The 240343-nt window shown below is 42.4% G+C and overlaps 31 protein-coding genes and 1 long non-coding RNA gene across 44 annotated transcripts in view; 16 read left to right on the plus strand and 16 right to left on the minus strand.

Moving 5' to 3' along the window:
* The window catches only part of LOC127769531 (squamosa promoter-binding-like protein 8), a 4243-nt gene extending 1693 nt beyond the window's left edge, over positions 1–2550 (plus strand). The window contains exons 2-3 of the mRNA XM_052295120.1: positions 1422–1579; positions 1783–2550. Coding sequence (XP_052151080.1) covers positions 1422–1579; positions 1783–2180 — 556 coding nt within the window. The 3' untranslated portion in view covers positions 2181–2550. The remainder of the gene's footprint in view (positions 1–1421; positions 1580–1782) is intronic.
* A 9946-nt stretch (positions 2551–12496) lies between these two features.
* Positions 12497–18654, minus strand: LOC127772212 (peroxidase 16-like). Its single transcript, XM_052298221.1, has 4 exons — positions 18309–18654; positions 18040–18237; positions 16439–16604; positions 12497–13170 (listed from the first exon to the last, which is right to left on the minus strand). Exons 1-4 carry the CDS (start codon positions 18549–18551, stop codon positions 12764–12766), a joined length of 1014 nt encoding a protein of 337 aa, XP_052154181.1. The 5' UTR covers positions 18552–18654; the 3' UTR covers positions 12497–12763.
* Positions 18655–26897: 8243 nt separating this feature from the next.
* LOC127770431 (farnesyl pyrophosphate synthase-like) lies at positions 26898–29742 on the minus strand. 3 transcript variants are annotated; one of them, XM_052296153.1, is made up of 13 exons: positions 29384–29742; positions 29209–29233; positions 28877–28992; positions 28684–28770; positions 28473–28589; positions 28295–28383; positions 28127–28178; positions 27932–27979; positions 27666–27761; positions 27552–27596; positions 27389–27478; positions 27243–27314; positions 26898–27136 (listed from the first exon to the last, which is right to left on the minus strand). In XM_052296153.1, the coding sequence occupies exons 1-13, from the start codon at positions 29642–29644 to the stop codon at positions 27008–27010; spliced, it is 1227 nt and encodes a 408-aa protein (XP_052152113.1). In that variant the 5' UTR covers positions 29645–29742; the 3' UTR covers positions 26898–27007. The 3 variants fall into 3 exon arrangements, with proteins under 3 accessions (XP_052152113.1, XP_052152112.1, XP_052152114.1); XM_052296152.1 differs by having other exon boundaries at positions 27932–28051; XM_052296154.1 differs by lacking the exon at positions 27932–27979.
* LOC127770433 (uncharacterized) lies at positions 27062–32990 on the plus strand. Of its 3 annotated transcripts, XR_008016960.1 has the most exons (10): positions 27063–27224; positions 28639–28720; positions 28831–28954; positions 29163–29214; positions 29379–29645; positions 29737–29835; positions 29972–30106; positions 30351–30423; positions 30524–32322; positions 32423–32990. It is a non-coding gene; the product is annotated as an uncharacterized LOC127770433 (long non-coding RNA). The 3 variants fall into 3 exon arrangements; XR_008016959.1 differs by having other exon boundaries at positions 27062–27224; positions 29732–29835; positions 30351–32322; XR_008016958.1 differs by having other exon boundaries at positions 30351–32322.
* Positions 32991–34441: 1451 nt separating this feature from the next.
* LOC127770432 (farnesyl pyrophosphate synthase-like) lies at positions 34442–38328 on the minus strand. Its single transcript, XM_052296155.1, has 12 exons — positions 37733–38328; positions 36787–36811; positions 36579–36694; positions 36381–36467; positions 36159–36275; positions 35976–36064; positions 35837–35888; positions 35625–35720; positions 35506–35550; positions 35337–35426; positions 35147–35218; positions 34442–34955 (listed from the first exon to the last, which is right to left on the minus strand). Exons 1-12 carry the CDS (start codon positions 38036–38038, stop codon positions 34827–34829), a joined length of 1224 nt encoding a protein of 407 aa, XP_052152115.1. The 5' UTR covers positions 38039–38328; the 3' UTR covers positions 34442–34826.
* A 1517-nt stretch (positions 38329–39845) lies between these two features.
* Positions 39846–43427, plus strand: LOC127769803 (triacylglycerol lipase OBL1-like). Its single transcript, XM_052295444.1, has 4 exons — positions 39846–40352; positions 40418–40645; positions 40751–41370; positions 42830–43427. Exons 1-4 carry the CDS (start codon positions 40070–40072, stop codon positions 43085–43087), a joined length of 1389 nt encoding a protein of 462 aa, XP_052151404.1. The 5' UTR covers positions 39846–40069; the 3' UTR covers positions 43088–43427.
* Positions 43428–44093: 666 nt separating this feature from the next.
* LOC127772030 (uncharacterized) lies at positions 44094–45388 on the minus strand. Its single transcript, XM_052297999.1, has one exon. It carries the CDS (start codon positions 45329–45331, stop codon positions 44174–44176), a length of 1158 nt encoding a protein of 385 aa, XP_052153959.1. The 5' UTR covers positions 45332–45388; the 3' UTR covers positions 44094–44173.
* A 6368-nt stretch (positions 45389–51756) lies between these two features.
* Positions 51757–57908, plus strand: LOC127771058 (putative glucose-6-phosphate 1-epimerase). 5 transcript variants are annotated; one of them, XR_008017067.1, is made up of 10 exons: positions 51757–52289; positions 54593–54667; positions 55053–55109; positions 55201–55361; positions 55520–55660; positions 55910–56012; positions 56101–56200; positions 56313–56573; positions 56859–57071; positions 57654–57908. XR_008017067.1 is itself a non-coding variant. In XM_052296868.1 (9 exons), the coding sequence occupies exons 1-8, from the start codon at positions 52131–52133 to the stop codon at positions 56549–56551; spliced, it is 1035 nt and encodes a 344-aa protein (XP_052152828.1). In that variant the 5' UTR covers positions 51757–52130; the 3' UTR covers positions 56552–56573; positions 57226–57747. The 5 variants fall into 5 exon arrangements, 2 of the variants coding, with proteins under 2 accessions (XP_052152828.1, XP_052152827.1); XR_008017069.1 differs by having other exon boundaries at positions 56898–57071; XR_008017068.1 differs by having other exon boundaries at positions 57226–57747.
* Positions 57909–60137: 2229 nt separating this feature from the next.
* Positions 60138–62649, plus strand: LOC127771571 (uncharacterized). Its single transcript, XM_052297497.1, has one exon. The coding sequence runs from the start codon at positions 60867–60869 to the stop codon at positions 62151–62153; it is 1287 nt and encodes a 428-aa protein (XP_052153457.1). The 5' UTR covers positions 60138–60866; the 3' UTR covers positions 62154–62649.
* Positions 62650–64121: 1472 nt separating this feature from the next.
* On the minus strand, positions 64122–68059 carry LOC127771572 (uncharacterized). The gene is made up of 2 exons (XM_052297498.1): positions 67857–68059; positions 64122–64540 (listed from the first exon to the last, which is right to left on the minus strand). Exons 1-2 carry the CDS (start codon positions 67942–67944, stop codon positions 64350–64352), a joined length of 279 nt encoding a protein of 92 aa, XP_052153458.1. The 5' UTR covers positions 67945–68059; the 3' UTR covers positions 64122–64349.
* A 1529-nt stretch (positions 68060–69588) lies between these two features.
* Positions 69589–74008, minus strand: LOC127770599 (ribulose bisphosphate carboxylase/oxygenase activase, chloroplastic). The gene is made up of 12 exons (XM_052296374.1): positions 73571–74008; positions 73313–73398; positions 73180–73189; positions 72670–72732; positions 72437–72550; positions 72226–72287; positions 71629–71683; positions 71166–71367; positions 70923–71029; positions 70561–70616; positions 70132–70224; positions 69589–69911 (listed from the first exon to the last, which is right to left on the minus strand). The coding sequence occupies exons 1-12, from the start codon at positions 73938–73940 to the stop codon at positions 69804–69806; spliced, it is 1326 nt and encodes a 441-aa protein (XP_052152334.1). The 5' UTR covers positions 73941–74008; the 3' UTR covers positions 69589–69803.
* Positions 73939–76610, plus strand: LOC127770960 (ABC transporter F family member 4-like). Its single transcript, XM_052296719.1, has 2 exons — positions 73939–73965; positions 74556–76610. Exons 1-2 carry the CDS (start codon positions 73939–73941, stop codon positions 76554–76556), a joined length of 2028 nt encoding a protein of 675 aa, XP_052152679.1. The 3' UTR covers positions 76557–76610.
* Positions 76611–84142: 7532 nt separating this feature from the next.
* LOC127770598 (uncharacterized) lies at positions 84143–86033 on the minus strand. Its single transcript, XM_052296373.1, has one exon. The coding sequence runs from the start codon at positions 85979–85981 to the stop codon at positions 84302–84304; it is 1680 nt and encodes a 559-aa protein (XP_052152333.1). The 5' UTR covers positions 85982–86033; the 3' UTR covers positions 84143–84301.
* A 1955-nt stretch (positions 86034–87988) lies between these two features.
* On the plus strand, positions 87989–90665 carry LOC127771962 (cold-responsive protein kinase 1-like). The gene is made up of 7 exons (XM_052297924.1): positions 87989–88088; positions 88520–88679; positions 88785–88927; positions 89051–89264; positions 89358–89592; positions 89718–89868; positions 89958–90665. The coding sequence occupies exons 2-7, from the start codon at positions 88535–88537 to the stop codon at positions 90315–90317; spliced, it is 1248 nt and encodes a 415-aa protein (XP_052153884.1). The 5' UTR covers positions 87989–88088; positions 88520–88534; the 3' UTR covers positions 90318–90665.
* Positions 90666–106728: 16063 nt separating this feature from the next.
* LOC127770101 (uncharacterized) lies at positions 106729–107569 on the plus strand. Its single transcript, XM_052295776.1, has 2 exons — positions 106729–107051; positions 107240–107569. The coding sequence occupies exons 1-2, from the start codon at positions 106836–106838 to the stop codon at positions 107402–107404; spliced, it is 381 nt and encodes a 126-aa protein (XP_052151736.1). The 5' UTR covers positions 106729–106835; the 3' UTR covers positions 107405–107569.
* A 548-nt stretch (positions 107570–108117) lies between these two features.
* Positions 108118–114768, minus strand: LOC127770096 (glutamine synthetase, chloroplastic). The gene is made up of 14 exons (XM_052295770.1): positions 114618–114768; positions 114253–114530; positions 113785–113824; positions 113501–113604; positions 113357–113405; positions 113110–113216; positions 112909–112996; positions 112665–112793; positions 112474–112548; positions 112084–112137; positions 111967–112004; positions 109039–109198; positions 108898–108958; positions 108118–108511 (listed from the first exon to the last, which is right to left on the minus strand). Exons 2-14 carry the CDS (start codon positions 114492–114494, stop codon positions 108372–108374), a joined length of 1287 nt encoding a protein of 428 aa, XP_052151730.1. The 5' UTR covers positions 114495–114530; positions 114618–114768; the 3' UTR covers positions 108118–108371.
* Positions 114769–115374: 606 nt separating this feature from the next.
* Positions 115375–118493, minus strand: LOC127770095 (uncharacterized). The gene is made up of 4 exons (XM_052295769.1): positions 118163–118493; positions 117832–118065; positions 116293–117513; positions 115375–116211 (listed from the first exon to the last, which is right to left on the minus strand). Exons 1-4 carry the CDS (start codon positions 118387–118389, stop codon positions 115584–115586), a joined length of 2310 nt encoding a protein of 769 aa, XP_052151729.1. The 5' UTR covers positions 118390–118493; the 3' UTR covers positions 115375–115583.
* An 8800-nt stretch (positions 118494–127293) lies between these two features.
* On the plus strand, positions 127294–128310 carry LOC127770100 (cysteine-rich receptor-like protein kinase 6). The gene has a single exon (XM_052295775.1). It carries the CDS (start codon positions 127370–127372, stop codon positions 128144–128146), a length of 777 nt encoding a protein of 258 aa, XP_052151735.1. The 5' UTR covers positions 127294–127369; the 3' UTR covers positions 128147–128310.
* A 3250-nt stretch (positions 128311–131560) lies between these two features.
* Positions 131561–135740, plus strand: LOC127770098 (protein EMSY-LIKE 3-like). Of its 2 annotated transcripts, none has more exons than XM_052295771.1 (10): positions 131561–131816; positions 132532–132731; positions 132837–132946; positions 133046–133265; positions 133345–133467; positions 133565–133633; positions 134560–134802; positions 134880–134942; positions 135059–135122; positions 135385–135740. In XM_052295771.1, the coding sequence occupies exons 1-10, from the start codon at positions 131777–131779 to the stop codon at positions 135453–135455; spliced, it is 1203 nt and encodes a 400-aa protein (XP_052151731.1). In that variant the 5' UTR covers positions 131561–131776; the 3' UTR covers positions 135456–135740. The 2 variants fall into 2 exon arrangements, with proteins under 2 accessions (XP_052151731.1, XP_052151732.1); XM_052295772.1 differs by having other exon boundaries at positions 135388–135740.
* A 392-nt stretch (positions 135741–136132) lies between these two features.
* On the minus strand, positions 136133–140302 carry LOC127770099 (probable protein phosphatase 2C 45). Its single transcript, XM_052295773.1, has 8 exons — positions 140009–140302; positions 138829–138956; positions 138355–138453; positions 138109–138264; positions 137669–137755; positions 137498–137589; positions 136685–136759; positions 136133–136589 (listed from the first exon to the last, which is right to left on the minus strand). The coding sequence occupies exons 1-8, from the start codon at positions 140068–140070 to the stop codon at positions 136440–136442; spliced, it is 849 nt and encodes a 282-aa protein (XP_052151733.1). The 5' UTR covers positions 140071–140302; the 3' UTR covers positions 136133–136439.
* A 4314-nt stretch (positions 140303–144616) lies between these two features.
* LOC127769513 (BTB/POZ and MATH domain-containing protein 1-like) lies at positions 144617–145829 on the plus strand. Its single transcript, XM_052295102.1, has one exon. It carries the CDS (start codon positions 144668–144670, stop codon positions 145730–145732), a length of 1065 nt encoding a protein of 354 aa, XP_052151062.1. The 5' UTR covers positions 144617–144667; the 3' UTR covers positions 145733–145829.
* A 2330-nt stretch (positions 145830–148159) lies between these two features.
* Positions 148160–150518, plus strand: LOC127771297 (probable amino acid permease 7). Its single transcript, XM_052297178.1, has 7 exons — positions 148160–148293; positions 148433–148666; positions 148865–148958; positions 149056–149273; positions 149383–149516; positions 149622–149849; positions 149941–150518. The coding sequence occupies exons 1-7, from the start codon at positions 148221–148223 to the stop codon at positions 150364–150366; spliced, it is 1407 nt and encodes a 468-aa protein (XP_052153138.1). The 5' UTR covers positions 148160–148220; the 3' UTR covers positions 150367–150518.
* An 822-nt stretch (positions 150519–151340) lies between these two features.
* On the plus strand, positions 151341–159172 carry LOC127771830 (protein PELOTA 1). Its single transcript, XM_052297772.1, has 15 exons — positions 151341–151555; positions 151720–151802; positions 152494–152569; positions 153126–153257; positions 154843–154888; positions 155838–155913; positions 156112–156187; positions 156266–156298; positions 156381–156449; positions 156731–156837; positions 157553–157625; positions 157815–157853; positions 158232–158326; positions 158545–158651; positions 158840–159172. Exons 1-15 carry the CDS (start codon positions 151505–151507, stop codon positions 158911–158913), a joined length of 1137 nt encoding a protein of 378 aa, XP_052153732.1. The 5' UTR covers positions 151341–151504; the 3' UTR covers positions 158914–159172.
* A 5541-nt stretch (positions 159173–164713) lies between these two features.
* Positions 164714–169983, minus strand: LOC127772122 (transcription factor IBH1). The gene has a single exon (XM_052298108.1). It carries the CDS (start codon positions 169758–169760, stop codon positions 169143–169145), a length of 618 nt encoding a protein of 205 aa, XP_052154068.1. The 5' UTR covers positions 169761–169983; the 3' UTR covers positions 164714–169142.
* A 13893-nt stretch (positions 169984–183876) lies between these two features.
* Positions 183877–189223, minus strand: LOC127770423 (uncharacterized). The gene is made up of 6 exons (XM_052296144.1): positions 189065–189223; positions 188842–188916; positions 187420–188752; positions 186473–186742; positions 185335–185490; positions 183877–184193 (listed from the first exon to the last, which is right to left on the minus strand). The coding sequence occupies exons 2-6, from the start codon at positions 188850–188852 to the stop codon at positions 184074–184076; spliced, it is 1890 nt and encodes a 629-aa protein (XP_052152104.1). The 5' UTR covers positions 188853–188916; positions 189065–189223; the 3' UTR covers positions 183877–184073.
* Positions 189224–190653: 1430 nt separating this feature from the next.
* LOC127770425 (probable inactive UDP-arabinopyranose mutase 2) lies at positions 190654–193000 on the plus strand. The gene is made up of 3 exons (XM_052296146.1): positions 190654–190933; positions 191447–191576; positions 191672–193000. Exon 3 carries the CDS (start codon positions 191733–191735, stop codon positions 192774–192776), a length of 1044 nt encoding a protein of 347 aa, XP_052152106.1. The 5' UTR covers positions 190654–190933; positions 191447–191576; positions 191672–191732; the 3' UTR covers positions 192777–193000.
* LOC127770961 (uncharacterized) lies at positions 190819–191707 on the plus strand. The gene is made up of 4 exons (XM_052296720.1): positions 190819–190929; positions 191076–191162; positions 191447–191557; positions 191672–191707. Exons 1-4 carry the CDS (start codon positions 190819–190821, stop codon positions 191705–191707), a joined length of 345 nt encoding a protein of 114 aa, XP_052152680.1.
* Positions 193001–193203: 203 nt separating the features above from the next.
* Positions 193204–204969, minus strand: LOC127770420 (MAP3K epsilon protein kinase 1-like). 4 transcript variants are annotated; one of them, XM_052296141.1, is made up of 24 exons: positions 204634–204969; positions 204365–204499; positions 202613–202633; positions 202074–202147; positions 201876–201966; positions 201718–201801; positions 201289–201390; positions 200910–201041; positions 200732–200803; positions 200539–200642; positions 199687–199789; positions 199173–199559; positions 198359–198652; positions 198218–198262; positions 197494–197673; positions 197333–197416; positions 197154–197245; positions 196973–197056; positions 196184–196875; positions 195539–195933; positions 195305–195439; positions 194119–194525; positions 193903–194017; positions 193204–193725 (listed from the first exon to the last, which is right to left on the minus strand). In XM_052296141.1, the coding sequence occupies exons 1-24, from the start codon at positions 204691–204693 to the stop codon at positions 193549–193551; spliced, it is 4065 nt and encodes a 1354-aa protein (XP_052152101.1). In that variant the 5' UTR covers positions 204694–204969; the 3' UTR covers positions 193204–193548. The 4 variants fall into 4 exon arrangements, with proteins under 4 accessions (XP_052152101.1, XP_052152099.1, XP_052152098.1 ...); XM_052296139.1 differs by having other exon boundaries at positions 196184–196878; XM_052296138.1 differs by having other exon boundaries at positions 199687–199798.
* A 10983-nt stretch (positions 204970–215952) lies between these two features.
* Positions 215953–218610, plus strand: LOC127770429 (protein NRT1/ PTR FAMILY 2.13-like). Its single transcript, XM_052296149.1, has 3 exons — positions 215953–216124; positions 216398–216615; positions 216988–218610. The coding sequence occupies exons 1-3, from the start codon at positions 215974–215976 to the stop codon at positions 218512–218514; spliced, it is 1896 nt and encodes a 631-aa protein (XP_052152109.1). The 5' UTR covers positions 215953–215973; the 3' UTR covers positions 218515–218610.
* A 1003-nt stretch (positions 218611–219613) lies between these two features.
* LOC127770428 (heavy metal-associated isoprenylated plant protein 43-like) lies at positions 219614–220525 on the minus strand. Its single transcript, XM_052296148.1, has 2 exons — positions 220322–220525; positions 219614–220084 (listed from the first exon to the last, which is right to left on the minus strand). Exons 1-2 carry the CDS (start codon positions 220404–220406, stop codon positions 219711–219713), a joined length of 459 nt encoding a protein of 152 aa, XP_052152108.1. The 5' UTR covers positions 220407–220525; the 3' UTR covers positions 219614–219710.
* A 677-nt stretch (positions 220526–221202) lies between these two features.
* LOC127770424 (inositol-pentakisphosphate 2-kinase IPK1) lies at positions 221203–225613 on the minus strand. Its single transcript, XM_052296145.1, has 8 exons — positions 225227–225613; positions 224862–224976; positions 223814–224017; positions 223474–223618; positions 222821–222861; positions 222634–222744; positions 221807–222394; positions 221203–221662 (listed from the first exon to the last, which is right to left on the minus strand). The coding sequence occupies exons 2-8, from the start codon at positions 224961–224963 to the stop codon at positions 221516–221518; spliced, it is 1338 nt and encodes a 445-aa protein (XP_052152105.1). The 5' UTR covers positions 224964–224976; positions 225227–225613; the 3' UTR covers positions 221203–221515.
* Positions 225614–226439: 826 nt separating this feature from the next.
* Positions 226440–232999, minus strand: LOC127770426 (protein HEAT INTOLERANT 4). Its single transcript, XM_052296147.1, has 14 exons — positions 232667–232999; positions 232019–232057; positions 231816–231869; positions 231662–231725; positions 230937–230995; positions 230163–230287; positions 229952–230011; positions 229703–229761; positions 228937–229010; positions 227438–227476; positions 227298–227360; positions 227147–227194; positions 226934–227062; positions 226440–226842 (listed from the first exon to the last, which is right to left on the minus strand). Exons 1-14 carry the CDS (start codon positions 232844–232846, stop codon positions 226795–226797), a joined length of 1041 nt encoding a protein of 346 aa, XP_052152107.1. The 5' UTR covers positions 232847–232999; the 3' UTR covers positions 226440–226794.
* Between the last annotated feature and the right edge of the window lie 7344 nt (positions 233000–240343).

Raw genomic sequence — 240343 nt, forward strand, 5'->3', positions numbered from 1 at the left:
TTGAAAGAGAGATTTCTTCCTATACAATTATCTGATTCTTAACTGCTTAAACTGATATTTCTAGTATTTCTTGATAAACAATTCCCTAATCTGTTCTCAGAAATTTGAGCTAAATTGGATGCATTTAGCAAGCTATTGCTGCATATTTGATATATACGTTTAGCCGATTTCGCAATTAGCTATGGTGAGGAGAAAATTTTGCACCCATTTTAGATTATTGCCTACACTGCAGGCTAATTAAGATAATTCGTGTACTATAGTTATTAATCTGTTCGGACACAATATATAAATTTTGAATTATCGCTGTTCTGAACACATAAACGTTCATTCGCTTTGCAAAACAAAATTACAAATAGTATGCGTGCATGTTTCTAGGTTTACCCAGGTGATGAGCTAGAGATTCATATGCCATCTTTTTCTTTCTTTGTGTTTCAAATTAAAGATCTTTCTTTGGAGAAAATTGTGTTTCAAAATATTGATTTTTGTTTAATTAAATTGAATCCTGATCACTATCTATCACATGCTGGGACTTGGGGGGGAATAACCAATATCTGTACAAATACATATTGATCTTGTCCTAGATAGAGTTGCTTATTTTCTCCTCCTTTGGTTATTGTTCCTTGAAACTAGCCCTTCCCATTTATTTTTCTTGACTTCTCCTTCGCATGTTTGAGTGGTTACTTCCAACAGTATTCGAGACGTCTGTACATGTATTTTGGCCTCACAAAGTCAGAAACAATGCGACTTTCTTTGCAAGTATAGCAAAGACTTTGTACAGCCCGCTCACGTACATATGTACGTACCAGCACAAGTTGCATTTGCAAGCAACGTGTTCTTTCTTTCTCTCTCATTCTTTTTTTACCCTGAATGTGTGGCCGGCCGTCAGTAACATTTACCTCACTGAGATGAACGGCTCGGATTGATTGAGAAACTGAAGAAGAAACTACCTTCGATGCCTCCTAAGCATGCACGTGTTAAGCTCAGCAGTGCATTTAAGGGAAAACAGGAACCTTTTGCAGTATGGCACACCATATGGAAACACTCCATATGAGTCAGCTGCAAAACTCCAAGCTGTCTCTTGGATGGAACAGTTTAGGTGTATGTGCTTCTCGTGCTCAGGATCATCATTAGCTTACATATTGGTCCCCAGAATGTTCTTTTCATCAGTAGTTTCTGAACTGAAGTTTGATCTGGCCTGAGCAACCTGTCATTTTGTCTTCGCTAATGTGCACGTTTATGTAGGAAATATGCATGCAGGATCATGCAACAAGCTTCTCAATCGTAGAAGTAGTACTTCATCTTCCATATCCTTTATCGTTGTACCGTAGTATTTCATGTGTATTCGTCTTCAGCTCTTCGTAGTTGCATGCATCCCTCTCATTTCTGTATGTTAACCTTTTCTAACCTGTTCAATTATTCAGATTCCATCTTCTTGATGAGTTCGACGATGCCAAGAAGAGCTGCAGGAAGCGACTCGCCGACCACAACCGCCGGCGGAGGAAGTCGAAGCCGTCCGACGGCGAGCATTCTGGTGAAAAGAGAAGGGCGCAGGCGAATAAATCGGCAGCTACTAAAGACAGTGCGTGATATCTCTCTCTCTCTCTCTCTCTCTTTATTCAGTATTTTCATTCATGATCTCAACCACCTGAAAATGCATGAATATAACATATTCTACACCATTTCCTAGATAGTCCTAAGATATGATGCATGAATGGGTTCTTAATCTGTTCAATTCCTAGATAATTAACCGATATTCTACACCATTTCCTTCATAATTGACAGAAGCAGGAAGTAGCAGCAAGAACGCAGGCATTGGAGACGGTTTCGAGACACAGCTACTGGGGGGTGCACACATGTCCAAAGATCAAGACCAAGCCATGGATCTGGGAGAGGTGGTGAAAGAAGCTGTAGATCCCAAAGGTAAGGCATCGATGCAGCAGCAGCAGCAGCAAGCACATCATGGGATTCATCAGCAGAGCCACCAGCAGCATGGCTTCCCTTTCCCTTCGTCGTCTGGCTCGTGCTTATTCCCTCAGAGCCAAGGAGCTGTCTCGAGCACTGACACATCAAATATAGCTCAAGTGCAAGAACCAAGCTTAGCCTTCCATCAGCAGCATCATCAACACAGCAACATCCTTCAGCTTGGACAGGCGATGTTTGATCTCGACTTCGATCACTAGTATAATTAATATTTATCAATCATCTCGATCTCTCCTTCTCTCTCTCTCTCTCTCTCTCTCTCTCTCTCTCTCTCTCTCTCTCTCCCTCGTACGTGTGTGTACGTCCAGACATCTCTTTTCATCTTGTCTCTATTAATTACTGTAATTTGGATATAATAATGATAGCTTATGCGTTATTGTCATGTGTACTGGCAGTTTTCCTCGTTGGAGAAGCTGGTTAATTAGCCGGTACATCAAATTTAGTGTAATTTATAGTTTGGTGACACAAGAGGCTAGTTGGTCAATTAATTTCATCTAGGAAGAATGCACCACATGAAAGTTGTACGAATTTCTACATAACTTTCTGAATTTTTCGTGCAATTGCACATGGCTAGATATTATAGTTCTTTGACTATATATATATAGTTTTAATCTATTTTCTATTGTTTTTGTATTTATTTCCAAAATAAAATTGTATGTCTTATACAATTGAATTACGCATCACTCTAACATATATATGTACAAAATGATCTACATATCTTTGTAATATATGGATATACCCTGATCAGGAAATAAATAGACATTTATATTTTTAATATTATAGTCGACATATAACTAGATAGGGCGCTCTAAAACAATTATCCACTACCTTTTTTGTCATCAGCGAGAAAATTTTAGTATAGTCTAAATACATGACGAATTGTTAATTTTTTGTTTACCGGAAAAACAGTGGGGGAAGCCTCCATGGTTAAATTTCATATATATTAATAAAAGGAAAGAAAGCTGTACAAGTAAGAATTTGACAACTTAATTTGTTAACTTTGCAAGGTTAACGCACAATTTGCTTAACTTTGCTATTTTCCGCGACATGATTCTCTTTGTTATCTTGAACATATAATCGCATTGTCCATCATGGTCCATAAAAGTTGTCTTATATACCCATATATCTAATGTCAATAATTGAACGTAGGGCGCACATCAAGGCACATACACATGTACGCAGGGGATGCGATAACCGAAAGGTTCATGGTCGTATATAATAAACAAGTTAGGCCAGAAGAGATATTTACTATACATCATCCATGATCTGATGACGACAAATATCCCATTGTATTTTAATTATATTATCATTTATCAAAAGCATTCACTGAATTTAGTTGGACGCATGGTTACAGTGGAAGCCAAACATGACCAAATCACATAATCGTATGGCCCTGAATTTTATTTTGAAACAACCCGCACAAAATAGTGCGACGTTTCTATTGATAGAGCAGGAAAAAAATACAAGTCTATATCCCTGGAAGACTATAGCCAGAAAAAAGAAAATACAGCCACACCACATGTCTACGTCTGATCCTACTGTTAGAAGAAAACAAACACACAGCACCCCTAAGTAATGGGTCTTCTGAACGACGCCTCAAAGGAAGGAACGACGCCAAGTGTGCCGCCATCGCCCGTCCTGTATCTCAAGGATGTGGGTTTTCACCTAAAGAACCCATTGGGAGAGGGAAGGAAATGCAGCAACGCCCCAAGGGGAAAGCGGCACCCATAGGCGTCACCATTGCCAGTATGGCCCTGAATTTTACAATTAATCATAACTTGTTCCAAAGGTGCATTCAAAATGTTTATATATAGTTGATGTGTTGCATGGATGCACACACGGATCAAGACTATAAGATCTTCGGGGTCATCTCTATTAATTATATACTACATTTTTTTAGAACTAATTATATGCACACTCACTGGAGTTATCTTTATAGGATTCTAAGAATCTGATGAAAATGTTTGGATCTGGCCTTATCCGGTTATGCATATCAATTTACGACAATTGATTATTATCAACATATGTTTCCAGTACATCCCCCAATGGAAAAAAATAACCACAAGCAATATAATAGAAATAGTCCAGTTAAATTTACACCAAACCATCGGCTAAAGTTCCTAGTTCTAACTGCTACTATACGGGAATTAAATTGAATTTGTTCTTTGTTAGAGGAAATTTGAATTTCTATTTGAACTTACTTGTACTCGAGGATTGACTACGACATGTCCTAAAGCTAGCCAGTTTACTTTCTCTACGACATGTTCTGAAATTTACTCGATAATTAATGATATTGTGTTTCCTTTACTTTCTCTAAGGTAAATTGCACATGAGTTTTAAGTGCAATATTGTCTCCCAACAATTAAATTGTTGTTTTTATATCACGGGTTCAAAACAATAAATCCTTTGATCAGGATTTTTTGATCATGTAACTGCTAGCAAATCAATTATCCTCGGCTAAGGTCGTTCATATATGTACATAGATGGAAATATTGATCCAGGGTACATGCATGCATATGCCCATGCTCTCTTTGACGTCATCCATAGCTACTATTTATGATGATACATCTATGTAAACTAACGATAGACCTGGTACTGTAACTTATCTTAAAACTTGATCATTGACGCATCATGACTTCATGAGGTAGCGTCAGCTACACAGCGCATCTAGCACTGCATATCCTTTGCTCGTTACTATTTAATTGACATTGTCCGGCATCCATTCCAGCATTATTTATTAAGTTGCATGCAACCATTTCATCCAAAAACGGAATTATAAAATGCAATTAGGGTAGGGGGGAAATGGCCCTTTTTATTTGTCATTCGTACATAGTTACTCGTACTTGCTTTTAGAAAACAACTAATTAAGCTGTACTATATATTTGTTTTGGGTAACAGAACAAATATTATGTTCGGATATAAATACAACGGGATTAAATCCTAAATTTAACAGTGGTGCTCGTACTTATGGTTAATTATTTTTAAGTTGTAGGCAATGTATGCATCGCCAATGAGACAGCTATAGTGACTTTGTCAATGTTAGGATATGATGACTTAGTATTTCAAGGTGTTTATACGGATATGGTATACGTGTGTGCATTTAAAGGGGCAGGCGTTTGTGTTTTTTAAAAAATAATTAGTGAAATTGATATTCTCTAGATAAATAATTGCCTTTTATCAAACGCATTGATGTATTTTGTCAATTTTTGTGTGAATATGTACTTAATTACTGAGAGTTTGGAAGATAGAATATACATCCCCGACATCTACATCTAAGATGCACTTAAAACTTAAGACCCATCTGCAGCTACAAATGCATATAAGCAGCTCGTGCGGCCGGTTTCTTATTCACTCTATATAACTTACCAACTGCATCTGTTTCTTTTTTTAGGAAAAGGTAGAACCTACATATTAATTGGCTATTGTTTTGGCTCATCAACCTAACCGTGGAACTTACAAAGGATCGATGACGAAGCTAATTTGGTTACGGGCACCCGGTTGTTGAAAGTTGACTTATGCACACAACTAACCCCAGGAGGCTTAATGCATGATCGATCAGCTAGCTTGGCCTCATTTATGAAGTAGTGCAACGAGAGCTAGGCATATGAATGCCAGATCGACAGTAAGACCCCTATTATGTATGTTGTACCTTATATTCTGGTACTAGCAGATTCATTTGGCACCATTAATTATTAGAGGAGCGTACGTGGTGTTGCAGTTATTTGTACAGGTACGTACGTAGCTTGCGTTTGCAATTTAGCTAGCATATGCAGCTCTCTGCAAGGCACTGTAATGCATGGTTGGTTCATGTGAGAGCTTAGCTAGGCAAGGTTTAGCCTCGATCTGAAGCTATCTATACTTGAATTGAAGGACATGTTGGGTGCTGTCTGGTCGGTAATTGTCATGCTCATGCAAATATGCAATATTTTCACAGAAAGAGGCCGCCCAACCTGCGGCTGTTTGGTACATAGCTGGCATGATCATGCATGTAGTAGCTACTCCCTCCGTCCCAAAAAAAAAAGACAAACCCTGGAATTTCGTGTCCAACATTTGACCGTCCGTCTTATTTGAAAAAAATATAAAAAAATTTAAAAAGACAAGTCACACATAAAGTATTAATCATGTTTTATCATCTAACAACAATTAAAATACTAATTATAAAAAATTTTTATATAAGACGGACTGTCAAACGTTGAACACGGAAACTCAGGGTTTGTCTTTTTTTTTTTTTTTGGACGGATAGAGTAGCTAGCTAGCTAGAATCCAATACTAGTTCACGCTTTGCGAAGGAAAGAAATCAAGAAAGTCGATGGCCGTACGTACGCAAGATCGATCGGTTAATTGATCGATTAGCCGATATAAATTAGGCCAATTGATTGCACATTCATGCTTCTTAAGAAACTTAGGCCAGGTGATCGAGGAGAGTGAGAGTGTAAGAATCAGCTGTTCTAACTTCTAAGTAATTAACTAGTGAAAATCAGAAAAAAGATGGTTCCCCATCTTCTATCCTTTTATTTTCTGAATTCTAAAACTATATATTCTCACAATCCTAAGTGGTGATCTAAACTATTTGGGGGAGAGCTGGAGATTAATTTGAAAGAAGCTTCCCATATCAGAAGCTCAGTAGTGTACACGGCCTTCAGTACTAACTCCGCCCGCCGCCGAGGCGCTGATCGCCTCCTGCAGGCGGCGTCGCACGTACGTACATATGCGCGGCGTATTTCTGCCGATCGGTATGCATGCTGATGTGGTGTGTTTCCGAAGGACGCAACCGCGGGCGGCCGCACTCCGCGCGCGCGGGACGACGTCCCCTCGTCCTCGTCCGCGACCCGGCTGCGTGAGAATCCGTATTTCCGCAGCCAGAATCCGTTCTTGGCGAGAAGCCAACGCGCGCGCTGCGCGGCGGCCGGGCGGAGAGGAGGCGGTACGTACGCGCGCAGATACGGACGTTGCGTGGGTGGGTGGGGGCGGATCGATCGGGCTCGCCGCCGTATAATCCGTGGAGGGATTTCGTGCATGGGATCGTCACGTACAGTACCATACACGGACGTACTCACGTCGGTGATTAATTGGTATCTTTACTAACCGCTCACGTTTTCATCATTGTTTTGATTGTGAACCTCGCGCTACCTGCAACAACGCCGTTTTCTGGGCCGTAGTGTGGCCTGCCACACATGGCCTAAGCTCAAATTGGGCCTTTTGAGAGTTACATTGCACCGTCCGTTTTCCCGCGGCCCAAACAGCCTGTAGACGAGAACCTCCACGGCCCACGGTCTCGGCATGTGAGCTGTGAATTTTTGCGATAGGTGCGGGTGGGAATAAGTTCACCTCGTTACCCTCAAAAGTGATCGAAATATAATCCGTGACCCTAAACCATAAAACTGGATATTTTGACCCCCAAACTCTTAAAACTGGTGCAATTTGACTCCCTGGACGGTTTTAGATGGCGATTTTGCTGACATGGCGTCTACGTGGCGGTATTGACCGGGTATCCTTTACACGTGACGTTGACGTGGTACTTAGGTGGCATTAGAATTTAAAAAAATAATTCATTTATCATTCACACAGAGGATGACATGCGGGGCCCACTGACATGTGGATCCCACATGTCATCCTCTCTCATCCCCTTCTTCCTCCTCCCTCTATCTCCCTTCTCTCATTCTCTCCCCTAGCCTCTCTTCACCACCAGAGCGGCAACGGGGATGGCGACGGCATCGCCGGGCGGGAGCTAGAGCGACAGCGGGGACGACAAGGGCGGTAGATGCGGCGGCCATCGACGTGCTCGTGCTGGACAGCGGCGGCAACCATCGGCGAGCAGTGGGGACGGCGGCGGCGACCATCGGCGAGCGGCGGGTGAGGACCAGCAAGGGCGGTAGATGCGTGTCACACCCTGAAGTTTCCCCCCTTTTCTTGCTTTAAAAATTGGTTAAATAAATTGCCCGAAGAAATTATCTTAATTAACCTAGAGCTAAATCCCTAATTAATAAATGCATTTAATAATCAAATTCGGCGTGGTGGAATTTTTTCTTGGGTTCCACATGTCACAATACATTAACATGATTTTTAGTGGAATTTTCAGAGCCTTGGAAATAATTTTAACCAATTAAAAATCACCAAAGTGCAATTTTAAATCCCAGGAAAAATCCTTTCTTCCTTTTCTTTTTCTTTTCCTCCTTTTTTTCCCTTTTCTTGGGCCGTCGGCCCAGTCCACCCCGTCGCCCGCGCGCCCCTCTCCTTCTTGGGCCGGCCCGCGCCCTTTCCTCCTCCCTTCGGGACGCCGACAGGTGGGCCCCACCTGTCGGGGTCGTCCCCTTCCTCTAGCCGCCCGCCCCACGTCGGCAACCACCGCCGACACCGCTGTGCCCACCTCCTCCGCTCCTCCCGCGCCCACGCCGCGCCGCTCCCGCGCACCTCCCCACGTCGCCGCCCACGCCCCGTCGTTCCCGCCCGCGTGCACGCGCCCGAGAGGGCGGGATTCGATTTTGAATCCCCCCCCATTCTCTCTCTCTCTCCACCCCACGTCGCCGGCGAAATCGGAGGTTTTCCCGGCCACGTCCGCCTCCCCCTCCACCTATAATTGCTCCCCCGAGTCCCCTCCCTCATTTCCCCCATTTGCCGTCCTCTCCCACGCCCCCTACCGCGCCCGCGCCGTCACACCTGAGCTCCGCCACTGCCGCCCATCTCCGTCCGTGCGCCGCCGCCGCTAGAGCCGCCGCCGCGCCGCGCCATCGCCGCCGTCGCGCTCACCGAGCCCGCCCGCACCTCGGCCACCGCTTGGTTGCCGCCGAACAACGCCGGAGCCCTTTTCTCCTCGCGCGCCGGTGAGACCTTCTCTCCCCTCCATCTCCGGCCGTCAATTCAAGCCGCCGTGGTCGCCTTCCCTTCCCCTAACCCCTCTCTGCTCTCTCTTAGGGTGCCGCCGCCGCCCGTCCGCGCCTCGGCATCGTCGTCGCTGCCGTTTTTTTCCTTCGCGCCGGCCGCCGTGCTCGCCGGTGAGGAATCCCCTCTCCTCTTTCCTTCCCTCTCTGCCATGAGCGCCACCGCCCTCCGAGCGTGCGCTGTCGTCTTCGGCCGCCGCCGCCGCCGCCGCCGTCTCCCGCGCCGCCGGTCACCGCCAGTGACCGCACGTGCCGCCGCCGGCCGCCATGGCCGCCGGTCAGCTTTGAAGCCGAGCCGAGCCGTGCCTAGCCGCCTCCTCCGCGCCGTCCGATCGCCTTTGAGGCCGATCCGGACCGTCGGTCCCGTGGACCGGCGGTGGACTACCCGCGTGGTCCCGGTCCACGGTAAACCGGCCACCTTGTGCCGCTGCCAGTGGGGCCCACTTGCCCGAGCCCCCTCTCCCTCCCCTTGTGCGCTGACAAGCGGGGCCCACCTGTCGGCGCAGCCGCCCCCCTCCTTTGATGACGTCAGCCCTGGACTTTATTGCGCAATAAAATTGATTAAGGATTTTTCTTTATTAGTAAAAACACAGTTTATCTTCTAAAATTCATAAGTAATTCATCCGAGCTCCGTTTAAGTCCATTCAAGTCTCAGTAAATTCATAAAAATGCAAAGAATCCATTAAAAATGGTTTTGTTCTCTGTTTCAGTAGTCTTATAGCATGTTTTGCTTGTGTGCTTTGTTTGTCGCGTAGACTTCGGCCGTTTCGTCGATCCGCGGTTTCTCGAAGACGTTGCTGAGGTCTCATCAGTGCGAGAGCAAGGCAAGTCATGCATTACAATTGATCATATTGTACCCAATTTACAAATATCCCGCATTTCTATTAAATGTCGCATTCTTTTACAATGTCATGTGGGATGGGTCCTATTACTCAGCCATTTATTGTTTACCATATGCCATTGATAACTTGGGTATCAAAATGATTAGATGTTGGTCTAGGAAATGCTTAGCCATGCTTAGCTCAACTAGTACACAAATGGGGATCACATTATTACATAGACTTTGGCTATGAGCATAGTTTTGGATTGGTGCCACCGCAATGGTGTTAGTTAATTAAAATACACTGAATGGTGGGCTGTGGGTGCATGGTTTTGCTGGTCGCACCCATGGCAGTTAAGGACCGGTTCACGGGAAACCCTGGGAGACTTATCGTGCTTACCACAAGCGGGAGTGGGTAACTGCTTGATCTGAAGTATAGCTCGACCCTTTCCTAGGCATCGGTGGCGAGGGTGGGCGTGATGGAGTTGGGTCGGCCGGGGTGTCCGGTTGTCCAGCTGCCGGATTCACCGCGCCGCAAGAGGGGACCGCCCACTGCCTTTTGAGGGGTGGGGGTAAAACCTTAGCGTAGTGTGGATGGTTAGGGGAGGGTTATGTGGAGGGTCTTGTCACGATTTCCCCCTTTGCAGTATCATGGTGATACTTCGGGGCATGGCGACATGTGTGGAATCGTGTCTTGTGGGTACAGTTGTACACCTCTGGCCAGAGTAAAACTATTCGAATAGCCGTGCCCGCGGTTACGGGCGATCAACCAGATTCACCGTGATTAGTCTCACCCTAGTTTAGCTTAATGAACTGGTGTAGTTTAGGTGGTTGGTGGGGCCTGTTGCAACGTGGTGTAGCGTTGGACAGTGATTGGTTAATATTGATTAATTACTACAGCTGTTTTACTGCTTTCAACTACTGCTTTTAAATGCTAGCTTTATGCAAAAGAACCCCTAGCCTCCTTTGGTTATATCATGCATCATACCTTCTCTTCCGGTATGACTTGCTGAGTACAGTGGGTAGTACTCAGTCTTGCTCTCTTTTCCCCCACACCAGAGTTGAAGTTCTCCTCAGTTGGAGCCGTCTCAGAGAGGTTGGTTTTGTCGTTGCCGTCAAGGGTTGCCTGTGAAATGGAGTCGCCCCGCTGCTGAAGTCAAGCTTCCGAGTTTAGTTCGCTTTATCTTTTTCCGCTGCATTTGTAATCTTTTATATTTTTGTAAGACGTGGATCTGTATGTCAACAATTGTCGTTTTGTGTATCCTGGCTGGTCCTGGACAGGGATTTAATGCACATTCAGCTTAGAAATTCTGGTTCGTGAATTTCTGGGCGTGACAATGCGGCGACCATCGGCGAGCGGGCGGGCAAGGACCGGCGAGGGCGGTAAATGCGGCGACCATCGGCGAGCGGGCGGGCAAGGACCGGCGAGGGCGGTAGATGCGGCGACCATCGGCGAGCAGGCGGGCGAGGACCAGCGAGGGCGGTAGATGCGGCGGCCATCGACAACGACGGGCGGGAGCTACCGCTGCCACCGCCGCCGCCTGCCGAAGGGGAAGAGAAATCGTCGGGAACTCGTACCTCGACGCCACCGTTGCTGGGGTGGAAGGGGCTGAGCCTGCCTCTGCCGCTCTCCGTCCATCTCCGGTCCTTCCCTTCTCTCTCTCTCTCTCTTTCTCTCCCCCTTCCTCTCCCCCTTTGCTGCGCTGGAGTGGCGGGCGAGGCCAGCGAGGCGGCGGCGACGACAGACAAGGGCTGGAGCGGCGTTGGTGGCGGGCGAGGGCTGGAGCGGTGACGGCGGCAAGTGAGGGCCGGAAGGGAGGGAGGAGAGGCGGCGCCCCCCGAGATTTTGCCCGCCTGCCGCCCCTCGTACGCCCGCAAAGCCGACGACTACCGCAACGCCGACGACATTGTCACCAGGGTCCCCTCCTACGCCTGCACCCGCCTTGCCCTCCCGCCGCCGCCGCCAGTGGCTCCCGCGTACCGCTGCCGCCGCCACTGGCCCCCGTCAGCCGTCACACGGCCGCCGCTCGCCGAAGGGAAGAGAAATAGAGAGGGGGAGGATGATTTTATGTGGGCCTCACGTGTCAGTGGGTCCCACCCACACTTTTGGTGGATGACAAATGGGTCCCACACTTTTTTTTATTTCTAATGCCACCTGAGCGCCACGTCAATGTCATGTGGAAAGAAGACCGAGTCAATACCACCACGTAGACGTCACATCAGCAAAACCGTCATCCAAAACCGCCCAGGGAGTCAAATTGCTCCGGTTTTAAGAGTTTGGGGGGTCGAGATATCCGGTTTTGTGGTTTAGGGTCACGGATTAAATTTCGATCGCTTTTTGAGGGTCACGAAGTGAACTTATTCCGTGCGGGTGTATCTGATGTCGTGTCATGTTTCGATGCAATCCCAACCCATGGACATGGCACGTTCCCGTACCTTTCGCATGTGACATGTAACATGTTCGACCCGTCGGCACGGGCCTGTTTTGTACTGTTGCATTGCATATGCCTTTCGTCTACTAGTGTGTTGCATCTCCCATCATGACATCTCGCAGAAGAATCCATCGATCTAGCGTGAGCATATGCAGCATGGCTATACGTATGTTGATCCATTGATAATTCCAAATTCTCTCCATCGGTGAATACCACTCACATCACATGTAACGTTCTTTTTCGGTGGTATTCGCGTACAATAGAACGATGTCAACAACTTCTGCAACTGCCAAAAGACCAAAACCAAACCCTCAGATGTCACGAGTGCTTTTCTGGTCGATCACCGTGTACCACCCCAAGCTGGAACACCAAGACTAGGAGGCAAGGACATAACAATGCATCACCCATTAGCACCATTCTATCATCCATTCCGTCTCAGCTCAAAGAATCGGCTACAAAATCCCACCACAAAACATATAAACAACAAAAAGAAACCAAAAATAAAAAGAAAAGAAAAAAAACACCCTGCATCTGCGGCCGAAATTAATTAATCGTAGTACTACTACTACGTGTTTTTCTTTCACCATCCTACCCAGCTAAGTACTCCACTTTTTAAGTAGCAGAAGATGATATGCAAGTACTACGTAAACAAGCTAGTTGACGGCGGTGCAGACGCGGCGGATCTCGCCGTCGGAGCCGGTCTTGACGCCGATCCTGCCGAGCTTGGCCATGGCGGCGACGAAGGCGTCGAAGAAGGCGGTGGAGTTGGCGGCGAAGAGGTTGACGGTGGGGCGGGAGCGGCGGTCGGTGAAGAGGATCTGGTCGGAGGCGAGGAGGCCCTTGTTGTAGCGGAGGTTGTTGAAGTAGGCGTTGTCGAACGCCCGCGGCGTCGACACGTCCAGCATCGCGAACGCGGTCGGGCTGTAGTTGATCGGGCACACCCGCCGCATCGACCGCAGGAAGTCCAGGTTCATCGGCGGGTTGTACCCCAGCCGCTGCTTGAACGTGTAGATCCGCCGCACGAACTTGTCGCAGTGCGTCACCCCGATCGTGTGCGCCCCTGCAGTGCGTGTGCACCGTCAATATCAGAATCATTTCAGTGAGAAAAAAAAACTACTCCCTCCGTTACACTAAGACTTTCTAGCATTGCCCATATACATATACATATTAATAAATCTAAACACACATATATATATATAGATTCATTAACATCTAAATAAATATGAGCAATGCTATAAAGTTTTACATTGTAAACCAGAGGAAGTAGAGGAAGTATTGTTTGTTTCGGTCTGTGCCTGTACAGTTGTTTTAACCTTTTTACTGTACTACTATATGCAGAGTCAGGAGTGGCTCTGGTTCGGTCAAAAGTTACCGCTAGTGGTTGTGGTGGTTTCGGTTTTGTCACAGGGGTAGGGCCTCTTGTGTCCAAATCTAGACACAAAGATTGTTTAAACTAAGCTTAGGATCTGACAGGACCAAAAACATTCAGACAAAATCGCCCCTGTTCTCGTGTAGTACTAAGATCTTTTTTATTCTTCCCTTGCCCCAACCCAACAAGGGTATCCAAGATTAATCAAATATCTCTACTAATTAAAAAATAAGAGATGCTTCCAAAGTTCGTCAAAAAACAGCCAAAAAAACCGGACGAGCGAGAAAAAACCGGACGAAAAAACCGTAACTGTCCGATAAAAAAAGGCGCAAAGAAACAATCCGATTCCGTGAAAAAGAAGGGCGACAAAAAAACCGGAAAAAAACTAGACGAGTGAGACAAAAACCGTAGTTGTCCGATAAAAAAAAAAGGGGGCGAAAAAAATAATCCGATTCCGTGCCAAAAAAAAGGCCGAAAAAAAATCTCCGTGAAAAAGAAGAGCGACAAAAAAACCGAAAAAGTAATCCGATTCCGTGCCAAAAATAGGGCGAAAAAAAATCTCTATCTCTACAACTTAAAAAAAATAAGATATGTTTCCTTCGTGCGTCAAAACAAAAAAAATTAGCGAAAAATTAAAAAAAATCCAACTCCTATCCGATTCCCTCTCAGAAATGAAAAAAAAAGTCCGACTATAGATCCGATTCCCCCGAAAAATAAAAGTCGTCACTCCTTTTGAGTCCGAGATACCAGCCACCACTCCTCTCGGTTTCAATTTATACCGTGATATCTCTCACATCTTGGTGAAACAAAATGATGTGCCGGATTGAAATCTGTTTAAAAAAAGAACCCACAGGTCGAGAGCATTCCATTTTTATATTATTTTAATTTTTGGTTTGTACTTTTGCATTTGAGTCCCTGTAATTTTTATATTTATATTTGAGTCCCTATAATCTTACAATAAGGTATTTGAGGTCGTTTTTGTTAAAAATAATAATAAAAGAGAGAGAACAAAAGCAGAAAGGTGCATAAAAAGAAAAACAACAAAAGTTCTGTTTCCCATAAGTGGCGAAAAAAACCATAGATCCGAACGGAAAAAAAATCTAATTCCTATAAAAGGCAAAAAAAAAAGTGATGAAAAAACACTAGATTCGATTTCTTTAAAAAGGGAAAAAAGTTTGATTCCTATAAAGGCGAAAAAACTGAAAAAAACATCTAACAAGTCCGTCCGATCCCCTAAGAAAGTGGCGAAAAAAAATAGTTCGTAAAAAATAAAAAGTTGGTTCGTATAAAATAAAAAAATGCACACGAGAAAAAAATGGAAATGACGAAACAAAGTCCGATTTCTAATCAATATATATCTCTTCTCTATCTCTAATATAATCTAACTATTTAAAAAGAGAAAATAAAAACGGTTCAAAAAAAACGCGTGAGAAAAAAGTCAGAAAAAAGCACAAAAAAAATACGCTAAAAAGGTTTTCCATCTTCCATAAAAAATAAAAAAACACGCGAGAAAAATTATTTCCATCATCGGTAATTTTTTTAAAAAAACATGCAAGGAAAAAACTGTTAGAAAAACGCGACATTTCTAAAAAATGGTTTTAGAAAACCGCGCAAGAAAAAAAACATCGTCTATTAAAAAAATCGCTCTAAGAAAATTATCAGAAAAAACGTTAAATCGATGGACGCTTGAGTCGGATAGGATCCATCGATTTTTTTTTTGCCACCTACTACATGGCATTTATTCCGTAATATATTCTCCTGTATTGAAAAAAAGCAAAAAAAAAAGAACATTTGAAGAAAAAACAAGCAAAAAAACGCGCGAGAAAATAATTGTCAAAAAAAAGGCAAAAAACAGACGAGAAAAGAAAAGCAAAAAAGGGAGAAAAATATGGCTTTCGTTGTAAATAAAAAAGCAAAAAAATGCTAAAAAAAACTTTTAGAAAGAAGTGCGTCATTTCCGAATGGTTTGAGAAAATCACGCAAGAAAAAAACACCTTTTATAAAAAGAACAAGCCGCTCATTAAAATACAAACATTATCATTGACATGATTATTCATAAAAAACTTATATTATCATTACAATTGTTTCACCCGTTGGAACGCACAAAAGGAACAAAAAAATCTTTTAAAAATCCTCTACAATGTACTACTTCAATCTGTCCTAAAATATAAGTATTTTTGGATCTTGACAAAGTCTTTGATATGCTACTTTAACTAACAATATCTATAAAAGTAAGATGATCTAAATAAAAAGAGTTACATATTACGATAGTTTGTTTAATGATAAATCTAATAACATCATTTTTATATGATTTATCATTTTATTTTATTTTTGCTATTAATGGTCAAAATCGAAAATGTTTAACTTAGCACTATTCTAAAAATGCTTATAATTTAGAATGGAGGAATTACTCCGTAGTACACTTTGTTCTTTTTTCTGAAAGAAACATGCGTGTGTGTTTTAAAAACAGCTTCGGTTTTATAGTAGCTACAAAGAATATTTCATCGCTTTCTGCCGGTCTTTTTTACATCTAAATGTGAAATTCCCTGCAAAGCAAGTACTACTACTCCACGCTTGTGTTTTTTTGTCTACTTTGCATTATAATCAAACAAAAACAAACGAGCCTCTTTTCGTTTTCGAAAAGAACAGATGAAACCAGTATAAAACAGCGAACTGCTTTGTCTTCTGTTGCAAACAGAGGATATGTCACTCACGTGAAGTGCAGAGGCCACGAAAAAAAGATGCTTGCACTGCGATCAACCTGCTACTAATACTTGTAATAAAAAAAATGCAACCCTAACGAGGAATTGTTAATTTCTGTGGGTAACCGGCAACCATGCTATTGTCGCCTCAACGTTCACAAAACAGTAACCTGATGCTTTTTCAGAACGGCTAGTATCAACCATGTAAAATTTCTCCACGTCAATGGAAATTTTGAGGCAGGAAGGAAGAAGCTTACCGGAAAGCGCAATCATGTCGGTCTGCGTTAGGCCATTGCTGGCGAACAAGGAGTTGAGCTGATCCAGATTGAAGCCAGGGCCGGGCAGGACGTGCTTGACAATGGCTCTGTTGAACGTCTTGCCGTCCAGCCGTCCGAGCTCCACGGAGTAGCTCGGCCCGCCGGTCTACAACAACACAAAGCAACATATCATGCAATGTCAGTAAGTGAACAAATTAGCGAATGCAACGCACTAACTTCTCTGCTTCAACGGCAATCGTTACTTCATTATTAGCAGTTTCAGAATGCAGGTAGATATGCATGGCTTGTGATTATTCAGCAACCTTTTCTTGGCTCTCCGAGAGAACTGTTAATACAACGTCATGTCTAGATGTCTACCCGGTGGAAATTTTGTCTGCCTGCTTGCTGAGAACGGGGAAAATTTCCAGCCTTGCTCTGGCAGCGCCCACGAGCCCAGCCACGGGACTGTTTTTAGGCAAGGGTAATACGGCAAGCGTCACGGGCAACACGGACAGGAGCAGCGTACTACAGTTCAGGAGAAGTATTTACCCAGTTGGACCGAGGTTACAATTTAGAAACCACTCCTACGGGCTACGAGACGTCGCTTTCGCAGAAATCCATGCCGCAGAAAAAGCAATACTCGTTCAATAGAGTCATCGTACGCTCAAAGCAATACTGTGCAGGCAGTAGCCGCAGTACGCTCAAAGCTGTTGCCATCTCAAAAGATAGCGGATAGCCGGAGACACAGGAGGAGGAGGATACCTGCCTCGTACGCTCGTATGCTCGGGCTCCCCGCCACTACGCGATATCGCCTATCAAACCCGGCGAATGCGCCACAGTGCGCGAGCCAGCAAACCACGACCGTGCGCATGCGCAAGCGCAAGCGCCGCGCCGCGCCGCGCGGCGGTTTCCTCGCGCGGAAGCCGAGGCCGACACGGCTCACATGTCTCCGTAAGCGACTTTCCCCTTTTCTTTCTTTTTTTCGTAGGAGAGGGCCAAACTGCGAAAGGCCAGCCAGCCAGAGCGACCGAACTAAACCGAACCCAGCACAGCGCCTGCGGCTACTGCCTGCAGCCACTGTGCGGGTCAGGCTGTGGAGACGTGGAGCACCGGAACCAACCGGGGAGACATGGACCATGCGTGGCTCGTGTCTGCGGTGTCTCATGGCCGGAGTCAGCCATGACTCATGGCCATGGGCTCACGGCTGGATCGATCGATGGTCCAGTTTGTCAAAAAAAAAGGGGTTACTGGCGCGCTGGATGCAACAGTAGCTCCGTCGGCCCCACCTGTCATCGCACCGGCGTGGTGGGCCCCCGGCTGCCCTCTCTGCTTAAAAGCGTTAGCACTTGCAATTGCAACGTACTAGGAGTACTCCACACACAGGATGATGGGGAGTATGAACGCTAGTACTACTACGCCGATGCTTGAGCTTGCCAATCAGGGTGGGTCCGTGCTTGCTGGCGACTGACAAGGGCGTGCCCTACACTACAGTCGAGCCGGCGGTACACCGCATTGTAGTACTAGTATTGTTGAACGCACACTAGGACGTGACGAGTCGCGACAGGACGGGGATTTGTGTGTACAGTAGTGTTTATTGTTACCAGGGAGACGACGTCGCGGGCGGCCATGGCGAGGATGTCCGCGCAGGAGACCTTGCCGGCGCAGCCGGGGAGCGCCTCGACCGCCGCCTTGGCCTTGTTGATCGCCTCCACCGCGTCCGGCGACAGCGTGGCGTCCGCGCCGCTGTGGCTCTCGTCGTCGCCGTTCGGCGCCATCAGCATCACCGACGCGTCACACCCCTGCAAACGCAAACGCCGAGAAGATGAACACCCAAAACGCCGAGAGACCGAGACCGAGAGAGAGGACGTACCCTGACGAAGCAGTCGTGGAAGAAGAGGCGGAGGGTGCCGGGGCCGACGGCGAAGCTCTGCTGGAGGTGCTGCGAGATGACGGACCGGACGGTGGACTCCGCGTTGGGGCACGTGCTGCCGTAGTAGTTCTGCCGCAGCTGGGCCCTCGCGCCGCCGACGACGCCCACAAGCGCCACGAACGCCACGAGCGCCGCCCGCGCGAGAAGCCCCATGCCGCCGCCGCCGTGCGCCGCCCTGGCCATCGCCGAACAAGCTCAGGCTCAGCTCGGCCCGGTGTGTGTGTGACAGCGACACAGTGTGTGGCCTGCTTTGAGGGTGGTGGTGGGACGCGGGAGCGAGGAGAAAAATGCGGGAGTTCGGGTGGCAATATATAGCAGGGGTTTAGCTTGAGAAAACGAAGGAGAAAACGGGCGATGTGGGGGAGGAGGAGGAGCCGGAAACATTACGGCGGGAATCGAGATAGAGACTGTGTTTAGATTAGGGTTAAAAGTTTAGGTGTATCACATCAGGTATAGAGATACACATTTACATTTGAAATATTGAATATAGATTAATATAAAATAAATTACAGATTCCGTTTATAAAATGTGAGATGAGTTTATTAAGCATAATTAGTTTATTATTAGTAAATAATTACTGTAGCACCACATTATCAAATCATGAAGCAATTAAGCTTAAAAATTCGTCTCACAATTTACATACAATCTATATAATTAATTCTTTTTTATATTTAATAATTTATACATGTGTTAAACATTTGATTTGGTACGGTGAAAAATTTTATGAGCGGATCTAAACAGACCGGAATCATAGAAGTGGTTACGATCTCTGCGCAGATGGGACGGAATATCTTTTGCCCTTTTCCGGTTATCGATGAACTGAAACATTTTTCTAGCGCTTTTTTTTGTGCGGCGTCTGATCAGCTTTGGTGCGGGGCTGACTCAGCCAACCTAGCTAGATTGGGGGATTACTACGTGCATTTGCCACTGACACCGTGTGATGTACTGCAACAACTTTACTTGTAAGACCTTTATTCAGCAACGAAAACTAAAGACCAGATAGCAGCACAAAGCCACAGAACTAGGGTACATCTACTGTAGACTATAGCACTGTATAAGTGTACATCTGAAGAAAAAAATACATTGTACTCCGTATAATTGTACATTGTATACGAGCAGCGAGAAAAAAGAGGTCGCGTGCGTGCACCAGGTCTAAGGTATGGCTACTGGGGCAGCAGCTAGGATCGTCTCCTCTGCAGTGAGCTGAAGAACCCTCTCGGCTTGCACGCATATTCAGAGTAGCTACCATCCAAAGCTTTCTCACATGGTCTCGTTGCGTCCAGCTTGTGGCCAGCATGCACCTCACCTCCCTCCACCTCCATGGCATGGCAGCAATGCCGTCTCCCTTTCCCTGTGTCCGCTACCCAAGGCGCACCCCGGAGAAAAATACAAGATTCACGGACATGTTGCACAGAAACACGCCCGCTTTCCCTGCCTATACATTTAGCTAGTAGTATACAGTAAGCAACACTCCAGCATCGTCTTCGGCTGTGACCAACTTGTAGCAGCAGCAGTACTAGCTAGTGTCTGATGGATAATGGACTAATGGTGCAAGCGTTTCTTCCGCAAGTTGCGATGATATTGAAACCATCCATCCTTGGAATGATGGCAGCAATTAGCCATTACTGGGGACAGGTTTCATTTCGTTTGAGAAACATATTCAGATGAAGCAAATAGACATCGGTTTATCTGACAGAACAAAATATAGGGCCTCCATGAACCTCTTGCTTAATTTGTTGCAAATTGAGCAAGATGTAGTACTTGTTAATTTGACCCTCTCAGAAAATAACTATGGAAGCACACAACAGTTAACACTAGTTAACAGGATAGAAAAAACTACAACGCCTTCGACCCATACCTTGGGTGCAGAAAACAAATCCCACATGTGAGTGTTTCAGAAGACCAACATGCAATGCGAGTGGTGCAGTGCAGGGGAGTTGTTTTCTTGGGGGAAATGGGTGGATCAGTGGATGTACTCAAACATTGGAGAATGGAGAAGCAAACCTTACTATTAGTATGTTATTTACCATGGAAGCAACTTGACAGTGTAGATTAATGCTATATAAGACCTTCTCTGGACTCTCTACTCTCTAGTGCATTGGACGTGTTGTTTTGTAGTGTCTCGAACGGGTGCATCTGCGGTCTGCATCCTCGATCTATCACAAGGAAAAAGCAAAAATATATGCTTTGTTTATTTCACCAAGCAGAATACGAGGGATTCTGGACATTTCTGCCGGAATCGTCTCGCCTCTTGTGATAGCTGGTGTCCATGTCTTGTGTTAAACTACTGCACCTCCGTGTCTTCTCTCTCGGTAACGTTTCCTGATACTGCCAATGCCAAACTGTTTAGCCTTTACTCGATTTACACTACGTATGAGGCTTTGAGAAACCCTCCAATTCAGGCCCTCTCTGTCACTGTAAAATGCAAACTGACTGACTAAGCTTTTCTTCACATAACTTGTGCACTTGTGCTTGAAGTATGGGACACACTCAGAATATGAGGAACAACTGCCATATCTTCCACTAACGGCTGGCTGGCCATTCCATATTGAACTTGAAGCTGGCGAAGGTATGTCCTGCCGATCCTTCAATCACGGACAAAATCCTGTCAATTTCGGCGAGCCAGTTCCCAAGTTGCCTTAAAGATGACAGGAAATATTTCCCTTCAATCACGGAGGGAAATGTTAGCACCATGCACGATCAGAAGGATATGATAGTGCACATGTGCACAATGCATACAGCTAGCCCATGCATCAGAAATACGGATCAATTGGAACTGACCATTTGAACAAGAGAAAATTAGGAAACAAGTCATCCGGAACCCAAGCATCATCTTTACCTGATTTTTTCGCTAATGCACAAAAAATTTACACGATAATATATTAGAAAAAACCAGAATTCAAAATACACAACGCAATGGCGTAAAGAGAACACACAATCAAGTAATATATAGTTCGCCGTCTCAAGCTCTTGAGCATACAAGGGGCAAACCAAATGGTCGTCGATTCCGCGCTTTAACAGAAGGTCAATCGTCCATCAATGCCGCTGAACTGCTAATTAGAGGAAAAGCTTGTGTTTAGCTAGGCCTTTAGCTTCCCACATGTCGGCGCAAGCAAAAATATGGAGATCCAGAAAGAAGACCTGGTTTAAGAAGTTTCCAATGGATATGGCTAATTCATAGCCTGATATTATTAACTCCTGAGGATCTTTTTAAAAAGATAGTAGTATACCTCATGGCGTGTGAAAGGTCTCAATCTTTTTTATGTAATCAGCAGGCCAATAAAATTGCGAATAGTCTGAGTGTTAACTACTACTTTTCTTTCGATGAATTTCTACAGGTAGAATTTCAGGATTAGTGGATTACACATCCCCCTTCTTCCCATAGCTGTACTGAAATACGAATGCAAGATGCCTCTGTTTACATAAAAAAGATTAATGCCTTTTCACGTTCATTTCTCAGAAAGATACGAGGACTAGCATGCAGTACCTCTGTTTGATTGCAATAGCCTGTACAAGCATCCAGAAGTACGGAGTACTTGTGATTTTCATTGACAACTTCAGTCTGCAACAAAGAGCCAGACGGTAGATGTCACCGAAGTCTCTGAAAACTAATTTGACCAGTGTTGTCACCTTTTCCTACAGCTTTGGGTTCAGCAATGCATGATAGTATGTACCAAAACTGTACTCTGTTTTAAAATATAAGTATTTTTTAGCTATAAATAAAAATAATTGTATGTCTAGATTTATAGCTAAAAGTTATTATATTTTGGGATAGATGTAATATGGCAAAAGCAACATCTTGCAATACGTTAGCCACCTAGAGCCACAGAAAATAAAAGGTGAACATTTCGAGTGTGCAACGAATAAAGATACTGCATGTAGAATTGTGTTTCACAACTAAAGTTATCTGAGTAAAGATTTTATTTTGTCTAAAACGGATTCATGTCGGTCTGGCTGATTGTGTTGTGTAACATAAACTCTTTTCTTCTAATATACGTACAATATTTTTACATATTCGTGAAAAAAAATTAAAAGTATTCATGCAGCAACTGATGATAGGTACTATAAATTTAAGGATTCAGAGTATGACTCTGATTGAGCCAACTTCAGTTTAGGTCCCAGCGTCTTAAAGAAGCTTCCAGTGCCTGGTTCATCATATATCAAAAATTTTCTGGACTTCAGCATACCCCCGTGTTGCTACGTACTATTCAAAATAGCAACAAATATTACGCTCTTGTTGAAAAAAGAGTAAAGTCCATCACCGGTCTCTAAACTTGTATCGTTGTGTCCTCCCGGTCCCTAAACTCGCAAATCGACCGTTTAGGTCCTCAAACTTGTTCGACTGTGTCATCCCGATCCCTAAACTTGCAGATCACTCGTTTAGATCCTCCAACTTGTTCAGTTGTGTCACCCCGGTCTCTAAACTTTCTAAAGACTTTATATTTAAAAATAATTCATAACTTTTTCATGTGAACTCTAATGAAGATAAACTTTATATCAAACTTGTAGCCCTCGACGCGATCTACAACTTTGTAGTTGATTTTTTTTATTTTAAGTCATTTTTTGTCCCAAAATATAATTTTAAAATTAAAATTTCAAAATCTATAAACATGCAATAATATTTTGGGGCTCTAAACAGTTTTAATTCAAAAACTTTTCAACTACAAAGTTGTAGGTCGCGTCTAGGGCTATAATTTTGATATAAAGTTTGTCTTCATTAGAGTTCACATGAAAAAGTTATGAATTATTTTTTGATATAAAGTTTTTAGACCGTCCTATTTAGGGACCGGGGTGACACAACTAAACAAGTTGGAGGACCTAAACGAGTGATCTGTAAGTTTAGGGACCGGGATGACACAACCGAACAAGTTTGAGGACCTGAACGGTCGATTTGCGAGTTTAGGGACCGGGATGACTAAACGATACAAGTTTAGGGACCGATGATGGACTTTACTCTTGAAAAAATATTGGCTTATTCGACTTAAAAAAAAGAAAAATATCATATTAGTTTTCAGTACAGACTGATGACTCCAATCGTGATAACAAGATGCCTTTTGATGTGATTATAAAATATGTAATCGTCAATAAAGTGTTTTGCCTATCTCATTTTAAATTACAATAAAACCCTAAAAAGTTTGTGAGTTTTTTAAGTCAAGATAGCAAGAAGCAAATCAATAGAGAATTAAAGAACTGTGTCCTATAGAGTAATGCAAGACTAGCAAAAGAGTAAGACTACGTACAGCTACTCCACAAAAATACAGAAAAAACTAGCCAAACACTTTTTCACGAACGCACAAAAGGAATGCACGTCAATATATAGAAGAAAAGAGTTTTGTTACACAACGCAATCAGCCAGACTGGCTTATGCCTAGAGGTGGAAGAAAACAAAGACAAAAAGCAAGGAAGAAAAAGAAAAACTCGTACGACGGGTAATGCTACTTCAATCAGTGGGAGGGGGCAGAGTCACGCTACACTCCCAACAAATCCCCAAAGGAAGCAACGCCCGCTAACGACCATAGCCGGCCTTCCGAAAGGATGGACTCTAAAACCATTGAGACCGAAGAGAGTGCAGAGTCAAAAACCCTAGACTTCCGTTCCTTCCATAGTTGCCAAGAGACCAGGTGGATCAGGGAGTCGAAGCCGGTACGGAGGCGTTCAGGTAAACAGGCCCTAGAAGATGGCCACCAGTCCTGGAGCCAGTGCCACCGGGGGGGGGGGGGGGGGACGGGGAGAGGGCAGCCCAGCCAGGAGGGGACAACACCCATAACCAGACCTAACAAGCGAACACACAATCGAGGAGGATGTGGTTCGCCGTCTCAAGCTCCTGAGCGCAAAAGGGGCAAGCCGAGTGGCTATCGATGCCACGCTTATGGAGGAGATCAGCCGTCCGACAGCGCTGCTGAATCGATGCCACGCTTCTGGAGGAGATCAGCCGTCCAACAACGCTGCTGAAATGCAAACCAGAGAAATAATTTGCATTTAACAGGACCCTTCGCGTGCCAGAGAAGATCAGCACATGCAAAAGAGTGCTGGCCATAGAAGAGCGCCTGGTACGCCGAACGCACCGAGTAGCATTGGTCACTCGTCCAGCGCTTAACAAGACGATCACCGACACCCGGCGAAAGCTGAATGTGAAGCACCGCATCCTAAACAAGGAGAAACTGGGAGATGATTGGGACATTGAGGGCGCCGCGGATGTCAGAAATCCAGGAATTGTTCGTAGGCCAGAAGCAATTGTGCGCGAACCTCTAAGCCGCAGGGGCACAGCGAAGACATGTCAAACACTCATAACTTATACTTATACCATGGCCCACATGTCAGTCGCAGTTCTGCCAATCACCACCACCATTATAGATTTTAGGTTCCATTAATAGAGCGTATTTAGGGGAAAAAAACATGCTCCATCTGAAACTGAAAATGGATAGGTATGCTCTGCTGAAGAACATCAGGACTTCACTGCCAGAAAATTTGATCTCTCGTGTGTGAATTAAGTCAATTCGCATGATATTGCAATTGGTATGGATGAAAAAGAAGGGAACAAAATTACTGAAAAGTGACTGTGAGCAGATGATTTGAGCATGGCTACCCAGTCTAAACACCATACAAGAAGATGCAAGGGACCAAATAAATCATCTACTGTAATCCTGATTCCATATTTCAACAGCAGATAACTATCGATCTCTGCTAGCCCTTGATTTAGAAACAGGGAATTGTGTGAAAAATTGCTGTGACTATCAGGCATTACTCAAAAGATTTTTCTTCAGACATTGTTTAGTGTTATCTCTCAAAGCAATGTAATTTAAATCTATTTGTCTCTGTAATACCTGTCTGAAGCTTTGAGCAAATACCCAAATTCCGCCATCGCTGCTTCTCAGCAAATCTCCAATTCTCTTTCCCTCCCTGTAATAAAATGTAGATAAACAAATTTTTCTCAGAGAAATTTGTGCTTGAAGTGTGAGATAATCCCAGAATAAGAGGAATAAATCGCTGTCCTGTTGCTTCTACATTCCAGGTACACCGTCGAATGCGATGGTGCGTCTCATCACTTGATAAAATCGCGATTCAACAAAAACACACTGCTGCAGTGCAGGTTTCAGACATCAGCGATAAACAGATGAGGTGATGGTGTGTTCTGAATTCTGATGCGATCATGGCATTCGTACGGAGATGGGTACAGTTCTTACCTGGCTTTGGCTTGCGGGGATGAATCGCGGCGTTCATGGTGAAGTTGGCCGTAGAGACCGAGCTGCTCCCCCGTTGACCCGGCGAGCGTCCACTACGAACGCCGGCGAGCGAGGGCGGCGTTGTCAGGGCGGCGGCTCCGGCGAGCGGCGTCGTCTCGTCCGCGACGACGAGGTGTGGTATCCGACTATCCGTAGCCGTTAGATCTGGACGTACGGCTCAGATTAACGTGTGGAGGAAGGCAGTTATTTTTAGAAAAGTCCCTGTAGATTTGCTTATTTCTTCTTAGGCCCCTCTGCCTCCCATCCCTCTCCTCCCCCTCGACACGGCGGGCGGCGGCGGAGCTCCGGCGAGCATCCGCCGCGACGGGCCAAGGGGTTCAGATACGCTCCTATACTCGTAGTTCTCTTGGCTCAGCCCCCGTGCGAGCCGCATTGGCGGCTTAGATGAGGAAACCCCACCGGCGGCGGCGCGCGGTAGGTAGGCGAGGGTTAGGCTGTGCTACGGTGCTGTACTTCCGGGTGCTAGGCGACGCAAGGGCGGAGCGGCGGATGTGCTCGAAGAGAGAATCCATGGCGCTTTTGGGCTTCGGCTGCGGCTGGCCATCTCCTATCCCAGTGAACGAGAAAGCTGGCAAAGGTATGATCTGCTGATCCTTCCGTCTCGGAGAAAATCCAGTTTAAATTCATCGAGAAAATATGGCGAATCCGATTTAAGTCTCGGAGAAAATCCCCGTGTTACTAAGGCTGTGTTTAGGTCCAGGGGTAAAAAGTTTTAGCGGGTCACATCGGATATACGGACACACATTTGAAGTATTACATGTAGACTAATAACAAAACAAATTACAGATTCTGTCTGTAAATTGCGAGACGAATTTATTAAGACTAATTAATCCGTCATTAGCAAAAGTTTACTATAGCACCACATTGTCAGATCATGGAGCAATTAGACTTAAAAGATTCGTCTCGCAAATTAGTCGCAATCTGTGCAATTAGTTATTTTTTTAAGCCTATATTTAATACTTCATACAGGTGTTCAAACGTTTAAGGGTGGGATCTAAACATGGCCTAAGGATATGTGATTGGATTCATGTGCACAAATCATTGCTGCTAGACCATTCGTAAATATTGATCAATTGGATCCGACCAATCGTACTAGAGAAATGTAAGAAGCAAAGTCATTGGGAACCCAAGCATTGTATTGATCTTTTTTTCCTTTAATCTGATTTACGAATGTTGCAATGAATATGGCCGTTGGTAACTTGAAACTCCCTCCGTTTTTAAATGTATGTGACACCCATTGATTTTTTTTGCTTAAACTCAAACGAATTAAAAAGTAACATCGTCATACGTTTGAAACCGGAGATAGTGTTATTATAACTTATGGGGAGATAGATTTCGATCATTTTTAAATGTTACCATAAGCTCATACAGGTCATAATTGTTATAACTTATTAACTACTTCTTCCTTTGATGAATTTTCTTCAGAAATGATTTCAGGATCTCCCGTGCTGCATGATCCTTCTGAGCTTCGATAGAGGTGACCAGGTGGTTGTAGCATCGACGTTCGAACTCAGAGAAGATATCCTGGGGAGGACAGAACTCACAGTCAGCCAAATCAATGGCCCATATCTACATTACTACAGCAAGCAATGTGAAATGAGCTAAAGAAAAGGTAACATCACGGGCATACTTTCAAATCAAGCGCCGCGTAAGTCCTCTTTACTTCGGAAACAGAACTTGAATCCTTCTTGCCATAGTTCCTCTTTGAATTGCGCAGGAGGTTATTATTTCTGTTCATGTCCATACTTTTTCAGATAGAACAAGATGGTAACTTACATGTAGTACTTCTATTTGATTGTTGTCAGCATGACCAAGAGCCTGTACTATTAACCAGGAACACTTATGATCTTCGATGTCAGTTCCAATCTTCAATGTAGAATAATGTCAGCTGTCAGTTGTTCTCTTAGTTGCTGAAAACTATTTTGATCTTTGTCCTTACCTTGCCTATGGTGTTAGGGTCAGCAAAACAGTCCAAGTAGTCATCCTGAAAAGGCAAAGTAAAGGTAAAATTGACTTTAAGGTTTCATTAAAGAAAAAAAAGCATGCCATATACCTGTATCTGAAAATATATGCCCATTTCAATAAGTATATCCTTTAGACCACTGAAGTCTTCAAGTTTTGCGCCAGATAAGAGCAAAGCATTGGCCACCTATAGTTGTAGAGGAAAATGTGAACATCATAATGCACTAATTGAAGATACATAGATTACCAACCAATGTACTGCACGCCACAATTATCATCTGAAGAACGTAATTTCTGTCTGAAAAAGATTCATGTAGCAACTGAGGACAGGTATGATCAGAATTTAGGATAGCCTACTTCATTCTTCCTCAACATGTTTTTCCTGCACCTTTTTTCAAGAGTTTGCTGCAAAGAAACCCCTCTATTATCTGATTCATATGATATCGTGAACTTGAAGAACTTGTACAGTTCTACAGCCTATATTCAGATACATGACGTTATGACAGAAGTGAAAAGTAGGATTGCATCTGAGTTTCGGTCTTCCAGACTTACAGGAAGGTAAAAGGAGTAGTACGCTGTCTTGTACTTAACAATGCGACGGTAGCTACATGACAAGAGAAAAGATAGTTATTGAATACGAGCAACATCCCAATATTATCATAAGCAAATCAAATATTAAATAAAAGAGAGGGAGAGGTAGATGGATCATAGATTATGTACCCTTCAATACTGTATTTTGCAAGATCATCTGCTCCAGTATGTGTGCCAATAAGATCAAGCATCTGCCCCAGAGAAGTCTGCAGAGCTATCTGAACAAAATATCCATTCTAAACAGTATCAACCACCATCAGAAATTATGATAATTGATGTTTCAGTAGTAATTCAGATGTTTGCTGACCTCGCTCCATATTTCTAAGAGATCAAGAAAGTAAGGCTTTTCTCTGAAATACTTTTTTATCATTATCAAGATGTGACATTTTAGTATGATACCATCGTTTATACCCCTGAGGCCAACCTGTAACAGAAATATAGGTGGAAGAACTAAGTGGCCTGTTTTGTTACAGCTTATCAAGAGAATCAGAGTATCATGTGAAGATGGGTTGAAGAACCTCAGGTCGCCGGTACCAGCAAATCTGATCTCTCCTGGTATGTGAATCGTCCATGATGTCATCAAGTAGTAGTGCACATGCTTGAAACTACATGCATTTTTGATAGAACCAAAGATAATTGAAACCGGTTAGTATCGGCATGAGCAGATTCAGAAATAAAAGGATGATGAGCAGATGGATTGAGCAACATTACCCATTCTACACACCAACCAAGCACACAAGCAAGGAAGAAGTCATCTTCAGTAACCTCACTTCCTTGTTTCAACAGCAGGTAACTGTCTATCACTGACAGCCCTCGGTTCAACTTTCCTTTAGAGAAACAGAAGATTGCATTGAAAATTTTGTGACTTGAGAGTTGAGACACTTGTAAAAGGTTTTTTCTCTTTTTTTTTTTCAAAACCGAAACTCAGCTAGATTCACTTGCACTCTCTGAATGTAAAGTGTGCACTATATTTTTTTAACACTTGTCCAATTTTCAGATCAGAGATGTTCAGACTTGCAATGCTTTAGAAGATGCCTCCTCACCTCCAGGTACATTGTAGTCGATCATCTGCCCAAAGAAAATAAAGATAAGAAGGAATCAAAACTTTTAGCACTGAAACTATATAGAAGATTAACTTCACTTTCTTCAACAATGAAATTATATAAAATATTAGCTTCAGTTTCCCCGTTACAAGTGAATAATGTATATACAGTATACCTGAGCAAGCCAGCGCCTGGCTTCGTCGGTGAGCTCGCACGAGTCGTCGCCGACGAGATCGTCCCTGAGGCGGCCGTACGCCTGCACGAACCTCTCGCGGGCGTCGACGATGCCATGATCAGACCGCCACCGCTGCTCCTGCCTGGTGCATTTCGCCGGTGAGGCATCGCCGCGCAACCTCAGCTTCTCCTTGAGCTCGCGTTCCAGAGCATCGCTCCGGCCGTCGTCGTCTCCAATGCGGAGCATCTCCTGCATGGACATGGTTAGTTCTTCTTCCCTTTTTCACGTTGATGTCAGTAGCTGTCTCGATCGATCTGTGGTGATGTTGCTTGTGATTTGCGAGGTAAGTGAAGTCTATGGAGGAGCTGTATTTGTAGAGGCCCCCGAAGCTGGATCGGTTGCTTGTTGACTGCACAAGTGCAGAACGTGGCGGGAGAAGATCGAACCAGAAGGTAGGCCTTTTGCTGAGCTCATGCGAGTGTTCAATTTTCTGCCAAACAGGTGGTTCGGGCGGTGGTAGCTAGCTATTGCTGCTCGTAGAACTGGTTACTGAAATACTGAAATACCAATGTATTTCCTACTTCGTAGCTCCATTGGCGTCATCATAGCGAAAAGAACAGCAAGCTACGTTGCTGACCCCTTCTGCCACCATGAGCACGTGATGCATGATGCATCAATCATCAAAGTCTGCGTGACGCATGTTGCAGGCCTGTCTGTGAAGAGGTACTTAGAATATCGTTATGTTGTTTCAAAATATAAGGATTTTCAAGTATTTAAATTAACAGCAGTTACTAAAAGGAAATATTATTTTGACTTAACCTTAGTATTTACTAAACAACCTAAAAATTTTCATATTTTAGAGTGGATGAAGTACTAAGTTATAATCAATCAAGTTCTGAAGTCTGAACAAGTTGCATTTATTTCTCAGCTTGTTATTGCCTTTATCGCTCTTATCCTCTGATTACAGAAGAAGAGAAGCTAAACACAGGTTCGATCGATCCAGCGTTTCAGGCCGTCAGGTACGTACGTCGGCCGACCAGGTATTATCTCATCATCGCCAACTAAACTCTACAGCACGTACGTAGGCTCAATTCTAGAGAATTTTTTTCATTTTTTTATTTTTATTTTTAATATTTACAGAAATATTGTACCGCGAAAATATTTACAGAAGTAGGGCGGCAGGGTGACGTGAGGGACGGACAAGTTGAAAAAAAACTAGAAAAATGCAATTTTAGTACGGCAAAAATTGCATTTACCCCCTTACAGCCCTTGTATAGGGCGGCAAGGGACCTAAGTGCAAAATGCACACACCTTGCCACCCTCCACTTAGGCGGCAGGAGCCATTTGTGTAAATATTTTGGATGGTATAATATTTCTGTAAATATTAAAAAAATAAAATTGAAAATGAAAAAAAAAATCCAATTCTAGACGCCATTTGGGCCAACTTTCGCGTGCTTGGCTCGATCTAAGGCCGCTGCTTCACGTGACGCCTAACATGCGAGCACGCTGCGTCTCTAACTACGCGTACTGTTGCGGCAACGGCAGCTGTGGTTGCCTGTTGCTGCAACAGTGGCAGGTGCGGAAACCGCTGAGATTATGAGCCGGTTGATCGCCGGAACATGCATGTTCGTCCATGAACTTTGCTGGATTTAGCGTAGTGTCAGTAAAGCCGGGACGTGGGGTTGTTGGGCCTGAATGGGAGCGAATTGAAATGATTTGCTGGATGATTTTTTTTAGGGAAGCCATTTGGCGCGTTTTATTGATATGAAAACACAATTACATCTTTCACTAGAACGTTTAGCAAGAAGCTAGTGGATTACAAGAACTAATTGAGATGAAAGCATATCTAGCTGGATGTTTGCTGTGTTAGCTTTAATCTGGGACTGTCACTCTGAAGATGCGCATCAGCTAATTAGTAGTTGATCATGAATGAATGCATGGGCCGGTTAGGCAGGTCGTCCAGTCCTCCTTCCAATTAGCATGGCCCAATTTGGATCGGTTCTCTAATTTATGATGGGCCTAATTTGGCTCTGAATAATATTCACAATCAAATTGCTACGGCCCAGACAAGATCTAAGGAAAGACCTAATTTGGTGGGAGTATGACATTTTGAATTTAGGATCTCTCATTAGAGTTGGCTATCCTAATTTTGGAATAAGTTCACTTTAGGTCCCTCTATTTGTCGCCCAATCTGATTTTCATCCCTGAACCGCAAAACCGGATACGACCCGTCCCCCAACTTACGAAAATTGGGTAAACGAGGTCCCTCGGCGGTTTTGATATCGGTTTTGGCTGATGTGGCACCTACGTGGCTAATTTGACTCGGTGTACATCTGACGTGGCGCTTACGTGGCAATTCGATCCCAAAAATAATAAAAACTGGACGTCTACGTGTCAGTTAAAAGAAACTAAAGATGGTGGGACCCACGTGGGTCCTGCATGTCATTCTCACCCTCCTATCTTCCTCCTCTCTCCCCGCCTCCCGGTACGACACGGACACCTCGGCGGCGGCGGCGGTGCCGCCAACCTGCACGGCTGCACCTCCAGGTACGCCACTGCGCCTCCAGCCAGGCTCCAGCACGGCCACCGTGTCCTCCAGCACCTTCACCTGGTCCACCGCCGCCTCCACGATCTCCTCCCTGCCCGCTGCATCCAACCATTGACAAGATCAAACGACGATCTCCCTCGCAGCCATTCGCCAAGAAACCCGAGGAAGACGACGAGGCGACCATCGCCTCCGGTCGGCAAGAAACCAACGAATAAGACAAGGCGACCGGCCATCACCGCCGTTGGCCAAGAAACCAGAGGAAGAAGGCGACGACGATGACGAGACATTCCCTGTCCTGTCATGTTTGGCATGTGTTCTATGTTTGTCTTCATGGCGGCAATCCTGCAGAGACGGCTAATGGTTGTTTATGACCTACACAAATCATCGATAAGTATGTATGTTTCTTCATTATTACTCCACATATGAGAACTAAAATCGCTTTGCCATTCAATTTCTTTGATTCCTAACTGTTGGGGTTAACATTTGCTGAGAAGCACAAGAGATGGTTGATGAAGATGAGCCACTGAATCCTTACGGATTGATAGGATCATACAAACAAATCGAATATCCTCCGCGTACTTCTCGCCCAGGGAGACACTCACCGCGGAGCCGCTTTCACCGCCGCCAAGGGCTGCCGCCTGCTGCCCGTGGCCGCACAAGTACACCGCCGTGATCTCGCCCGTCGGGAACGCCAGCAACAGCTGCACCTCCTGCATCACCACGCTCACGAGGCCGCCCAGGCATTTCGCGAAGGCGTGCTCCGATAACGCGCCGTCTCCCATCTGGTCGTCCTCCCTTGGCCCGATGGGGATCTCGACGTGCGTGACTCGCGTGGCCGGAGGGGCGGCTGGCGGGCGCCGGACCGCGCCGGGCTTCCTCGCATCCTGCTGCTGCTGCGTGTCAGAGAGGAGCATGACGGTGGCGATGGGTTGCGGTCGCGGCGGTCCTCAAGCACCTTGGTGGCCTTGCGCAGCGCGTCGCTAATGCAGACGGCCTGCGGCTGTTCCTGGCCCTAGGCGGCGGAGGCGGTCGACAATCTGGCGCGTCATCCGGCGCAGCGGCAGGAGGCGCTTGGCGGCGCCAGAGAAGGCGACGATGGCGAGGCGGTCGGCTGGGCCGTGAGAGGCGATGACGGGGCACATCCCTCTCTTGAGCATCTGAAGCTTGTCGCTCATCATCGACTCGCTGGGCAAGGTGGAGCCCGATGCCACTCCGCCCCGCGCGTTTGTCGGCCGCCGCTCGCCCCGCTCCATCGGCCGGATAGAGAGAAGGGATAGAGAGAAGAGGGGAGAGAGAGGATAGAGAGAACAGGGAGGAGTGAGGATGACGTTTGGGGCCCACGTGGGTCCCACCATTTTTTATTATTTTGTGTAAAACTGACATGTGGGTCCCACGGGTTTTATTATTTTTCGGATTGGATTGCCACGTAAGCGCCACGTCATTGCCACGTCAGATGAAGACCGAGTCAAATTAGCCACGTAGGCACCACGTCAGCCAAAACCGCCGAGGGACCTCGTTTGTCCGGTTTTCGTAAGTTGGGGGACGGGTCGTACCCGGTTTTACGGTTCATGGACGAAAATCAGACTGGGCGATAAATAGAGAGACCTAAAGTGAACTTACTCCCCTAATTTTACATGTGTTTTGGTTCAACGGCGAGGGTGGATGGACGCAATGTAATTGGCGCAGAGGGTTTTATAACTTTGACTATCAATAACTTAAAAGTTATGGGATTATCTATCTATATGGCGTCATATTTTTCATGAAAAAATAGTCAGAATATATTTACATTGTAAGTCTCTAAAATTACATATGTAATTTTAATGTATTTACACTGTAAGTCTCAAATATGTACATATGTAATTTTAATGTATTTACACTGTAAGTCTCAAAATTACATATGTAAGTTCTTAAATTACATATATAAATAGTATGTAATTATAGTGTAAGTAGGAAGTAATTATATAACACTAACTATTTTAGCCCTCTCTCGTTACGTGTTCTCATTCGTACGGTCTCTTACTTTGACCAATGTGCAACTGTGTACGAGCATGTAGCAGTACCCAACGTAACACATCTGCTCGGTGAAGTTATCGTATTTCTGGTGGTTATGTACAAGAGCACGAATCTCGGCGTCAATCGTGTGGGTCAAAGAATCGACTGAAATCAAGGTAAAATTGTGGCGCCACAAATTTAGCAGAACCGAAAGTTATTTAGTTTTAAGGCATTAGAACAACATATGCATATTTGCCATACAAAGTACTACAATAATAGTAAAAATTATTAATTTATTGTGTATATTTTAATAACAAAATATAGACAAAGATATATTTTAGAAGATATATTTTAAAGACCATGTCATTATCCAAAACATTAAGAATTATGAAACCGGAGGGAGTAACTATTATTGATTAGAATAAGATTAAGAATAATTAGTATATGTTTTATTAAAAAAAGATTGGCTCATCTCATGCTTAAAAAAATAAAGCGTCCCATCCACCCAACTAAAACACTTCATGGATTGCCATGTCCGGTCCAACAATGCTCTCAACATGGATGAATTTATACATCTACAACCATACATACCATTGTTTATATTTTGGTAAAAATTTTATTACCAAATTAACATTAAAAAACATACTCTTTTCACATACTACGGAAGACCATTCTATTGCATATTATTAGTGTCACATAGCAACACAATACATATGTCTTCTTTTACTTAGCCACATGTGTGCATGGCGGTATCCTCTCCCAGTTCCAGAAGTTACAATTTTTTTTGTGAACAGTATCAGAGGGCATATGCATGTCATTCAATGTAGCGCATCGCATCCTCCAACTGTCCAACTTGCCAAGCGGTTGTGTCCGAACTCAAGCAGCCACTGTGGAAAGGTGTTTCTACTTCTTCCTCCTGTAAATCTTCTTCAGAAACGACTTCAAAATATCCCGAATTGCACGGTCAGTCTCGGCGTCGATGGTCGAAACCAGGTGCTTGTAAACTCTTGACTCGTACTCCAAAAATATGTCCTACATAAGTAATAAAGGAGCAAGAAAAACGTTCACAGTTAGATGTCTCGTTTTTCTGTGGTTGGAAAATTCACCTTTCGAGTAACAATCAGGGTGGCTAGTACAGAACCAGATGAACTTGTTAAAAGGATCATGGCATTGCATATCTTATTATGCTTTCTAACTAGTCTGGTTAGAAAGAGTTGTAGTACCTGAAGATCAAGCTCCCTGTAAACGCTCTTCACTTCTGCTACGCATTTTGGGTCAGACTTCCCGTAGTTCTCCTGAGAAATCAACAAATTTACACGCAAATATATGTGCAGTTAGTACTTGGAAAAAATCTGTGGTTGCTTTCTCCGAAGAGATCATAGCATAGAAGAAAAAAATTGTGGTTTTTCTTACATATAGTATTTTCATCTCATTCTCATTGGCGAGTTCCATAGCCTGTACTATTAGCCAGGAACACTTGTAGTCTTCAATGTCTGTTCCAACCTGTACCACATTGAGCTCAGTAAAGCAGAGCATTTTACCAGCAGAAACAAAATGTAAAGACAAGTTTTTATGTAAGTACCTTGCCAATCACTTCTGGGTCACCAAAGCAATCCAAGTAGTCATCCTGAGAAGTGCATTTATGTCAGAATTAATCATGAAGTTGAGGACAATACAACCATTTAGGAAGTATAAACGGACCTGTATCTGAAAGTATACGCCCATTTCGATAAGTACATTTTTCAGCTCAACATAGTCACTCAATCTCGCGCCATTCAAGAGTAATGCACATGCAACCTGATGAAAAGGAAACAAATTCAGAACTACTGGTCTACTACAACAAACAGTTGTCTTTTCAGAACTAGAGGAATTTCATCATTCATTTAACTGTTCAGTTTGAAGCTCAGACTCACCGGCAGGTAGAACGAATAGTATGATGTCTTGTACTTGACAATGCGACGGTACCTGGCAGAATCAATTTGGGAGCAAATTAAGAGAAATCACTAATGCTATTTTAACTTGAGTAGAGTTACTTAAACACTGCATGCATACCCCTGAATTCTGTATCTGGCGAGATCCTTGGCGCCGGTATGAGTGGTGATGAGATCCAGCATCTGCCCCATGGCAGTCTGCAAGCCTATCTGTCCCAAAAAACAAAGATCAAAACTGAGCAATATATGCCAATTAAAGATGAAATCCTAACAAGTTTTGTGTTTGTTCAGGCCCTCCAATTACCTCGTTCCATAGCTCCATGAGGTCCAGGAAGTAGAACTTCTCCTTGAAGTATCTCTTGATGATTGCCTGGACATGGCACTTGAGCAGCACACCATCGTTTATAGCAGACATGCCAACCTGACATAATTGTCAATTACACGAACATTTTTCAGTTAATCAATCATTCTCAGGACAGAGATTCAGATCTACCACAAAGAGAACACAGCAAGTAATGGATCGCACCGTTGGTAGCTTGTACCAGCAGAGGTTATCTCGCCTCGTGTAGGCGTTGTCCGTGATGTCATCGAGCACAAGGGCTGACGCTTGCAGCTGCAGAATTCAGGCACCAAAATTCATGATGAATAGTACCAAGATCTGACAGACTGACACAACAGAGTTTTGTTTCGCTAGTGATTGGGCAGGGATGACGGTGTTGTTTACCCATTCGACGCACCAACCGAGCACGCAGGCGAGGTAGAAATCCTCGTCGTCAACCTCGGTTCCTTGTCTCAGCAGCATGTAGCTGTCCACCACCGAGAGCCCACGGTTCAGTTTCCCTTCAGAAAAACGTCACGAGACATGTCAGCTTAGCTTTCAGGGCAGCAGGGCCAGATCAATTCTGCATGGGCATGGATGCTAGCTTGCTCACCTCCTGGCACGTTGTAGTCCATCATCTGCAACAGCAAAGAAAACATCAGAGGACGCATTACATTTCCATTTTCGTCAGAAACATCGGAGATAACACCATATAAAAGTATTTTACCAAACAAACCAACAAGGTTAAAATATTTCTGCAGGTTTGATTAGATTGAAGTATTGAACATAGAAGTTACAAACAAAAGAACCATTTTTTCAGTGGTACTAGTACCAAGAACAGTTAAAGAACTCATCTTGACAGGCATAACCATCAATGTGAATTTGATGCGTATAGAGAAGCCATATGAATTAAGCAACCAAAAATATTTTATAATGTCTCCATCTCAAAATATAAGCATGTTCAGAATAGCGCTAAGTCAATCATTTTTAACTTTAACTATTTAATAGAAAAAAAAGATCAATAATATAAAATTGATGTTACTAGATTTATCATTAAACAAACTATCATAATATGCAACTCTTTTTATTTAAAGCATCTTACTTTTATAAATGTTATTGGTCAAAGTATGTATTATTTATGGTTAAAAAACTAATGCTAAAAAATATACTTGGAGTGAAAAACCCCAACATGGAGTTTAAAGTTAGGTTTGAAATTTTGACATTTGTCCGTGACAGAACTATGTATGCACAGTGTTTGGGAGAAATTAAGATGGAGATAAAGTCAGAGCACGCAAAACAAAAAAAATCAATTAATTGAGCTTTAGTTATTTTAAACTTAAAATAAATTTATTTGATATTTTAAAGCAATTTTTATATAAAATGTTTTTAAAAAACCCACCGTTTAGCAGTTTGAAAAAAACGTGCTAATGAAAACCGAGTTAAATCCGCATCTAAACCTTAACGATCCATGGATCAAGCATGATTTAATCCAAACCACATGTACAGTAATAAGCTTGCAATTAATCGTGTTCATTAGGTATAGAGAGAGTAAGACGTACCTTGGCGACCCACTGCCTGGTCTCCTCAGTGAAGTCGAAGTTGAAGGCTCGGTCGTTGAGCAGCTCACTCTTGAGCCGCTCGTACGCGCGCACGAACCTGTCCCTCGTCTGCTCGCCCTGCCCCTGCTCCGCCGCCGCGCCGCCCCGCCCGCGCCCGCCGCCGTTCAGCCGGAGAAGCTCCCGGAGCTCGTCCTCCAGCCCCGCCGCCCTCCTCACCACCTCCCCCGGGCTCGCCGCCAGCGCCGCCACCGCCGCCGACACCCCCGACGGCAGGTGCGACGCGATCGACGCCGCCAGCGCCCCCATCAAATTATACCAACAGTTTTCCGGAAACTCTGATGCGATCTTGTTCCAACTGGTGATTAACTGACGAGTTTGATCAATCTCTGCGTGGAGATGACGGAGGCTGCTGCTGATGTGTTTGGGGGTTTTAACCGCTGGTGATCAGTACGTGGATAGATCGATCGCGGCGAGCGAGTGGCGTTGGCTGCAGGTGAGCTAGCCAACAAAAGAAAAATTCAGCTCGCGGCGCGCGAGAAGCATCTGCGACCGAGTGGTGCAGCACGCAAGAACGAGTGTTCGTTCGTGTCAGTGTCAGTGATCATAGCAAATCTGAAGTGTATGCGGAGGATGCATCTGTCGTCTCCGTGGACGCAGCATATCCCGGTGGCTTTCAGCCTCAGATTTTGATGCGGCCGATCGCTACATCAGCCATAAAAAAAAATGCAGCTCTTTTTTTTCTGAATATTGAGAAGAGACTACTTCAGGTTTTGATCAGGCTTCAGATTTCAGAGTTCAGGTGAACGAACGTGTCATCCTTTCTCATTCTCGGCTCCAATCAATCCATGCCATGAATTTATATTTTTCAAAATTGAATTCAGTTATAATTCTGATCAGCTAGTATTTTATTTCACTGTTTCCATCAAATTTCCCCCTTTTGTAGTATAGAACATCTCTGAATAATCCTGAACGTTTGTAGTATATAGGACTTCTGAATACTGAACCTTCAAACATATATGGGTGCTATATATGACTCATAGCAGCGAAGCATCTAGGTAGCGTTATCCTTTTCGGGCATTCGCTACATCACATAATCAAAGCAACAAAGTTCCAAAAGCATATAATAATTCAAGTACGAGCACGGCGCCAATCTTTCTACGCTTGGCAACCACTTCAAAAGTAGTTAGTGTCACCAATCTGAATCAGAATTATTCGAATCGTTTCATACAAAACTACTCGAGTCAATTTTGCAATCGTTTTCAGTCATTGTAAATGCCGGCATTGACCCGTTTTTGAGCTTATACTGCGAGGTTTTTTACTGTTCTTTAGGTTGTGCAGTACCAAATTCTGACTGTTGATCTGGCATCATCCAACGGTCAGAAATCATCCGTACCTCATGGTACTGCACCTCCTCATTGAAGCGGTACCATGGGAGGGAGGGTATTTCTGTCCTTTTGTTTGTTTCACGAGAGGAAAAAACTCCTCGGGAGAGCAGCAGCGTGACGGCAGGCTCGAGGGGGACGCCGTCGGCGCCTGGATGAGCGACGGCGGCGGTGGGCGGCTGGACGCGCGACAACAGCGGCGGGGTCGATGCGTGACGGCGGCGGCGGGGTCGATGCGTGACGGCGGCGGCCGGCTGGATGCACGACGGCGGCGGCGGCCTCGATGGGCGACGATGGCAACGGGCTGGATGCGCGGCGGCGGCGGCGGCCTCGATGCGCGACGACGTGGCTACCTCGATGCGTGACGTCCCTGGCCGACACGGATGACGAAGAGAGACCTCATTTTTGTTAGTCCGATCGTACCGTGCTAAAATCAACGGTTAGATTACATTGGTACCTCATGATATCTCGTACCTCATGGTACCTCCTTAAGGATAGGAAAGATACTCGTATACTGCAAGATGAAAGTAATAGCACTACAACTGTACACCGGATAGCTCGATCGGTTATCCTGAATCTTAGGAACAAAAACAAGTGTCTATCTCACTGCCACAAAAAACTAGTCTACAGTAAACCACAAACAAATTGTCGCGAGATATCCATCGAACATACGAGAAGAGATGCTCCAGAGCCAATGAAATATGTGAACATTTTTTTTTCAGATTTCAGAGATCTTCTAATCAGTCATGGCTACTCATCCGAAAAAATGTTACAGTCCACAGCTTTATTTTGTGAACGCCATTTAATTTATTTTACTCGGCCTGCATAGCGGAGAGGTAGCTAGAATGCTAGATAGATATCTGGAGTCGTCGTCGTCGTCGTCGTCGACTTGTCATCCATAGCCATTGACGACGACGAGCTCTACTAGCAATCGATCGATCGAGTTCTCGCCGCCATGAGCAAGCTCGACTACTGCTTCAGCAATGACTACATGGTGCTGCGCCCTGACAGGGCCGGCGCGTACGAGCTCCTGCACCTCCTCTTCTCCCCCAAGGTCGGCCGGAACAAGGCCGTCGACTGCTTCACCAGCACCGAGCTCCACAGCTTCCGGCGCCGCCTCTCCATCTTCCTCAACCTCCTCCTGCAGCTCTTCCTCCTCTCGCTAGTCGGCCCCCTCGTCGCCGTCCTCGGCGGCGCGCTCGAGTTCGCCCTCAACCTCGCCAGCAACGTCCTCCATGGTCAGTGGTGACGCTAGCTTGCATGGATGTCTCGGATAGTTAACCCTAATTGTGTGTTGGTGCAGGGAGAATGGAGTATCCTGATCGGAAGTCGGCGTCGTACCGATCAATCACCGGGCTCATCGACCCGAGGGTTGATCTGGAGAGGAGCATCACGCCGGCGGACAGCCGGTACCACGCCGCGCTCTGCGTCATGGCGTCCAAGGTGGCGTACGAGAACGAGGCGTTCATCCGCGACGTCGTCACCCGCCGCTGGCAGATGGAGTTCGTCCAGTTCTTCAACTGCTGGAACGGTAAGCACAGCATCAAGGACAGGTTCTGTACAGCTCCATTCGCGCACCGGCGCACGCACGCAACGTGTTTGATGTTATGCGTGTGGTGTTTGTTGTATTGTGCAGAGTTCGAGAACGCGTACACGGCGCAGGCGTTCGTGTTCTGCGACAAGGCGGCGGACGCGGAGCTGGTGGTGGTGGCGTTCCGGGGCACGCCGGCGCTGGACGTGGCGCGGTGGTGCGCCGACGTGGACCCGTCGTGGTACAAGATCCCGCGGCTGGGGCGCGCGCACGCGGCGTACACGCACGCGCTGGGCGCGCAGCGGAACATCGGGTGGCCCAAGTGGGTGGAGCACGTGAAGGGCAAGCCGCAGCGGGTGCACGCCTACTACGCCATCCGCGACGCCGTGAAGCGGCTGCTGGAGGCGAACGGCAGGGCGAGGGTGCTGGTCGCCGGGCACGGCTCCGGCGGCGCGCTGGCGGTGCTGTTCGCGACGGTGCTGGCGTACCACAAGGAGAAGGCGGCGCTGGACCGGCTCGCCGGCGTGTACACCTTCGGGCAGCCGCGGGTCGGCGACGCCATGCTCGCCATGTTCGCCGAGAGGAACCTGGACAGGCCGAGGAAGAGGCACTTCCGGATCACCTACGGCGACGACCCGCTGCCGCGCCTTCCGCACGAGAGCTCCGCCGCGCACTTCCTCCACTTCGGCATCCGCCTCCACTTCGACAGCTTATACAACCTCAAGGTGAACATCCATGCCTCTCTTCTCTAGCTTGATCACTGTCTGGTTATATTTCCTTCAGAAAAACGTTCATTTTTTTTCTCCTTCTGATCATATATTGATCAATGCATGCTTTTACAAGCACGTATATACCAGCTTCTGATACATTGGTACTCGAGGTATTATATTCAGGCTTAAACAGGTTAATTTTGACCCAATGTAGTATAGAAACAACCGATCTGCTGGATCAAAGGCAATAGATGTTCGTTTTTTGGTGTAGGATACGGTAATAAAATTCTAGGTTAGTTGATACTCATGGAAGAGGATTTTGATCCCTCGAGGGGATATCCCCTCGTTGTTTGCATGTCACTCAAATGGTTATGAAAAAATTTAAGAAGATGTATTAATATGTGATATATCACTCCACAAACATGTAAGTAAAAATTCAACTTCTACATCTCGTAATGAAAAAAACAAATTTGACTCTGAATATACGTTAACTAGCTGCGGTTCAATTTGTTTTTTTCGTTACGAGATGTAGAAGTTGCATGTTTGTGGAGTGTTATATCACATGTTAATACACCTTCCTAATTTTTTCTAAATTTTTTTATAACCATTTAAGTAACATGCAAAGAATGAGGGGATATCCCCTCGAGGGATTAAAACAGTTTCCCGATACTCATCTATAACATATACTCCTTCCATTTTTTAATATATATATATATGACACCGTTAACTTCTATCGTGACATTTAACTATTCATTCTATTAAAAAATATATAAATGTTATTTATTTTATTGTGTCTTGTTTTATCATCAAAGAAACTCTAATATTAATTTATATTTTTATAAATTTACACTAAATTTTTATATAAGACGAATGGTTTAGACAGACAAATCAGAAACGGGTGATGTACTGATGTTGACCGGTTGGCCCCAAAGAATGCTTGGTAAATTTAGCTATACGGTAAAGAAATTTCTTTCAGATTTTGTGTTCATTTTGAGTGGAACAGCAAGCACATCGTATGAACAATCCAGACAGAGAATCCAGTGAAAGTGAGCTTTTGTTCGGTTCTTATGACACTAGTACATGCAGGCAGGCAGTCTTGATGGTGGCCTGAATAATCTCATTGCTGATGTAAGGACACAAATTTCTGGTTGTATGCTTCAGATGTAGTGATGAGTAGATAAATGAAGTGTGGTGGATAGTGATTGATGTAGGGAAATTCAACGAGAACCACTGAGCCAGAGCTGTACCTGAATTCAGCCCCAAGATTCGTTATCATCGTCTGAATGAAACCAAATGAAAATTAAACGGAATACAATCTTCTTCTGTTCTGCAGTTATCTGCAATGTCCTGTCTGAAGATTGTACATTTGGTTGCTGTTCTTCATGAAAGATCTTGTTGCTGCATGCATGTCCCCTTCCATGACACGATCTCTGAATATTGCTCATCAATCGTGCTGTACGTGTAACTTATGCAGGTGGTGAAGGAGTTGCCAGGAGATGGGAGCTCGTCGTCGTCGGCGGCGGAGTTCGCGACGAGCCGCATCAACGCGGCGTGGGAGCTGGCCCGGAGCGCGTACCTGGGGTACTGGAGGAGCGCCTACTGCCGGGAAGGGTGGCTGCTGATGGCGGCGAGGGCGGCGGCGGTGGCGCTGCCTGGCCTGCCGTTCCACAGGGTGCAGGACTACGTCAATGCCGTCACGCTCGCCGGCTCGAACATTCCCAAGGACATGTGACGATGTATCGAGTTTCTGAATACAATGCTGCAGAGACTGCAGCTGCAGGCATCAAACTTGGATGAGAGATTGCAACTGCAATATAATGGCAGATGACGACTGCATCGAGCAGGCTATGGGACTTGTCACTTGTGTAACTGTAATGTGACGTACGTACTGGTAGTAATTAATTACGGGTGCAACTGTATGTTGTCGCGACTAATTCTGCTTCTACTGAATAAACATGTAGTGATAAGTGATATGCTTGTGAGTTGTGACTTGTAAGCATTTGATGTACTGGAACAAGTACTACTAGTATAACTATGTGAAGATAAATAATTGAAGTTCTTGTTTCCGTTTCTCAATCATTCCAACATTTTTTTGGGTAGAGCAGTAGAGGGAAAGCATTAGCAATGTGGTGTTGAAGTTGTGGGTATATAACTTCCCTCGCTAGAGTTTAAATTGTAGTTTTCTTGAATTTTATATGCATCATTTATAGACGGGCTTTTAGCATGATTTTATTAAGGTTGAGACAACATGTGCACACAAGTCTTCTCGTGAGCGCAATTAATTACAATACTACTATCACTACTAGAGAAAGGATTTTCAATCACGGTTTCTAACCCACTTTCAATCACGTTTATAATCCACTATAATCCCGGTTACGAGAGAGAGACGTGGGAGAGAGATATTTATTTCCGGTTGATATTATCAACCGGGATTAAAGATATGGTCTTTAGTCCCGGTTGGTATAACCAACGGAGACTACAGTTCGCTCGATGCCTGACATGGCCTGACAGTTATTGAACCGGGACTAAAGATGATCTTTAGCTCTTGTTGGTGTTACCAACCAGGATTAAAGATAAAAAAAATACCTCTGAACTTATAAACCGGGACTAAAAGTGCTTTTTATCCCTAGTTTTTTAAAGAACCGGGGCTACTGTAAGAAAGCATTGACGAGTTGTTATCATGCCTCTCATAAACAGCAATTCTCATATGTAGACATGTTTGCAAATATGAGAAAAAAAACCACTATGAGCTCAATAGTATCTTCTCTTTACTGGCTCTTACTATAATCTTCCGTACATATAATTAATTATCCTATAATTATTGTAAATTAGTACTAAAATCGACCCATATACTATAGTCTACCTTCTCCGATCCCCAAACCTTTCTTGCTTCTTCCTGCTGCCCAACTTTATAGGACCAAATACTCGTATTAGAGGTGATCTTCTCGATGCTAGATTGCGAGTGCGACTTTGGTACAAATGCTGGTTCGCCATCACGAATAACAAGGTCAACATGAATGGTCTTAGGCCACTCATACAACCTCGGGAGGAAAACCTTGTTCTGCATCGACTTAAGCTTGGTTTTTCTCATCATTGTCGTGTATGTTCCGGTGAACAATGCCCGTCCATCCAAGGATTCCATCTTCTCCCACTCCATTGTCTCCTCATTGAGTTTGAGGACATGGACAGGCGTACCAGTGTAGCCGACGAGGACAGCCATGAGCTCACCTTGATCAGACTCGAACAGGTAGCTGTCAACGCGATCATGCTCAATCCCAAATCCCTTAAGCTTATCAACAACCTTGAAATTATCATCGTGGTTGCACGGATCATACACCGCCAGCTTCCCGTCTTCACCAAGAACGTACAGCAAGCCACCATGGAGCACCGGGTTGCTGATCGGCGAGGCCTGAAGCTGTGCTCCTTCCTCGACGTTGAACTCCGTCAGGTCCCATGGCCCCCACTCGCCGTCGTCATCCTGAATCGCGCGGGCGAGCCGCACCACGAAGATCGTGTTGACGCAGTACATCCTCCGGTCGGCGTCGTCGTAGACGATGAAGTTGAACCAGTAGAACGGCATCTCCGGTAGCTCGTCGACGGCGCCGGTGACGAGATCGGTTTGCAGGACCAGCTTAGGCAGGCACAGCGTGAGGCGTCGTCCGTTGGAGCAGCAGAGATTGGCTTCGGGCGGCACGTTGAGCGTGCAGCCGTCGACCTCGAAGCTCCTGTGGAAGTACGGGCTGTAGTAGCGGGCGTTGGCGACGCCGACGTCGGCGGAACTGAGGAGGAGCGGGGTGATCCACGCCGGGTAGAACGGCGACACGGCGGAGCGCCAGTGGCGGCACGTCAGGGCGAAGCTCGGGTGGTTGGACCAGCCGAGCCGGTCGACGACGAGCACGAGCATGTCGAACGGGAGGGACGACCAGCGATCGTCCCGTCGTCGTCCCTGCGCCGCCGTCGTCGCATCCGCCTCCATCTTTTGCTTTCTCGATCGATCGTTCAACACCAGCGCACTTTACGGCGTGCAGGATCGGTCGAGAATTCGAGGGAGAGAGCTCTCTCTCTGTTTTTTTTTCTCTCTGTTATATATGTGTTGCATGCCGCGTATTATTATGCTGCTTTCTTTTCGTGTTTTCTTCGGACTCATGGTCATGAGTCATGAACGTGATCCACTCATCCACATCGATCGTGCATACGGTAGCTCCCGTCCCGTCGTATACGTATTTCCCGTTTTTGATTCGTCTGATGCACATGGTGATGGGTGTAGCTATATTTATGGCGTCATATTTTTCATCAAAAAATAGTCGGCATATATTTATATTGTAAGTCCCTAAATTACATATGTAATTTTAGTGTATTTACAATATAAGTCTTAAAATTACATATGTATCGATTTGGTGCTGGTGTGCCGCCCAAATTAAGTCATCTCGTGTTCGCACCCTGTCCGCGAGCAGCCGGTGTCCCATACAGATTTACTACTCAAAGACATGTTCAATACACAAGACTTAAACAGCTAGCTATTTCCAGTTTTTTTCATGCGACTTCTATACATGATGTTAAAAAAAAAATCCGTGCATTACAATAGGTAAAGGTATTTTTTTTTTTAGTGATACCACGCTATTTTTTTTAAGATAATGGAATGAAACATCCCGACATTTGCTCAAAAGAGTTACAGCCAATTATTACAATCTAGCACTCTAAAAGAGTGTAGTCCAAAATAAAGCGAAGCACACCAAACCAAAATAGAAGAAAACCGAACAGGACAATGAGAACATTATTCCAGTCTATTGGTGAATCTCCATCCATAATTAGAAAAAAGTTGCATAACCGTCGTTTCAAGCCTACGATATGCAACAATCAGGAACTCTCCATCTTCATCACATTTCTGTAATTGTGCCCACTACCGAAGCTAATATGTTGCCCTGAAAATTACCTGTAAGTTGTCTCCTCTCTCTCGCTGCTAAGCCAGACCCACGCGTTTTCGTAGCGGCCTCCGAACAACAGTCTCGTGCTTGTACAATGCGGAGCTGACCCTCCCCATCAAATCCAGTCGAATCTTTCTTAATCTCCAAAATTTGGTTGAGTGTTTTTTATCCACTGGATCTCCTATTTCCGTTTCCCCTAATCAACGCGAATCAGCAAAAATAAAAACAACCCGAGGAAGCTCGTCGGCTCCATCTTTTGCTTTCTCGATCGTTCAACACTAGCGCACGTGCGGTGTGCAGGATTGGTCGAGGCCTCGAGGAGGGAGATCGAGAGGGAGGAATTCTTCTCTCTCTCTCTCTCATTTGGAGATGTCGATGGATTTTTATCCCTCGAGGGGACATCCCCTCATTTTGTACATATCATTTAAAAAGGCATTATTTTTTTTAAAAAAAATTATTAAGATAGATAAATATATGATATATCTTTCCGCAAACATGCAAGTTAAATCTCATCTTATACAATTCGAAAAAAAATAATAAATTTAACTGCGAATTACGCGTTATATTCAATATCAAATTTGTTGTTTTTATTTCTAATTATATAATTTGAATTTGAACATGTATATTTGTGAAGTGATATATCATATATTGATCTATCTTAATTTTTTTTAAAAAAATTTGATTACTTTTTAAGCGACATGTAAAATGAGGGGATATTCCCTTAAGAGATGATTAGTGTTTCCCTTTTCTGTTATACGTGTGTTGCATGCCGCGTATTATGCTGCTTTCTTTTCGTGTTTCCTCCGGACACCTCTTACTTACGACATGGAAACAAATCTCTGTTACTATAAATCATGGAATACGTACATGTATATTGATGAGTTTTTGCTTCAGTTTCACCAGCCATACCCTCTATCAGGAAAAAAACACCAAGAAGAGGAGTAAATTGAGATCGAATTCATGGAGGCAGGCCACAAGCCATCTGATGCATTGGATCGCCGGCTTGCTCCGCTGCTGCTGCTGGGAGTGGGACACGCCGCCGCTGCCGACGATGGCGACGGCATCTTCCGTGCCTTCACCCGGGGAGCGCGTTCGTCAGAGACCACCGAATCTGGGCCACGCCGCAGGGCTGGCTGCTCATGGCGCGCCGCGGCTCGCCGGAGACCTTCCTGTGGGACCCTTTCACCGGCACCAGGATCGGCCTGTCGCCCGACCACGACGGCACCGTCCTCGCCGTAGACCACTGGCGGCGCCGGTGCCTCCTGTCGCGCCGCCGCCCCACGGACCCCGGCTGCGTCGTGCTCGTCGTCGACCTAGAAGACACGGTGCTCTGGCATTGCCGTCCGGCGCCCGCCGGCCGTGGCAACGGCGCCGACGAACCACCACCACCACCACCAGAAGAAGAAGACGACCAGCAATGGGCGAGGCACGAGTACCTCCAGCCCGGCACGCCTCACCACGAGCACCGCGACGACGTCCTCCGCGCGATAGGGCGGCTAACGGCGGTAGACGGCAGCAAGCTCCTCGTGGACCTCGTCGATCACCGCCTCGCCGTGCTCGAGCTGTCGTCGCAGGAGCCCGTGGTCACCGTGGTCGCCGCGGAGGGCGTCTCGGTGGCGTGCACGTCCAACTCCACTAACCTTGTGGAATCGGACGGGGAGCTGTACTGCGTTTGGTTTAGATACCCGATCCGATGCCTCCGGATCGTTGCGCGCGTCAGCGTCTATAAGCTTGATTACATGGCGGCGAAGGGATCAGCGACATGGATGAAGGTGAAGTCGCTCGGTGGACGAAGGTCGTTTTTCATCGGTCAAGATAGAATTGGAGCGTCGTTCGATGCGGAGGAAGCTGGCCTAAAACCGAATTGCATCTATTATTACTGGTTGCTGAACAACAGAGCTGCTTTGTATGCTCATGACATGGAACGAGGGACCACGGCCGTGCACAATCTATATCCAGACGATCTTTCCTATCATCTGTCGCCAGCCATCACGATGATGCCTACCGCTCGATGAGCATATCCTTTTTACAGTTCTGTATACAAGAATTAATGAAAACACAGTATATATCATGGTGCGTATCATATCACCTCAAATGCATGCAATTCAAATATTAGTTCCTTTTGAATTTCTAAACATACCTTTTGTGCTTGGGAATATATGAGATATAATTTTCATCCTCGAGGGATGCCCGTTCGTTACTTGCATGTCATCTAAGAGCATGGCCAACAGAATCCTAAAGTTTCATCCCCAAAATTTGGTTTTCCATAATCCTAAACAAAATTTAAGATGTGAAAATATCATCTCTCCAAGAGATGAGCTATAATTAATTCTCTAAAACTGAAAAGTATAGGCCCTATAAAAACTACCAATAGAAATTTGTTTCTTCCCTCCTACCGCAGTGATCACGATTGGCCTCGACGCTTACTGTCACCACGATCACATTCACCTCCCATCCCACGACGTTGCTCTCCCCCTGCCACGACTATACATGTTCTGCATATTATGGCCTGCAATGTTTGTAAACTACCATATGATGAATTTGTACTTATAAGAAAATATCTCAGTACAACATCAGCAATCAGATCAGTACATCATCAAAGGGTGTGTAGTGCTATATTTCCCATATATATCTGAAAAATTATAATGGCACGACTCTAAATAGTTGAATAGTAATGACATATATAGGATTGGTCTCAGGTGTTATCAGCTGATATATGATATCACTTGACGCTTTTAAGGGCACATATATAAATATACTGTTTTTCGGAGGGTGTTTGTGTGATCGACAAATGCTGATACGAGTGACAGAGTGAGCTATCTGAATTCTGGATAGGGTTACACAGGCTACTGGAGTAGTGGTTGGCTGAGAAAAAAAGCTTTTGAGCCTCTTTCTCATCAGAACCAGTAACCTAGCGGCTTAGCTCATGGATGGTGTAGCCGCGCAGTTCGCCGGTCCGATCCTCACCATCGTCGCCGCCGCCGCCGTGACCTTCTACGCCGTCAGCTTCATGGAGCTCCGAGACGTACGTCTGCTATACTGCTTGCTCTCCTCCTCCTCGTCCCCATCTTCAACCATGCATTTCTCTCACCATTAATTGATTTCGTCGGTGGTTGCATGCAGAGATCTTTCGAGGAACTCGACGAGAAGTACTCGGAGCTCGACGACGCCGGCGGCCGGCAGCGCCGCGCGCGACGGCGGGCCGAGCGCAAGTCCAAGAAGAAGTGACTGACCGACATCTCGATATGATGATCAGATCAGCCCAACTGCCTGAGAACAGGAGGATGATGAACCGTCGTTGTCGTCGTTGGTCATTTCCTTGCTAGATGCTAGTAGTGGTTAATTATCGAATGTAAACCTGATTTCAAGCTTGTTTCAGTACTGGTCTTCCATCTCATCCGTTTTTTTATTGAAATTTGGCAAGTTCAAAGTTGCAGAAAATAGCTGCCCTGGATCGATAACTTTGTTGCGACTTTGGTTTGACCTGAAAATACAATTCCAAATAAATCTCATGGAGGAACTCAATCAGATTTCCGTTCATATTTTAAGAATTTCTAGCTACAAAATCCAAAAAACCTGAACTAGCAGCTTGGAATCTGAATTTCTTAGCTTTTGGCGTTCACCAGCGGAATGCTCATCAACGACTTCTCACCATCTCCGGACTTTTCTCCCAAACAAACAGGTTCACAGTGCTTCCCTGCGGCCCGCCCACGGCAGCGGAGTACACTCCGAAGTCCGAATGGGCCAAACGATGAGATTTAAGTGGCCCAAAAAGTAATTATGGCCTCCTAGGCCCATTATGTTTCAGGATCGGCCCAATTCCCATCTTCTGGTGGCCTGACCAGATGCCCATTGGCCCTTGGCCAACAGCCCACTCGACTACTTCAGCTTTATCCTTTGCTTAAAAAAAAAACTTCAGCATTATCCGTGCAATAATCGTCTGCCATATACCGGGAGCAGCAGTCAGATTGCACAAGGAATTGCAGTAATTAGATAATCACTTTAAGCTGGAACCAATGCCCGAAATACTGTTCATCCCCCTACGAACAGACCCATTGTCTGGCTTATTCGAGGAATAAGACAAACGGCGTATCGCAAACGAAAAATAAAATTTGCTGAAAAATAAATTACGATAAAAAAACATTAAAATTATTTTTAAATTAAAAATTTAAATTTAAATTTTGGCTGATAAGTATAAATATAAGCGAAAATTCTAAATGGGCTTATGGATCTGAATACTGCACTAATTGTCCGGCTAATCGGTCAATCGAGATCTACGGCTCGCCGTCCCCGGCGCCGGCCGCCCACCATGATGGCAGGCAGTGATTGACCCATGGCGCATCATGACGACGGCGACGTACGAGCAATCGATCGATCGGTCACCTGACGGCGGCGTGGCGCGCCCGCGTCAGTCACCGCTAACATCACTGGATCAAAACCCATCTATCTGTCTTAATTAGCCAGATGGAGTATATAGATTACTGGAAGTAACACGCTGTTATTATCATCCGATGTTGGAACAATCGATGATCCTATGACTGCACACAGCTTGCTGGTCAAAGCTAGTGTGCTAAATCGTCTTACATAACTAATTTACAAGACAGGGGGAAAAGAGCTATATATGCTTTATTTGTAATCCTACTCACAGAATCTTTCTCGGGTACACATCAGACACATCAACTAATAAATTTTATCAAAAATTTAAAACAATTATTTATGTACTTCCAGTACTACACCTATGTGTAAATGCTTAGCCTCAAATTTATTATATTTTAACGTTAATAAAAAGATGATAATTCTGACAATTTTAAGAGTATAAATGTATCTGAATTTTGTTTTTTTACTCACTAAATATAATGAATTTGAAGATGAAACTTTATATATACATATATGTAATACTACTAAAATTATAGATGTGTATTTTTTCTAGAATTTTTAGTGAAATTTGTTAGTTGGTGTGCACACAAAAAGATTTATGTGCATATGATACTTTTTTTTACTTGTTCATCATATTATTTAACTATTAATTTCATGCTTGAAAAAAATACATTCTAAAAAACGTTTTCTACTGTATTACTTGGACCACTTTAAACTATTCATCATGTTTATTTCTTAAAATTTCTAAATCAAATCGATAATCCGCTTTAATAGTCCGTTCAATAATCCAAATCAAACGTACCATTCGGCTTTCCTTTATGTCCTTCCAACACCAAAGCCAAATTCAGGCAACCGGTACCTTATCTGAAATCAGTTAATTACTTTGCAATGCACTTCTTCATCTGAATACAGGTTAATTCTGCATATACAACAAGCGATCAGTGGGGGTGTATTCCTGATGTATGTTCACAGCATATGCTACTTGGGAAACCGGTAGGTTGCGATTGTACAGCAGGAAACCACCAAAAAGGCTTGTACACCGACAAAATGCGTCGAAGAAACGCCAAGGTTTTTTATCGCCTTTAGCGGTTAGCGCATCAGAACGCAACAGCAAAGCAAAACCCAATCAAATCCTTTTCCTCCAAATCTCGCCAAATTCTTCGAGCGAGACACGTATAAACTCTCACTCGCTCACTCACACCTCACACGCTGCTGCTGCTGCTTCTCGATGAGGAATATTTTTTTTGCTTCGGTTAAAGCAACGCTAATTCCCCGCGTCGCAAGCATGTGTTTCTAGGAGAAAGTAAAGCTTGCGTTTTTTGTTTTTTAATTGTGGAGTTTGGGAGGAGGAGGGGAAAAAATCGCGATCAGGAAAAGGCATCTCGAGAATAATTATTTAAGTCCCCAGAGCGAGCAGTGACGCGAAATTCCCCAGGAGAGATCTCCATCTCCACCTCCACTGCTCAGGCGGGGATGTCGTCGGCGGCGTCGGCGTCGGCGGCCGGAGGGGCAGGCGAGGAGGGCGGCGCCGCCGCCGCGCAGCCGCAGCAGGAGGGGCCGGTGGTGACCTGCAAGGGCGTGAACGGGCTCGACAAGGTCGTCCTCCGGGAGGTCCGAGGCAGCTCTGCCGAGGTAAGACTAGTACTGCCCCCTCCACCTCTCTCGATTCAGCTGTCAGATCTCGCCGCAGATCCATGGCGCTGCTTGTAGTTGCTCAACTGCTGTTCCCATCGCTTACCATGCTCAAGTACTACTCTTGCAGTGTTTTTTTTTTTTTTTTTGGGTGAGAGATAGGAGTGGTTTGATTGCCGGGAAGCTTGTGGTTCGACTCGTTGTAGGCGACAGATCGGTGTTCTGATATCAGTCTGGGTCTCTTGCATTCAGAGTGGAGAGTATTTGCCTTCTCACTTTGCCTCCATTGACGAGTTGTGGTTGGAAATACATCATCCGTTTATTTTATTTTTTTTGTAAGGCGCAATTGTCAAAACTTGACCTTTGACCTCTAGTTTCCCCTTGCAACATATTGATTGTGCGAAACAGTGGAAGTACTTTAGAACATGATGAATCTGTTGGTACCACTGTCTTATCCATAGACATATAAATATTTCAACTAACCGTTGATCAACAGATACAATGAATTATGTGCGTTTCTTATAAACTAAATGGTGGGAGTAACAAATAGGATTATAAAAATGGCTCAATACAGTGTACAATGGTGCTTCTATAACCCCTGAACACATGAGGGTGGTGAACATTCTCTTTATAGAGGGGTAATTTACTCATATCTGGGGTCTGAGGAAAATCCAGGTTAGCAGGGAGGGAGTATACACTTCAGTTGCAATAAAATGTTTTTTTTAGTCAACTTAAAAAGCAACATAAGAAAATCTTCATACTCTTGCTAGTGACCCTTTATAATCAACACTTCTTGTTGTTGGGTACGCGGATGCCTCATATTGGTTACAGCCTGAGAGTGCTCTTTTGGCCTAAAATGGTAGACCCAAGAAAGATAGGTTTTTTCATGATTATCTCAGCTGCTAAAGACTAAAGAGTCTGAAGAGTGGATTGTGGGACCTCATGCACTTGGCCTTTTAGGAGACAATAAATGATGGAATTTTACCTGAGGAGGTATATAAAAATGATAGTGACACAGCCTGCTCGATCTTAGCATAGGGATTTTGGCAAGCGAGTTGTTTCTTTGGCTGATGTTATGGATATCATGGGCGTTTTATTGTAGCTTCTGGATTTGTGGGTCAAATATCTAGCTACTATGTTGTTTGGTGTACGCTTAGTACAAGATTCCAAAATCGTATTATCCGTATTCCATAGAAATAATTTTTGACGCAAATTCCATAGAAATTATGGATGTTATCAGGCCAAACTGGTGGGATGGAGCCCATGCTACCATTCATCACATCACTTGAGGAGCCTCTTTCATTTTTCCTCCAGTTGCATACTTTGCTTTATGCTATCTCTGATGATGAGTAGCAGGGCCACCATTTGTGCTGTTGCCATGATATTATTTTCAGTCCAATACGGATAGAAGCTCATGGATCAACACTGGTAGAAGAGAGGTGAGAACGCCAGAGGATGGTTTGAGTTGATGGAGAAACGATACGCCGGTGTCTAACTGGTCATGTTTGCTACTGGTCCTGGTCTTCTTGTGACTCAACTAGTCGGCCTTACTGAGGAAATATCCTCCTATATTCATCCAATACCTATTATCCCACTTAGACTTTCCAGAACTCATCCTAAAACTTGCTTCACCTACAATTTGGATGTTGGATGTTCGCTTGTTGACATTAACTAGGCCAGCCCCATGTTTTTTGGCGAATTAGATGTATAACAAGAAGCCCATGTTGTTTGTTGAATCAGATGTATACCAAGAAGGCATATGGAGCTAAGTAAATCATGGGCATATATGCTATAGTGCTATTGCATAAGGTCTGACTATTGGAAGCTCAATGCCAAGACTTCCACATTGATTTTGACAAAATAACAGTAAGCTAAACTATTAATTCTTGAGTTTAAAATGAAGATACTATAGTACATCTATCTATCTATTGGTCAAAGATATTGTAATACATCTATCTATCGATTTTTTTATGGGAACAATAGGAGATATCCCCACTGAACATATTTATTTTATTTGGGTATCAAGAATATGAATTACTAGAAATTATATCATTCTGAATAGTTATTGATTATCAGAAACATAGTTAGTGGATGGGCATCAGAAGGACATGCCCCAAAAGCTAATCAGCATAATAAGCTCATTAGAACTCCACATGTGCATTTTTGTGACTCATCTCTTTATATATATCTAGTTCTTTGCTTCTGTCCTGGCTACATAGGACTTATTTCTTTTTTCTTGTATTTATCCTGTTCCAAAGTCCAAACATATGGTTATTTAGTATTTCTACTCTTGCTGCTTTCAGGTGTACCTGTATGGCGGCCATGTCACATCATGGAAAGATGAGCATGGAGAGGAGCTGCTTTTTGTTAGTAATAAGGTGATATTATTTCCTATCTTTAGTATGGGCAATTGGGCACATCTCAGTGCCTCTAAAATTCTTCCATCATTGTTTTGGCTGTACCATAAGCCTGTCTGAGAGACTGATACTAGGCTAATTCAACTGGTAGAATATGATCCTTACCCTTAATTTCATTATCATCCAGACATGCATACCTATTCTCATAAACCATGTACCTCTTTGTTATTGTCCACCTTATGTTTTTGTGGTAATGATGTGACAAAGATTGTATTGCCACATCCCTGCTACTCATTTGACCTCGACATGGCAATAAAATTTGATTATGAATCTTACTGGATTTTTTTATTCCATGTATTTCTTTAATTGCCTAAGAGTTGCTTGGCTGATGCCTATGTTCTCTCAGGCTATTTTCAAACCTCCAAAAGCTATACGTGGAGGGATACCAATCTGCTTTCCTCAGGTCCATGCTTTTCCTTTCCTGCATTTTTTTTTTGCTCGTAATCTCTTCCGCTTTCTCAAATTTTAATTTTGCTCAGTACTTCGTATTCTAGTTTTCCAACTTCGGAAATCTGGACCCACATGGCTTTGCAAGGAACAGGACCTGGAGTGTTGAAAATGATCCACCACCATTTCCAGTACCAACTTCTAATAAAGCTTACGTCGATTTAATCCTTACGCATACTGAAGAAGATCTAAAGATCTGGCCACATAGGTGGGCATATACTAAATAATTACATGTTAATAGTAAATTAATTACCATTGTAAGATAATTGAAAGTTTTTTTCCCTCTATTTCTTATCATATAATTGTTTTAGTAGAAGACAAGGTAGCTGTTCACATGGATCAGTAAAAGCAAATCCTTTATTTCAGTTACGAGTTCCGTCTGAGAGTTGCACTTGGACCTGGTGGAGATCTGATGCTGACTTCACGTATAAGAAATACCAATGCAGATGGAAAGCCATTCTCATTTACATTTGCATATCACACATACTTTTCAATATCTGATATCAGGTACACTTGTTTAACTCTCGACAAAGCCCATCAGTTCTGAAAAATTCATTTCAAAGGCACAGTGCAGTATTGGAAGTGATCATGTTTATTATCCACCTAATATGTTTGTCTAAAATGTGGGCTTAATTAATGGAAAATGTTTCTGTATGTTTATCCACAATGAAGAATTCCTTTTCCATTTCAAATGTATTTCCATAGACATACAGAAACAATTTCTTCATTGTGCATAACTTTATGCTAATATTTCAGCGAGGTGCGAGTAGAAGGCCTGGAAACTCTGGATTACCTAGACAACTTACAAGAGAGAAATCGATACACTGAACAAGGGGATGCAATTGTTTTTGAATCCGAAGTGCGTTAACAAAACATTTGAACCTTACACTATCCTTCATTTTTCTTTGCATTCTAACTAAGGAAGCAAATGCAAACTTATTGTATAGTTGGACAGAATATATCTGGGCACACCGTCAAAAATTGCCATTATTGATCATGAGAAGAAAAGAACATTTGTTGTGAGGAAAGGTGGCCTTCCTGATGCTGGTACAGTCAATGATGGTCTTTATTTGCTTACAAGTTACAACCATAATAAACTATCTTTGTTATAATAAATGAAAAAAAAATATGGATTGTGTTGGTTATTTCCTGGTTGTAGTTGTTTGGAACCCTTGGGACAAGAAGGCTAAGGCTATGTCAGACTTTGGGGATGAAGAATATAAACGCATGGTCTGTGTGGAGGCAGCTGCTATAGAAAAGCCGATTACTTTGAAGCCTGGTGAGGAGTGGACTGGAAAGTTGGAACTGTCTGCTGTCCCATCTAGCTATTACAGTGGTCAGCTGGACCCTGATCGTGTTCTTCAGGATTCAAGTGTCCCGGAGGACTCAATCAGCTAGTCCTTAGTGGATATTTGTCCAGGTAACATTTCTACTAAAGTATCAGACTTGGTCCTGTCTTTGAGTTGTGAACATAGATTAGTAAATTTCTGTGCAGGCAAGTAAGCGGCATTCTTCTAGTAGTATGGTCCTATGTAAAAAATGTCTACATAGTATTGCATGCAGACTAGAAGACGTATGATGGTCCTGCATAAAGTTTTCAACATAGTTTACATAGAAAATAGGCATGTACCATGCATAGCCCATATTATATTGATGAGAATCCTTTTTTTAATCTAATCATCTCCGTACTGTTTTCTTGTGGAAGCCTGCCATTATTTATAGAAATTCTTAGGTGACGTGCCAGATTGCCAGAGTATGCATTGCAATTGTGATATCTAGACCAGTTCAAGTGTCCGGCTTTGGAGTGGTCTGTGGTCAGTTAGCATATACATAAACACCCAGAATTTGACGGCAAGCAGACCAGTTTTTTTTGTGAGGAGGTTATATTAACAAGGAAAAAGCTCTTGTGCTTGAGCTGGTGGGTACTCTCTCTATCTGTACTGTAGAGTGTGCTTTGAGATTCGGAAATTTAAAACCATGCCTGACTTTTTCCTTTTAATGTGATTTTCATTCATAATTGGTAGTCCAGTACCTGCAAATTTTTGAAATTTTAGCGTTTGTAATGTTTGAAGGAGACAGAGAATATTTGGAAAAGCTAACAGTGAAGAAAGCTGTTGCGCTATCATCAAGTGTCTCCTATTGGAGTTAAATCTGCAATCTAGAGATATATGGGGGGCATTTTGCACCAATCTCAAACAGCAAGGAATGGTGCATGTTCATGGGTTACCTACCCTTCAGTCTTTTCCCCTTCAGGGTATCAAAATCAGGGGTTAGGGCCTAGGGGAGACTCGAGGCTAACTTAAAATGGCATCTGCATACTATCTGGGGATGCCAAATAGTGCGCATTATTGTTTTATTTGCTTGCAGTTGTGAATGAAGTGATGCTGTAAACTCTGCACTTTTGGCCTTTTGGGCATGTACATGTATTTTTTCACCGCACATTTCGCTAAAATTTTGTTTACTTGCTTTGTACTGACCTTGGCATGTTCTTTTGTTGTAGGTAGACTATTATATCATATGCATAAGGGACATTGGCAACAAGGAGTGTCAAAACGTTTATTCCATTCTATTCAAATCTTTGTTGTTTTTTGGCATGCATATCTGAACTGAGGAATTTCAAAATTGATTTACGTTTTGATATCTACATAACGTAAGGGGACGGGTCGGTATTAATACCCTGTATATGCATGTTTGAAGTGAGAAACATCTCATTGGGTTGTAAAATAAAAATCAATACTGTATCTCTTTTTTGATCGGCTCCTTTTCCATTCTAATATCAAGTAAAATAGTACACCTACAAAACGTAGTCACCTGTCCTACGAACGTGCATATGAGGTATAAACATTCTGAGCTTGGTTAAAACCAGGACTTGTTTGGATCCATAATTTACCTGTGCTTGTACTTTGGTTTGAACACCTTTTTCTTGATGGAGATAGATGCAGAAGTGTGAAGTCACCTTGATGCTTCAGGGTAGCTGTTATTGCAGTAGGAGAAAATGAAGTATCTGGTGTTTAGCGAAGCTGGACATTATCAACGTCAGCTATTTAGAGTTAGCTCCAGATCGCCGTGTTTTGATTAATTTTCCAAGTTGATATGAAAACGCGGTTGTAAAATGAATTGCCACAAATTTCTGTCGAACCAAATTAAATTATGGTTAGACTAATTATGTGATTATCTCTTTTCTTTCTCGTGCTTGTTCCATTTTCATAAACATTAATAGCCAAAATTTGCCTGGTTGAGAATAATGTTAACTTCAATATGAGTTGTATGATATGTTGTTATCCGGATCCACCATGACTTGTGATACAAAATTCCGTTTAACAGATCAATTTCTAACCTTTAACCTTAAGAGGAAACGCGATGGGCTTATTTAGACTTCTTTTAAATAATACTGTATCTCCTTTTAAACGCGATGGACTTATTTAGACTTCTTTTAAACGCGATGGACTTATTTAGACTTCTTTTAAATAAACGCGATGGAGTACAGCAGTACATTAGTACGTGAGTCGTACTTACTCCTAGATAATACTGTATCTCCTTTTACAACTTTGATTAAAAGATATACAGTTAGTCAAACAATAAAATTACGTTTACCATAACATACATGTACCGCATGTACATATACTCCAAACAATTTTACTGTTCTGAAATGTAAATTCTATCCGGTGCAGTTCATGCTCCCATTCAGAATCAGAAATAATCATATAGTTATATACCCGGGTGTGTTCGGTGGTATAGCTACAGCAAGTGCATCAAAACTTGTATCGGCTTATACTGCATTGCGCATAAGATATACCCCTCACTTCCTAAATAATTGTTCCAACCATTATTTATATTTGAACTTTGATTGTTTATCATTTTTATTCAAACAATATATAAATACTTTAGAAAAGGTGCATTATATCAAATTATGTTGCATTTTAAATATAAACATTAAGCTTTCGTCCATCTTAATTTGACCATTTAAAAATTATCAGTGATGAAAGTTGAAACAACTTGATTACTGGTTACAAGTATTTGAAGTGACAAGTATTCCCTTCGTTCCTAAACACTCCTATAAATATATTTCTATGTTGTTGGATAAAAAAATAAATATAAGAGAGAATATTCTCCTTTAATCATCACAATGGTAAAATTTTGAATTGCTTACTCTCCCCCTAGGGCTAAAAGTGTTTGGACTACTGTGCATTAAATCCAATGCATCAGATAATACTTATATTTTGTATAAAATATTAATTGTAAAAATAGTTACTCCAATCGGTTCTATAATTCTTGACGTTTTGGACAATGATACAGTCTCCAAAATATATGTTTGACTTTATTTTTCTATTATAATATACATAATAAATAAATGCATGCTTACTTTTCTCATAATACTTTGAAAGACAAATCTATATATATTGTTCTAGTTCTTTTAAACTAAATACTTTTAAAGTTATTGATAATCAAAGTTACAAATGTTTGACCTCAACCTTATCCAAAATATCAAGAATTATGAAACCGGAGAGAGTATATTTTAAATGAGTACTCCCTCCGTTTTAGATTATAAGTCGGTTTGACTTTGGTTAAAGTCAAACTATTCTAAGTTTGTAGACAAATATAGTAATATTTACAACATCAAATTAGTTTTATTAAATTAATAATTGAATATATTTTCATAATACATTTATCTTCCGTTGAAAATTTTACTGTTTTTTCTACAAACTTAAGTGGTTTAACTTTAAAAAAAAGTCAAAAACAACGAAATTGAATAATCACAAGCAGAAGCAGATCAGCAACTAATCACTGACCAATACACGCACACTGGCACACAACATACCGCAAAGAGGAGGAGAGACAGGCCGGGAGCCAAAAGGCTCTCCCTCTTCGCTGCGGTGCCCACCCCCCCCCCCCCCCCCCCCCCCCCCCCCCCCCCCCTCCCGCCCTCTCGGGTCGCCTCCGCGATCAAATCCAATTCAACGGCCCAAAAAAAAAACCCTCCCAACCAAAAAAAAAAAAACTCCAAACCAAAAAAAAAAAAAAAACACGAAGCGAGAGACAGCCAGCCAGCCCAAGCCAAGACGAACACGAAGAGAAGAGAGAAGCAAACCAAACGGAAGCAAGAACCCATCTCCCACCTCCCCCACCAGCAGCAGCCGCAGCAATCCGCGCACTCCGGCGCGCGCGGGGGAGCAGCAGCAGCAGCAGAAGCGGAATTCCTCGCGGCGGCGGCGGCGTCCTCCAATCCGATTCCGCCAATCCCAATTGCTGCCCCCCTCGGCGAGGTCAGCTCCAATTCTTGCTGTTTTTCTCGGATTCGATTCGGTCGTGGAGTGGGAGGCGGTTGGTCGCCCTCCTCGCCGGAGATCCAGGCGGCGCGGGCCCGGGGCGGAGCTCGCCGGGGTCGGGATCATGCCCCCATTGCGCTAGGGTTTGGGTGGGTAATCCAATTTGGCTCCCGCCCGACGACTCGCCGCCCTGGATGCTTGATTCGGGCCAGCCGCACCGCTCCCGGGGCGGGTGGTTGCTTCCGCGGCGATTGGTGTGGTTCCGGCGGAGATGAGATCGCCTCCATGGCTGGCGAGCTGGGAATTGGGCTACGGGCTCGCGCTCTGCAGGAGGCGACGGAGGCCATAGTGGTTTGATCCGAGCTGGGTTGGTGCGGCGCGCTGTCACCGATTCGTGGTTTCTGTGCTCTGAATCCGATATTGGGGTTCGCCGGGGTGGTGATTTTATGGACATGGTGAGGGAGGAGGCGTGGCCGCTCGCTGCACCCCAGCAGCAGCAGCAGCAGCCATCAGCTCCTCCACCGCAGCCGCAGGCGCAGCAGCAGAATGGCCGTATCGATCTCCGCGAGGTGAAGCTTCAGCTGGAGAAGAGGCTTGGTCCTGACAGGTCAAGGAGGTACTTCAGCTACTTGAAGGGCTACCTGTCGAATAGGCTCAGCAAGGCGGATTTCGACAAGGTGTGCCTCCAAACATTGGGGAGAGAGAACCTCCGAGTGCATAATCAGCTGATACGCTCAGTTCTCTACAACGCCTACCATGCGAAGTGTCCACCTCCAACACCAGCACCAGATGTTGGGAGGTCTGTGGGAGCAACAGTGAAGAAGGTTTGTCAGCCCGGCGAAGCATTGAATTCTTGCAATGGGGACATCAGGTTATTACAGATGCAGGGATCAAGGCATATGAGCACAATGCAAGATCATCAGTCAAAAGATCGGATGAAAAGCACGGGCCTGAGTTGTAGGGTAGATGCTTCTGCCAATCACAGCCAGATTACTCACGGTGGTGCGGCAGTACCAGAGAATGGCACCCTAAGTTCTTCTGACCTCAAGAGATCAGTGCATTTTCAACATGAATCTGCAGAGCCATTGGCAAAGCACCAACGTGTGGAGCAGTCACCAACTGGAAACATAATCAAGTTGAGAAGAAGCATGAGCAATGTCTCGGATCATTCTGCAGAAGCATCGAATAGCCCTGTACGGGCACCACTTGGAATTCCTTTTTGTTCAGCGAGTGTGGGCGGGGCAAGGAAATTACCACCACCACCAATTAGTGCAGGTGAGGATCACTGTACCAGCTGTTGTGAGCATTGTGAATTGTTAAATACAGAGGCATTGCATCGGCGGATGGAGAAAACAGCAGAGTCACTGGGCCTAGCTGGTGTCACATTGGATTGTGCTGACCTTCTGAATAACGGTTTGGACAAGTACTTGAAGAACCTGATTAGGTCATCAGTTGAGTTAATAGGAGCTAATGTTCAAAGTGATGCAAGAAAAGGGGAATTGTACAAGCAGCATGCATATGGAAAACATATGAATGGTGTTTGGTTGCCAAATCATGTTCAGATGCAATCAGGCAGTGGACCATCCGGAGCAACGAATGGTATCAGAAATCACCACTTGATCTCCCTTGATGATTTCAAGGTAGCTATGCAGCTAAATCCTCAACAGCTCGGGGAGGACTGGCCAGTCCTCCTTGAAAAGATATGCTTATGTTCACCAGAAGAAAATGACTGACAGATGGAAAGTGCTATTTCAAATAGATTTTTTGTACCAATGTGTTTTTGGTGCCCATCTGATGTACATTTGAGCTGAAGTGATTATACTGCAGTCAAGCAACAGAAGATGCGCATTTGGGGATAAGGCAGAATTCTGCTGTCAGATTTGCAGCGAAAGAAAGCCAATTCTTTTCTCCTGATAAATGCCCTCATAAAGAAGAATATCTTCCGTTGACGTTGCTTAGACCTCATTAGCTCTCCTGAGATGGAGACTGTTCATCCAAAAGTCCCAACTTCTATGTAACATCTGGCATAAGGGGACAGAAGACAGCAAAATGCAAGAGCTGTCCTGTAACTTATAGGAAAATGTTCTGTAAGTTTCTAGGTCAGGATGTACATTATTGATTCCAAAATTTTCTAGGTATCTTCAGTACTAATTTCAGGGATGTTGAACGTTAATTTTATTTAAATTCTTTTGTAACTGTGTTTTTGAAAGTTATATGTTAGATCTCTAAGACCTCTCCTCTCCCTTGATGTGTTTGTCTGCTTGGGAGTGGGTAGATGTTTCCATCTTCACTCCAGATATGAAAACGTAGATATGTTTATGGCCAAGCTGTGCACTATCATTGTGATCCTCACTTTATCACCTTAAACGAATGGGTTCCTGATGAAAATTATGATATATTTGTTTTTTTAATCTAAAATTTCTTGTTCCACATTCATTCTGAATGGGGAGAAGAATGTCTTTCAGATCTGTATGTGTAGGCAATTTGTAGAAATATCTCAGGAAGCATTTTGACAATGACAGCTACATGTTGCAACCTGCAAGTATGCTGTGTCTGAATTTCCTCTTCCGTTCTATCTAATGTTGCTTTGAAGGAGACCTACTCCCTCCGTCCCAAAATATAAGAACCTAGTACCAGATGGAACGGAGGGATTAGTCAAGAAGCTGTAGATGGTAAGCCTGAACTGTCTCTCCATTTTTAGTTGTTCCTTTTCCCTAATGTTGGTCTGCATAATGTCATTAATTTTTTTAGCTGTTTGCCTTGTTGATTGGAGTGATATTTTTTTCATCATAAGGTGGGGGAAATTAGACTGGATTCCGTTAATGCTTAATGCCTGTGAATGCAAAACTTCTTCTATGGCGTGCTAATATGATGTATAAGAATGTGCATATTTGCTGCAGATTATTGGGTGCATGCAAAACTTCTTGCTCTCAAGGATCGGACAATTCATACCTGTATTTGGTTTTGCTCTGGTGTACTTTCTTCTGCTGATTACTTGTGAACATAGTTTCGTTTGAGTATCCTTAAATATAATCTGTTGAGTTGCATAATCACTTTTTTTTTCAAGCAGAAAGCCAGAAAACTGTTAGAAGTCACCTTTGAAGTTATGATACACGCGGCCTGGGATTAGCATCTTGTGAACCTTATTTCTGGCCCTCTGATAGGTAAAATATTGTTCTCTGTAGCACAGCTCGAGATTCACTGAGCCACTGGGACGCTACAATGCCATTCTGATTTGCTATCCTATGCTTGTGCTGACATCCATTTGGTTGGCAGCTGAGACACTGATGGAAAGAACAGTATGAATGAAACGAGACTATCAAAATATATGGTCGTTTGAATGGAAAAAATGATTGAGAAGCCGCCATGACTACCATTTCACCGATTGCAGAGCTGCTTCTCAGAGTGCTCATTGTACCATATGTCAGTTTTAGACCTCCACTTCAGGTTCTTTGATCCTAATTCAGATCACCTGGCTGACACAAGCTCTGATACCCTACGCAGATCTTTTAATTGCATGCATCGTTGATTATCCGGTACTTTCCTTCTTTTTACAAGGTATCTCCAATGTTTTCTCAGCCTGCTTACTGCCCTCTCCTGAACTGAATATGTTGTTTTGTTTTTTCAGTGTGAGAGCGATATGCCTACAGCCCCATAGGCTGATGATAGCAGTTCTGATTTCTGAAACCAAGAGAAAGACTGCAGCAAAATACAAAACTGGTACTTTCTCTTGAAACTGTAAATATTATTTACATAAGTAAAGAAAGATGCAAGCATCTAGAGCTATACAGCAAGAAAGGGGATTCGCATTAGCAATGGCAGAGAGCTGGCCGGAGCTTTAGCTGAGAGACGGCCATGCTCGACCGGCCGGCGGCAATGGCATGTTCACTCACTCTCAGCGCCGCCGCCGCCGCCGCCGCAGGTCCATGTCATCGATGGCGGCGGCGAGGCGGCGCGGCGCGGCCGGGCCAGATGAGCGCCCGGGCGCTCCCCGGCGACGGCGGCGCGGTGGCCAGCCTCGCCATCTCCGAGCGCTGCAGGATCTCCCACATCACCTGCACGTCCTCGTACGCGCACGTCTGGATGTCGTCGTGGAGCTTCACCAGCACGCCGCGCCCATCTGACAAAGCAAACAAAATTCAACTACCTACGTAGTCCTTCATTCATTTCAGGTTATAAAATGTTTTTCATTTCAGGTTATAAAATATTTTGACTTTGATTAAAGTCAAACTGCTAAGTTTGATTAAGTTTATAGGAAAATATAGTAATATTTACATTACCAAATTAGTTTTATTAAATGAATAATTAAATATTTTTTATAATAAATTTATCTTGGGTCAAAATATTACTATTTTTTTTCTATAAAATTGATCAAACTTAAAGCAGTTTAACTTTAACTAAAGTCAAAACATCTTATAATCTGAAATCTTATAACCTGAAACGGAGAGAGTATTATATTTCACCTGATTCTAAAAATATAAGCATTTCATCGGCCGTTCCAAATTAAATGAAGCACTAATTTATGGTTATGAATTTGGAGAGAGTACATTGGTGCTACAATTTGTAGCTGTAAAAAAATGTACCATAGTAGAAATTGTTACAGAAAAGGTAGCTTAGTGTCAATTCTCAAGTCCAATTTGTTGAAACTGCAGAACTTGATAACACACAAGCTCTGAAGGAATTCTGAATCTTGAGAATCTAGATGAGCTAATAACCAGTCATAATTCTTGTCTATAATTTCTTTTTTTTTTCCTGCAAAAAATGAATATGTGATGCTGTCTATATGTATGATTGGGTGGTTAGCCGACTGCAGAATTGGATCCATGCAGAAAGCAAATCCTATTTTTATACTGATGAAAATCCAAGAGCGAATTGATACCGCACGTGCTCCATGCATACACAAACACCTGACATACTCATCATTAATACGGTGCTATCTAGAGGCTAATTAAGGTAATTAAGCATGTCCTTAATTAATTTCATTGCTTGTCAATGACGTAATGGATTAGGATGACACTGCATGAACGCATCGTATACATGCGTCCACAATGCGACGCGTACCTCGTCGATCGGCATGAGAAATAAGTAAGCGGTTTACCTAGTCATGTAGTAGTAGCACAATATGATAGCTAGACTAAACAAATGCATGCATGGGTGACGTTGCACAATTAAAAAGTCGATCAAAGCTAATCAATCACTGTCAGTTAGCACTGTTGTCAAATAGCAAGAGGTCGCTAGCTAGATCGGCGGTCGACACCCTACACGTGTGTACCCAGAAGCCTGAACATATCATGGTATCATCACACTCTCCGTTTCAAACTATAGTAGGATTCAAATTTTATACAAATATTTCTAGAATACTAATTTTAATGTACGAAAATCCAACCTAAACAATTCAAAATTTGACCACTAGTGGTATGACCGAAAGAAATTATTTTATTTTATCAACCTAAGTTTTTACTAAACAAATTAAAAAGTCTTATATTTTTATAACGAAGTATATGTATATAGCAATTAGCAAGAGCAGAAGGCAAGTATGCAATGGCAGCTAATCACTTTTGTACCTGAATGAGCACAAACATGGTGACAACACAGGCAGTCTGCAGATAGTTATGACTAATCGGGCATGCGTATCCTGGATTAATCATGGCCAGGACGAAATGTAAGTGCATAAGCATGCCACGTCGACGCTTCTAGAAGGCAATTAAGCATGAGCAGAGATGAGTGTCCGTCCAAATTGCCGAGAGAGTGAGCAGAGCAGGGGCGGTTGGTTGGTGAGAGTATATACTGCATGCAGATGTCACTCACGCGCTGCCTAATTTGGCTGGTTCCTCTACCAAGTACCAACCCATACGTATAGTATATGTCTACGTGTAATTTAATTATATATATGTATTCCTTATGACATGGAGGTAGATAATACGACACTGAAATATCTCATCACAAACTAGATGTCAAGAAGTGCCAGTTGCTGTCCATTACTTTGTTTGCCTGATAAATTCCAGGTTTCAGCGCCGCTGCTTGACAACCTCCTTTTTTTATTATTTTTTTAGAAGGGTATTTTTTTCCTCGGTCTCCACATCTAACCGAATATTTGCATTCTTTTAAATGGGGAACTTAGGATGTGTTCTTTCCTCATTTTCCCAACCCACCTCTCTCGTTTTTCGTGTGCACGCTTGTCAAACTGCTAAATTGTGTGATTTATGCAAAAACTTCCTATATGAAAGTTGTTTAAAAAAAACATATTAATCCATTTTTTAAAAAAATAGTTAATACTTAATTAATCATACAATAAAACGAACTTCGTTTTGCGTGCCGTCGAGGAGGGGTTCCCAACCCCTCCTCCGAACACAGCCTTAGTCTCTCAAATAACTCAATCTAAAATTCACTCCTACGAAGATTTTAATCTCAGGATCTTAAAATGCTACTCAGATCGCTGTGCAACTACTAGACTACGTGCCATTTCGCCTCCTACTCCTACTCCCTCATCTCATGTTTTAGTTTTATACTGAGTTTGTTATTTTGGAACCGAGAAACCTTTATTGATTTGATCAATCTCATGAACATTGTCCTTTAAAATAAATGAATTTCTGGCTATGAGCATGTCCAGGTTCATAGGTTAAGCCAATTATATTTTTTAAATGGAGGGAGTAATTATAATCAATGTATGTCTACATTCCTAATGTCAGAGCAAATAAGATTATCATGACAGTACTATCTTACAAGCATAAACAGGCACGCTTTGATTAATTTCCACACGTGGAGATCGAGCAGAAGAAGCAGACGAAAACCAATATAGCTTAGCTAGTGATGCTGATGAGTACTGCAGCAGTAGTCTACTAGTGATGTTTGTGTGGAGTGGAACCCAGTGAGGCGTACGACAACCGACATGCAGCCACGTGACACGAAAACAATCTCTTTTTTTTTCTCGTTCGAATTAAGAAAAATAACACGCAGAGTTTCAGATAATTTCTACATTTTGCACGCATGCATCTGATCTTATACTGCACTACTGTTGTGTACTAGGATGCAGATTGCGTGGCTTGGCATGTTGCTCAGAAGACGACGACGACGGCCGCCACGCGTACGTGTCCCCCAACGACGTGTATTTGGCTAGTATTTGCTTCGGCTCCATACGTGTACATGCATTCAGTTTTTGGGCGAAGAACAGATTTGACTAATTTAATTATTATTAAAGGTGCGATTTCCCATGTTTGGGATGAAAAACATTTTCAAATATATTCAGACTTCGTCTCCCCATTGCATTCAGCGGTAATTACCATCCCACCGTGATTTTTGTTTTAATGCAGAACGATGAAAAAGGAGAAGATCAGAATGCTTCATGACGGCGAATTTTATCAGAAACAATTCGATTCTTCTCTCATGAAGACATGAACCAGGAAAAAAAGATTCAGTAGAATTAATGGATAACTTACCGTATTGTTTCTTGCGAAGCAGCCGGGCGGCGACGACGACCCAGGCGCGCTTGACCGGCACGACGACCGCCCTCTGCCACCACTCCATGGATCGACGCCGCCGGCGGCCGGCCGGCTAGTCGCCGGCGATCGACGGACTACTGACAGTCACAAGGAGAGAGAGAGAGAGGAGACAGATAGGGAGGGAATAGCGGTAGCAGAGGAAGATCAGGAGAGAGTGAGCGTTTGGTTTCTTTTATGTAGCGAGGGGATAAGAGATATGATGTGATGTGATATGATATGATGCCACCTAATCGCATTGGCTGCACTCCACGTTGCCTCGGCGGCAGCGCCAGCAGCCCATTTGTAATTGCGGTTGCGGCCCCTCGATGCTAGTAATACCCGCGTGAATAATCTTAAATCAAGTATTGCTAGTGTTTAGTATGAACAATGCTATATGTACGACCTATATGTCCGACCAGCGTACGATCAAACGGTAAAACAACTCAATACGTGACTAAGTATGGTGACAACATAGTTTGGTTATACGGAGATTAACGTCATGAGCTCACGGCGTTAAGGTCGTTCCAAAGTCAGACAAGTTTAGTCATACGTATAGTATTTTTCATAAGAATATTGGCACTTTGGCAGGCAGGCAGGCATCTCCTCCCGCCGAATGGACACATGGTGCAAAACTGGATTTTGTTTTTTGTTTTCCATTTCTTTGTTATTTCTATTTAATTGATGGGATTAGACTCCTTTATCTAGGACATAAGGAATGGTGTCGTCTTAAAATATAACTATCTTTAACTATCAAATAATATATAGACAACATATTATTTGATATCTATATATTACTTACACCTTCTGTTCCAAAAAGAATAAACTTATAGGGATGAATATAGATATGCGTTTGTCCATATTCGTCCTAGAAATTGGTTTTTTCTAGATAGAAATTAGTTCAGTTTCGACAAAATTCCTTCATTTTAGAGGAGGCCTTACCTTAATTTCTTACTTTCCCTTGTAAAATATCCACTGATGGACACAAACACTAAGGATTGGTATGGGTTTCAGTTTAGCGTACATGTGAATTCTCTAACCTACCTTAGCATGGACATGGATTTTTCATGTGAATTCTTTGTTCCATATAAGCACATCTTTTGTAAATACGAAGTAGATCACGTGAGTAATTATGTACATCCTTTCTAGAGAAATACTTCATCCATCTCAAAATATAATTACTTTTAACTCTTTAAGCACTTAAAATTTGTCTAAAAATATAACAAATTCTTCATCAACATTCTCTTCCCACCATTCAAATTTCTCAACACTTTCAGTTCTCAACCAATCACAACCTTGCTCTATTTAATTTTACTACTTTCTTAATAATCCTATTCAACTCTATAACTTTTTATATTCTGAGATGGAGGTAGTAATTAAGACTTATCATTTGGACACTTTTGTTTCACTGGAATACATGGACCATTTTGTATTTTTGTATCCTTGTGCCATAGCCATAGCCTAAAAAGTCTATCAAGTCGACTGGAGTACCAGACAACTTTCTGGCAATAATGAGAGCTAGACGACGATGACATCTGTTCTTCCAGTCGTGGATATCTGAAACCACATATTGTGGGCAACTTCTGAAAGCGAAACACTGTCTGAAGTTCACTATAATATATGAAGTTCATTATATATAGTTCAGAGTTGCAAACCATTGTACAAACGATTATATAAAGATATCTAAAATACATAAAACACAGCCGAAAAAATTCTTGTATACCTTTTCATGTTCTTTTATACACTATTGTATACTTGCACATGCAACTGTTCTGTAGAATGTAGGATGCAGGGGCACCAAAGAGAGAGAGAAAGAAAGGTGCAGTTTTCAGAGAAATGCAAAAATATACAAAATCGGGTTGAGATAGGTACCTCGAGTACTTTCTCTATTAGACCTTTTGTTTTGAACTAATCATCTAAATTCTTCATATATTCTTTTGACAATTTCGAATTCATTATCAGTTCTTGCTCTTTCACCAGAGAGTCCCCAGATTCAATCAACGCATCTACAGTGGTCTGATGAACAAAATAACACCAGGATATTATACATATCAATGAAAGAAACAAACTTACTACTTAGATGATATTCAGTAGAGTAATGAAGAATCAGTATGTGAGCTTGCTGTTTTGACATTTAGCAGACTTTTTTTTTAGGGAAAGACATTTAGCAAACTGATTATGACAAAGAAATCTCAGTACAACGCAAGCCAGTTATGTGGCCTGAAAAACTGAATACCTTTGGAGGAATAAATGTTGGAAGCTCCTCTCCTTTCTTTCGCTTGAGAAGCTTTTCATTTAGTTGTTCATGACCACCAATCTCTTCTACCCACTGCACCCAGGAGATTTCCAGTTTACAGAAAAGTATGTCTGAAGTACAATACAGTAACTACTACCCTAATGGTACATTTATCGGAAATACTACTGTTAAAACTTTTTGGAAAAAAATTGTCTGCTTGTCAAGTTGTTTGGTGCACGCTGTCTCCATACACGCTGTTTGGTGCACACCAGTACATCTTCAACAGTATTTGCAAAAAAGTACATCTTCAACAACTAAACAGAGTAACAGACATGACATTGTTTCACATACAAAAAATCAGGTGAATTTTTTTTCTAAAACGAACTGGAAAATAGAATTGCGAACTCTGTCCTAAATCAACACAGGTACCTGCAAGATTGCCCGATCGTATGTCCTGGATCTCAAAGCTCCATAAAAGTCCAGAGCTGCAGTGGGTTGAGTTCGCTCTTGAATATACTTTTCAAATGTAGTTGAAAAATGGATACTTTCTATGCTAAATAATAATAATAACTAGTTTCCACCAGCAACTGAACAAGGAAAATAATGAAGTTTGAGAAAAGGAAAAACAGAATAGGTATTTTGCTTGAGGGAATGATGGCTATGTTACTGTTCTAGTTCCTCTTCTATTTTTCTTTTCCCTACATATCATCTAAGTATGTTTGTATAAAAAGAAACATAGACCTTGTTTCATATGCTGCAAAATGAAATTACAGTTCTGGAGAAATGGTTACCTTGGTTTGGAAAAGTGTCTACAATTTTTGATACATCCTCGAAAGACAAACCATCCTTTATATACATGCGGTGAACAATGTTAATTATATCTTCACGGTCGGGCTGCCTATTAATCACATATCACATTCAAGTATCATTCTTTGAAGTTTTTTTGCCAAATTAAATCCGACTAGTTGTTGCAAATAAAATTCAGTCTGTACTTTGTTGCAACAAAATTTATTCAGATGCAAGAACGAACATACCAATAGAACTTTTCCATCCTCCCATCACGAATCAAGGGAGCATACAGTGTCGAAAAATCATTTCCGGTAACTATTATTGGCACTCTGTGTGTTACATCAGATTCTCTCCATTTCTGGCCAATGCTAACCCTGGTTGGATTATCCGCCAAGTTCATTAAAGTTCCAATCACAATTTGATTATTTACTGTCATTTGTGTGTTACCTGAAAACAACGGTGATATATAGCACTTAGTTTGCTGTCAAAAAGAAATCACCATATGTTCGATGAAAAATAAAACTCTAAGATCCATCTCTTCCTACAAAAGGTGCTCTTCTTCTGAAGAATATTTGGAAAATAATTAATACACCAGATGAATACACTATTGTAGTATTGTTGACAGGCTCTCAAAAAGGAAGCATAAACAAAATATCCTAGGTCACTGTGATCAACAATTACCATACAAAATATGTTTACAAAACTTACCAAATCTTCCAACACCAGCATCTAGGTCATTGATCATCAAAACACTCATTTTCCCCTATACCATGAAAAAAATTGTGAAAACAGGAATCATTGAAGTAAACTGAAAATTAACAAAACCCACAGGCATCATTAATCTGTTAACTTTATCATGATAATACAGTAATAACACAGAAGAGTAAAGCACTACAGAGTTGAGAGCACTTGTATTTCTCATAACGGACAAGCATCACGTCATTCAGGAACATTTGCGCTATCTTGATGTATAAAAAAGAAAAAGGAAACACCAAATATTGAATCAGCTGTTTGAAAAGATGGTAATAGAAGACTAAAATATGTAAGGAGCATTTTTGCCATATTCAGAACTGAGTGACAGTAGTAATAGAATTTTCAACAATCTTTTTTTATGATTTCAAGTGTCAATTACGAAGCTAGTCAGATACTGGAGCTTTCCACACATACCAAAAAAAAAAAAACTCAAACAGGTGAAATAACACTCAAGTTTAAAAAATAGAGACATTATTTTGTTTTGTGCTCAAAACTGAGAACTGAATTTGAAGGTACATATCTGAAACTGAGTAGCCGAAAACACCTGCTTACTTGGTTTTGAATTACTTGAGAAGCCGTCCTGTATCGGTCACGTATAAGCCTCCCAGGTTCTCCTGCAACAATAGCAGAAACACACATGAGAAACTAATGAACGTGAGACCCTTTGATGATCTATGGAGCACCACATTGATAGCAACCTTGCAAAATATAGCAGAGTACATAAAGCATGTAAACAGTAAGCACAAATTCAAGTGTCTTTGACCTGCTTTCTCAGATTCTAGTTCTCCAGCAGACATAATAACAGGTTCAACACCCATTGCTCTAAATATAAGTTCAGTCTGGAATGTTTTCCCTTGGCCTTTTCCACCCCAGATTCCTGCATTGTGCAATGTTCCTCAAAAATATTGAAAACGAACTAAAGAATAATATTGAACTACAACCATGTATTATTTCATATCCCAATTACACAGAGAGAAACAAAGAGAAGTGCACTACCAAGTATAAGGGGAATCTTGATAGTAAGAATATGTGCAAGGTAGTTCTTCACAATATGACATGCTGCAAACATCAAGCAGTCCTTTTAGTATGTGTGCCTGGAGAAAAAGAATAAAATAAATTTGTCATGCACACTATAGCCACAAGAATATATACCATATAAAAGTTCAAGATATTATTAAGGAAGAGTTTAGCATAATCACTATTAATGTAAATGTAAGATTTGCATATATTTCACTTGCTGCCAACATTGCATGCCATTATTTGATAGTTTGACCCAAAAATATATATATTCAGTCTAGGCCTCTAGGGACTGTTGGTATATGGTGGTAAGCTTATTCGGCAACTGTTACACCTTTGTATAACTTGTTCAGTTTCTTATACAGAAGGACACTGATACTTCAGTAGCCACTGTTTATGCAGGTGAAACGAAAGATGTAGTCTCTTCAAACTGTAAGAGTGAGATACCTGATTATAACAATGTGCTTCCTCCTACATTAAATTGCTTACCAACTTTATCCTGCACCACAACGAATCTGCAGTGTCAAATCTTTGTCAATCAGGTACCTAGAACAGCATAAAAGTACGAGGATGCAGTAAAAAAAAAAAAGATCAGCTGAAGATGAACTAAAATTACACTCACAAGGAAGAGGGGTGCGATGTAATAATCTCCTTGCAGGTACTCAAACGTCCTGGTCGCTTTCTGCCGGTAATCGAACACAATATCCGCTGCAAACACATTTCACAAGTAACTATATATATAGAGCTGTAACCAAGGAAAGATCGTCTACTGCTGAAGTTAGTATACAGAATCTCATGTTCAGGAACCAAACAATTCAGGACATTTTATTATAAGATGGTATTTGGATCGAACGGGGCATCCAAGTGCTGGAGCGCGTACAGTCTTTGCCGAGGAAGTTGCCGACGAAGAGGTCGTCGACGATGCCGCTCCGCGCGCCGACGGCGATGTTCATGTTGTCGGCCTCCTTCCCGAGGCGGTAGAGGTAGTCATCCCCCTCGGAGTCCTTCGCCTCCCACGACGACTGCTTCGACAGCCTCCGCCCCTCCTCCTCCTCCTCCCCCTCATCACCGCCGGCGGTGGGCTGGGGAGACGACGGAGACGAGGACGACGCGCGGAGCACCGACGGGGAGCCGGGGCAGAGGCGGCCCCGGTTGGGGGCTCTCAGGATGGAGCTAGCGGCTGAGCGCGAGGGCGGGAGGCGGCGGTGCGCGGCGGAGGAGGCGAGGGAGGTGGCGGTGGCGGTGGCCATGGCGATTGCGGCTGAGAAATCGCCGGTGTGTGCGCGTCAGCGTGTGATCGGCGAGCGGCCGTTGTGTTGTGCCGTCTCGTACGGCGCTGGGGCTTATCTGTAACGGTCGGAGTGAAGGACACCTCACGTTTTTGGGCTTTCCACCGGCCCATTACAAATCCGTAATGGGCCCAAATCCGCCAATGGCCCAACGAAGAAGGCTCAGGCTGGCCCAAGTGCGCGCAATCCAGTAGCCCAAACCTATATATAATCCATCGGTTCCACTTTCTTAAATTATAGCGACACAAGCAAGGTTTACAAAACCGCCCGGTTATCATGCGGGTATCACTATTATCGCGTGTAGTGGCAGAGCTAGAAATTATTAAAGAGTATGGCTAGGCTAAGGCTCAACTAATGAGTTGTTGATTTTTCTTTAAAACTACATGGTGATTTAAAACAATTTATACATGATTTTAAAGGCAACCCTAGGGCTTGGGCTCTAAGCCCTAGTTGTCATAGGCTTGCCTCCGCTCTTGATCACTTGCGATAACCTTTTTCTCAATTCATGAAACCGATAATCATCTTACCGTGAAGAAGCAGTAACCCACTTTAAAACGGTTTGGTGAATCCAATCAGAGAAGACTCATTACGAATCTGAATAGGCGAGACGGTAGATATAGTAGGGACAGACAAGGCGAACACCAAAAGCCGAGCCCCGCGAAATCCCCCGAAGTCCGAGCCGAAAGGAAAGCCGGTAGATCGAGGCCCACGAAGAACTCCGAGCCCTCGTCGTACCTAGCTGGGATCGATCTCCCCCCTTCCGACGACGACGACGATGACGAGCTCGCTGGCGCTGCCACGCCGAGGGCGGCGTCGTTCGCGCCGGTCGACGTCAACGCCGCCGCGCCGCCGCCGCCGCAGCGCAAGGAGGTGAAGACGAAGAAGAAGGAGGAGCGGCGCAAGCACGAGGCGGCGGCGGCGGCGGCGGCGGCGAATCTCTGGGACGACCCTGACTCGTACGTCGTCACCATCGGCGGCCGCGTCCTGGGACGCGGCGCCGCCGCCGCCGCGGACGCCGCGACCGACAACGTGAGGGACGTCGTCGTGGAGGACTTCGACGTGTCGGTGCAGGGGGTGGCGCTGTTCGAGGGCGCGTCGCTGCGCGTCGCGCACGGGCGGCGGTACGGCCTCGTCGGGCCCAACGGCAAGGGGAAGACCACCCTGCTCAAGCTCCTCCACTGGAGGAAGCTCCCGGTGCCGCGCGGCATCCGCGTCACGCTCGTGGTGCAGGAGGACGACAACCGCGACCCCCGCCCGGTGATCGAGGTGGTGCTCGCCGCCGACGAGGAGCTCGCCACGCTGCGCGCCGAGCGTGACCAGCTCGAGGCCTCCTCCGCCGCCGCCGCCGCCAACGGCGCCCGGCTCGCCGAGGTGTACGAGGAGCTCACGCAGCGTGGCTGGGACACCGCCCCGGCGCGCGCGGCCAAGATCATCGCCGGGCTGGGGTTCGACCAGGCGAGCCAGGCGCGGCCGGCGAGCTCCTTCAGCGGCGGCTGGATCAAGCGCATCGCGCTCGCCGGCGCGCTCTTCATGCAGCCAACGCTCCTCCTCCTCGACGAGCCCACCAACCACCTCGACCTCCGCGCCGTCCTGTGGCTGGAGGAGTACCTTACCGCGCAGTGCAAGAGCACCCTCGTCGTCGTCTCCCACGAGGAGGGCTTCCTCAACGCCATCTGCGACGAGGTCGTGCACCTCCAGGACAAGAAGCTGCACGCCTACCGCGGCGGCTTCGACTCCTTCGTCGGCAGCTACGAGCAGAAGAAGGCCAAGGCCATGAAGGAGAGCGAGAGGCTGGCCAAGGCTGCGCGGAAGAGCGGCCGGAGGGCGCCCAAGAAGTGGCACGACTACACCGTCGAGTTCCACTTCGCCGCGCCCACCGAGCTCGCCGGCGGCGGGCCCCTCCTCCGCCTCGCCGAGGCCGGGTTCACCCGCGGCGGATTCCAGCTGTCCGCCATCGACGCCGACGTCTCCATGGGGCAGCCCGTCGCCGTCGTCGGCCCCAACGGGGCAGGGAAATCCACCCTCCTCAAGCTCCTCGCCGGCGAGCTCACGCCGACGAGCGGCGAGGCGAGGAGGAACCCCAAGCTGAGGATCGGGCTCTACTCGCAGCACTTCTGCGACGCGCTGCCGGAGGAGAAGAGCCCCGTGCAGCACCTGCTCGACACGCATCCCCACCTGGAGAGCAAGCCATGGGAGGCGCGCGCCAAGCTCGCCAGGTTCGGGCTGGCCAAAGAGAGCCACCTCACCACCATCGGCAAGCTCTCCGGCGGGCAGAAGGCCCGCGTCGCGCTCGCCTCCGTCGCGCTCGGGGAGCCGCACGTGCTGCTGCTCGACGAGCCGACCAACAACCTCGACATGCAGAGCATCGACGCGCTGGCGGACGCGCTCGACGAGTTCGCCGGCGGCGTGGTCATCGTCAGCCATGACTCGAGGCTGGTGTCCTGCGTCTGCGACGACGAGGAGAGGAGCGCGCTGTGGGTGGTGCAGGACGGCACGGTGAGGCCGTACGACGGCACGTTCGCCGAGTACAGGGACGATCTCCTGGACGACATCAGGAAGGAGATGGCCGCCGACTGAACAATGTTTTTTTTTCCTTTTTTTCTTTGTCTGAACTGATAAACTCTCTCATGCTTGCTCCATTTCATATTAAAAATCTTTTGAATATTTTCTTAGTCAAAATTTTATACGTTTAACTAAGTTTGTAGAAAAATATATTAATATTTTCAATACGGAACAAACATATTATAAATATATATTAAATGTTAAATTTAATAATATAACTAATTTTATATTGTCAACACTCTAATAGTCACCAACTTGTTCTAGAATCATGTTTATTAACCCTTGGTTTTTTTAGATAATGGAATAAAACATTCCGGCCTTTGCTCATCAGAGTTACAGCCAATTATTACAAAAGTAACACCCAAACACTGAGTGTAGTTCAAATGAATTAAACACACCCAACAAAATAAAAGATCAAACTAAGATAAGGAGAGCACATTTATTCAAGTCTATTTGTGAATCTCCATCCATAGTTTGCAAGGAGTTGCATGACCGTTGTCTCAAGCCTACGACATGCAACCTTCATAGGCTCTCGATCATCTTTACACATTTGCAGCTGTGCCCAAAATCGGAGCCAATATGTTGCCCTGAAAATTACCTGCATATATGAGATAGATGGTGATTTGTCAAAAACCATATCATTCCTAGTCAACCACAGAGCCCAACATATGGCAGAAGTTCCTACAAGTATGAGTTTACTCTTCTTCTTGTCTACCCCCAAGAGCCAACCATCAAACATATTAGATATGGTAGTAGGAAGGTATAAACCAAGAGAGAACTGTACTGCTCTCCAAACAAATTTTGCATAATGACACTCTATAAAAAGATGTTGAATAGTCTCATTTTTCATACAAAAATATCTTAAACTGCCATTCCAATTTCGTCTTGCCAAATTATCCTTGGTTAGCACAACCCCTTTAAGCAAGTACCACATAAAAATCTTAATCTTAAGTGGCATCTTAAGCTTCCAAATAATCTTGTTTCTCTCAATATAACCATTATTAATTAAAGCTAGATACATCGACCTAACAGATATTCCATTCTGATGATAATTCCATCTAAAGCTATCAGAGGATTGATTCAATTGAATATGTACAATAGAAGCACACAATTCATACCAATATGCAAGATTCTGACCAACTAATGATCTCCTAAAGGAAACATTGAGTGGAACAGATCTCATAACATTAGCAATAGTAGAACTTTTCCTTCGGACAATACAGTATAAAGATGGATATTTGTCTTTAAAAGCCAGGTTTCCTAGCCATTTATCTTCCCAGAACCTTATTTGTTTCTCATTATTTACAATCCAAGAACCCATATCTAAGAAGGTATCTTTGACCTTCATGAGACCTGACCAAAAATGAGAATCGCCCTGTTTCTTATTCACTTGGGTTATAGACTGGTTGTAGAGATACTTTCTCTTCAATAGATTTTGCCATACACTTTCCTCGTTAATCAACTTAAACAACCACTTACTCAAGAGATACTTGTTTTGTATTTCCAAGTTATGAACCCTTAAACCTCCCTGATCCTTAGGTTGACAAATGATATCCCATCTAGTAAGTCTATACTTTTTTTATGCTCATCTCCTTGCCAAAAGAACCGTGATCTATAATAATCAATTTTTTGAAGAACCCCTTTCGGTATCTAAAAAAAAATATCATAAACATAGCTAAACTTGAAAGTACAGAGTTAATCAAAACCAGTCTACCCCCAACAGATAAATGTTTTCCTTTCCAACTACTAAGTTTTTTCTCAATTCTTTTCTCAATTATTTTCCAATCTCTATTATTCAGTTTTCTAACATGCATTGGTATACCAAGATATTTAACAGGGAGAGAGCCAAACTTACAACCAAAGATGTTAGAATACTCATCATAATATTCCTTTGCCTGACCAAAACAAAATAATTCACTCTTATGAAAATTTATTTTCAAGCCAGACAACTTTTCAAACACAGATAAAATCAATTTAAGATTCTTCGCTTGTTGTAAGTCATGTTCCAAAAATATGATGGTATCATCTGCATACTGTAAAATAGATAAACCATCATCCACTAGGTGAGGGACTACCCCATTCAATGAACCAGCATCTTTAGCCCTCTTAATTAATAAGGTAAGCATATCTGCTACTATATTAAAAAGAATTAGAGATAAAGGATCTCCTTGCCTTAGACCTTTGTAAGTTTGAAAATTATTACCGGTTTGATCATTTACTCTAATACCAACATGTCCCCCTTGAATAAAAGAAGTTATCCACTCACACCATTTAGGAGAGAAACCTTTCATTCTGAGCGTCTGTTGTACAAAAGACCATTTAACCTTGTCATAGGCTTTTTCAAAATCGATCTTAAAAATCACAGCACTTTTATTTTTGCGATGTAATTCATGCATAGTTTCATGCAAAATAACAACACCTTCCATAATATTTCTCCCAGGTATAAAAGCAGTTTGAGTAGGGCTAATCACCTTTTGAGCAACACTCATTATTCTATTTGTAGCAACTTTGGTAAATATCTTAAAACTAACATTAAGTAAGCAGATAGGCCTATATTGTTGAATTTTCATGGCCTCAGCACACTTAGGCAAAAGAATAATAGTACCAAAGTTAAGGGAGAATAAAGGCAAAGTACCATTATGAAAATATCTGAAAAGATCCAACATATCATCCTTAATGACATCCCAAAAGACCTGATAAAACTCAGCAGGAAATCCATCAGGACTCGGAGCTTTATTATGTTCCATTTGGAAAATAGCCTCTTTAATTTCTTTTCAGTGAATTCTTGTATTAAAGCTTCATTCTCTAATTGAGATACTTGTGGGATGTCCACAAAATTATTTTCATCAAACTGGAGATCAGAATCATCAGGAGGACCAAAGAGGCTTTTATAATAAGTGGTAATATGCGATTTTAGATTCGCATCACCATTTATCAATTGATCCCCATCTTGAAGTTGAAAAATTCTGGTTTTTCTATGTTTGTCGTTAGCAACCAAATGAAAATACTTTGTATTTGAATCACCCTCCAAAATATCCTTAGTTTTAGCCCTTTGATACCACTTAATTTCTTCTTCTCTCATAAGAGTAGATAATCTATTCCTACAAAACCATCTAAAATCAATTTCCTCCTGAGTTAGAAGAACAAATTCAGCCTTTTTATCCAACAAATCCAACCTATCCAAAATCTTCCTTTTTTCTTTTTTATACATACCACTTGTATGTTTATCCCATCTGTCATGGTTATGGATACCACATACCTAATAGTAGTTGACTAAATCTCGGCAGGACCCACCACATACCATGTCCTATACGGAAACAACCTACGGATATAGGAGGGAGTTCCGGATAAGGAAAGACAACCAGAGTTCTACATGGAAACGTCAAGGACTACTCGGATTGTATCCATATTGGTTTCCCTAGTTCTACTCGGACAAGGGGACACCTATGGGTATAAATACAAGCCCCCCTAGAAGGACAGGGGAGAGGAACCACCATGGAAGACACCCATGACAATCAACATACACCCACCAGAAGCCACAACATACAAGCCTACATACGCCAAGACACGCCGTTGGATATCGACTTCAGGGATAGGCATGGCTATTCCCCTACGGTGTCTCCGGATACCGTCAGGAGAGACGAAAGCACTATCTCTGACCTCGCCGGGCACGGATTCGAGGAGGAAGGCTACCCTGTTGTCGACTACGAGTCAGATCTTCAGACCGACATGTCGACAACAGTTAGATAGGCTACCCCACATATTGTATTGGTGTGATTATGGTGAATAAAAGCAACTCCGGCTCCGGCCAACAGGATGTAGGGTTATTACCTGACAACTCAGGGACCCGAACCTGTATAAAAATCCCTGTCTCCATCTCTTTTACCTCAGTCTCGCGTATATCCTAGCACCAACGATCCCCATACTGTCCAAATACCGTAGTCGTGACATCAAACGTCGACACCATCCTCTCAAATGCTGTCTTAATCGGCGAATCTTCGCCTGCCATCGCTCCATAGGAGTATTACCCTCATGTACACTAGACTAGACCTCCTTTACCATATCTACAAAGCCATCACGTAATAACCAACCAAGTTCGAATTTAAAACTATGTTGTGCATTACCTGAAGAGGTGGAGTTTGTATTTAAAAGAAGTGGAGTATGATCCGAAATATCTCTATTAAGAGCAACCACCGAGGATAAAGGAAATTTATGTTCCCACTCAGTGGACATCAAAATCCTATCAAGTTTCTCATAAGTTGGATTTGCTAAGTTATTTGCCCAAGTATAAATCCTACCTGACATTTGTAACTCCCTAAGACACAGTCCCTCAATAATAGCATTAAAAAGAAAGGGCCATCTATCATCGTAACTGTCATTATTTTTTTCATCAGGGCTACGTAAAATATTAAAATCACCACCAATGAGAATTGGTAGGGATTCATGACTGCACAAATTAACTAATTCAGCAAGAAACTGATCCTTAAGTTCATTTTGTGCCGGTCCATAAACTAAAACTAAAGCCCACTTGAACTTATCAACTTCGTTACATAAATGGAACTTAATATAAAAATCACCTTCATCAATTAAACCAATATCAACGTTTAGTAAATTGATGCCTAACAGAAGACCCCCAGACCTACCTCTGGGAGGTTTACAATGCCACAAAAACTCCTTACCAGCACAAAGATTTTTAAGTGCAGCTGGAGTAAATTCTTTCTTAACCGTCTCAGACAATGCTATAAAGTCAAGCTGATGTTCCTTGGTCAAGTCAGAAATAAACTTATGTTTTTTTGGGTCCTTAAACCCATCACAATTCCAAAAGATTCCCTTCATTTGAAACTATTTTTATTATTTTTCTTATTTTTCCCCCTTTTACTCTTTTTCTTAGAGTTAGGAGAAGATGCATAGGATTTAAAGTGTTTTTAAGACTATTCTCACAGTCCTCGCTAAAATCCATGACCTCTTCCATAATTTCACTACATAAATGTTGTAGTAAAAAATTATCCTCCAACTGGTCATCTAATGACTCAGTATCAACATTAGGGGTACAAACTTGATTAATAGAAGAACAAGCACATCCGCTTATCCTATTATTTTCTACACATTTCAAATCATTAATTACATCATCTAAAACAACATTTTTACTAGAAGGTATAACACCAAGATTATGAAGATGTGCAGATATTTGATCATTTGAAAATTGTGTAAAAGAAACATTATTAACTGAATTACCTTTAGCCTGCAGGTTCTCCAAGTTCTTATCAGCCTTCAACTTTTCGGCCCTTTCAAGAACAAGCTGATCGCTATCACTTGCCCTTCTCTTACTCTTCCTTGATGGAGAGATTACTGCCTCAGGGATAGCAGAGAGCTTTGCCACAAGACTTTCCTGAATCTGGACCTTGTCAACCATTATAGTCTCCTCATCTAAACCATCAAATTCTTCATCAAAAACAGTCAAGTCATCAGATTTAGCTGAGAAGAGGGAGCAGAAGGACCACCCCTCTCACTAAATTGACCACCAGAACCCATCTTAGAGCTGCTACCTGAATCAAATAAACCAGCCCCCTTCCCCAGATCCTGATTCATGTTCCCCTCTTTTTTCTTTTCCAAATCCCCATCATCCAAATTCTCCATCTCCATAGGCATAGGCTCCTCAGGCCCATTTTCAGGTTCTACTCTAAAAGACAGCTCATACAAGTGATCACCAATAACCACATCCACCACATCAGGAATCAGAGACGGGTCAAGAACCAAAACTTGTAAGCGAGCTATATCATACCTTCTAGTAAATATCATATCAACAGCTTTAGTAATTCCAAGGATGGAACCAACAGCCCAAATGATTAAATACTCTCTCAATTCAGAAGGAAGACCTTTGCACTGTACCCACACTTTTGGCATCACATATTTCACCTCATTCCCAACTCCCCTTTCCACAGTCTCCATTTCAGCCTCACCAACTTTAGTGTGTACCTTGCCCCATTCGACCATACGACTTAATTCAGCTGCAGAAGGAAAAATAGTATGAAAAGTCCCATCACCATTATCATGCACCACCCACTTCCATCTACCAGGTATTAATCTCTCCAACTCAGAAATAATAGAACTTACAGACATATGTCCTTTAGTGACCTTAATCAAAGCCGCTTAAGGCTCATGCTTAACCCTCATTCCAGCTGAAAGAGGTATATGGAAGAAACCCAAACCATCTCCAGCATAACCACATAACTGAGCAACAGGTTTAACCCTTGGTTATTTGCCTTGGTATAATATTTTCCACAGTAGTCTGCCAAGGTTGTGGATTGGTGTGACTACTGACTCTTATTTTTTTCACCTTTGTGATGATTCTTCTTCTTCATGTGGCACATTGGAATTTACAACCAAGTGAAGCAATCTACAATTTCGTCTATGAATTGATCCTGGCATTTCGCTAACTATATTCTACACGACGACAATAACTAACTCTAGCTCTCTAAGCAAGAGCGACTTGTGCCAACGATCACAGTGTCATCTTGACCGCTGCTGAAGCCTCGTGATCCGTGCGCGCTCTCTCTAGGAAGCTATCTTTGATCACAGCAATTTTCAGTGGTTGATTTTCGGTTCTGGATTGCTTGACATTGATCATACTACTACATTCACAACATGCACATTTCACGAAATAGTGCGGCCAAGTAGCAGTATCATTCACCACAAGAAAGAATCCAATAATACGAATACGAATTATAATACAAGCATCACAATCGCAGTTCACCGATGATAGCTGTCTCTGCAACGTGCTGTTGAGAAAATTAATGAGTTGATACTGATACAAGAAAAACAAGTGAAATCAGTAGCAGAAATTAATACTGACGAGCCCCGGTTGCGACAGCACAGCGTCTATTGCCAGTGGGCGCAATTTAGCCAAAAGGGATTTTCAGAGACAAGATATCAGAAATCAGAACTTCTGAGGAAGTCAATACAGTATAACATATGCTGCTCATGTTCTCCCAACAACTCACCTCTTCGAAACGCTCTGCTCTTGAATCTTGATTTCAGTAACTTTCTTGGATCACGGAGATATTGGACAGAAACAATTGAGCATGATATCTATATCTAGCAGTAGTAGGTCGGTTTCACATACAGAAACATGTAGTGCTAATTATCATTCATACACATCTCATTCTTGTGTACCATATGCAGACAGAACATTCCCCATCAAAGTTACTGGGTACTGAAAGAAACAAACTATGTCAACAGCTATCTTCATCATGCAAACTAGTAACTAAAGGCCTTCATGCCAAACACCAGTGATGTTAACAATCTTATGTCAAATGGAACATCATAATGCTCAGAAGAATCCGCCTGTCTGATCATCAATAAGAAAATAAGCTTGTGGAAGCGATTCATCTATATAGAATCACTGAACCAGTACACTGTACTAAGCCACAGTTGTGAAAGAAAACAGGAAGATGTATAGTTTTTTTAATGGAGGAAGATATATAGTTGGAACAGAAAGGACACATCCATGGGAATTCAGACTTGTACTATCCAGATCAAAATTGCTACTGCTCATTCCAAAGAATGATCACCCACATGATTATCATGAATGCGCTATGACATAACACAACATTAAACAATCCATAAATATAAATTTGTTGCATAGTCAACAGCGTATAAGACTAACCTAGGTGAAGAAGAATTAAGTAATAATAGAACACGGTTGAAAAGACACACCATGCAGAAAGCATGATCACTGCAGTGTCAATTCATAAAAGAGCTCATGCAGAGAAATTTTGCAACTTCCGCAAGCGCTTCGCGGCTGAGGAAGGCTTCTTCAAGACCTTCTTTGCAGATTTCGCTTTTGGCTTAGTCTTCTTCACAGGCGTAGGCGTTTCTTTTATAGGCCCAGGCAGAACACCCTTTTTTAGTGCACTCCCTCTTGGAGTAGCAGATGGTGGCAGCCTCAAGCACTGCGGCGGCAAAGGATTGTGAGGCTTCCAAACTAGATTATTCTTCATCGAGAACCTCACTTTCTTACCGCTCTTCTCCCCATCCTGGGAAATAATTGTACCTTCGCTGCTAACATCGTCTCCATCAGAAACCGATAACCTATCTGCAGATTTTGCTCTCTTCCTTTTCTTTGCAGCTTTCCCACTAGCGGGCGAAGCACTTGAGCTGCTGCCTCCATTGACCATACCAGCTTCTGCTGCAGCCTTCTCAAACTGCTTCTGGAGATTGGACATCAATGTCTCATCAAATGTAACAGCCTCAGTACCATCACCCATCTGTTGGTCCTCCTCTGCAGGAGCATCTGTACTCTGTTCCGTGACATCTCCCTCATCAACAACCTCTACCTTCTTCTTTTTCTTCTTCTCTTTCTTCTCCTTCTTGACCTTTTTCTCTTGCTTTGAATCCTTGGCCCCCTCCGACTCACCTTCCACCAATGAAGCCTTCTTCGCCTTTTTCTTCTTCTTCTTCTCCACCTTCACCTCATCCAAATCCATGCCATTCTCCACCCCTGTCACCTCGGTACTCTTGAACTCTGGCACAGCAATCTCGACCCCAGAGAGCTCCAATCCTTTCTCAACCTTCACAAACGCATCCCTCAGCCCAAATAGCACCTTTCGGTTTGCTTGCACGGTCTCCGCCTTCGCCCCAATATCTGAGAACCTCTTGCTGAACCCAAACAGCAAGCCAACCTTCCCAATCTTCTCGTCTGCGCTCCCCTTCTCCACCCCCTCGCCTTTCTTCGCCATCTCGAGCAATTGTTTGCCGCTCTCGAGGAACCTCTCAAACACACTAGACTTAACCTTAGTCACCATCACCCTATCAGATGACTTCTCCAACACAGCGAAGAAAGGAGATAGCAACACCTCCATTGTCTGTAAGCTCACAGGGAGCACAGGCGACAGCTCGTCCAGAAACACCTCGGCGACATGGTACCCAAGCCCACGGGGCGAGCCGGCGGCGACGTTGTCGGCCTCGGGAAGGAGTACCTTCTCCGACAGGATCGATACGACCTGGGAGGTGAGGTCGGCGGCGAAGGAGTTGGCGGCGAGGAGGAGGAAGGCGTGGTGGAGGAACCTGCGGTTGAGGAGGTAGAACTTGTCGAGGCGGTGGGTGTCGATGTGGACCCACTCGCGGCGGAGGGTGGCGAGGTAGGCGGCGAAGAAGGCGGCGGCGGCAGCCGGCGAGGGGCCCGAGGAGACGCCGGCGGCGAGGCGGGTGGCGAGGGAGGACTGGTAGAGCGGCTTGTCGGAGTGCCAGAAGCAGAAGAAGAGGCCCTTCCAGAGCTTGAGGAGGTCGGAGGCGGAGAGGTGCGGGGCCGAGGCCGGGAGGAAGGTGGAGAGGAGGTGCCGCACCGCGCGCTCCCGTGCGGAGCCGTTGCAGGAGGCCAGGCGCCGCGCGATGGCCGCGGCCTCGGCCGATGCGTCGGCGGCGGCGGCGGCGGCGGCCATGGAGAAGATTTGGGGGAGGGAGAGGTGGAAACCCTAGCTGCTTGATCCGGGGAAGGGGATTCGTTGTTTGAAATGACTTTGCTCGATTTTTTTATATTTCTCCGGTTCGCGTCGCGTGAGTGGGGGCGGCGCCTGTGGCTGGATGCTCTGTATTTCCAGCCGTTGGATTGAAATCCAACGATCAGCTTTTGTCGGTTGCTGGTTGGAAAATGCTGTTACTGTTCATGGACCTAATTCCAATTTTGCATCACGCGCTGTAGATTTGATGATGGGCCGTATGCGGACACCAACTCAAGATTTCCGTGGGCCGTGGAAGGCCATGCGTCTTCACCGGCCGGCCCACAGGCCACAACTACCGGCCTGGAACAAATTCGTCGCGCGATCCACTAATCAATCGCCAACAAAAACTCCAAACTTGTTCGAGGTAATATTCTTCAGCGAAAAACATTAAGATGTAACTATAATATAATTAAATTAAAGTATAACTATACTATAATTACTGCACGATGATTATAGTACTGTAATTGCGGTATAACTTATTTAAAACTTATATTCAACCATAGTTTGGTTGGTTAGTACCTGGATGTTACGCGTGACATCTATCTATATATCTAAAGCCGGCAGGTTTTATACAATCTGATTGGTCACATGGTCGAGTAATTTGTTGACACGTGGAGCAACGATAATAAGACGGGCAACTTGTGAATTAAATCGTGCACGTAATCGTGCGGACGCGCCGGCAGGGTACCCTTCTCGATCTCTCCCGTAATACGTTTTTGCCTGGATGGCTGGGCCAAAATTACATCCCACGCACAGCCAAAAAAATCCAAATTGGCCCATAACAGTGTGTGTGATGAAACAGCTGTCTAGCACTGTCTAAAAGATTACAGCACTGTCTAGCAGTTTTGGATGCCATGCGTAATATTTTAATACAAAAGCTCAGCGAAATATAAGTATATTTACTTAGGCACATATAAGCTGTAACGTGAAATTTATTTCGACTTCATAGGTATCGATTATTATGAAATAAATTAATGTTTAAAGTGCAACTTCAATATCATTTTAAAAGCTACAGTATGTATAAAAAGAGAGAGTACGCTCTACAAACATGTTAAAAAAAACTTTACATATAAAAAGGAATATGAATTATAAACAAATACATAAGGTGTTAAAAAAAATTTTATTACAAAACTTTTGCAGTTTTAGGAAAGTCAGGGAGAAAAATTCCGATAAATACGACATGAGACAGGTTAGAATTAGAAATAGGTAACTTAACCCTATATATCCTTTGTGTCTAGAAAAGGTAGAACATTTAGTGGCAATTTTAAACACTATAAAAATTGTTTACTTCTAAATTCTACAAATTCTAACAGGTTATGTTTAAAACTCTTAAATTTAGAAGCGAGGCAGAATCTTTAGAAAAGAAAATAAATTTTTATATCTTTTAAAATATGATCTTCATCGATTCGTAGTGCATATAACTATGATTCTTCCACGACGTAAAAATAATCTTTTATATCCTTTAAAATATGATCTTCATCGATTCGTAGTGTATATAACTATAATTCTTCCACGACGTAAAAATAAAAATACTACTTATAAAGGTATAAGTATTATCATAATGCTAGAGAAAAATACAGGTTAGATTAGCAAGCGCACCAACGGGTGCGCTAATTTTCTAGTACAAATCTCAAGATGATCATGTGGTCACAAATCTAAAAATTTTAGAGACATAAAAAAAACTTGCATAAGTTTTCTAGCGATTGAGCTTAACAAATGCCTTTGGCGTCGCTGTCGCGCTACTCTAATATCCTCGCGAGCTTTTGCCTACCGAATGCTTGCTAGCTAGCGGCCGGCAGTGGCAGCATGCAGCCAGCGCGAAGTACGACCGGATCGGATCGGACACACGACACGCGCGAGCGCCTCGGAGAAACCGATAGCTCTGCTTACCTTCCATCGCCACACGGCATTGGAAGCCTCGCATTGCAATCTTGCAGACTTGCAGCTGTTACGGCTGCGTACAGAGGACGAAGCGGCGGCGGCGGCGACGGCTTCGGCGGCGCGTCCGGTGATCATCGCCGTTGGATCGACCGGCTGTTCTGCAAAGGTACGTACAGTAGGTACAAGATGACTTAACTACAGTTTTCTTTGAACTAAATAGATGAGTCTAGTATAGTGGTGAGAGGAAATATTTTCTCCTCGACATGGCTGATCTGTGGTATTAGTTAGTTCATGGCGTTTTCTATCATGTTGTTTATTAGGTTCCTACCCTTAATTACTTCAGGCTTGAGTTAACCTGAAAACTAACATAGGATACATAAATGGATATATGAGATTTGTTCATGTCACAATGAGTAATTTTTTTAAGTAGTTTTCAGGTTTTTACTGTATTTTTTTTGTTTGGCATGTCACTGAGCATATGTGCAATTCACCTCTGCTTTGCTTGTACGGAGTACAGGCAACTAAGTAACTGGCACGAAAACATTTTAGAACAAGTTTCATCTGAAAATGTTAGGTTTTGGGTGGATGAATGTGCAGAAATAGACAGCAACAATGGCGAACCCAAATGCGAGTGCGGTCTTCCTGGCCTTCATCGTGATTCTCATCATAGTCATCTTCATCCTACTTGGTATCTGCTGGAAGTTCCTCAGGCCAGATATCATGAGGAGATTGATGAGGCCAAAGAGGGCTCCGTCAGGTGAACCTATCATTCTCATCAAACCTGCTGATCAACAAAAAAACACAAACTGCTCCATAATTTTTGTATAAAACTCTGCTGTTTCTCTTTCTGTCCGTGTAACAGAGGTACCCGAGTATTTCAGCGGCAACATGAGCGGCAATCTGCGCACAATAACATACTTTGATTATGCAACACTGAAGAAGGCCACGAAGGACTTCCACCAGAAGAATCAGCTCGGGAGAGGAGGCTTTGGACCTGTTTATCTGGTACACTTTTTTCTGCCAAGAAACGCCACAAAACAATACTGAATCTGTATCAGTATCACCTACCATTCTACAGCAATTTCTGATTGCATTATGGTTGTTTGCAATGCTAATGTTCATTATCAGGGGAAACTAGACGATGGCAGGAAGGTTGCTGTGAAGCAGCTGAGCGTCGGCAAGTCAGGTCAGGGCGAGTCCGAGTTCTTCGTCGAGGTGAACATGATAACCAGCATCCAGCACAAGAACCTTGTTCGCCTTGTGGGCTGCTGCTCGGAGGGCCAGCAACGGCTGCTCGTCTACGAGTACATGAAGAACAAGAGCTTGGACAAGATACTGTTTGGTAAGCATTACATCCTGAACCTAAAAACTGTCAAGAACAAGCAAAAACATTGTTTACTTGATCCACATTTTTACACATCCATTAACTTTGAAGGTGTTGATGGTGCACCGTTTCTGAACTGGAAGACGCGGCACCAGATCATCATCGGCATCGCGAGAGGCCTGCAGTACCTGCACGAGGAGTCCAACCTGAGGATTGTTCATCGCGACATCAAGGCGAGCAACATCCTCCTGGACGATAAGTTTCAGCCCAAGATCAGTGACTTTGGCTTGGCAAGATTCTTCCCCGAGGACCAGACATACCTCAGCACGGCATTTGCCGGCACACTGTAAGTACTGAAGAAAGTATAGTACTCAGCTCGCTTAACCCGTAGCTAGCTAGCTCTGAACACCTGAGCCATGACAAGGTTGTAAATTTTGTTTCTGAAGAACTTTGTGATCCATGGATTTTCAGAGGCTACACGGCGCCTGAATACGCCATCAGAGGGGAGCTCACAGTGAAAGCCGACACCTACAGCTTCGGAGTTCTCGTGCTCGAGATCGTCAGCAGCAGGAAGAACACGGATCTCTCTCTCCCGAACGAAATGCAGTACCTGCCTGAACATGTCTGAATCTTTTTCTGAACCCAAACTCCACATTACTACGAGTTTACGACACTGTCACAAGAATCTCTCTCATTCTGAATCTTCTTCAGGCATGGAGGCTGTACGAGCAATCCAAGATACTGGAGCTGGTCGACGCGAAGCTGCAGGTCGACGGGTTCGACGAGAAGGAGGTGATGCAGGTGTGCCAGATCGCGCTGCTCTGCGTGCAGCCATTCCCGAACCTGAGGCCGGCGATGTCGGAGGTGGTGCTGATGCTCACCATGAAGACGACGGAGCAGTCCGTCATCCCCGCGCCGGTGAGGCCGGCGTTCCTGGACAGGAAGAGCCTCAAGGACAAGAACAACGGCGGCGGCTCGGACACGGCGGCGGAGATGAGGTCGACGTCGTACTGGCTCGGCACGCCGTCGCCGATGGTCGACAGGCCGTACGACATGAGCTGTGGCATATAAATGGTCGCACCCACGCATATATTGAAGTCGCCATTGGTGATGATGGAATGGTAAGAACTGTTTCGTCCTACAGCGAGATCGTGTCTCAGCAATACCTGCCATGGATGTTGCTGACTTGCTGGCAATCAAGCACAAATGCTATACATTATATGGTGCTTTTTTGTTGCACAATAGTATTAGTTTTGTACAGAGTAGTTCTACTACCAAATAAGAAGAGTGGAGTTTCACTCAAGATAAAAGGAAAAGGAAGGACAGGCAAATTTGTATTGCTCATTCAAAAAAACTGCATTCTTCATGAATGACTAGGGACCGATAATTTGGGTTATCCGCTGCTATATTGTAATCTAAAGTTACTATCACCTTCTTGTTTAGATTAACCCAATAATGCATATATACATCCAATGGGATTATAATTATTGAGGGTAGAGGATTTTAGAAAAGAACTACTCCCTCCGTTCCAAAATATAAGGTACAACCACTCTTAACCCAAAGACCAAGAAACAATTATTATTATCTCCTAGTTTGGATCACCCTAATAAATATAATGCATGCATCCAATAGAATTAGAAATCTTGAGGGTGGATGATTTAAAAAAGCAATAATTTAATAGAGAAGAGGTCCTAATTAATTGTATGCATGCATGCATGCCTTATATTATGGAACATCCAAAAAAAAGTAGTTATGTCTTATATTATGGAACAGAGGGAGTAAAAGAGAGGGAAGGTCATAGTTAATACATGCGCTTCTTGAATTATAAACATTGGAAAAAGCGAATGTGTCTTATATTTTAGAATACAAGGAGTAAGATATTTTTTATTAAGCCCTCTTTAGCACTACTTCAGATCTAAGATTTTATAAAACAGGGTATTCCTAACTCACAAATCTATACATCTAAATCTATGATTACGTGTATATAACATTTGGATAAATCAAATTATTTTTATTTTTAAATAAAAATTAAAATTTTAAACTACTACTCTGATATATTTTAACATACAAACCTCAAAACTACCGTAATCTGATATCTAGAGCTCGAAATGCTTAATGTTTCTCAGCGGAAGGAGTAGGACGAGGAATATTTTTTTTAAGCTTTAAAAGTTGGGAGCAGCATTGTTGTTCATGATGTGATTGTGAAACGGTCAATACAAGCAGAGAAAGCTCCAAAATGATGGTTGGCATTTCCGATAATTTGAGTGAGCTACAAGGAAGGTTCACGACATGACAGATTTTGTAGTTTGAACACACTTGCATTGATGCATTCAACAACCATTAAAGAATTGTAATCATGGTCAAAATCATTCTCCCACTGATTGCTGCCTCTATTTTTGGCCGGCCTTCACTGGTTCACCTACGCACTGCCCAAATTAACTCACCCTAGCGCCTATGTTCTTTCGTTTTCCACACGTACGTTTTTCAAACTGTTAAATGATGTTATTTATACAAAAACTTTCTACATAAAAGTTATCTTAAAAAATCATATTAATCTATTTTTTTTAAAAAAGTTAATACTTAAATAATTATGCAATAATACGAGCTTTGTTTTGTGTGCTGAGCTCCTTTCAGCTTAAAAATAATTATCGGTAAACAAAACTAATGTTAAACTTTTAAAACTCTCATTATAAATAACTTTTAAAGTATTTACTTTAAAAACATAGAAACAATTTGTATAATTGATTTTAAAAAAACTTTAACAAAATTGGATATTTATCTAATAGACTACTGACCAAAGTTGCTTTTGAGAATACCGTGCCGAAATATCCGGTATTCATTGCCTAGAGAGTAATGGAGGATGAAAAATATGTTCTCCCATCATGGATTTAAGTTCTTCATCAATATTATATATTTTTCTTTTAGCATTCTCGTTTTCCCCCAATCATTTGCCCTTGTTAAATAATATTACTGCCTCTCATAAATATAAGTAACACGTTGTTGTTACTCCCTTAGTCTAAAAAACACTTTTCACGCATCTAACACATACTGATAAAAAAAGACTAGAATATACCTACTTTATTAAATTCCAAATGCAATTATTATCTATTTTATACACTTCCACTAAAATTATTTTTTACTTTAATAAACCCTATACGATAATAAATGAACTTATTTTAAAATAAACGGAAGGAGAGAAAATTGAGTTTATTAGGAGACAGAGGGAGTAATTTTTATGTACTCCTATGTTGTGTTGAGAGGAAACAATATCTTACTGTACCAAACATCTCCATAATACTCGGGATTAGTTCGAAACACAACGGGACAATGTAGCACGGCAAAAGAGAGAAGAGCATCGACCGTACCTCTGGTTCCGATTTTTACCTTTACAGGATAATCTAACGCCATTTATGGGCGTAGGCAGTAATTACTCCTCCTGTTTTAACGCTCCTGCCCTGAATCTTTCTTTTTATCGGAGACAACTACTGGTTTGAAACTTTGAATCTGAGGGCCGCTTAAGATTTGACGATGATTTCTCTACTTCTACTTTCTTTGTCCCATAAAAAACTAACTAAGATCATATACAACTGTCTTTATTAGTGGTCTCTCTCTATTGTAATGCAAGTAAATTTAATGACATAGAAGAAAGAGAAATGAGTATGGTTGTTATGCATGACAACAGCTCAAAGTCGACTCTTAGCATTTATTATAGCAAATTTTGTTGCATGGTAGTGAAAGAAAGGAAAGAAAAGTAAGAAAAAGTATTTTGATATATTAATGATTAGAGACCATATTATCTCTAACTGTTGTAGGATGCTAGTCTCTAGATAACGTAGCGCCCATATCTGACTCTACCTTTGTACATGCCCTAATATCGAATTAGACATATCTTAATACTATAAGTCTAAATAGATATACTTTCCGATTTATAGTACTAAAGTATGTCATATCTGGACAAAATATAATTCATTATTAGTAGTACTATTCCAAGAAAAAAAACAAGGGGGTGAAACAAATCTAGTTAAACACATTTTGTTGCTCGCCCCACTCCCATTAAAGACAGCGCTAGAGAACGAAGCATGGGGGCACTCACTCGCAGTCGCAGGGAGCAACGGCAAAAGGCAGAGGACCAGCCAGCCAGCCAGCCAGCACTGCCGAGATGGCAATGCTACCGTATTGACTCACTGGCCACCCGACCTCCTCTCCACTGCAGCAAGCAGCTGATCCTGATATACCAGTGAGGATTGTCTACGGTAATGTTGGTGCAGTAACAAATACTATTGATGTATAGACAAGAACTCGGATGTCAGCCGCTGCCAGGGTTTCCCAAACCGCTGGGGTCAGGGTTACCGCGCCCCGGTGGTAAGCACGTTACCGTGCGGTAACCGTGGAAAATCGTACAAAACCGTGTAAAATTTATCAAAAATTCAAATTATTTTTTAAATTTATTTTGTTTAAGGAGGTTACCGCGGTATTTATATTACCGTACCCCCGCGGTAAGCCTAGTAACCGCGCGGTTACCGGCGGTAAGGGAAACCGTGGCCCACTGCTACTGCATTGGCAGTTATGAGAAGGATCTATATCTTCTGATCTATATATACCACCTTCACTGAAAACCTCCTTTGCTTCCTCTTCTTGAATTTCTCTTATTGTTTTACTAATTAATCCGGTAATGAGGGTTACGGGTTATCATTATCTCACGGTGTAATGATACGGTAATAGCACGGTTACAACAAAAACTGTACGGTTACCATTAGAAATTGCGAGATTTTAAAAATGGAGAAGGTTACTACACGCCATTCACCTCACCGGTGGTACAGTAGAGAGACGAGCAGAGATAGAGAGCGGAGCGCTACTGCGCTAGTAGTTAAGACTCCTGAATAGCAGCTGCGAGAGGAAATCGTCAGTCGAAAATGCAGCGTAAAGTTTCCGTTTTCACATCATGATGTCCTCTGTAAAGTCTTTCCCGGCTTGCTTGCTGCATCCGTCCACCAATAATCTCTGAAACGCGTGTAGTATGTGTATGTATGTTGCTCAGACTTCAGATGTAAGCTGGGGAGAGGCTGGGACAGATATATATGCAGACATGTGCAATTGATGCGAGCAGCACTGCTGCATCAGCTTGCTGGCTTCAAGGATGGATGGATGGATACTGTTCGTACCCATGTAGGAGAAGGGTCCATGTCGATGAGATTCCTGAGCTGTTTGTTTGACACTGCACTGCATTTGGGGTGTGCTTAATTCACGCCAAAATTGTAAATTTGGTTGAGATTAGAACGATGTGATGAAAAAGTCGAAAGCTTATGTGTATAAAAGTTTTGATGTGATGAAAAAGTTAAAAGTTTGAAAAAAAAATTGGAACTAAATAAGGCCTTGGTTAGCTAGCTACCTCCTCCAGCTAATTGGTGTTGTACTAGCACGTACGTACTCGTCCTTGTATTTCTTGCCAAGTCCTTGCCAATTGTCATGCATCTGTCATTCTGTTGCAACTTCTTCTTCTTTTTTTTACTAATAAAAGATATCAGATATTTCATTAAAACAACAAAATAGCATTCCATCTCTGTCTCTACCATTTGATTTAGGCCCTGTTTATTTCAGCTTAAGATTATTATAATCTAGATTATTGAATCAGATTGCTATAAGTTGGATTATAATAAACCGGCATAGAATAAGCGATTAGCTATTTGATTCTCTGGATTATTAGCTGTTAGTCACCCAATAATCTAGAAAATGCACATTTATAGTGGATTACCAGATTATAGTAATCTAGCTTATAGATTATAATAATATATCATAATAAGCTATTTGTTTATTTCAGCTTACTCCTAATAATTCAGATTATCATAATTCTAAGCTGAATCATGGACTTAGATTGTTCAATGGATTATTGCCATGGGTTATCTACTTAATTACAGGGATCGGTTAAATATTTTGAGAAATAAATGTACCAAATAGCTCAAAATAAGTGATATAATTAATAGAACATAAGATTTTTTTATAAAAAAAATTAAGTGTTGAGCGAATAATCTATTTTAATAATCCAATAAATACGCTGAAAAGAACAACACCATAGAAAAAATATATTTAAATATATACTCCCTCCGTTATAAAATATAACAATTTAAAGTAGGATTAGACCCATTACACGGTTAAGCAAACCTAATTAACCAAGAACACACTCCTATCAACCTGCACAGCAAGCAGCTGTGACATCAATGCAACTCGTTGTCCGAGTGCTGTAGGAGGACAGCCTCTTGATGATACTCCGTGGGAATTAGGCCATTCCCAATCCAAGACACTATACATGGTTTTCATAAACTCCACATTATCATAAAACTAGTACGAAACTACTCTTCCAATGCAAACACCACTATTCCATACTTAAATTTAATGCTACTTATCTCACATGATGTCTTGGATGTTGTGTAAAAACTGTCTCATGCAAGATATGGTTTTCTTCTCTTTTCTCATTTATTCACTTGCCACATTATTTTTTATTCTAGGTGACAGCTTATATAATGCTATGGATACCATGTAGTCATTGGGTTGAGAATGCCTTAGAGAGCCTCTGGCGAGCACCAAGGATGGCAAAATAATTGCAACGGCGTCACATCGATCAAACACCTCCACTTCATCGATCGTTCACCAGATTAAGCCACTCAAATGTGACAGAAACGACGGATCATAAATTCATAATTCCCCGATCAGTCTCAACTAATCCCTGGAGGAAGAAGATTCAGTCTTTGCGTTGAGATATCAACAAACGCTGGGCTTCAGTGCTGACAAGAGATCGATGTGTGATAGAGATTTGTGTGGGCGCTAGGGAGCAATTACTGGGCTGAAATAGTAGTCGCACATCTGGATTATCTGCCCACCAATCACATCCAACATTTATGAAACCTTGCAGAATTTCCAACTAGATGAAATAAATTTGGACAGGCATGCATTGGATTTTCCTTTTGTTTTTCTTCACTTCTTGACAATATTCTTATTTTTTTTCTGATATTTGTATCCATAAGGGCTTAGGATTTAGTAGTAAACTGTATCTCTGAACTTATATATCTACGTATAAAAAAATGCACTGGATATTTGGAATTCGAGAGAAAAATGCATGCACTCATTGCTTTTCCTGTTTTAATTTCCTGTTTAGTTGTCCACGTTGACGTTGCCTTAAATTAATTGGAGGAAATGATAATGCAAAAATTGGGAAAAGGGAGTGTATGAAAGACTCAATAGAAATTAAATGGGGTTCAAAACTTTCGTCAATAAAGAAAAGAGGCACAAGAAATTCATGCTAAATTCAAAAGGGAATTCATCACATTGGGGTGATCGATTGATGTTCATCATTTCCTAACTTCTGGAAAAAAGATTTGATTTTTTTTTCACACAGTCATCTCTTCTCCCACAAGACTTCCCTTTTAATCCATTGCGTTCTCGACGAACTTCTCTTTTAAAAGCTATCGTATACTTCAATCCAAGATGTTTCTTTTGTGAACTTTTTCCCACTACGACTCCCCTGCAAAGATGCAGTAGTCTGATTGTTTTCATTGAGTAATTTAGCCTAGCTAATTAATCATTTTGTACCCAAAATTAATGCAAGGAAGTCAACTATGTGATTGTACACAAGAGCATGCATGTACCAATATATACTACCAAATAACAACACAATCATCAAGAAAACTATAGATTAAGAGATGGATATGGAAACAAGAAACACTATACTCATATCTCTATCTCTCTTTCGATCAACAGAATGGCCTTGCTGTCCACTTCACAAACCAATCAATACAAGAGAGGAAAAAAATCAAAATAAAATCAAGAAAAAAATTAAAAAAAACCAAATTAAGTGGATCAGAAGAGGGACAAAGAAGAAAGGGAAGCAGAAGGGAAACAATACTGGACGAACTCCTCTCTTCTCCTTCCCATTCTTCTCCTCCTCTTCTCCTCGTCGTCGTCGTCGCCGCCGCCATGACGACTCTGCGATGGAGCTTTGCTTGCTCCTCGCGCCCACGCTAATGGCGGAAATATATATAACATGGACGCGTCTCTCCAAGCCGCGGCAGGCTAGCTAGCTAGCTATACGTACGTACACGTACCACGTAGTACTCATCGGTTGTGCAGCGGGTTGGGCCCCGTCGGCACCCGCCGCTTCTCGTCGTCGACCAGGTCGCCGCCGCCGGGCCGCCACCGGTGCCCGAGCCCGATGCCGACGAGCCCGGCCATCACCACGTCGAACGCGCTCCTCGGCCTGACGACGACAACCGCCGCCGCCGCCTTGGCCGGGGCCGGCAGTGGGCGCGCCGACTCCGCGCACGCGGCGGCGAGCAGCAGTAAGCAGGCGACGACGGCCGCGCGAGACCACCGCCTCCTCATCATCGCGTCGCCGACGACCTTCTTTGCCGGTAAGCCCGGCAAGCTTAACGAACACGAAGAAGAAGGTGCGAGCTAGCTAGGTAGCTAGGTGGAGTGGAGTCAAAGTGGGTAAAAGATGGGAGGAGTAGCAGCAGGGATCAGTGGTGGCAAAGGTTAGTTCTTGCAAGATTGCCATTGGGTTTTTATGTAGGTGGGGGTGGTGTACTGGTGTGGCAATGCAATGAAATGCAGTGCAAAAAATGCAAAACGCAAATGTGATATTGGGAGCAAAGGATGGAGGATGGGCCAGTGGGGGGATGCCACCAAACCGCATTTAAGGATCTTCAATTCTCTGCTCCTCCCTGCCACTGTCTCAGCTGCTGTGTATAGAGAGAGAGAGAGAGAGAGGGATTGGTAAAGAGAAAGAAGAGAAGGAAACACCCACACACACAACTACACAAAGGCCACTTTCTTCAGAGCAAAAAGGTGGGGAGAAAATGGAAAGTTTGGTGAACAGGGGCTCCACATCTCTATTTCTCATCCAGAGCTGGATTCAGTATCTCACACAATGGTAAAAAAGGTGTTCATCTTTAAGGGGATAGCTGAAATTGATAGGTTGATGGATCATATGATTTTCTATTAGCTATTTAAGTGTATAAACAAATGAATTAATTATTACTTCCTTCATCCTAAAATAGACATATCCTAGCATCAATCATCCGGATTTACGCCGTATATCAACACTAACATTCAGAGCAGGGTGTACGAGGGATATATCTAATCTAATTCTATATTGCTATATTCTGATACGGAAGGAATAAGAAGTTGAAAAGTTGTTTTACAAAAAAAAAAAGATGAAAATTTGTATACATATTTTTTTACATGAAACATATCGATTAGCTAGGGAGACTGCGGAAACAAAAATTCAGAATCAGAAAAGGATAGGATCTAACAGCAAGTTTTCTCCTCCTAAGTGCTCCTTTGATTTGGAGGAAAAACATAAGAATTTTGGAGGATTTCAATCCTATAGGAAAAATTTCTATAAATGCCTTTGAATCAAAGGATTGAATCATATCTAGTCCTTTGAAATTCCTATGGAATGGATAATCCTATAGAGATTTTGGAGGAAACTTAGCAAGAGCTCAAAGCTCTTGGAAAATTTCCTTCAATCTATCTCCCGATTCCTTTGTTTTTTCTATGGTCCAATCAAGCGGTTATTCCTGTGTTTTTTCCGTGTTTTGCAATCCTATTATAACCATGTGTTTTTCCTATTTTTTTTTGTTTTTTTATTTCTGAGATTCAAAGGGACTTAATATCATACAACAATTCCATTGAATATGTCTATGAACAATGGTAACTAAAATACTTGTGCTTATCTGTTCATTTTCTTATCGATCGATGTAGTAGTAGTAGTAAAGGCTGGGTCGTAATGACTCCTGTGGCTAAAACTATATCGCCGGTGCATGGTCAAAACAAGCTTTCAAAAGGCCCTGCCGATGGTTGCCACAATGCCACATGCCCCATGGGCACTTCTCACCACTTTTAGATGCCAATAAATATACAAGCATCATGGTTCATAAATAGAGAGAGAGGTAATGCCACAGACAAGGGTTTATGGCCATCCCGGCCGGTTATTTTGCTTCTGGTACAAGCCTGTTACTTCTTGTATCCAATCCAGCAGAGATAGAGAGAAACACACACAAATTCTTGCATGCATATGCTCCTACATGTAGTAGACACAAGTACTATCACACCTGGACAATATAGCAAGCACAAGCTAAAAAAAAGGGAGATGTGTGTGTATTAACACAGGGGACAAAAACGGGTCAGCGAGAGATGGGCTGTGCAGCTGATGAGCTGATGAAAGATTGCAAGGTGTGAGTGCGACAGCAAGCAGAGAGGAGTAGCTAGAAGCAGCTTGTTTTGCTAGAGAAAAAAAACAGAGAAACCTTCCCCGTTTCCTCCTCCTCTGGGTCGTTTCTGCAGGCTTTTGTAGGTGAACGAAACCAACAGCAACCATCCATGAGACGACCATGATCCATCGGTCCCTGTCTCATTCTCCCATCGATCGATCCAGAACGTGCCATACAAGATGAGAACAGCTGTGCCATACAAGATGGATAGTAAAAAGACAGTATTCATCGAAATTTATCTCTCTTTCTCTCTCTCTCTCTCTCAAATAAAGTTAAGATTGGATTTTAGGTTTGGTGGGAATGTATCTTATGTCTATACATATCTCTAGAACCTTTTCATATTAGAGAATTTTTAGATCCGATTTTCACGAATTTTTACTTATTAATGGTTTTTTCATCTGCTCTAAGTTGGACATATATATTTTTTTATTGGAAAAACACCGGACATACTCCATCCGTCAAAAAAAAAACACAACTAGATAGGTAAGGATGTGACATCTTCTATGACAATGAATCACAGCCCTTTATTCAGATTTATTGTACTAGAAAATATCACATCTTCTCTTATGTTTAGTTTTTTTTTGACGGAGGGAGTAAGTATGTAGCGTTGGGTTGAACGTATCAGTTCATTCAGTTGGTACTAGCTAGTACATTATTTGCAGGCTATTTTACTGGCAAAAGATGCAATATGCAATGCCTACTGTTTGCTGTATATGTACAAGGATTTCCTGTTACCTGGTACACAGATGTACAGTGGTACTACTATACATGTACTGTACGTGTGTATGAATATGTAGGGTTTTCTTTAGCTAGTGCCTAGTTGTCCATGTCAGTGGAATTGATTTTAGCTAGGTCAGCCCTGTGGTCTAATCCAACATCAAGGTGGAGCAAGCGGTAGTACTCGTGGCATTTTGCTTTGTAAATGTGGCTCTAGTACGTTTTTGACCAACCAAACCACTTACTGTGTGCTACAGTGCTGCACTGTTAAGATAGCGTTAGCAACGACATGCATGCAGTGTTCAGCTAATCCAGAAGATCTACGGGATTCCATGGTGTCTTGTGATCTTTTGGGGTTATTCGTTAGATTTTTTAAATATATTATTTACTCTAAATTTTGAAAAATACATTTTCTAAAAAACTTTCTTCTATTGTATTCTTTATATATAATATTTATTTTAATTTATTTGTCAAATTTGAGTTTCAATATTTTTTTTGAAAGGATGATTTTCAAAATATTTGATTTACCTCTATAATATGTAGCAATAACACGTTCGACGATCTAAGCCTATTTGGTAGGACTAACATCTAAATTTAATTTCATAAGTTAAATTTGAAGTGAAGTTGTGAAGCTGTCTAAACTCAGCCACATCTCTAATTCATTTTGTGAGAGTACTCTAACCAGCTCCACTCTTATTTGGTTGGGCTTCAACTCTAAGATAGATAAATAGAGTTGAAGCTGAAACTGTATCAAATAAACCCTAAATCAAACGGGTTGAGCTAGTTAGTCATGCCACTCGATTGTTTTAGCTTTCATTTATATTCTTATGAATATGTGGAGAGTCTATGTATTATACTTTGTATATTACCCTTATATGCTAGGTACTCGTGCATGTGCTAAGGTATGATATTAGGTACCTGCTAATCAAAGATGACTATGACCACAATGTGTTATCCCTTTCAAGAACCTTGAGGACCCATACATAGACAAAGCTAGGATTATTAGATATGATCACTAAGTAGTATGATAATTCTGCCGCCGTTTTGTGTGTCAGCTGCCACATTATACCGTACCACAGTGGTACCTAGTACGTGCTGATCATTTCGATTGATTTGGGGCCAGTAAATCTCTTTTGGTTAAATGCATCTTTATATCATATCTCGTACATTTATTATGATCATCTTTAATTTGCACATTTTGCGTGTCTTCTTTTTGGTTGTCGTCTTGTCCTTGTTATGATCTTCTAAATGCTGAATATATATGCAAATTAATTAAGGGACGGAAAGTACGTAAAGAGTACACCTGAGAGCGATAAAAAGAAACCACGCCTTTATCTCTATATATGATGGCAGAAGACAGAACTGTAATCATCAATCCCATCTTTTTAATGGTGAACTGTGAATCTGTGAGTAAATGTGATCATCAGTTAGAAAATGAATATCTAAAGCTCGGGTTTTTTATAGGCCGGCCTGCTTAATTGAATCTACATGGGCCTAGAATCGAGGGGCCTAATGTCACTGTTGCAGAGACGACCCAACTGCCTGGCTGTGAAACATAGGCTTAATTCATTTGGTACAACGTTTTCTCCCCTCTATTTCTGCAAAAACCGAACCGTTTCAATTTCGTTTTTAGGTGACTAGAAAAAATGCCATGCATTATAACGGATGAAGGCTATTTTAGTTTTATTATCACTGTTATACGGTTTAGTTAGGGTGAAAATCCTTGTGGGAATTTGCTTGGATATTTTTTTTGAAAATCATAAGTTATAATTAGGAGTCCAACTCTTATCTCAATTTAGCATGCAAGTTTTTTTAAAATGATTTTTATACGACTCCTTTTATATTTTTAAAAGTGTCCCGAGTTAGCATGCGAGTTTTTTTTAAAGAGATTTCTTATAAAACATCTATTGTATTTTTAAAAGGGAACGATCATAAAAATCGACTCAAACACAGATCCGTATTTCCAAAAACGAATAAACTTAAAAACCGACTCAAACACGAATGACCTACCAAAGTACCAGCAAAAACATTTTCAATTTTTATAATAGTATAGATAAGGGAAGAATTTTACTACTCCCCCCGTTTCAAAATAATTTTATTTTTCATCCATCCACACATGTGTGTAAAATTTAAAAAGTTAGATACTTCCACTTTATCAAATCCCAATACAATTATTTCCACTTTATCTACTTTCAATATATTTATCTTCTACTTTCATAAATTTTTGATGCAATGATTACTTAAAAACCAATTTTAGTTTGAGATCAATAGAAAGAGCTAAAAATTAACTTATCTTGAGACAGAGTAATCGCTTACAACAAATGGGCAAGGCAGCCATGCGTTGCACAGCAGCACAAGCCAACCGATCGAGCAGTTGTCGATTAGAGTGGACCTAGCTAAATAATCCTAGTAGTACAATGCATGGATACTCTCTCTGTTCCGTCGATCCAGTGAGTTCGTGGAGACACACACTAGTACACTGCTGCTGCAATGCAGGGGTAGTGGAGTCGTCGTCCACCACGTATCGTGCAGAGGTTGGCTAAGGGAACGGATGGAAGCAAACAACATAGCACACGGTCGCATGCATTGCATGATGCAGCGCCACTAACCGGATAGATGAGATCCATCTGTGAAAAAGGAAAAAATAAAGGCGCATATAGCATGTCACGCAGAGGCATTTCAAAGCTTTAAGCATTGGTAGCAAGTCGTTGTGCTGTGCATCAGCATCATCGTACTGTGGGTGAGTGAGATGGAGACAAGTGCAGAAGCTGCGGACCCTGCAGGCTTCTTGGGCACTTGGCTGGCGCTCACCGTCCCACCGACCATGCGCGCGACGCGCAGCTGCCGATCGCCTGTCGGCGCAGGCGTGCTGGGTATCAGATAATATGGGGCCAAAAAACACCGACTCGTGTAGCCCGGCATTCACGTAACGGTAGAAGCAGCGGCGGTAGCGGCAGGGCCAAGTGGTTTTCCACCAAAATTTTCTGATATAGTGGAGTATCAGTGAATGACAGCTTGCTAACTGAAAGTGTTTGGGGGTGACACATACTAGTAGGGGAAACTCCATTCATCCTTTAAGAGAATATTCTCTTATTTTACATGTCACTCAAAAATCATTAAAAAAATTAAAATAATTTAGTAAGATCGATCAATATGTAATCGACAACACATACCAATGATAATTAATTCTACTTATCATCCATTTAAACGTGTTACTAGTTATTCCTCGTAAACAAGCGATTCATTAATATTTACATTTCTCAATGCCCATGTAGCCAATCATGTGTGGAAGAATAGAGAGTCATGCATTAAATCCGAGAAAGTCATTAAGAGGATAGGCTGTTGGATTGAAATATGCCTATCAAAAATAAATTTTTCAGATTTAGAAATATGACTATCAAAAATAGATGGAGGGAGTATATCATTTATCAAACCTGCATATTTAAATTTGACTCATAAAAAAACAAAAATAATAAATTTAACTATGAATGAAACTGTAATTCATGATCGTTTTTGTTTCAAATCGTATAAATCGAATTTCATCTTGCATATTTGCATACAAAGATATATCATATACTCCATCCGTTCCAAAATATAAGGCACAACCACCCTTAACCCAAATATCAAGAAACAATTATTATCATCTCCTAGTTTGAATCAACCTAATAAATATAATGCATGCATCCAATAAATTTGAGATCTTGAGGGTGGAGGATTTAAAAAAACAATAATTTAATGAAGAATATGTCCTAATTAATTGTATGTATGCATGTATGGCTTATATTATGGAGCATAAAAAAAATAGTTGTGTCTTATATTATAGAATGGAGGGAGTATTGATCTATCATAGTATTTTTTTTATTTTTTATAAATTTTTAAACACCGTGCATAAAATAAGAGAATATTATCTCGAGGAACAAAATTCAACTTTCATGCTAGTAGGAGTGTAGGACTGCAGCCATTTCAACTCTTCATTTTACTATATTTTTCCTTTTTACGAGATGTGTGTACACCCTTCATGGGCTGGAACTGGAAGCCTTGAATTGACGCGATCTGTGACTGTGTAGGCCCGCATTTGGATAACTGTTTCGTGTCAGCCGCTCAGCTGCGCTCTGGACACTAGCTGCTTTTTCACGCACTGTTTGTCCGTTGACCACAGAGACGAAGCCGGCCAGGCCTTGCATTTGTTCAGTCCATCGGATATCTTTTCTCGTTAGCCTTGCATTTTCTTTTCCCGGGCCATCAGAGATCATCTGTTCATTCATAAACGAAGAAAATCCAGTTTATAAAAGCTTGGACAATCCCCTAGAATACATACAGTTATGTGTACGCTTGGCTGGAATCCAGTCCTTTCACCTGTGACCCCCTACGAGCTGGGTTCTCCTTTAGTACGGACATATTTGGTAAAGCTCTATCTCTTAAATTTAATTTTAGAAGTTGGGGTTAGAGTAGATTTATAAGTTAGGGTTGAAATAGATCTATAGAGTAGTCTGAATTAAGCTCCACCTCTATTGTTTATTTCGTGAGAGCTCTCTGACCAGTTTTACTTTCATTTTAGATGAAAAGGTTACAACTATAAGAAAAATGAAGCTTGAGCAGACGTGCCGAACAGGACTTTGCATTTACAACGACGACGCTGCCCTGTGCTGTGCACGCGAGAAACAGAGGGGCCGGGTGCAGCGCATGAAGCCCATACGGCAGGAAGCACGTCGCTGGTGGAACCGCGTGCGTCCGTCCTGGGCGCGAGCCGCTGGGCCGTCCGTCCTGGACTCGCGTGTGGGTTGTGCAGAAACGAGACGTCAAACGCTTTGGCGCGGCACGCGAATCCGCCCACCCACCCGCGCGCTGCGCCCCGCCGATGATCCACCACCAAACGGCTCTGTGCAAAGCCCCAAAGCCCATCATAGATGGGCAAGGCTGGGAGTGGAAACGTACGTGGAATCGGCCCAAGGATTCCCGCTAATCAAATCTCCCATGCCGCTGCACGCCTGCAACTGCAACGGCAACCGTGCGTGCTCCCATCCACCCATGACAGCGTGCGTACGTGTTCGTCTCACACCGAACAACGCTCCATGTACTATGCGACTACCGTTCGAGTAAACCCCCCTCGTCCTACTTACATGCGCGAGGCCGTTGCGAATCAATCAAAACTTCGATCGATCAACACTGGCGTCAATCAACACCAAACAATTCGTTCGATTTCTTAGTTTAGTTTAGTTTCTCGCTTAATACTCTATTCTAAAGCACAAGGGAAGCAGCCAGGAAATGGATTAGTGATGACCAAACGGACAATCAACAGTAACGCTGTTGGCTGCTGACGACTATTTTAGTTGACATGTCCATACATAAATACACATAATCCAGAGAGATGGCCAGCTCCGTGACCAGCAAAGAGACAAGGCTGGGGTCTGATAAAAGAAAACCTACCTGAGCTTGACCTCCCTGTCTCGAGCCCCCCATACTGCATACCTCATGCCATACTCTAATCAGTATAATCCAGGCATTAATGAGATGCATCAGCTTTATAATACAAAGCTAATGACATGCCAATACATGCTGCCAACCTTGCATTCCTCCAGCCTACATATGTGTCCATCGAAAGATACACCATTTTGGAATTGCCTTCTCTCTGCATTTAGGCACGCACCAAATCCTTGTAGCCATGGGCCATCACTCACCTGCCCTGCTTCATGTTAGCTCAGATTTCAGCCTCTCAGGACCATTTCTTGTGATGCATATATACTAACTTGTTGTCTCATATAGCACTAGTTACATGTTCATGGATCATGTGTAATAAACTGCCATCATCAAGGATCAGCCTGTATATGCTCATCTCTATCAATGCTAGAAGTCTACGATTACTAACAAAATTAGCACTGCAACACTCACTGACAGACAACATCAAATCAAGCTCCTACTATCTGACGACACCATGCTGTCCATGCAGCTAGGATGGAGGAGATAAGCCAACATTCAGACACCATCACCATGCGTGATGCCGTGATGAGAAGAAAAGTTTGAGCAGCTAGCTAGCATGGGTCATCAGATCATGCTGTTAGAGCAGACAGCATTGCTCAATAGTCAGAATTTTGGGTGTTTTCTTGGGTGTTGGGTCCTCATGACCTTCACCTTTGTCAGATTTAGCAGGGATCTAATGAGCAAAAAATTAGTAACAAAGAAGCCTACAGCAAGTAGCCAAATGTTGCTGTCCCCTCTGCCCCTACCTAATAAGCACAACTACTGTACACTCCAAACATCTGCTCACTCACATGCATGTGACGTTTATGGTCCAAAAACTACACATGATTATGGCAATAGTGCCTATGTCTCGGCATGTTTTGCATAATGGAGTATGGATCTCAATCATGCTAATGGCTAGCTTAGCCTTTTGTGAACTAACCTCCTTGCAAGTAGTATTATTCAGGATGGGGCCTGGTTTGCAAATATGTTAGAGTGCAGACACCATGGCCCATTTCTGTCGCTGCAACCTTCGCCAATTTATATATAAACCTCGAGGAGACATGTAGAGGGAGCATTCGCTTCATCAGTTCATCTTCTCTCCATCTCCATTTCCAGTAGTTAGTTGTCACCAGTCATCAGCACAACCATGGTTATTGATCAGAAGCTACTCTGCTTAGTGTTTGTCTCAGGAGTACTCGTCCTAGCAAATCTTGCAGATGTCTCTTCTGCTGCTGCTTCTTCACTGAGCAGGCAGCAAGATCAAGTGGCTCGAGTTCTTGGTCGCAGAGGCAGAGAACTGATAGGAGAAGGCTTGTCAGGACACCAATACCGGCATGAAGGCAAGCACAAGGAGCAACATGAGGTGAGTTCATTATTCATATGTTCATGAAATGCAAAACTGAATTTTGGTGTGTTTTCCTGTGCCTGCCTCTGCTGCATAATCTTTTTTCTAATGTCAGTGAATAGCACATTGTGCACTACCATCTTCAGCTAGAAATGCAGATGAAAAACAAGAAATAATTGTCAAGCTCATGGTGTGTCCATGTCCAGGTAGTGGCTATGGAGGCGACGACGAAGGAGACTGCAGAGACGAAGGCAGGTTGGGTGGATGATGATGAGGGCGCAAGAGAAGGGCTGATCGACAGCGCTGATTACAGCGGGGTGGCGATGCACTCTCCGTCTCCACCCAAACGCAAGCACCCAAAGAAACCATAGGCTGTCAGCTTCTCTGTTTGTCCGTGTATAATCTTCTTGTCTAGCTTAGTTAGTAGGAGTACTACTAGTACTAAGTACTCTCTTGGACTGTTAATTTCGTCATGAAATTACATGTACCCTTCTTCGCAAGAGATCGATCGATGTTCTGCTGCTGCTTCTTCTGTATGTGTTGCCATTGCTCTGTTCATGCATTGCTGTTAGCTAGCTGCAGAGATGACACAGCCAGGGTTTAAGTTTTCGACGAAAACCAACCAAAAACCGCAAAATTTAGATGTTTAGACGAGGGATGAAACTAAGGGTGCAAGTGGCTACCCACGAAAACCTACTTATAGGCTAAACTAATCCGCGAACTCACTTATTTTGATCTATAAATGGGTTCGCGGGTGACCCACTTGCACCCCTAGATGAAAGAAGATTATGAGTGAAATTTCGAATGGTTTTCTAGAATTCAAATTTGAAACAGTAAAATTCAACCAAAATTTGATCGAAATTTGGTGAAAAATGTCATTCCGCTACGGATTCAGGTCAGGCACTCGATCAGAAAGGTGAACCCTGACCACAGCTGAGAACTAACACCAGTCCATGATGGTCGAGTGTCAATTGTCAAATTATATTCTCCAAGTCTCCAATAGTGACGTTTTCATCGCAACTACAGGTTTAGCCCGGGATAAAAAACAAGGAAACATTTTTATTTCGAGGGAAGGACGCAGGACTGAAGAAACTTAAAAGTGCCCTGATGTGTTTCATCATCCGTTCTGTCACTCACAAATGGACTCAAAATACAGACCCAGATCAAGTGTGGTGTTCAACCAAAATGTTAACTGGCGAATGGAAGGTGGCGTGGTTTTCTAGAAACTGCAGATTTGTACAGACCAATCCCCAGACAGAAGAAATACAAGATCAAGACTGGTGGGCAGCAAACAAATTTTGCTGGGATTTATTTGCCCCGATTCATCGTCCAAGTTCTTCATACCTTCAGGGCCAACTTCTTAGCAGCAAGAACCTCCGCTTCGAGGGTTGGCTCCCAAAGAATTGTGGTTTCAGCCAATAGCGCTGTCACGACGTACGGGTCCATGTTTGATGCCGGGCGACGGTCTTCCAAGTAGCCTATCAGCAAGGAGATATAGCATTGTAAGGGCAAGTTAATAAGATTGAGTTGAAAAATGCAAATACTAAGTTGCACATTTGTGAATTGTGAAAACAACATTACAAGACATGCATTTGCTGATGTTGTGTTCTTTCATAGTTTCAGAAAAAAAAATGTTTGTATTTTCAACTCAAACCTGAAATATTTGGAGCGTAACAACGAAGTATTGAATTATGGAAGTACAAATGAGCAATAGGGGCAGTTACTACATGATGTGCTTATTTGCTATAAAAACTATGTTACTCTGGTTTTGGAGGGCTCAATTGGTTGCTTAATATACCAGTGGATGTTAGTGTTTTCTGAATCCCAAACACAACAATTTCAGGGGACATGGAAGAACATATACCTTTTCCCTTCGCCTCGGTGTCTCGCCCCACCCGAATAGAGCATCCACGGTTTGCCACACCCTTTAATGAAATGTTTCGTTAATATAGCTTAAAAATAGAAATTAAAACATAAAGATATAAAAAGGCCGCTGAAACCATACCCATGAGAAATTGTCAATGCTAGCTGTCTCGTGTAAACCTGTCAACCTCCTTTCATTTCCTTCACCATATGCACTTATATGCAAGTCATGGCGAAGTGATAGGTTTAGGATTGCCTTCTTGATCACCTCAAATCCTCCATCTTCACGCATACTCTTGGTGCTACATTTGCAAGACAAGCAGTATACTTCAATTGTTTGAGAAACAAAGAACATTCATTCAGTCAATCGAAGTAAATACAGGCTTATTCTGGATTTGTATTCAATAACAACTAGTATGGTGGCCCGCGCAAACTGCGCGGCTAGCTACCAATATTCCTTATTTCTATTCCAAATTTTCATTTTTTTTTCTAAATTGTATTTTTATATAGATTGTAAACTCTTATTTCAATATTTTTTATTTTTTATTTTTATAAATTAAGGTTATAAATTGTATTTCAATATAGACTCAAACTTCTACTTATATTTTCTTTTTTTAATTCCAAATTTTAGTTAGTTCTAAATTGTATACTGATATGGAGTTTTTTCTTTCAATATTCCTTTTTTTAATTTCGAATTTAAGCTATTTAAAATTGTATTTCTATATGGACTCTATTATTATTTTTCTCTGATTCCGTATTTCAATTAGTTACAAATTGTACACCAGTATGAACTCTAGCCTTCTCTTCCAATATTCATTATTTTTTAATTATCTATGTAAATTGTTTTTCTATATGGACTTCGATTAATATGAGAATTTCTAGGCCATGAGAGCAAACGCGGAGTCCAATTTTCTTAGGCTGTGTTTAGATCCAGGGGTGAAAATTTTTGCCATGTCACATCGGATATACTGACATACATTTGAAGTATTAAACGTAGTCTAATAACAAAACAAATTACATAATCCGCCTGTAAAATGCGAGACGAATTTATTAAGCCTAAATAATCCGTCATTAGCAAATGTTTACTCTTGCACCACATTGTCAAATCATGTAGCAATTAGGCTTAAAAGATTCGTCTCGCAAATTAGTCGCAATCTGTGCAATTAGTTATTTTTTCGCCTATATTTAATACTTCATAATATACTTCATACAGGTGTTAAAACGTTCGATGTGACAGAGTAAAATAACTTGTCAGCGGATCTAAACATGCCCTTATTACTTAAATAAGTTAATGCATTAGTTCTTAATCCAATTGGTTAAATTAGAAATAAACTTTGTGCATGTGGTTTGTTTGATCGTTTCCATCTCAAGTTTTTTTTACTCCGATTCCTATAGTTACTTTAAGCTTCCGTAAAAAAAAGATTTATATTAGTTGTATAACCATTATGGCCGTGTTTAGTTGTTTAGGTGTAAAAATTTTGAAGTATACGGACACACATTTGAAGTATTAAACGTAGACTAATAACAAAACAAATTACTGAATCCGCCTGTAAACTGCGAGACGAATTTATTAAGCCTTATTAATCTGTCATTAGCAAATGTTTACTATAGCATCACATTATCAAATCATGGCATAATTAGGCTCAAAAGATTCGTCTCGCAATTTACATGCAAACTGTGCAATTGGTTTTTTTCGTCCATATATAATGCTCCATACATGTGTCCAAACATTTGATGTGACGTTTTTCGCCAAAATTTTTTGGAATCTAAACACACCCTATATTAAATCTAAACTGTTATAATCTGGATCTACTATGACTCAATGGTTTTTTTTTTTCTCTTTTTCTTGATTAACATTGGAATTTCTATTTTTCTTGTCTGTTTTCACTTTTTCTATCTTTCTTGTCCGTTTCTATTTTTTCTTTTTTGTCTGTTTCCAACTTTTTTTTGTCTGTTTACACCACACCCAATCTTTGTTTTTTTGTCCATTTACACAAAACCTAATCCTAATACCCTTCTATTTTTCCTTTTTTCTTGTGCATGTGGTTTGTTTGGTCATTTCCATCTCAAGCTTTTTTTACTTCGATTCCTATAGTTACTTTAAGCTTCCGTAAAAAAAGATTTATATTAGTTATATAACTATTATGGCCGTGTTTAGTTGTTTAGGTGTAAAAATTTTGAAGTATATGAACACACATTTGAAGGAATTAAACGTAGTCCAATAATAAAACAAATTACAGATTCTGCCCGGAAACTACGAGACGAATTTATTAAGCCTAATTAATCTGTTATTAGCAAATGTTTACTGTAGCATCATATTGTAAAATCATGGCGTAATTAGGCTCAAAAGATTCGTCTCGCAATTTGCATGCAAACTGTGCAATTGGTTTTTTTTTCGTTCACATTTATTGCTCCATACATGTGTCCAAACATTTGATGTGACGTTTTCGGAAAAAAAAATTTGGAATCCAAACACACCCTATATTAAATCTAAACTGTTATAATCTGGATCTACTATGACCCAATGGTTATTTTTTTTCTCTTTTTCTTGATTAACATTGGAATTTCTTTTTTTTTGTCCCTTTTCACTTTTTTCTCTCTTTCTTGTCCGATTGGATTTTTTTTTTGTCCGTTTCCAACTTTTTTTTTTCCGTTTCCAACTTTTTTTTGTCCGTTTACTCTTTGTTTTTTTTTTCCGTTAACACAAAACCTAATCCTAATACCCTTCTATTTTTCTTTTTTTCTTATTTTCTTTCGATTAACGGGGGATTTTCTAGACCGTGAGAGCGAACGTGGAGGCTTCTTTTTCTATTACTTTATAGATATAATAGATTTAACACCTGCGAACACTTGATATTCGGTCCGTATTTGGATTGGTATTTTAGGTCTTACACATATGTTTTCTTTCCTATCAAATTCCCAAGGAATTTATTTTTGTCTCTGAATAGGCATTAGTTCAGTCAACAAAGTTGTTCTCTCAAAGGAAAAATGTCAGCAAAGCTGTGTTAAGTGTTCTAAGCTTTGTTCTTATGCTGCAGGATACTTTAACATCAGAAGAAGATAATGAAACCTGTAGTTTGTGTGGCACCCAGCTCCATTCCAGTCTCCCTGTCAGTACATTATATATGTTCAGTCTCCTTTAACGTTTGATTCGCTTTAAAGTTGGGGACAATTTACTAGGACATACCTGAATTGGTTTGGGGTCAAGGGTAAGCACTACACCAGCCTGCTCCGTTATTCTCTGATTACAGTGAGCAAACGATAATTAGAAGTGCTTTTACTGATGCAGCAATTGATATAAGCAAAAGTATAGCCATTCATAGGATGCAACATTCTGATGTTTTGAACAAAACAAAGATGATGGCTTTCAACAAGCGATTTGTAAGAATGTCAAGGTGGATCACAAAATGTGCACATGTAAACGTCTTGGCAATAATATGCATGCAGCTTGATTTTTAAACCATGGTTTGAAAATTAAGAGAGAAAACCAAAATTTCATTATGTAGGGAAATATTTTATTATTATTTGAACCAAAATTTCATTATGTAGGGAAATATTTTATTATTATTTGAAATACCTCAAGAATATATCTTGAAATCCATATGTGGTCTCCAGCTTCAATACCGACACTAGGTCCAACCTGGTACTCCCACTGCATGAATAAGGATTGTGAAGTTTCACTTGTTAAACACTAGGATTTGTTCTTCATAGAAGTTAAAACATATCCACTGATTCAGAAAACTAATTGACAAATAACAACACACATACCTGACCAGGCATGACCTCTCCATTTGTTCCACTAATGTTAATTCCAGCATAAAGACATGCCTTGTAGTGAGCATCTGATATGTCACGGCCAAACGATTTGTCCGATCCTACAGCGCAGTAGTATGGACCCTGTAATATCCAGCATGATAGTGTTTCATTAAGCATACACAACACATGGACTTAAACCATCCTTATCTTTATTATTATCTGATCAACAAAGCTCCATTCTTGTTCAGTATAATACCTGGGGCCCAGGGTAGCCTCCAACGGGCCAGCCAAGAGGCCAGTTTACGTCTCTCTGGAGCAAAGTGTACTCCTGTTCTATTCCAAACCTAGAAAAATAGTGCATAGAAAATGTCTCAACTTCACATGTAAACAAAAGTAGATGGAAAAACCGTGTTTTCTATTGTAATTTATAGCACAAAAGTGCTTGATGTTTAGTTACCATGGCACTTGGCTGACAACCTTTGGATCACTGAATACTTGTGCAGCCCTGTTACGTTTGTTAGTAGGGATGGGTTCCCCAGCTGGTGTGTAGGTATCACACATAACCTGAAACAACAGATTTTGTATCAGCTAGCATGCGATTTTTCACATGCGCCACTAACCATTGCACAGCTAATCTTTTATGTGCAGGTTAGTATGAAAAGCACATTTGAAAAGGATAAAACATTAAGGAGAAGGGATGGTACCAATATGTTGTTGCCACCTCGAAATGGGTCCTTGAATATAGCCTGTGGGCTGAAATCAGGGGGGACAGCACAAGAGAAGAGACAGAATTAGAAATCTAGAATGCTTTACTGAAGAATCACATGTACTGCAATATTTTTTCTTACTATAAGATGACTTCACTATCTTCTCCTGGAGCTTGCCCTGTGCTTGATCCATCGTAGTTCCATTTTGGTAGCTCCGAGGGGTCCTCCACTGGTTTTGATATTGTCTGAAATACAGGCATTCGATTTTTCTTTCAAGGGCCAAAGAGGTAGAAAGTAAATAACGAAAGGAGGCGCTGTGTACACTGCTAATCCCCTAAAAACGCAACTTCTCTTCCTAAAGACAGCACTGGTATCTTTATCCAAGAACAAGAACATTTGTGATAATGATGATACCAAGTGCATACCCTTGATTTGCTTCTGAGGTCAATTCCAGTTCCTCCAACCCTGCAGAATGTGGCAAAAAGGATTGCAGATTCGTTAATATATTGCTGCTTTCACCAGGAAAACGCATCGGGGATTCGCACTCCTGAAGTATTATTATTCAAGTGTGGGAACTGAAAAGCAGCTAGTGTGAGTCACCACCAGCCACCACCATGCTTGAGAAACTTTTATCTATTTTAAGGCAAAACTTGTACTCTACTAATGTTTGCTCACAGCTAATCCTATGATTCATATCTCAACCATCCAAGTCCCTAATCGAACGGTGCAGTGCAAAACCTACAAACTGTAGCAGTAGTACTAAATTGGTGCTAGTAAAAAGTGCGGATTTGGCTTATCTGAAATCTGAAAGTCTGAAACTGCTGCTACTGCTACTGTTGTGTGGGTCAAACCAAGAACAGAAGCGTCACTGTGAGATGCAGCATTTGCAGTACCAGATGTACTCGGCGATGATCTTGTCGGTGAAGGGGGTGGTGTCCATGTTGAGCAGCTGCTCCATCCGCGTCACCACCCCGGTGGTCTCCGTGCTCACGGCCATCACCCTGAACCCCGACGTGCCGCGCCCGGTCCTCCTGACTCCCCACACCCTCCCCCCCGCCGCCGCCGCAGCCGCCGCCGGCCTCGCCCGCACGGCCCCGACCTGGCACTGCATCGCCGGCACCACCGCCTGCGCCATTTTCACCCCCTACAGATAATCACCAACTCACTCAACCTGCATCAAACAAACAACATTGTCATCAGCAAAAACGAGACGAAACCGAGCACGAAAACACAAAATGCAGGCATTGCACGGACTCACCGGAATGCAGCGACGAGGAGGAGGAGGAGGAGAGGAGGCGACGTCGATGGAATTTTTAATGCGAGGAGGTGCATAAATATTTTTAGTGGCGGGCGGGAACAGCAGCATCTTGGCTTTTGCTGAGGGGATAGGGCTCCCCGCGGTTTGGGTGGACGAGATTTCTGGCCCTTGCGACCATCGGAGGCAACCAGCACACAATCCAAGCGTCCCCAGGATAAAATTTTCCCCAAAATTTTTTCTTCTTCGATTTATCAAATCTTTTCTCTTCTCCTGGATATGGAAGATGCGGCTCTCCTTGTCACGTCTACCTCCGATCGCAGCAGCGACCCATTTATTGTTGTTTATGTGCAGCGTTCATTGACCTGCAAATTGTACATTTAGTATTTGTTTGTTATTTATAATCTTGGGGGGGGGGGGGGGGGGGGGGGGGGAATGCAGCCAGAAATTCAGAAAATACAAGACTGTCACTGAGGTTATGACTGACCCTCAGATGGTGCAATAATTGGGGGAGGAGATTAGCGGTTTAGAAACGTCATCTCTTTGCAGGTGCAGCGCCAACGGGTTGATTTGGGGTCCAGAGGTCATAGATTGGATTCCATCTGGTCGGTGGCAACAAATTGTGTTTGTTTGCTTATCAACTTGCAGTTTTGTAGCAGTAGATCAGGTGGTCATGTGAGAGTGTGAGACTTGAGCAGAGAGATTCTGTGGGGCTTTGCAGCATGAGCAAGTGATTCATTTTTTATCATTAGTCATATCATGACAATAGTGAACTCAAGTTGTAACTAATCAGAACTGTAAGACCACAAGACAAAAGACCATGATAGTTGAGTTAAAATCTAATCAGAATTGTGGATGATTGAGGTGGGGCAAATGTTTCCAGACAGATTTTCTAGTCAGGGAGAAATGATACACCTAGCTGATCACTGAACTTTATCTGTCAGGAGGGAATTCTCCAAACTCCAGGAGTTAAATTTCATGCTTCCTGTGCAATGCTAGCATTCCCCTCGTGTACTGATTCCTAGTCGTTCTATACATCTGAAGCAACATTTCAAAGCTCTCACACGCGTCTTCGTACGCTACGCACCTACAAAATTTCGACTTGAAGTCTGTAAATTCAGTTAAGGATTGCTCAAGGTTGCAGCTGACTGCCTCAAGAAGCTCTTCAAGGGCTCCAAAAATGTTGCAGAAATCGACTTGGTCATTTGTGCCTCCGTGTTGCGGCAGATGCCGGAGCCAACACATCCATTGGAAGGGCTCATCGTTTTTCTCTCTCACTGCGAGCCCAATGCACATCAATGCCTCCTTGAAGTTGCAGCTCTTGTCGATTTTCTTAATTATCTCATCAAAAAATGATCTTTGGTTGCTTCTGAGAGCTTTCGAGTGAGTTGTCGTACATGAACTAGATGGTGGAAGCTTTGCTGCAACCATGCATGCCTTCCTGAAGGTTGCATCATTTTTCGAAAGCAGCCTGATTGCCACATGCAACAGGAGAGCAAATAACGAAGTTCGTGCCTCCTCTTGGGACTTAACAAATGGAGAGCTCCAGTGTTTCTCCGTCCAACAATGAAGGGCAATATGTGTAAATCCCTCCCACCTGCAACAACAGTAATAGTGAGATGCTGAAACACTAGACATGGAACACTGAGAATTTTACATAGATATGAAGAGTACTTACTCGAAGGGTGGCTCAACCTCAATAGCAAGGGTCAAATGGAGTGAGCAATCAACAGTTGAGTTCACTTCAAATCCACCAACATCAACATCAGTGTGAGCCTCGTGAACAAAGCCTCTAGGAACATACATTATGTCTCCTTCAAGCAAAATTTCCATCCTCCCACCACAATCATCCACCAAGTCATCTAAAGGTTCAAAAGGTTCATATAGTCTAGGCAAAAGTAACTTTGTGTCAGGCCAAATCATCCATTTCTTGCATCCAAGCAGTTGCCAAACAAGTACACAGTGATCATCATAATGCCGGGCCAGGCCCTGAGCTCTTGGAGGGGAGAAATATATATTAGCTCCCACAGAAGGTTGACCGAATAAATCAGCTACAGCAGAAGCTATAGCAGCAATCTTTTCAGAACGGAACTCCATACCACGCAAGGCAACTGAGAAACCATTTTTAAATGCATCCTTACATTTTTCAACGAATGCATCTGCATCCTGGAAGGTCATCCCATCATCAAAGAAGTGTTCCTCCATCGCATAACCTATTGAGGTCTGATCACATTGGTCATTTGTTCTTACAACTCTGATATCTTGCCTATACTTCACAGTGGCACCCAAGGAACCTTGAACCTCACGGAGAAATGAACTAATGTCAAGTTCATCTGAAGCAATAGCGGGGCAAGAAACAATCCCATTTACAAGTGACTGGATGATAGTATCAGGTGTTTTCGGATCAAATTCATTAAGCAGTGAAGTGAATACACTATCCACATGCAGATTCTTCTGTTTCCTAGTGACCAAGTAGGTCGACTTCTCCCAGTAGTTTAGGAGAAAATTTTCAAAGTCAGATACCGATTGTCCAAAAATGCTTCGTCTGACTTCATCAGGTTCCAGGTGGGCTGGACAGGCAATATTCATTGAAAGCCTAAAAATAGCTTCAGATATCTCATGTTCTTTCCTTTGAAGTTGATTCTTCGAGTTGATGCAGTCAGTTGACGATCCCAGTTTATCAACATTCTTCCAGATTTTATGCAACAAAGGCAGAACTTTTCTAACTACATCCTGTTGCAGATTATGCAAGCTATCAACTTGACAGGAATTCACCATGAGTACCAATGTGTCAACCATCAAGTAGAAGGATTTATTTGCTTTAGAAGCACTTTTTGAGCACTCAGTGCTTCTGATATCAATGACTCCAGAAATAAATTCCACCTGAGAAAATAGATATCTACAGGAAGTGAATTCAACCAGTCGAAGATATTCATCATATTTAAAAGGCCTGGCAATGCTTCCCATCTAATTATAAACTATCAAGCCATCTTCATCATAACATATTAACATGCTACCAGAGGAAGTTTATCATAATAACTGCAGACTTGCCATTGATCTATACATGGGCACATTGGTTAAGTTGATCTTGTGAACATAAGAGTCAAGCAACGGTTCTTGACATTTAGTAGTATATATCAGTATAGCACAAGCTACTAAAGCCGAAATACATATTGAATTTGAAAAAACAATCAGATCAATCAGTAAATATGCTTACAATATGCTCTGCAGAACAGCAGAGCCCGCAAGATGCTCCCTGCCAGCAGAAGAAGCAGAGAGATCCATTATAGCATTACAGGCAGCCTCTGCCACTCGCTGGCTCCCACACCGCAGCGCCCGTGCCAAGCAATCGGCAATGGCGGCATCGGACGCAAGCGTCTCGCTAGCCTCCATGGACTGGAGCGCCGCTGCACCCAGCACCTCGCAGCTCAACGCGGCCACAGAAGCAGAGCTGCATTGCCAATTTCTGCACAAGTTAAAGAGAAAAAAAAGAAAAAAGAAAAAAAAAACAGAAGGGGGAGGAGGATAGGAGAGGCTCTGTACTGTACCTGGAGGTGAGGAGGAGGGGGAGGATCGCGACGAGGGAGGTCGGGAGAGGGTGAAGCGACGGGCGGGAGCGCGAGAGCGCGCGGCGGAGGAGGCGGGCGACGGTCGAGTCGGAGCCGTGTGGAGTCCGCCGGTGAGTGGATCGTGCGGCGGCGGCGAGCAGGATGGGGAAGACGCTCCGGTCAAAGGCGGCGGAGGCGCCAAGGCCGCGCCTCTTCCGCTTCTTCATCTCGACCTCGCGAAGTTCGATTCGTGGCGGAGCTCCGGCGAGGCCGCCGCCGTGGAGAGGAGAGGAGGAGACGGACTCGCGAATACGTGAGATGACTATCCGTGTCTCCTATATCGGTTACGTATTCTCAGAGGTGACTCCAGCAAATTACGCTTTTCTTCCGAAGAACCTGCCTTTGTACTTTACGCCAACTGCATTCTTGGAAATGAATTGAACATATTCCGAAGTGAAATTTTATGATCAATTTTACCATACAACATTTGATACCTTGAGGTATCAAATTTTACACACAAAATTTTGATGCCTCAAGATACCAGATTTTATACATAAAATTTTGATACCTCGAGGTACCAAATTTTACACCAGAGAGTATCTCAAGATACCAAATGTTGGATGGTAAAATTGCTCTTAAATTTTACCCCCTCCGTTTCAAAAAAAAGACAAACCCTGGGTTTCCGTGTCCAACATTTGATCGTCCGTCATATTTGAAAAAATTATAAAAAAATTAAAAAGACAAGTCACGCATAAAGTATTAATCATGTTTTATCATCTAACAACAATGAAAATACTAATTATAAAAAAAATCATATAAGACGAACGGTCAAACGTTAACACGGAAACCCAGGGTTTGTCTTTTTTTAGACGGAGGGAGTACATGATAGATGATGTTAACACAACAATAGCAATTTGAAAAAAAAATACTTCAAGGTACCTAATTTTTACAAAAAAAAATACTTCGAGGTACCAAAATTTACACTATGTGTAGTATCTCCCGGCATTTTTTTTAAGATGATAAAATTACCCTATTCCGAAAGGCAACTAATACTAAGAAAATTAGTCTCAACATGATGGATGATGTTAACACAACAACGGCAATTTGATCTTTCAGAACCAATTGGCAGAAATCACTTAGTAGCAAGAGGGAATACTGTATGATATCGACTTTGAGCTTTAGCAATCGTACTGTTAGGTTAGGTGATGGAATAGTTCATGTTCTGCATGCTCTGATTTTAAACTCTTATCTTTGTACCAAAAGTCCAACACGATTAGCTCACCTAACGCAAATCCGTAGGCGCCAAGAAATTAAAACCCTTCTCTCCCTTTTGCTGTTTCCTGCTGATACCAGTGCTATATATAAGAAGGCTAAGCTCTGTTCATTAAGCAGGGAGTAATAAATCACCCATCCTGCTTAATTACCATCTATTCATCATCATCCTCTCCTCTCTTATGTGCTAGGTTTAATTTTGTGTTTTTTTTTTCATGTTTTGAGTCTGAGTTTAATTTCTGGCTTGTAAGTAGAATTTTCTTCTTTTCTTCGTATGTTTTCAGAGTTTCAGTGGTTCGTTAATTTGCTGATTTAAGTTGGCGCTATTTGTGAGCACGGCCATGGAGGACAGTGATGGAAACAACGAAGGCTCGCTCGCCGAACCTAAACATGGCATTTGCTCATATGCATGCCCTTGATGATCACAATCGTACTGTGCACTGAGTCCTCCATGCTCTTAAATTTGTGCTGTTTCGTTTTAGTTGCCTGTTTTATCTGATGGTTAGATAAAAGAAGTCCAAAAATTCAGACATTCAGTGCTGTCTTCCGAGTTTTTCTCCCGACAGTGTTTCTCCGTCCTTTGTCTCGTTTTGTTTTTAGTGAGGATTCTGTTGGGGCTCCTTATTTTTTTTTTTCGGTTTTGCTAGTATTTCACTTGCGACAAATTTTTATATTTCTATCTTTTACTTTTTCGTCCATAGAATCTTTATATTAAGATTTGTGTTCTTGTATATCTAACTTATAGTTATACTCATTTACAGTGCACTTATACTCAGTTACATAGCACTTGCATCCCGTTACAATTCACCAAAATTAGATTTTTACAATAGTTCTTTTCTCTAAATTTACGATTTTTGACATATTTGTCTCTCTTTTTTGTTATTTTATTTAAAACTAGCTATATCCATTAGTTGAAAATTCTGTAAGATTTGAAGACATAAATTTGTCGAAGTATCAATAGGTAGTCTTTTTTTCAGTTATGGATTAAAAAACAACAGCCTCTACATCCTCTAGGTTGGGCCTCCTTGATATGCTTTGGAACAATAAAAAAAGACACGAATATCAGATAAGGACCTAATATCAAATAATTTATCGAAGTATCAATAGGTAGTCTTTTTTTCAGTTATGGATTAAAAAACAACGGCCTCTACATCCTCCAGGTTGGGCCTCCTTAATATGCTTTGGAATAATAAAAAAAGACGCGAATATCAGAGAAGGACCTAATATCAAATAATTTGTCGAAGTATCAATAGGTAGTCTTTTTTTAAGTTATGGATTAAAAAACAACGGCCTCTACATCCTCTAGGTTGGGCCTCCTTGATATGCCTTGGAATAATAATAAAAAATAGCATGAATATTAGGGAATGACCTAATATCAAATAATTAGAAGAGGTGAGACTTTGAACCCAGGTCGTCTAGCCCATCACCTTATGGAGCTAGCCGAAAAACCCCTGGACGTTTCTCGCCTTGGAATAATACGTAGGGATGGAAAAAAAAAATCAGGCGATCGGAATCAGAGATCCAAACCATTAACCAAGCCTCTCTAGTGTCTACATCTAAAACTTATGGTCACCTTAATCTGAAGACTGTTCATAATCAGAATGAACAGTTAGAAGGACCTCGAGTCATCGACTAAACCATTTGGCAAGGCAAGGCAAGGATTCTGATTCTGCCTTCAGGGGACAAGGATTCTTCAGTATTGTTCCAAAAAAAAAAGTTGTAAAAGGAAAAGCAAGAATTCTGACCAGCAACTGTTTACGACCATCTTAACAAACCGATGTGGCACATTGTGATTGAATCTTGGATCGAGGCTCTGGACTTCCCTTCATCAGTTCATCCATTTTGTGGTAATTTCAGATTCAGATTCTGGAGTAATGATCGTGATCCGTACGTTGTGATGGGCATGGAGACAGATTTTGAAGGAACTACGTTGCTTGGAGAAAATTTTCACGATCGCTGAGGCTACGTTGGCTCTGGTATGAGTGGACAAGTCTAGAAAAACCTTGGATAGGAACCCCGCCGCCCTGCAATAACACCAATCAGACACTGTTCGCGGCCGCCACCTAGAGATGGCAATGGGCCCCCGTTCACCGTTTCCCCGCGGTGAATTCACCTATTAGGTGATGGGGATGGTTAATATATATCCACCATGGTGAATGAAATGGTTGCATAGTTATCACCATCGAGGATGACGGGGGCAGGGACGGTGAAGCCCCGCCCCTCATGGTGACCTGACTGAGGACTAATTCTAGACTTTTTGACGTTTTGGTCCATAGTATTGAAGCCCAATTAACACGGGTATATAAAGCCTAACCCTAGTCAACCGGTCAACCAACAATCCCACATCCAAAATTCCAAATCCTCCAGTCCAGATCGAGCACAGCTGCACGGAGCGCCTCTTCTCCGGGCCCACGGCGCCAACTCCTCCGGCAGTCTGGCACTCTGGCTCTCCGCTGCAGCCACACCGCCACCGCCAGCCGTTCCAGACGCGCGCGCCGCCGCTGTCCCATCCCCTCCGTCAGGCGTCGACGCGCCGCCGGGAGCCGCCCGGCGCCTGCAGCCGTCGACGCGGGCGCGGCGCCAGCAGCCGTCGTCGCGCGGCCGGGAGCTGTCGTCGCCGCGTCGCCGGGAGCCGCTGTCGCCGGGAGCACACCATCCATTGGGGAGCCGCCGTCGCCTGGTTTGATATCTAGTGTGCTGATTTGATATTTAGTGTGCTGATTTGTTGATCCATGAGTAATAGTTGTTGAGTGGATTATTTTGGAAAAATATTGATGTGTTGTACTGCTCAAGTGTTGATTTGTGTTTCTTTGCATTTATATATGGTTTGGAGTTTGGACTTTAGAGATTAATATGTTGTTTAACGGGGGACTGGTTCACCACGGGGAAAAATTCACGGCGTGGTGATCGGGGCTGGTGAAAATGTACCCCCATCGTGATTGACGGGGCGGGGACGGTGAAATTTTATCCCCGCGGTGACGGGGGACGCGGATGTAACCCCCGATGGTGAATTCACCATTGCCATCTCTACCGCCACCAAGGTAACGGTTGGAGATGGACGAAAGGCAAAATTTTGGAAATCCAACTGGATAGGAGATCAGCCGCTGAAATATCTAGCCCTAAACCTTTTCAAGCACTCCAAAAGGAAGAACAGATTGATTCTTGAGGCAATAGCCAATAATGCTTGGATCGAAGATATCCGCGGAGGGGTGACAATACAGTTGCTTCAGGAATATATATACTTATGGGAAGTGCTCCACAATACAGGAGATGTGATCCATGAAGGGCTGAGGACACAATCCTCTGGCGGTGGTCAGCCAGCGGCATGTATACGGCAAAATCAGCATATGCCATGTAGTTCATGGGCAAAACAATTTCGGAATCAGCTGAGCTTGTATGGAAGACTTGGGCGCCGGGTAAACACAAATTCTTCGCGTGGCCGTTGGTGCAAAATATAATATGGACGGCATATCGATTGCAATGCAAGGGCTGGCCAAATAATTACTTTTGCCAACTCTGTTTTAGAAATCTTGAAACAGTACAGCACCTCTTCATGGAGTGCCCCTTCATACAGCAGGTATGGCTGGACATTGGTCGCAAGATCAGGCTGTCACGTTTCCTCAATATGACCATAGACGATACTCTCCTCAATTGGTGGCGCGAGCAAACAGATGAGACAGAAAAGTTGCAACAGAAAGGGCTGCGTTGAGTATTCTTGACCACGCTTTGGTAGATTTGGATAGAAAGAAACAATTGCATTTTCAGAGGCACTGAGTCTACGTCGTCGGCACTTGCTAGCAACATCATAGATGAACTTCATTTGTGGGAAATGGCAGGCGCCAAGGGAGTGCAGTGAATTATGTTAAGAGAGTACGCTTCTGTTTTTCTAAAGGGTGCAGGCAGGAATAGGGAATGTCTCTCCTGCCTTTTGTATAGTTTTGTTTTCTTACTTCTTCTATAATATAAAACTAGCTCGCTGGGTTCTTTAAAAGAAAAGATTTTGAAGGAACTCGCGTATTCTGCTAAGGCCCGGTACGAGCTGACAATGTTGTTGTATGCTTGAGATTATTTCTCTCAAAAACATTATATAAGATGCTATTATGCCCAAATATTTCATGGTCCTTGTCTAAAAAATGCTCCAAATTTCCAGCATCTGCTTATACATACGAACATGTACATTTTTTCTATACTTGCTCTGCCCCAAACCGTTTCTGGATCTGGGAACGTGTCCGTGTGCACACACTATACATGCCAACTAGTAATAAATATCACCAAATATTTTAAAAAATAAATAAAACTTTACATGCACTTTTAGTACTATTATCTATTTATAAGATCTTGTAACGCCCTGCAAATAATTAGAGAAAAAAAGAAAAAAGAAAAAGAAGAGAAGAAGGAAAAAGAGCAAAGCTAGCTAGCAGGCCAACCCATGCAGCCCAGTAGCTAGCTGGCCCAGCAATAAAAGGCAGCCCACAGTAGCATGCAAGCAGCAGCGCAGCAAGCACAGCAGTACAGCGATGTACTGTAGCAAAAAATAATCCCACCTCGCCAATTCAAACTGAGAAGTACAAGGATGAGCAGCCCGAAATTTTTCGTTGAAGTGTGGTCCAACCGAATAAGATAATCCGATACTATTTTCTGGCCCTGGCTCATCATATATATAACACTCATATGGGACACCAATACACAAAATCACTCAAATTTTTAAAAATTTTCAAATTGTGAGTATATACCTAGTTATAATAATTCGATTCATACCTATACCTATCAACAAAATAACTCAAATTTTAACTTTATTTCACAATCCATGATTACATACCTAACTAATGTATGAATGCTATATACTTAGAATCAAAATCTAACAAAAACAAGTTCAAATTCAGTTCAAACTTGCTTTGAACTAGTTAGTAACAAAATAACTCAAATTTTAACTTTATTTCACAATCCATGATTACATACCTAACTAATGTATGAATGCTATATACTTAGAATCAAAATCTAACAAAAACAAGTTCAAATTCAGTTCAAACTTGCTTTGAACTAGTTAGTAAAGTAGTTAATGTTAATACCTAAGTAATTGAAAAAGTTTCATACTCATTTGAATTGGGTATATACTCAATTTCAACAATCGTGCCCGGATACCATAGAGCACCAAACAAATTTAATATATATATATATATATATATATATATATATATATATGTATGTATGTATGTATGTATTTTTTCTATAATTTTCGGTAATAATTAGTTGGTGAGAAAGATGCATAGACAAAAAAAAATCTGTCATGGCTTCTCTTCCAACCTTACAAAAAATCAGTCTTACTAATGTCTACATCCTCCATAAAAAAAACTATTTTTGAATTTAAATCTCGACATAGTTTACCAATGTTTTTATTATAGAGGGAGTAGTTGTGTACTCTACAGTGACAAGATTAGAGTAGATAAACAAAATCAGACCCTTACACAGGACACAACGCAATCACTATCTCACTGGTAACTACAGTAACAATGGCTGCAAAGTCAAGTTGCTCAACCGAACATACAGAGAACTTCCTCCGTTTCAGGTTATAAGACGTTTTGACCTCAATCAAAGTTAATTTTTTTAAAAGTTTAACTAAGTTTATAGAGAAGTAATATTAATATTCTAAATTAGTTTCATCAAATAAATAATTAAATATATTTTTATAATAAATTTGTTTTAAGTTGAAAATGTTACTCCTTTCGTCCCATAATATAAGAACCTAGTATGGGGATGTGATATTTTCTACTACTATAAATCTAGACATGTTGCCTGTTCAGATTCGTAATACTAGGAAATATTCAATCCAGTCCTAAATTCTCATATTTAGGGACGGAGGGAGTACTCCTTTTTTCTACAAACTTAGTTAAATCTAAAGTATTTCTTATAATCTGAAACAGGAAGAGTGGATAAGTAATGATATCCACGTAGTGCATTGAACGTAGGGAAAGCTATCCAGTTTCCGGAACAGTACAGTTCCCTTCCTCAACGGCGGAGCAGGATTATGCATGATAGGAGAGGGTGGCCAGTCAAGAAACAATAAAAACAAAACACATGTATAATATTAATTATAAGCGATATATGGCGTGTATAGAAAATTGAGGTACGGTGTCATTATATATTGACCATATTTATTACTTATAAACCATTGCGTTATCCTCTATGTACAAGCAATCAGATTTCGTCAAAATTGTCAGGATCACCTGACCCCGACATGTTCATTACTTGTGCTAGCTGTTGAATGCTGATGCTTGCAAGATGGTCTAAACTCTGAATTTGTTGATGGTTTTTAACTATCAGTTTGATATATTATGTCACGTTTTGCAAAATATCCACAAGTACTGACTGGGTTTCGGACTTTCGGTTAGGTACTTGACGAGCAGGCATAGGTATATTTGTTCCATTTTAGACCCGGTAAGCTTGTTAAGACGTATTCCTATTCCACCGAAACAATTCAGTTCGTTGCCATCTCTACTTTAGACCACTTATTAAAACCAGATCATTTAGTATATAGAGGATATCTATATGTTAGATTAGAAGGATATCCGTGTAGGATCACCGTTCATTCCGCATCCAATGGCAGCACTGGTTCCTAGCTTCTCGTCAGTCGTTCGGCCTAGCTCAGAGCCAAGTAGCCAACCAGAGGGAAACGCCGTTACAAGAAACCCCGTCGTTTTGCTGCAGGCTTCTAGGCCAAACAAAACGGAGGAGAGGTTAGAATTGATGCTGCCGTTGAATGCAGGGTAAACAACGATCCGGACCTTTGATGTAGAAATCCTCTTCATCAGAAGACCTGGTTCCGATTGAGTAAAATGGGTTCTCACGGTTAAACCTTTGCATAGATCCAGTGGCGAATCTAGATTGTAAATTGAGGGGGTGCTCGTGTATAAATATGTCAGTATGACTGAAACAAAATAAGATATGTCAATTAAGTATTTTCGGATGAAACCCAATCGCATATGATAAAAAGACAACACATTGCTTTTGCCATTTTAATTTGCAGCTATATTAATTTATACACACAAATCTATTAAGAAATTGGTATGGTATACTTATAGCATATTTGACATTGGTAATTTAATTTGGTCATTGAGTGCTTGAGGTAGCTTTCCTTGCCATACAACTAGATTTAAGCTAAATGCTAATTAGAGTCATTAGTTGCTAATTATAGGAAGGGATCATGGAGCTGGGGCTTGCGCACTGACAAGCCCCAACACTGGATCCGCCGCTGCATAGATCCCATAGAAACGTAAGCCCTTGTTAAAGTAGTGGTCGTTAAACCACAGACCATAGAACGTAGCCCATGACTCGAACAAAAAAAAGAAGATAGATTAAGTAGAGTAATTAAGTATATCCTTTTGTTCTAGTACATCGGAGACGGTGTTCAGTTTGGTGACTACAAATTAAAGTAGAATAGCGAAATATATTCACTGAATGTGCGCCTGTGCGAGTGCGACGAATATAACTAACAGTCAATGCTGTTCCTCTACAGACTACAGTTCGTCTGAAACCAGCGAAATCCGACTAGGCAACATTGAACTAGTGCTATCAAAGATCAGCGCAGCTGCCGTGCGTGGTTCTCTCATTGGCTGGATCGATGTTGAAATCAGAACCAACGGTTTTGACCGGTTTCTTAAACAGTTAAACCCGTACATAAAATCGGCGCCAATTCAGCTTGTTTTGTGGAACTGTGTGTTTAGTTATCGGCAAATAGCACACGCCAAATTGCCAACTAGCTAGCTATCTCGACAAATTAGAGCCTCATCCAAAACGATAGGTTGGCGATGCGTGTCGTCCAAAACTACCGTAGTACGTTACCGTACCTATAAATACGCATGCAATGCTCGACGCTTTGCTGCACACACATCGATCGCTAATCCATCAACCTATAGCTTAACGATCACTGCCATTGCAATGGCGCGGTGCACTTTGCTCGTTCTCCTCGTGGCGGCGGCGGTGGCGGTCGTCCCGCTCGCCGCCGGCCAGCCGTGGGCTACCTGCGGCGACGGCACGTACGAGCAGGGGAGCGCCTACGAGAACAACCTCCTGAACCTGGCCCTCACCCTCCGCGACGGCGCCTCCTCCCAGGAGATCCTCTTCTCCACGGGCTCCAACGGCGCCGCCCCGAACACCGTCTACGGCCTCCTCCTCTGCCGCGGCGACATCTCCCGCGCCGCCTGCTACGACTGCGGCACCAGCGTGTGGAGGGACGCCGGGAGCGCGTGCCGCCGCGCCAAGGACGTCGCCCTCGTCTACAACGAGTGCTACGCCCGCCTCTCCGACAAGGACGACTTCCTCGCCGACAAGGTGGGGCCGGGGCAGCTGACGACCCTCATGAGCAGCACCAACATCAGCAGCGGCGCCGACGTCGCCGCCTACGACCGCGCGGTGACGCGGCTGCTGGCGGCCACCGCGGAGTACGCGGCGGGGGACATCGCGAGGAAGCTGTTCGCGACGGGGCAGCGGGTGGGCGCCGACCCGGGGTTCCCCAACCTGTACGCGACGGCGCAGTGCGCGTTCGACATCACGCTGGAGGCGTGCCGCGGCTGCCTCGAAGGCCTCGTCGCCAGGTGGTGGGACACGTTCCCGGCGAACGTCGACGGCGCCAGGATCGCCGGGCCGAGGTGCCTCCTCAGGTCGGAGGTGTACCCGTTCTACACCGGCGCCCCGATGGTGGTGCTGCGTGAGTAGGCGCTGGCCATGCGTGAAGCTAGAATAAAATGGCACAAATTAAGAGTGTTCCACCAGAATAAATGTATTGTATACTGAATAAACCTGCATGCAGGATATCTATCTAAGCTGTAACCGGATTATACTATTGTACTATCAAATAAAAAAAAGTGTCTATATGATTATATATCATCGTTAAAAATTATAGCATATTCTTACGCTCATGGAGTCAGGATCGATCGATATATATATATATATATATATATATATATGGCAACATATCCTATGCACACAGGCCCTCACGTGTACACACGTGCACACCAACTAAAAAATGTCACCAAAAAATCTAGAAAAAAATCATACACATACTTTCAATTGTATTACACCTAGGGTTAAAATCTTAACGTCAAATTCATTATATTTTAGCCGTAACAAAAAAAACAAAAAATCTGACAGTTTTAAGGTTGCAATTTTGTCAGAATTTTATCTTTTTTGTTATTCTCTATGTAGAATGAATTTGAAGATGCGACTTTGCACGTAGATGTAATACTATTGAAAGTATATGTATGAATTTTCCTAGAATTTTTTGTGATAATTTTTAGTTGGTGTACACGGTGTGTACACGCGAGGGCCTGTGTGCATAGGATACGCTCCCTATATATATATATATATATATCAGCAGTTCAGCACTATCTATCGTAACTCGACGACACGTGTATTGGCCAACCATCTGGAATTGTTGTTCTAACCATACTAGCTTGACCAAGACGTAAATCTCGAGCTATTAATATCAACTAGGTATCATAAGTAATAAGTAATTGGATCCCGATTGTTTAAGCCTTTTATAACCAAGGTTCGTTAAAGAGAAATGACCACAATGAGTCAGACTAAATAGAATTGGATCCATAAATGGATCCAAGTTCAATCCTTTTATAACTAAGGTTTGTTAAAGAGAAATGACCACAATGAGTCAGACTCAACAGAATTGGATCCATTCCTAATTGCGATAATTAGGATACTCTTGATCCCTCTCACACCCTCTTTGAAGGAGAGGTGTTTAGTTTCCGACTTACTTCATGTATTTTATAAACTAGTAATATATCTGTGCTAACATTATAGCGATATTTGTTAATGCCAATAAAAAAAATCAAAAGAACCAAAATTTCTTTCTTTTGAGGTCAAGCTGAGGTGCCTGCTGATACATCCCTGAATGTGTACAAGCATGGGCTGAACAGGCGGCCTGGTAAAAAGAAAAAAAGAGCCCGATTCAGCATGGGTGAATGAATTGGACCGGCCTGCTAAATAATGAAGCCAATAAAAAAAATGGAACAAGTCTATTTTACCTCCCTCATCTCTTGCCCCTGATCAAATCATCCCCCTTAACCGCAAAACCAGTTATAACACCTCATCTATCAAAACTGGTGCAAAACTGGGTATAACATCTCCGGTTTTTAATGTTTGACACACTTGATTTTAGGTGTCTTGGATATACATTGGACCATTTGTCTTATTTAATTTTATTGTAAAAATATAATTCATAGTAAGAATATGTTTAATAATAAAAATCATAGTAAAACAAAAAAGCACGAGATTTTTTAAAGAGTAAAATGTATGGGCGGCCCCTAAACTTGTAAGGCTATGTCATCTAGGTCCCCAAACTTAGAAAATACAATTTTGGGTCCCTAAACTCGCTTAGCCGTACATCACCTGTCTAAATTGCATTTGAGCCAGTCTACTCGCCGACGTGGACTGCCAATGTGGAGGGGTGGGGACAGCTAGGGTGTCAAATATGCAAAGAACCCCCCTATTCCCTCATCCTAGAAATCATATCGAATCCCCTGTCCCCATTTTTTCCCCCACCATCCTGAGCGACGAAATCCCTAGCAAGCTCTTGTTCGATTCACTATCCCCTTCTTTGATTCCCTAGTGACGCTGTGACGATGTCAAGATCAACTGGAGCTGCGCGCGATTCGTCATGTCCTACCATGGCTACAGCACCAACAACAACTCCGTCGGTGTGTGGCCGTCGTCGGCAAGGTTTACAATACCGCTGGTAACCGCGCGGTTACCGCGGTTACCGGCCTTACCGTGGGGGTACGGTAATAAAAATACCGCGGTAACCTCCTTAAATTCAAATAAATTAAAAAATAATTTAAAATTTTGATAAATTTTGCATAGTTTCGTACGGTTTTTCACGATTACCGCGGTAACCATGCTTACCGCCGGGGCGCGGTAACCCCGGGCCCGGCGGTTTGGGAAACCCTGGTCGTCGGATCCACCAGGAGCTCGACGACACCAAGCTCAGCACCGTCGCCTAGCCCGAGCGCAACTACATGTCCTACAACTACTGCGCAAATGGCTGGTGTGGTTACATGGAATCCCGTTGATTAATTGCTCTTAGTACAGCTGAGAATAAAGGCATCATCTTTTACATCAGGTTATTTCTTCTCTCCTGTTGTAGAGCATTGGTGTCTTGCAAGCATTTTGAGTTTACATGTGCAAGTTTTTTCATTGAGATGGAAGTGGATGTGAGTTTTGGTATTGGGAGGATCAATATAAGGAGTATTTGACAAATACAGGACATCTTGGCTCTTGCAGCTTCTGGTATCCATGCAAAATGTCCAGCTCCTGTTGTGCATGTTCAGAGAAATGCATTGGTTGAGCTGGGTTCAGACTTCAGAGGGACATGAACATGCTGCAGAGCAACTTGTTAGGACTGAAATGTGTAGTAGCTTGTTGTGTATTTGTTGTGGTGACCAAGATGTGTACTACCTTCAGGCTAGTTGAAAATGTGCAATTATCTAAAATGTACTGAAAATGATATCTGACGAATGAAATGATGAGGGAATAGATTTTTTTTTCATATTTCACACCCTAGCTGTCCCTGCCCCTCCACGCTGGCAGTCCACGTCGGCGAGCGACCAGGTCAAATACTATTTGGACAGGTAATGTACGGCTAAGCGAGTTTAGGGACCCAAAAATATGTCTTCTAAGTTTGGGGACCTAGATGACATATGTCTATAAGTTTAGGGCCCGCCCATATATTATACTTTCTTTTTTTTAAATAAAACGAACGAGAAGTTAACGGCGTTCAAGCATTAAAACTAGAGAGTAATTCACTTGCCAGACCTGAGATTAGTCTGGATGGACATGGACCGACAAAAGCCTACTTCTAAAGATGGTAGTACTAATTATGGGCCTAACTCGAGTCCAATGTGGAGTTGGACGCGGCTGGGCCGGCAGCTAATCTGGGCTTTGGGTTTCGCATCCCAGGCTGACACAGCTTCCGCCGCATCCCTCGCTCGGCCCGGACCTAAGCTCGAGCCGACGTTGCACGCGTGGGAGCCGAGCGGGGTCCGGCTCGAGCCCGAGCCGAGCCGAGCCGAGCTGAGCCGAGCAGAGCAGCGCGTGGCTAAACCTAGTCGTCCTCTCCTCCTCTCCTCTCCCCGACACGAGCGATTCCCATCGCCCCCCAAATCCCCATCCGATTCCAAGCCCTAAACCTCCCGAATCGGTCGAGGCGGTGCTCGATCCGGCCGCTGCATCTCCGGATTCGAGCGGGGGGCGTTGCCGCGGTGCCCGGATCCGGAGGAATCGCGCCGCGGCGGGTTTTCTAGGGTTCCACACCGTCGCGCGTCCCGGCGGGTGTTCATGAAGGCCATGGGGTACAATAACCCCTACGATTCCAGCGGTGAGTTGCGTCGGGTTAGGAGGATTTTTGTGCTGGTAGGTTTGGGCGCGCGCGGTTAAGCCCTCTCCAGGATTTGTAGTTTGTATGTTTTTTTTGTTTCCGTCAGATTGGTTGTCTGCTGCGTCCCTGCCTCGTTTCGATAACATGTGTCCTTTTTTTTCCTTCAAAATTATTGCTTCAGTAATATCGGTTGATTAGGTGCGTAGGTATTATAAGAAAAAAAAATGTTTTGTTGGCAGGTTATTGGTTATTATAAATTTGTAATTGAGGCGGTCAATGCAGTGAAAGACATTTATTTCATAGTTTTACTATGCATTTTATGAACCATGGCCTAAGACTCTGCCACTATGGATGAAAGCCTTTGAGACGAGGTTGGCAATAGTTGCTTCTGAAGTGGATCCGCTTACTGTGTTCTAATAAAGATGGACCTTTTTTTTTTTATCTTTCTGATATTATGTGAAGTTTTAAGGAAACCACTGTTTCTGTTTACGCGTTCCTGATCAACTAGAGAAAGATCCTGCTGCCAAACCCTTGGTGCCGACTGATGACATGACGTCGGCCAGCTCTAGATTCTGGCTTATCTTGCCAAATTGTGAAGCCCAATTGTTGTGGGCAGTTATTGAACCCTGTAGTTCACAAAATATTTATGTCTTTTTTCTCATATAGTGAATTTCATGTTATAGTGACTTGTCTGTTCATTCTATCAAAATTTCAGGGACTGACGACGATCTCCCTCCAACACAAAATAGAGGATTAAGAGTGCGATCTTTTAGTGCGAATGGCAGGGCATCTGTTATGCCATTTTCTTACATTAGGCCGCACAGTGATTTGGAGAGTGAAATACATCAGGTTGAGCAAGAGGCGTACACTGGTGTTCTTAGAGCATTTAAAGTGCAATCTGATGCTATATCCTGGGTATGTATGTATAAAAAAAAGAATCTTGTGCTAACAGTTTTAGTAGCCATTCTTTGCACATGCCTTTTTTGTGTTGAGAATAAAAAATGTATATTTTTTGTCCAGGAAAAAGAAAGTTTGATCACTGAACTCAGGAAAGAATTAAGAGTCTCTGATGATGAACACAGGGAACTATTAAACAAGGTTAATGAAGATGTGGCCATCCGCAGAATGAGGTCTTCATACAATCATTCAATTTTTGTTCATGCACATGTTTAAACCAACCATTTTATTTTTTTGTTAGTAATTTATTTATCCTTCGCAATATTTTGCAGGGAGTTGAGACAGGGAGGTGGATCCCTGAGTGCACAGCATCGTGGCAGCAGAATTTTTCATGATACAGAACCTGGCCCAGCTGCAAAGAGGCAAAAGACACCCCTTTCTATTCCTTCACATTCTGCTGGCCTCCAGTCCCCTGCGATGCCTTCTCCCTCAGTTCCTTCATCTACAAAGTGGGGACCATTTTCAGGAACAAAGGGCAAGAAGACTAGGACGGTGTGTTTTGAATACAACAAGTCATGTTTGTGCATTCCCATAGTAGTAATATCATGAGTTCTTTTTTTATGCATTACAGAATACACCACTCGCTGTGCCATCCGCGGATCCAACTTCATTGATTAACCGGAAAATTTATACAAGATGGCCAGATGACAATAACTTCTATGAGGCCACTATAACTGACTATAATCCTGCTACGGTTTGTTGTTTAATTTCACTATTATTTTTGCTACTTGCTGCAGATTTGCATTTTTGTCAAGTAAGCGAAGCTTATGGACACCCCTGATACTTTTCAGGGTAAACATGCTCTCGTCTATGACATGGGCACAGTAGCCCAGACTTGGGAGTCAGTCAGACTTAGTGATGTAAGCAGTATTTTCAACCATTGCCTTGTTTCTATCTGTAGATGTTTTTTTACTAATCCATAATAAAGTTTTTCTTTCTTGATCTGTGGCCGTGGGATATTCATATTTTTATGTTACATTTGATTTGTTGCAATGACAAACTAGTGACAGTCTGCTCGCGTTGATTTTTCTGTTGCTGCAGATTTATTGTCATAATTACGTTGATAGTAGTTCTGCAGGAAATTACAATAGTTTAGATGGCCTACCAAAACTATGTGATACCTTCTAAGTAACTCCCCTGGAGCAACTTGGAATATGATCTTAGTATCTTACCACTGCAGCTGATGATGCGGCAATTATTCAACAAATTGAGGGTCATGGGGGTTGAGTAGAAGCTAGATAAGATTTGGGAGAGTAAAAACTAGATAGGACTTTGGAATTGAGCAGCATGGCTAGTGCCTGAGTAGTCATGGAACTGGATGTAAAAGAGGGTTTTTATGACACCTTACACCCATTTTGCGATGAGTTTGTATTTTTTGTTCGCGGAGTCATTACCATGTGATGGGCCACATTATTTGCCTTGGTGGCAAGACCACCGTCAGGGCCGCCTTGAGGAGATGTTTAGATACGTTATTTTTTTCAAGTATAGTGGGTTTTAATGTTTTGTCGGGTGGGACAGTTTTAGAAGTCAAAACGTATTTTTTTCCTAAATTTTAGAACCTTTGGTTATCTAGGTTTCTGAAGCTGAACTGTAGTGTAACCGGTAGGAGTACTAAAATTTAGTTAGTTATTAGAGTATAGAGTTTGTTGAATGGCATGTCATCTGTTATAAATTTATTAAGTTTTACTTGTTTTTAGCTAGAACATGAAAATTGTTGAATCGTCCTGGCTAATTGCCACTATTTGTTTAACATTTAATCAAAAGAAGATGATAAATCATTTCTCAGTTGGCACCTGAAGATATAATATGGGACCTTGATGATCAAGGCATCTCAAATCGAGATGGTTGGGGTCCTCATCCTGGGATGAGGAGGCACCCAGGCAACAACGGTACAATGGCAATGGCAAGTAGGGGAGGAGGAAGGTTTTCTCGAAATGAGCCTACTAAGGATAGTGCTCCTCCCCAAAATGGAATTAACAGGAATATTGGTCACATTGATGTACCTAACACTCGAAGTGTTGTCATAGAGGTAAATTATCTCATGAGATCAGATATTATGCATTCAGATATTGGTTTTTTACCTCACTATTGTATGTTCCAACCCAGGTGGAGAGGGTTTTGTCCAATCCAAATATGGGTGAGATCGAAAAGGCCAAGAAACTTTTGCAAGTGAGTTGGCTTGTCTGTTGTTATGCAATTTTCTACAGAATTATGTATGATGGAGAAAAGCTCCTTATAGATATCCTTCGTCTGAGAGTTGTGAGGTCAAATGGTTGTCCTTGTAGGACCAGGAGCAGTCATTACTCGATGCTATAGCCAGACTTGACGATGCATCAGATAGTGAAAGTGGTAAGTTACTGGCAGACTCTACTTGCACTGTTAAATAGTATCTTTGAAGGGTGATGAGTATTAGCCACATTAGTATATTTGGTTTTTTTATACACAACCCAATAATTAGAAAGAGTGAAACCTGGAACTTCCAATTCTGCCCAAACATTGAGAAATTTTGGATGTGACTCAGTATGTTTTGATTGAAAATTTGTCAGTCTTTCAAATTTGTTACAGCTACTTCTCTTCAGCTATTATTCTAACTAGTCATTGTATGTTACAGAAGATATGGCCGTCGGGGCCCAAATGGTTTCTGCTGGTGATCACATGGGCAGGAACGGCGTTGCTTGTTAGTAACAACTGGCAAAGTGTTGGATTTTGAGGATTGTGTTTGTGAAAGCGCCTGTGTAGATCACCGGTCAAAAGAAATCATCGATGGGGCATTGGCATGCCAAAAATGGATGTACTGAACATGTCCCTGAGAAGGGCCTCTTCTTAGGCTGCGAAAAGTTCAGGTCACAAGGCGCAGGGCGCTTTTCCTTCAATGATAACGGTGGCTGTATTTGCCCTCTAACATACTTGAAGGAACTCTAATCATCTAGAAATGATTATTAACATTCCAAAACTGTTAAACCCTTTGCCACCATCTCCAATCTGTCTTTGATGATTAATCAAACGCTCCGATCTGTCTTCGATGATATCTTGTGTGGTGCCGGCTTCCCTGCCCTCGACACGGGCACGACACGCCGCAATTCTCGTCGGATCTCGATTCTCACCGCCGGACGGCCGGTCAGGATGGAGAGCTCCAGGGCGTCCAGCATCCACACACATAAAAAACATGCAGTTTGAGATGTGGTTGCTCTGCCATAAACTCTGCAATCTGAATCTGGTTCGGCCATGTAGAACAGCATGGATTCTCTACTTCTCTTCCAACCCACCAAACTGCAGAGATACATAATGCTGTCACTGTCTCACTGATGTCTACAGTAATAACAAGAATGGCTACAAAGTCAAACTTGGCTCACTGGAAGTGGAGGATACAAACAAATAAATAGAGGAGTAATATCCACGTACATTGAACCTAGGGAAACAATCCAGTCTCCCGTAGCAATACAACACGACCATCAAATCCAGGGTCAAAAGCAACGAACTATGGTGATCGGTCACCAGCAAACTTATTGTTAACCTAAGGCACACTCACCCTTCAGCTTACTTCAGCCATCAGAATACACGTATCCTACTCCGAGTTTCTCTCCATTTAACCCCGTGAGATTTGAATTAAAACATGTATACATGGTGGTACACAACTACATTGGGTAACTTTTACCAGTTGTTTTTTTAAGCATATCCACTACTCCCTTGCCCATGCAAGAAGCGCACGACAACACAAGTTATGTTGTCACTGCTCTCCCTCTTGTAGGCCTCTTGCAAGAGCTTCTTTGCAGCTTCTTCTGGGTCATGAATCGATCTGGTCATGTCGACAGCCTCCTGCATAAGAGCAAATGCAAAAGGGGGCTACATCAAGCACAAGGAATACGATTAAGATACATAAAAATCTTCTCTTTTCATTTTCTTGAATTTACCTCATTGGTTACTACATCCCACAGCCCATCACTTGCAAGAATGAGGAACTCGAGAGAGTGATCAATAACTTCCTCCTATGACCCACAAAAGCATTACTGAACAAGGTCATCATTTGTGAAAGGTGAATATAAAGGATGATTATTCTGAAGCCTAAAAAATTAACAACATATATTAGGAAATGGTTCTTCAGGTCGACTAAGAAGCTGGCAGTAGAACAGATCAGAAGTGCAGCTGTAAGACATTGATAACAAAAAGGCCAAAAATGAAACAATGCTGAAGACAAAATATGTCCCTGGTCGTTTATCATACCGCCCTATTAGTTTTGCTATGGAATATCTGGAAGTGCCTCAACAACAAAGTTTTCAGCAACTACGACAAGACGCTGTGCAGAAGACCTCCAGTGGTCCCATCGCAGCACAAATAGTTTTAGCTGGCAATGTATACTAGATTGGGGGAACAAATTTCTCGCACTTTGTAATATATAGGACCCTTTAGCTTCCACTCAGGCCCTCATCCCCCGTACCTCTTCACAATATGTATGTAACTTGGTACAAATTTTGATCAATAAAATGTTCAGGCTGGTAGAAAGCCATCCTTAATTTTTCCTTCAAAAATTTATGCCACAAATATCCCCTCAATAAGTATATCATGATTAAGATGGCAACTACTATCAATATCACTCTTGACATTCAATCCAATGACACAAGGGAATCATGATTCCAAACGTTCACCTACTGTCATGGTGATACCTACATATGCATTTTGAGAGGTAAGTAGACATAACAAACATTAAATTGGTCAGGATTGCATACCCGAATCTCAGGATCCACAACTACATACTGCTTTAAGAGTTTGTCACCAAAAGCGCGAGAAACAGCAAGCACACCACCAACACGCCATGTTCCTAAGGAACAAAATACCATCATTAGGAACACGATCATAGTCCATTCATATACAAAATAAGATAATGTAGTGCTTAGCACCTGCCCACATTACAAAACCTCCAGCATCTTCGATACGTTGTCGCTCATCTGTCTGATCAGGCTTGTGATCTTTTGAAACAGCTATAGCTGCAAAAAACCAGCAGAGCTTCTATGTGAAGAACTGATAAATTATCACAGATAACCTACAGATTATTTCTCATGGCACTCATTTCATCACCAACAAATCTTGATTCTCATGCCTGGTACAATGCAGATGCTCAGTGGTAAATACAACATTCTAACAAAACAAGCAAAAATATTCGTACCTTAAGAGAGGTCTCTATTAATAATAGAATATGCCAAACATAATCGGCTCTCTTGAATTTTTAAGCATACCATAAAAAAGAAAAAAAATAATGTGTCATGCTATATAAAGTCAGAAAGTATCAAGTAAATGCAACCAGGAAGCTGAAGAGATGGTACAGTGAACTGTCAATTACCATTTCCCCCCCTGCATATGATAGCCCTAGAGTCTCCAACGTTTGCAACAAAGAGACGGTCACCAACAAGGACAGCGGTTGATGCAGTTGATCCACACTGGTTTTGACTGCTGTCAGATTCTAAGAATTCACTGTCGGTACTTTTATAAGCATCATCTACAGCAAACAATATCACGTGGTAGTTCTGTCAATTCTATACACAAAACTCAACATCTAGTGAATTATGGAAAGAGAACAAACCAATACCTATTGCCACTTTGGTGTCACTGATGAACTTTGGATGCCTTAGAAGATGACTGAAGAGATTCTGTTTAACATACTCAGCTACTTTAGCACCACCATGACCTATAAAATGAACTGTATGTTTAGCATTTATTTTTCCTAAAATAAGCTCAAGAGCTTGGTATATCCACACTTCTAGTTCAATTTAAAGCATTGTGCCCTAGTATGAGTAATCTTTAAAACTTTCTCCATGGACTTCTCACCGTCATACTAGCTCTAACTGCGGAAATAAGAAATGTTACAAGGCAAATGAATTATTTTGAGCTTTTTTATACTATACAAGATTAGCAAAGGAAACATAAATGGTATGTTCTTTTGGTACAAAAGAGAAAGGTCTAAAACTTGGAAGAGTGTAATCTTAGAAATGTTCCTTTCTAAAATGATAAAGAATTATCAATGGGTAGAGATTATGCACGAATGTGACAAATTCATACATACCATCAAAAACTCCAAAAAGACCAATAATCTGCCCATCAACAGAGTCAATTCTTGTCTCGTAAAAGTCTTCCATGGAAGCCCTTTTACCAGGGGAGCTCGCATACCCATAGCTAAACTTACCGTTCTGGCTGGCAAAAAAAGAATGAGAAATGTTGAGCAAATAGGAGAGCAACAGTCCTAATAACTGCATTTACACCATAAAATCAAGCTACCATGACAACGTTGATTAATTGGAAATAGAATATTATTCACAAAGTCACTACTCCTAAACTTCCAGACGCAGCCAGATTGCAGGCACTACAATTATTACAGTTCACTGGTTCAAAAAGCTAGAACCGGTTGTGTTGTGTGGTGAGCTACAACAACATGACCTATTGTATATGCTGTTACTGAAAGAACTAACATGGCATGATGCAAGATCTCATATTCATAGAAAATGCATTTGAGAAATGAGGGAGACGAACTTCCAGCTTGCAACTAACAGTACCAAATGCCCAAACCGTTCATTACTCATTAGTTTCCTTGATCTCAACCCATAGAATGTATAAGCACATCTAAGGTGGCCTCTTACCTTTTGCTATCATGCCCATTAGGACGTGCTACACTTAATAATTCTCCAACGTAACATCACATAAGTTCATTTTAGTCTGTATTCAGAATAACCGTCCAAATTTATTCGACGCAACTGCTTATGCTCAGATCAGGTATGTAGCATATGAATATCCTACTTAAACGGACAACATAACTCCAAACTGGATTTATCTTGTTTATAGTCCCACCAAAAAGTACTAATAAAACAAACAAAAATGGGATTGCATAGCTTATCCCATACTCCAGCCTTGCTTTTGAGCTTAAACAGCGTGTTCAAAGCAAAGGAAACCCACGCGAGCAGTTATACGAAATTCGTGCGATGCAGCAAGCAACGTATCACACGCCTGGACCGTACTGAATTGATTAGAACTAAACATTCAGCCATTATCTACTAGTTGCCAGATTATCCATTATCTAAAACAAAAACTGCTAGTCGCCAGAGCTAAGCTAGACAATCGAATTGACTAGATGGAGTACTCCAAAAAAAAAAAAAAACCCCAGAATTCGGGTAAAGCAAACACGAATCAGACCCAAAAAAAATGGGCAAAAAGAGGACAGGAGAGGCGTCCCGAGAATCAATCGCTCCCACCTGAGGCCGCCGCCGCTGACCGGCGATCCATCCGTGGGGATCACGGAGCTCAAGTACCCCATATCCCCCCCCTAGATCACACGAACGCGAACGCGACCAGCTCGTCCGAATCCCAGCAGCAGCAGCAGCAGGGGGAAGCGCGCCCCACGAATCGGGCCCCTCGCGCGAGTCAAATTTGGCGGATTTGGGTTTGGGAGGAGCGGAGGAGGGGAAGGGGGCGACGGGATTGGGCCATTTTCTAGTGGAAGCTTCTCTTGCTTCGTCGGGGGAGGGTGATGGGTGTTTTTGCACCCAGGTCCTTGGTGTTCCGCGTATTTGCACCCGATAGAGGGTGAGGGAGTGTTTATATCCATCATGTAAAGTTTTGGCTTGTCACATCGAATACACACGCACACAAGTATTAAACATAAATTAATAACAAAACAAATTATAAATTCTACATGTAAACTGTAAGACGAATTTATTAAGTATAATTAATCTGTCATTAATAATGTTTAAGCACCATATTACCAAATCATAAAATAATTAGGTTTAAAAGATTCATATCATAATTTAGACACAATCTATGTAATTAGTTATATTTTTTTATATTTACTAATATTTTATTAAATATTCGATGTGATTTGGTGAAAATTTTTGTCAGCGATGTATACGGGCCCTGAGATGCCGTGCCGTGGCGTGGCTATGCGAAAAGCGCGAGGTCGATGGGGTGAGGGGCTTTTTTTTTTTTAAGTGAGCTAACATGGCTCGTCGTGGTTTTCTGCGGGATCCTTCGAGAACATCGATGATGGATCACCGTCCTCCCCGTGTGGTGGCGCCACTGGATTCGTGCGTTGCGTGCATGTCCGCTAGTTCATTTATCCCCTGCCGCCCCGTACTAGTGACTAGCATACCGTATTGTTTAACTTCGACATCGAGTTGCGGAGGCTCACGCTCAGAAATTCAACAATGGTGTACTCAATGATGGGGTATTTTCGATCATCATCTGTATCTGGTTAGGAAAAAGAGCAGATGATGGAGTACTACGTAAGCTCTTTTGGTTGAAGCCTTTGTCAACCTTGTCAAAATAATTGATAATGCTCATGGGTTTTGGGTTGAGTAAATAGAACATGTCGCAAATCCAAAATCTATAACAGATCAAAGAACAGTGCAATAAGTATTATTTGGAAAAATAGCATGTGTAAAATCCTTTTGAATATAGAAGTAGCGGAGAATTAGTACGTAATATATACAAACAGTAATGCAAACTGAAATGAAATACTCTCTCTAACAAACATTCAGACTGGCCGTCTCGGTGGATTCGAAGTGATGGTCTCAACTCTCATCTCTGCTACATGCTACTCCTACCTTCATCCTAGAATATTACTATCTAGGATGAGCAAAATTCCTAGATAGCAATACTGCTAACTGCTGTGTAAATGTAATACTGAACTGTATTCATAGACTTGTTTGAATATTTCTTGGCACGCGTCTGTAGGATCGAGATGTCGATTAGAGGGGGGTGAATAGGCGATTTAAAACTAAATAACACCTAATCAAAACTAACCTAAGTTGCTAGGCTTGGTGAGGGTGAACTCTAACTAAGCAACTAAGTTATGTTTTACAAACCTAGGGTGATAGTGGCTCAATTATATCTCAAGGAAAGTAAATCACACTCCTATGTCAAAGTTTTGCAATCCTAGGATGATATGATCTCAAGTATGTCTCTAGAAAAGTAAATTGCACAAATGTAAATGCGACAATCAAATGAGACAAGGAGACAAGAGATTTTTCACCGAGGTTCGGAAACTCGCTGGTTTCCTACTCCCCGTTGAGGCGAGCCCAACTCCACCGCTCAACCACGAAGCCACCGCACGCCCCCTTCGTCAAGGGGTGGGCAACGCGGGAGCCGGCCCACGGAGAGGACTACCCAAGCCTCGATCACTCGGGGTAGTTCTTCCTTCACTCCGAAGGTGGTGAACTCCAACCCACTCACAAACCGGCGCCGGGCCTCCTCCACAATCTTCTCGGAGAGGTCACCGGGCAACTCCTCCACAAGCCGTCTAGGAGGCGGCAACCTCCAAGAGTAACAAGCAATTACCCGGCGTGGAGATGATCAAGTGCCACACTAGCTCTACAATGAAAGCAAATGCACTTGACTCTTGGCTAAACAATCCTCTAACATACTAGATGGATGAACACAAAGCTCAAGTGAGTGTGAGAGAGGTGCATGGGGTGTATGCAATTGAATTGGGTGCCAAGAGAGCCCCCTTGCTGCTGGTGGGGGAGTATTTATACACCCACCCACAAAAACTAGCCGTTGGGGGCGAAATCCCCCAACTCTGTGCTCTGCTGGTCTGACCGGAGGTATGTGGCCGGTTAGACCGTGCTACTCTGCAACGGCTAGAAAACTAGCCGTTGTAGCCTTGTCAGAGGGCCCCATCGGCCTGGCCGGTCAGACCGACATGGGGTGGCCGATCAGACCGGCCTCGGCTCGGTCAGACCGCCATCGGCTCGGTCTGACCGAATACGGCTCCGTCGGCTCTGTATCGGCCATCCCGAGCAGCACCATCCCGGCCTCCAGGGGGCCGGTCTGACCGCGCATGTGCCGCCGGTCAGACCGCCTTCTTGGGGCCGGTCAGACCGGCCAGGGCACGCCGGTCAGACCGCTACTACCCTGTGAAGTCCCCTACTATGTGGCCGGTCTGACCGCCCCTGGTCAGCCCGAACCCAGTGAAGTGTGTGTGTGTGAAATGTGAGCACAAGTCTAAATGCATAATGACCTAATGTGGCAATTAAAATCATCTCTTTACTAGGTCAATACCCCTCTTAATAGTACGGCGAAACTAAAAATAAACTAGCAAATTTGATCGCCCTACACCTCGATCAATTCTAAATTAAAGCGCTAGTTTTACCGTCTTCTTTCCCTTTGCTTTGCGCCGTCAATTTTAATCCATCGATAATCATCCATGCGCAGATTCGACGTGGACCTAACTTAAAATGTATAGCTCAAAGACAACGGTTAGTCCACAATTAGCGCTTGTCATTAATTACCAAAATTAACACCGGGGGCCTAGATACTTCAGCGTCCCACCCGTACTCCCTCTGTCCTAAAAAAGACAAACCCTGGGTTTCTGTGTCTAACGTTTGACCGTCCGTCTTATTTAAAAAAATATGAAAAAAATAAAAAGATAAATCACGCATAAAATATTAATTATGTTTTATCATCTAACAACAATGAAAATACTAATTATAAAAAAATTTCATATAAGGAAATTCAAGGTTTTTTTTTAATTTTTTTTTATACGGATGGAATAGGTGACACGGCACGACAAACTCGACGACGCAGAAGGCCGTGAGAAGGGGCGGCATGCAGCGCCGTATACTTGTTTGTCAGGGTCAATATGCCGGACACCCTGTCGCGCCGTAACGCTTCAAGGCGAAAAGGAGACGTATGCAGCCAAGCACCGCCTCGAATTAAACGAGCCGGCCGGCCGACACGTACGTCGTACCGCGCGCGCCACCCCCCTAGCTTGGGTCGTGATGATCCTCCAACTCCGGCCGAAAATCAACGCCGCCGATTTCGCTGTGGCGACGCATGCACCAACGCGTGGGTCGCCGATGGCGGACGTCGTTATTACGTACACCGTCGGCTCCGATCACGTACGCCGAGGTGACACGCACCGGACGATGAGGCTGCCGTGTTGCTCATATCATCAGCCGGTGTCTCTCTGGCCGGTAATCTGGTGGAGCTCTCGCTGTCGGCGCCATCAATCGTACGTGTGGACAGCCGCGTGCAGGGGGACACCGGACACGGTCACACGGGGTTCGCGGCTTCGCGCACGAACACTGAACTAGCTTCTCACATCAGCCTTCGCACTGTTCACAAAGCTAAGTTCGTTTTCCTGGTAGGCTGATAGAAACCTTGTCGATGTCAAGACGTACACCAATTAATCTGATGATGCGATACAAAGCGGTTCACGGTGCCGAGCCGACTCGTTTTCATGCCTCACCTCATGTACGTTGTGCGCAGTACTCCCTCCATTTCAAAGTGATCTGCATATTTCATAGGTACACTAAGATTAAGAAAAACTAATAACTCTCTCATACTATATTTACTCTAGCAACAAACTCAATGTATACACCATCCCCACTATTTCCTAGCCAATAGCAAATCAAGATATTGCATGTGGGTTATAAATACTTGTGTGCATGGATACATGCATCAATGTCCATTTATTTCAATGCACAAATAACGAATAGATTTAATAAATGAATTCAAATATGTAAATCATTTAAAAATAACCTCAAAAATACTATATGTAGATCAATTTGGAATAGATGGAGTAATAACCAAAAAAAAATATATATACTACGTATTACGTCAACGTGACAAAGGTTGCGCGCGACGTGGGCAATGAACGTGACAGAGCCTATGCAGGGAAAGAAAAGGAGCCCGTTAATTAATTTCTCTATATGAAATCTGATCCGTATTTATACTAGGAATATATATATCTTACTACTATGTCTTGGCGACGTTTCCGCTTTTCCGTTTCTGCATGCATGTAATGCACCTTTACGATCTCCATCAGGCTATTTTTCCCTTACCGATATCGAAACGATCGACGACCGGCCAGGGGCGGCTAAAACCCTAATTAACGCGACTATACCAGCGGCGAGATGGGTTGCTGCTTCTCGGTGATCGACGACGACGGCTACGAGCACGACGACGCCGTGTCGGGCTCGGTGAACGAGGTGCCGAGGGTGACCGGCGTGCACCAGTTCACGATCCGGCAGTACAGCGGCGTCAAGGGCAAGGGCGTCGGCAATTCCGTCCTCTCCCGGAACTTCACCGTCGCCGGCCGCGAGTGGTTCGTCCGCTTCTACCCCGACGGCTACAACAGCGACACGTCCGACCACGTCGCCTTCTTCCTCCAGTCCCTCTACCGGCCATCGTGCGGCTCCGTGTACCACGTCGAGTTCTCCTTCGCGCTGCTCGGCGGCGGCGGCGGCGGCGGCGGCGCCGTACTCCACGACGTGCGGATCGATCGCCCGTGCAGGTTCGACAACCGCAACAACTCGTGGGGCATCCGCAAGTACATCGCCCGGGAGCAGCTGGAGGGCGCCGCCCTGGGCGCCATCCACGACGACGCGCTGACGGTGCGCTGCACCATGCACGTCATCCAGCGCCGCCGCGGCGCCGGCCGGCCCGTCGTCACCGGCGCCGGCGGCCCCGTCCGCGTGCCCGTGCCGCCGTCGTGCCACGCCAGGAACGCCATGGAGTTCCTCCTCAGCGGCGACGCCCCGTTCGACCTGGAGATCCACGTCGGCGACGCGACGTTCGGGGCGCACCGCCTCGCGCTCGCCGGCCAGTCGCTCTACTTCCGGAAGCTCCTCTACGGCCAGGTCGGGAACGAGGCGAGCTCGCCGGCGATCCGCCTCCGGGAGATGAGCCCGGAGGCGTTCGGCGCCGTGCTCCACTACGTCTACCACGACAGCCTGCCGCCGGAGGCGACCAAGGGCCGGAACGCGGCCGCCATGGCGCGGGAGGTGTTCGAGGCCGCCGACATGTACGCCATGGAGAGGCTGAAGCTGATGTGCGCGAGCAACCTGTGCCGCTTCATCGGCGACGACACCGCGAGCGGCATCATGGAGTTGGCAAAAGCGCACTCGTGCGATCCGCTCAAGAAAGCGTGCGAAAATTACATGAAACGCAGAAGGATTCCATTCAACCCTGATAGCTGAACTAAGCACCCACTAGATAGCTCCCATTGCCTTGGGGAAAGTTTTGCAGGTAGGTTCTGGTCTGGTGCCACGAACTGATTATCAAGAAGAAAAATTGACTCTGTTTAAGCATTGTTCTGTATATACCTGTCTTTCTTTATTTTTCCACCATTGACAGAGTGATTATATATGTTCTGTTACCAGTTTATATGACTAGTAAGCTAAATAGGGGAATCTAAAATTATATGATTTTGAATCCAGAATGAACAAAAATGGTATTGCCGTCAACGAGAAATACCGGGAGGTATCACTTTTTAATGTAAAATTTAGTACCCCTGATATGGAAACTATTAACTCTTAAGGGGTTATCCTTCTATTAACTCTTAAGGGGTTATCCTTTCGCTAGTTGCATGTCATCTAAATGGTTATGATTTTTTTTTTAAAAAAAACAAAATCGATTAATATGTGATAAATCACTGCACAAACATGCAAGCTCAAATTTAATTTACATATGTTACAATAGATTATAAATTTGAGTGCGAATATATGTTAAGCCATAGTTTAATTTGTTTTTTCGTTGCAACCTGTAAAAGTTAAATTTTAACTTGCATGTTTGTTAAGTGATTTATCCCATACCTATTAATCTATCTTGTTAAATTTTTTATAGCCATTTGGATGACATGCAAACAACGAGGGAATGTCCACCGAGCCACTATTGGTACCTCAAATTACTAAGAGGTATTAAAAGTTACACCATAAATTTTTACATTAGAAGATACGGTTTTATATGTCAAAATATCAAGAGGTATCAATATTTATATCAGAATTTCTTACAGTAGAAAATATCGTACCTTTAGGTACTCCCTCCGTCCCAGAATATAAAGGATTTTGGACGGATGGGACACTTCCTAGTACTACGAACGTGCGAAAGGATTGCACGTCAATATATTAGAAGCAAAAGAGTTTTTGTTACACACACAAACGGCCAGACATGCCTATGTCATGGGGAAAGAAAAGGAAAAAACCAGAGCTGCAACTGGTGAAAGAAAGGGAAACTACCAGAAAAAAAATGAGAGGGCGGTAGCGGAGCCACACTACACTTCCAAGAAACCCCCCAAAATTAGCAATGCCTTTAGATTCGTAGTACTTAAAAAAATGTATTTTAGATGGAGGAAATATTTTCTTAAAAATTGTTAATTTATCTGTCCAATATGTATGTCAGGTTTCTCTGTATAGTATATAGTGAGCATTTTTTCTCTAGTTTCTTTGCAATAATGAGCATGTCACAACATAAATAGCGGATGTCCAGAGAGGAGCATATCCCGAATTGTCAAAAACCGTCTACCCCTCTGTCTAAAAAAAAAGGTCCAATCCTAGCTACGAACCTCGTGCCCAGGCTCGTAGTAGAGTTTACCTTTTTTTTTTTAACACACTAGTATCACATAATTCTCATGTAGGCACCACATGTATCATTGTACCATACTATATTTTCACATATATCAAAGACCCAATATATATAAGCAAATAATAATAATCTCGAGGAAATAAACAAAGAAAAATGCCGCAAAAAATTTACGTAATTATAATTTATTTTGTTATGAGTTGTTTTATCACTTATAGTCCTTTAAGTGTGATTTATATCTTATATATTTGCATAAAATTTTTGAACAAGACAAATGATCAAACATGTGAGAAACGGCGTCATCTATTATAAAACGGAGGTAGTACTAATCTGCAGTTTTTAGAGAGGCCTTGGCAAACTACAGGCGCTCCTAGAAACCGACAATTTTGACAACGTGTGTTCTTGTAGTACATACAGGCTGTGCTGCAGTTGGACTTGTCAGGAGGCTACTATACAATGATTCAACGAACATGAGCAGCAGCCTCGTCTGCTCGTGCCATTTTGTACTTAAAACAAGGCGCGATTCCGGCTGTCGATACGGCAGAGTTATCCCCCAAGTTTCTTTATCCAAATCGGGAGCGTATTCTATGCACACAGGTCTTCGCGTGTACACACAGTGTACACCAACTAAAAATTATCACAAAAAATTTTAGGAAAATTCATACATGTACTTTCAATAGTATTACATCTACGTACAAAGTCGCATCTTCAAAATCATTCTACATATAGAATAACAAAAAAAATAAAATTCTGGCAAAATTGCAACCTTAAAACTGTCAGATTTTTTGTTTTTTTGTTACGGCTAAAATATAATAAATTTGACATTAAGATTTTAACCCTGGGTGTAATACAATTGAAAGTATGTGTATGATTTTTTCTAGATTTTTTGGTGATATTTTTTAGTTGGTGTGCACGTGTGTACACGTGAGGGCATGTGTGGATAGGATATGTTGCCATCCAAATCACTCACCAATCCAGTGACAACGCTAGCTTCACTAATTGGTTAGTGGACTAGTATATAGTAGTACTGTATAGCTCTCGCGTGTTCACTCAGTCCTCCCTGTAGTCCAACGAGTCAAATTTGAAGGCTTCACTGAGCCTTTGACAATGGCGCCGCAGCTGCCGCTCGAGGTGGCCTCTGCTCCCAAGCTCGACGACGACGGCCACCCACAACGCACCGGTACGCTCTCTGTCGCCGAGATTTGTTCGATCTGTTTGGTTCATCGACGAGAATTCAGGCATGCCGGCAAGTAGTAAGGTGCTCTTGAGCTCTTCTCTTCTAATTTTCCTTGTCTTCTTCTTCTTCGATGAACTTTCAGGGAATCTATGGACGTGCGTGGCGCACATTATCACCGCGGTGATCGGGTGCGGCGTGCTGGCGCTGTCGTGGAGCGTCGCGCAGCTCGGCTGGGTGGCCGGCCCCATCGCCATGGTGTGCTTCGCCTTCGTCACCTACATCTCGGCCTTCCTGCTGTCGCACTGCTACAGGTCTCCTGGCTCGGAGAAGATGCAGAGGAACTACTCCTACATGGACGCCGTCAGAGTTCACTTAGGTAATTAAGTACCTTGATTAATCCTGCTTCAGCTAAGTTAGTTAGCCAATCTTTTCCTCAGGAAGTCCAATTGGTCAAATATAGATACCACTTTTGGATTGTATATTGGGTAGCAGTAAATTAATGACTTTTGGATTGTATATTGGGTAGCAGTAAATTAATGGTATGGTTTTTGTGGCAACTTGGCAATATGTTTAGGGAGGAAGCACACTTGGTTATGTGGGTTGCTGCAGTACCTGAACTTGTATGGGATAGGAATTGCTTACACAATCACTACGGCAACTTGTATGAGGTGAATTTTACAGTTTTTTTTTCATACAGATCTTCAAGTAGAAGATTAAACTGTTGTTTGTTCAACCTGTGCTTAATTAACTTGTTCTCGTTGACAGGGCAATTAAGAGGGCGAACTGCTACCACAGCGAAGGCCGTGACGCTCCCTGCGACTCGAACGGTGAACACTTCTACATGCTGCTCTTCGGAGCAGCCCAGCTGCTGCTGTCCTTCATACCCAATTTCCACAAGATGGCGTGGCTGTCCGTCGTCGCGGCGATCATGTCCTTCGCCTACTCCACCATCGGCCTCGGCCTCGGCCTCGCCAAGACCATTGGTATAGTAGCTTGATTGTTCCATTTGATTGATGCCGATGTCACAATTCAGCAGTGCTTAATTAATTAGCCGGAAACTGTGTAAATCTTGGTGCATTTGCTTCGTGTCAGGTGATGGAACTGTCAAAGGGAACATTGCCGGTGTTCCGATGGCCACCCCAATGCAGAAAGTTTGGCGAGTGGCTCAAGCAATTGGCGACATCGCATTCGCCTACCCGTACACCATCGTTCTCCTGGAGATACAGGTGCGCACGGCCAATTTCAGAACACGAAAAGCAGACATTTTTTTGGACACTTTTTAGCTGAAATTAGTCAAGATTCATCTGAACTGAGACTGATGGACCGAACAGGACACGCTGAGATCGCCACCGCCGGAGAGCGAGACGATGCAGAAGGGCAACGTGATCGCGGTCCTCGCCACCACCTTCTTCTACCTCTGCGTCGGCTGCTTCGGCTACTCCGCCTTCGGCAACGCCGCGCCGGGCAACCTCCTCACCGGCTTCGGCTTCTACGAGCCCTACTGGCTCATAGACTTCGCCAATGCCTGCATCGTGCTCCACCTCCTCGGCGGCTACCAGGTGAAGCTGCGACTCAAACTTCTCCAAAATCGCATTGCTTTTCTCTGAAAAAACTATCCTGATCGAAACCTGCATGAACTCGATGCATCAGATGTTTAGCCAGCAGATATTCACGTTCGCCGACCGGTGCTTCGCGGCGAGCTTCCCGAACAGCGCGTTCGTGAACAGGTCGTACTCCGTCAAGATCCTCCCGTGGCGGCGCGGCGGCGGCGGCGGCGCGGGGAGGTACGAGGTGAACCTGCAGCGGGTGTGCTTCAGGACGGTGTACGTGGCGAGCACGACGGGGCTGGCGCTGGTGTTCCCCTACTTCAACGAGGTGCTGGGCGTGCTCGGCGCGCTCGTGTTCTGGCCGCTCGCCATCTACCTCCCCGTCGAGATGTACTGCGTGCAGCGGCGGATCTCGCCGTGGACGCCGCGGTGGGCCGCGCTGCAGGCGTTCAGCGTCGTCTGCTTCGTCGTCGGCACGTTCGCGTTCGTCGGCTCGGTGGAAGGCGTCATCAGAAAGAGGCTTGGCTAGCTAGCTAGCTAGTAGCGAGTAATTTAGCCTGGTCATCGAGAACGAAATGTAAAGCTAGCTCCGTGTGCCATTTCATCTGAAGTTAAAAGGCGCGGTGAACTGTACAATACATATGCAGAAAAAATGATAAACATAAGATGTTGGTTATTACTCCTTCCGTTTCTAAATATTTGACGCTGTTAACCTTTTTAAAAATGTTTGACCATTCGTCTTATTAAAAAAAATCAAGTAATTATTAATTCTTTTCATATTATTTGATTTATTGTTAAATAAATTTTCATGTATGCATATAGTTTTACATATTTTGTAAAATTTTTTGAATAAGACGAACGATCAAACATGTGCTATGTTAAACATTCAGAAACGGATGGGGTGCCAAAGTATCAGCTCCTCAGAAATTCTGACAAATAATGATAGCTATTTGTTACTGTCCCTTCCGTTTACATCTATTTCATATTGTAAGTCGCTTGATTTTTTAAGTTATTTTTTTAAGTTTGACCAAAGTCAAAGTATTATCTACTGCTTTGAAAATATGTAGGGGCTAAATTCGATCGATGTACTCATGCACGCACATGGAAAACACACACAATTATAGTTGTGAACGCCTTCTCTCTGGTTTTTAACGTTTGACGCGCTTGATTTTTGATGTCTTCGATATATGTCTTATTAATTTTATTTTAAAAATATAAAAATATAAGTCATGGTAGGAGTATATTTAACAATAAAAAATTATAGTAAAACAAAAAAATACATGAACTTTTTAAAATAAAAAGAACTAGAGGTTAACGGCGTTCAAGCATTAAAACTAGAGAGTAACACTTGCCAGACCTGAGGTGGTACTAATCATGGGCCGAACTCGAGTCCAATGTGGAGTTGGACTCCGATTATAGACGTCGACGCGGCTGGGCCGGCAGCTAATCCGGTCTTTGGGGCCCCATGTATATAACGTCGTAACAGAAAGGGAGACAGATTCCGTGTCCGGTTTCACATCCCATCCCACGCTGTCGACACAGCTTCCGCCGCATCCCTCCCCTCGCCGTCGCAAAATCCCCCCCGCCGCTCGCGCCGCCGCCGCCGAGAGCGAGACCCGCACGAGGAGCCAAGCATAACTGCGTTCTACAGCTCCGGGCCACCGGCGATGAAGCTCGTCTACCGCAACCTCGCCCGCAACGGCCCCGGCTCCGTCAAGGTGTGAACCCTCCCCTCCCCTCCCCATCTCGCTCTCCGTTTGATCGCTTGCACTAGGTCTAGTGTTGTTTGGGTTTGGGGGTACGGTGGTGATCCCCTTTTGTGGGGGTTGTGTGGTTCGTGTGCTGATTGGATGACTTAGATCGATTTATTGTGAAAGCGCAGCTGGTGCCGGAGGAGGAGGACGACCTGTGGCATGCCTACAACCTTATTGTTCCGGGGGATACCCTCCAGTCCGTCACTGTGAGGTGAGTTCCTCCGTTTTATGTAGTGATTGTGTAGTGTTGGTTCAGTTAGTAACCAGAGTAATTTATTTCGGTTTAGCAATTTTGAGCTGTTAATTTCGAACTATCCTCGATGTCCTAGTCCTACCCTGGTAGAGGAATTAGGGCACTTAGATTTAGGCCGAGTTTAGTTCCAAACTTTTTCTTCAAACTTCCAACTTTTCCATCACATCAAAACTTTCCTACACACACAAACTTCCAACTTTTCCATCACATCGTTCCAATTTCAACCAAACTTCCAATTTTGGCGTAAACTTAGGGAAGGCATGGTTCACTACGTGATAAATAGTTTTTGGCTCTTGGACTGGGACTTAAGAATTGGGATTGCGGGAAGAAAAGGAAGTGCTGGAATTAGTGTTACTGTTTCGTTTACTTTAAACATCCATTTTATTAAAAAAATTAAACCTAACAATTTCCCAATGCTATTATGCTTATATGTGATTATAGAAAAATTAGATATGTAAAATTACTTGAAAGGCTTTGATCATACTCATACTTCAACCTTGGTGGTAATGTAGTTTGTGTTACTTGAAGATTCTGTCCCCTTTATTCTTGTGAACTTCTATGTTTCTCCATCAAAATATATCTAGATCCTTCAGTGCACAGTGAGAACTCATAATCCCCTTAAACATATTTTTATCCTGTTGATTCCCAGGAAAGTTCTGAGAGAGATGGCATCTGGAGGACGTGATGCTGAGCGTGTGAGGTTAAAGTTGGAAATTGTAGTCGAGGTGATATATCATCTGTCTTCCTTCTATCTGCACTGAGTGCTTATACTAGTGATTACAGTCAGATGTAACCTATGTGGATTGCAACCTGTGAATTTGAGACTTGAGTGGCAGTCATTGTTTGATTATTTGGGAAGAGAGCCTAGTTTACCTACACAATGCGTGAACTGGAAAGAGATTGACAATCTAACAAACCGCAAAGGCTGTACAATGGGTGACCTAAATATAATATTATTGGAGTGAAATTCTGTACTTTTTAAATGCAAAATTTCTGCCTCTGCCTTAGAAAAATAATAATTTAGAGTTGCATAATGGAGTAATGGGACCCCCCAAGTCAAGCAACAAGCATCGTCACTTAAGCATTTGAATTACTTAGAGCTAAGTGGCACCACAGACGAAGAGGTCGAGAAATCTATTTCTCCTTGCATACTAAAAAATAATGCTGTCTTTAGTTTTTTAGCCAGTGATGCTCTTATTAGTTTTGTTCCTTATTGTCTCCAAATCAAAACTTACCTATTTTCTTGATGATAACTGACATGCTCCTTTGTTTTGCACATAGTCTGTAGATTATGATAAGGAGGGATCTGTCTTGCGTGTACGTGGAAAAAATATCACTGAGAACGATCATGTGAAGATTGGACAGTTTCATACTATGGAGCTTGAGCTGAAGAGACAATTTACTTTGACGAAGGTATGCCCTAAAATTTGATCAAACTGCCTTTACCTGTTTACTAGGGGACCACGTTATAGTCTTCAGCTAATGATGGATAGGATTGTCTTAAACACTACACTAATGGTTCAAAATTTGGATATGATTCTAAATGGTTAAAATATGGCACCAATATCCGGCACATTCCAAGCTGATGTGGGATTTGTTAAGCCTTACCTGAAAAGTGTGGTTATTCATCGATGGTTTAAGGTGATTTATCATGTTAACCCAGCCCAGCCCAAAGAAGTACGGTTTAGACGGTCTGGTTTCACGGGTTAAACTGTTTCCTCAACAAGAGAAAGAAGCAGATCAAGAGTCCTTCGGGCAGAGGAGCTAGAAATGGCCATGGCATTCCTTTCCTGTGAAGCACAGCAGAGCACACAAAGATTGTGACAGGCCACTGGACGCAGCCACGTCCACGAGTTGCTGTTGAACATGCAAGGGACGCCCCGACTACAGAGGTGCAGACATCGAGCGCGCGATGTATCGTCGCATGTGAGGGGAAGTCGCCTTCGAGTGTGAGATGACGCGGCCACGGTGAAGGCCCATCGAGGGGTTGGGGTCATGGCCACTATTGGGACTTGTCAATCGCGTGGGGATGTGGCCGTGGCTCCGGAGAACTCGTCGCTTGTGGGGGACATGGCCATCGGGGAGGCTGACATCGGTGGGGGACATGGCCTCTGCGAAGGTCTTTGCTGGTGGGTGGACACGGCCACCGCTTGAGATTGCAAAGATGGCTCTGCCTGCGTGCGAGGACGAGGTCCTGAAGAAGATGAAGGAGTCATAGTGTTTGATGGATTGTGGAGGAAACCCAACCTACCTATATATACAAGAGATTAACTGGTTTCAGTTGGTTTGGTTTGGTATGTTCATCGGTTTGAGCCCAACCTGTGAACAGGCCTACCTGAGAGTGCTACAAACAGGGTGCTTTGAGCTAGTAGATTTTAAATAGATAAACTTTCTATCCCATTTGCAGCTTGCCCTTTTTTTAACTGAACCTATAAGTGAAATAGGATATGCAGGCATCTGTGCACATGCTTTTTTATTTACTGTCATATATCTTGAACAACTAGGTTGGCCAAATTTGGTTCATTTCTTTTAATAGCACTTGACAATGGGACCTTTCCTTAGCTTTGCAATATTTATATTATACAAATATCCCTTTGCAATTAAACATTACTATGGACTCAGTTATATAAAAAAACTTGGCACTTTCATCAGACTGCTATCCTTTTCTTTCCCTAATTTTCTTAATGAATCTTGCACTTGCATATGAGTTTTTTTTGTCCCTGCCCATGGAACTTGTATCTTTTCCAGCCTCTGGTAATTCATAGTGTCTACGATGACTACTTAGGAGTTGGAAAACATAACGATTATTGACATAATATAGTTTCCTTCTTTCAGTGGCTGATGATAATGTTCCCCAACTATTCTCAGATACATATCGTTGTTGAAAATTTTATCACCATTGTTTATTTTTGTAAATTGTGGTAGTCCATTTAGAATTTACCTTCTTTTGGTCTGTTGTAGCTTACCTGAGGAGAGATTGCTATTTCTACTTTTGCAGGAACTTTGGGATTGGTTAGCTCTTGATACCATCCAACAAGCATGTGGTATGTGAGAACTGAAATGTTACTATCTTCTAATTCTGTACATTCCATCTGTCTTTTCCTGTCTTATTGCTCTTATATTCTATGATGGATTGATCTGAATGGTTACATGGTTATCACATTAGGAATGCTACCTGTACCTCAAATTTTAGACTGCTAATGCTTGATATGCCCATTCATCTAGAGTACTTAAGCCACTGGGAAAAAAACATGTGGTTGTTTTTTTTCAGTCCTGATGAATTATCCAACAAAGTTGGCACTATGTTGATTGTACAATGATACTTAGTTACTCACTGAAACTCATAATCTGTTTTTTTTTTTCTGGAGAATTTGTGGGAAGAGGCCTAAGCTTACAAATAGGACCTAAGTTTAGCAGGAAAGCTCATCCGGGTCCTGCCTGTTAGGAGGGCCTAAATATCTCGAAGTATTAACCCTAATTTCAAGCTGTCTTCCAACCATAATAATCAGTATAAACTGATTGCACATATCTCCATTTTTTCTGCCATCACCTCTGAGATATTTTGATTATCAGAGATTTTGAACATATTGCTCCCCTTCTTATGAATAGATTTTAATGCAGAAAAACTCACTCATAAATAGAGTATCTCTTTTCTTTCAAACCTGATGTGCCATTATGTCCAGTGTTTATATATTGTTTGCGTTCCATCTTCTGCTCTGCAAAATTATTGGTATGGTTGTACCGCGGATACCAGGAGTGCTTGACAACCTTTGCAAACTTGTTACTTTGACCTATTAATGAGAACTATTGATAATTAATCAATTTATCATCCATCATCTTGAATATGCATCGAGACCCCTAGTGATATCTATCTTGTGATTTCTATTGAGACATAAACTACTACTTTTGTTTTATCAACTTATCATATTTTCTGTTATTACTCTTTCTTGAGAAATGCAATGTTCTAACTGAGTGCATCTAAACCTCTATTAGACCCAACTGCAAGTGCTGATCTAGCAGTTATTCTCATGCAAGAAGGACTTGCACATTTGTTCCTCATTGGTAGAAGGTAAGTTGAGTCATTGACTCATTGTGCCATGGCACGACCAAGATAATTTTATTGTACTTCCCATGATAGCATGCTAATTGTGATGATGAAAGAGTATTATCTTAATAGTAGCCCTGTTTGATTCCCTATTCTTTTAAAGGTTTGAGTTACCTCTTGCGGTGATTGTATTTGACTTATTAGCTATGGTTATCTAAACAGCATAACAGTAACCAGAGCACGTATTGAAACATCTATTCCTCGGAAGCATGGCCCTGCGATTGCTGGTTATGAGTCGGTATGGAAACTGGTTCTGATATTGTGTAATCTAATTGTTCTATCTATTCCCAACTGACTTTGTTTTGCTCTTTTGTAGGCCCTCAAGAAGTTCTTTGAACATGTTTTGCAAGTAAATGAAAAATGTTTCCTCAAGGAAATGATAATATTAATGAAACCAATTTGGACTGATGCATTACTTAATTTGCCTACAGGCTTTCCTGAAGCATATTGATTTTGAAGTAGTCCAATGTGCTGTAATTGCAAGCCCAGGTTTTACTAAGGTAATCCTCACGTACTTACAGTTTTGGTTTTATAAGTTGGTTTGGTATCCATGTGTCAAGCACATGATGATACAATTTTATGAATATAGTTTTTGTTTATCGTTTGCACATGTTTCTGATTCTAAACATGTGCATGTTAGTGAGAAAAAAACTACAGTAAAGCCTGGTATCCTGTTAGTCCATTTGTTGCTGTTGGTACTTTCAGAACCATGCTTGTATGACAAACAAAAATATCAACTTATGCAATTCTCTTCTTGTACTTTCTCTTCATATCTTAACAGGATCAGTTCCGCGATTATATGCATCTTGAAGCTGCACGGCGAGACTTAAGATTAATAATTGAGAACAAACAGCGCATTGTTCTTGCACATGCACCTTCAGGTTACAAGTAAGATATTCTATCTTTGTTAGACAATTGTTGCCATCTACTCGACCTATTCTCTTTGCCCCCTGCATTTTAGGTACATCAGAACCTATTCTGAACTGTGTAATATGTGCCAATTTATGTTATGCCTTCTAGCTTTCTGGCTTGTTGGAAACTTGATTTCTTGGATCTTCTCTGATTCATGTGTTCCATTTTCCTGTGACCAATTGCATGGTCCTAGTGAAAAGATCTTAATATAATCCTGTACTGAACACCATTTGTTATGATGTATCACAAAACTACAGATTTAACACTAAATTTATCACAGAAGTACAAATATAAGGTGGACTATCGCAAAACTACAGATTTAGTAACAAAGCTATCACAAAACTACAGGTTTTATATCAATTTAATCGCAAAGCTTGGACATTATAACTCAAACATAACATTAATGCTAGATATTTCAACCCCAATGTCTATAGTTTTGTGATAATTTTATAATAAAAAATGTGGTTTTGCATACTTAGCCTTAAAACTGTAGTTTTGTGATAAATTTATTGTTAAATCTGTAGTTTTGTGATACATCACCTTACATCTGTAGTTTTGTGATAATTTGGCCAAAGTATATGTAATTTTGTGAAATTTACTCTAATTATATATCTATTCATTTGGTTGCCTATATTCCCCCAGCTGTCTCAATGGTCTCTGTTTTTTGTTTGATTGGTTATGTTTGTTAAAGGCATAGCCTGAAGGAAGTTTTGGATAGCCCAAGTGTGATGACACTAATAAAAGATACAAAGGCGGCGCAGGAGGTAAGCCATATTCAGAACAAGATATATCACTAAATGCCCTAATGTACACCTATGGTGCTTTCTTAAACAGTTCCCCCATGTTGATATAATACGCACTAAGGCACTAAGCACATTCAAAACAATTTCTAAGTACAGACAGCTTCTCATATTTGTTTTCTGACGCTCTTATATTTCCTTTCTAATTTGCAGGTCCAAGCTTTGAAGGACTTCTTCAACATGCTTACAAATGTAAAGCTTCTTGAAGAAAAACTACCTTCTAACAGTTGGATTGAAATATCCTACTCCATCCGTTTCATATTGTGAGACTTTCTAGCATGGCCCATATTCATATAGATGTTAATGAATCTAGACACATATATATGCCTAGATTCGTTAACATCTATATGAATGTGGGCAATGCTAGAAAGCTTTGCATTGTGAAACGGATGAAGTACTTATGTGTTACTGCTTAGACCCTTTTAATATGCATATACATTATTTGAATTTCATTTCGGAAGGAAATATTGTTTTTATAATATTTGTGGTTAGAGCTACTGATTCTGCTTAGTTGAAGAATATAATTAAACCCCCGTCTCTCTGTTTTTTTTTTTTTTTTGATAATTGCAGGATTCAGCTCGAGCTTGTTATGGACCTAAGCATGTTGAGATTGCAAATGAACGTCTTGCTATCCAAACTCTTTTAATAACAGATAATTTGTTTCGGTAAGTTGTGTTAATTAAAGAGAAGTTTACGAGTCAGCTAATTTACCTCTATAGTCTTGTTATTTTCCTACTGCTTTGTTTCCTTTTTTCTGCTGAGTTCTTGAATTTCTAGTTTTGTAACACTCACAGTAAACTAACATCTCATATCAAAACTGTTGGTATGTTCATAAAATTTTAGTGGTGAGAAATAACATTGATTCTTCTATTTCTACCTGCAGGAACTCTGACATTGCAACGAGGCAAAATTATGTGCGCTTGGTTGAATCGGTAAAAAAATTCGGTGGCACAGTGCACATCTTTTCTTCAATGCATGTCTCTGGTGAACGTAAGTATTCGTATCCATTTGTACTTCACTATAACTGCTCATCAAAATGCAATAGACCAGTTCATAAATAATTGTCACATTTTCATATTAACCTTTTTGAACAAGGAATTTATTAATTTGTAATTTGCATTAGTTTGCTGCATTGTGTTCTCTGTGTTTAAGGTGGATTTTTTTTTTCATTTGAGCAGAGTTGGCGCAGTTGACAGGAATCGCAGCTATACTTCGATTTCCCTTGCCAGATTTAGAGGACATTGAGATGTGATAATTCCACCGTTCAGAATTGGCAATATGCTAACTTGTAATTCATGTGTAATCCTATTCAGTTGATTTGATATAGGTAGCTCTTAAGAAATCTGAACCACAGTATATCCTAGCTGTAAATGGTTTGCATGCCATATTTGTTGATTGTTCTTTTACTTAACAAAGTGCTACTCCCTCCATTCTTTATTTTTTCACTAACGAACTTTCAAACATCGAGGGATGTAGGTAGTATTAACAATGCAATGCATGCTTTAGGCCAAGTAGCCGGATTAGCCATGGCTGAAAGCCTGAAACTGACTTACCAGGATGTTGGCAAATGCTAATCAAATCCTTTGAGGCTTTAAACTGGATATGATTTCAACTAATTCTGTGGGGGTGTTCTCAACAGGATAAATATGTGGTTGCGAATGCCTCCTCTCTCTCTCTTTTTTTTTTTAAATAGGACTCCATTTTATGACTTAACATTATTGGTCCTGTTCATTTCTTATGTAAGGAGTGGATTAAATTTTGGATACTCATGGCATGCTTTTCAAACTGTTAAACGATGCGTTTCGTGAGAAAATTTTCTATATGAAAGTTGTTCTAAAATATCAGATTAATCCATTTTTCAAGTTTGTAATAACTAAAACTTAATTAATTACATGTTATTACTATCTTGTTTTGCGTGAAAAACTTAATTTTCATCTTCTAGGATGCAAACACCACCATTGAATCGCCTTTATGCAACCGTGCTCTGCTGGAGCTCTCCTGGAATCGAATACTCCTAGTCCTAGCCAACCTGTGACTATTCTGTTGTCATGCATTATGCCTTTGATGCGCTTTCTGGTATTGCTTGATTCTTCTTTCTTTTTTTTTTTCCCGTCGTCATGCTCGCATAGCATCCTGGATGTTATCTATTTGATTTTTTTCCTCTCGATTATTTCCAGATTACAGTGGATACAAGATAGTTACTTTTTTTTCCTTCAATGGACGGCAGCAAAAGCTGAATTCCAGGTTAAATTAAAATTGAACCTGTAGTCCAGTACCGTTTGCATCGGTAATACTACAAAAATGTGCGTGGTAGAACTATAGATTATCCTATGTCACCAATGTGCTTCTCATGACATGAAAAAGAGGATACTGATCACGACCTATCATTTCTTTTGATCATAGTTTAGGAGGATTGATCGACCACGAGTTGCGTTGGTGCCATTTCTGATTCCTATCTGGAGCTATCTCGTTGGCCTCATGTTCAACTTGTCCTGGAGAAATGACAATTTTTTTTGACTAGATTATGGATACGATAGGCTTGTTACTGTTGACGTGTCAATTAGTTAGCTGCTGAGTCCTCTCATTACAACTTTGCCGGTTTCAAACAATATTCCATCTAGAAAAAAACAGAGCCTAAAGCTGATCCAAATTGGTAAGGAGTCCAACAATATTCTGCCGTTGCTTTCTTTTCTTCGTCACGCTCTATAAAGAGACAAAGCATGCAAGAGAAACTTGTGTGGCAATTCTTTGATTTTGAAATATTTAAATCAAAATGCCACCTAGGCTTTAGAAATGGAACGAATTGCCGGCTGCTAGAGTCAAATCTAGCTAATCAGAAAGCATTGGCTACCTGGGTAAAGCAAAGCAGAGCACACTATAGCTGAAGTAACCCAAGATGATATTGTTATCTTGGGTTATTTTAAGCAGACCAAATTGGGGCGGCGATGCCACAGGCCACCTACGAGTGGACTAACACAAGACTGTGAAAAATGCTTACTCCAACCGGGTGATTACCAATGTCAAACCCTAGTGATTAGCCAATCTCCTGACCTCACTCATTGCGTGCTTGATTAATCATTTAATTAATTAACCTCTCTAGTTCAATTTATCCTAGCTTTCTGCTCCTTGTGGTCCTCTGAAAGACCGAAACCTTAACACAGTTTAGAATTCGAATTCAGTAGTTAAATTAATGATTGCTTCCTGCGAATTCGATCTCGCGTGGCCACGGAGATATCAGATACTGCCGTGGTTTGCCCGGATTTTGAGATCGGCACGCGGAAATCGGCCGGAATTTTGCGTGAATTTTGTATTCGCGAGCCCCGTCCTGTTTCGAAAGCAACAAACCGGCAGCCATCGCCGGAGACCTTAATTAGTCTATCCATTTTGGCACACTTACACCTCACACACCAACGTCCAAATTGCCCTCCTAGCTTCCTCCTTAATTTAATACAAGCAAATCAAAAGCAATTTAGGCTTTGCTTTCCTGACACATCAGGTTGCAGCTAGCTAACAATTAAGCAGCTGATGAGCAAAGGCTAGCAGCTAGCTATACATCAATGGCTCCAATCATCACATCAACTGTAATTTATCCAACTTGACACTTGCTAGGCCATCCAATCCATTGCACCACCAACATCTTAATTGATTGATTTAGTTAACAAATCAGTTGTATCGTTAATTGTACGTACCTGAAAGGACCAACTAGGCAGTAAAAAAGAGAAAAATCCATTCTGCTTCAGGCCCAGACGTGCTTAATTAATAAAATCGCCAATTAAAGCTTTTTCTCATCAGTTCTCATCTCGCCAAGATCAGCTGGCCTTCACGCTCTTATATATCCATTTTGCTTTTCGAGAGCACAAGCAAGTTTAAGATATCATTAGGTAGCTAGAGATCAAGCTGATAGATTAACTTTAATTAATTTCTCGCATGCTTTAGCTAGCCACCCTCTTGGCCATTTTGTAGTATTGTACATGGTACACTTTATTTAGTAAAATACATATACATTTAAGCTTTATGTGTAGCTAGCTTATGATAGTATGATCACAGATCATATCCTTTTCTTGTGGGGCATGTACACTTAATTAATAAGCTGCCGTGCAAATGATTAGTATTATGCATGTAGAGGGCGACGGCCTTCTCAATTCCTAAGTGTAGTGAGCTTAGCGCTTCTTACCTAAGATAGCTTTGATTTTTTAAGACAAAACGAGTTAAATTAAGGTGATACAACTACATTAAGAGCACTTAAAAGCATGGTATTGACAGCCACTCGGCCTATCCATTTTGCGTCCAATAACTCAAAACGGCGAATCACATCCTCCTCAACTGTGAGTTCGCTCGCCAGGTCTGACACCGGATTCTGTCTCTACCTGACTGGTCTGACCTCACTCTGCTCTGTGGCTCCTCTCTTCAGGTCTAGTGGCCGACTTCTAGGGCCTGCCTGCCTAAGCATTGTCATAAGGGTTTCGACTCTTTAGTCCTCATCTCCTCGCAGCTATGAAAGGAGCGGAACTCCAGAGTGTTCGATTACTCTCTCTCGTCGGTTTCGGTGGTTCTGAAGTCCATTCTACACGAAGGTTTCCCGTGGTCAATTGCTGGCGTCGCGTCTTTTGGGGATATATTGGGAGTGTATAGTAGGGCTCCGGCTCCCCCTCTCTCGTATAGGAGTAGTGTCCAGTTTTAGCTCCATTTTTTTCTCTCTTTTTTTCAGTTTTCTTTTCTCCTTGTCCCTCGACAATTATCCTCTGACTGGTTGTGATGCATAATTGAACTTTCCTTCTTCTAGTATATTAACGTGTAATCCTTTTACACGTTAAAAAGTTTGAAGCTTTGATAGAATGTTATCATCACGCCATCATCATCACCATCATCAGAGTGAGCGCATGCAGCTGCAGGCTATCTATAGTTAACTAGCTAATTACCATTAACACCTCACCTACTTAGCTAGTTAATCGCGTCGCTCTTTCTCGTACTATAAATTAAGCTTCCTCACTAAGTCATCAGTGAGTGATACAGCTGCGAAAGCCAAACACTGCTCAGCTCAGCCGGGAGAGTCAGATCACCACATCAGTGCGTGTGTGCACAGTGTTAAGCATGGCGAGGTTGGCGTCGTTGGTGGGGTGGAACGGCGGCGGCGGGTGGAGGGAGCGGAGGGCGCGGCAGAGGCTGCGGCGGCGGCAGTACTGCGGCGGGACGGTGTGGCTGGGGCGGCGGCGCAGGCCGGCGGGCCGGTGCAGGCTGGCCGTGTCGCGGCTGGTGCGGTGGCGGCTGGTGGCGGAGCTGCTGCGGCCGATCAGGAAGGCGCTGATGGAGATGGCGGCGGCGGCGGGGCGGCGGCAGCTGGTCGCGCTGCCGCAGCTCAGCTTCCCCTTCGTCGGTACGCTCGCGCTCCCGGCCGCCGTCGCCTGACTCCGGTCCGATCTCCTAACGCGAGCTAGCGCCGCCGCGTCCTCATCTCATCATGTGTAATAACTTTTTTTTTTGCCTTTTCTTTTCTTTTTTTCGTGTATGATTTCGAGCTTTAGCTTTCAGGCTTTCAGCTGGACGTCTAATTAATTAGCTTAATTAATTAACTAGCTTTCGATCTATGCGACGTCAGGACATTTCAATCTCTTCTCGCATTGTTTATAATGTTTATAAAGGCATTAAGCGCGCATGGTTTTGATTGAAAATGTGGATAAAGTGGAAAACAACTTGAGGATATCTAAACTAGTTAGATCATAGTAAACAAATTAAACCACATAACTATGGAAGGACCGACTATATCTACTAAAAAATCATGGATATTGGATATATGATCAGTCTTCTTGTACTGTTGTACAGGAATTAGGAATTTAATTTACAGCTGCGGTAAACAGTTAAATTCCATATAAATTAGAAAAACTCCCGTATAATTTTCTACAGAAGGCGGTGTAGGTAGAATGATGATAGTGTATCCACGTACTTAAGTTCATGAGTTCAGAGCTCCGACGATATATAAATTAAACAACATAGCATCGTCTGATGATGTACGGAGTTCAACTTGGTGTTGCGCAAGACTAATAATTGATCGTTTTGACGATGGAAGTAGGGGAAAAAAAAATCAATCAACAGATTGTGGCAACAGGCAACGATCATCGATGGCTGATTAATTCACCAGTTTTCTGGTAAATTAAGTACTGCCAGACATTCATCGATGTAATTAATGAATTCTTACCAGGACGGTAGTCTGTATAGCTATGATTTAAGATTTTGACGGACTACTCGTCAAGATTCAAGAAATTAAATTGAGAGTGTTCGTCAAGATGCAAGGGAAGAACTAACAGAACCTGTATTTATGATATGACCAGGTTGGAATTGAACCGACAAAATTTGTTAACTAATCAATAATTCTAGAGGAAGCTTGCTTAGTAGCCATGCATTTGCACCAATTGAATCAGTCACATTATATGCATAATACGTCCATATGGCATACAAGGTTACACGTTACCATGAATAATATATAATCTGTACTGATCATGTCCCTGTACCATCCACTAAATACGTACAGGAATACAGCTAGCTAGAGAGGTGTACGTACGTACGCGCGTGGTACTCGCACCTACTAGCTAGTAGCTATTTAATTAATTATTATATATATGCGTGTATATATATAGCTAAGTCTTCTGAATATATAATTTCCAAATATTTCAGGAAAACAACAACAATGTCATGCATGCTTTGGACATGGTCCTAACTTATGACGTATTCGACATATCTCCGTAGCGTCAGTCTGTACGTCCTTGTAGTTGGAGACAACTGTACATATATTTATGCAACGACGTCAGTCTGACGTTGCTACTACTTGCTAAGACAGAAAAGGTTGTTATTTAATTCTGAGTAATTTTCTGCTGCCCCTCGCCATAAATCTCGTGTTAATGTTAATTAGAAACAGATAGGATATATATGTACTGCATCATCTCGACTATTATGAATAAATATCCAATTTTTTCTATAATTTTTCATGATATTTGTTAGTTGGTATGCACGGAAAGTTTGTGTGCATAGGATATATGTTTCCCTTTACTATATCTATATCATTAATCAAAGATTAATTATAATTAGCTAGCTAACCACTACACGCACTCCAATTCATGTTTGTTGTCTTGAGAACTTCACTCTAGTGTATCGAGAATTTTGTAGGAAAACCAACATTCAAATTAGTGGGAATATTTCGTATACCAAAGTTCTTACAAATTCTGCAGCTCTCAGTACAAATAATGGAATGGGCCTTAGACTTCTTCTCGTTTCTTCTATATTGATGCCAGAGTAGATTAATATATATGGGCTCAATTAAGCAGCAGGAAAGGACAGTAAAAGGGACTAATTAAAAAAATGAATTTTAGGGATAGGTGCCATGTATCCATCGGCCGCAATATATCCTCGTTAGCTTACACGCATACATGATGCATACACGAACAGCTTTCCCATGTTATAATCTTACACACAATATATATAATTGCACAATTAATTAATTGTATACAAGCTTAATTATACACAATGAACAATTCTATACAGACTTACACACACACAATGAGTCAAAATGACACAAAATTAATTTGTACCGTACTGTTCCACGCATGCTAAGCTCTTATATATATACCGATCGAGTATATTAATTAGAGTAATACGCTAGCTAGCCAGCTAGGTTTGGTCGATCTAATTAAAGCACAAGCGCTGTGTAGCACGTAACATTCATCAACTATAACTTGGTTAAATCTCAAAAAGTATATATACTTTAAATTAAAGTCAGCAGGTGCTGTACAAGTGGTGTAGTACTGTTGGTAGCGTTCGGTTAATTAATTAAACACATTGATCGCTAGATCTACAAAAACATTCAAACAACAGAGAGTACGAGGCGATACACATACAAAAGTCCCTGGAGGCATATATACGGATCCATGCATACGGATGCGTATACGTACGTTAGCCACGGTATAAAGAAAGCCATGTACTGAATTTTCTATATATCTGCATTCCGTGCATAAGAATATATAGCTGATGGCACAAAAATCAATTTAATTTGCACGGCATATTTATCCCGGATACATATATATGCTGTATATATAAGAGAGAAATTAAATGTGCATATTTGATATGCAACAGCACTACTTGTTAAAATAACTAGTACCCCCATTAACTAGTACATCCATCCATCTCGAGCACATGGTTTATTAACAATATTTTTTTCGATTACCACAATACTCACACGACCTAAAATATGTCCCACGCGCGGTCTGTTAATAAGGATTAATTTTTCCGATTTCACAAAGTACTCTTACGCGTGCGGCACACCACACTTACTCATCTCTAAATATGTTCCCTAACATATGCTCAAAGAGATGAAGCTATAGTAGCGATTGTAACTCACTAGCTTCACTAAAATCTTATTAAAAGCATATATACTCGTGTATCGTAATATTCATGGGCGCTACCGCACTGTATTTTAATCATGATGGATAAAATATCATGCATTAATTTATTATTCCATCGTATATCATTGATGCTTCTCCCGCTAATAGATAAATTATAAGCAAGCATATTAAAAATTAAGAAGTATAGTGAGCTTTCAGTGACATAAAATGGATGTGTCCATGTGGATAAGTCCTAATACGAAGATATGACAGGTATATATAGCGGCAATTATTAACTAATTTCACATCCTGCTGAAATAACGATCAATTAGCAATACTGAGAATTATTTCATGCACCTATATATATCATCGTGTATTTGACGAAATAAAAAACTGATATATCAAATCGGCAAACTCATTAAATTACTTGACCATGCTAACTATATATATGTATTTTGGACCAATCTGAATCATCTTTTAATTTCTCTGCATTTTGTTCGAATGGAGCACAATTTTTAGTGCATTAACATTGAAAACAAAATTATATATAAGTCTATATATGAACTAATGGCAAGGCTAACCAGCAGATGATCAAAGATAGTATTCTGAAAAATAGAAGTGACAGAAAGTCATATATGCAGTAATTAAACATGCATGATGTTAGAAAATTCCGATGTACTGTCACAAATATGTGTCTCGATGCATATATGATACGCTACACACCGATCCATGTTTATTTTATTTCAATATGTACATTCCAAGGTATAGTACTATATAGCATATATACATGCATGTCTGTTGAAGGAGATGATTATAGCCAGCTGATCAAATGAGTACAGCTAATCAGTGGGCCAATTATGATTAGCTGTTGATTCAAGTACCAAAAATGTTTTTAGTGATGTGAAATGGCTCCCTAATATAGCTATTTTGTGGCCCAATTGCGAATTGGATGGTGATCTTACATGATTCCAAGCAAAATGCACACATGCATGTAGCTAGCTTTGTCCTGTCAATAGGTGTACTAATTTTGTCATATATGACAGCTAGCTATGGCCAATGAGCAAATTCGATATCTGAACCAAAAACGCCCCCCTATCGAATATCCAAATAGAAAACAGATTAAAACCACACACTACAATATCGTCTTAAGTGGAAATTATATCTAGCTCTGTGATCACAACTAAAAACAATATATGCAAGTACAAGTAAAAAAAATTAAAAAAGCAAAAGCAGAAATTTAGGGTATTTTATGGATGCAGCAGGCAGCAGGCTCTTCTTCTCTCAATATACCACGGTGCACAAGACATAATCTGTTAGCTAGCTAGTGTGAAAACACACATATGTAAATACATATAGTTCTACTAAGATTCTTTGCATCTGCTTCGTCTGTATCTTTTTACCTTTTTTTTTCAGGGACATGCAAAAGACTTAACTGTATTATTATATCAGTTAAGTAAAAGTAAAGAATGTGGTTTCAACCATGCATGTCAAACTTGCATGGTACCAGCTAGTCTTTTTCTACGTCCAGTTGATTAACTACTGTTTGTGTTGTACATATATATATGATCCCGATGTAACATAACACTTAATAGGAAGCTTACAAGCAGAAGAGGCTAGCTTCAACCCTTTCGGATTCTTACCCCATAAAGGAAGCAACAAACGCATGTGTCAAAGCTAGCCAACTGAGAGAAAAAAAAAACACGACAAAAGAGCCAAGCAGAAAAACTTGCCAGCAGCATCAAGTACACAAAGAATACTCAATAGAGAACCGGTGGCACCTAAAAAGGAACAGGGATAAGTTGGTAGAGAGAGATGATGGAAGGGCAACAAGAAGAGAGAAGAAAAATAATAGCAAAAACACAAATACATATATGCTTATTTCCAAAGGGAAAAACACAAGGCCCTTTAATCAAAAGATGCTAACCGCCCATGGAGAGAATGTCTTTTGTTTGGTTCCTTTGGCCACAAGTTATGTGTGTCTTCTCATCAAGCTCAAAGATTAGCAACCCTATCCCTCATAGATTGTGGCTCCCACTTTCCCAAATTTGAGAGAGGAGAAAAGAAAAAACACTCTACCAAACAACCAATTCAACATAACCACCCTCCTAGTTAGCAAGCTAGCAGTACTCTAATAGTCTAATTAGACAAGCTAGGCAACAAGCATCATCTAGCTGTCAATCCCTAGCTAATACGAGTAGCGGATGCATGGGAACGATGATATAGAGGTAGTACACACATATGCATCATGCATGTGCAGCTAGCTAGCAACCAATTAATACTTAATTCTACTAGAACAAAACGAATCTGCACACATGCAGCATTACACAGGGAAAAATTATCATGCATGATATATATGCAACATCCATTCATCTATGACCTCATTGTTAAGTTCTTTGATTAAGTAATTACCTGTTTCTTCCCCAATCAGATAGAAGACGTACCTACAGAAGATGAAAAAATATATATCTACCAACATCGCAGATACAGCTACAAAGGTAGGTTAGTAGCATGCATGAATTTTTCACAATTCACAAACACACATATACGCAGATATATAGATCGATTTACTGACAATTGACAATAATTAACACTGCACTAATTCACTATCATATAGTATATGTAACTTCATCCTTCTCTTTATATGTTACAATTAATTACCCCTCTCTCTCTCTCTCTCTCTCTATAAAGCCTTCTTCTTGGTATATATGATTCAATTCATTGTGCTCCCAGCCGGTCGGCCTATACTTCTATACATGGATGTATGTATCCAACAATCTTTTCATCACCTACCAATAATCTTAATTACCAACAAAAACAAAAAACATGTATACTAACACTCCACCCAATCTCCTAGATCCTCCCCTTAATTACCCCAATAATAATCCCCTATCTTAACCAACCATCATATGCATCGATCGATCGATCGATCCACATGAACAAGAGATAGATCGTCATATGCATCGATCGATCGATCCACATGAACAAGAGATAGATCGATATGATGTAGGTAGAGAAGTAGAACAGAAGCAGCAACAGCAGCATGTGATGCGTGCAAGACGAACGAAGAAATAATTAACCATATGTTGCATATGTTGATTACTCGATGGATGGATCATTGGTAGGAGAAGAGGTCGACGAGGCCTTGCATCAGCTGCACCTGCGCGCGAAGCGAGCGGAGGTAGTCGGCGGTCTCCTCCAGGAGGCTGGAGTACTCCATGCCGGCGCCGCCGGGGACCAGGCGCCGGAGCGCGTCGGCCCTCGGCGGCTCGCCCTGCTGCCGCGGAGGCGGCGGAACAGCCCGAGCCGCCGCCGACGTCTCTCCGGCAGCAATAATCCTGACGCCTCTGGCGGCGGCGGCGGCGGCGGAGGCGGGAGAAGGCGCAGGAGCGGCGATGACGCGCCTCCGCACCAGCACGGCGGCGCGCCTCATCAGCGTCCTGGACCTCCGCGCGCGGGCCTGGCCGAGCAGCGCCCGGCTCCACGCGCGGCGCGGGCTCGCCGCCCGCGCCATGGAGGAGTAGGCCGCCCGGCGGATGGTCCGCGTGCGCCGCGTCACGGGTGTCGCCCGGTGGATCCGCGACAGCGCGCGCAGGAAGTGGAAGGCCAGCATGTGCTTCGTCGCCGCCGCCGCTTCCCCCCTCCCAAATCCGCCGCCGTCCGCGGCGGCGCCGCTGCCAATTACGCTAGGGTTAGGGTTCGGCGGCGGCGGCGGCGTCCTCTTCGCGTCCATCAAACGGCGCCCCCAACCTCACCTCACCTTCCAACGAGAGAAGAGAAGAGGAGAGGAGAGAGATGGAGAAGAAGAAGAAGATTTGGCTCTGACACAAACGGATCAGAAGGATTTGTGGGTTGCGATTTTAGAGAGAGAAAAAAAGGAAAGGGAAGAGAGCGAGGAACACGGCTCTGACACAAATGTCCTGAGCAAGATCCGGTGTCTTATAATACCTAGTTGACAACGAGAGACAAAAGCAATCCAAATTATTCTTTTTTATTAAAAAAATTAGTCTGCTAGTACTGTAGAGAAAGAAAGTAAGAAATTGTTGGCCAAGATGAACATGAGACTCATCTTTGGTTAGCTCTTGCTTGCATGTGGGCTAATGGATATAAAAGCAATCTGGTCGGACTTTGGTCGGATCGATATATTGATTCAGTTACTCGATCGGTCACATACATCTACTCCTACGCAATCTGCTGATTTGGTTAATTAACCTGATTGCATTGACGAACATGAGGAAACAACACATGCTAAACTAGTATTAACCATGCATATCCATGCATGTGCTGGATAGATATATGAGTACGGTGGTAGTGGTAGTTACAATTGGATGAAAAAAAAGAGGAAAAATTAAGGCAATGCTTTTTTTTTCATGCAAATCAGCATCAGCATCACGTTGCCGTCCGCGTCTGAAACATTAACTCGATTTGTTGTTAAATTGTTCGTCTGCGTGGAAGCAACGTAAAACGAGTAAACCGGCCTGGGATTTGGGGTTTGACACGTTCGTCAAACCATCGCCATGCAATGTTAATTAAGTTTCTATAGTAGCAATCGCCTAATCGGCGTGCAAAAGCACATATTACGCGCAAATGTGTGTGTATATTGCAAAGCTGGAGAAAAATTAAAATAATTAATCCAGCAGAGAGATTATAAAGATGTTGCTGGAGCCAGGCAACAACTTGATCTCGATCAAATATCGACCAATTGATCGTAATCTTTGGCAACACATGCCACACGCTTTGCAGAAAGGTAACATGCGCCTCCATGCCGATTCGTTCCGTTCCCGTTAGGGCGTTTTGAGATAGATACAGTACAGGCCCCTAGCTAGCTAATCCCCTAGAGAGATAAACAAGGCAGTGGCTAATTCTGTAGCTACCTGATCCGTTCAAATTTTAAGAGATTTTAGGTTAATTGGCAAGCTTTAAAATTGAGGTAAAAAGAAAAAAAATATATTCCAATGCCTCTAGGAGCATATAATATTACCACAGTGAGTAATAAATATAGCGGTGTTGGATAGATCGAAGAAATTGTAGGAGAGATCAATTTATGGATAAACTTTAAACCCTAGCTAAGCTACATCATTTGCTTTTTAGCTTTGTTAGTCGTAACTGAAATTTAAATTTTAAATCTTAATTTTAGATTTTTTTTGATGTTTTTTAGTTTTATTTCTCAACATTAAGTTTTAAATTACTAACAACAAATATATATAAGTTTTATTTATAAACTATTTTTGAAGTGTTACACAGTTGTTTTTCGCGAACGCAAGTGTTACAGCTTCTCCCTCCTTCATGGGTAGTTCGAGTCGCAAGGGCGCCAATACAATTACAGTTTATAATAAGTTATAATTGAATAATAAAGATCGTTAAATTTCTTATATAGTATAATATGCCCTCTGCTTTGTAACAGGTTTGACCTAGGTAAATTACTGGATCATACTATGGTTATGCATATATGAGAGGAACGAACCGAGGACACTATGTTTTTAAAGTTGTAGAGATTATAAAAGAGAAATGAGGAAGAGGGTGACGGCCGTGTACGCATTGTTGGGGGTACTACAGGTTAGTGAGTGGTGGGTTGGAGAGGAGGAGAAAGAGAGAGAAAGTCTAGAGAGAGAGAGAGAGAGAAAGTGGTGGTGGGGCCAAGCGTTGCAAACCACCACATGAGCGCACATGGCTGCCCTGGCCCACCTACCTCCTCCGACGGATGGACGGACGATGGATTCGGTAGAGAGAGAGACTAGCTGCTATATTAGCTAGCTAGAGAGAGAAACTACAAAGCCGCTCGATTGCATTGCATATATTGCACCGATCCATCCAAGCGTACTACGCAGCTACGTACGCATCAAGTATGTACTTTTCTTCTTCCTTTTTCCTTTTTTTTTCCTTCTTAACGAAATTAATTAATTTCACGAAATGAGCGGAGCATGTTTGGGTTCAAATCTTAAATTTGACATAGGTATTTATATTTACGGTTAATTATTTGTTCAGTAGTAGACGACGTACCCGTTGACAACGAAACGTCAATATGCCCAGTCTCTGAAAATGCTCATATGGGTGAGTGTCACACGCGTTATAAGAACATTTGTATTTGTACCGTGTTTCTTAAAAATATAAATTAATTAATTTCTGAGTACGTTATGTAGCAGATCGAGCTACCTGCTCAATCGTGATCGATCGTGCTCATAAAATCTGATCCTTAATTCGCTCTCGATCGATCCCCCGGCCTGCCGGGTCAACTGAAAACGATTTTTAATTATAATACTAGTTCGATTGATTTTAATGTATTGATTAGCGTATAAAAGTGTATGTATACGGAGTGCATTATTGTATGCATTTTTCAGGCTTAATCAAATTAGAGGGAGATCGAAGGGGGGCTAATTAATTAGCTGCTAATTAATCTGGTCGTGGTTTGGTCGCACGTCTAAACCCAACGACTTATCAGTTGTCGCCGATGGTTAAGACTTGCTAATCACATATGAGCACAAATCAACAGGGAGGTAGCTAGAAAGCTAATTAAGGAGAGAGAATCAAATTAATAATTAAGCTATATATATACAGGGGAAATTAACCTGATAATCGATCATCGATCGTGTGTTGCCTCCGTGACCGCTGACTTGTTGCCATCAACGGGATGATTAATTAGGCGTGCAAGGCGACGATTAAACTCTAATTATTGGAGCAAAGCCGGCCGACCGATCGACCATATGCAAGAGGCTAAGCTAGTCATGGATCCATATTCCATACATATGCATCGATCATACCATATCATGCACGCATGTGCATGGTATCTATGTCTATATGTTGCTAATTAAGAACGGACTTGTAATGTTCCTCTAATTAACCACATCATGTGAATTGGCATGCAATATTTGAACAGTCGATTAAAGCAATATATATATATATATATATATATATATATATATATATATATATATATATATATATATATATATATATATATATATATATATATATATATATATATATACTTAATTACATGCTGAATAAACTGCCAATTAATAATTAAAGTTGCTAATACATGCACATATATCGTCGAGATATATACTTCCCCCATTTAATTACCAGGCTAAAAATATGAGCATATTCACACTAATCATCAATTGTTGGCTTATTAATATTGTTAGTGCCTGCAGCTAATGTAAAAATTTTATAAGTACATGTCCTTGGCGTTCTTAATTAATTTTGTAGTGGTTATGCTCATAATGCTGTCACTAGAAAGCTACCAAATTTTCATCGGATTGGTTCGAGCCCAATAATGATGCTTAAACAACGAGATAAATACTCTGCCCAACCTCTAATGATATATCCATGCTGCGCCTGATCTCCGGCATTTCCTAACCATGGGCCACCAATGCATGGATCATGTTCTTAGAGCTGTCGGGTTTATATGTAGCAATTGTTTTTAATTATAACGAATTGACAAATCGACCACATACAGGTAACTCGTGTGTCATTTTTTTTTGATATACTACTAATTAGTTGGAGAAATTAAAGACATTCCATTAATTGTAAATTAATTAAATAAAGAGAACTCCGTTCAAAAAGGTGTGGCATTTTTTCTCATATTCTCATGTGTTTGGAATGGATGATTTTCTTTGAGAAGTTTTGCAGGAATTGAACCGATTTAATTATGTGAAATCCTGTAAAACTCTTGCCTTACAAAGTAACACTAATAGATTTATTTCTTTGGACTTTATGCATTTCATCAATTTTCAAATAGGCTAGCTATACATTGACATGAATATATATATGGGTGGTGGCGTGGGTTCTAGCTTACAAATCGAGCATAAACATCCAAGAAACCTTTAGAGAGTACTATATAACCTTCGGAGAGTACTATATAGTACTCCCTCCGTCCCAAAATGTAAGTAATTTTAGATCTCGACACGGTCTCCAAGACAATATCTACAAAAGTAAAATGTTTTAAATAAAAAGAGTTGCATATTATGATAGTTCGTTTAATGATAAATATAGTAACATCAAGTTTACATGATTAATATTTCTTAATTTATCGCTATTAATAGTCAAAATTTAAAAAGTTTGACTTGACACTATTCTAAAAATGCTTACATTTTGGGACGGAGGGAGTAGATGGCAAATTTAAATACTCCTATATAATTCATAAAATTGGACTAATTGTCAAAATTTTAAATTTCATTAGGAAGTTGAATTGATAAGTGTTGATGTAAAATTCGTCACATACACAAGGGCATAAGAGATTTGTTTAGATCTAGTGCAAGTCCTATCAATCGGGTTCAGGGCATGCCAGTTAGTTTGATCTTAGAATTAACAAGATAGACAACGAAAAGATTAGATTGTGGAGTCAATCGGTCATAGGGCCGATATTGTATCGTGTGCCCATCCGATGCCGATGAAATTTTGGATCGATTGGCTGTAACCGATGGATATAAATATTTAGGATCAAAGTGACATCGACCAAAATCTACATAATATATATTTGCAAAATCTTCTAACTTTATTATAACCAATCTTGATAGATCAAATCAAACTGAGACAATATAAGATTGAAAGTAGTAAAGATAGCAACTTAACAATTATATATATTCCTAGATGTAGGCCAATGCACTAAAATATTAATTGAAGCTTATCATCATTCGCAAAGTAAAGAAAAAAACAACATCAGCTATAACAAGTTAAAGTATAATCATTAACAACCTATGATTATTAACCACAATCTTGATAGATCGGATCAAATCGAGACAGTATAAGATTGAAGATAACAAAAATAGCAGTTAACTGATTATGCTAAATCTTGTAACTCAAACGATGTAACAAATTAATTTATAATAAACACATAACTCATCGGTTAAGACTCCAATGAAACAATTGTTTAAACCTATTGACTTGAATAAATTTATCTAGCAAATTATAATCTTAGTAGATTGGACATAACCAAGATAATTCAAGATTAATGGTAAGTTTGATAGATTTAAACTAGCCGATTGGTAAAATTCAAAGTGAATTGATATAATACCCTAACTATGAGAGCAAAACAATCAAAGATAGATCTGATACATTAGATAGGCAACGCATGCAAAGATCAAATTAGTATATCAGACTTAATCGAGAAAGTACAGCCCAACCAATTCAAGTGAAGTTGACGGGGCTTACTTTCTTGCTGGAGATCGAAATCGATGCAGCACAAACTCGAACAAGAACCAGTTGAAGCTAAACTAGGGTGGCGATGCGTCGAAAAAGTGATTATTGAACTGTTGGTGTTTACAAAGGCCCTGGGTGCACATATTTATGCCCATAGGCTATACTAAGGGCCTGTTCACTTTGATGCCATTTTCAACCATATCATTTTTTTTTGACAAAGTTACCAAAAATATGTCTACGTTTAGTTTATTGCCAAATTTGGTCAATACATAAGAAATCCTGCCAAAATTTTGGCAATATTACCATCCTGCTAAAATTTTGGCATTGCCAAAACTTGATAAGGTTTATTTTAGCTACAATCTAAACAGGCCTTAAGTCCGATTCTACTACAATCGGATGATGTAGGACTCTATCTCTAAAAAAAATTATCATTACAACTTTGACTCTGACACAACTTTTGATCGGCTGATCAAAAGAGAAAACTCACCTAAGGCCGAGTTTAGTTCCAAACTTTTTCTTCGAATTTCCAACTTTTTCATCACATCAAAACTTTCCTACACACACAAACTTTTAACTTTTCCGTTACATCGTTCTAATTTCAACCAAACTTCTAATTTTAGCGTGAACTAAACACACCCTAAGTCTGATCCCAACACAACTCATCGATTCAGGACTCTATTTATATATATAAAAAAACTAAGATACACATTTCCTATTGCAGAAGGTTAATACCAAATCTGGATCAGCTTGCCTAACTGAATCTTCTATACTCACAGCGTGAATTCCTTCTTTGACCCGATCTTAACTAACGAAAATTTCTAAATTTCACCGTTTACAATAAGTACATCTAAAATATCATTAAAACCAAGTTTGGTTATCTCCACAAACGTCTCAGAATGTCCAAAATATACGTGTTAAGACACATAATTAAAGTTCCTGTCAGAAACATACCCCCTACCTTCTAATGTCATTCTCATGTTTAAATGTCCAGTTCGTCATATGTGGCCGAAGAGCATAAATACAGATTTAAACAATTACTGTATATAAAAAACGTATGCACCAAAAATATCACAGTCCAATTAATTGAAGTGAATGTGTATAGTTTGTCTGCATACATGCAAGTTCAGTCAGAATATTAATTCTCCTAGCTCCTAAACAAATTACTGAATTATATATAACTGTACATTAAATTCATACGTGAGAATTAATACAGTATGCACTTTAACAATTGAGTTGCAATAAAACTTTATAGATATGTACGTGTGAATGAAAGAATCTGCCAGTGCATACATGCATGCTTTTTTTCCCTACATCAACAGTGGTCCTAACTAATTAAGCTATAGCCCCGCAAAAAAAAAAAAGCTATAGGATCGCATGACCTATATATGCTATGTATATATAGCTGCTGAAAAATATTTTCAAATCGCAGATTGATCATGCATTCTGATCTTAAGTGCAGAATAAACTATATGAGTATGATATGTAGTTTAAGATAGTATACATCGCCGGACGCTTGATGAGAAGTATAGGAAATCCTGGAGAAATTAAGAATTTAACATTTCTCAAAATCAGATGATCTAATTAATTAACAATATAATGCTTTCACTTTCATCTTTTGAAGTAGCCGCCGCTCTTTTAATGGCATTGTTCATGTTGAGCTCGTGCACTATGGTACGAAAGGTAGCGGTTGCCAAGCCGAAAAGTAAAGCTAGCTCATCCAACTGCATTCAACTAACGCTACTACGACACATCCTTCCAAAACCACACACCCATGTCTCCAACTAAAGTAGAGTCTGTACTACCTCTGTAATTAATCGATGTCAGTACATGTTTGAGACTCACAACTAGTTAAAAAAACGAGAGATTAATCACATATAAATAAATAATTAAATGGCTCTAGAGATAGCCAATGAGGAAGCAACAAGTTACAAGTGTATATGATATGATAGAGTGCTTTGACGAATGTGATAATATGCGTGCATGTTCCCTTATCTATGCAGGACATGATGGATAGATTCCGTTGTTTTATGATCCGCTAGCAGCAGATTATAACTAAAGAAGGTTCCAAGAAGTAGGACTAGGAGATGGGGGATCCCACTTACTTTCGGAGATTACAATAGGGCCACTTTGTATACATCTCATTGATTTGGTCCCCTAAAGAGGCCTTAGCCCACATGCATGCAACAAGTAGTAAACAAGACGATTCATCCATATCGGCGCCAAACATGCAAAAGTCATGCTGAGCAACGGGGGTGGCAGCAGCATTATATTATATTATATAGATTGTTCATGCTAGATTTTTACAGTACTATTAATTTTTCGAGTCCATCAATTAAGATGTTATTTTTTTTAACGGTCAAACAGATTGGTTAGCGTTATATTGATAGAAGGGATTAAGTTACATAGCCGAATGCTAAAGGAAAAGAAAAAAAAATATAATTCTGACTGCAAACAAGCTTGCATTTCAGACATTTCTACTACTCTAATTAATTAAGATGTTATGCCAGCTACGCTAATCGAATAGTAGTACTCATGTAGTTCCAGATAATATATATGCAGGCTACAAGCTAAGCCAAGCAGTTTAAGCAATCTGCAGCCTGCAGGGCCGGCCGGGCATGCTCAATTTGGGAGGTTAGACCTGATGATCTATGCAAGAACTTTGCCAAATGTATTTAAATCGTGATGCTTCCATGTAGCATGCCTTACAAGACACTCCACCTCTTTTTCATGAAAGGAACAAGCCTCTGCATGCATGCCGCGCGCGCTATGTCTAATATCCGTATATACAGACGGCCGGACACCACTATGAGTATATCACAGCTAGGAGGAGTATTTGTTAATTTCCCCTTAAATTTGGTTCGTCTTATTACCCAAGCCAGCTAAGAATCAATCAGCACAGGTACTGTTTTAATTACATAATGCTGCACCTTAATTTCCCATTAATTGGCATGGTTAGACGTCCATTAGTTGCTAGCTAATCAGAGGGGGACCAATACATGTATATATGCAATCGTTTCGTGTTTGTGTCGTCGAGCCGAGATCTTAATTTGCTGCAACATTTGCAGGGGAGAGTGTCATGGTCATCGTGGAGCTGTAGCCAACAAGGCGACCCGGCCGGCCGGCCGGCTCTTGTCTTGGAGGTTTAAGGATTTTGATGTCTTCTGCATGTTGCTGCTGTGCAGTAGTGCAGCTGTTTCATCCACTAGAGCTCTATGCTGATGCACAGAATCAAGGGTTGCTGCCGGCCGGGTCCTCTCATTTGGTCAACAGTGCTTATCATTCTGGCTAGCTCTCGATCGCTAACTTGGCATGTTGATCGACATGCATGCATGATGAGGAGATCGAATTGATCTGTCGATCGATGCGTACGTACGTGTGCGTTTGCGTTCTGGCCGGTACTATCTCCAGATCGTCAGTATGTACTCCCCTCCGATCTGTCCCACGAAAATAAATTTGGACAAACGAATTTAGATAGATATATGTTAAGATTCGTAGTAATAAAACGTATCACATCTAATTTTACATTGGTCTTTTATGGAACTGAGGGATTACTCGCTTGCTGCATGCTGGAGCAGGAACCAGTTAGCACGAAAGTACGACATCTGACGAGTGGATCAAGATTACCCGCTCGTGCAATCGTTCATGATTGGTTCTTTAATTTGTTCAACTGCCGCTAACAGTAGAAGAGTAATGCGGAATAGAGGCCGCTCCGTTGATATGATGTTGCAGCAGAAAAGAAAAGGTTTAAAACTAGAAGGAAAAACCTTCAATCCAGCGTGACCGCCACCGTTTTCTCCTCGGACGCGCGGGGCGGGCGTGCGTGCGGTGAAATTATTGGTCATGGGCTCATATGACAAACCAGGTGAGCAGGTGAGCCGTGCGGGGCGGTGGTTCGCCTACGGGCTACGGCCCGTATGGCGCCACGATATGCCTATATCAATCACGACTCACCGCGGGGATCGCGCGTACACAGCACGGCACGCGGGTATACTGTCGTGCATGAGTGGCTCTATAATCGGCGAGACGTTCTACGCTAGTAGTGTACGTAACGATGATTTGATTATGTATGTAGCTATAGTTGTGGTTTAATTAGCCGGAGGAGGGTAGCACGCAGGGATGGGTACGGTCGTCGAGTCGGAGAGATCGATCGATCGATGGATGGAGGTGTACACATGTGCGTGCGGTTGCAGTACACACTTGCATACTAGTGTGTGTGTTTGCATGGTGCGGTCGTTGTCGCGGGAGGACGTACGACACGGCTAACGGCACGACAAGGCAGGGGGATGGATCGAATCGAGTCGAGTCGATGGATGGATGGATGGATCGAGGCGGGCGGGCGCGCGCGGGTCCCGGAAAGGTGCGTGCGCGCGCGTCCCCGTCCCGCATGTGGCTGACACAACTCCCGCGCGACACGGCACCAACCACCAATCCATCCATATCACACCCCCAACCCCAACCCCGCCCGAGCACAATCCCGGCGTGCATGCGGGGCCGCACTGCCGCCTGCCTCGCCCGCCCGCCCGCCCATCATTACTGCGCTCACTCTCCTCGCCCAACCGCACGCTAGCCGACTACTACTCGAGTACTACTAGCGTACTGTGCTACTGTTCCATTATCCGGCCCCCTCACGAATGGATATATCGTGCACACGGGCCACGGCAGTGCGTGCATGCAAAACCGGCCGGGCGGCCGCCATATGTGGCACAATAATAATTCCGTATGTGCAGAGATTAATCAATACGGTGGTGGAGCCACGCGTACGTGCAGGGAGATACGCATGACCGGGGCCGGTACTCAATTCATGAAGCCGATCGAGCTGCTGCTAATCAGATTTCTTGTTCTTTTTATTCGGTGCTAATCAAATATCATGCTCTAATCAAACGGACGCACCATCGTGCGTACGCCCTGCAGGCGATCGACCTCACGTACGGTGGTTGCACTGTACGTACCTGTCGAGGCGCGATTGGAACGGGGGCTAATGCTAGCTTTCCCAGCAGATCTGGTGACGTCGTCTATCGTACAAGTTAGCTAATGATAATAACCAAATCGATCCTCCTTTTGAGCCGCGAGGCGAGGCCTTTTAACTAGTACAAGGTCGATCGGGACGACGTACGTATGATCGGTGATGCGTCGTCGATCGATCGTTCCACGGGAGTAAACCCCAACTCGTGATGATTGCTTGCCGCGCGCGCGGGCGTTTCTGCTGGGGAACAGGGGAAAAAAAGGGGCGGGCGATTCGCGCGGCGCGGACGGACGTGGCGGCGGCCGAGCTGGAGACGCGCATCTGCACATGGGTGGGGGCCTCGCGCCTACCGATGGACGTACGTACGCGTGCGCGGGATAACGAGAGGCAAGGGGGCGTGGGCCGAAGAGCGACCGATGGATGGATGGATGACCGATCGATCGCTAGCCGCAGCAGCTGCTCGTGCGATCGTGCGTGCGTGCGTGTGCGTGCGTTTGCTGCCTTGTTGCCTCCTACCGCGACCCGCCACCAACGGGCCATGGGTGTGTTTAGTTGGGAAAAAGAAAATTTTTGGATGTCAACGTTTGACTAGATGTTAGAAGGGGTTTTCGGACATGAATGAAAAAACTAATTTCAGAACTCGCCTGAAAACCGCGTGACGAATCTTTTGAGACTAATTAAGCCGTCATTAGCACATGTGGGTACTGTAGCACTTATGGCTAATCACGGACTAATTAGGCTTAGAAGATTCGTCTCGTGATTTCCTTCATAACTGTACAATTAGTTTTTCTTTTTATCTATATTTAATGCTTTATGCATGTACCCAAAGATTCGATGTGATGTTTTTAGGAAAAAAATTTGGGAAACTAACCGGGCCCTATATACAATACACGGGCCCAATCCATGTCTCCGATTTTGTCCTCCTCTTTGACCCTCCTTCAAGCTCCAGGTCGTACTACTAGTACTACGCCTACCCTGCCGCCGTATACGTCAGACAGCACAGCAATTAAGACACCGTATTCTTCCGTTTCCTGTGTGTGCTCGTCTGGAATACATACAGATACGGGCATTGATCGGGTATGCGTACGTACCTGGTCAAGCTAGCTGGTCCGAAAAGTTCTCCGATTTGATACGACAGAAACGGGGAAAGCAACCCGGAACTTCTCTGCTCGATCCTTTGGGTTGGGCGCAATGATTCGGGATAGGGTTTGACATGATCCTTGGCCATCCTGCTTGTGACGCAGAATTGGTCAACGGATGAGAGGGGCACATCGTGGTTAAGGATCGATGGGTGATCGCCCCTGCTCCCGCGCTCGGCTTGTGCCATCGGTGTTAATGTGCACGGGTAGACAGCTACTCCGGCCACAGCCACACAGGTCAGGTTTTATCAGAAACTCAGTACCCTGTTCGTATCTTGAAAAAAAAAAATAGTGATGTTCTTCAACCAGTCGTCTCAAGACTCAAAAAGAGTCAAGTCTCACCTAGTCACCTTGTAGGTAAAAAATGAAAACTCTTTCGTTGAATGTTGCCTTAGTCCCTATCTCGTACCTCTGTGAAGATATGAATGTATCTTTGCTATTTTTCTTCCTTTCTTCTTTTCGCAGTTGGGAAAAAATATGTAAATATACTCTTTGGTTGTGTTTAGTTCACACTGAAGTTTGGAACTTTGTTTGAAATTGGTACGATGTGATAGAAAAGTTGTGTGTGTATGAAATATTTGATGTGATGAAAAGTTGGAGGTTTAGAAAAAAAAAATTAAAACTAAACAGGGCCTTTTCCTACTTAATATAATACCAGCAAGTCTGCCTTCGGTTTCAAGAGACAAAAAAAAAAAAAAAACTCTTTTGTTAACATGTCCGAAGTATATGGCCACTACTTTTCGTCATCTGCAGTAATATGGCAGAAAGCACCAACTAAGAGTAGGTTACCAACAGATGTCTCGAAGATAAGAAAATTCCATCATGGTTTACCTTTTAGATAAAATTCGGTTGGTTTTCACGAAAACCAGACATCCTGAACCTAGCTCGAAAGAATATTCCATTGGAAAACTCGATGCATTTCGGTCCAATTCAAATTTGATCTGAAGAAAAATGAAAGCGATTTTAAAATTCCTAAAAGTACTATGATATTCATATAACTCATTAATGGCATGCTTTAAAAAAATATGAATTTTCGTGTGTTCTTTTAACGGCACACAATAATAGAAAAGTACTCCCTCCGTCTAAAAATAAGTGTAGTTTTGTACTATTCACGTTCAACGTTTGACCGTTCGTCTTATTTAAATTTTTTTTATGATTAGTATTTTTATTGCTATTAAATAATAAAACATGAATAGTACTTTATGTGTGACTAAATATTTTTAAATTTTTCACAAATTTTTCAAATAAAACGGACGGTCAAACGTTTGGCACGGATATCTACAGCTGCACTTATTTAGGGACGGAGGTAGTATATATTAAAAGGAAAATGACCTTCATGGGCCAAAAGGCAATGACAAATAGGGTCAACCAGCCCATTTTAGGAAAAAGATGAAAGGATTCGGGCGGCAACGACGTTCCTCCGCCGGATACAGTGATCGTTCCCTACCACTGCGGTAGTTTGCTACTCGCCGGGTGTCGATTTCCATCCGGGACCACACAGAAACCGAGCGACCACAGCCGGATTTGGCCTATGTTTGGTGATGCATATTGAATTATCAATTGCCTGTGCTTTAAAATTGTTTTCATGAGAGTGTATTGCAATCGTGTGTTTCTCAATGGAGAGAACTACAATGTAGGAAAGCTCATGTCAGCATTTTTATATAAATTCTCTCATTTCCTACACATTTCCTTAATTTTCCCTATTCCCCCATTTTCATAAAACAAAATTAATTCTGCAGTAATCTTCAGCTTTTCAACAAAACCGGGTGTTTTTCTTGGACATAGATCGATTTGATTCTAGTTCGTGTAGCGAAATTTTGTTATTCCCAATCAACATTTCAGTGAAACCGACCAGTTTTTGTCATGTGATCAACTGAACCTGAGAATTTGGATTCAAATTTATGTTTTTTAAAAGAAATGTTTAAAAATTGTTGGTTTTCATGAAAACCGAGCTACCGCTAAGTTACCAGGATCAGAGCACCCAACAGAAAGGTAGACCCTGAATTCCATATATGGCACAGTTTTTTTTTTTTTACTACAAGAGAAGTCCCAACAGAAAACCTTTTTTCAAAAAAAAAAAGAGAAAGAAATAGAACTCCAGGTTCACTAATCACTATACCTGCAAAGGACCAGCAAAGAAAAAAGAACAAGAATGGGCATTGCATTCAAGTATTCAACTTGTAAATTGCCGCGGACGTATAAAAGGAGGAATTTGGCTAGTATTTTGTATCAACATAAGACAGGAATTTGAAACGCAGAAGCAACCTGGAAATAAACTCTATGCCTGCTTACCAGCAAACATTTGTACAGTTAAGTCTTCTGCATTCCAAACAAATGCGAAAGCACTCAGTTATATGGGCAATTCATGAATTTTGTCAGGCATGACGTAGGTTTTTTTTGGAACAGTTAGCTGTATCTGTGTATACAATAAAAAACCTCTTGTTCACTGACACCTCTCGAGTTACAAAAAGATCATCAGCGAAGGCCTTTTGCTACATCTTCTAAGAGCTATTAACAGAAATTTCATGGAGGAGAACGCATCCTTTGGCCTGCAGAGTGCATAAGCAGATAATCCCAGGGTATTGTGGGTCCAGAGCACACTTCTCTGGTAGCTTGAAAAAATGCTGCAATTATTAATTTGACACGGCCGTTTAAGCAGCACTGGCCAAGATGGGTACAAAACTGTGGAATTTAAAAGTAAACAGGAAAAAGAAACTAGATGTACTGGTGCGAAGGAGCATCCTCCAATATCTCATCAACTGCGCAAAAAAGGGGTCAAAATTTTTTAGTGGATTCCAATGCATCCCTAAGGTGCCATAAGCCCTTCGATTGTGTACTGAAGAGACTTGGCCCAGTCTTCCTTAAAAAGTAAAGTTTGTAATGTTTTCATAACATTGTAATCTGGATCCAACTTGCGCTGCCAGCCCTGTAAAATAAAAAACAAACTCAAGGATCTGTAATGGAGCAATAAGCAATAGGCTATAGATAGTATGAGAGAATGAGAAAGAAACAAAAGTTCATGACAATTATTTCCCTTTTAACAAAAGGAAACTAACGCAGAAGCAGAAATAGATAGGAACACAAAGCAGTACAGAGGCACATGTACTTTGAATTACAGAGCCAGATTTCCAGAACACTGACTAAAAGTAAGCTATAAGAGTCATATATATGATATTTCATGAGGTTCCGCTATGGTAGTTTGGTTATTTACACCATTTCTCCAGTTTTAAATATGTTGCTAAAGATGTTCTGCTATAAAGCACCTTTTCCCACTACTTTTTTTGAAAACAATTCTGCAACCAACAAAGAATCACTTTAACTGTGACCTACTATGTCAAGACACTTTTATCCTTAGGCAACTAGTAGGCATTATCAACGAATCCGAAGCTCTTGAGACCATTCAATGAAGATGAAAATTCTCATATTCATGCATTTCCATCAAGGTCCAAGGTCAGGGTACAAATATGCATAAACCTAATACCCCTGAAGTCTTTTGTCATATTGTGACATCTAGGGAGTGCATGTTCAGTCATCTGACTATGCCATTAGAAAACGTTGTGACTGAATTCTAGGGGTCGAGTTCTCCTAACTCCTAGGTCCTAAATACATCTCCATATACCTTTCTCGTTGGCAATACAGCACATACTATAATCTTGAGAAACAGCTCATCGTGATCTATTTGACATATGACAGAGACATCTAAGGCCCTGTTTGATTCAGCTTAGGATTATTATAATCTGGATTATTAGGAGTAAGCTGAAACAAACATATAACTTATTATGATAGATAATACTGTATTACAATCTATAAACCAGATTACTATAATCTGGTAATCCACTCTAAAGGTGCTTTTTTAGATTATTGGGTGGCTAACAACTAATAATCCAGATAAACAAACAGCTAACAGCTTATTCTATGCCGGCTTATTATAATCCAGCTTATAGTAATCTGGTTCAATAATCTAGATTACAATAAGATTACAATAATCTTAAGTTGAAACAAACAGGGCCTAAGTTACACCATAATAAGTGACTGACTGGAGCATGAGACAAGCAGTTGAAGCATACCTCAAGAACTAATGTAGTGACCATAACAGTACAAACGTTCCCATCAATGTTTACTTTATGGCGCCGTACTTGCTCAAGCAACTGGTGCATACACTCAGCTGGGTGGACAGCATCACCTTCAGAGGTTCCCCAAAAGGAAAACGACCGTTCAACTTCCTGTTGACAAAAACAAGACATGTAGGACTTGTCGTAATTTGTAACTATCAAATATATAAAAAGGCATTGTACCAACACAACATTGTTTTAATTAATTTGTAGCTAAATGCATTTACATAAAATGTGACATTGTGAACTTGTGATAGATTAGTTCATGTTGATGAGTTGAGGCAAATATTCAAGTGCACCGAAAGTTTGGACCTAGAAATGCATGCATCTAAAATGTATACTTTACTAACACCAAATATAAGGTAACTATATTTCATGGTAGTATCAAACCACCAAATAGTTGACCAAAAACTCACAGGACTCACATTAAATATAAGCACAAACCCATAATGCATCAGCAAATTAATTAATATCAGGTATTATAACAATTCAATTTAATGTAGTGGCGCAATTTGTCAACAAGAGAGTAAAGAGAACACCTAAGATTTAAGAGTAAATTTCATAAAATCCCACATAATATTGTCCAAGTTGCACAAAACCACAGTGATTTTGGCACGTGGCATGTAACCCCAGGTATTATGGTCCTAAAGTTTCACAAAACCACAGTTGATGGGGTTATACAATCACATCTCAAATTTATGAGTTTTTTAATCCATCGTATAACTGTTATATCCGGTTATTAAAATTTTGATATAGGAGTATGCCAAAATGGTTAACGGTGTGGTTTTGTGAAACTTTAGTACCTACACGAGGTTATGTGCCACTTGTCAAAAGCACTATAGTTTTCTGCATCTTGGACCATATAGATGGGGTTTTATGAAATTTACTCAAAATTTAAACATCCCAGGTGCTTTCCAGCAAGGTACAGTGCCCAAATACATCTTGCCATCAATTCATATCTTAAAGATGCATATACCACCTATTATAGCAGCAATATAATTATCTTGACTAAAGGGTGCACCGAGGACCTCAACAAGGAAAAGCAGAGGTGTTACTGCCAAGAAACAGACCAGTGACAAGAAATAATAATTACCTCAATGAAGGCTTTTGGATTTGGGCAGTTTTGCTGTTTTGATAACTTCAGTGTACGTTCTGCAGCTGTACGACCATCTCGGCGTGCAACAGCCTTGAAAAATTCCAGTAAATTCACACGATCATTACTTGAAAGTTCAGCAGTCATTCCTACATCAAGGAATACTACATGTGGCCTAGACTTCAAAAGGGTGTTATTTGAATTCCTTGGTTGTATAACACGGACCAAAATATTTCCAGGGTGCATATCCGCATGAACAAAGTTATCAACCTGCAAAAGGTGGATGTTAACAATGCTGCAACGTGGTGAAAACTAACCATAATTAAAAGCCCTAAAATGTTAAGTGCCTATGTGTAACTAGCAAATAGAATGTACTAAAGAGAGATGGTCAAGGTCCAGTGAGGTTCATCAATTTGGACCAAAATAATAATAAAAATAATGATCTTTTAATATTGTGTTGAATTGCATACACAATAGTTCTGTAAGAAACTAAGAACGAAGGAGCTAAAGTGATATTATATGCATAAAACAAAATATTGAAACCCTTTATCTTTCCAAAATATGTCACATTTTGCATATTTTCAAATCCTTGGTTTCAAACTTGTGTAAAGATATATTTGGATTAGTTTTGTCTAGAGAAGTGAAGTGACAGTTGTGCTGAATGTCTTTGCTAACCTATATCAATATGAACCAGAGATGTTTCTAAACAAGCACTGAACTTTATAAACAGGCAGTTCAATTTAGAGGTTAAATGCAACAATGCTCAATTGAACTCACGGGCTCATAGCATAAACAGTAACCCAGAAATAGACCATAAGACACAAGAGTCATCATTCATCAAAAGGGTATGCTATAACATTTCATTGTTTCACTCAAATGAAATACATGCTCTCATCTCCAAACGCAAAACAATAATGACAATTCTAAGATATGGCTGAAAGCATTACCAGAAGCATTTTCAGGAGAGCATGAGTGCCAATATGTGCAAGGGCGCTTTTAATTCGATCATGTCCATCGAGGTCATCGACATAGTGTGCAACACTCTCACCGTGCTCATAAGTTTCAACCAATACAGCAGGATGAACAAGTGGGTAAAGAGGTTTTGGAAAAGACACATCCTTCCACCTTCGGAAGTTGTAGATAAACCGGCTCAAATGAGCAGCTTCCCTTGCAAGGTCAACTTGAGACATCATAAAGACAGCAAACTGTTGCACACTCTCATCCAGCCGCAACCAATTCAATGTAGGAATATATCTAGAAATTTTAGCTACTGCATTAATGATAGTGAAATCCCTCCGTATTGATTCTCCTACGCCAGGATGTCTTACTTTTACAGCAACTGTTACACGCTTTATATGCTGGCCAGGATACCGGAATCTCAAACCAGCTCGGTGCACTTGAGCAACACTTCCAGAAGCAACAGGCTCTTCTTCAAAATTCTCAAAAAGATCAGATAGCTTTCGACCAAAAGCTTTCTCAACAGTCTTCTTGGTATAAGCAAAGCTGTGAGCAGGTGCTTTTGTGTGTAGTTTTGACAATTCAGCACAGAGGTCACTTTCAAATAAATCAGGGCGAGTAGCAGCCCATTGGCCCCATTTAATAAATGCAGGACCTGCTTTCTCCAGGGTACGATGCACAAGACGGAGCCATGTTTTCCTGTACTTACTGCCAAGAGTATCTGCAAATGGGGCCATGAGTATACTTGGAGTGAACAACAATGCCAAATATATTGATCTGAAGATTATGATGACCAGCTCTACTGCTGAAAATATCAAGGAGGTGACATAGATACGACCATCTTGAGCACGCGTGTAAAGACTATCACGAATTGGTAAGTACTCTCCGTCTGCACTGGTCTTCTGAGCTAGCATTATCTCCCCAGCAACGAAAGCAAAGAGGTAAGGAACTAAATTAGATCTAGTGGCAGCCAAGCTAATGGCACAAGCAACCCTACTTAAAATCGGAGATGCCTTTGGTACATGAGAACCGATTGTCATGAGTTGCTTCCAAGCAAGTTGACCATGAAATGCATTCTGGCTACATGTTGAGAGAACTGAAAAGTTTCTTGCAGCTGGATTCCGGTATAAACTCTCCTTTGCTCTTCCAAGCATGGATGACGTGCCCGGTCCATGCGGAACCTTCCCGTGCAAACAGGCCCTGCCTGTATGTGCCAAACCGAACACAAAGTTGGATCCAATGTTCTGTGCAGTGAAACTATTGGGTTTCGAGTTAACCAATACATCATGAACTAGTTTTCTGCTCTTCCCTATTTGCATAAACCTGGAAGCAACAGGAAAGCCATTTACACTTCTACATTGCACCAAATTAAGCACCAATAAGCTCAGTAGATTTTGAGCTGCGGAGCTGACCTCGACATCATGGTGTTCCCAGACAGCGGGCGCGTCAATGAAGGCGGGATCCAGGCTCGGGCGAATCGTACAAAGCTGGAGAGACACTCACATTAGAGGTTCGGATTTAGCAACGCGATTGGGCTCCGCTCATCCGCGAGCGAGGGGCGAGGAGATCGAATCCCCTCGAGGTCATAGAAGCGAGCGAGAGGTGGGCGGGGGTGGGGGGCCAACGGGGACTTACCGATGCAGAAGAGTGGTTCGTTGGCGGGGATGAGATCACCATGGCTGGGCCCGGGAGACCCTAGAGGCAGCCATGATCGGCGGCGGCGGCGGCGGCGACGAGACGGGGGCGCATGGATGGAGGAGAAGCGCGGGGGTCGGTGGGCGGCGAGGCGCTAGGGTTTGGAGGCGGAGGCGGAGGCGGAGGAGGTGGAGGTGGAGGTGGAGGTGGAGGCGAGCTGCAAATTTGGTGGTCCGATGAGAGGAGGACGAGACGCCGCGTGGTGCGCGGGGGCGGACGGACGGGCGGCAGCCTGGCTGGAAGGGGGGGGGGGGGGGGGGGGGGGGGGAGCGGACAGCGGAGGCGAGAAGACGACGGCTGTGCTTTCCTTCTGTCCCGGCCTCCGTGGACCGGGCCTGTACTCTTGGGCACGCACGCGGGCCTGCTTGCGCTGCGCCGTCTTTCCAAACTTTTCTGGGTTTACCAATACTTTTAAGTAAATTTTACTTTAGGTTATTTCGCTTTAAACCATCTTTTCTTAATAGTACTTTGAATCAGATTTTTTTATTTTTTTAAGTACTCTAGACCATATTTAACTTTTTTATTCATCTACATTCAACTTATTATAAGCCAAAGAAATAGTCTTACGTATACATGTGAAAGTTCATTGATAAATAAGAGCCAACATAATCAAGATTGTTCATATACCTGAGAAAAGAGTCTGATGTTTCAAAGTGAAACATAGATAAGTCTACTCCGTCTAATTAAAATAATATTAGTTAAAGGACGATCTAAAATAAAATATTGATAATAAAAGGTGGCTCCTTTCTTTTTGGCAAAAATTGAATCCATTTCCAGCAATCCCTGCTGTTTTAGAAAAGCTGTCCATGCTTAACTCGTTCGTTGATAGCTTTGTTAATCTACTCCACCGGTTCGACAGAAATGTCGGTAGATGGTATGAATGCTCGATGAAATTCAGCGTCCTTTTGTCGATAAGTCACGATCATCAACTGAGAGCATTCACACGTGTATATTCGTGTACTAGTAGGCTCTGCATCAGCTTCGATTATTTGTGCTTAAAAGGAAAATATCTACGAAGTTCTACCGTAACGTGGCACCCAGCAGATAATGGGTAATTCAAATGACCAATCCGAATAGCAACTGTCAAGGTAACATTTCTTCCGTTCTAAAACAAACAAACATAAAATAAAATGCTGAATAGTTATATATCTATATTCTTATCATAAGTTTATTTATTTTTGAACGAAAAATAGTTATTATAACTAGTCCTAAAATAAATAAATTATAATATAGCACATACTAATACTATAACTTTTATCTATATTTTTTTAGTATTATAGTATTCCCATTTTCTATAGTAGGCGAAGAATGCAGACATGACACGGACCCATCGACGCGGGACGGCCTGGTGAGATCATCCTAGGCCCCATCCATCAATCCATCACGCTGGGCCGTCTGTGGGCTGTCTGTCGGTGACCACGCCCACGCAGCCCGCGACCAAGCGCTCGTACGGTTACAGGAAGTGGAGGACGGTGGAAAAATTCCACAAGAGTTGGGGGGGCCAAAAAGGACAAGGGAAGAAAAAAAAAAGGTCGCCGATCCGTTTCCTCCTCGATTGCCGGCAAGCGGAAGAGGGAGAGCGGAAGCGAGGAGGAGGAGGATCGAGGCAGCGGGCGCAACGTGGCGCGCGCTTTGCTTGCAACGGAAGCGTGGGGATTATAAAAGAGGGGGCGCGAGATCCAGATCTGGCGCCGATGCGCCCCCCCTCCCTGCTCTCCCTCACCCTCGACTCCGCGCTCCTCCGCATCGCCCACCTCCACGACCTCTCCCGCCTCCCCGACCACCTCCTCATCGACCTCTTCCGTGTAGGTACCCCCACACCATCGCTCGCTCGATTGATCCCCCCTTTGCCCCTCTCGTCCTGATGCTCGGATGCAGTGTTGTGTTGTGGTATTTCCTATTATTGTTTATGTTGGTTGGTTTGGCTGATCTGTGGCAATTGGCTGCTTAGATTGATGAGATTAATGAGACTAGGTTATATATGTGGTACATCGTGCGCGCAATTAGTGGAACTTATCGGATTGGGAAATGGGAAGAGGTGATTTGCACCACCTGTTTTGTGTTTAGATTTAGATCATATCACACGAGGTGCCCAATGCGGCCCATGTTTGATTACCAAGTGGTCTGATGATGCTACGTTGAACCTGTCAATTTTGCTGAGAGGATGGATGGGGGTTTATGAACATTTGGCCATGAGCTGGGGTTTAGACTCGTAGTTGTGATCCTACTCACTTTTTTTTATTATTATTATGATAGATCAAACTGAAAGTAATAGTTTTGCTATTATATTTTGTTAATCTCTGAAGGCATCTTTGTTGGCAGAGAACTATAGCTGCCGGTAAGCTGACAGAAAAAGTCCTGAAGTTGTTTCTGGCAACGGATTGCGAGGAAATCGCCTTGCTTGTTCAGTTGCTCAACATTAAGCAGCCGCTTGTACCGGTCCTTCCCACGAGTATGTTATTCATCAGCTTATCTCTGTCTATTTGATTGTCATGTGATTTATGTCAAAAGATCTTGGTTTTTGACACGCTATCCTCTTGGCTGTAGGGTGCTCTGAGAAGTTCTAGAAGTGACACTGATTAGGTCAGTCTTGGTTACCTGAGAAAAGATGTCTTTGGAAATTCAGGACAGTGAGGTCGACATTGTGATTGCAGCACTCCAGCCCAACCTGACTACTTTCTTTGAGGCATGGAGGCCATTTCTCTCTCGGTTCCACATCATTGTTGTCAAAGATCCAGATATGGCTGAGGAGCTTCAAATCCCTACAGGTTTTGATCTCAAGGTTTATACGAAGTCAGATATGGGAGTGCTTGGAGCCACATCCATCGACTTCTCTGGTCACTCATGCCGTTACTTTGGGTACCTTGTCTCACGCAAGAAGTATGTCATCTCAATTGATGACAATTGCCTCCCAGCGAAGGACAATGGTGGGTTGACTGTTGATGCAGTTGCACAGCATATGTCCAATCTGAAGACACCTGCTACACCTTTCTTTTTCAACACATTGTATGATCCATTCCGCAAAGGGGCTGACTTTGTCCGTGGATACCCATTTAGTCTGCGCGAGGGGGTTGAGTGCATGCTCTCTTGTGGGCTGTGGCTTCACAATGCAGACTATGACCCAATGACTCATGTTGTGAAGAGAAATCAACGCAACACAACGTATGTGGATGCTGTGATGACAGTTCCACTTGGTGCGATGATGCCTGTGAGCGGGATAAATGTTGCATTCAACCGTGAGGTGCTGGGACCTGTAATGTTCCCTGCTCTGCGGCTGCGCAAGGAAGGAAAGCACAGATGGGATACACTTGAAGACGTTTGGAATGGCTTGTGTGCTAAAGTGGTGTGTGATCGCTTACGGTATGGCGTGAAGACAGGTCTTCCTTATGTGATGAGAAGTGATGCAGAAGCAGGTAAGGCTCTCGAGAGCTTGAAAGAATGGGAAGGGGTGAAAGTCATGGACGTCGTTCTTCCCTTCTTCGAATCTCTGAAGCTATCGAGTACTTCAGTTACTGTTGAAGACTGTGTTAAGGAACTAACCAGCATTGTCAAGGAGAAACTGGGACCGCAGAATGCAATCTTCGCTAAAGCTGCTGATGCAATGGAGGAATGGACCAAACTCTGGAAATCTCACGGAGCTCAAAGCGCTTAGGCTGAAATTTGGTTATCTGTTATGAGCATATCTGATTTCGATACCCACTGTTATGAAACTGAATAAACCGCATTCCTGTATGCTGGGAATTTTCTCGTTAGTGTACGCTCCAATACTCGTGCCGTTTTCAAAGACAAGCAGTGATATGCAAAGCAATGCTGTGTATCTTGTGTGTTACATCAGGAGTTTTTTTTTTAATGGTGATTTCGTTCATAGTTTTCAGACATCTGTTTCCGTCACACGTTCGTGGGAATGACTTTTTTCATATGAAATGCGCCCATGGCTGCGCCTGAAATAATTTTACTTGTCCCGTTTGGGATGAATGAATTCTTTTCCTGTTCGTTGTTCAGTAATTCACACAAAGTCATAAACATACCGGTGGAAACATGCTCACAAAGAAAGAAACATCATGAAGTCAGGCTAAGGATAAGAATAGCCAGCACACCTAGAGCAAAATTTTACTAACATCAGATGCAAGAAAGTCTACATGAGTTCTAAAAAGGAAACTGGGGAAAACTAATTTACACCAATTATCACTAATAGTACACTAAATATAAACGACCAAGAAGGGCTCTAGGAACCCATTTTGTATCTAGCACCCGAACGTTGAACCTTTCTCCCGATAAAAGAGGGATCAGGCGTGCAACAGACTGGCTCTCACGCCAGGGAAACCACAGGTACAAAAGAGGCAGCGAAAGAAGAAACAAAACTTTTCCTCCGGGGCGAACATATACAACTTGAGAGGAAAAATACACAATGGCCGAGAGACAAATCACAGTACTGTATTGATGTGCAGTGCTTTCAACAACGAGGTGGCCATTTGTTTGACCAATACCTGTTGACCGCCACGTTGCCCATCCCTTCGTTCTTCGATCAGGTTTTGTAGCTTTTGAGGAAGATCATTCTCAACTATGAGCTGCTTTGGTCGAGGATGATGCTCATAGACAACCTGAAAGCAATTCCAAACAATCGAACGTTAAATCATGGAGTTCAAACTTTACAAAGGTACATTAAACATATCGTTGATATTGAGTAAAATGAAATTCTTGACTTATTTGATCACTGCTAGTAGAAGGTTGATATATTAAAACCATGTAACCAGAAATTTAAAGCGAGGAATGCAAACCTTTATTAATTTTAGCAGTGTCAAACGGGCAATAGCTTCTCGGTGGTCAAGCCTTGCAATAAGCAGTGTCGTTAAACCATTGGTAGCCATTGCTGTATTTATCCGAGAAGATTTCCTGTAGTCAAGTCAATGCAATTGCATGTCTCAATATTCTGTATCCTGTCATGTTCATATTATATAATGTCATCAAAAAGGAAGGTAACTCTTTGGTCTTACGTGATTATCTTCAAAAAAGCATCCAATATATGAACAAAATATTGTTCAGGGCAGTCTTGAAAAAACTTCACTAATTTCTGAATGGCATCTTTCTTCAACAAGGCTTGTTCCACTTTTCTGTGATCATTGTCATGGGACAAGCAAACAGCAATTGAATCTAACGCAGTACACGCCCATGCATCATCCTCCAATAAGTTCAAGTACACATCCAATCCTCCATGAGCCCTCAACTGCTCTCTAGAGTTGCGAGAAGCGTGAGCCATATCACACAGCAGAGGTAAAGCATATTGCCTGAGAGGTGAGTCTGACATGACAAAATTCATTAAGTGAGGGATGATCCCATTTTCAGCTGCTTGTTCCTGTCTTCTTTTATTGATCTTGCAAAGATTGAACAGAGCATTGAGGACCTAAAACAGCAAAAAATTGCATAGAGTTATAATGTGCTGAGAAATCGTGAAGACCTATTTCAAATTCTGAATAGCCAACTGTCTTGACATTTGTCCCTAACACAAAGTTTGCGAATTCCAGAAAAAGTGCAGTTGCACAAGCCATTGTAATTTTGCGATGTCACCATTCGTTTTTCTACTCCTACGATCCCAATGTAAGTTGTTTGAGCCTTCTCAACTCTTTCCTACACATAAGCTGTTTTAGAACTTCTATGCAATTTTTCATCTGTTCTTACATGTTTGTCATTGTTAAATAAATGCTACTACCCGTTTTACAAACAAATGATTCATCTTTTCCAATGTATAAATGAAGGGCATCAAAGTCATTTTGAGTTCTTTTCTTAATTCTTGTGCAGAAGTCTAAAATCACTGACATTTGGAATCAGAGGGAGTACCATATTTACTTTATAATATCATGGTTTTGTCTATTTGATTCCAGTACACTGTACCTAATGAATAATGATATGGTTGAATAAAATGCAAGCATAAGTTCACTAGTTTGCTCATCTAGACTCTGTTTGTCTGCCAGAGATAACATAAACTCTTCTTTAAAAAGCAACAGAAATTTTACTATTCAAAAGAGGGAGAAAACCAGGATAAAAAACATTTTTTTTAAAAAAAAGAAAACGAGTAAGCATCTAAAAATTCATCCAAAGCAACAGGATATAATCACATGTGCAGCCAACTCCGTATGTTTAAAGCACATAGCATAAGAAAAGCCTTTAAAAGAAACTACCCACCTCACTATGTATTTGATAAACTAGAGGGCCATCATGAAGTTCAAGAATCGGTATCAGATGCTTGATTGCATCTGTGCGCTGGAGTGTCTCGAGACAATTAGGATCACCCGACAAATGATTAATGCACCTAAGAATCTGCAGAAAAGGAAAGATGGTTCAAGAACAGAAACAGAAACACAAACAAATCAGTCACAAAGTAGCAACACTAAGTCACTAAAATGCTTGAAGTTTTACCTTAAGAAGAATAGGCGGTTCTATCTTGTTAAACATCTGGAAAAGCCGTGCAAGAAGGCTTTGGCTAGACATGAGAGATTTTACGACAGTGTCTGCTTGTGCAAACTCCAAAAGAAGATCAGCAACTTTCTCAAGGTACTCACGTGCCACGTCAGCACTCATAGATACCATCTGAGCTAATAGGCCAGATGATGTTGTACTTCCTGGTCTTGCATTTAACACCCCTGATCCAGATAACACACCAGATGCTGTCTGTGATGCAGCTCCAGATGTTGATGCTCCCTCATTAGAAGTTGTTGGACCTGATGATGGTGCATATTTCATGCTTGGAACCCTATTTGAAGTTTTTATGTTGGAATCAAGGTTACCATTTTCTCTTCCCTGTCTAGAGACCTCTGCATGAAATAGAAAGAACAATAAGTGCATAAAGAAAGGTTGTTCCCTCGTACCTAACCACCTCGCACTAACTACACACAGTATTCTATAGTCCTAAATACTGCTATACGAATTCTACAGAGTTTAGAACAGTCAAAACAAAAACTGTGTATATTGGGTTCATAAAAGGCAGATGAATAAATAGCCCACATGACCCAAGACATGGTAATCATAACTGCTGAGTGATGAAGAGAGAGGAATTAAGCATACCAGCAAATTCTGCCATTAACAAGTCAAGTTCGCCATTAGTTTTCCTCTCTGTTGAAGCATGCAGTAATGGCAAAATACTCTCATGCCTTTCTAGACCAGATAAGTGGCGAACATAATCAAGTTGTCCAGATACATGCCGAGAGGGTGGTTCTTTCTCCAACAGGCTCAGTAGGGGACGAATTTGATCATTTTGACCACTACTATGCCCATTTGATACTAGCTCTATATGCTTTGGTGATCTATCTGTTGATGTCCTTCCTGCAGAAACACTAAGCCGTTGTGGCCTAATGGGATCATTATCATTTCTCTCCATGTGACCAGCAGCCGCCATATCGGTGAATCTAGGCGATGCTGAAGGATCCATTATGATATGATGCCTATCTGCATCTGCTTGTAAAGATTGCAGTGAACCAGATGAATGGTGATGATCCAGCCTCGTTTTGGAAATTTCTAGCATTGGCGGATCTAATTGACCAGACCTTCGCCTGGGGGTGGAGCCATTCTGTGTTACTGAAGCACCAGACCCGGAGATGGAAGCAAACCTTGTTGCTTCATTCAAGCTATGAAGAGTATTGACCAGCCTAAGAAGTATCCCGTTTTTTGCCGCTATGCGACAGAAGTCATTTCTTGGAGTTGAATGCTGGAGTTTGAAGACCTGCCATATGCCATCGATTGCAAGATGAACCATTTCCCTGCTAATTTAAAATATATGGAATGCACTAATTAGATATAATCATTAAATTACACCACAAAATTCCAAAGGGAGTGTTAAGAGAAGAGTGGACTCACCTGTATTTTGCATAATCAGGCTCCAGAAAACTCACCAATACAGGGATCCCTTGGCATGCAATGAACATTTGCAATGTCAAGGTGCTGAGGATGCAAATTTGAAAATTAGCCCACAACATTTAATTCCTTTTATTTGTATCTAAATATAGTTAGACACTAACAATTAAGTCAAAGAACAAACCTGGCTTGACAAAGCTGCTGAAGGAACCTAGATGCTTGCACCCGAACTTCCTTTGCACGATCTGGCACGGCAAAATTCATAACCACCGGAATCTGCAAATAAATTTTAAACAGCACATATCAATTCCACGTCAACAGAATTTATAAGTCGTAAATAGTTATCTGAATAAATGGTCTTACAAGGCCAACAAGGCAAGCATTTTCTAGGAAGGTCGTATTATCTTTTACTATTTGGTTGATGAGTTGCAGAACAGAAGTAATAATCTGCAGGGAAAACAATCAACTTTTCAGCGTGAAGATCCAGTAAAAAGGTTCTCTTAAACAAAAGTTAAACTTCATACACGGTTTTTGGGAAGTTCAAGAAGCTCCATCAGCGGAAGGAAACCATTTTGTGACACATAAATCTGTTTTTGCTCAGGCCGTTGATTGAAGATTGACACAAGCTTTTGGCAAGCTGATAATATCACGTCCTCACTTTCCCCAGGTTTCAGCTGTGCTACTATTTTGCTGTATTCCACAGACTACAAAAAAAAAAAACAGACAAGGAAAAATACTTCATGATCAAGACATGATAACTATAAATGTATCAAAACCTAAGCAGCAAATATTACTGCAATTCCAAACATACACAATAATTATGATTGTTTTGGGGAAGGAAAATACAAAAAACCTTTCCATACATTTTAGGCACAGAAAACCTGCTTTCAAAAAAGATGAATAAAGTGTTAACTAGCACAATCTATCCTCCTACGTAGACAGTTTGCCAGCAGATGCAGTTGGATTCTAAAACTTCTGCAGTACTCTGGGTGCTTCTGCTGGACCTTGGTGCTAGCATGCACATGAAATGACACCTAATGCAATATTTGAATACATGAGAAGGCAAATGAGTGCTGCCAAAGTCCATGGCAAATGTCACTTCTTGGTTGCGTAGCTGGACACTTGATCCATATATAAGACAAATACATACTCAAACTTAAAAAGAAAAGGTTAAGCAAGAGCATTGCTACATTATGATAAAGGTACACATCAGTCACAGAAACATCAAAGCTTTAGGGCATCGCATACCTGCAAAGGAAAAAGACTCTCTCCAGGAATAGTCTCATCAAATGCCTGAAATCATCAGAGTTGTGTCACTTATTTTATATTCTCAAAGGTACAGGCAAAATAAAATACATAGTACTATTACTATATTAGTGAAAGCAATACCGTTCCATCAATATCTTCTTCCCTCAAACGCATGACATATTCAAGAAGTTTTCCACCATTCATGTGCTCAGTATCATTTTCCTTCTGCTTCTGAGCCATCCTAGTCTTGAGTTCCTTCGCGAGATCATTTTGTGCACCATTGTATTGAAGCTCTTCACCAGTAGTGGATGTTGAAGCTTCAGCCCCATGATCTCCTCGCTTCTTAGGTGGGAATAAATCATCAAAGGAGGCATCTCCAGGTGTGTCACTGAATCTACTTAGCTCGTTAGCCATCTCAACTGAAGTTTTAGCTTCCTGTCAAGACATGAAACATTCAACGGCAATTAATTAGCTAAAAACAGCTACAAATGAGAATATGCAGAGGTCACACATATGCTCAAGGCTTTGACAGTGAAGCCTTTGGGGGGAAAAGGCGATAACTGACAAGCTGCAGATCAAAAATATGATCTATCATACATTGGATAAAAAATGTTCTCATAGAAACATTGCGCCACTCTAGTCATGCATGTCTTAATACTCCCTCCGTTTCACAATGTAAGTCATTCTAGCATTTCCCACATTCACAGTGATGTTAATGAATCTAGATATACATTTCCCACATTCACAGTGATGTTAATGAATCTAGATAGAACATCACTGTGAATGTGGGAAATGCTAGAATGACTTACATTGTGAAACAGAGGAAGTATAAAATATTCAATGTGCTGCATTTAGAAATGTTAAAATGTACATCTTTGACCCCCCCCCCCCCCCAAAAAAAAAAAAAAAAAAAAACTTATGTGCAAGGTCAAAATGATGTGCATAAAATTATCACCTTTTGGAAGTTGATATTTTGTCCTCCAGCCTGGAAGCTGAAAGCATCACCATCCTCAAGACTTGAACCATCTTTACTTTCATCTTCTACATATTTACCATCACTCTTTCTTGATTCTTGGCCGCTGCTAGTTAACTTGTTTGGTGGACCATCTTGTGATACCTCATGAGTTAGTTTACCATTTAAATCAGTTGCGCCTAGTGAAGATTCCAATGATAGCTTCTCATGGAAAACTAATGTAGGATCTTTATTAAGAACCACGTTATCTTTCATAAGTTCCACATCATTCGAACTACTACTCCCAGTAGTTTTTAACATTCCATCATGAAACTCATCAGGTATATCTTGCCTGGCAGATTCAGAAACCAAATCTTTTCTTCCATCCTCCTAAAGCAATGTTAATAAAAAAGTTCACATTATGATAGCGTAATAATCTTGTGAGTCCACAATTTTGGACTAATTTCAAAATATGAGTAGAATATGGCATGCCAAGAACCCTGAAAGGCATATATACCTGTTCAAGGCCAGAAGCAGTAGGTGTTTGTGTATCTCGTGGTGGGCCAGAAAATCCAGAGTGATTGTCACCACTTGATCCTTCATCGTCCTCATCAATATCCCTGACAGTACTAACAAACCAGGAACTTAGCAATGGCTTACCAAGGTCACTTTCGAAAGACGGTTCAAAATAATTTTGGTGCCAGCTATTTGAGAGATCAATTTTGCTGAGATTTTAAACTATGATTTTGTTGGACAATTACTATGCAGTTGTAATTCCTGGTAGACTACAATACAAGGCTATGCAAAATCCATGTGAACAACCAACAACCAAAATCAGCAACAGACCGAGATATGCCGCTTATGTCAAATAAAATAACACTACTTAAAAAGTTAAAAGATGCAAGTGGCAAAATGCTACTTAGCTAACCACAAAATTTAAACAGGCACATAAAGAAAAAAATGGGATTATACGTATATGTACTATGTAAAAGCAGAGAGAGTAAAACTATAAGAAATTCCAGTGGCAAACCTCCAGAAGGAACATCTCTCACAGGAAGTTGCATCTATAACTAACTTAAACCCACTAGTACTGCAATTAACCCCTGGACATGTGTAGTTGTGTACACATCCTACTTGCTAAACGAATAACTCTAGCAATGCTTGAATAAAATTGACCAGTACAGGTTTAATATGCAGAATATACAACCATTATTATAGACTTATAGTGATCAGGTGACTGAAAAATGACAAGCTATGGAGCTATATTTTTCTGTTTTCCGTCCTGTTTGTATCTTTATGGCTATTATTGTTGGTTTATCATTTACAATGAATAGCAATTGAAAAGAAGGAGGCAGTAAATGTGAGCTACCTTGGTGATTGAACAGGTTGTCGAAGAGATGGCAAAGCTCGCCTTGAGTTTTGCAACCATGGGTGCATCAATAATGTCTTTGCATCAGGTCTTTGTATTGAATCCTACAGGTGCTTCTTGAAGTCAGAACAGCAAACAATTTGATAAAATAATCATTAAATTCTCAAAGATATAGCCAGAAACGACACAGAACCTTTTGAAAACATTGTCGAAGAAAATCAGTAATCTCAGGAGATAAGCCTTCTGGTATTGGTGGATGCACATCCTATTGTCCATAGATAAAAACTTTCTATGTAATCATAGTCTCATGTGTGAATGGATATTGTGACTTTTGAAAATGTAGGGGAAGTAAACAGCTGCAAGTAATCAACCTGAACAATGCGAAACAGCGCAGGCATGGGCTGGAGGTCATAATATGGTGGGGCACAGGTGAGTAGCTCAATAACAGTACAACCAACACTCCAGATATCTGATGCAGCACAAACACCTGACATTTCGATGACCTAATGCACAATATAAATAATGAACAAATACATTAGCATCTCGCAAGAAAAAGTATGTTTCAGAATCACAAGATGCAAATAATTTTGGTTGATAACGCTTGGTGTAATGCTGGCATGGAAAATAGCAATAAGTTCTATCCTGTTGGCAGTAGTAATTAGCTTTTATGTTGATAGTACTAGTAGAATTAGGAGTTAAACCTAATCGATTGATTCATTGAAACAGCATAAGTGAAGATAATTAGCAAACCTCAGGGGCCATCCAGTATGGAGTTCCAACCACTGAATGTGTGTTGATATCAGCTTCAGTTAATTTAGTAGCAACTCCAAAATCAGCAAGTTTGACAAGGCCCTAAACAAGAGATTGTACATTAATGAGAACATGTAGACAAATTTGGTACATAACTGCCTATGAGGTATTCATTCCAGCAGTTCTCTGTTTCCATAATTTCTGCTAGATTGCTATATATGTGAATGAGCTCATCTCAGTGTACCCTTTCCTAACTCCTGCATAGTATTTAATTTGTGTTCTCATGTTAACAGAAGTGCATGAAGACGACAGCTTACAAGGATGTTATTCAAAACATTTTTCCAAAATTTGTATACTTAAGATATTCCCTTTGCAATTATCTCAAGTCATCACAAAAGGGGTAAATATGGATGTGATGCAGCAATAAACCTCTTTGGTAGTCAATATATTTGCGCCCTTGATATCTCTATGTATGACACCTTGCTCGTGAAGATAAACAAGTCCTTCCAGCACCTGGTTCGATATGTAAAAAAATTAATACCGGACATAGCAAAAACAGGAAAGTTGCAGGTAATCATCATATTCACCTGAGCAATGTAGACGGCCACCAATGATTCAGGGAATGGCCCAAATTTGTTTGGCTTGATAATATTGGCAAGTGATCCATTCTCCACATACCTGCAATCATCCCATGAGGATTAAAACTTCCAAGCTAAAAAAAAAACTAATAGCCTAATAGGTATAATCATATCAAGAAACTGTCATGAGGATTGCGAACTGCTTACTCTAGAATGATATGGAGGTGACTCCTTGTCTTCAATGATCCAAGATACTTCACAATATTTTTGTGATTCAGATTCTGCGTAAAGTGGCAGAACTTAGAATTCACAGTAATACAATTTTCTTGCGAACGTATATACATTTCAGATATCAAGAACCATTTAATTTCAAGTACAATAGATTATAGACGTGACCACTAACCACAGAAGAAGGAACGGTATCATTTTTCATTAAATTTTGGGCATCAGGGCATCCATAGGAACATGTAGCTAAACATTTAAATAGAAGCTTGTTGGGTGTATAAAAATAAGTATACATTGATGGAACTCCAAAATTTTCTTCATAAATTTGTTCATGTAAGGCTATAGCTATAGAAGCATAATGATAACAGCAACACTTACATCCAAAGATAAAGGGGAACAGATGCAACAAAAACAAGGATAGGCGGGGATAAGAGATTATTTAACCAGTAAGATGTGTTATTTAGTTTTTTGTCAAGTACAAATATGATAAGTAAATAATGTGAAAGAAAATGAAGACTTACTTTCAAGAGATCAATTTCTTGCTGAATCAGCCACAGCAGCATACCGTGAACGGAAAAGTCACAATAAAAAACAATTTATTAGAACAGCAGACTACAGCAATACAATAGAAATTATAAAATGGTGATATTCAAATAAAATCTTGACAATGAAAGCACTGAATAAGAAAGCACAATATGGTAGTCGGATAAAAAAAGTATAGGATTTATCAGGTTGTGCTAAATGTCAACTCCAAGCACTAAACCATGCATGCACCAAATGACAAAAATAAACAATAGCTCGTGCAATTAGTTCACTTTAGCAAAAAGTAACACAACAGATTAAACTTCTAAAATTTTTTGGTTTGGACTCCTTTATGAACCTCAACACCAACAGCTCCTTTGTAAATTTTAGCTTAGCACATGTTGGCACAAATAAACATTAATCATGTAGATTTTTCACTGACTTTTTCATGTTTCTTTCCTAAGTCAAATAGTGTTTCAATATTTTCACCAAAATGTGTATCTGTAGTTGAACCTACCGTGGCCAGATTTTGGTTCATGGTTCAAGTTGACAATTCGATGATTCACATTTAGGGTTCCAGCAGAGTGAATACCACTCTAGCTAAGAAATCAGAAATGGGGTCCGTGAACCCAACATCGACACCCAACTCTAGTACAAAATGTTGTATAAAAAGGTCAAGCTGTATTACAGCTTTCCGTGGGTTAATGATAAAAAGGAGAAAAGGGAAATGAATAGTTATTGCCTCCTACCCTTCAAACCCAAGGCAGTCATCTCCCTCTGTCCTTACCTGCCCACTGAAAATTCTTCTCTCTGTCCACCACATGAAGGTAGACTGATAAACAAGAGAAGTCACAAAAAAAAACTGAAGTAGACATTGGTGAGTGTAGCAATGGCGATGGCTTCAGCAAGCAGCAAGCCAGCTGCGACAATGTGTGCGGGAATAAAAAATTAAAAAGGAACAAGGGTGACAACTTCACTGGGCAGCAAAATGGATGAGTGACAGCAGTGGTCATAGCAATGAAGGGGAGAAACAGAGGTGGCTATGGAGACCAAAAGCCCCCATGAACACAGGACCGGAGGACAACAGCAAGGATAAGGTGTCAGTGTGAGCGTTGATGGGTTCACAACCAGATAGTGAATCATACTAAGTTTTGGCCTGAATCACTTCACTGCAGGGTTATCGTGGCTCACAGTCATTGCCGCAAATCTGGTAATTATGATCTGGACACAAACGGAAGTAACTAGAACATGAGCTCCATACTATTGCATTCGATAAACATATAACCTACCACACAATTAAACCAGCTATTTTATACTTCCTCCATTTCATATTATAAGACTTTCTAGCATTGCCTACATTCATATATATGTTAATGAATCTAAACATATATATGTGCCTAGATTCATTAACATCTATATGAATGTGGGCAATGCTAGAAAGTCTTATAACCTGAAACAGAGGTAGTATCACCCTAGCGTATCTGGCCATGTGTTCAGGACTTCTATTACATGCCTGGATAGGCTTAGGAAGCTGACTATATGATTTAGTTCCACGTCACGCTACCGAACAAATCGATATAGCAAACAACAAGCAGTATTTCCCCAATTTCCAGACGCACTTATCCCTGTTGAGGTCGCTGCTGCCCGTTTATCAACTCCCGACAGCCACATTTCACGTAATCGCATACATCATCTTTTTTCCTTTGGCACACGTTATGCATCATAAGAAAGGCCCAAAAAGAAAACCTCACCATGATGATGTTGAGATCCTCCTGCGGGATGTTCTCCAACGATACTTGCTTGATGGCCACGAAGTCTCCATTTTCCAGGTCAAGCCCCTTGTACACTCGCCCATATGCTCCCTTCCCTATTTCATCTCCGAGCATCTGCACCGGCCCCCACACCCCCCCCCCCCCCCCCCACCATGCACACAGTCAGTGAGCGAAACCAAACCCAAAATTAACACCACCAGAACACGAATTCCACCCGGATCCGAGGCGGTAGGCTCCGGAACACTCACATATTTGTTGTCGAGCGTCTTGTTCTTGTGGAACTGCGCATTGTGCTGCCGCGACGCCATCTCGCCCCGCCCCCCACACACACCCACCCCGAGATCGGGCCCCGGACGCCGCCGTCCGCGGCGGGGGCGGGCGGATCGGGGGTCACTGGCGGCACGGGAACGGCTCCGGCGAGCCCGCCGCGAGGGCCATTTAGGTTTTAGGGTTTGGGTGGGAAGGGAATTGGAGGTCGAGGCGGAAGCAGGAGGAAGAAGAAGAAGACGGAGGCGATGGAAGAGAGAGAGAAGGGGAGGAGAGATGGGGGGCTTTTCCGTAATTATTTTGTTTTCGGGGGGCGTGGGAATCTAACGGAATGAGAGGGCGGCTTTTATACTCGGGGGTGTACTTTTGAAGTGGGCGGAAGCCAACGAGGATATTGAGAGATAAGCGGAGGAAACCACTGTCAATTAGCTGTCCTCAACTAGCATCCGCGATTTTGTAGCACATCATCCGGGGCCCCCTCGATTTTTCTTTCCAAAGGAAAAAATAGACCATTTTTGTCCGCTGCTTGCGTCATTTCTTCCATGGCTTTCTTTTCCGGTCATTCTCTAGTGGCGTGTAAGGAGATTTTTATATTTATTTGGTTCTACTAGGCTGGTTTCTGTCGTCGGCGTTGCAACAGTGTCCTTGTGCACAAGAACAACCTTAAGGACCACGAAGACTATAGAATAATTATTAAAATAATAGATAATGATTAATATATATATATATATGGTCGACTGATAAAAAGATGGTGAGTAGTTGTGTACTATATAGAATCATTGTTAATAAAGCATTATTAGATAAGTAGCTGGTAACTCTCTTTATTTGTTTTCCGCATCCTAGCTCATTCTCTCCATATCTAAGCTTCCGACAATAAAATGATGTTGGTTGCTTTCACAATCATCTCTGCCTCGAAATTCAAAATAAATGGCATTTTTATTAATTATGTGACTCAATAAAGAAAATTTACATGTCTATAGTTTGGAAGAAATCAACTAAAAATTAACGGAGTGTTCAACTTCCATGATAACCTATAGGCAACAATATATATTTATCATCACACCAAATCACCAATGTAACAATAATGGCAGCATAGAGCTTAAGAAATAATCTGGACGATTTTACAATTGGATGATGTTGGTAGGAAATGAAGGCAGGGAGGGGAAGCACCAATGATACAGCGATAGAGACACGGCGCACTCATGGGTATGCTTTCGATTGGATTTTAGTAAGATTATAGAGTTGCCGCTAATTTCGTCTTTTTGATAGGATTTTAGCAAGATCATAGTTCAGTTGTTGATCTTTGTCTCTTTAAGCGTATTTTGGGAGATTTCTTGCGGGTACATGTGAGCAGTTAATATGTGAGCTTCTAGTAACTATAATTTATCCTAGAATAGATTATCATCAGATTATAAGAAACTATAGTTGTATAATTCATAAGCTAGGTTTAATCATAAGCTCTATTTAGCAGCTTCTCTAGACTCTCATAAACTGACGACCAAACAACATATTCGCTTGTGTAGCAAAACCTTTCACTCAGCAAGCAGCTTCTTCTCTTTTTCTCAGCAACGCGGTGGAACACCCATCATGGCACTGCCGACTACGTGTCGGCGCGCGCCAACAGCTACCATACCATACCATCACAGCACGCTAATTGTACGATAGAAGTAACCCTAATCATGGATACGAATATACGACGCAGTCAGGTCAGTTGGTTGCCACCCACAATGTGGCTGCCACTTGAACATGTTATTCTTGTCCTTGTGAGTGAACTTGAACATTTTATAGAGAATTGGCTATTTTTCTTCAATATTGATGGCAATGCAGTTTGCAACTTAAAGACATGCACAAAGATTCAAGAACATACGTACACTGACAAGAAACATTCAAGAAAGTACTTTTGCTCTCTAGAGCTGGAAGCAGCAATTTATCTTGGGTAAACTTTGGAAGTTTGAATGGACAAGGTCATTGATCCGATTATTGTGTATATAATATAATTGCATACACTAATCACAGTGGGCATCCTCTAGTGTCTAGAGGAAGTGTTCCAAAATCTCACAACAATTCTTTATTTCAGTCGTGCCAAAATGAATAGAAATCCTCAACTAAATAGTGATACAGCATGAGCAGACTTCAAATTGTAACACAGCTCACTCGCCGCTTAGTATAGGGTTGATCAGTGGCTTCAGCTGCGCAAGATAGACGATTGCCCACCTGCAGATAAGCATTAACAAATTACTACCAGAAAAATTGGCATCCGGATTGTCACACCCAGTATGGAGCTTATCAAGCAAAAGAGGGAAGATCAATGATGGAACCATCATGTAAGCAAGGCGGCAATACAACGACAATCAGATATCAAATCTTAAAAAAGAAGCCATAAGAAATATGAGTGACATTACTCCTTCAATAAACTATCCAGGATATCTGGCTCTCATGGACCCACAACCAAAGAATAAACAGACTTATATTGAGCACATGCAGGTTACAAGAACCAATGGAGTGAAACTATAAGTCAGAATCAGATTGAGTTTCAGCGTACAACTAATACCACCTGTTCTACTTTAACAAGAGTTAATCATCAGTTCATATTGCTGCTAGAAATTTAGACCTTGCAAGATTACCTACTAGTCAATAAAATAATGTCACCATTGTGCGATTCAAAGTAGACTACATGTAGACCATAAGATGCCAAGTTTTGCTGGTAGTGTGCTTTTCATGTTTGCCAGCAATATTTTTGGGTTTCAATTAATCAATCAGCCTACTGTTAAAATCATATTTTCTGAGCAATCCAGTTTGGATAGACAAACCAGAAAGTGTAAGTGAACAAATGGATCAGAACTTACATCATCCAACAGCAAACCGTTGCTGTAATAACCAAGGTCAAATGGAATCTGCACAAATTAAACATAAGTTAATTTAATAGGTTAGCAAAATAACCACATGCATGTAGACAAAGCTCAACAGCTAACTGCCATATTTCAAACATCCCAGTATTTTCTCAAGACAAGGTAATGATAAGAAGACGGTAGTAATATGATAGAAACACAGCCACACAATTTAGATAGAGTCACCATGCTTTGAGAAGAATATTAATAAAAGAAAGTGTGTGATACAGTACCAATAATGGATATGAACGATGACGATATTCGTCACATGAACATAGTAGGCTAGAGATACAAATACTCTTAGTCACGATCAAATAATTAAGAACACAGGCTAGAGATACAAATACTCTTAGTCACGATACAATAATTAAAAAAACACAGTAGTATATTCGGACTCTTTTCTTGAACCAATCCTTGAAGACTTGAAAGACAGGATAACAAATCAGCACAAACTTTATACTAACCCACAGAAATTGAGGCAGGACTATACCATGACATTATGCCATAGTTCTCCCAAGATCAGTTATAAATCGTTCAGTCTACATATATTACCCTAAATTGTAGTTCTATGCATCGTATTGACCCTCTACAATATTCAATGTCATTTATGCCCCTTTTTTCTTTTCTATGCATTATACATAGCTATTGAAAAGTCCATACTCAGAAGTCAAAAGGGCAAAGTAACGTCTTCCTGTTCTCTCATTCACAACACAATGGTAAGTTATATACATGGATATTCAAAGGCAAGTATAAAATGCCATCAGCACAGGCTTGCTGGCAATACTTGCACTGAGAGGTAAATAAACACTAAAAAGAGGCCATTCTTAATGCATCTGACTTTAAACTGGCATTGTAGTTTCCAGTCGAAAATAATGCGTGAGTGTGACTGTGTGATCTAATGACCCATGTTTTCCCGGCTCCGGTAATTTTGTCCATTAGAACCTCGTAATATGCACTGAAACAATATCATCCTACGGCAGCATGTGTCAGAATCTTTTTGAAGAAAAATCTAATTGGCATATTATTAGAGTAATTGAACCACTCGAATTAGCTCTGAAAAGCCAAACCTTGTTACAGCCTACCAATTTCATCTTAAGAGAGGAACATAGGGTAAAGATTGAACAAATTTGGGGGTTTTCGCACGAAGTCACTTCTTTTACTGAACATGGGCTAAGATCAGCCGCTACCCCCATCGATCCAACCGTTTCAACCGTTATCCGATCGAAAAGACGACGCAATCTCATCGAGAAATCTACCAATAGAGGAAATCCTTAGCCCTACACAATACGCCCAAATCTAGATCAAAACCACCATCCGGCGGGTCAAATCCGCCCGAATCGCGCCCGCCCCGATCCGAAAGCTCCAGGCGGCATACAGGCGATCCCAATCACACCACACCAGATCAGCAGCTATCTGAAGAGAATCAGCGGGGGGGAAGAGCGTACAGGTTGGTCGACGGCCCGCGGTTGCAGCAGAGCAGCGAGAAGAGGGAGGCGACGAAGCCGGCGAGGAGGAAGATGAGCGTGGTCACCCAGAACCCCATGGCCGGCGGAAGCTCTCCGATCCTCTCCCTTCCCTTCCCTCTCGATCTCTTTCTTCCCTCGGGATCGCTCGCTGGGTCTCGTCGTCTCGGGGCGGAGGTGGGGTGGGGAGAGACGGAGCGAAGAGGAACAGGGGTCAGACGTGTAGTCGGTTTAGGGGTAGAGAAGACGACACGATGAATTGGGCCCGGGCTCCTTATCTGGGCCTTGGCCTGTTAATAAGTTTGGGCCCACAAAACTGTAAGAACAAGTGGGCCCATGTGATGGGGTGCGCACCGGTGTTGTACGGAATAAGTTTAGTTTCGGTCTCTCATGTTGAGATCGAGTAGCTCTGCTTCGCTCCGGGCGCCGACTTGCCGATGAAGGACGATGAAAAGGAGGTGCCTTTGGCTTTGGACATCACCATGCGTCCATGCCCGTCGAGAAGAAGTTGGTCGTGATCGATCCGGCCGCCACCATTCCGGCTGTGAGCGAGAAGAAAATGGCTGCTGTGGACACCGACATGCCGAGCAGAGTGGCTCCTCAAGCCACCGACACACGGCTGCCGCCATGGACAAGCAGAAAGTTGCTCATTTGGATGTCATTACGCCAAAGATGATCACTTAGGACAACGCCATGTGAACAAGCACATTTGGGGGAGTCAGGATAAGCTAGATTTAGGTTAACAAGAGTTTATTGTGTACAATAGTTAGCTATTTTGGCTGTGTTTATTTCGTGTGCTAAATTTTTTTTAAATATACGGACACACATTTAAAGTATTAAACGTAGACTAATAACAAAACAAATTACAGATTCCACCTATAAACTGCGAGACAAATCTATTAAGCCTAATTATTTCATCATTAGTAAATGTTTACTGTAGCACCACATTGTTAAATTATGACATAATTAGGCTCAAAAGATTCGTCTCGCAATTTACATGCAAACTGTGCAATTGGATTTTTTTTCGTCCACATTTAATGCTCCATGCATATGTCCAAATATTTGATGTGATGAAAAAGTTAAAAGTTTAAAGAAAAAAGTTTAAATCTAAACACGGCCTACATCATCTACCCACAAATTTAAATGCATTTTTTTATCTTCTTCTTCTAATTTTCTGCCTCTTTCTTCATGTCCACTCGTTTTCATAAGAAAGCAACTAGTCTGACCTCACGTGGACCCCACAATCATGTTGACGAGGCTGCGTTCGAGCGCAGGAGAAAGAGAGAAAGATAGTTTTGTTTTCCACGCGCATGCTTCCCGAACTACTAAACGGTGTGTTTTTTTTAAAAAAAATTCTATAGAAAAGTTGCTTTAAAAAATCATATTAATACATTTTTTTTAAGTTTAAAATAATTAATACTTAATTAATCATGTGCTAATAGCTCACCTCGTTTTGCGTATCTTCCCAATCTTCTCAATCCCCTCCTTCTCAAACACTCAATTAATCATGTGCGGCCTCTTACGCCTGGAGGGAGTGTGTCGTCGACTATTTAGCCACCTGCTCCCTCCCTCTCTCCACTCATTTTCCTGCCACCTCACTACTTTTGCCACTATGGGCACACTACGGTCGGCTAAACTTTCTTACTACGTATTATACTTGCTCTCATACAGCGGCGTGGTGATTTGCTGCCCATCTACACGAAATTCCTTTTCCAGCCGCACCGCATCCGTGTCGGAGTCGATGCGGTTCCCAGCCGTGTCGGATTCGATATATCCGGCTCCCGGCCCGTCAATGTATACTAGGCGAACTTGGAGGACGTACTGTACTGACTGGTGTTATTATGACTGATCTGCAGGGAGGAGAAAAGACAATGGAGTTTGATGCAAGCTGCGGAGCAATGCGTAGGAAACTGACGTGTTCCGTCGTCTTGACAGTCATCTCCCTCTCTCTGGGCATCTTGTGTGCGCTCCTCAGTTTCCTCTGGCCCAGCATATCAGTGGATCACCGGACCTTGGGATTGTTGTTCTCGGTCATTTTCCTGATCGGAGCCGTGGTTCCAGCTTGGGATCATTACAGAAAATTTGGATGGTCTGTCTGCGTCTCCCAGATCGAGGAGCCTTACCAACCGAAGACGATGCAGGCGGCGGCGGCAGCGCCGGATTCTGATCGTGATCGTGCGGAGGTCATCGCAAAGCATATGGCGTTCGAGGATTCCGTCGTCTTCGTAGGCACCACGCTCTCCCAGGGGATCGTGTGTGCGCTCCTCAGCATCCTCTCGCCCGGCGTATCATGGGAGTACAGGGCCTTCGGTGTGCAGCTTTCGGGGATTTTCTTGGTAGGCGCCGCGTTTGGAATTTGGGAGCATCACAAGAAATTCGGATGGTCTGTTCCACGGGTCGAGGAGCCTAACCAACAAGAAGTGACCGGTGATGAATTATGCTGATGAAGTATTCTCTCGGTGTGGGGTTGAATTGTTGCTCATTTTTGGCATCAAATTCACTACTCCATTCGTTTCATATTATATAAAATAATAATAATATTTTTAAACCAAAACAAATATATTCAACTACAAATTTAATGAAGCTAATTTAATATTGTAAATAATACAATATTTGTCTACAAACTTAATCGAACTTAAAATAGTTTAATTTCAAAAAAAGTCAAAAAAGATTTATAATCTAAAAGGGAGTACCAAATACGAGAAAGTGCATCAGTTCGTGCGTGTGTGCATGCACACCAATTTTGTAAAAGACCGGTTGTGATCACGGTTGCGACCATAGCTATTCTGTTTGGTGTAGCTTCATATTTTAAATCCACAGTTGATTTGAAATTTATGTGTTAAATTATAGTGTTTTAAAATTTTATATTTCATCATGAAAATAAGATGATTCATTTAAATGATATTAATGAAATTAAACATCCAGATTTATAGGTTTGTGGAGCTAGAACATTCAACTCCACAAAATCTCATAGAGGTAATTACAATTGATCGACCTGTACTACCATCTAGAAACCAGAATCTGATTTTTTCGGTTAAGTTAGATCATTCTTTCTCCTTATTACCATCCAGTCGCGGTGGCTCTGCGCACGGACTACACTGGACTTCCTGCTTCGATCGGGCGACACGCAAGAAAAAACGCCGATCTCTGCATGCGCTTGCTGTTCCTAAACGTTTTTGCGCGATGGATGACTTCGTGACATGCTAAGACGACTAAGCATTGACGTTAATTCGTTGCGCTGTTCTAATATACACGTTTTCCTTGATGATCTCAGTTGAATATTATTCTGACCGTTAAGCATAAGATCGAGCTTAATTTGTTACATACGTCAAAGAAAGATAAGAACTTTGGGGGTTAATTTGGTCTTTCAAAAACACTTTTGAAACCCTTAAGATATCAAGCAGTTATATATATATATATAATTTCTCTATCTCAAAATAACTCAAATTATGATATGACGTGAGATGTTTTATTGTTAGAATCCCTATGTTGTTAAAAATGATGACAATATGAATTAATATATAATATATCACTTCACCTCTACAAGTTGTATATACGGTTTGTGTTAATTTGTTATGTTTGTTACAATTTATAGAAGTTGAATTTGAGCCTACATATTTGTAAAGTGATATATTATATATTAATCATCTTGAAAAATCTTTTTAATCTTTTTTTATAATCCTTTAATTAACATAGAATAATCAAGTAAACATTTACTTGATTGATTATAACAGTTTCCCCATTAGGGAGGCAAAGAGGCGGCGAAGAAGGGGGTCTGTGTGTAGGCGGCGAGCTGCAGGTTAGAGCCGAAGAGGAGAAGAAGGAGGTTCGGAAGGGAGGGATGGCAAGGAGGAAAGATAATTACGATGGGTGCAGCAACAAAGATTAGGGGCAAAGAGGTAGCTTCAGGGAGGAGGAGGAAGGTTTTGGAACAGGCTTTCAGGGAAGTCGCATGGGGTTTGATCCGGGCTATGGTTTTGGGCAGCAGGGTAGCTTCGGTCAGAGGTGGTAGAGGCATGGTTACCGCCCAAGAGGGGCTCGTGGTTTTGGCCCAAGGCGCAGCGGTTTTGCAGGAAGACCAGGGAGAGGGTTAGCAAGAGGATTTGGGTCACAACGTCCAGCTTTTGAGAGGAAAATGGATGATATAGGAAGAAAGGGAGAGGAGAAGGGGGGAGCTGCTAGCTCGGAGAGGAATGGTGGTGCAGGCCGGGTGAAAGTGGGGGAGGTGGAGGTCCCCCACTTTAAAGAAGAGAGTGATTCTCACTAAGGACAATCTAGCAAAAAGAAATTGGAAGGGCAACACTAAGTGTTGTTTTTGTAACCACAATGAAACGATACAACATCTCTTTTTTGATTGTTATGTTGCTAGATTTATTTGGAGTACCCTTTTTATAACATTTGGGATAAATCCGCCTAACAATGTTGCTAATATGTTTGGGATTTGGCTAAAGGGTTTGCAATCTAGGCTAAAGCAACAAATTTTTATAGGGATTGCGGCGTTGTTGTGGGTAATGTGGATTTGTAGAAATGATGTGGTCTTCAATGGCTCCAATTTTAACTCTTACTTGCAGGTTATTTTCAGGGGGACGTATTGGGCTCGAGAATGGTCCTTGCTGCTTAAAGAAGATTAGCGCGATGTGATGAAAGAAGGATGCAAACTGTTAGAGACATCTGTCATGCACTTCTTTGGTAAAGATGGATGGAACATGAGAAAAGCGGTTAAAGGAGTAATGTGGTCGTTAGTTTGTTTGGAAGGTCTTTTTACTTTGAAAGGCGTTGGAAGTCTTTGTGCTCTTTTAGTTTTATGTAAGGTGCTTGAGCCTTTGTGATCCTTTTGTTTGTGAACATGTGTGTATGAACTGAGCTTGTTTGGTCGGATTTTCTGTGGCTGTATACACCCCCGTTGGTGTAGAAGCCGGGTTTTATAAATTCCCATTATCTAAAAAAAATTAGCGACCCCAGCGGATTCGGGCAAGCGCTAGCAGATCAAGCCTCTAGTCTAAGGGTGCTTCATTTATAGTACTAGTTGATAGCACATTTCCTATACACGATAAATGAAGCAGCGCATTGTTAAGTATTAAGCTAAAAGAATTTAAAAATGATTTTATATTAACTTTTATATAGATTTTTTTTCTGAAAAATATATTGTTCAGTAGTTTGAGAGGACGTGTACATGAAAAAGGAGAAAGTAAAGGCTAGAAAGTTAAGAAAAGAACACACCTGCATAGTATTTCTGGCCTATTTTCCGCGCGGATAAGCGCCATGCGAGCGTAGGCCGAAATCGCTAAAATGCGATCAGTCGCGCGCCTCCCCTCCCGCACGGCACAGCCACGTGGCATACGCGGAGAGGGGGGCCGCAGTGGAATGGCGCGGGAGCAAAACGTGCGCGCATTTCTCGTTTTTTATTTTCAGTTTTTCTTTTTGTTTTTTCCTGGTTTTTCCCCTTATTTCTTTCGATTTTAACATATACATATATATAAATTTCGTATTCATGCGTATACAAAGTTTGTATACATATGAATACAAAAATTGTATACGTGGTGTTTTTTTCTTGGTTTTCGGTTTTTTAAATATGTATGTATTTACATATATAAACTTTGTATACGTGTATACAACAAACTTTGTATACACGTGGTGTTTTTTTTTGTTTTCAGTTTTTTAAATATGCATACTTTACATACGTACCACCTATTACTACTAGGACTGCCTACTACCTCTACTACTACTTTTATACTACTAGTAGTAGTAGTACTATACTGTTATTACTACTATACTGTTACTAGTAGTAATACTACACTGTTGTAGTAGTAGGTGGTACTAGTACTGTACTATAGGAGGAGACCGCGCGGGCGGCTGGGCGCGCCCATTAGCAGTGGCTGCGCGGCTCTCTGCACTCACTGTTCTTCCTGCAGTCCTGCTTCGGGGGATCACTGATTTCACATGACATGGTTCACATCTTCTTCTTCTTTTTTGAAACTTAAGCAATTTTATTAAATAAAGACAGATAAGGAGGATATGGTTCACATCTCACATTAACAAAATGCGCCGCTTGCTGTCACATTCCAGTGGTTCCCAGGACCAAGCAGCTTTTCGGCTTTCGCTAGATGATGATCGTGAATTCGTGACTCCTGAACGCGCGGCCGGCGAAACCGTCGTGCGCAAGGCGTGTTTCTTCGGAGTTCGGATCACACGTTCACACGCGAAGAAGAGAGAAGACAAAAGCATTGACGTTTGTTGCTCCGTTCACAGATACGTCTTCCCTGATGTATCATCCCATTTGAATATAGCCCGGCTCGTTAGGGACGTGATATTTGGGGGTTTAAAATTGATCCCGCTGGACTTTACAGTGCATACGCACTCACAAGTCACAAGTACGTTTATACATATCCATTCCGAACACGTTCCAGAAGACGAATGGTAATATGGGATTCGTGTTAATAATTACCAAGACTCGTTCTATGTATCTGAGTGAACGTACGTTAGTTCCTCGAAGGAGATGGGGCTGCTTCTAGTTCCTATACTTAATTACATGACATGTCCTAACAGAATTCTTCAGGTTGAAGGCTAACTTAAACCTTCATATTATACTGCTAACAGCCTTCTTCCGGGAAAAAAGGTACACATCCACATGCCGCAAAAGGCAAGATAGTTTATTCAGCTGTTTTCCGATCAATAAAAGGAAAAAAAAATCATTCATGCACAACTGCATGCAACAGTACCAACCAAGTGAAATTTGACGACATTTGACTCTTTCACAAAGTCACCCGGCTCATTTTTCTGTCAACGAAACAGAGGATTACACGAGACAGTGCCGATCTAGCCCAGGAGAAACAAGGGAAAACCACACCTGATTACTTTTTCTCGCGGCTCGCGGGTACAAATACTGGGATCAGCGCCCGCTGTATCTGTCCATCTCTCAATTCAAATCACCCACGTCAACAGAAGTAATCAGCCACATTGGCAACTGGAAATGTGTGAGGGCGGAAGGGCAGCAGCATCCATGGCTCGCACGGCGAGCGCGTCCCGGCGACAGCCGGAGACGACCAGCCTCGCCGTGGATGAGGCCGGAGGCAGGGCGTCGCGGAGGCCGAGAGGATGGAAAGCCGTCGGGTTCATGATCGGTCTCTCTTTCCTTCCTGTCTGCTCATGAATTCGTACTCTCTCCATCTCGAAAAAAACCATCTAATATTGAACGAGATATTTTCTACTGCAACAATTCTGAATATAAAAATGTTTCATTCAATATTAAATTGTTTTTTTACAGAGGTAGTACTACAGTTCATGATAAGTTCAAAATTTGAGCCACTGTTTTGTTTTTTAAAAAAGCAAGAACAATTTAAGAGTGCTGCTTTGTGAGCTAATGCCCAAATGCTTTTTGGTGTGCGTGGAAGCAGGGCTCTACCTGGCAATCGCCATGGCGTTGAACGCGTTCGCCCAGCCCGTCACCAACTACCTCATCAAACGTTACAACATGAAGCCGAATGCCGCAACAAGCGTGGCCAACGTCTTCAGTGGCACCTACAGCTTCTCGCCGGTGGTCGGAGCCTTCGTCGCCGATGCGTTCTGCGGCAGGTTCTGGACCCTCTTGTTCGGAGCCGTCGCCGCCTTTGTCGTAAGTGATCAGCATTGCATCCATGACCCATCAGAAAACTATTTATAAATTCTCGAAAGATATATCTTGTTATTTATACATGTCATTCAAATAATTATGATTTTTTTTAAATAAACAAGATAAATTTATTTAGAAACATATAAAATTTAATTTAATTTAAATATAAGATGCAATGAATATAGGTTAATTTGTCATAATCAATTTTATTGATTTTTTAAAAATATTTTCATAACTATTCGGATAATATGCGAATAATTAACGAGGGAATGTTCTGGAGAGTTTGGAGTCCACTCTCATCATCCATCTCTCGCTTATCAGGTTAAGAGACGAAATTAATGGCTGCTTATCCGTGATCTCCTCTCGCCCATGCAGGCAATGGTGGTCATCACGCTATCGGCGACGATCCGTCAGCTCAAGCCACCGTCGTGCAGCGACGTGGCACGGCAAGCCGGCACGTGCGCGGGGCCGTCGGGCCTCCACCGCGCCGTGCTCTACATCGGCATGGCGCTGCTCGTCGTGGCCACGGGCGGCGCGAACCCTACCAGCCTGCCGTTCGGCGCGGACCAGTTCGACCACGACGACGCGAGCAGCGGCAGCAGCAGCAACGAAGCCGACGAGCGACGACGGCGCGCCGAGGAGCCCGCGGGGCTCAAGCGCTTCTACAACTGGTACTACGTGGTCACCATGATGGCCTCGTTCATGGCGCTCACCTTCATCGCGTACATCCAGGACAAGGTGAGCTGGGGCCTCGGCTTCGGCATCCCCACGGCGCTCGTGGCCGCCACCTTCGCCGTGTTCCTCGCCGGCACGCCGCTGTACGTCCGCGTGCCGGCCGAGGGCAGCATCTTCTCGAGCGTCGCGCGGGTGGTCGTCGCGTCGTGCCGGAAGCGGAGGCTCACGCTGCCTCACCCGCGCGACGCGCGGCAGCAGGAGGCCGTTCTGTACAATCCTCCCGTCGTCGTCGCAGCTGGAACGGGAACCAGCCGCGTCTTCAAGCTCCCACTCACGTTGCAGCTGAGCTTTCTGAACAAGGCGGCCATTGTAACCGCCGACGCCGACGAGATACGGCCGGACGGATCTCCGGCGAGGCCGTGGAGCCTGTGCAGCGTGCAGCAGGTGGAGGAGGTGAAGTGCCTCGTCAAGATCGTCCCCGTGTGGATCTCCGGCGTGATGTGGTTCATCTCGGTGGCGGAGCTGACCAACTACACGTTCCTGCAGGCCCTGACCATGGACCTCCACATGGGCAGGAGCTTCACCATCCCGCCCGTGTCGATCGCCGCCATATTCAACCTCGCCATCGTGCTCTTCGTGCCGGTCTACGATCTGCTCGTCGCCCGCGCAGCGCAGCGCGTCACCGGGGTGGAGGGCGGCATCACGGTGCTGCAGAGGCAGGGCGTCGGCGTGGCGATCAGCGGCCTGGCGCTCGTGGTCGCGGCCGTCGTCGAGCGCAGGCGCCGGGCCTCCGCCTTGGACAACGGCGGGACGTCGCCGATGTCGGTGTTCGTGCTCGCGCCGCAGCTCGCCGTGATGGGCGTCTCGGCGGCGTTCAACATGATCGGGCAGATGGAGTTCTACAACACGGAGTTCCCGGACCAGATGCGCACGCTCGCCAACGCGGCGTTCTACTGCGCGCAGGGGGCGAGCAGCTACCTGGCCACGGCGGTTGTGAACGTCGTGAACGCGAGGACGAGGCGGCGCGGCGGCGGGCAGGGCTGGGTCGCCGAGGACATCAACGCCGGGAAGCTGGACCACTTCTACTACGCCATGGCCGTGTTCGCGGCGATCAACTTCGTCTACTTCCTCGTCTGCTCCTACTTCTACCGCTACAAGGGCGAGCCAGAGGTGGCGGCCGAGGACTCGCCACCGGCCACTCCAGAGGCCGTCCTCCTGAAGCACTAGCCAGTAGCTAGCAAGATTGGTTACGGTAGATCACTCTATGATCAATTAATTCGATTTATTATTGGTGTGATTAATAATAAAGTTGCCACTACTGGACGCATCGCGTTTACGGCCCATATAAAAAAAAGCCCATACAACCTGTCACGTGCCTGACATGGCTACCCAGTAGTCCCAGTACCCACAAATGGACCGCTTATATGAGCCGCAAAGGCCGTGATCGAACGGCTATCAGATGCCTGGTATGATGATACTATGATCTGATGAGTACTTCGTAGTCTGCTGTACGATGGAGGCATGGAGCTGAAGGGGATCGACTTCCTGTGTTCGATCTGGGACGCATAAGCTTGATCGAACCGTAGCCATATATCCCAAGAGGGTTCGGAGATTTACTCTCCGAATCCTCAAACCAGCAATAATATCGTGACTGACCGAGCCGGAGGCTGTGGCCCTGAATAATTTTCCGTTTATCTGGGCCGCAAATGGCATGATCCAACGGCTGTCAGATGTCCCAAGGAGGGTCGGAGTTTGAAACGATGACCCCAAGAACACCATCTGAAAAACGACAGATGCAAGGACTTCACTGGTGAGTAATGAGGATGCATGCGAGATTTACTTCACATCATAAATGGCATGCATGATCTGAATATCTCTGATGATAAGATGATGATCGAGTACGGGTCAGCTCGTTGGATGGCGGATGGCCTCGCCGGCGCCGACCACGAAGAGACATCGTGGACGTGCACGATGGCCGCCGGCGGCATCTTTTGCTGCTCCGCCGGCGTGGACGGCGCCGACGCCGATTGGTTGCAGTCTGCAGTCGTCCGCGTCCGCGGTGATTAAGTTTAGTAATGAAGATGCTCTTGCAAGATCGATCAGAATGATGAGAGCTGGCCGCATCCCGGCCGTCCATGCTGAGGTACGGTGCACCCAACGGCGTCTGGGTCGATGTCACCGGCTCCATTCGTCTCCAGCGCCGGCCTGTCAGAGTGAGATGCCAGCTGCAGGAGGCCGTCCGTCCTCCTGAAGCACTATCTAGCAAGATGGCTTCATGCTCTTGAATCTTGATCATGATATAATTAATTAATTTCTAAATTTCCAGTAGATGTGATCGACATAAGAAGCTATCACTAATGAGGATACACACGAGATCGATCTAGTTACATGATGAAACGATGAGTATATAGTTATTTAGTTAGTTACATGATGGAGCAAGCTGGAGGGGGATCCTGCTGGTGGTAGACTACGCTCTGGTCGTACTCGTAGGATGGCCACGCCGGAGCCGACCACGTCGAGGCGGGGATGTAGTGGACGTACACGGTGGCCGGCGGCTCAGGCGCCCTCTTCTCCGCGGCCGCCGTGTACACCTTCTCCTCGGCCGCCGGCGCCTGCTTCTTGATCTGCTGCTGCTCCGTCGACGGCTTGGACGACGACGACGCCGGCGGCGGCCCGATGGTCACGACTTCCGCGCGCTTCCCGGCCTTCCTCGTCCGCTCGATCACGTCCACCGGGTCCGCGCTGCCGGTCACCGTCATCGTTCCCTTCTCCGAGTCGATATCGATCTTGTCAACACCTGATCAACATGGACACATATCACATTCTTTTTGCACTTTGTAATTTAGAATCAACAGTTCATTTGCTTGTTTCTTCGATCTGTTAATGCTTCATATTAGTACATTTGTTTAAAAATATATATGATATCGTTGACTTATCGCATAATATTTGACTACTCGTCATATTTAAAGAATAATATAAATACAATTAGATATAAGTTAAAATTATAGTATTTTCTTTGATGATAAAAAAGTACCTTGGAGGCCGGAGACGGTTTGCAGGATCTTGCGCTTGCATTTGTCGCAGGAGGTGTCCACCCTGAGCACCGTCTTCTTCGACATGGACGGACTGGTGCGAGAGAGCTCAGCTCTCCCCTAGCTGCTACGTATCCGTGTAGATCGAGTCTTCCACCACGGCAGAGCCGTGCATGCCGGTGTAGCGGGTGCTTTGCTGCCGCGGTCCTTGATCGAGCTAACTAACTACAGCCTACAAATATCTTGCTTGGCTTTTATACTGCTGCCTTTCAGCCTTTCAGGTGGCAGTGAATGGTAGCTCAACTCCTCGAGTAGAAGTATCTCCTTGATGCGTCTCTTCATTGGCTAGCTCTACCAATTTGTCATCAACAACTCTCTAGCTCGCTACTCTACATTTCTAGAACACGGTTAACATTTTTCACTTGGTGTCTGGTGATGCCAAGCAGGTGTCCCGTGTCCTTCAGTATAGTCATATATGGACATTTCTTCAAGATTAACGGCTGGTTGGTAGTAGGCAAGTAGGCAACGAACCTAACTGCAATTCCTAACTGTTCGTACTTGTAGGTTAGTGTTGCGCTCGCAATACGCAGCCACGTCTCCTCTGTGGATGTTGGTGGTTAGAACAACTTTAACCTATCCATGACTCCATGGGCTATACCTATACATAATTAACAGCCTTTAGCATTCTAGAGCCTAGATATTGCATATATAGACAAGCAATATCAGAAGAATAAGAAACACTTTCTGCATTCGGATGACCTCATTTTAGACATTTAGCGCAACAAAATCACAATACGCCTACACTGAAAATACTCCGGAAAAGAAAGTACAGAAACGACTAACTTGCCAGGCCGCACTAGGATGTCAGAACTCAGATCACAGATTCACAGCAAGCTGAGTATACGGGAATTTATCATAGATTTCCAAGGTAAACGTGGATGCCTCAGTATACAGTTTATTAACTCTTCTTAATGTTTGTCTACTGAAAATTCGGCCTGCTGCTGAGGCAAACCACACGGTATACAGGATGTACTACAACAACTACCACTCACTTACACGTTTTCCCTAGAAGGGAGGAGAACCTGCACATTGGACATGCACACTTGTAGAAACACAACAATCACCAAGATACAACAGACACTTGTCCTATGCCCTTTATATTTCAAGGTCGTCAATGTTGGAGCTGAACCTTTGTGTCACCTAGGGCCACCTCCCTTTGGAGGATCACGTGGATCTCCCCCAACTTCTCCATTTCTAGTGTAGAAATTGACTATCTTTTGATCCAATTTAAAGTAATGTACCATCTTATCCAAGGGTTTCACATCCAGATCAATAAAATATGCCTGCAACAACAAATGTGCAAATCAATGGGTTGGTGGGAAAGAAACATTAATAAAAAGAGTTTTTAGAAAGAAAAAAACAATTGTTCCACAAGGAACTAGATGACTTATCGAACTTCTCAAACAAGAAACATATCACATCAATACCTTGTAATCATAGCTTTGGTTCACTGAATCAAGAAATACAGAATCGTACTCAGAATCTGTTGTTCCACTCTGTCTTGGTCGAAAGCTGATCATTAGGCTACAATCTTTTGCAGTAGCAGAGATAAGAAAGTCCCTGACAATCTTCTCACTCTTGTCCAATGGAAGAGAATGCAAGGTGGAGTACTTGCGCAGAAGTTCTGTATCAGTTATACTTTTGCATACCAAACAAGGCTGAGAAATGATGTTATAGTACAGATGAATCGCCCCTTCGATGTCATGATCATCCAGTTTTTGAGTGGCTAAAAGTTTACCCAACACTCCAGACTTAAAGATTGCCTCTGACAGGAGCTCAATAAAGTCAGATAGTTGTAAGCCAGTAACCTTGCTCAGATCTTCAAGACATTTCTCTGTTTCATTAGGATGAACACTATCTGCGCCACCTCCCATGCCACCAAAAACTAAAGAACCATCCACAAAAATTCTAAAGTTGTTCTGAGGAGTTGAAAAAAATGACTTGATAGCCATATGTATTCTTTCTTTTGATCCAGAAAATAAATCTAGGGGATCGTATTCACTTGTCTTCGATATCTGAAATGTGTTTAAAAATATGTTTAGAACCAAGCTGATTTGAAAAGCAAAAGGGATGATATAGCATTGCAACTTCCAAGAGTGACAGAATGAATATGAAGCATCTATTAATATCTATTTCAGCTAGAAGAGTAGTTTGTTGTCTTTCAGTGAGCAAAAGAGTAGTGTGCTATTATATATTTAGTACTCAAAATTATGGCTGCGGTGAAATCAAAATCTGGTACCCAAAACCAACATACCTCTCCCAGATGAAATTTTAGGTGCTGATGCATCTTATACCGTGTTACTTGTTTCTTGATAGAATTCTCCTTTGATATGTATTCAGATGACGGAAGAAATCCACATTTTGCCTGGAAGGCAAAGCATGTTAAAAGAAATGTGTACAAAAGATGAACAGTGAAGAAATAAATAAAGCTCAAAATGTACCTTTATCTCCACTGCTATGCAACTGCTTCCTCTAGGATTACCTGAGGTTTAGAAAAATTACCAAAAACAAACATAGTGTTAAAAAACAAAATCTAGCAGCAAGTTACGAATAATAATTTAGCAATGGCTCAATGTAAAAAACTACCGAATCATCTTTAATCATTCAAACTAATCAATTTTGGACCAACTACCAATTTTAGGACGGAAACAAGCTCTTGCGGATGGAACAGATCAGAGTTAAGCTAGAAATTCGAAAAAACAAGCAGGTTCTTTCATTCTTTCCATGTTTCAGAATAATGGAGAATCTTGAGAAATATAAATTGTATGAATCCTTCCAAACATATCCCAAGTTTCACAAGTGTAATGGAGAAAGTTGGGCTTACCAATCTTGATCCTATCTATTTGGTTGTAGACTAGAAAACCATAAATTACAAACTTGCCACTCTTTACAAACAAATAAGGTTAAAGCATGTGATGCAAATAGAAATAATAAACTGAGTAACAGTGTTGCTGCAAATGTTATATCATAAAGAGTTAATAGATCACCAGACCTAACTGATATTTGCTCTTTCTTAGTACAAACAAGAGTCACATTATACTCAAAAGGGAAAGAGATGAAGCGTTCAAATAACATTGAAACGCCAAGACTTTACCAGAAAATAATGTGTGGTCAGAAATTAGAAGAGCAGAATCAGCTCCAGCATCAATTGCACTAGCATTCACTCTCCATGCAGGACGGTTGTCAAGCACATTCTTTCCAGCAAGCTCGAAAAAGTTCTTAGACACACGTACACGGACCTGAACATGAAAAAGAGACCTCGTTTATTCATTTTAGTCAAGTGGATCCAATTATCTAATCAAGGATGTATTTTCAAATAACCCGAATTTTCCATTAATTATAGAGCAAAAGAATTTTAAATTGGAAAACGTTGGTTGATTTATTTCTAATAAATATCACCGTAACAACATTAAATAATTGGATTTAAAACATACCCCGCCATCAACATGATTGGCACCCAAATGTTGGCTCATAACAATTGTAGCATAGGCTTGTGGCAAGCAATCATTTTTAACAGATTCCAACAATCCTGGGATCTTGCCCCACAGATGTTCCTCATGACTTGAGAAGACTATACAGTTTGGTGCCGGTTGTCCCTTGTCTTTTAGAATCTTTTTGACTCGCAGAACCTTGCCAAGCTGTTCAAGAAAACATCATCAAAACATTTTTCCTGTAAACATATCATACGAGGGAAACATAATACTTTGATCACAAACTAAAAATTTTAGTCAACCAAGTCAAGATAAGATTATTTTCTCTTTTTCCTCTCTTCTTTTAAAAAACAGAAGAACCTTGCTCTCCCTCTTTCCATTACAGGAAACAACAATGTTGTAGCAATACAGCAAAAGGAATTGAACAAAAAAACAAAACTAGACCGGGCAGGCAGATCACACAACTAAGATGGCGCCGCCACCACCCCTTCTTTTTGTGTGATCACACAACTAAGATTATTTTCTTTTGAATTATATAATATTAAAGTGAAACTATTTGACTACATGAAAGTTGTATGGGATTTTCTAATTTACATATACAAACATTTGCCATTTCAAGAGTGCAGCTCTGGCCATAGGACATGCATCCCTGGGCGTTGCATCAAAGTTGGTAAAACATCTTTTTGGGGGGAAATCAGGCATTCATTAAACCGGCTTTGTGAGGAAAGCCAAACAAACAGAGTCTTATAGGAAAATAAAAACAGCTAGCTAAACTAGGACAGAAACGACTAGACACCAACTGCTGGGTCCTAGCTAGATCAAGCACAAGGCTACATCTCCAGATCACCTCATAAAACACCATCCAAAACATCTCATGAAAAGAGCTTGAACTACTGTCGCCTCCCTGACACCCAAACATTCATAACTATAATCATCAGAACATCAAAAGTAAAACATCCTTCTTGAAGCACATGCATCAAATTCGCCGATTTACGGGAGACTATAGGTCAGTAACCAATAATGACACAAGCAGAACCTATTCGATGCATACCATAGAAGGTGACGAGCCAGTGTAGCTGAGGATTAGATTCGCTGCACCTTCTCCTTTGTAAACCCAATCTTTGGCATCCCCCTCATGCAGAACCACCTCCATCCCCACACAGAATCTGCAGGCTTCCAAGTATGAGTTCAAGGTCTATTATTCAAAATAAGTAAGAAGGAATAGTAGGCGAAAAACGAAGTAGGAGGAACAGAAAATTGCTGCTTAACGCCGAGTAACACAGCAAACTCGAGTCCAAGTGCAGGTGCATTCATTTACTCATCTACCAAAGAGAAGATCAAGCGAGAAAGAAGCAACACTTGGTTCCTGGTCGGTGCGGCATTCCGTCGAGCAGATAGCGAGCTTTAGTTGCTTACCAGATAACAACAGCTGCTGCGGCCGTGGGGATCCCCTGCAGCCCTGCTCCGGCGATCGCCGCAGCAGCAGGGCGGGCGAGATGATGCAGCGCGCTCCAAGCCTCCAGCTGCCAATTTCCTCCTCGTCCTCGAGGAGGAGGAAGAGGAAGTGGAAGTGGAGCCGACGATGAGGAAAGCGGCAGATTCCCCTCCCCTGCAAGGAAGGATTAGCAAGGGGCAGGAGGAGACGTGGAGGGAAAGTGGAAGCCACGTGGACGCGGTGCGGGCCCACGTGGCTCGCCAGCTCACGACGCGTATCGGCTACGCCACCACACGCTTCGATCCTCGCCGTCGATCTGTTCGAGCAACGAACGGCGATGGGCGCATCCCCGCTTGAACCCGGGGCGGCGCGTCGCCGCCCCGCCGCCCGCCGCCGCGACGAGGCGGCGATGCGCCACCCAGTGCATGTCGCCGGGGCTCCTGGTGGCTCGCGCGCGCGGCCCGATGCGCCGCCGAGACCTGCGGGGCCGGCCACCCGGTGCGCCGCGGCGAGACCGGCTTCTAGCCCCGCCCGACGCCGCGACGCCACGCGCCGCTCCACCGCGCGGGGCCGGCCCAATGCGCCGCGAGACCGGCTGCTAGACACCGCCCGACGCCTCGACGCGACGCGCTGCTCCACCGCGGGGCCACGCCCGACGCTCAGCCTCGCCGCCGGCCGCCCGTCCCGGCCAGGCCAGGCCCTTCCGCGCCGACGAGTCAAGAGGAAGATTTGGGGATTTGGGGGAGAGAGAGTAACGGTGGTGGTGGTGATGGTATCGGCCGAATGTTGATGGGCCTGTAGCTTGCTAACTTGGGTTTCACCGGCCCATTCGGCTCAACCCTGGCAAATTCTAAGTTTCTACTTGGATGAGAAAGCTTTATCTCTCTGATAATAATCATAATCATAAAATCATGCGATTTCAACGCCAAACCAACATCGAACGAAAAAAACGCCGGAACCTACACTGCCGAGTCAGATTCAACATTTTACGTGGACTAATTGATCCCCTTACATAGGAATATTTGAAAAGACACTCGAATGTAACATTTCAAAAGAACAATGCAAACATTATCTGAAAAAAAAAAAAGAACAATGAAGTTAGACGAGGGGAGGCGAGGTCGAAGCTGAGGAAGATCGGTGCTCGACAGGCCACGGATACTACAAACAGCAATATGGCATGTCAAGCAAGACCAGTTAAGACAAAATCAAGGGGTTTGCACCCAAGCAACCTTCACAGGACGGTGAAAGGAATCAGCATTTTTCCTAAACCAATTGTTTTGCTCTTACAAGATGTACGGCCTGATGGTTACATAATCTATTCCCAGAATGTTACACGACGCACAACAAAAAAGAATGCCGAAGGAAGCGATACTCTAAGGAATGGCAGGATCTGACGAAAACTGCAGTACAGAGTTAAGGTGCAACAAGTTTTCACCCCGGGTCTATAAGAGACCCAATTTGAAGATGTCGCCAGGAATCTCTCCCACGGCTTTCAAAATTTCGGTGTCAGCTCTCCAAGTTGGATAGCTCATTTCAAGATAGGATGCAATTACATCAGATGATGTGCATGCCTGTAATATCTATTGATGTACTTTGCCTGCAATACAGTAGATACAGGAGTTAAAGCCAAGACAACTATATGCATAATCAACTGTTCCAAGATACACCTGAGCTGCAATGTCACATACCTTTACGTTGCTTACATCAGGGGTGTCTGGAGTTTTTACAGGATAAAATTTGTAAAATTTGATATTTTCAAATGCCTCTTTGACCTTAGGGTCCATATCATCAATAGCTTTCTTTCTTGCTTCCTTAGCCTGCATAAGATTTGGAGAAACAGTTAGTACTTGAATGCATTAAAGTATCTGGTGAAGGCAATTAACATTTCGTTTGACTATGACCTGTTTTAGCTCTCTTTTCCTTTCTCTAACCCTCTCCTTTATGAATTCCTGTTAAAAGAAATGTGTCAGCAGTTAGGAAGGAGTACTCAGTGAGGTAATTATTATAGACTGACTATTCTTCTGACAGCTTAAGCAAAAAATTAAGATGCACCTTAAATTTTTCTTTCTCATCCTCTGGTAGCACCTCATCTTTAACTTTCTCATCAGCAAAGTCCTGCATTGCAACAGAATGACTCAATGCAGGTGCCTTTCATAGGAAGCATCAAGCAAAACAACCAAATTAGTACAAACCTCGTAATCATCCATCTCCCAGTCGAAGTCACATACTATCTGCAATAAGCAGTACAATGTGAATACAAAATAATTTGATGACTGCTACGTTATCAACATTGGAGGCATCTAGGTGAACATAAGCAATACAAGTAAATCTAATAAATATCAACATTGGAGGCATCTACGTGAACATAATAACTTCAGTGTTTATATCAGCTAAGAACCAAGTGACTCAGGCTACATTATCGCTTCAGAACAATGAAATGTTTGTATCAATAGCAGGAAATAAACACTGCAACTAAGCTTCCATCCAGTGACTCAATAGTGATCCTGTTTGGTTTGAGGAATGAAATGGGTTTGTCCATCACCTCATTCCTCAAAAGCAAATGCTAAGCTATTGGATGAGGAATGGAGCCATTCCTCAGATTTTGTGGGATGATCCTATGATGGATCGTCCTGTCCAAGATGGTTTTCATGTGGTGATTCCTCAAACCAAAACAACCTGTAAGTGACCAGCCTGAAAGATCAAGACTGACATGATTGCACAACTGCCTACCGGTCAAACTTGAGTGTAGGTGGCATGAAAACACCACATGTACACCTATGCAATTATGCTGACATAGACTAAGCAATGCCATAACGCCAGCCCAGCAAGCAGCAATTATTCGATTTAGAGGGAAACAATCAGTACGTCTATGCAACAGCAATTAAGAGGGAATTTATAAGCATGTGGCAGCAGTTAGGAAATAATCATCCTGGAGCAGCAATCGTAGAGGAAAACAATCAGCACACAGAAGCAATTAAAGATGAAAATAGTCCGCATGCAGAGGCAACTAGAAGCACACATAAATAAACCAAAATAGGAAATATTTTTTTCAGATTAATGAAGCATAAAGAAGTACACATCTCCTGACTCAACAGACACAAGACACCAAACTTCAGAAGCATCCAACTGAAAATAGTGAAGGTGACAACAATACAACATTGCAGGAGTGCTAGCGCGAGAAATGACAGCAGCAAAAGTCACGATTTCATAGAAGTAGGCAAGGGGAACCAGCAGCATGTGGGTTGGTTTTGACCTCACAAGCTAAGGCAAATGAAGCACCACAGACAAAAGAACACGAATTCATAACTGGCAATCATGACATGGATGCAAGCAGCCTAGAGATGCATACAAATAAGAGAAGATCAATTCTTAGCTGCAGGAAACAGTGAAACACGATAAATTTTATCTTCTCACATAGGCCAGGTGCCCAGGTTAACAATGCAGTTTATAGCAGTGGAGAAGATACAGCTGCATCTGGGCTCTTCCCTAAAATGACTAGCTGACTTAATGAATCCCAAATATAGGCCTAATTAAGATCACAATCCAAGAAATTTATTTTAGTTTTGCCCATTACACATAATATTTTAGGTTTGCACTAATAAGATACCTCCATAAAATAAACTAATAGCTTATGTTGAGGAAAATTTATTAGGCAATACTGGAATAACAAAAAACACTAAGAGAAGATTACCGGGGGTTCTAGGGGATATATGATGTTGACAACTGTATCATCTTCGTCTTCGGGAGGGTTCAGTGGCATATAATCTGCAACAACATTAAACGAGATTCATTTGCAGACTACATCACTCTCAGCCATTCTCATAAAACACTCTGCATCATATAAGTGTAACAATGTAAATAAAATGATCTGATCAACCAGTTGAGCATGATTGTTGACCTTGCACCATGCTCACACACTTTATAACAAGACTTACACAGTGTGCCTATGTTTGTGCCACAATTGCTTACATTAAAGGCACAAACAACACTGAAAACTGGCTCACTACAGACAGTGTTACATAGCTGGAAAGAAGTGCCTTCCTAAGTTAACACAGGATATGTAAATGGCATCAAATTATTATATTAAAATTAAGTACTAACCATCCAACGCAGGCAAATAAGCCAGCTAAAAAGCTCATCAAAGTCAAAAGACATGGCAGCAATAGCATGTAAATATATCTAGTGTTCACCCATTCCAATGAAATTAACAAATTGTCATACAGAAACAGAATGGAAATGAATTAAAGAATGACTAGTAAAAAGCTTCTTATCCCATGGCATACTGACATTGCAACCATTTAACTAAGACATCATCGATGTCTTGCAGGATATTTTGCAATTGGACTGGACCAAGCCAAGGAACCACACTCAAGTTAACAGGCACTCAAAGAATCCTATGAAAACAGATATTTGTACACACAAAACAGGCCAACAGAAATAATCCCAAGTCAGCTTACATGGCATGCAGTAGTCAAACAATTTGACTCTCTCAGTTTTGAGGTGCCTCAGCGCAGACCTGCAAAACATACAAATGAGGATACTCTAGAATTAGTCAGAAAAAAATCTAGGGAAAGATGTTAACAGTGAATTTATGTTGCATGCTTCTGGATGATAACGTTCCAACAAACAAACAAAAATAAAATAGAACCAGAAATGACATAAAGCATTAATCGCGAGTAAGGAGGGAAAAAGCATGAATTACTAACCTCCGCTGGGTGCAGCCAAGAGTAAATATTTTTGTTTTCAAACTGTCAATCCTACTAAGCCTGTAGACCAACAAAAAAGAATGAGTAAAACACAAAGCTGCATATGATGATTGGTAAAAGCAGAAGCCATTAATGAGGGAGCAAGGTAAGGATACAGGTTCTCAAAAGAAATGGTAAGAAATATTGTTCAGAATTAATAGTATGGGAGTACCGATCCTCCAGCGGAACATAAGGCACCCAGGCCATCTTCATGGCCTTCATTGGCACTATCTCTTCATTTTCCCTTTGGACAGAATTTATGCCAATTTTGTCTGAGGGAGGAAAAGGGCAGTCAACCTGCAGCACAGAAAAGGTAGCAAGTGCTAAATGAGATTCAACATGAGGCAAGTAAATAGTAAAATCGGTAATATATAAACAAGTCAACTGCCAATGACGTTGTAACCATAAAGTATCCAAACAATATTTTCCAAATTGCACTGTATACTCAATTTTAAAGAGGTTAGGGTTAAAGAGCAAACAAACAAATTCCAGAGTAAAATAGTGTGATAAAAAAAAGGGGGCCATTGGGTAGGCCATTACTGCAGTGTTCTAGGCTATGCTGTGCTGCCCTGCCCAGCCCTGCGGCACAGCGTATTTGGCTGCTGCAGGAAGCAGCCGCTTACTGCTGGCAGGCTGCAGCACCTGTAGCTGCTGGCTGGCTAGCTGCAGCTAGCTCTTCCAAACAGCGCCAAGGAAATTACTCCCATTGGCTTTTATGAAACTAAGGTGACTATGTTTGTACTGGCATCTTTAAAAAATGACAGAGGTAGGAAGTACAAACATAGTCACCTTAGTAAAATCAACTTGTTAGCGATGGTGCATAAACGGGATAAGATGTTGAGTTGGCATAAGCATGAGATAAATGTTCAGATTTAAGAGTATTTGCTAAAGTGGACTGTTTCCTCAGATGCACATTTCCATATCAAGAGAATGGAAGCGAACTTACAGCAACAACTATAGGAATAAGCACTATCTTCGATTCACCATTAACCTCCAATAGTTGAGCTGCATGTCAGCAAAAACAATTTAATCAGATAAACTGTATCGATGATTATTAAACAATCTGGCACATCCCAAGAACAAATGAAAATATCAGAGACAAGAAAACATTTTTCCACGACAACACCCAACATATCTAAAGTGCACATGGTAAAACAAATAAATGCTGATACCAATCAACTTAGGAAAGGCAGTAGCGACTCGAACATTGACATGGAAAAACAGCATAAGAAATAAATAGAAGTATGGTCCTAAAGGGGACAATTTCATTGTTGGAAATGTCCAGAGAATCTTTCAGTAATGACAAAAACATGCAAGTGTATATCTACAACAATGTGCATCTAAGTTCAGAGAAATATATAATTTTCTCAGGGTGCTACTGCAGTCATAATTAGTGAATTTCAGGGGAACAAACAAACTGATAGATTTCATATTTAGGTCTGTCAGGAACGTCAAAAAAGAAAAATAACATGGTTCTTGTGGGAATAACTATTTCTGTGAAATTAAACCATTCAAAACAGGCCTTCAAGTTATATGTCATAAAGTACACAAAAAAACAAGCTAATATAATCAGTTTAGTTCAGTTACTAAATGCTAGCAAGCCAGTAGGAGAATATATGTATCACGAACTGGAGATTTAATTTTAAAACTAGCACGAGTATGAAAACTTACGCTCCGTGCTTCCAAACAAGTAAACTGTTTTCCCATAAAGCTCCCCTCCTTCTTCTAGTGCTTTCTGCTCACCAACAGGAAACCTTATGTCATGCTGAAAGCAAGTGTGATAATAAAAAAAGAGTAGTATTGGAATACTATCTGCCCATCGTACCTCCAAATTTTCAAAGTTCCAGTTGAACTCCTTTATCTTATCAATGTTTTCCCACTGCAGATGAGAGGCCCGGATATGGATAATAGTTAGCGGAGCAAATATACATAGTACACAGTTGAATGTATGTCAAAACATGCATCACTAATTGACTCAGCCATAAATAAAAAAGAAAGAAATAGATAGGCCCATAGAAAGTAACAAACCTCGGTCCCAACCGGAAATGCTGATAGCCAAAGATCCTCCTGAACACAGTAACACAATATTAGCCATAAAACTATAAGTAATCATTTTGCCTGTTTGCAAAGACAAACTGATTATGCTCAAACGTTCCTTTTATATCCATCAAACACATTTCCAAACAATTAATTGCCCTAGAACTGCTTAAATAAACCCATGTGAGTTTTCATCGTTCCAATAATAGCTCAAACTTCACGATAACAAATTCAAGTAATCGTTTCATATAGCAAAGCACTTCACAATAAAAAAACTATTCCTAACACTGACTTAGAAGAACATAAACTGTACAATTCAGTCCCACGCAGATGTGGCTCAAACTCTACAACATAACATTCAACACAAAAACTATTCCTAATGAAATGGGGAGCCCCTATAGTCCAGCCAAATCCAGTCACATATTAACCATTCGTATTTCAACATCAACCACCATTACCATCATTTGGACTAATCCGACCACTACGAATCTCGCCGCAGAAGCAGCAACCAAATACACCACGCGGCCCACAACGCCAAAACGAATCCAGACCAATCAAACCCCCCAACCTAATCGGGGCATAACGAAGCGAAGCGAAGCACGCATCCGAGACAGGTAATCGGGGAAGCCTCCTCCTCACCAGATTCCGCTTCTCGGGGAAGTACTCCGTCTCCGGCTTGGGCTTGGGCGACGCCTTGGCACGCTTCCCCCGCCCCCGCGCGGCCGGCTTCTTCGCCTCTGCAGCCTCCGGCTTGCTGGAGTCCTCCTCCGCCACCGCCGCCGCCGCCGCCGCACGCTTCCTGCCTCTCGGACGCGCCATCTTCTCCCTCTCTCTCGATTGCTAGGGCTAGGGTTTCGGCAGCCGTTTCGATTGGGGATCAGTATTTATGCGTTCGAGGGGTGGGGGTGTGTGCGATTTGGGGGAATCGGCGCGTGAAATCGACGCGATCCAAATTTGAAGCGGGGTTGGAGAAGGGGACTGCGTGGGGTGGGGGGGAGGAGGAAAGGGTGGGCGGCGCGGGCCGCGTGCGTGGCTGTCTTGCGGGCTTCGAGGACCGTCCGATCCGTTTTGGAAGATGGTTCTGAGCCGTCGGATTTCAGGGTAGGTGTGATGGTCCAGAGAGGGCGAGATGGTCGACGACCAGTGTGGGCCCCGTGGGGAAGTGGAAAGCAAAACAAAATTGCTAGTGCCATGACATGTGGGACCACCAGGCTCGTTCAAAACGTGGATGCCTCCATGGGCCGTGTTGGGCTGTCGGGCCTCTGCATGAACTACTGCACATTATATTATTACTTTTGGGCTTACAGTAATACAATACTAACTACTAGTAGCAGTTTATATCTAAAAGGAAAAAGTACACTTTGACTCCCTCAACTATCGCCTGAGTATCATTCATAACCTCCAACCACAAAATCGGGAATATCGAATCCTCCAACTATCAAAACCGGTGCAAACAATGTCCCTCGGTGGTTTTGGAGGTGGTTTTGGCTGACGTGGCGCCCACGTGGCAGTCTTGACCGATTCTTTGTCCTATGTGGCGCTTACGTGGCATTAGAATAAAAATAAAAAAATATGTGGGACCCATATGTCATTCACACAAAAAAAAAAGTGTTGTGGGATCCACATGTCATCCTCCCTCTCCTTCCCTTCTTCCTCTCCCCTCTCTCTCCCTTATTTCTCTCTCATCTCGGCCTTTCTCTTGGCCGGAGCGGCGGTGGGGATGGTGATGGGGAGCGGCAGCGGCGGTGGCGGTCGGAATACGCCCAGAACCTGTTCCCCACGAGTCCACGACGATAGACCACGCATATGCATCGCTGGGCTATATAAAGGACCTTAGCTAGCTCACCAACTCGAACCTGGTGTTAGCTTTGGTTAGTTCGTTTCGTTCGTGTAGGAGGAGAGAACATCTTCAGGGGCTTCTCGTCTCGTCTCGTGAAATCCTCATGGAGGTACAGTGCAGCCCCATGTTCCTCTTCCCCATCTCCATGCTGGCTCTCCCCGCCGGAGCGCTCGTCGGCGTCCCCGGTGCCGCGTTCATCGCCATGGTGGCGCCGGGCGGTGGTGCTTGTGCGATGACAACGACCGCGAGGCGCATGGTGCTGGCCGCGGCGCTCGGCGTTGCGCTGCACCAGGGTGGTGGTGGGGGGCCGGCCGGCGCATGCCTTCGCCGCGGAATCGTCTGCTTCAAGGCGGGCGACACTCCGTCATCTGGAGACGACGAGGCTAAGTTATATATCCAATCCACCGGCCACCGCGCTCTTTGTCTTTTTCTTTTGCGCGATCGATGTCATCGACGATGTGTGGGGTGTGCGTTCTTGGATTGTTCGGCGCCTAGCCAAGAATTTTTCTGCCGTGGCGAGGGCGAAGGTGGACGGCTCGGGGCTGAAGCCGGTGCGGCAGTACGCGAAGCGGAAGAACTGGAGGGCAAGGTCGGCGCAGCCGGCGGCGGCTGCCCTGGAGATGACGCTGTGGACGAGCGGCGCGGCGAGCGTCGGGGAGAGCAGGCGGATAGAGTTCTCGAGGCGGCAAGCCTCGTCCCCACCGCAATCGCCGCCACTCACGACCACCGCCCCGTTGCTTCCTACCGCCGTCGTCCTGACCGCTCCCCATCGCCACCACCACCGGCTCCGCCGCCGCCACTCCCCACCACCTCGTCCCGACCACCGCCGATGCCGCTTCGTGCCACCCCCGCCGCCGCGCTAGCCAGTCGTCGGCGACTCCGACCCCCCCACCGGGGCGGCTCCCCTCTCGTACCCCTCCCTCCCTCCCGACGGCCGCAGGCTATAGCCGTCGCCTCCACCGCGCGTTCCCCACCGTCACTGCCGCCACCGCCGCCGCTCCTGAAGTGAGAAAGATAAGGGAGGGAGAGAGAGGGAGGATGACATGTGGGTCCCACATGAATAGTGGGTCCCACTTTTTTTAATGACATATGGGTCCCACATATGTTTTTATTTTTGTTTTTATTCTAATGCCACGTAAGCGCCACGTAGGACAAAAACTCGGTCAAGACTGCCACGTGAGCGCCATGTCAGCCAAAACCACTGAGGGATATTGTTTGCACCGGTTTTGATAGTTGGAGGAGTCAATATACCCGGTTTTATGGTTGGAGGTTATGAATCATACTCGGACGATAGTTGAGGGAGTCAAAGTATACTTTTTCCTATCTAAAAATGTTGAGTAAGACTTCGGGCCTATTCAGATTGATGACATTTTCAACCATACCATTATTTAGTAAAATTGATAATTATGTGGCTACGTTTAGTTTGTTACCAAATATTGGTAATGCATATAGAATTTTGGCAACATTATTAAGCCAATCCTACAAAAAATTTGGCAATGTTGCCAATTCGCCAAAATTTGGTAAGGTTCATTTTAGCATCAATCCGAATAGCCACTTCATATCTACACCATTAGCAGTTTAAAAGCCAATAGCCAATGCTAAAAGTGCACTATGATAAAAAGAACCAAAATCAAATCAAAAATTAACTTTTGAAATCTAAATTTTGGCTAATGAGACATGGAAGCACCAATAGATATTGAAAGAAAAACTATTGATCGGTATTATTGCTGTAGTTATTTGTTCCTTTCGTCAATGAAAGTACAACCACCCATTTTCCACACTTTTTCATATTGACTTAAGTCAGCGAATTACTCGCGGCGAGGAGGAGTTTAGCTTTGAGAGTTGGAAAGGAAATAGGGCGGTGGGTAAGGCCTATTTCAGAATTTTGTTGGTGGGTGGTACTATATGTGTGACTGAGGTCCATCAAAACTGTAGGTGCATTCGTCTAAAGGGTAGACCCTTGAATTCACTTTGCCTGCTTTCGGCAACTGCATTCAACTTTACCTGTCTGTGGGGCTTTGACTATGGTGACTCCTCCTTTGACTCTAACATCTGCTGGGTACTTTACTTTACTTTGCAGGGGAAGATCGTATAGATATCAACTCATCGACGAAGTCCTAGGGGCTCCCTGGCCGGGGAGGTAAAGGGGATTGCTATCATACATGATAAGCTAAAATCGATTATGTTTTGCTTATCATATGATATGATATGAGAGGCTAATATTGATTATGTTTTGCTAAGCATGTCTAAAGTTAGAGTTGTTGTTGTAATGTACATGCATCTGGTCATTTTTATTTGATGCAACTAAACTTAACTACTCAACTCTTTTGACGTAAGGTAAAGAATACCAGGAGGAAGTATTTTTGAAACACTATCTTTCAAAGCACAATGTTGTTGCCCCTCCCTTGGAACATTTTGAATTTAAAGATGTGTGCAAGCTGAAAACTAGGTGGATAGGAAAATGATATTATCACAACAAATCAAAATAATTGCCTGGGTAGGTTAGTCACCTGAATAACTTGAAGGGTGTCAACGTTTAGCTACACATTGTCCATGTTGTTCTACGAGTACCAATTGGTTAGTAAAAAAAAACTTTAAATAAATGACTCTAAGATGAATAAATAAATAACGTGAACTTGCAACCATTTATCAAAAGTGGGAGTTGGGCTAGTAATCAATACTTTCACTACACATACTTTTTACAAGCATGAACAAAAAGCGCAAAAATAAGATATATCCAAATTTCTAACCTTCGATCCACAACGAAGTTTTATTCTAAAAAGGCGCAGGGACTTCAACAATGATCCTAGCTACTTCAAGGCGAGCATCTTCTCTCAAGCACCATGGTTTGTATTTAGGTTTAGATCTAGAGTCGCTCTATCTCGATACTATTAAAAGACCTCACTTTTTTGGAAGGAAGGGTGGTTGGTGGAGGACCGGCGATGAGTGGCGGCGCTTTGCCCATAGAGTCGAGGGATGGAAGCAAGGGCAACACGAGCAAGAGATCTAGAAGGAGGCAGGAAACAACAACGGATCTAGTAGTGGCAACCATCATATACGAGGAAGGAGAGCAAGACAAGCTCTAGGCGGCGGGTTGGGGACAAGGAAGGGAATTGCTAGGGTTTGGAAGGAAAGTGATTATATATGAGTTATATGCGGCACAAGATCCATTAGAGCCTTATTTGGTGGGCCTCAATCATGGCCCATTCACACCACGGACTAAAAATTTTAGCATCCAAGTAGCCCAAATGAGATATCATAATATTTATTTTGTAAAGCTAGCATTTAAAAGATGGGTACGCAAGCCCGATTAAAAAAATTAGTCTACTATAATGTTGGGGAATTGGAAGGTTCAATAAGAACAAGAAAACTTAAACGAAGAATACTCTATTGGAAGGATCAACATCCAAATAAAATGAAATGAATCATTGAGTTTGCTTGAAGTGCTTCTAAGAGAAAACATGGATATTAGTCGCCATATAAAGGTGTACTGTGATCCTTCACAAACACATAACTATTACAAGAAAAGCCCCATTGGCCTCTACCTTATCATAGTTGGTCTAGGTCAGGGTCAATCCTTGTGCACATGACTTTCCCAACAAAGCTATAACATTGACAACCAATCATCAATCTTTTTACTCACTAACATGTAAAAATAGAATATAACACATTGATAATGTTGCTAAAAGCAATCAACAATTAAGTATGAGGATACATGTTAATCCACATAATCTCAACCTTAGATGGAAGAGCAAGAGAAGAAGATAGAGGAACGGGGAGGGGTGTGTGGGGAAGGAGGCACTTCATCTATCGTCGGGTGGTAGCAAAAAAAAAGTGAGACCCTACATCCCACTTTGTTGACATGCCAATGGCAACCTACGAGGATTGTTGGATCCATGCTACTGCCGATGTTGAAATATCACAAAACTATGGTGGTTTCGGGAAAGTTGGACTATAAAAAATCCTATACATAGCTAATTTAATAACGTGTTATTGCACTCGATATCTTCGACTAATTTGCTATACATATGACGTGGATATTTTTAGATCTGACTACCGGTGCTACTAGTATTGCTCTAAACTTGCTTCATGCAACCTTTGAATTAAAAGAGTGTACAGAACTTGGGTTATGCCAATAACATGTTTTTTTAACACGCAGGAGATCTGCGTATCATTCCACTAAGACAGAAGAAAATGTATATGGTGTTAGAGAAAGACTCGACACTCGCCCACTAAGGATACAACAGAACACCACACAACCAACGGAAAAAAAAAACTATTGCATTAGCAGCACAGTCATAGTAAAGATATCACGGAGCCTAGCAGCTCTTACTAGACACCTAAGAGCGTCCTCGTTAGCGATGGTGGCTCAATGTACATTGGCCAAGCATGAGGTACGTCGATAACATATTTTAAAACTACTGTAATAAGTATTGGACTATATGTTATATGAACGTGGTTAATGATGGAAAAATTTCCTATACTATTTTTACTAGTAATATGCCCGTGCTAAACGCTACGGTGCAATTCGATTTGTCTTTAATAATTGTTAAAATTTCATGTTAGCGGAAATTTTTTTATATGATATGTGCATTTGAACTTTAATTCAATTCATGTCGTACATTAAATATATTTATTTAACGTAAAATATAATAATATGATACTGCATGGGCACAATAAGTATATATAATCACTTCAGTATATAGTATGCTATTATGTTAAAAAAGTGAGTTATTTCATTATTTGTTGCGGGAACAAAATAAAGCATTATTTGCGATCTGGAGGAGGTGCAGGAGAGAGGCTGCAGTGGTTGGCGATTTGACGGAGGGGAAAGGAAACCGAGCGGTGACCGCGTGCGCGATTATTTGTGATCCCTAATACATTGCAGGGGAAATCTGTTCTGTGCTGCCTACTCAAAGGCGGAATTTTCTAAGCCAATCTCATTGTCATCCAAAGTACTACTGCCAATGAACTGACAAAAGAATTGATGAACCAAAGCAGTGACATACTTCTAGACAAACAACTTGGGCGAACTGAGAGAGCTCCCATGGTTATAGCATATGGAAACTGATCCTACAATAAAGAAAATAATTTACACTGTAATATAAGAAACCAACTTTTCTGCTACTTGAGGTTTAGAAACTGAACTTGAGGTGATGTGTTTAGAAACTGAACTTGAAACCACGGTTCTGGTTTGATCCACCTGAACATCTCACGGTTATCCATAAGTACAAGGCAAATATGAGTAGATGGCTAATTCGCTATGGAGCAAAATAATACTGGAAGACTAGAGGTTACCTTCTGTTTTTTGTATGTAATGAAATATGTGACACAGAAGACCTCAAGAAAAGTTTCTATGTACGGATAAGGGCTATGGCTTATAAACATGTTCATGTTTTTTTTCCGGTTTGCAAATTGGTATTTTAACCTGGACCAGGAACCTACCATGAGTTTTAATATTAACATAATTGTTTTGCATTGGAATAATGAATGTTATGCAAACATTATGCAGTCTCCTGAAATGAATCATCCGATAATACCAAAGTAAATGAAGCAGCACCGCATTTATAGAGAAAAAAAATGTTTTTCCTAAGTAGTCCTACACTTCCAGTTGTAAGAAGGATTCAAACTTCAGAAAAATCACCCTTCCATTTGTATTCATGCTTTAAAATTGTAAAATGTTATCTTATATTCTTTTCTTTTTACCAATGCTTTCATACACTTCGGGGACAGACGGCGGAGATGAGACGAACATGGGTAGATGCATGGCAACCTACGGAGCGGCGGCAGTTAGGGTTGGGAGATGCCGCAGCGATGTGGTGGTGGCGGTGCGTGTGGCAGCGCCGGTTGGTAGTGGCCACGGAGGAGATCGGCGTGGTGTCACTGGTGTTGTCCTCGACGGTCGGTGGCGGCACGGAGATGTCGAGGGTAGGCTTCGGCGGCGCCGATGTGGCCCCCCGAGGTGGAGGTTGCCGGATGTTGTATCAATAATCCCTAATCCTATACAGCAAAATAAGAAAATCAGGAGGAAGATTACGGTGGTGCAATGTTTCATGAAGCTTATTGCACTTTGCTTAAAAATGAACCATCTTGGTACAGAATTAGTCAAAAGCTTACTGAAGTCATAAGTTCATCTTGACCAAATCTGTCAAGAATCCAGAAACAGTTGGATTGTCCTAACATATGCATGGTGATGGTGATTTCATTAATCAAGGAATGAATCTCTACTATACTGATAATTGATATAGATGGTGCATCATCTTAAATATTCTGTCACTGCCAGTGAAAACCGAATTTTAAGGTTTGATTTCTGAAATGTGTAAAATCTTAAATAACCAGATACTATATATTGTTCTTTGGAGATGTTTAGACTTGTGCAGACAGTTATGCGTTGTTCATAGACATGGATACTTTAGTTATCATTATCTAAAAACATGAATTCTTTAGATACCAAAGCGATGCTTTCGGTTTTATTC

The sequence above is a fragment of the Oryza glaberrima genome, chromosome 4 (genome assembly GCF_000147395.1).
Source record: "Oryza glaberrima chromosome 4, OglaRS2, whole genome shotgun sequence".
Lineage (NCBI taxonomy): Eukaryota > Viridiplantae > Streptophyta > Magnoliopsida > Poales > Poaceae > Oryza > Oryza glaberrima.

Coding starts and splice junctions, on each gene's coding strand:
- LOC127772212 (XM_052298221.1), bottom strand. CDS start 18,551: ATGGCCAGGGCGGCGCACGGCGGCGGCGGCATGGGGCTTCTCGCGCGG. Junction 16,605..18,039: donor CCCGCGACGTCGTCTCCCTG/GTAACAATAAAC, acceptor GTGTTGTTGTAG/ACCGGCGGGCCGAGCTACTC. Junction 13,171..16,438: donor CGACATGATTGCGCTTTCCG/GTAAGCTTCTTC, acceptor CACGCACTGCAG/GGGCGCACACGATCGGGGTG.
- LOC127770431 (XM_052296152.1), bottom strand. CDS start 29,644: ATGTCCATGCAGGAGATGCTCCGCATTGGAGACGACGACGGCCGGAGC. Junction 27,762..27,931: donor ACATGTTGAGGAAGAATGAA/GTAGGCTATCCT, acceptor CTACAACTATAG/GTGGCCAATGCTTTGCTCTT. Junction 27,479..27,551: donor ACCCTAACACCATAGGCAAG/GTAAGGACAAAG, acceptor TCTACATTGAAG/ATTGGAACTGACATCGAAGA.
- LOC127770432 (XM_052296155.1), bottom strand. CDS start 38,038: ATGGGGGCGCTGGCGGCGTCGATCGCGTCGCACCTGCCGTCGGGGGTG. Junction 36,812..37,732: donor CCAGGCAGTGGGTCGCCAAG/GTACGTCTTACT, acceptor TTGCTGTTGCAG/ATGATGGACTACAACGTGCC. Junction 35,721..35,836: donor ACTATTCGTTCTACCTGCCG/GTGAGTCTGAGC, acceptor CCTTTTCATCAG/GTTGCATGTGCATTACTCTT.
- LOC127769803 (XM_052295444.1), top strand. CDS start 40,070: ATGAGCAAGCTCGACTACTGCTTCAGCAATGACTACATGGTGCTGCGC. Junction 40,646..40,750: donor GTTCTTCAACTGCTGGAACG/GTAAGCACAGCA, acceptor TGTATTGTGCAG/AGTTCGAGAACGCGTACACG. Junction 41,371..42,829: donor ACAGCTTATACAACCTCAAG/GTGAACATCCAT, acceptor TAACTTATGCAG/GTGGTGAAGGAGTTGCCAGG.
- LOC127772030 (XM_052297999.1), bottom strand. CDS start 45,331: ATGGAGGCGGATGCGACGACGGCGGCGCAGGGACGACGACGGGACGAT.
- LOC127771058 (XM_052296868.1), top strand. CDS start 52,131: ATGTCGTCGGCGGCGTCGGCGTCGGCGGCCGGAGGGGCAGGCGAGGAG. Junction 55,661..55,909: donor TTTTCAATATCTGATATCAG/GTACACTTGTTT, acceptor CTAATATTTCAG/CGAGGTGCGAGTAGAAGGCC. Junction 56,013..56,100: donor CAATTGTTTTTGAATCCGAA/GTGCGTTAACAA, acceptor CTTATTGTATAG/TTGGACAGAATATATCTGGG.
- LOC127771571 (XM_052297497.1), top strand. CDS start 60,867: ATGGACATGGTGAGGGAGGAGGCGTGGCCGCTCGCTGCACCCCAGCAG.
- LOC127771572 (XM_052297498.1), bottom strand. CDS start 67,944: ATGGAGTGGTGGCAGAGGGCGGTCGTCGTGCCGGTCAAGCGCGCCTGG. Junction 64,541..67,856: donor GCTTCGCAAGAAACAATACG/GTAAGTTATCCA, acceptor TTGCTTTGTCAG/ATGGGCGCGGCGTGCTGGTG.
- LOC127770960 (XM_052296719.1), top strand. CDS start 73,939: ATGGCGATTGCGGCTGAGAAATCGCCG. Junction 73,966..74,555: donor TTGCGGCTGAGAAATCGCCG/GTGTGTGCGCGT, acceptor GAATCCAATCAG/AGAAGACTCATTACGAATCT.
- LOC127770599 (XM_052296374.1), bottom strand. CDS start 73,940: ATGGCCACCGCCACCGCCACCTCCCTCGCCTCCTCCGCCGCGCACCGC. Junction 72,288..72,436: donor ACTAGAATCTGAGAAAGCAG/GTCAAAGACACT, acceptor CTATTGTTGCAG/GAGAACCTGGGAGGCTTATA. Junction 69,912..70,131: donor CAACATTTATTCCTCCAAAG/GTATTCAGTTTT, acceptor TTTGTTCATCAG/ACCACTGTAGATGCGTTGAT.
- LOC127770598 (XM_052296373.1), bottom strand. CDS start 85,981: ATGGCCGCCGCCGCCGCCGCCGCCGACGCATCGGCCGAGGCCGCGGCC.
- LOC127771962 (XM_052297924.1), top strand. CDS start 88,535: ATGGCGAACCCAAATGCGAGTGCGGTCTTCCTGGCCTTCATCGTGATT. Junction 89,593..89,717: donor ACGGCATTTGCCGGCACACT/GTAAGTACTGAA, acceptor ATGGATTTTCAG/AGGCTACACGGCGCCTGAAT. Junction 89,869..89,957: donor TGCAGTACCTGCCTGAACAT/GTCTGAATCTTT, acceptor AATCTTCTTCAG/GCATGGAGGCTGTACGAGCA.
- LOC127770101 (XM_052295776.1), top strand. CDS start 106,836: ATGGTTATTGATCAGAAGCTACTCTGCTTAGTGTTTGTCTCAGGAGTA. Junction 107,052..107,239: donor AGCACAAGGAGCAACATGAG/GTGAGTTCATTA, acceptor GTCCATGTCCAG/GTAGTGGCTATGGAGGCGAC.
- LOC127770096 (XM_052295770.1), bottom strand. CDS start 114,494: ATGGCGCAGGCGGTGGTGCCGGCGATGCAGTGCCAGGTCGGGGCCGTG. Junction 112,997..113,109: donor GTTGTCAGCCAAGTGCCATG/GTAACTAAACAT, acceptor CTATTTTTCTAG/GTTTGGAATAGAACAGGAGT. Junction 112,549..112,664: donor GAGAGGTCATGCCTGGTCAG/GTATGTGTGTTG, acceptor TTATTCATGCAG/TGGGAGTACCAGGTTGGACC.
- LOC127770095 (XM_052295769.1), bottom strand. CDS start 118,389: ATGAAGAAGCGGAAGAGGCGCGGCCTTGGCGCCTCCGCCGCCTTTGAC. Junction 117,514..117,831: donor GCTGTTCTGCAGAGCATATT/GTAAGCATATTT, acceptor CACTTCCTGTAG/ATATCTATTTTCTCAGGTGG. Junction 116,212..116,292: donor GAGGTTGAGCCACCCTTCGA/GTAAGTACTCTT, acceptor CTGTTGTTGCAG/GTGGGAGGGATTTACACATA.
- LOC127770100 (XM_052295775.1), top strand. CDS start 127,370: ATGGCGCGGTGCACTTTGCTCGTTCTCCTCGTGGCGGCGGCGGTGGCG.
- LOC127770098 (XM_052295771.1), top strand. CDS start 131,777: ATGAAGGCCATGGGGTACAATAACCCCTACGATTCCAGCG. Junction 131,817..132,531: donor TAACCCCTACGATTCCAGCG/GTGAGTTGCGTC, acceptor TCAAAATTTCAG/GGACTGACGACGATCTCCCT. Junction 134,803..134,879: donor CTCGAAGTGTTGTCATAGAG/GTAAATTATCTC, acceptor GTTCCAACCCAG/GTGGAGAGGGTTTTGTCCAA.
- LOC127770099 (XM_052295773.1), bottom strand. CDS start 140,070: ATGGGGTACTTGAGCTCCGTGATCCCCACGGATGGATCGCCGGTCAGC. Junction 138,957..140,008: donor GTCAGCGGCGGCGGCCTCAG/GTGGGAGCGATT, acceptor TTTTTTTGCCAG/CCAGAACGGTAAGTTTAGCT. Junction 138,265..138,354: donor TGACACCAAAGTGGCAATAG/GTATTGGTTTGT, acceptor TGTTTGCTGTAG/ATGATGCTTATAAAAGTACC.
- LOC127769513 (XM_052295102.1), top strand. CDS start 144,668: ATGGGTTGCTGCTTCTCGGTGATCGACGACGACGGCTACGAGCACGAC.
- LOC127771297 (XM_052297178.1), top strand. CDS start 148,221: ATGGCGCCGCAGCTGCCGCTCGAGGTGGCCTCTGCTCCCAAGCTCGAC. Junction 148,667..148,864: donor CGCCGTCAGAGTTCACTTAG/GTAATTAAGTAC, acceptor CAATATGTTTAG/GGAGGAAGCACACTTGGTTA. Junction 148,959..149,055: donor ACTACGGCAACTTGTATGAG/GTGAATTTTACA, acceptor TCTCGTTGACAG/GGCAATTAAGAGGGCGAACT.
- LOC127771830 (XM_052297772.1), top strand. CDS start 151,505: ATGAAGCTCGTCTACCGCAACCTCGCCCGCAACGGCCCCGGCTCCGTC. Junction 156,299..156,380: donor TCTTTGAACATGTTTTGCAA/GTAAATGAAAAA, acceptor ATTTGCCTACAG/GCTTTCCTGAAGCATATTGA. Junction 158,652..158,839: donor AATGCATGTCTCTGGTGAAC/GTAAGTATTCGT, acceptor TCATTTGAGCAG/AGTTGGCGCAGTTGACAGGA.
- LOC127772122 (XM_052298108.1), bottom strand. CDS start 169,760: ATGGACGCGAAGAGGACGCCGCCGCCGCCGCCGAACCCTAACCCTAGC.
- LOC127770423 (XM_052296144.1), bottom strand. Junction 186,743..187,419: donor CTCTCCTGAAAATGCTTCTG/GTAATGCTTTCA, acceptor CACCTTTTGCAG/GTTGATAACTTTGTTCATGC. Junction 184,194..185,334: donor TCACTACATTAGTTCTTGAG/GTATGCTTCAAC, acceptor TTTATTTTACAG/GGCTGGCAGCGCAAGTTGGA.
- LOC127770961 (XM_052296720.1), top strand. CDS start 190,819: ATGCGCCCCCCCTCCCTGCTCTCCCTCACCCTCGACTCCGCGCTCCTC. Junction 190,930..191,075: donor TCCTCATCGACCTCTTCCGT/GTAGGTACCCCC, acceptor TTGGCTGCTTAG/ATTGATGAGATTAATGAGAC. Junction 191,558..191,671: donor TCAACATTAAGCAGCCGCTT/GTACCGGTCCTT, acceptor TCTTGGCTGTAG/GGTGCTCTGAGAAGTTCTAG.
- LOC127770425 (XM_052296146.1), top strand. CDS start 191,733: ATGTCTTTGGAAATTCAGGACAGTGAGGTCGACATTGTGATTGCAGCA.
- LOC127770420 (XM_052296137.1), bottom strand. CDS start 204,693: ATGGCGTCGCGGCAGCACAATGCGCAGTTCCACAAGAACAAGACGCTC. Junction 199,560..199,686: donor CTGCTTCTGGCCTTGAACAG/GTATATATGCCT, acceptor ACATTGCTTTAG/GAGGATGGAAGAAAAGATTT. Junction 195,934..196,183: donor GTTAATGGCAGAATTTGCTG/GTATGCTTAATT, acceptor TATTTCATGCAG/AGGTCTCTAGACAGGGAAGA.
- LOC127770429 (XM_052296149.1), top strand. CDS start 215,974: ATGTGTGAGGGCGGAAGGGCAGCAGCATCCATGGCTCGCACGGCGAGC. Junction 216,125..216,397: donor AGCCGTCGGGTTCATGATCG/GTCTCTCTTTCC, acceptor GCGTGGAAGCAG/GGCTCTACCTGGCAATCGCC. Junction 216,616..216,987: donor GAGCCGTCGCCGCCTTTGTC/GTAAGTGATCAG, acceptor TCGCCCATGCAG/GCAATGGTGGTCATCACGCT.
- LOC127770428 (XM_052296148.1), bottom strand. CDS start 220,406: ATGTCGAAGAAGACGGTGCTCAGGGTGGACACCTCCTGCGACAAATGC. Junction 220,085..220,321: donor AACCGTCTCCGGCCTCCAAG/GTACTTTTTTAT, acceptor CATGTTGATCAG/GTGTTGACAAGATCGATATC.
- LOC127770424 (XM_052296145.1), bottom strand. CDS start 224,963: ATGGAGGTGGTTCTGCATGAGGGGGATGCCAAAGATTGGGTTTACAAA. Junction 224,018..224,861: donor CTGGCTCGTCACCTTCTATG/GTATGCATCGAA, acceptor TTTCTTGAACAG/CTTGGCAAGGTTCTGCGAGT. Junction 223,619..223,813: donor CCAATCATGTTGATGGCGGG/GTATGTTTTAAA, acceptor TTTCATGTTCAG/GTCCGTGTACGTGTGTCTAA.
- LOC127770426 (XM_052296147.1), bottom strand. CDS start 232,846: ATGGCGCGTCCGAGAGGCAGGAAGCGTGCGGCGGCGGCGGCGGCGGTG. Junction 231,726..231,815: donor GGAACTTTGAAAATTTGGAG/GTACGATGGGCA, acceptor GTTGGTGAGCAG/AAAGCACTAGAAGAAGGAGG. Junction 226,843..226,933: donor CTGATGTAAGCAACGTAAAG/GTATGTGACATT, acceptor ACTGTATTGCAG/GCAAAGTACATCAATAGATA.